This window comes from Hemitrygon akajei, chromosome 10 (assembly GCF_048418815.1).
Source record: "Hemitrygon akajei chromosome 10, sHemAka1.3, whole genome shotgun sequence".
Classification (NCBI taxonomy): domain Eukaryota; kingdom Metazoa; phylum Chordata; class Chondrichthyes; order Myliobatiformes; family Dasyatidae; genus Hemitrygon; species Hemitrygon akajei.
In genome coordinates, this window is record NC_133133.1 from 125279563 (window position 1) to 125510947 (window position 231385).

Genomic DNA, 231385 nt, shown 5'->3' on the forward strand with positions numbered 1-231385 from the left:
GAATTAGCTTTGTTCATTCTTTTGATCTGGGGTGTGGCCGGATTTGTGGGTAGCATTAATTTATTGAAGATTAAAGCGTCAAAGATCGCAAACACTTGATTTACATGAGATAACTTATATTAGGTTTCCACGATCTTCTTTGATTTATTTCACACGGGTTTTACTGATGTTGCTTACAGAAATGAGCAGAAGAATTAATCCAGCTTACATACTCGAACGGAGCTGCCCCTTTCCTTGTTTAGCAATAATGACTTCATGAGGAAAGTAAAGTGCTTTTAGATGACAGCAAGTACAGAAAGGCAAAAGCTGACTTAATTAAACTTGGCAGCCTATTTACACATCCCCACCAATCCTGCTGCTCACTCTAATGGTTTTGGTTCTCCTGGTATGAGTGTTATAGAGCGTCACAGCACAGAAATAGGCTCATCGACCCACCACCCCCAGGGTGATTTATTCTCCCTCTCTCTAATTCTCTTCTCATCCCCCATTAAGGACTTTCACCGCCTTCTCACTACTACGGTCAGGGAGGAGGTACAGGAGCCTAAAAGCACCCAATTTAGGAACAGCTTCTTCCCTTCTGCCATCAGATTTCTGAATGGCCCATGTACCCATGAACACTACCTCGTTACGCATCTTTCACACTATTAATTCAGTTAGTTTTCTGACTTAAAGAGTCCATCGTGGCTGATCGATCAAACTTACCACCTCTGCTGGCTAGAAGGACAAGGATAGTGACAGCATGGGTACACTGCCGCCTGGAAGTTGCCCTCCAAGCCACCAGCTTTCCTGATTGGGAAATATATTCCCGTTTCTTCACCATTGCAGGGTCAGGCTCTTGGAACTCCCAGCTCAACAGCACCCTTCGCATCCCCACTCCTCGAGGACTGCCACAAATCAAGAGGGCAGCTCACCACCACCTTCTCAGGGGCAACTAGGGATGAGCAATTAAATGTTGGCTCAGGGTGTGAAGCCCAAGCCACGAAGGACCCTCACCACCTGGGGCATAGCCTCTTCTCATTACTTCCATCAGGGAGGAGGGACGGGAGTCTGAAGAGCCACACTCAATGATTCAGGACCACCAGTCCGTGAACCCAAGAACACTACGTCACTGTTCCTTCCTGTTGTACTGTTTTATTTAGTGTTGCGATTAACAGTGATTTTATACATCTTATGTACTACTGCCACAAAACAGCTTACTTCACATCATTTTAGTCGGTGATAATAAAATTGATTCTGATTCTGAACGAGTATAAATAAATAAACACAGAAATTCTAGATACTTCATCGAAGTTATTTCCCTTCTGGGCTGTTCACTGGCGAGGGGTTCATTATTGAACTTTGCTCATGGACCAGAGCAGATCCTGGGGATCAAAGGTCCACCCCAACTGTAGAGCAAGAGCTGGTCAAGAAAGAACATCAATTGCTCTAAGCTGGTGGCTGATTTGGCCCTATCCTTCGTTAACTTGACCCAGGTCACGTTATAGAATCATAGCATGTTAACAGCACAAGTGCAGGCCACTCAGCCCACTGTCATCATGCTATACTTACACTAGGTTCTTCATCTACTGGCATTCTTCAGTGCTTGCAATCCAGCCATCTGGGAAGCCAGGACCACTGATACCATGAATCTTCCCCGTTGAAGCACACACTCTCAGGATACACTGCTTCCCCACTGAAACTTCGATCTTCTTCTCATGCAACCTGTTTAACCTGTTATGTGTTAGAACAACTGGCTTCAGACACAAGTGAGAGGGGTGGGGTTCCTCTGCACAGCGTCCTTGTGAAGGCATCTTGGATTTCATTAGAAGAAGTCAAAGGAATCTCATTTTCCAGTGAGGTAGAATTCAGGTTTGGGCTTTGACAGGGTGTTGGGGGAGTGGGGGTGGGGGTGGGATTCATACCCTTCATTAACGTAAAACTCTCTCTTCACTTTGCAACTCTTACAGGGAATATTCCTTGTATACTGAAGGGACAGGGTTCTTCAAAAAGGTCACAAATTGCCCAAGGTAACAAGAAACTTTTCCACAGGGATTCTCACCATCAGCAGTGAGTCATCTAATCTGATCTATAAGACCATAACATTATCAAGCATAGGAGTAGAATTCAGTTCTATGCCCTATGTTCTAAAATTCAGACTGCCGGTGGATAAAATTACAATAGTTCACAGTAAAAATCAGTGCAGTTTGGTGGCCATTTCCTTTTATTCACGACATAGGATCTGGGTGCCACAGCAAGTCCCCACCCTTCATCGCCCTCAGAAAGAGCATAAGGCCATAAAACATAGGAGTCGAATTAGTCCATTCAGCCCATCGAGTCTGTTCTGCCACTCCATCATGGCTGATTTATTATCCTTCTAAACCCCATTCTCTTGCCTTCTCCTCTTAACCTTTGATGGCCTGACTAATCAAGAACCTAACAAATTCTGACTTAAATACACCCAATGACTTAGCCTCTACAGCCATCTGTGGCAATTAATTCCACTGATTCATCACCCTTGGCTAAAGAAATTCCTCCTCGTCTCCGTTCTAAAGGGGCGTCCTTGTATTCTGAGGCTGTGCCCTCTAGTCCTAGACTCCCTCACAATAAAGAACATCCTCTCCACATCCATTCTAACTAGGCCTCTAAATATTCGATAGGTTTCCATGAGATTCTCCCTCATTCTACTTACCTTGGTCAAGTACAAGCCCAGAGCCATCAAACACAGATGCGTGAGATTTAAAGTTGTACTCAACTTTCACTACTCGAGCCTTTCCTAACGTTCAATAAAAGGAGATAGGTAAACCATCTGGAACTTCAATAACCAGACAGGCTCCACCTGGCACTCGCCAATACTGGAACGGAGCACATTTACCAATGGGCAAAACACAGAAGTTTAGGAAGTTAAATAAACAGAAGACTTTGAAAATAAATATAAAATCAAAACAAAATTATACATAAATCTAACTGAAGTAAATTCCTTGTAAATTCCTGACTTAGCCAGAACTTGCATAGTCATTCATTTTACATCTAATTACGGAGAGAGACTTTGACACATCCCACTAATCTTTCTTTGGATCATAAATTATTACTCCAGTCACTGAGAAATATTTTATTTTTGCCCTGACCTCACCCTGAAAACTCTTCCTTTAAGTATCTTGCCCGGACACAATCACTTTACCTTTGTGGTCAGGTGACTCAATCAACCGAGAACGTAAATGACCCCTCAAATCTAGGGCAGCAGAAGCCTGGTGAGAAAATGGAAGCAAGCTGCAAGATAACTGCAGGTAAAATGCTGCAACCACTGGGGTTTCCGTTATCCCACTGAGACCATGATGAGAAACGACTGAGAATTAGAAATGAAAAGGAGAGGGAGAAAGGAGAGAACATGTGAACCCTCCCCCCCCCCCTTCTATTACACCAGTCACCGCACTGTAAACACTTCAAACCACTTTTCACAATGCTGATAATTATAAACATGCTGGTATTTATGTATTTATGCACATTTTATTCCACATCCATCCTTTTATCTCTAAATATATTAATATATGTGCAGCACGTGGCCAAGTAGTTAAGGTGTTGGACTAGCGATCTGAAGGTCGTGAGTTCGAGCCCCAGCAGAGGCAACGTGTTGTGTCCTTGAGCAAGGCACTTAACCACACATTGCTCCAGTCCACCCAGCTGAAAATGGGTACCAGCAAAATGCTGGGGGTTAACCTCGCAATAGACTGGTGTCCTATCTTGGGAAGAGTCTCGTACTCTCAGTCGCTTCACGCCACAGAAACCGGCATAAGCACCGGCCTGGTGAGCCAATAAGGCTCAGGACAGACTTTAACTTAACTTAATATTATTATATATATAATTCTTCAATTATATTTAATTCTTTATTCTTTATAATTGTTGAATGTTGTTTTTTGTTGCATGTCATGCCCTGACCGAGACACCACAGCAAATTCATTATATACATATAAATATACAGTATATGGTGAATAAAGTTGATCCTTGATCCCTGATTAAGGTTAAAGTACTCCATTCACATCAGACTGTTCTACAGGTTCGTTAAGTCCTACACTGGGATGTGTTCTCCTGTACACTCTGCTTGCAAAGGCATTTGGGATTTCATTAGTAAATGTTACAGGTAACTTTTCAGTATCAGCTCTCACACACATTCCATAGGAATGTGAAGACTACCAAGGAACGTGGTTGTGTTATTGGATAAGCAGGTAGAGTTCTGAGCCAATGAGCTTGAACCTTACCACAGCAGCTGGGGAATTTTAGTTCAGGTGATCAAATACACCTGGAATTGAAAAGCTAATCTTAGTGACGGAGACTATTAAACCAGTGGTAAAAGCCCACCGGTTGACTAATGTCCGACTGAGAGGTTACCTGCCATCTTCACTCAATCTGACCTTTATTTGAGTCCAGGCCAGCCAGTGTAGTAAAAGCTCGCTACTTCCTCTGGGAAAACAGCTGCATCAGAGTCAGAATCAGATTTATAATCGTGAATTGTTGCTTTGTGGCCGCACTGCAATGTAAAGACATAAAATTGCTATAAGCTACAAAAATAAACAGATTGTTTAAAAATTGGAATAGCAAGGTGGTGTCCATGGGTCATGGGCCATTCAGAAATCTCATGTTGGTGGGAAGAAGCCATTCCCTGATCATTGGGTGTGGATCTTCAGGCTCCTGTACCTCCTCCACAATGGCATTAATGAGGAGGGCCACATCCCAGATGGTGAGGGCCCTTAATAATGAATGCCTCCTATTTGAGACACCATCTCTCAAAGATGTCCTTGATGGTGAGGAGAGGTGTGCCCCTGATTCAGCTGTAAATGTGACATTCACACCCCAGGAATGAATAATTACAAAAACGAGCAGACATCGGGATCCAGTGGGAAATCTTCATTGATTTCCAGATTAAATTTTAAAGAGAATTGATTACTCCTGCCTCAGAAGTGACTTGGATCGGCTATAATTTGCCTACCGACACAACAGGTCCACAGCAGGTTCACTCAACCATGGGACATCTGGACAGCAAAGGTGCATACATCAGGATGCTCTTTATCGACTGCAGCTCAGCATTCAATTATATCATCCTCTCAAAACTCATCAACTGGATCCTCGAGTTCCTCACTTACAGGCCACAATCAGTTCTAATTGGCAACAACGTCCCATGATCTCCATCAGCACAGGTGCACCACAAGGCTGTGTGCTCAGCCCCCTGCTCGATTGTGAGGCTAAGCACGCCTCCAATGCCAAATTTAAGTTTGCTAACGACACCACTGCCATTGGCCGAGTCAAAGGTGATGATGAATCAGTATATGAGAGAGAGACTGAAAATCGGGCTAAGTGTGTCACAACAACCTCTCACTCAATGTCAGCAAGACCGAGGAACTGATTTTTGGCTTCAGGAGGAGTAAACCAGAGGTCTATGAGCTGGTCCTCATTGGGGGATCAGAGGTGGAGAGGGTCAGCAACTTTAAATTCCTCGATGTTATCATTTCAGAGAATCTGTCATGGGCCCATCACATAAGTGTAATTATGAAGAAAGCATGGCAGTGCCTCATACCAAAAAAATCGGCATTACCTCTAAAACTTTGACAAACTTCTATAGATATGTGGAGGAGAGTATATTGACTGTCTGCATCACAGCCTGGAGTGGAAACACCAATGTCCTTAACGGAAAATCCTACAAAAGGCAGTGGATATGGCCAGTCGATCACGGGTAAAGCCCTCCCAACCATTGAGCACATCTACATGAAATGCTATTGCAGTTCCATCTTCCATCATCAACGACCCCCACCACCCATGCTGTCTTCTTGTTGATGCCATCAGGAAGAAGGCACAGGAGCCTTAGGACCCATACCTTAGGTTCGGGAACAGTTATTACCCTTCAACCATCAGGCTCTTAAACCAGAGAGGATATCCACTCAACTTCCCTTGCCCCATCATTGAAATGTTCCCACAACCTATGGACTCACTTTTAAGGATTCTTCATCTCATGTTCTCGATATTTATTGTTGATTTATTATCATTATTTCTTTTTTTTCTTTTATAATTGCACAGTTTGTTGTCTTTTGCACATTGGTTGTTTATCCATCCTGTTAGATGTGGTCTTTCATCGATTCTATTGGGTTTCTTGGATTTACTGAGCATGTCTGCAAAAATCTGACTCTCAGGGTATATATGGTGACATATGCAGTATGTTGATAATAAATTTACTCTGAACCTCAAATTACTTGGGGTCCTTCCTGACAGCCTGAAGAATTTCAGTAATGATGATAACTGATAAGGGATGCCCAACGAAGGAGAAAGTAAGAGAGATAATGCAAAGGAAAAGAAGCTCCTCTGGATAATTTGAGCAGCTACTATTATTTGTGAGGACTAGTGAACTGCAGTGAGGAGTGTTACCATCAGAGGCTGGGCAGAGAGCGGCACAACTAATGAGAGAAGACAAAGTAGAAGGGACTGATGTAAATGTGACAGGAAGCATGAGATGGTGATTAGTGTGTCAGGCGGAGGCGAAGTCTCCTCTAATTAGGATCAGCTGTCGATAGTTGTATGCCATAAGCATATCCTGTTTGCTTCTCCTCTACCTCCTTGGCAAATTTCATTTTAAAAATCAGTTTCATTTTTCTCTAAAAATAGACAGAAACATTCTATATGTGAACAATGTGTTGCTTCATAAAAGTCTTTAATATTTCAAAGTTCAAAGTTCAGAGTAAATTTATTATCAAGGCACATATACGTTACCATATACAACCCTGAGATTAATTTTCTTGCAGGCATACTCAATAAATCCTTAATAGAATGATAATCATAATAGAGTCAAAGAGAAAGTGCTCCAGCTGGGTGTTCTAGATTCTGAGAGTCTGTTTCTGACATCTGCTGGTATATTTGACCCTGTCTGCCCTTCACTCACGGTCTTTAAAACCTTGCTGCCTCCCCACCTCTGCCAGGGGTCTGATGGTGCTGTCCCCTCTCCTTTTCAGTCTCCTCAAGTACTCGGATGGAAATACCCCCCGGAGCAACACCTACCTCCTCCACATCAACTCGAGATCAATCCTCATCGCCTGAGTAAGGGACAAAGAATCTCTGGGGACTGAGCAACCCTGATGGGCGTCAAGTGAAATCAGAGTCAGCCTGTAAGATTGGATAAGCACTCTTTTGAAGTTGTAGCATGTGACACATTGCTACCCAGAAGCTAGCTGCTTACTTCTGTAGACATGGCCACGCTATAAAATGTTCTCCCCAATGTGTCCTGACGAAGGGTCTCGGCCTGAAACGTCAGCTCTGTATTCTTCCCCATCGATGCTGTCTGACCTGCTGAGTTCCTCCAGCATTTTATATACGTTACTCTGGTTTTCCACAATGTTAGCACTTTTAGAAATAAAATATACTTGTGAGTTTAAAATTAATTGACCATCGCCCAGTGAATATGAAGGAAGGTTGAACAAGCGAGGGCTTTTCACCGGAGTGAAGGAGGACGAGGGGTGACGATAGAGATGTATACAACGCAGAGTGGACTGCCAGCACCTTTTTCCCAGGGTGGCAATGGCTGATACCAGAGCACGCCCTTTTAAGGTGGGAGGGGGAAAGTATAGGGAAGATGACAGAGGTAGGTTTTATTTGCACATCTGATAAAACAGGGACACTTAAGAGACTCTGAGATTGGCACGTGGAATGAAAGGAAAATGCAGGGCTATGGGATGTGTAGGGGAGAAGGGTTAGATTGATCATGGATTAGGTTAAAAAGTCAGCTCGACATCATGGGCTGTTCTCTGCTACCCTGCTCTATGTCCAATCTTCTATACTAGATTCTCAGTGGGTTACTAGCTGTCTGAGCGATGGGACACAACAGACCGTGCCCACGTCTACAACAGATAGTCGTTATGCAAATGACCCAGTTTCCCTTCTCAGTACTTCAAGAGAATGGGGGGCCAGCTATGGTAATTAATGGGGGCACAGTTAACCGACATTGTCCAGAATAAGAGTCCTGATCGAATATATCAGCTGTGCCTTTCCCCCTACAGATGCTGCTCAACTCGCTGAGTTCCAGCGGTTCATTTTGTTTTTGCTCCGGATTCCAGCATCTGCGGTGTTTCACGTCTCCAGTGTCCGCAGTTAGACTGGCTGACGCCGCTTGTCCTTTCCCCATGAGGACAGCAGTCTATTGGATGAGAGACCAGAAGTGTCTTCCACCTGTGGTGAGCTCCAGAGCAAGTGACACACACTGAATAACTTCAGTACGCCTCATCGCAGATTATATGATGGGACGGCAGAGAGATGCGTCATGTTGCCCAGCAATCAGTTGAAACGTGTACATTTTATTTCTCATGATCTAATACGGCAATTCCCTGCCACACATCCACTGGACCTTATGAACGGCAGGACGTAGGTCTGCTGGACACAGGCAGATTGCCAGTAAATCTCCCGTGCAGTTACATTTTCAATGAAATGTGTGCACACTTTTAAGGAGCTTAAACGAACTGCAAGTGCCTTTTTGTAAACATTTTGAAATGCAGACCCTCCATCATTCCTCGTGTGTCCATGCGACTGTGCACGGGGGAGCGCTCCTGACGAGCTTGTTCCAGTCGACACTCAGTACGGGGAGCACAAGGAGTGAAGTGTTACTCAGCAACCGGTTTCCTGGTCCACCCACTATTCTTTCCCAGGATCTCCCTGCACCTCATGTCACGCTTCTGCCAAAGGCATAGTTCACTTCTATAAAACTGCACAATTAGGCTGGTGTGTTAGTGTTTCCGCTGTAGACACCTAAGAAGGGGTCTGGAGCTGAAACATTAACCTACATGTTTTCTCTTTGCTGACAGGGCCGCTAAGTATTTGAAACTTCTTCTGCTTTCACCTCAGGTTTCTTTTCACCGTTTATAAAAGCGTGGCTCATCGCCACAGAGAGTGAAATCATATCTGGGGAGGTTGCTTCAAAATTTGGATTTTGTTGAGTGGATTAAATTTCAAACAGCGTTTCTGTGGATACACTTATTTCCTAGACTATGATAAGTAGGATTCCATTCATACCTGTTCATATCCTGAGGTAAATCAAGTATTGAGCCATCTTTACAATCAGTCCAATTACTGGCAGTTTGTCTTCTTTAATGTGCACCTGATCTTAAAGCAGTCTTGTGAGACAACAGGACTTGGACCAGATTCCCTGGTAATCGCTTGGAATATGCACCCCTATTTTCTATGTCCCTATGATCAGAATCAGAATCAGATTTATTTCATAACTTGAAGAATAATGAGGTGACTTTTAGGGACTCTGCAGATCATGTTCTATGTAGTACTTGTTTACTTTTGCTTATTTGCAAAATTTGTTCCCATTTGCACATTGGACGTCTATCAGTCTTTGTTGTGTGTGTTTTTTAAAGGATTCGATTGTATTTCTTTGCTTTGTGGCTGTCTGCAAGAAAATCGATTTCAAGATTGCATATGGTGTACGCACTTTGATAATAAATTCACTTACTTTGAACGAGTGTTCATGGGTTCATGGGCCGTTCAGAAATCAGGTGGCGGAGGGAAAGAAGCTGTTCTTAAAACATTGAGAGGTGTCTTCCGGCTCCTGTGCCTCCTCTCTGATTATAATAATGAGAAAAGGGCATGTCCTGGGTGGTGAGGCCCTGAATGATGGATGCCGCTTTCTTGAGGTACCTCCTTTTGAAACCGTCCTTGGTAGTGAGGAGGCTTGAGTCCGTGGCAGAGGGAACTGTAAGGAAAGATGACAGGAGATAGGTTTCCATGAGACAAAGCTGCGTTTGGAAGATTTGGGAAGTGGGGGCCTGGGTGAAGCAACCACGAGCTGTGGACCTCCTGACAGGTTAGCCGGGCAATAAAACCAGCACAGGAGCGAAAAGGAAAGAGAGGAATCTTGGCTTCGTGTTTGCCCATCACCACTTAGAGGTAAGTAGCGGCTTGGTTCCCTCCATTTCCTATTCCTCCTCTATTGTGTACCTCAAGGGCAGCTTCTGTCCCATTATCAGACTCCTGTACAATGAGATGGACTCTTCACCCCACAATCTACCTCGTTATGACCTTCACTGTTTACCTGCACTGCGCTTTCTCAGTCTCTTTCACACATAATTCTGCTTTGTTTTTGTTTTACCTAATTCTAGCTCAATGCCGTGATCTGATTTGACTCAATCTGTATAAATAATATACAGGCCAATCTTTTCATGTGGTACATCAGTCAATAATGAACCAGTATCAACACAAAGTTGTTGCTACATCCTGCAGGTATTTCCTGCTTTCACCCTGAAACAACCCACGGGCAGTGGCATCCATTTCATTAATTTACAAAACCTGCTACTGATCCAACTCTCATATCATCCCCCAGCCCTCCAACATATCCCCTCCCACACCCGCCCATCGGCTCTCCTTCAATTCCACTTTCTGCTGTTGACTGACGTTAAGGGGCAACTTACCTCCCAGCACACCTCTGAGGAAGGGGACGCGGGGCAGACAGCACTGAGCCCAGCACGGACCCCGAGCCTCTGAAACTGAGAACCTGTTTCGCTACCGCCACCTCTGAGGCCCTCCTTTGGTTGGGGTTGACCATGGACGTCGTGTCCCAGCTGCCTACGTGATCCGCAAGCCAGGGCAGTACGACATGGAGAGCAAGCTGTAGCCCACGCAGCAGGCTCCCTTCTCCACACAGCTGATGAATCTAAAGGGACGGCAGAGACCGATACAGGTTGGCACCAGCAGCGTCGCAGGACGTATTGAACTCAACGTCTGACTGCTTAGGGACTCCACCTCTGGATTGTTCCTCGAGGTTTACCTTCTCAATGAGTGGGTGCAGTCGCAGTGCAGTGGAGGTTTGAAATCAGAGTCTTCCTTCTCCTAGATTTTTTTTATTACACATAATATACTTTATTCAAAAATAAAATTATGTACAATAAACCATTCAATGACTCTCAATCCTTTACAAATGGTTCCATTATGGTCTTTACATTTCCACACTTTTAGCCACCCAGGTGGCACTCTGTTATTCCATTTTTACATACACTTGTTCAGGGGTATACACCCCGCCCCCATACCCCTCAACTCCCGTGGGAGAAGAGCCCTAGACTGTGGTCCTTCCCCACCGGGCCCTTGCGGTGGCTGCACCGAGTTTGAGTGCGTCCCTCAGCACGTACTCCTGCAGCCGAGAATGTGCCAGTTGGCAGCATTCCCCCCACGGACATCTCCGTGTGCTGGTAGACCATCAAGTTTCGGGCCGACGAGCTGCCAACCACAGCGAACAAGCCCAATCTGCCCAAAGCAACTGGTTTTAAGGTGCTAGAGACCCATCTTTGCCCCTTCTCTTGTCAGTAGAAATGGTTCCACCAGATTTAGTAGCCAAGCCACACATGAAGGCCTGGAGTTGTCAGGAGCTATTTGAGGTACATGTCATTGGGAGCATTTAATAGGTAGTGGGAGCTTATCTCCGCTAACAACCCCAGTTATAACAACCTTAAGGAGCCATGTCACCACCTTCTGCTACTCTTATGACTGATGACTGACTACGCAGTGATTAGCCATGGGGATATGACCTTCAGTGCTTTGGATTGGAGCTGGATAATTGGAACTTCCACAGTGTGGTGTGAATCACAATCAGGTTTATTATCACTGACATGTGTCGTGAAATTTGTTTTTTTTTTGTGACAGCAGTACCCCGCAACAGATTAAAATTAGCATAAGTTACAGAAAAAATAAAGTAAATAGATAGCGCGGAAGAAGAATACTGAGTGAGCATTCACAGATTCAGTATCTGTTCAGAAATATCTGATGGTGGAGGGCAAGAAGCTATTTCTAAGATGTTGAGTGTGGGTCTTCAGGCTCCTGTACCTCCTCCCTGATGGCAGTAATGAGAGAGGGCATGTCCCAGGTGAGGCTGGCTGAGTCTACGACCCCGTGCAGCCTCTTTCCATCCTGTGCTTGGGAGCCTCCATACCAAACTTTGATGCAGCCAGTTAGAATGGTACATCTATAGAAATTTGCAAGAGTCTTTGGTGACGTACCAAATCTCCTCAAACTCTGAATGAAATACAGCCACTGGCATGCCGTCTTTATATGTCGGGCCTCTGCAAACATTGACACTCAAGAACTTGAAGCTGCTCGCCCTTTCCACCTCTGAGCCTTCAATGAGGACTGGTGTGTGTTCCCTCAACTTCCCCCTTCCTGATGTTGACAATCCAGCAGACACTGAGTGCAAACTTGTAGCTGTGACACCACTCGAGCAGCCGATCTATCTCACTCCTGTACACCTCTTCACCGCATTCGGTGACTCTGCCAGCAACTGTGATGGTGTCACCGAATTTATAGATGGTGACTGAGCTGTGCCATGCCACACAGACCTGAGTGTAGAGAGAGTAGAGCAGTCGTCAGCTGGGGGCACATCACTTGCTCTGTCCAATGGAAGCCACCTTTGCTGTTGGTCAGACATGGGCTGTGAGGTTGCCAGTCTAACATCTCCTGTTTCCTTGCACTGGCCAGACCTTCTACCCTTACCGAAACAGCTGTACTGTTTCCGCACTTGACAGCCACGGTGATGAGGGGTACTCAGGGCCAGGATGCCCTCAAACATGGTGGTCCCCCAGCGCAGCAAGATGTCCACAAGGGAAGGCTGCTGCCGTAGGTGCTGAGGTACATACTGAATCTCGGTGCAAAAGGACAGGGACCGCAATTGTAGGATTTGGTCACCAGGTTTTTAGGAAAGACATCGTCGAGGTGAAGAGGGTACAGAAGTGATTTACCAGGATGCTGCCTAGAGAAGAGGGCCTGAGCTAAAGGGAAAGGTTGGCCAGGCAGGAGTGCTGGAGAATGAGAGGTGACCTCTCAGAAGTTCATGAAAAATAAAAGGTTATTATGTTGGCCTTCATTAGTTGGAGACTGAGTTAAGCATCTTAAGGTATTGTTGCAACTCTATAAATCTCTAGTTAGACTACACTTAGTTAGTTCAGGCGTGGGCAATCATGTCTCTCCATCTATCATGGTCCCTGACCCTCCGAACTGTAGTTGTCGCCTCCCCTGTTTCTAACCATGATGTTAATCCATCTATCATTCTCACTCTCTGTCTGCCTCGGCTTCTTTTTCCTTCCAGCTTTCCAACTACATTTAGATTTTTTTAAATTGGATTGCCTGTTAGACCACCGGTGTTTAGGACAGCAATGAAGGTCCTCCACCTCTGGCGGAGATCAGGGCTTCCTTCATCCTGTCGGTTTTCATTACTGTCAGTCATGCAAGTCCCGGGCAGAAACTCGGGAATATTATCGCCTTCAGATGTAGAAGGATTCTTCGATGCAGTTTCCATAACAATTTTGTTTTACCAGTCAGGGTTATTAGCCCTGAACCTGGAGGACTGGTGAACAATTCTTAGTCAAGCCTCTATTTTTTGACCTGTTTGACATGGATGACCTTACCAAGAGCCAAAGCATAAAGCCCTAACTCCAGCCAACATTGCTCTCAAGGTCATTGGGGCACACAAGCTTCCAAAACATGACAAAGTTGTGGTCTTGGAGGTACACTAAGAGTGTTATGTTTATTTCTGATCCCCTCATTTTAGGAAGGATGTGGAGGCTTCAAAGAGGAGATTTACCAGGATGTTGCCTGGATTAGAGAGCAAGTCTTATGAGGAAAAGCTAAGTGAACTAGGGCTTTTCTCTTTGGAGCAAAGGAGGATGAGAGGTGACTTGATAGATTGCATATGATTCTGAGAGACAGACAGAGTGGACCACAAACTCCTTTTTCCCAGGGTGACCATGGTCAATACCAGAGGGTCATCTGAGTAGAGGAAAGTTTAGGGAGGATATAAAGGGTGGACGTTTAACACAGAAAGTGGTAAGTGCCTGTAACCCACTGCCAGGGGTGGTGGTAGAAGCTGACATAACAGGGACATTTAAACGATTCTTCGATAGGCTCATATGTGTATGAAAAATTGGAAGGTTATGGACTGTGTAAAAAGGCGGGATTAGATTTTGCATGAGGCAAGTTCCAAAATTCAATATAACTTTATATTCACAGTACATATATGTCACTATAAATAACCCCAAGATTTTTATTGTGGGCATACTCAGTAAATACAAAGACACACAATAGAATAAATTAAAAAACCAAAGACAGACAAACAACCAGTGTGCAAAAGACAGTAAACTGTACAAATGCAAAAAAAGAGAAAAAAAGCAAAATAATATAATAAATAAATAAGCAATAAAAAAATGAGTTGTAGAATCCTTGAAAGTGAGTCCATAAGTTGTGGAATCAGCTCAGTAATGGGGAAAATAAAGTTGAGTGAAGTTATCCTCTCTGGTTCAAGAGCCTGATGGTTGATGGGTAATAATTGTGCTGAACCTGGTGGTGTGGGGGTCCTGAGGCTCTTGTGCCCCTTCCTGATGGCTACAATGAAAAGAGAGCATGGCCTAGTTGGTGGAGGTCCTTGATGGTGGATGCTGCTTTCCTACAACTGCCCTCCTTGTAGATGTGCTCAGTGGTGGGGAGGCTCTTAACCTGTGATGAACTGGACTGTGTCCAGTACATTTTGTAGGCTTTTCCATTCAGGGGCTTTGGCATTTCCATACCAGGCCATGATACAGTATATTCTCCACCACACATCTGTAGAAGATTGCCAATGTTTTATATGACAGTCTTCTGAAAAGGTAAAGGTGCAGTCTTTGTAATGGCAGTTATATGACTGATCCTCTGAAATAGTAACAGCAAGGAATGTAAAGTTGCTGACATTATCCCCTGATGAGGACTGGCTCATGGGCCTCTGGTTTCCGCCTCCTGTAGTCAATCAGCTCGTTTGGTTTTGCTGACATTGAGTGAGAAGTTGTTGTTGTGGCCAGAGTTTCAACCCATATGCTGATTTGTCACCACCTTAGATTTGGCCAACGTCAGTGGTGCTGTCAGCAAATGTAAATATGACATTGGAGCTGTACTTAGCCTCACAGTCATAAGTGTAAAGCAAAGAGAGCAGGGGGCCAAGCAAGTGAGGAATTCGAGAACTCAGTTGCAAAAGGAAGCATTGAGGCCTAGTTCTTGGAGCTTATTAATTAGCTTTGAGGTTTATAAAGATGATGAATCAAAAGTGCGCTATCAATCATGAAGGACCCCATCACCCACTACATGCCCTCTTCTCATTGCTACCATCAGAGAGGAGTCTGAGCGCACATAGTCAACGTTTTAGGGACAGCTTCTTCCCCCTCCACCATCAGATTTCTGATGACAATGAACCTCACTATTTTTGCTCTCTCTTAGCATTACTTATATAATTTATATATACTTTATTGTAATTTATAGCATTTTTATGTATTGCACTGCACTGCTGCTGTGGTAGGGTAACGTAATTGGGAGGAATATACATAATTCACAACCACTGACATTTACTGTGTGTACTGTCTATGTTCCATGATTAAGAAAATCTTATGGGGTTTCACTTTCAGAGGCTGGTCTGACGTGATGACGTTATGACACATGTTTTTGTGTGTAGGTTTTGGGTTCAATAAGATGTGTTATGGGTTTCATTAAACGCCTCACTTTGTTTTATTTGTGGAAACCTAAACAGCAAAGCGACAAATTTCTCAACAAATGTTTGTGAAAATAAACTTGATTCTGAGGTGGGCCAACATTGTGGGCTGAAGGGCCTTTACTGTGTGTACTGTCTATGTCCTAGGAATAAGAACATCTTCATTGAGATTTGCCATCAGCTTCAGCCACAGAAAAAGCAACACTATAACCATTGTCCACTTTGCACTAAATGGACTTGCTTTTGCTCTAATTGTGTTAACTTGTAAAAATTGTGTATAGTTTATGTTTATGTTTCTCATGTGAATGCTGCTTATCTGAAGCTATGTGCCCGTAATGCTGCTGTGAGTAAGCTTTCCATTGCACTTATGCAGATGATGATAATTCCAAATTTTGAGCCATCTTATTGACAGGAGATGAAAAATGCTGACACGGATGTCTCCTCCAGCAAGCTCCCACCGCCTCAACACACATAAAACACTGAGGAAATCAGTGGTTCAGGCAGCATCTATGAAGGAAAGTTAATAGTCAACGTTTCGGGTTAAGACCCCCTCACCAGATGATAGGTGGGAGAGGCAAATGGCTTAAGACGTTGGAATCAGATAAGAGAGGACAGTAGACCATGGAATAAAGGGCAAGAGGTAGGAAACCAGAGGAAGGTACGTGAAGGTGATAAGCAAGTCATGAGACCATAAGACATGGGAGCAGGATTCAGCCATACAGCCCATTGAGTTGGGCTCCACCATTCAATCATGGCTTATTTATTTTCCTCTCAAACCCATTCTCCAGCCTTCCCCCCATAACATTTGTTGCCCTTACTAATCAAGAACCTATCAGTCTCCACATGACTGGTGGGAGAGGGGAAAAAGAAGGTGTGGTGGGGCCACAGGGATAAGGGAAAACAGAGAAGGAAGGAATCAAGAAGAGTCACTACCAAAGTTAGAGAAATTGATGTCTGTTCTGTCAGGTTGGAGGCTACCCAGATGGAATATGAGGTGTTGCTCCTCCAGGCTGCCTCTAGCCTCACTGTGGCAGTGGAGGAGGTCATGGACAGGCATGGGAATGGGAAGTAGAATTAAAATGGCTGCTCACTGAGCGATCCTGGCTGTTGTGTCGCCACCAGCTCAGGTTGTACACCAGTGCTCCTCAAGAGAGGAGTAAGTCCCCTGTGTAACGTGGACGTCAGCTCTCAGAGTGGCTGCTGGACTCGTTGCAGTGTTATGTTCCACATGAGCACAACAATGTCTGTTTGAGCCCTGCTTGACAGAGGCTGCTGCTGAGAGGCAAAAGGGTTGCGGCGAATTAAATGTGGGCTGGGTTTAGTAGTTTCAATATTTGGAGATTGTATTTGAAGACTTATTCACAGACTGACCATTGTTTTGAAGTCAGAGACCCTTTCTCCTGTCGGTCCCTTCCACGATGCTCTGCTCCATTTGCGTCCAGAATGTCTCCAAGCTCCCCTCTGGACAGGACATTGCTGCAGCTTCATAGTTCCTCAGTAAAGATCTCCAGTACAGCACCCTGAGCTTGGACAACACTCCTTCCATTCCCGGCTAATCCCCGGAATTATCCAGGTTAGATTCACTACCACCAGAACAGTCAAGCCACAATGACACAAGCAGTTCAGGGCAGCCTTTAGGCAACTGTAGACCAGCCTTAACTGGAGAAGGCCACCTGTGGTATTGGACAAGTTACTAACAACTCTCTCTTGGTTACACAGCTCAGTGCTGTTTAGACACCAAAATCACAGAAGTAGGCAAATAGTTACTCTGCTTCCATTTCAGTCAGTCAGCATGGACTGATAACTCATTTCAAACAGTACTACATCATCATCATCTCAGAGGATCTATTCTGGGCCCAACATACTGATGCAATCACAAAGCAGCTCTACTTCATGAGGAGTAACACACATAAAATGCTGGAGGAACTCAGCAGGCCAGGCAGCATCTATGGAAAAGAGTAAACAGTCGACATTTCAGGCCGAAACCCTTCGGCAGGACCAGGGAGAAAAAGCTGAGGAGTAGATCTGAAAGGTGGAGGGAGGGGAGAGAGAAACACTAGGTGATAGGTGAAACCTGAAGGGAGAGGGATGAAGGTAAGATCTGGGAGAGAAATTGATGAAAAAGACAGAAGGCCATGGAAGAAAGAAAAGGGGAGCACCAGAAGGAGGTGATGGGTGGGCAAGGAGATAAGGTGAGAGGGGGAAAAAGGGATGGAAAATGAGAGGGGGAGGTTGGGGGCATTACCAGAAGTTCAAGAAATCGATGCTCATACCATCAGGTTGGAGGCTACCCAAATGGAATATAAGGTGATGTTCCTCCAACTCAAGTGTGGCCTCATCATGACAGTGGAAGAGGCCATGGATAGGCATATCCAAAGGAATATTGTTTCATTTGGCGGTATACCTGTACACAGTCGAAATGGCAATAAACTTGAACTTGAATTCCGAACAGTCCATGAATCCATGAACAGCATCATTTGTCTTTCCCAGCATTTACTTGCTTTGTGAACTTTTAGTATGTTTTCAGATTCCAAACTGTACTGCTGCCACAAAATATCAAATTTCACGACAAGTGTCAGTGATAATAAACCTGATTCTGACTCGAACACGAATGGATTTGGACCCATTGAAACAGAGAGCATGCTGCAACCTTTGTGTTCAAACCTCTGTGTGTGCTTGGCACCCGAGCTCAAAGACATAGCATCCTCATTCACCAAAGCCTACGAGAGCCTTACACTCACACCTGCAAGGTGGTCCTGCCACGATCGCCAACCCTTAATTTTAAACCTGCTGCTGTTGTAACTCACATGGAACACAGAACCATACAGGCCCTTCGACCCACAATTTTAATCTACTCCAAAATGAACCGAACCCTTCCCTCCCACGTAGCCCTCCTCCATCCGCATATCTAAGGGCCTCTTTAAATGTCCCGAAGGAATCTGTCTCAACCGCCTGTGCCAGCAGTGCATTCCAAACACTTACCTCATTCTGTGTATAAAACCTGCCTCTAGTATTTCCTCTTAACCTCCCTTCACACATCTTAAAAGGATATTTTTTCCTATTAGCCAATGCCACCCTAGGTAAAAAGCACTTGCCATCCACTCTATTCCTCTTATCGTATTGCCTCACATTCCCCTTCGCTCCAAAGAGAAATGCTCCAGCTCATCCAAATTTTGCGCACAAAACTCATTTCATAATCCAGGCCACTTCCTGGTAAACCTCCTCCTCACTGCCTCTAGAGCTTCCACATCCTTCCTGTCTCGAAGTGACCAGAACCAAACTCGTTACTCCAGGTGTGGCCTAACCAGTGTTTTAGGGAGCTGTTTCATCACCTCGCGCTTCTCAAGCTCACCGAATGTAATCCGACATGAAGTACTGTATGCCTTTTTGACCACTCTATCAACTTGCACAGCAATTGTGAGGGATGGATGGATGTGGATCCCAAGATCCCTCTGTTCCTCCACACCTAAGAATCCTGCCATTAACCCTAAACTCTGCCCTCAAGTCTGATCTTCCAAAGTGAAGCACTTCGCACTTTTCGAGATTGAACTCCCATCTGCCACTTCTCAGCCCATCATGTCAGTGTCCTTTTGTAACCTACTGCAAACTTCTACACTATCTACAGCTCCATCGATCTGCGTTCCTTCCCGCACTGCCTCAGTTGGTTCTGCTCTCTTCCATCCGGCTGATCACGACCATGCTACACTGTGAGCCTCACACCAACAAGCAATGTCATTGCTCCCTGGTGTATATGGCAATAAACTTATCTGAACCTAAATCTCAGCACCTCCTCCTCAGGGATAGCTGGAGGTGGGCAATTAAACACGGTCCCTGCGAACACAACCCACATCTTTTAGGTTTAAAAAAAACGCTCAGAGATCTGGAACTAATGGATGGTTGGGAAAATATTTATCCAACAGTCGTTGACAGGTTCCTGTCTCTGAGTGGTGAGTTTGATATCACTTACGGCGGGCTGACAGCAGAGATGGTTCATGGATGAATAAGTGCTGCTGATCATGAGCGACTCTGGTGACATTGCAACTGGTCGTTACCGCGGGGCAGAGCTGAACAGAGACCCGGGATGGTTGGGGGTGGGGATGGTGTTGGTTGCAGCCCATTCCTAGCTACAGGATCCGCTCCGGGTTTTACTTCTCGCTGGGCATCTCAGCACCACCCTTCCCCCCCCCCCCCCCCCCCCACACACACACACACACACACAAACTGGTGTTCCAACCAATGGGCTGTGGCTGGAGTTTTAATGTAATTTCAGTCTTTTGGCAAACCCTGGACCATTAGGGAGGGAGCTGGGGTTTCAGCCGGAGCTCCAGGACTTGAACACCAGCTGAGCCCAGTCCAAGCTTCCCAACACCCGGGACATGTCCCTGGACACAGCCCGCTGACAGCGCCTGCCTTCTCCGAGGAGGGGACGAGGCGACTCCACCGCTCCCGAGCTCGCAGCCCTTCGCACCCAATGCGACCGTGTCTGATCTAAAAGGGATTTTCTCACTGGACTTTCTCTCTTCCCCGCCCGTTTATTGCCGTCTTGACGAGGGTAAGACGGAGTTTCTCCGATTGTTACTTTTTACTCATAATCTCGCCGGGGTGAGAAGTTTGTTGAAAACGAGTATTTGCGAGTTATGCCAGTTGTTACTGCCCTTCACGGAGAGCGGTGTTCCGGCGGTATGTCAGTCTCCCGTGGGTTTGTTGTCATTTAAGTCTTCACAGACATAATGGTACTGTCTGTGTCACGGGGGTGAGTGCAAAAGGGGCGTCCCCTTTAATTACTTGTTGCTGCCACCGGCGTGGATTTAATGGCAAAAGTTTCAGATGAGTTTTTGCCAGTGCTGAGACATACAATCACATTATCCAGTTGTGTTATTAAACTTCCTTTAACTGTGCCTCTTTAAGAAAACATTAATCTGTTCTCGCTGGAACCGAGCTGCAAAGGAATGCACTAACAGGCGATGCATTTGCGTTGATTTGAAGTTGAACTTCTCAGCGCCGCTCTGATTTTTTTTAAAAGCCCCCCCCCCCCCCGTGGTGCCCGTTCTGTACTCAAGCAGTTTGCAGTCGGATTTGTTAAAGTCTACGGCAAAAGGTGCTGATGAAGTGTTTTTTTTGTCCGTGAAAGTGCGTCTAGAGTTGGACTGTTTGCCTGAACCAGACTCCAGATGTGTAAACAGCTGTTGCCTGTCACTTGGGTGACAACTGGTCATTTTCCACTGAGAGCTGGCTGTTTCTATTATCCGCAGCTGAGGGTGTCAAGGCTTCTAACCCCATGCCGCTACCCGCGTCCAGCTCGTTTTCCACTCCCATGTATGGAGGGAACTGGGTTTCTCCCTCGCTTTCCTATACTGGCTCATTTTTCAATTTTCCTTTCTGTTTCTCTGACAAGCCACTGGGATATATTTGGAATTAGGGAGTCAGCTTCAACTGATATAACACGGTGTTGATCCCTGACGTGAGTGGACCCTGCAAAGGGCGATAGAATATTTATCAAGCTCCTTTCTCCTTCACAATATTTACTCCCGCCAGGAGAGTGTCAGCTTAAACACCGACCATTTATCAAGCTGTCTGTCCAGGGGCTTTCAAAAACACACTGCAGGCTTAAATTGGCAAAGTCTGGAGCTTACAGATAGAAATCTCCTCGTTGTCCCAATAGAATAGGTCAGAGCAATTCAAAACTACAAACTGCGCTGGTCCAGATGGGTTTTTCTAAGCACCGCGGATCTGGGAGAATTGCTGTATAAGGATGTGTTTGTGCAGAAGATTTTAAGGCCGGTGTCAAATCCTGTTTGCTTTTGAAGAATGTGTATATTTCCTTTGAGGAGGTGGCTTTCCCCAGCTGTGCTGCCCCGCGTCTGCAGTAACACAACAATTAGTATCTTCCATGCAAAGATTAAATCCAATTTTTCTTCAGCAGTGTTTAATTGACTGGGAGGAACCGTTGTGATTTCCATTGCAACTGTCTTGTCAGAAAAGCCTAAAAGGATTAGCAATCTAATTAATTTCATACTTTGACATCATGTTAATCCTTGTAACAAGGGTACTTCATGCTTTTGGCCTGTGATTTGTAGTAATCACAAAAGGAGGGATGTGTGTTGGGGGTGGGGTGGGGGTAAAAGATTGAGATTCATGAAACAATGCCAACGAAGCAAGCACATAGGTCCTCTGCTGGAAAGCTAATGTAATAAAGCTTTCTTCCAAATAAGCACAAGAGCCTGTAGGATCTGCAGCTTCAATTATGAAACAGTTTTATATTCCCAAACTATTCGCTTAAAGATTTCAGAAGTTTTTTCCCCTCTAACGGATTGTTTAAAAGAAGAAGATTTGAGCACTACCTCAAGCCACTGAAACATTTTGAAATTTTATGCAATGAAAGATCTTTCTCAACGATACTGTTTTGCTGACCGTGGGTACTGGATATTAATTCTAACTTGTAGCTCCACGCTCTAGTTATATATTCCATGTTACTGATTTAAAATTAGAACTGGTTTACAAGGTAAAGAATTTACCCGGAACTCTTCAGCTCAAGTTAAATGCTTTTCATTGGAAGTTTTAATTATTTGCCCTCATTCCTTGCTTGAACTTTTTGCTTCCTGGGTGGTGGTGGGTTTGTCCACCGCCTTCTGGTGCTGGTTAGTGCTCACTCTGTACGTCCCCTGTGCAACGAGGCTCTGCGTTTTATGGTGAACAGCAGAAGTCCCTTTCCTCAGCAAACTTTGCGGCAGCTCTGAACTCTCACTGCCTTCGGACAGGCTCCAGCGCCGTCGTCCCCAGCTGATTGCCAAGGGATCGAAAGTTGACGCTATTTGTACGATGCGGAGCAGCTGAGTAAATCTTGCTAAGCTATTCGAAGCGGTATCAGCAACACGCTTCATTTCAGAGGTCATCTCCTTAACGTGGGAACGTTGAAGACAATCAAGACATCCTTGAGATCAGAGTCAGGTTTATTTTCAGTGACCTGGTAGTGAAATTTGTTTTGATAGTGCAATACATAAAATTGCTATAAGTTATAATCAGAAATATAACAAAGTAGCGCAAAAGTAAGATTGTATTCAGGGTCTGTTCAGAAATCTAGTGATGAAAGGAAAAAAGCTTTTTCTAAAATTTTGACTGCCTCCTCGGGCTCCTGTGCCGCCTCCTGATAGAACTGAGTAGATGGTCTGTCCTGGGTGTCCTTGATGCTGGGGAAGCGAGTGCCCATGATAGATTACAATTCAATGCTGCTTTTCCTGGTCTCAGGCATTAGCCCCTCCATACCAGCCGCTGATGCAACCAGTCAGCATGCTCTCCATGGGCCATCTGCAGAAAATTGGTAGCGGTTTAAAGCGACCAAGTCAGAAGGTGGTAGGAAGAGGTTGTACCAAGATCTGTAGCAGGTCTAGAGAGTTGACAGCTGAATAGCAGGTCTAGAGAGCTGAATAGCCAACTAGCCTTAGTGAAGAACACTTGCCGAAGTGTAATATACATTTACAAACATTGTTTGTACATTGTACAATGTGCATATACATTGTTTGTAATATACATAAATGATCTGGATGATGGGGTGGTAAATTGGAGTAGTAAGTATGCCGATGATACTAAGGTAGGAGGTGTTGTGGATAATGAGGTGGGTTTTCAAAGCTTGCAGGGAGATTTATGCCAGTTAGAAGAATGGGCTGAACGTTGGCAGATGGAGTTTAATGCTGAGAAGTGTGAGGTTCTACATTTTGGCAGGAATAATCCAAATAGAACATACAGGGTAAATGGTAGGGCATTGAGGAATGCCGTGGAACAGAGAGATCTAGGAATAACAGTGCATAGTTCCCTGAAGGTGGAGTCTCATGTAGATAGGGTGGTGAAGAAGGCTTTTGGAACGCTGGCCTTTATAAATCAGAGCATTGAGTACAGAAGTTGGGATGTAATGTTAAAATTGTACAAGGCATTGGTAAGGCCAAATTTGGAATATTATGTACAGTTCTGGTCACCAAATTATAGGAAAGATATCAATAAATTAGAGAGAGTGCAGAGACGATTTACTAGGATGTTACCTGGGTTTCAGCACTTAAGTTACAGAGAAAGGTTGAACAAGTTAGGTCTCTATTCATTGGAGCGTAGAAGGTTGAGGGAGGATTTGATCGAGGTATTTAAAATTTTGAGAGGGATAGATAGAGTTGACGTGAATAGGCTGTTTCCATTGAGAGTAGGGGAGATTCAAACGAGAGGACATGATTTGAGAGTTAGGGGGCAAAAGTTTAAGGGAAACACGAGGGGGTATTTCTTTACTCAGACAGTGATAGCTGTGTGGAATGAACTTCCTGTAGAAGTAGTAGAGGCCAGTTCAGTTGTGTCATTTAAGGTAAAATTGGATAGGTATATGGACAGGAAAGGAGTGGAGGGTTATGGGCTGAGTGCAGGTAGGTGAGACTAGGTGAGATTAAGAGTTCGGCACGGACTAGGAGGGCCGAGATGGCCTGTTTCCATGCTGTGATTGTTATATGGTTATATGGTAATGTGGGGCTTTCTCCTCCCTATCACATCCTGGTCCCGGGCGAGGGAGAGGAAGATCTGCCAGTCACAGTCATAGAACACTACAACTCAGAAACAGGCCCTTTGGCCCATCTAGTCTGTGCCAAACTATCACTCTGCATAGTCTCACTGACCTGCACCCGGACCATCATCCTCCATACCCTTCCCAAACTTCTCTTAAATGTTGAAATGGAGCCTGCATCCTCCACTTCTCCATACTCTCACCACCCTCTGAGTGAAGAAGCTCCCTCTCTTGTTCCCCTTCAGAAGGGTCCGGCCAGATGGTAACTTTCAACAGGTGGTGCATGGATTCTAGGCCACTGTACTGATGGAGGGCTGTACAGTTGGAGAGTTGGGGGCACCATTTTATAGCTCCGCTGTTACACTGATGCACTGCCTGTCCTCTCTGAGCTAAATGTATAAAAAAAATGATTAACACTGAATAGCTGGATCAAGACAAGTAGAATCCATTTACCCCTCAACCAGCACATTGCAACAAAAAACTTGATTATTGTTTCCTGTGCACCCATTTCTGCAGTGACCTCTGAAAATAGACAAACAGCCCTTAACTCCTGAAAAGCACTATATTCATGCAAGTATTTCTTTCTTGTTCCTCTGTGCCTTCGGAGGGAGCCTGAGGATCGCTGCAGCTCTCCCTCCTCTGCTCAAATGTCTTTCGGAACTCCTCTGACAATCGTGGGGTCGCTCCCTGACGCCAAGTCCAATGTATTTTTAAACACTCTTCCTCTGGCCCCTGACAACGTGGAAGAGAGCACCGTATGATCTGCAGCTTGAGCTTCGTACGTTGTGGATCAAACTTTAACACTGACTTGTTAATGAATGTCCCAACTTCGAAATTAACTTTGCCTGATTAATCCTGAGATTAAAACAAGAAGTGGCTTCACTGGGAAAAGTATGACTCACATTTCCGATGCGTTGGGCTGATTCTGGAATTAATGTACAAACAGCTGATTTCAGTTTAAAATACGTGGCAAGGATGTTCAGTCAGTCCAGGTTGCCTTTCATTTACTGACCCTCCACGGCATCTCTGTACTAACGAGCTCTGCTAATAACACGGACATGCCTGAAAGTAAATCATTTTATAATCAAGTGTCTGCCTAGAAAGGGACTATTCATCTTCATAATGAACAGTGTTGTCAGAAAGTCAGCTTGGGTTAACCTGCCACATTTCTGCATAAAATTTAAACTGTCAGCTGAAAGGACCAAACAGGGTTTATAAATAAACTATTAGATTAGTGTCAGCTGCGGGGAGAGAATAGTGAGGCTGCTCTCTGCAGTGCCTCAGAAGGCTGGGTTCAGAGTAAAAAATATCTTGGGGGGGGGGAAGAATTAGAAATCACAAGCTCTTTCATTCTTAAGAACTGAGTTTTCTTTTTTTTTCCATTGCAACTTCCTCGCCAGGCTGGGCAAGGAGGTGCTTAATCACATCTATACCAAAGAGTAAATGTGGTCTTTTCCAGCAGTGCCCCCTCGAAGTTCGGACGCAAAGCAAAACGCCCTGCCAGTGCGTCCAAGTGGAATCACTTCAAGTGTTCAACGTAAAGCTGGAGGAAATGGCTAGTATGCAAACATGTGTTTGCAGCCTGTCTTTGAACTAGTGAAGTGCTTCTTTGAGAATATTGTGCGAATTGATTATTGCAGGGGGATTGTTCATTACTGTTGGCTGAAGTGTTGCAGTCCCCTTGTGTAGAGACAAGTGTGGCACGATTTGAGGCGAGGTCAAGCTTTGCAATTTCCTGATTCCTGCTCCAGCTGCAGCAACAGCTGGAACTCAGCCAAGCCGAGAGCCGCGGTGGGTGTCTGTGCACATGTTTTTGTTCCTGGTTGCAGGCCTGCCCCTCACGTTATTCTTGTCTCCTCTGGAGGATGAGGAGGTTCCCAAAACCCCTGCAGAGCAATTGCCCTTTTCGTCTAGCTGTCAAAGGTAACGGGGGTCTGAATGTGCCCAACTTCCACTCCCTCTCGGCTTCTCCTGCGACCTCGTGAGCAGATGAAGACCACCGCACCGATTGTAATGTCATTATAACCCAATCCAGGGCATCAGCCCAAGGGAATCGGGTCTACAAGCGAAGCAAGACCCCACATAAGCCTCTCCACTCGAGCAGAGCAGCGGCCACTCAGTCACGGCTGGTGTTGAAATGGAGTCCCGTCAGGCCTGACCATCAGCCGGGGTTCATGATTATCTTTGCAAAGACCCAGTAGGGTTAGAAAGTGGGCAGTCTGGTGCACTGGCCCGTGAGCAGCACCACTCTGTGGCTATACGTTGAACTGCTAGTACTGAAGGTCTCCATAGACGGGGCAAAGGGCACACTGCCTGAGGGTAGCAGAGGCAGAGGGGAAGTACTTGATGTAACCCTTTAGTGGACCGTAAACTTTAATCTCACTAATTCCTATTTTTGCTAAGCATAACCATCGTGGGCTGAATGGTTACATATAAAATCCTGAAGAATAATTGATCCCTTTCCCTTTGTCCTGCTGTCAAAGGCAATGAGGTAATGTACCCACAAGTTTGTCATCTGTGTGAGTGTGTGTGTATTATAGTGTATATTATGCAGTATATGATATATATTTAATATATATTGCATTGGTTTTGAGAGAATTGCATTTTTCCCAGGTCTAATTATAGTGCAGGAGGTTAAATTCCTTGTCAGGTTTTAAATATAGTGCAAAGGGAATCATTTACCTGGTTAACATTCCTGACCTTACAAACCAGCAGCAGTGTGACAAACCAGCCCTGACTGGGAGGTGGAGGTGGGGGGTGGGTGGCTAAGAACGTGTTGGTAAGGGGTGGGGTAGTAAAGTTCCATTGTGCCAGATTCGGGGTCCAATACAAATCACACTGAAAGGTCGTGCCTAGAAAATAAATAATTGATGTATGTAAAGGAAGTATTTCTATGTCTGCTTCACGTGTGGGAGTAAAACACTCCATGACTCCGGCTACCCTTTGCAGGCAGGCTGTTAATCACGTTTATTAATGATGAGATGTGATGCTAGGCAAACAGAAACCTTTGTCCGTTCAGCATATTTTTCTCCAAGACCAGCCAATGAGGGGAAGGAAAGGGCAAGTTCAAATGGCCGCCAGCTTTTGCATGGAATCTAATTAGGGAGGAAGTCGCCGTTTTGGATGCGACTGGCATAGTTTTGATTATTGATAGTTTCAAATGAACAGAGTGAGGAAGAAACTTTGCTGCTTGAGGACAGTGGAATCTGGAGACGCTGTCTGCAGTCGGCAGAAACAGTTCAGGAGTAGCTCCACTCTTCACCTGCACCACTTTGCTGTGCTCAAGGTTATTTTTAATTTTTTTTTAAGTAAAAATGTTGGCCAGAGTGAATAGTCAGCCCTTGTTCACCATTAGCCCCCATGATTTTGGTAAAGTCAGAAATGTCTCCTTGTTCATGGTAAAGAATTGATTGGACACGGCATCAAAGGGTATGCAGAGAAGGCCGGGGAGTGGGGCTGAGGAGAGGAAAATAGGAATTAGCCATGATTGAATGGCAGAGCAGACTCGATGGGCCAAATGGCCTAATTCTGCTCCTATGTCTTGGGTGGGACGCTGTCTCTGAAGCTGCTACTATAATGCGTTAGGCTCACACGATGGGATTTGTAGATGGGTTCATCCGTCAATGTGATCACAGATGTGTCTGGTGAATCAGAATCAGGTTTATTATCATTAACATTCAGTATGTCGTGAAATATGTTGTTTTGTGGCAGCAGTACAGTGCAATGCATAAGACATATCATGAATTACAATAAGAAATATATATTTAAAAATTAAGTAAGTAGTGCAAGAAGAGAGCCTAAATGACCTAGGGAGCCGGTGTTGATGGTTCACTGTCCCACGCACACTGCTGTGCAAGCGTGAGATTTTATTGTCACAATCCCGGTTTTGGCACAAAAGATTGGAATCTAATCCTGGGAATCTCAGTCTGCTGTGCATTCTCCAGACTCTTCCTCCTGGCTCAACTCCTAAAAGTCGAGATATCTGATGGTTTGGGATTGGTGACCAGGTCATTCCTGTCCACGTCCTTCCTTTGGTGGTTCTGCTCCTTCAGCTAGACTCAGCCTTAGCTCAATTCACATCATAAAACATGGGAGTATAACTAGACCATTCATCCCATCGAGTCTACTCCACCATCCATCACAGCTGAATTATTATCCCTCTCAAACCCATTCTCCTGCCTTCTGCCCATAACTTTCGATGCCCTTACTAATCAAGAACCTATCAACCTCTGCTTTAAATATACCCAATGACTTAACTTCAACAGTGGTTTGTAGTAATGAATTCTACAAATTCACCACCCTCTGGCTAAAGAAATTCCTCCTCCTTCTCTCTGTTCTAAAGGAGTGTACTTATTTTAAAGAACTTCTGGTTGGATAAATTATTGGTATTGTCTACTCAACTTTAGGCCAGAGACCTCCCAGTGCATTGCATCACTGAGACAGGATGTAAATGAAGTAACTTAGTTATGACTGTAATACCCACTCTTTACAAACTTGGGCCTCTTCTTTCAATTACCTTAGATTTCAATTTTATAAACTGGTTCAGGAAAACCATCTTGGGATTTGGGGCAAGAGGGGTTGGGGGAATAAAATGCATTTTTCAATCCAATGGGGAAAGTCGTAGAGCAAGCAGCCCTGAACCAGGATCATTGACCCATCTAGTCCAGCTGGCTTGGTCTTCTGCCTAGTTTCATCTGTCTACACCAGGATCATAGCCTTCCACGCCCCTTCCCTTCCATGTACCTCTCCAAACTTCTCTTTAATATTACAATCAAACCCACATCTACCACTTCCACTGGCTGCTTGTTCCCCACTGACGCCACCCTCTGAGTGGCAAGCTGCCATCATTGCACAAAGTCGTTCATCTGTGAGGCAGCATGAGGTTTAAAAAGAGCTCAGGGTTTTTTGGAACGTTTCAGCTGGCTGTAATGATAACAATCTCTTGAGGACTTGGCAGAAGTGGTGCAAGTGGAATGGACTTTGGAGCAGCTGGACGGGTGGGAACAAGTGCAGGCTAGACTCTAAACTTAAAGGCAGAGGTATAACAAGTGTAAGCAGGATAGTAGTTAAGGCTGTGGAATGCTCTTTCTATAAGATGTGGGACTGCAGAGTACCTAACAGTCTCGATTATTACATCTCTAGGAACAACAGCAGCTCCTGACTGACAAGGTCAAGGAACTGGAGATGGATGCACTTGGGACCATCGGGGAGGCTGAAAACCTCATAGCTGAGACTTCTACTGAGGTGGTCACACCCAGAGTTCAGGCTTCAGGTATGGGATAGTAGATGGGTGACCCCCAGGCGAAGGAAGGGAAGGAAGCAGTTAGCGCAGGGTTGCCCTGGGGCCATTCCCCTCAGCAACAAATATACCTCTTTGGATACAGCGAGGGGATGACCCATCGGGGGTACAGCAGCAGCCAGGACAGTGGCACTGTGGCTGACTCTAAAGCCCAGCAGGGAAGGGTGAAGTCGGGCAGATAGTAGGAGACTCAATAGTTAGGGGGATAAACAGGAGATCCTGTGGCCATGGAAGAGATGGTATGTGGCTTCCCAGGTGCTCGGGTCCAGGGTGACTCAGAGCAGCTGCAAAAGGTTCTCGAGGGAGGGTAAGCTGCCAGAGGTCGTAGTGCATATTCGCACCAGTGACATGGGTAGAAAGGAGGAACAGGCCCTGCACTAAGTGAACAGGGAGTTGGGGAAGATGCTGAAGAGCAGGACCTCCAAGGTAGAAATTTCTGGATCAGGGGATCAGCTATTCTGGATTGGGTGTTATGATATGAACCATATATGATTAGGGAGCTGAAGATAAAGGATCCCTTAGGAGACTGTGATCATAATATGATAGAATTCACCCTGCATTTTGAGAGGGAGAAGATAAAATCAGATGTATCAATACTACTGTGGAGTAAAGGGAATTATCGTCGTGAGAAAGTTGCTGGCTAAAGTTGATTGGAAGGGTACACAAGCAGGGATGATGGCAGAACAGCAATGGCTGGAGTTTCTGGGGGCAATTCAGAAGGTGCAGGGTAGATACATCCTAAAGATGAAGAACTACTCTAAAGGGAGGATGAAGTCAGCCAGCATAAAAGCAAGAGAGAGGGAATATAATATAGCAAAAATTAGTAGGAAGTTAGAAGATTGGAAAGCTTTTAAAAACAGAAGACAACTAAAAAATTCATAAGGAGAGAAAGGATGAAATATGAAGCTGAGCTAGCCAATAATATAAAAGAGGATACCAAAAGATTTTTCAGATATATAAAAAGTAAAGGGAGGCCAGAGTGGATATTGGACCACTGAAAATAATGCTGGAGAAGTAGTAATGGGGACAAATAGATGGAAGACAAACATAAGTATTTTGCATCAGTCTTCACTATGGAAGGTGCTAGCAGTATGCCAGAAATTCAAGATTATCAGGGGTCAGATGTGAATGTAGTTGCTTTTCCCAAGGAGATGGTGCTTGGGAACTGAAAGGTCTGAAGGTAGGTAAGTCATCTGGACCAGATGGACTACACCCCAGGTTTCTGAGAAAGGTAGCTGAGGAGATTGGAAGGCATTAGTAATGATCTTTCAAGAATTACTAGATTCTGGAATCGTTCCAGAGGACTCAAATTGCAGATGTCACTCCATTCTTTAAGGAGAGAAGGAGGCAGAAGAAAAGAAATTGTAGGCCATTGGTTGGGAAGATGAGATGTTGGAGTCCATTATTAAGGATGAGGTTTTGGGGTACTTGAAGGCACATGAAAATGTAGGCCAAAGTCGATATGGTTTCCTTAAGGGGAAATCTTACCTGACATATCTGTTGGAATTATTTCAGCAACTAACAGGCACAATAGACAAAGAAGAGAAAATGGATGCTGTTTGCTTAGATTTTCAGAAGGCCTTAGACGTGATGCCACACATGAGACTGCTTAACAAGATAAGATCCCATGGTATTATAGGAATTATACTAGCATGGATAGAAGATTAGCCACTTGGCAGGAGGCAAAGAGTGAGAATAAAAGGGGCCTTTTCTGGTTGGCTGCCAGTGACTATGTCAATGATATGGAGGGTGGAATTAATGGCTTTGTAGCCTGGTTTACGGATGATTTGAGGATATGTGGAGGGACAGGTAGTGTAGAGAAAGTCGCAAGCCTGAAGAAGGAGTTAAATAGATTGGAAGAATGGACAAAGAAGTGGCAGATGGAATATAGTGTAGGGAAGTGTATGTTCATGCACTTTGGTGAAGGAGTAAAAGTGTGGAGTGTTTTCTAAAGGGGGAGTCAATTCAAAAATCAGAGGTGCAAAGGGAATTGGGAGTCCTCGTGCAGGATTCTCTCAAGGTTAACTTGAAGTTGAGTCTAATAAGGAAGGCAAATGTAATATTAGCATTCATTTCAAGAGAACTAGAATGTAAGAGCAAGGAGGTGATGCTGAAGCTTTACAAGGCATTTGACAGACCACAGTTGAAGTACTGTGAGCAATTTATTGAGATACAATGCAGAGTAGGCCCTTCTGCCCCTTTAAGCTGCACCGCCCAGCAACCCCCAATTTTAACACTTGCCTAATGTCGGGATAATTTACAATGACCAATTAAATTACCAACCGGCACATCTCTGGACAGTGGGAGGAAACCCACACAGTCACGGGGAAAACGTACAAACTCCTTACAGTCAGCAGCAGGAATTGTGGCACCTTATCTACAAAAGCTGTGCTGACATTGGAGAGGGTCCAGAGGAGGTTCACAAAAACTATTCCAAGAATGGAAGTGTTAATGAATGAGGAGCATTTGATGACTCTGAGCGTGTACTCACTGGAGTTTAGAAGAATGCTTTGGGGGTGGGGGGGGGGATCTCATTAAAACCTGTTGAATACTGAAAGGCCTAGATAGAGTGAATGTGGGGACAATGTTTCCTGTAGTGGGTGAGTTTAGGATAAGAGGGCACAGCCTCAGAATAGAGAAAGGATTCCCAACCTTTTTTATGCTATGTACTTGTGCTATTAGCCAAGAGGTCTGTGGATCCCAGGCTGGGAACCCTTGGAATAGAGGGACATGCATTTAGAATAAAGAAGGGGATGAATGTCTTAAGCCAGAGTCTGGTGAGTCTGTGGTATTCACTCCACAGACAACTGCGGAGTCCAAGTCATTGAGTATATTTAAAGAGGTTCTTGATTATTATGGGCATTGAAGGATACAGGGAGAAGGCAGGAGAAAGGGGTTGAGAGGGATAATAAATCAGCCATGATGGACTGACAGAACAGACTGGATGGGCTAAATGGCCTGTTTCTTTCCATTCCTATGTCTTGTGGAGTGAAGAAGCACCCCCTCAAGTTCCCCTTAAATATTTCATCTTTTCATCCTAAACCTGTGATCTCTAGTTCTGGTCTCACACAACCTGAGGGGAAAATGCTTTCGTGTATTTAACCTGTCTATATCCCTCATAATTTTGTGTACCACTGTAAGGTCTTCCCTCATTCTCCTATACTCCAGGGAATTAAAACCCATTTAAAACCTATCCCTGTAACAGATCCTCAAGTCCCAGCAACTTCTGTGTAAAGTGTTTTCCCCTGAAGGGTCTTGAACCGATTGCTGGGGTAATGTCTCGGGCACCAGGGTGGTTTGATTGGGCACTGGGGTTGCAATATTAACTCGTGAGCTCTGAGGTAAGGATATTTCTCAGTTAGGGCTGAAGCGATAGCACTGATCAGCAGGTTCTAGGTGTTACACTGGGCTGGGACAAGGGTGATGACTGGCTGGAGGAATGTTCAATGCATACCAAGGGTGGGGGTATTGTATCATGGGCTTTGGATGGCATACCAGGATCCACCATTCAGAGCCCCAAACAGTGAGGCAATACTTCATCTGTGAGTTTTATCAACTGTATCCGGTGTGGCCGCCTGTGCATCAGTGAGACCCGACGTAGATTGGGAGACCGCTTTGCCGAGCACCTGCGAGGAAAAAGCAGGATCTCCCGGTGGCCACCCATTTTAATCCCACTCTTAATCCCATTCCAACATTCAGTCCATGGCCTCCTCTGATGTTGCAATGAGGCCACACTCGGGTTGGAGGAGCAACGCCTTATTCTGTCTGAGTAGCCTGATGGCATCAACATTGATTTCTCAAACTTCCGGTAATGACCCCCCCTTCACCATTCCCCATTCCCATTTCCCCCTCTCATCTTATCTCCTTACCTGCCCATCACCTCCCTCTGGTGCTCCTCCTCCTTCCCTTTCCTCCATGGCCTTCTGTCCTCTCCTATTCCCCCTTCTTCAGCCCCTTACCTCTTTCACCAATCAACTTCCCATCTCTTTACTTCACGGTTTCCCCCACTCCTGGTTCACCTATCACCTACCACCTTCTATTTCTTCCTCCCCTCCCCCCCCCCCCACCTTCTTTCTCTGACTTCTCGTATTTTTTTCTCCAGTCCTGATGAAGGATCTCAGCCCGAAGCGTCAACTGTACTCTTTTCCATAGTCGCTTCCTGGCCTGCTGAGTTCCTCCAGCATTTTGTGTGTGGTGCTTGGATTTCCAACATCTGCAGATTTTCTTTTGTTTGTACCAGGGTCTTGGTAATGTTCAGATTCCTCAATCACGTGTACATTAAAACATAGAATGAAATGTGTTATTTGTGTTAGCAACCAACACACCCAAGGATGTACCGGGGGCAGCCCCCAGGTGTCGCATTCTGACACCAAAGATAGGATGCCCACAATTTTTGGCAGAGCAGCACGGAACTCTACAAACAACAACAGGAAAACAAGCCCCATTCCTCCCTCCATCCTAAGCACTTGTGGAGTCTTCTAACCCCAGGACCGGCTGTCCAGCAGACTCATGGATTCACAGACCCTGGGCCTCTGACCTCTAACTGACCTTCGGACTTCATTCCAGACCTGCAATCAACCCAGGACACAGATGAACACAAGTGAGGACCCTAGGTGAGGCCCTGAACTCCAGGCCATGAATTCAGACTTATTAATGACGGGACCACGAAAACCAGCCCTTGAACTCTGGTCTCGCCAGTGACAGGACCCCTCACATCCTATCTGACCATGCATTCGCCACTGGCCTTTGAACACAGAGTGGAGGCTTAAATTCCAGCCTATCCTCTAAATCCCCACAACCCTGTCCCTAAACCCTAACCTGAACTCTATCACCCCTCTCAGTATCCAAAACCATCCCTACTAACCTAAAAAAAAGTACGAAGGGTCTCGGCCCTAGAAACGCTGACAGTACTATTTTCCATAGATGCTCCCTGGCCTGCTGAGTTCCTCCAGCATTTTGTGTGTTGCTCAGATTTCCAACATCTGCAGATTCTCTCTTGTTGTGAAAAAACACTGAACTGTGACCTCAATGGACACCACAGCTTGGCACCATCTTGAATCTTAGATGTCAAGGCTACAGCCCAGTATGGTTCAGCGGATTCCGGGCTTGGATTGATCGGTGTTCCCATGGGTGCCAGGGCTTTGTGTGTTTTTTATTTGGATCTGAATGCTATCCAGGCCTTGCTGGATGAAGGCCTCATTAGTTGAGGGATTGTGAATGGAACTGATTATCATACAATCATCAGTGAACATCCCCCGTTCTGCCTTTGTTTACTGAAGGGAAGTCTCCAAAAGCAGCAGAAGATAGTTAAGCTTGGTGTTATGTGCTGAGGACCAGCCAGAGGTGCCAAACAAGTGCCCAAGTTGTCATGTGCAAAATGGTTTTTTTTGACACTTGGCATGCATTGCCACCCCTCAATATTTCTTAAACCCCAGCCATAATTAAAATATACTTAATTACTACCTTTACTCACAAAATGAAACAGCGAATTGTTTTTTTCACAACCTAAGAGGAGTAAGATGCTTTCACAGGAAACTTAACTTGGCACCAGCTCATTGAACCAGGCTTGATCCTGGTGGCTTGATGAGTTAGAGAGTTGGTGTTACAGATCAGAAGTGATGGTCTCATGAACGCCCGGCTTTGAGGAGCCAGATCTGTTCTGAATCCATCCCAGCATGATTTGGCTTGAGTATTAGACCACACATCATGGCAGAGGGTGTCCTCCGTGTGAAGATGGGACTTGGTCTCCACAGGGCCTGTGGGGTGATCTCTCGACCAATGTTATCATTGACGGGTGTACCTGTCACAGGTGGAATATGAAAATCAGAAGCAGGTCTAATGTCACTGACATAAGTTGTGAAGTTTGCTCTTCTTGGACCAGCAGAACAGTGCAGGCATAACAAACTACAGTCAGCCCTCCATATCCGCGGGTTCCACATCCGCGGATTCAACCAACCGTGAATCAAAAATATTTGGAAAAAGAAATTCCAGAAAGTTCCAAAAAGCAAAACTTGAATTGGCCATGTGCCGAGCAGTACGCTGAATCCACGCGAATGAAATGATGTGTAGGCATACCCTGTAGCCTCCCGCCGTTTCACAGATCCTCACCTCAGTCTCTCTCCAGCACTCGTCGTTTGAGCATTGTTTGCCTCGCATCTCGTTTGTTAGCTACTTGTGAGTGAGAGGAAGGAGCTTAAGGCTAGTAAGGGATGGCTGGCTAGCTATGTAAAGCGTTACAGCCTCAAGAACTTAAAGATCACAAGAGAATCGGGATCGGCTGGTGCCGAGGGAACATCGGCGTTCCCAGAAGAGCTACAATGCTTGCTTCTGTACTGAGCATGTACAGACTTTTTTTGTTGTTGACATTATTCCCTAAACAATACAGTATAACAACTATTTACATAGTATTTACATTGCATTAGGTATTATAAGTAATCTAGAGATGATTTAAAGCACAGTATACAAGAGGATGTGCGTAGGTTATATGCAAATACTACGCCATTTTATATAAGTGACTTGAGCATCCGCGGGGGGTCCCGGAACCAATCCCCCACAGATACCGAGGGACAACTGTACTGCAAGTTAAAATATGTTAAAAATAAGTAGTTTTAAAGAGGAATAGAGAGGTGGAGTTAATGAATTCATGGACTGTCTGAAATTTGATGGAGGGGAAGAAACTTCCTAAAGCATTGAGTATGGGTCTTCAGCTCCCGTACCTCCTCCCTGATTGTAATGAAAAGGGGGCATGTCCCGGATGATGAGGGCCCTTCGTGATGGATGCTGCCTTTTCCCAGCACCACTTTTCCAAGAATTCCTCAATAGTAGAGAGGGTTGTGCCCAAGATAGAGCTGGCTGAGTCCACAAACCTCTGTAACCTCTTACAGTCCTATCCATGGGAGCCTCCATGCAGTGGTGATGCAATCAGTCAGAAAGCATCTGTAGAAATTTCCCAGAATCTTTGGTGATATTCCAAATTTCCTCAAACCCTTCCTGAAGTATAGCCACTGGCGTTCTTCGTGATTGCATCAATGTATTTGGTCTAGGACAGATCTTCTGAGATGTTGAACTTGCTCATCCTTTCTACCGCTAACCCCTTGAAGAGGATTGGTCTGTGTTCTCCCAACTTCCCCTTCCTGGAGTCCACCATTAGTTCTCTGGTCTGCATGACGACGAGTCCAAGGTTGTTATTGAAAAGACACTCAACCAGCTGATCAATTTTGCTCCTGTACACCTCAATGGGTAGGTCTACTCTCCATGCTGTCTGCCCCGGAACCAGATCCATCCTTCAGAGCTTTGCCTCTTCCGTCGTGGTGGTGCTACCAAGCTACTCACGATGACGTGAACCAAGGTTTCTGCCCAGAGGATATTCCTTCAGTGTTTCTCCCAACTGTCCGAGTGAAGTTCCATTGCACTGCTCTATTTCTCAAGGAGTTGGTTTATGGTTCCACCTTCACTGGGGCTGTAAGTACGAGTGCTGGGATTTGGTACAGTTGGTGGAATTGTCTATTATTGTCACATGTACTGAGACGCAGTGGAAAAACCTGCCTTGCGTTCTGTTCACACAGGTCAAATCTTTACACAGTGCATTAGGTAGAACAACTTAAAACAGTAACAAGGCAGAATAAAGTGTAAAAGCTACAGAGAAAATGCAGTGGAGGTAAACGATGATGTGCAAGACTATAACGAGGTAGATTATGAGGTCAAGAGTCTATCTTATCGCACTCAGGAACCATTTGATAATCTTTCAACAGTCGATAGAAGCCATCCTTCAGCCTGTTGGTTCTCTTCAGTGTCCTCTGGCTGATGGAAGGCGGGAGAACAGAAAATGTTCAGGGAGGGTTGGGTCTTTGATTATGCTGGCTGCTTTACTGAGGCGGTGTCCATGGAGAGGACGTGAGGTGCTGAACTGTGTCCACAACTCTCTGCAGTTTCCTGCTGTCACGTGCAGAGCAGTTGTCTTACTAAACATCCATGTTTTCTATGGTTCAAGTGAAAATTGGAACTGTTGGGCTTCTGCCTGGTGGCTGCTGAGCCATGTAAAGGTCTATGGGTGTTGTGCATTTGAAGAAGAAGAAGAAAGCCCTTAACTTCGAGTGGAGTCATCGGGAAGCCGTCGTGACGGTTTTTTTTTTTAGCAGGCTTTCTTGTTTTTACCAGGCCGAGTTGCTAGCTCGACACTCAACCCAGCACGGATGGAAAGTGTGCAAGGGAGGGAGCCGGCTGGATTCGAACTCAGGAGCCTTCGCTCCGAAGTCCAGGGCTGATGCCACTACACTACCAGCCGGCCAGTTGTGCATTTGGGCTGAGATGGTTCCATGTGCTGGGCTCTGTGGTGTTCAGTCTTGGCTGTGGCTGATGGGAAGGCAGAGAATGCAGGACATATTCGGCCATTCTGGGGAGAAACAGTTAATGATTCAGATAGATAGTTCATAAGTAGGGTGGACTGATGTTCAGCATGTCAGCAGGCTGTTTGCCCCAGTGGGCACAGCATCAAGTCCATAGCCTTCTGTGGTATTGGGGCAAGGGGATTGCTCAACAGAGCAATGGTAGATGCTGGAATTCTTGAGCAACAGACACACTTTGCTGAAGGAACTCAGTCAGGCAGCACCTGTGAAAGGAAATCAATAGTTAAGATTTCAGACCGAGACTCTTCATCAGGATTAGAAACAAAAGAGGCAGAAGACAGGATAAGGAGGTGGGGGGGGGGGGAGGGAGAGGAGTACAAGCTGGCAGGTGATAGGTGAGACCAGGTAAGAGGGAAGATGTGTGAATGGAGGAGTAGGGATATGGGAGGGGATAAGTAGAAGTAAAGGACTGGAAAGGAAGGAATCTGATGGGAGAGGAGACTGGACCAGAGAAGAAAGGGGAGGAATTAGGGAACCAGAGGGAGATGATGGACAGGCCATAAGGGTGGGGGAGGAGAAGAGAAGGGATGGAAAGGCCACCAAGATGGGGGGGGGGGGGGTGGAGAATAGAGGGGAATAGTTACCAGAAGTTAGAGAAATTGAGGCTCATACTATCAGGTTCGGTCAATGAATTTGCTATTGTCTAATTGAGGTTCCATGTACTCCAACCAGGCTGACATTCCAGTGGGACTGTGGTTGAGTTTCATCATTGCTGAGGCTCTGGAGAAGGGATTCTCAATCTGGGGTCCATGGACCTCTTCCTCAGTGATATTGGTCCATGGCATAAAAAAGGTTGGGAACCCTTGCCATAGAGACTAGGAAGGCTCCCTGGGCACCTCTTGCATCTCGTGGGCCCTGAGTTACGTTTCTATGGGTCTGGAGCAAAGCTATAGTGTAACAGGAGCTGATAATTTTGTTCTTAGTCTAGTGTTTTGATTTATAAGGTCTGGGGTACAGACTAGGATACTAAATTAGTGCAGTGTATGGTGAATAGTTTTATAGGTCAGCACATTTAGGAGTCATTGAGAGAACAAGTTATTTAAGACCTCGCAGTGGGAAAGAGTTAATGGATAATCTGGTGCACGAGGAGCCTTTAGGAAACAATGGTCATGATTTTGCAGAATGTTTCATTAAAATTGAAAGTGATTTTTGTTCAACCTGGAACCAGGGGCTGGGATCTGAATAAAACTACAAACACACCAAGCACAAACTTGCCGAGGTAGATCAGGAAGCTCGTTCAAAAGGGCGTGACAGGCAACCAGAAACTGCTAATATTTAAAGAATTAATAGTTTACAAGGAGTTTGCATCCCTATTTTGAAAGATATAAAGAAAGCAGGAAAGGCAGTCCAGCTGTGATTACAAGGAGAAGTTAAAGATAGCATCGGATCAAAGGAAACGCCTTGTAACATTCCCATAAAACATAGTAACCTGGGAACTGAGAGGATTATAATACTGAGCAGAGGACAGGCCATTGATAAGGAGAAGGGTAGCTGAATACAAAGCAGGTCAGTCAGCAACATAAAAACAGCTGGTAAACGCTTTTACAGATAAGTGAAAAGAAAAAGATTAACTAAAGTTGAGTGTTAATATTTTCAGATGGAGAAGAAAGAAATTATATTGAGGGGTGAGGGAATGAAAGAAAATGTCGAGTGAAAACATCATATAACCATATAACAATTACAGCATGGAAACAGGCCATCTTGGCCCTTCTAGTCCATGCCGAATGCTTACTCTCACCTAGTGTCCCACCGACCTGCACTCAGCCCATTACCCTTCATTCCTTTCCTGTCCATATACCTATCCAATTTTGCTTTAAATGACAATACTGAACCTGCCTCTACCACTTCTACTGGAAGCTCGTTCCACACAACGACCACTCTCTGAGTAAAGAAATTCCCCCGGTGTTACCCCTAAACTTTTACCCCCTAACTTTCAACTCATGTCCTCTTGTTTGAATCTCCCCTACTTTCAATGGAAAAAGCTTATCCACGTCAACTCTATCTATCCCCCTCATAATTTTAAGTACCTCTATCAAGTCCCCCTTCAACCTTCTATGCTCCAAAGAATAAAGACTTAACTTGTTCAACCTTTCTCTGTAACTTAGGTGCTGAAACCCAGGTAACATTCTAGTAAATCTTCTCTGTATTCTCTCTATTTTGTTGACATCTTGGTTCATAAGTCGAGGAATAGAGTTTAAGAGTCGCGGGTTAATGATGCATATCTATAAAACTCTGGTTAGGCCACACTTGGAGTTCTGTGTCCAGTTCTGGTCGCCTCACTATAGGAAGGATGTGGAAGCATTGAAAAGGGTACAGAGGAGATTTACCAGGATGCTGCCTGGTTTAGAGAGTATGCATTATGATCAGAGATTAAGGGAGCCTAGTGCTTTACTCTCTGGAGAGAAGGAGGATGAGAGGAGGCATGATAGAGGTTTACAAGATATTAAGAGGAATAGACAGAGTGGACAGCCAGCGCCTCTTCCCCAGGGCACCACTGCTCAGTACAAGAGGACATGGCTTTAAGGTAAGGGGTGGAAAGTTCAAGGGGGATATTAGAGAAAGGTTTTTTACTCAGAGTGTGGTTGGTGCGTGGAATGCACTGCCTGAGTCAGTGGTGGAGGCAGATACACTAGTGAAATTTAAGAGACTACTAGACAGGTATACGGAGGAATTTAAGCTGGAGGGTTATATGGGAGGCAGGGTTAAAGGTTCGGCACAACATTGTGGGCTGAAGGGCCTGTACTGTGCTGTATTGTTTTATGTTCTATGAAAGAGAGAACTGCAGATCCAGAGAGAAGCTCAAAGTAATTTGCATCATTTTTTAAATCAGAGGATTGGTCCCAGATGAATGAATGGGACTGCTGGACAAAAAATGCATCCTCAAGTATGGAGATGGTTGTGTCTTCCAAAATCCCAGAGCTTTTAGAATGGTTTCTGCAGGTTGGGAGATGTTTAAGGAGAGGGGGAGAAAAACAGGCAATTAAAGGCATCAGAGGAGGGAAGATGCTGGGATCTTTAAGAATCAGTAAAAGGGCAGATGGAAAATAATAATAGAGTAGAACTGGGCAGAACTGACCTGTATTTGTGAAAGGGAGCTCAAAGTGAACAGCTCTGTCAGTTGTAAGTAGCAGCGGAGGAATCAGTGGAGATATGGTCTGTTTGGACTTTAGGAAGGTGTTTGATAAAGTACCGCATAATAAATCATTAGCCTGAATTAGAGTGCACGGACTGAAGATTTGTTAACAGACAAAGCTGGGAGTTACACAACAGTTATCAATGGAGTCAGCAACGATGATTCTGGGCTCAATTTGTTTACTATCTGTATTGACGATTTGGAAGAGGTAATCAACTGGGAAGTTGCCAGGCAAGTTGATAGGGTGGTTAAGAAGGCGTGTGGAGTGTTGGCCTTCACTGATTGGGGGATTGAGCTCAAGAGCCATGAGCCAGTGCTGCAGCTCCGTAAAACTCTGGTCAGATCACACTCAGAGTATCATGATCAGTCGCCTCATTACAAGAAGGATGTGGAAGCTTGAAAGAGGGTACAGAGAAGATTTTTTTTGAGATACAGTGTGGAATAAGCCCTTTCAGTCCTTCCAGCCATGCCATCAGCAACCCAGCTATTTAACCCTAGCCTAACCATGAGATAATTTACAATGGCCAGTTAACTTGGTACATCTTTGGACTGTGGCAGGAAACCGGAGCACCTAGAGGAAACCCACACAGTCGTGAGGAGAATGTACAAGCTCCATGCAGGCCACTGCAGGAATTGAACCTGGTGTTATGCACTGTAAGGGGTCTGACAGCCAGACATACTTTATTGATCCCGAGGGAAACTGGGTTTCATTACAGTCGCACCAACCAAGAACAGCAAGAATATGTACAAATATAGCAATATAAAACCATAAATAATTAAATAATAATAAGTAATTTATTCCACGTGGAAATAAGTCCAGGACCAGCCTGTTGGCTCAGGGTGTCTGACACTCCGAGGGAGGAGTTGTAAAGTTTGATGGCCACAGGCAGGAATGACTTCCTATGACACTCAGTGTTGCAGCTCGGAAGAATGAGTCTCTGGCTGAACGTACTCCTGTGCCTAACCAGTACATTATGGAGTGGATGGGAAACATTGTCCAAGATGGCATGCAACTTGGACAGCATCCTCTTTTCAGACACCACCGTCAGAGAGTCCAGTTCCACCCCCACAACATCACTGGCTTTACGAATGAGTTTGTTGATTCTGTTGGTGTCTGCCACCCTCAGCCTGCTGCCCCAGCACACAACAGCAAACATGATAGCACTGGCCACCACAGACTCATAGAACATCCTCAGCATCGTCTGGCAGATGTTAAAGGACCTCAGTATCCTCAGGAAGTAGAGACGGCTCTGACCCTTCTTGTAGACAGCCTCAGTGTTCTTTGACCAGTCCAGTTTATTGTCAATTCGTATCCCCAGGTATTTGTAATCCTCCACCATGTCCACACTGACCCCTTGGATGGAAACAGGGGTCACCGGTGCCTTAGCCCTTCTCAGGTCCACCACCAGCTCCTTAGTCTTTTTCACATTAAGCTGCAGATGATTCTGCTCGCACCATGTGGTGTTAACCTCGATGCTGCTGCTGCTGGATTAGTGAGCACGTCTTATGAGGAAAGGTTGAGCAAGCCAAGGCTTTCCTCTTCGGAGCAGAGGAGGATGAAAAGCAACTTGATAGAGGTGTATAAGGTTATGAGAGGCATAGAGGATAGCCAGTGTCTTTTTCCCAGGGCGGCAATGGCGAGGAGCCCAGGATCTCAGCTCAGGATGAATGGAGGAAGGCTTAGGGAAGATATTAGAGGTCACTTTTTTTCACACATTGCAGACTGTGTAACACACTGCAGGACCGTGGTTGAGGGTGAAACATTAAGGACACTTTAGGCACATGATGTAATTAAAGTGGAGGGTTATGGACTGTGCAGGAGAGAGGGGTTAGATGGATCTTGGAGTAGGTTGATATAGGATAGTACACATTATGGGGCGAAGGGCTCATTCACTGCTGTATTTTTCTATGTGTATATCCAGGTTTGTAGGTGGTACAAAGCTTGGTTGGCAGTGTGGGCTGCAGAGGGGCTTCAGGCGGGTGAAGTGAATGAGAGAAGATGCAGCAGGTGGAATATCAATGGAGAAATTTAAAGATCAGATTTATTTGTTATACATACAATAAAGTGTACAGTGAAATGTATCAGTTGTGTCAATCAAGTCAGTGAGCATTATGCAGGGCAGCCCGAAAGTGTTGCCATGGCTCTGATGCCAACAAAGTGTGCCCACAACTCACTGACCATAACTCTACGTCTTTGGAGTGTGGGAGGAAACTCCCACAGTCGCGGGGAGAACATACAGGCCGCACCGGGAATCGAACCCCTAGCTGCTGCTGTAAAGCGATCCACTAACCACTATGCTACCGTGCCGCTCTGACACGCGGGCACGTTTAATTTAGTCAGAAGAATGGTGGAATGTGTTTAAGTGGCGTGGGGGTGTTTGAAAGGTGCCAGATGTCAACGAGCAAGCAGTATATTGTCTTTTACTGCAAGAGGATTTGAGAACAGAGAAGTCTTGCTCCAGCTATACAGGGACAATATCACCAGCTACAGAGGCTTACGTTTCCCGTAGAACACGCAGCTGAGGCTCACCGTATGGAGATGAAGCATATTAAACCTATTTGGAAGTGTAAGATGTGATCTCAATGAAAAAACTTGCAAATTTCATGGCATTGTAGATATAAGGGTAATGTCTCTCCCACTGGGGCCAGGAGTCTGTCCCAAAATGGAATGAAACATTTCCCAGAGTCAAAGTTGTAAAGCACTACCACACAGAAATGGGCCTTTTGGCCCATCTAGTCTGTGCCAACCTGGTCTTCTGCCTAGTTTGAGTTATGAGGGGAAACTGGGTTTGTTTGAGGAGATAAGTAGGGTAGGGCATCAGTAAGACAAGGAATTGATTGTGGACTTTAGGAAGGAGAAATCAGGGGACTTTCATGACTGTCTGTGGCTCTGTCCCACCATGGAGAATTTCACTGGCCAGTGACAGGAGGATATGTGAAAATGTATTGACAACTTTGTGTGACTCTTAAAAGAAGGATTGCTCTGTTTTACTAAGGATCTTGCAGACAGATACTGCTCGCAATATTTATAGGCCCTGGTGCACACCTGTACCTTCGGTTGTGCTAAATGCTTTGAAGGTGTTGGCACGCACTCGTTGAAAGCCTGCAGAACAATGCAGACTTGTATCAGGCAATGTGCGACACTCGCTGAAACCCCAACTTAAATGGATATCAATAAATGCCATCTGCAGCAGAAATTGTCACAAGTGATTATCTAATATGTGCTCAAAATTTCAAAAACTGTCGATATTGAAAAATACTTTGACTGGTTGCACCATTGCCTGAGACGTTCCAAAGCTCAGGACTGTAAGAGTCTGCGAAGGGTTGTAGACTCGCCTGGCCCCTTCACAGGCACAACCCTCCCCAATGTCGAGGACATCTTCGAAAGGCGAGCACTCTGGAAGGCAGCGTCCATTATTGAGGACTCTCTCCGTCCAGGACATGCCCTTTCCTCATTATTCCCATCAGGGAGAAGCTCAGGAGCCTGAAGACCCACATTTTGTGCTTTAGGAATTGCTTCTTTCCTTCCGCCATCCAAATTCCTGAATGATCCATTAACACTACCTTGTTATTCCTTTTATCTTGCATTTTGTTTATTATTTCGTAACTTGTGGCTTGCATTATTCTCTGTTCAAAACTACTTATTTTATGATGTGTCCATGATAATGATAAACCTGATTCTGAAGACTTAAACAGTAGGTCAGGCAGCATCTGTGGAGAAGAAGCAGTTAGTGGTTTCAGGTTATTTTCTGGTTAATCCAGTGAGTTTTCCAGTGGTCCAGTGCTTTTCCTGACGTGATTTTTTTTTTTGCTCTGATTAAAGCATGTTATATAGTTTTGAACTGTGAATTAATTGCAAAGTCAGTTCAGAAGTGTGGATCCTTAGCTGGTATTTAAGATTGGCAGACACATTCCATGAGAGAGGAATGTAAAGAGAAGGGAGAAATAGATGTGCCATGTCATTTCAGTGGGCTGCTGATGACAGACAGAGTAATATATACAAGAGCAGTAGGTTCTGCCTGCTCCAAATGTGAAACTCTGCCATGTCTATCTGCTCCATAACCATGCACCCAAAGAATTCATGTATACATAGAGTCAATAGACCAGTTTTTGGTCATTAAGTTGACCTTTAATTTTGCTTTAATGCGATGACCGAAGGTGCAACTTTCCAGTTTGTTTCAGTGTGAGCAAGCACATTTCCACGTCCCCGGATTGTTGTCCTGATTTCTGTGGCTGAGATGCCAAAATCAAAGGACAAGAGTTGGTAGGGGTGGAATTTTATGAGCAGAGGAACATACGCAGAGCAACGGACACTTCAGCCCACAATATTGTGCTGAGCTGATTAAATTAGTGAGGAAGTGCTCAACAAAACTAATCCCAGTGCCTACACAATGTCCACGTCCCTTCTTTTCCTTCATATTCATGTGCTTCTCCAAGAGCTCCAGCATATTTGCCTCCCACCACCACTACCCCAAGCAGCACATCCCAGGCACCTCCATTTCTCCGTGTATTTTAGAGGAAAAATAACCTTGCTCCTCAGTCTCTTTGAACTTAGCCCCTCACACCTCACATGCATGCCCACTGGTATAAGACATTTGGAAGAAGTGAGATAAAACAGACCCTGGCATTTAACTCCAGTAATTTACAAAGCCTGACCAAGACAAACTCACTATGGATTTACAAAGCCTGCCAAACTCACTGAATAGTGTGAAGAAGCGTTGCACAAAATAGAGTAGGCACTTCCAAAAGACTCCAAGCGGATGAGTCATCTCTTTCTTTTCTACTTTGGGGCCAACCAAATGTCCCACAGGGAAGTCTAGCTCTGTAAATGTCGTCTACATGGACTTTACCAAGGCCTTTAACAAGGTCTTACAAGAGAGTTTGTCAAGAAGGTTCGGTCGCTTGGCATTCAAGACAAAGTAGTAAATTGGATTGGACATTGGCTTTTCAGAAGAAGCCAGAGAGTGTAGTATATGGTTGGAGGCCTGTGGCTGGTGGAATGCCACAGGGATCTGTGCTGGGTCTGTAGTTGTTTGTCATCCATATCAATGATCTGGATGATGATGTGGTTAACTGTGTCAGCAAGTTTGCAAATGACACCAAGACTGGGGCTTAGTGCACAGTGAGGAAGGTTTTCAAAGCTTGCAGCAGGATCTGCACCAGCTGGAAAAATGGGCTGAAAAATAGCAGATGGAACTTAATGCAGGGAAGTGTGAGGTGTTCACTTTGGGAAGTCAAACCAGGATAGTACTTGCGCAGTGAGCAGTAGATCACTGAGGAGTTCAGAGGGGTCTGGGAATACGGATCGATGGTGTTGCCAAGAAAGCTTTTGGCACATTGGCCTTCATAAATCAAAGTATGGAATACAGGAGTTGGGATGTTCTATTGAAGCTATATAAGATATTGGCCTAATTTGGAGTATTGTATGCTGATTTGGTCAATGAACTGCAGCAAAAATATCTATAAGATTAAAGGAGTGCAGAGAAAATTTACAAGGATGTTGCCAGGACTTGAGGACGTGTATAGGGAAAGGCTGAGTGGGTTAGGACTTTATTCTCTGTAAGGTAAGACAGTGAGTGGAGATTTGATAGAGGGGTACAGCACTGAGTGGTATAGATAAAGCAAATGCAAGGTTTTCTTCCACTGAGATTGGGGAGACTCGAACTCGAGGACATAGGTTAAGGGTGAAAGGTGAAATGTTTAAGGGGAATATGAAGGGGAATATCTTCACTCAGAAGGCGGTGCCAGTTGCCAGCAGAAATGGTGGACACAGGTTCAATTTCAACATTTAAGAGAAATTTGGATAGGTATAGAGATGAGAGGGGTACAGAAAGCTATGGTCCAGGTGCAGGTCAATGGGACTAAGCAGAATAATAGTTCAGCATGGACTAGATGGGACAAAGGGCCTGTTTCTGCGCTGTGGTATTCTATGACTCTAAATATCCAGAGGTTCACATTGGCAATGCAAGTGTCAATCTCATCTTTCGCTATAGGTGCCCTGTGCTTCCTCTGTCTGCTTACGTATGGCTTGGATCAGAGTCAGGTTTAAAATCACTAGCATATGTCATGAAATTTGTCACAGCAGCAGTACAGTACAATACATAGTAATAAAAAAACCTATAGATTTCATGTATGTAGTGCAAAGAGAGTCAATAATAGTGAGGTATTGTTCATGGGTTGGTTCATGGTCTGTCCAGAAATCTAATGGCAGAGGGGAAGAAGCTGTTCCTGAAACATTGAGTGTGTGTCTTCAGATTCGTGTTCCTCCTCCCTGCTGGTAGTATTAAGAAGAGGACATGTTCTCTGTGATGGGGGTCCTTAATGATGCCTCTTGAGACATTTCCCTTTGAAGATGTCCTCGATGCTGAGGAGGCTAGTGCCCATGACAGAGCTGACTGAGTTTGCAACCTTCTGTAGGTTTTTCCAATCCTGTGCATTATCCTGAGTATTCTCCATGGTACAGCTGTAGAAATTTACTAGAGTCTTTGGTGACATACCAAATCACCTCAAACTCCAAATGAAATGTATTCGTTGATGTGCCTCCTTTGTAATCAATAGGTTGGGCCCAAGATAGATCTTCAGAGATAACCTCACGCAGGAGCTTGAAACTGCTCTCCCTTTCCAATGCTGGTGCCTTGATGAGGTTTCAATCCAGGTTGCTGGAGCTACAAATTCTACTGGCTGCACTACACTGCTCCACTGAGGCTTGAATCATGGAATTAATTTTGGGTGGGATTACTTTGAGAGAATGCCGTCGAGTGACATGTTCAAGACCCTCAGCAAGAGAGCATATCGGCCATACTGTGAGCCCCATTTGTCTCATTAGTGGTGAGGTTCAGGGAGTTGTTTATCCAGAATGAAATAAGCTAGCAAAAGCCTTGTTACCAAGGGGAAGATGATTCCCAGCCAACCGACAACTCAGATTATTGTAGAACAACTGAATCCACGCACACTGTCCACATCATGTCCACAAAACCATACAGCGCTGTGTTTGTACCCAGACAAAACCCAAAACCCATCTCAAGGATTGTCCAGGTCTACTTTCTCAGGATTTCAGTGTGTTTATTGATATACTGCTCCAAGTTCTTCAACTATCGTAAAAAGCAAAATCATTTTCTAATTCGCCATTGAGGAAAGGTTGTCGTCAGTGTTGGACAGTGTTGTACCTCCTTGTAGAAGGAGCACGAGCAGAGTCACACCCTCCCTCAGGGCTCTGCTGGGAGGAGAGGAGTTAGTGAGGATTCCTTCTCCTATTTCCCAAGGTACACACAAAGATGATCCAGCAGTTTTCCCTTATCCTGGACAACATTCGTCCCTCTGCCAACACCTCTACATCAGATGTAAGGGATTAACAGACCCAGTGTGAACATAGCTGAATTAGAATCGGGTTTACTGTCATTGACATATGCAGTGGATTCCTGTTAATTGGGACACATCAGGGCCAGAACATTTTGGCCCAATTAAATGGCTGCCCCGGTTAGTCGAAGTTTCAAGGAAATACAGTCAGACCCTACTTAACGCTGAGGAGGTGTTTCTTGGAGCTTTGTAAATTAGTACTATGCGGGGTCATTAAAAATCAGTTACACGTGTTCATTTACGTAATGTTATTTAAAAAGAAATTGAACCTGAGCTATGAGATGTATCATCTTATGTACACACAGTGATTTGTGGAGTAACAGACATGCAAAAGGGCCTAATCTGTACATCAGTGGAGCAGCGACACATGGCAACAGCAGCGGAGGGAAGCAAGTGGTGGTTACGTCTTAGAGGAGGGACCAGGCTGTGGGTCCTTCTCTAAATTTGGCTTCTTCAAGTAGGCATCGAGATTTGACTGCCTTTTCTTAAGTTTCCTCTCATGAAGCAGTTCTCAGTAGCAGGAAATCACCTCAAGAACACCTCTCTTTGCCTTACTGCTTCGCTCCCCGTCAGGGTCGTAGTCGATGAACTGGTCCATGATTTATGTGATCACGGTGATGGTAGTGCTGGGGAATTTTGTGCTGAGGTTTCTTGCTGGAGTTTTCCCTTCTCCGTCCGTTTTCTCAGATTCACTCAATTCCCGAAGCTCTTCATTATTAAGGCTCTCACCAAGAGAATGCAGTAACTCTTCAACATGGCCATCACTGAAATCCTCTAATCCTGCATCAGTGGCCAATTAAACAAAGTTTTGGATGACTGGTTCTACCTGAAATCCTAGAAATTTCACATCCATGCTAATGCTTTTCCTACCCTCACTGGAAGTTGCAGGCCATTTTCCAGACATTATGGGTAAAAAAAAGTGAAATAAGTTGGCGAGGGAGCAAGAACATTTGCTTACACGGGGAAGGCAGAGCGGGAACTAATACGTGATTGGCTGTGAGTGGCTCAGAGCACATGTAAAGCGCTCTCATTGGCTGATTGAATGTTTACTGTAATGGCAGCCTCTCAAAGTTTTGAGTGTTTAGAATGAATTTTTGTTGTTTTAAAAAAATTTCAATAAAGATTTGAATAGCCGATTGTAAAAAATCTGAGTGTAGTTGAAAAGGTATAAAAAAAAACTACTGTATAATTGAGTAAACAGTTATTTATTTAAATGAAATACAGAACAAATTAGAACACTACCATTATCATTAAATAACTATAAAGCTGTATATTCCCTAGTAGTTATTGATGGAGGAATTCATCTATGTAGCATTCTTTTAACTGTAATTAAACAAAATCAGTGCAGGCACCTAGTGCAGACAATGGGCTATCTTCATACAATGCCGTTGCCGATAGCATCCTCCAAATCTTCATTTTCTTTTATTGTAACATTTAAGTTGATACCTTCAAATTCTTTATAGTTTCTAACTTGTTGAGGTAGTGAAATTATTTCGTTTTCACTCCCGGCCATTTCTGCCATTTCCAATCCTGAAAGCTATTTAAAAACTGTTAGCTCAAAGCACGGTGCTGTGTCTAATGCCCACACAAATGCGCGTGACTGACACTAGTTAGAAATTGTTCTAAACAGTTTCCTGCCCCAATTAAGCAGCATGGCGTCCCAATTAAGTGAAGGCTATTTTCTTGGTTCTTTAAGAATTGTCTCAGATAGGTGGCTGCCCGATTAACTAATGGGCCCCTTAACCAGAGTCCACTGTATTGTGGAATTTGTTCTGTGGCGGCAGTACAGCAGGCATGAAGAAATAACCGTAGTTCAGAAAAGAATTGAAATATTCATGCAAAAGATGAATAGTGTTTATGAACCAGCTGCTGAGGCTGGTCAGTGTCACTGTTCTGTTGTGTTTATACAGGAGTCACACAGAATTATTGCTATTTATTTGTATCTGCATTTGCACAGTTTGTTTTCAGTTACCGTTCTAGAGATTTGCTAAGTATGCCCACAGAAAATGAATCTCAGGGTTATATGTAGTGCCACGTATGTACTCTGATAATAACTTCCACTTTGAAGTGTTCCCTCCTATAAGCTGGGAGCTGATCCTGTGTCACTTTGCTGATTAATGCTAGGAATCACAACCAGATTGTTTTATCAGTAACGTGTGTTGTTTTGCAGAACGGTGCAATGCATAAAAACAGTGGAAAAGGTGAATATGAGTGAGTTCAGATACAGTAGAGACATTTAAGAATCTCTTAGTCACGTGGATGATAGAAAAACAGGGCTATTGAGGAGGGCAGAGGTTAGATTGATCTTAGAGTAGGTTCAAAGGTCATAGGCCGAACGTTCTGTAACATTCCAGTTTGTTAGTATCAGTGGCTTTTCCTTTTTATTAAAAATCTGCAGTTTTAGAACCATTTGGCATGCCGCTTGCATTTCCTTCTCCCTGCTCAACGCATTTTTGCAGGTCTGCTGCCTGACTAAATCAAGCCAGAGCTGTAAGATCTGTTTCCCATTCACTGTCTGGCAACAAGTGTGCCTTTACACCCAGACATGGCCAAAAGCTGACTTTATCCAAAAATAACAAGGTCGCCTCACATTGTACTGGGTTAGAGCAGCACGTAGCGCAGACAGACACCGACAAGCCAGGGTCACAGCACCACTTCCTGGCACATTTCCCTTGCTAATCCGTTCCGTGATGGGCAGGACTTGAGGAATCAGACAGGCTTGGGTGGGGTGGGTGTTGCACAGGGCAAGGGAGAAGAGGCAAAGGAAATTAAATCCCCATGTGAGGATGGGTGGAGATCTGGGCTAAACAAATGAGGCAGCCAATTGCAAATTTAATCCCGAGGAAGCTGGCCATAAATGACAGAGCATCATGTGTACAACTGGCAGGGAGTACAGAGGAAAGTTGCACCGAATTAAATGACTTTGCTGTGCCGTTGTATTGGTGGCCTGTTGGGGCCACTCTATGGAAGCCTGGCCAGTCGCCATCTAGGGATTCGCTCACTCCTTGGCATCCTTTTTTTTTAATTAAATGTTACTAAATTATTTAGAACTTTTTGAACCATGGACGGGTCCAGAACGAGCTACAGCAGGGCTTGGGTGATGTGAATCCAAGGGTCTCGAGAAGAAACCTCAGCTGTGTATTTGCCTTCATCGTCACTGCCTGACCGGCTGAGTTCCTCCAGCATTTTGTGTGTGTTGGTTCAAGTCTCCCCTCGGCCCCCTTCACTCCAGGAGAAACAATCCCAACCTGTCTAATCTTTTGACACAGGCCCTCCAGTACTAGTGCCATATTAGTGAATCTTTCCTTGTGAAATTCAACTGCTGAATCGCTTCCACAGATGCTGTATGTCCCAACTCCTAAATACTGATTCATGAGCAAACAAATTCTGATGGGCGGCCTGTCTAATTGCGTTCCGAGTCAAAGTACCGCTCTAAGGAGCACTTTTATGGTTACCTAAGGCCCACATCGAAGCCCCTACTGCCGGCTCTATAACCTTAGCGGCAATTTTACTAAAACTGGGTGAATACGGAATGATGCAAATTGTTACAGTTGTTAAACCCCTTACAAAAGAAATAGCCTTCCCATTCCTAATTTTAGCCCCCTGAGGGGTTATCATAACCAGCTCCACTTGCTTACGTCAAACAGACCTAAAATCCTTAGTTGCCTATTCATCAGTAAGTCATATGGGTCATAGCAGCTACTATCCTTATTCAGACACCATGAAGCTTTGCAGGTGCAACTGCCTTAATAATTGCCCATGGTCTCATTTCATCTACCCTCTTCTGTTTAGCCAACACCAACTACGAGCGAACACACAGCCGCATGTGCTCTCTTACTCAGAGTACACAAATTATTCTTCCATTAATAACAACTTCATGATTCCTGGCCAACTTAGCAAATCTAGCCCTACATCCGTTCCCTAATCTTATTGGCGAACTCCTTGTTATTAGAGTGTGAGTGTGAGTGTGAGTGTGAGTGTGTGTGTGACGGACGTTACTCTGGCAGAATAATCTCTCTGCGGCCATAAGTGAAGTGCAGCCATCGAGTGTGTTATCTGATTCAGCTTGCCGCTTGGTGACCGATGTTTGCCATTGTCCAAGTTGTTTCCAAAACCAACGTGGTGAGAGTACCAAATGTACTAAAGGTGTGACCAAAATCCACGTTTCAGATGCACAGCAGTGAAACAGTGACTATTTCGCTTGCACACAATTGCTACTTTAGTCCAAGTTTTCCTGAGCAGAGACTGGGGTGGGTAAGGCATAATCAGCATTACTATTAAGCCTGGTAGTGTGTGCTTAAGGGGGAAAAAAGGCTAAAATTGTGGGGGACAAACATAAGTAACATTAGCAGAGACTGACGTAGTAGTATCGTCATTGACTGCATCTTTTTACCTCATGCTTTGTTTCTGTTTTTGCACTAACTATTTGATACATATACTTGCTGTAATTCAGTTTTTCCTATATTATCATATATTGCAAAGTACGGCTGCCACAAAGTTAACAAATTTCACAACAAACAGTATGCTGGTGATATTAAACCTCATTCTGACACCGAGATTAACGAATAGCAAAAATTTGCCTTGTAAACCCAAACAGGGTGGGAGTAATGTACTTGGCTTGTTACCATTCTTTTTAAATTTGTCACTTTGCATTGGGGGGGTGCGTGGAAGGTGAGGTTGTGAGTGGGACTGCAAAGTTTGCCAACCTTTTTGTGTATTCATTCACAGCCCTACAGAGATTTTCGCAGGGTTATTTTTTCATTGTTTCAGATAAGGAGCATCTGGAATTGAAGCCATTAATTACTTGCATGCTCTGAGGTAATTCTGAAAGTAGCCAGCGTGAGGTGGTTGATGGGGACTGAATTTAATTGCTTGGTCTGTGGGACAGAGGATAATAAATTGCTGCTTTCTGCAGTACTGACTACACACAAGTCGTTGGCCTCCCCTTCAGCCTGCCCGACTGTAGTAAGCTTCCCTTTCCTTGTCAGACAGGGAGCTGTGAGTGTGATGGATAGACCAGCAATGGCTATGTTTTTCCCCTCTGGGGATTGTCCATGTGAAGTGGAGTCAGAAGTTTTCCTCTCTGGCAAGGGGCAGGGGGCCAAACGATCATCCCCACAGGCTGGAGCAGCCAAGCCAGAGGTTGTGTGCTTCAACGCCTGCCCTTGAGAAAGATGAGTGCAGTCGGTAGGGGGAGCCCTCGGTGAAGGAACAGAGGCCCAACTCTGAACTCTCCCGTCATCCAGTCACACTGACAAATTACACCCGAGCATCCTTGGTAATTTTGTCCTCGTTCTTGCATTTTTTAAATTTCATTTCTGAAATGCTAATTACTATTCTATGCCCTTCCCTTCTTTCCCCAACCACCCCCCCCCCACCCGTTCCTAGAAGGAGCTAAGCTTGTTCGGGCACCCTTCCCCATGTCTGATTTATGTACTCTGTCCAAAACAAATGCTGTTCATCCCCACAAACATTGCAGCCACGTGCAGAGTCACTGGGTGCACTGACAAAGGAACGGCGGCTGATCTACCCGGCCCAGTTGTTCCTCAACATGCAGAACAGCTGATGCAAAGTCGGTGTGGGGACAGCTTCAGAGCTGGAACGCGCACCAGTCCTCACCCCGCAGGGGCAAGGGTGAACTGCTCCCAAGCTCCCAGGTGTCGGCATCTCCTAGACCCAGCATACTGATGCAATCATGACGAAGGCATGCCAGTGGCTATACTGAATTAGGAGTTTTGGAGAAGACTCTTACAAATTTCTGCAGGTAAATCCCGTGGAGAGCCTTCTTGCATCACAGCTTGGTATGGAGGTTCCAATGCACAAGATGACTGAATGAATGAATGAATGAATGAAATTAATTTATTTTGGCCAGTACAAACATAACAAAAAGCATCATTTACAAAGATGATTTCATAGGACCAAATTACAACAAAAAACATAGATGTTCGTTAAAACAGACGGAAAGGGTGTAGGCGGAAGCTGCAGCTTATTACGTCTGCCCCTCTTACTTATACAACAACATATTTGGTGTCAATCATCACATCAAAACCAAAAAATTTCATAATCTTTTAACACAAAATCCAATCCCAAATATCTTTCATTTATGTTACTCCCATTCATTTTAAATCATCTATTTTATATTAGTTCATTAAATAATTTTTTAAACTTGTTAAGCGTGGTGCATGTTTTTAAATTCTCACCAGAACTGTTCCATAGATTCAGCCGTCTGACTGAAATACAATGTTTTTTAACATTTGTTCTTATCCTTTGTTTTTGAAATATACATGTTCCTCTCAGATCATGTTGACCTTCTCTCGCTTTAAACAACCTTTGGATACTTTGTGATCACAGGAGACTGGTGAGTGTTGTAGACTTGGCCAGCTCCATCACACAAGCCTCCCTACTATCGAGGACCTTTTCGAAAGGTGGTGACTCAAGAAAGCAGCATCCTCCTCTAATGACTCACTATCTGGGACATGCCCTCATCTGTGATCAGGGAGGAGGTACAGGAGCCTGAAGACCTCCTCCCCTCCTTCAGATTTCCTAACAGTCCATGAATACTGTTCTGTTGTTTCTTTATCTACACTACCTATTTTGTAGTTCCCTCTGCACCGTATCACTGTCACAACACAATGAGGTTCATGGCTTCAAGTCAGATAATGAATCTTGTTCTGAGCACAAAATGCTGGAGAAGTTCAGCAGGTCAGATAGCATCAGTGCAGTGTTCCAGGCTTCAGAACTGGAGAAGGTTAAAATGAAACCCTTCAAAGTGGTGGAGAAGTTCAGCAGGTCAGATAGCATCAGTGCAGTGTTCCAGGCTAACGGTCTTCAGAACTGGAAAAGGTTAAAATGAAACCCTTCAAAGTGGTGGAGAAGGGGGCAAGGGGGAAATAATAGAGTTGATGTCTGAGAGAGGCTGACTGGCATGGTGGAAGTGTTAAAGGCTCCCTCGCTAATAAGCCTCAATCAGCCAAGGCTGTTACTTGAGTCCATGGTTCCGCATGAAAGCCGTGCTCTTGGAATCTAAACAATCTAGTCTGCTAATCAACACATGCTGGAGGGACTCAGCAGGTCAGGCAGCGTCTATGGAGATGAACGGACAGTCGACGTTTCGGGCCGAGACCATTCAGGTGCAGTTACTCTCAGATGGATTGAGATGGAGCCTCAAATCATTTAGACCTAAAAGATCTCAAAGAGCAAGTATGGCAGCTCTTCAGGGAGCCTGGGTCAAACTTTACCAATTGTAGAAAGGTCCCCAGGTCATTCTGCCCTGTCAGTCCAAGGGTTTGGCAGGCATCATTGATCACATTTCCCACATTACAACAGGAAACTTCAAAATTTCAAAGAACCTGGTTGGTTTGAAGGGGCACTACCGGAGTGGTTAAATTACTGGGCGAACAATCTGGAAAACTGGCAATCGAGAGATCTGAGGTAAAATTTCAAAAGTCAAAGTAAGTGTATTAACCAAGTACGTACAGCCTGAGATTTATTTTCTACAGGCATTCACAGTACAACAAAGAAATCAATGCAATTAATGGAAAAACTATGCACACACACAATGACTAACAAACATTCAATGTGCAAAAGAAAATCATCATGGCAGCTATGGAATTAAAAAAAGACGAGCCTCTAATGGTGACTGAACATAATGTACAATAGTTTATTATTGTCACATGTATTTGAGGTACATTGAAAAGCTGTTTTGCAACCAGATCATTTCACCACATCAGTACATCAAGGTAAAACAATAACAGAATGCAAAATATACAGTGGAACAGTTACAGAGAGTACGGGCAGGCAATAAGGGTGCAAGGTAGGTTGTTGTGGTGAACTACATGTACCTGTCTGGACTCGCCCCCTGCTGACTGCTCCTGTGGCCCCTCCCACTGACCGTGGCTCCTCCCACGGTCCCTGGTATTAAAGGCGATTGAGATCTGAGCCCTGCCCTCAGTCTCCAGGATGTAGTATGGTGGTCAACTACTGCTTGTTCTTTCTTCCAGTCAATAAAAGCCGATATCTCGCCTTCACGTCTCAGAGAGAGTTATTGATGGTGCATCAATTGTGAAGACAAGAGGTCTGTTAAGTAGTCTTGTAATGGCGGGATAGAAGCTGTTCTTGAGTCTGGTGGTACAAGCTTTCAGGCTTTCATGTCTCCTGCCTGATGGGGGAGGGAGAGGGGAGAGATTAGAGAATGTCTTGGGTGGGGTGGGGTCTTTGATTAAGTCTGCTTGACTAAAGCAGTGAGAAGTGTAGACAGAGTCCGTGGAGGGGAGGCTGTCATAAACTGCTTCTGCTTCACAGACCTTCTTCAGTGGAGGTGATTTTCTACCCTTACTCAGCCGGCCTCTTCCGTAGCCCTGCTGTAGCATGCTAGACTCTTAGCTGCCCTCTCTTGTAACCTGTTTGCTGTTTTACTGGAGGAATTTCAAAAATCTAATTCTGTACCTCAGTATTTTACCTCAATATCCTATTTAATTTCTACTAGCAAAGGGAAGCCAGGTGACAAGAAGTCAGGTGACCATGTGTTAGAAACATGACCTTGTGCAGCTGGATCCTGGACTTTCTGTCGGATCGCCGGCAGCTGGTAAAGATGGGCACCCTCACCTCTGCCCCTCTCACCCTCAACACAGCTCCTGGAGGGCTGTGTCCCGAGCCCCCTCCTCTACTCCCTATACACCCGTGACTGCGTTGTCACGCACAGCTCCAATCTGCTGATCAAATTTGCAGTCGACGTGACATTGATGGGCCTTATTTCCAAGAATGATGAGACAGCCTACAGAGGAGAAGTCAACGGCCTGACACAGCGGTGCCAAGAAAACAACCTCTCCCTCAGAGTCAAAAAAACAAAGTCGATCATGGATTTTCGGAGGAGCGGAGACAGGCTATCCCCTATTGACATCAATGGGACTGTAGTTGAGAGGGTGAATAGTTTAAAGTTCCTCAGTACAGTATACACATTCCTGAGGGTCTCACCTGGACTGTACATACTCTCTGTGTGATGAAGAAAGCACAACAGCGCCTCTTTCACCTCAGACCGCTGAAGAAGTTTGGCAAAAGTCCTCAGATCCTCAGGACTTTCTACAAGGGCACCGTCAAGAGCATCCGGCCTGGCATGGGAACTGTACTAACCTCAGAGTACTGCGGAGAGTGGTGCAGACAGCCCAGCACATCTGTGGATGTAAACTTGCCTCTATTAAAGATATTTACAGCCTGTAGTAAGTGCTTTAAAAGGGCCCGGAGGATCATCAGGGATTCCAGCCACCCCAACCACAAACTGTTTCAGCTGCTACGATCTGGCAATGGTACCCCAGCATTAAAGTCAGGAACAGGCTCTGGGACAGCTTTGTTCACCAGGCCATCGGACTGATCAATGCACATTGATCTGATTGCATATCTAACTGTACATACACGGATACAAAACAGTTATGCATACAAATCTTAGTTTTTGGGCAATTAACTCCCATATTTCACCACTTAATTTCTTGCACATGGCGATGGAGACACAGCATAAAGATTTTTACTCCCTCATGTCACGAGATAGATGTAAGGAATAAAAAAATTCTAATTCTTAATTTTACCAATGGAAAAGAGGCTGGAATCATTTAGCACTTTAGTGCAAAGATGTTTATTAGGTGTGTCAAAAATTAGTGAAGAAGGGGGAAAATGCCAATATTTATAAAAAGATATCCACCAGAGAACACAGTAATAGCTCAGTATTTATCCTTGTCCACTGTGAACTCCTGGCAGCCCCAACTCTCTCCCTCATTCTGAGGGTGATAATCTCCTTTGGGCACTAGGACGTACAAACTTTAATTACCAACAAAGTTCACTTGAGACTACACATAAATTTACATGTGTAGATTTAATACAGATACAGTGTAAATTTACTACACATTTACGTATCGCCATTACTAAAGAAATGGAATAGTTTGCCATGTATGGCAGTAAACGCACCAAGAGCAAACCCAGGGTTTAGGACCCAGCGAACGCCATGGAACTGCCAGGAGCCAATGGCATGAAGCACAATCACACACTTACAGTTAACTACAATTATTTTAAAAAATTAAACTAAACTTTGGTGTCAGAACCAATCGCAAGCCAATTTTCCTGCCCTTCTTGCACAACTTAAAACCTTGGCCTCAAAATATTTAGCAGTCTAGTAAAACATTGTTTAAAATGTATTAAAGTGGGTACGTGGGTAGGGAACACTTAAAGAAAGTGTTCCCAATCTTTGCCGTGGATCAGTACCATTAAGCAAGGGCTCTGTGGACCCCAGGATAGGAGCCCCTGGTTTGAAGGGAAATGGGCCAAACATAGGTGAATGGTTCCATTTCAGGTAGGCAACTTGGCCAGTTGATCAGAAAGGCCTGTTTCTGTGCTATATTAATCTAACTTTGGCTCTCAAGCACCTTCATGATGGGTCAGACCATTGATTTGAACGTGCCTCCAGGAGCCCCTCAGAAAACTGAAGAGCTTTAATTTTACTCCAATTGAATAAAGATGGCGGAAAGCAGAGGCGGTCAGAAAAGGAAGCTCTGGGTCAGACTGAGAACTCCACGCTCAGCTAATGGAGACGAGTCCTCCACATTGGAAGAGGGTGTCAGATTGTCAAATTGCTCACCTGCAAGCGCGTGGTAAGGTGACAAGAAAGAGGAAACGTGACGGATCTGTTTGGCAGTTGTAAGTGGGCCACGGGGAATCTGGCTGACAATTTGTGGCGTGGGTGAAGGTGCCAAAGGTTTGTTATTAAATTTGCTGATTGTAACACATTGAGGAGGAGGAAATTGGCAAAGGGGGTGCAGTGAAGCTATGCTGGAAATCTGGTGTAGCTCACAAAAAGCTGGAGGAACTTGACAGAGTCCGTGGAGAGGAATGGGCGGTGGGCATTTTGGGTCAAGTCCCTCCAGGACTGCTGAAGGGTCTTGATGAAGACTATCAATCCAAAAAAGCTGGCTGTCCTTTCCCCTTCATTGTTGCAGCCTGACCCTCCGAGTTCTTCCAGAGTTTTGTGTCAGCCCTGTGGTCCACTTCTTGGCAAACAGAAAAGGACCCTTTATGCTTGCTGTTTCCTGCCAGCCAGTCTTTTTGTTGGCACCGATATCTTTACCTCCTACCTCCCAGATATAACATTACAGGATGCCTTAAAATGAACAATTCTGCAATCTGACCTGCTTGGATTATGGAATGTAAATCTGGGTTGAGTGTGGGTGGGAGGGGGTGGGCAAAGAATGATCTGGCAAATGGACTATAGAGCCCAAGTTATCCAGTTTGAAAGGGGCAAATAAAGAAGTGTATTGTATGAGGGTTGTAGAGGTCTAAGACCAGGTTGCCCTCATGATTCACAAAGGGCTGGAATGTGGCTCGAAGGCACTGGGCCAAGTGCCCGTAAATGGGATTAGTATGAATTGGTCCTCGATGGTCAGCACGGGCATGGTGGGCGGTCAGATCTGTGCCTATGCTGCATGACTCTGTAAGGAGTTGGATGTTTTCAGGGTTAGAGAGGTGAAGGGCTACGGGGAGAGAGCAGGATCGTAGTACTGAATCTGTGCAATTCTACACTGCCGTCATGGAGAGTATCCTCACATCAGCCATTACTGTCTGCATCCTCTCACAATATACAAAAGCTACAGGGAGCTGCCAGGCCAGCAGAAATGGCCATTGCCTGCAGTCTCCCAACAGTGTCCAGCACAAAGGAACAGGCAGGAAAAATCATTGCACTCTACCCACCCTGCAAAGCTCCTTCTGGAAAGCGCTATAGGGCCATTAAAACAAAAACTTCACGCCTTCTTAAAAGTTTCTTCTCCCAGACAGTTAATCTGATCTGCATCCCGCCCCCCCAGACCGTCTATTACCTAACACTTTAAACCACCGTTCGCATTGTAAATAAATGCTGGTATTTATGGTTTTTTGTACATTCTATTCCATATCCATACTTTAACCTCTAACTCTATTTTTATATAATTATTAACTATAACTGTTGAATATTCTTTTTTGGTGCAAGTCATACTAAAGCACCACAGCAAATCCCTAATGCGTGTAAACGTATATGGTGAATAAAGTTAATGTGTGATCAGTTGAAATGATGAGAGAGTCTGGAGGGGTTGAGTGGCCTACTCCTACTCTGGTTTACTGTGAATATTAATTATACCCCTGGGTATCATTACTGATTCCCAATGAGGTGCTGCTGCCCCACATCCCATAACCTGGGGATTATCTTCTGTGGCTGGCATTCTGGTCACCTGCCACAGATGGCAAAACTTGATTGGACGCTTCACGAAGAGGAACTTGGGAGAACACGCACCCGTCCTTATTGACGGGTCAGCAGTGGAAAGGGTGACAACATCCCAGAGGAAATACCCTGGGCCCGACACACTGATGCAATCATGAAGAAGCCATGCCAGAGGCTACACTTAATTCGGAGTTTGAGGAGATGTGGTACGTCACCAAAGACTCTTACAAACTTCCACAGATGTATGGTGAAGACCATTCTGACTGGCTGCATCACTGACTGGTATGAAGGCCTAAACGTGCAGGATTGAAAGGGGCTGCAGAAGTTTGTGGAGTCGGCCAGCTCCAGCTTCTTCCCTTCTGTCATCAGATTTCTAAACGGTTCACAAACACTACCTCGCTTTTGCACTATTTATTTACTATTGTAACTATTTACTGTTATGTCTTGCACTATACGGGTAACACAAGGCAACACACTTCACAGCTCATGTTGGTGATTCTGATTCCACTGAGGTTTATAACCCCACCCCCACCCCAGTCCCTATCCTTAACCTTTCATTCACCCGCCTGCAGAGTCCATCAGCTTGCCCAAAGTTAAGTCTTTCTGTGTCCCTCACCCCCATCTGCCCCTTACACAGCTCTGTTGCTCGATGTGATTTACTGGACCTCTCCAACCTCATCCCCCGCCACCCCGCCATTTCCCCAGTCTCAGTCCCTTCTCTCTGACCAGCCCAGCTTTCATTTCCTTTTCTCGATACCCTGAGGAATTTGTGCCCACAAACTGCCTGTAGACCAAGAAGCAGATTTAGACCATTCGGCCCATCAAGCCTGCCTCCATTCAATCATGGCTGATTTATTATCCCTCTCAACTCTACTCTCCTGCTTTTTCCCGATAACTTTGGCACCCTTACTAATCAAGGACCTATCAACCTCCTCTTTAAATATACCAATGACTTGGCCTCCACTGTCATTTGGTATATCTGTGGAATTCCACAGATTTGCCATCCTCTGGTTAAAGAAATGCCTCCTCATCTCTGTCCTAAAGGGACATCCTTGCATTCTGAGGCTGTGCCCCGTTGTCCTAGACTCCCCTACTGTAGGAAACATTCCCTCTATCTGGGCCTTTTAATATTTGGGAGGTTTCAATGAGATTCCCCCCTTCCCCACATTCTTCTAAACTCCAGCAAGTGGAGGCCCAGAGCAATCGAATACTCTTCATATGTTAACCCTTTCATATCTGGGATTATTCTCATGAGCTTCCTCTGGACCGTCTCCAATGCCAGGACATTCTACCTTAGATAGAAGTTGTGTGATCTTGGGCAAGATTAGTAAATTATCACCTTCCCCTCTCAAAACTGCTGCCCCCTTTTCCAGAGCAAAGTACTAGTTGGTGGGGCACGACCTAGCTCCAAGGGAGTCTGCAGATGCTGGAAATCTTGAATAACACACACAAGTTGTTGGTGGGAATCAGCAGCTCAGGCAGCATCCATGGCAGGGAAATAAACAGGCGCTGTGTCGGGCCGAGCATCTTAGTTTTGATAAAATTCCAATGTTAGGCTGGAATGACCATCTTAGAGCAAGAGGGAGGTTTGGGTGTTGGGCCTAAAGTGACTGAAGAAGATGGCCTTGTATTACTTTGTGAGGAGTCCAATCACAAACAAGAGAAAATCTGCAGATGCTGGAAATCCAAGCAAAACGCGCGGCGCGCGCGCGCGCACACACACACACACACACACACACACACACACACACACACACACACACACACACACACACACACACACACACACACACACACACACACACACACACACACACACACACACACACACACTTCCATTTGGTTGTTCTTGCTTCCCTCGGAATATCAGCAGCCGAGGCTGGTGACCTGTTACTCTTCCGTTGTGCGTTTAGACGGGAGCCGCACAGAAATGTTCCCTCCTGGAAGCTGGGAGCTGATCCCAGTGTCACTTCAGTAACTAATGCTAGGAATAGGAATCACAATCTGGTTTATCTTCACTGATGTGTCATTGTGAAATGTGCTGATCTGCAGCAGTTGCACAGTGCAATACCTAAAACATTACTATCAGTTACAAATATAATGCAAAGGCCAAATAATGGACAAAGGTTCTGGAAACTCTCAGAAATATGATGGCAAAGGGGAAGAAACTGCTCTTAAAATGTCGGGTGTAGGCCCGGTACCTCTTGATGGTAGTAGCGTGAAGAGGGCACGTCCTGATGGTGAGGGTCCTCAAGTGATGGATGAGGTACTGCCTCTCAGAGGTGTCCTCGATGGTGGTGCCCCTGATGGAACGCCTGGGTCCACAACCTCTTTCAGCCTTATGCTTCGGAGACTCCGTACTAGGCGGTGATGTAACCAGTCAGAATGCCCTCCACGGAAATCTGCAGGAGTCTTCAGTGACGCACCAAAACTGTGTAGTCTGATTTTGTAACACACACAAAATGCTGGTGGGACACAGCAGGCCAGGCAGCATCTATAGGGAGAAGCGCTGTCGACGTTTCGGGCCGAGACCCTTCGTCAGGACGGTCTGACTCTGTGCCAGTCTTAAAGCGCTCACAACTGGGAGTGACTCAGCACGCTGGTATACAAGGTTGGCATCTCGTTTGCACAGCAGTTACAAACTTGTTGGGATTCATTCAGTGCACACTGGAAAATCTGCTTTCACTTTTGACCCAAAAGTTCCCATACACAAGCAAATGTAATCACCCTCTGTCTAGCAACCAAGGGTGATGGGAGGTGGTATGGTAAAGTTGTAACTGTGGCCTAGTCTGGAGTGAACGGGAAGGAGCCAATCTGTGTCTCTGCTGCTGATCCCATGATTGTGTCAACATCTCGGTCAGGCTCAGGAATCGAAGACTGTGGTGGCAGGGGTAGATCGATTTGTAAAGAGAGCTTTTGGCACGTTGTCTTCATAAATCAAAGAATTGAATACAGGAGTTGGGCTGAGTACGTTGAAGTTGTATGAGACATTGTTGAGGCCGAGTTTGGAGTATTGTGTGTAGTTCTGGCCACCCCACCTGCAGGAAAGATTGAAAGAGTGCAGAGAAAATTTACAAGGATGTTCCTGGGACTTGAGGGCCCGAGTCATAGGGAAAGGTTTTGCTTGGTGCCATCGACCTGCACCGGACGACACGCCTCCATTCCATGTGCTTGTTTAAATTTCTCTAAATGTTGAAATCAAACCTGTATCCACCCCTTCCACTGGCAGCTTGTTCCACACTCACACCACCCTCTGAGTGAAGTCCCCCCCCCATGTCCCCTTTAACCATTTCACCTTTAACCTATGACCTCTAGTTCCAGTCTCGCCCAACCTCGGTGGAAAATGACCTCTTGGATTCACCCTGTGGGTCAATAACATAATCCTGCAGTGCCGTGGGACTTCACCGAATCTCAGGACAATGAAGGGTGCTCAAGGCTCTGGAACAGGATTCGATTTCACCAAAATTCTGCTTCAGGGACAAGTATACAGCCGATAAACAACTCAACAGAGCATCAGCCCAAAAGATGGTGTGTGAAGCCTACAGCACGGATGTAGGCCCTTCAGCCCATCTAGTCAACTTCCAAGAGAGCAATCCCATCATTCCCATCCCCCTCTTTATGCCTGCAATTTATTCCCCTCTCCCGCAGGCCCATCAAAATCCTCTTTGGTTCTCCCTCCCGTTAACTTATACCCAGTGTTAATTTGCCTACCAGGACATCTTTGGGACGTGGGAGGAAACCGGAACGCCCAAAGAAAGCCCATGCAATTGCAGGGAGAGCATGCAAGCTCCACATAGACAGCGCCAAAGACCAGGATCGAACCCAGGTCTCTGGAGCTGTAAGGAGGTAGCATCTGCAGCTTACTGTTCCACCCTGTCAATCGCTGTTACATTTGCACAAAAACGAGAAGTTTAAGGAGATCTAATAGTAAAACTGAATTAGACAAGTAAATATTGAAATAAAATTAGCCCCTTACTGAGTATCATCAACACAGAAATTGGTGGGTGCCGTGTATTGTTACACAGAATGATGCTGCATGCTTTAAAGGCAAGGTTTGTCAGGATTCTTTAGCTGACGTCCCTGTTATCAGGGCCCTGTGTTGTAATCTAACATTGATAAAGAGAGTTTTTTTAAAGGTACAATTCAAAGTAAATTTATGATCAAAGTATGTATAAGTTACATTCTACATCTTGAGATTCACTTCCTTGCAGGCATTTGCAGGAGAAAAGAAACAATATAATTTTACAAAATAATGTACATAAATAAAAACTAACAACCAACCAGTGTGCAAAAGGAGACAAACTGTGCAAAGGAAAGAGTTGAAAACAAGTTGAAATTGAGTCTGTAGATCATAGAACCAGTTCAGAGTTGTGGCGACTGAAATCATCCACACCAATTCAGGAGGGGTTTGTCCATGGTTTTGTTCTAATCCCTTAAGATATAGGAGCACAATAAGGCCATTCGGGCCATCGAATCTACTCTGGCATTCAATCAAGGCTGATTTATTTTCCCTGTCACCCCAAGGTAGTGTTTACTCAGTCCTCAAGCCAGCTCTAACCACACTGGACTCTGTTGTCCCTCATTTTTTTTCTTTTCTGTCTATATTAGAGATGAGCACACCACATACAGTTGTCTAGAGCCCAACCCAGGCCAGCTACACCGCTGCATTACTGCAGGAAAGTGGCACCTTGCATTTCACCTGGCCTCCCTCTGCTCCTGTTTCAGTCAATGTGTTTCCATCAAATAAATTCCTACACAAAAAAAAAACACGATGATATAACCAAGATTGAAATATGATCTTTTAAAATGCCTTGACATTTCCTACCAGGTTTTGAGAGACTCATCTGCCGAGTCTAACTGCAGAGATAACTACAACTGCTGGCGGGCGCATTGCATGCATTCCAGACAGGATCAGATCATCGCACAGGGAGGCCAAAGATGTTCCAGTGCTTTAACCTTTAGTGATCCTCGCATCTTCTCACTCAACAGCAGGCGGAGGAGGTGCAGGGGGCTGGAGGCAGGGTGGTGACTCGTCACTCTCCGCCAACCCCTCCTCCTCCTCACGTCAGTCAACTAATTTGGCTACGGTTGACGGGTAGTCACTAACGTGTTTGGTCAGGTACTTTCCCGTCTCTTTACGCAAGGCTCACTGTCACTCAGCAGTGCACTGCAGGGTGGCTGCCAGGAAACCTCCCTCCACAGATTGCAGATGCCAAGGGTGGGCCATGGCTTCGGCTGTGTGCCTGGTGGGTCAGACGGCTCACCTCTACACCCCTACGTGCACAGTACTGAGAGGGTAATAGCCAGGCCTGCGAACAAAGCATTCCATTCCCATCAGACCACCATACAGCAAATAAAATCCTTAATCTCCTCAAGAGTTTGAGGAGATTTGGAATGTCACCAAACTCCTACAGACGTACCGTGGAGAGCATTCTGACTGGCTCTGTCACGGCCCGGTACAAAGGCAGCAATGCACAGGGTCGGGAAAAGATGCAGAGGCTTGTACGCTTCGCAGCTCCATCAAAGAAACCCTCCCCGCCATAGTCAAAAGACGATGTCTGGAGAAGTTGGCATCCATCACTAAGGAGCCTCATTCTCCGGATGCCCTCTTCTCAGTACAGCTATTGAGGAGGAGGTCCAGGAAACTCGAGTCCCACACTTAGTGTTTTTAAAGACAACCTCAACCGCTCTGCCATCAGATTTCTGAACAGTTTATGAACTCTGCCTCACTATTCCTCTTTTGCATTATTTATTTACTTGTGACTTAATTTTTTAGCCTGTACCACTGCCACAGAAACAAATTTCATGATATACTCTATCAGTGATAATAAACCTGAATCTGATATTATTGTAGGCAATTGCAATGTGGATCTCTCGGGAAGGGAGCTGAACCACATGCACACTGTCTACAGAGGAATGCAGCAGCTTGAAACAGCTGGAAATAAAGTTTAAGACCAGGCAGGAGGCTCTGTGACCTCCGTCAGGTGATAAGCAAAGTTCAGACTAAATTCATTGTGAAAGTACGTGTGTGTTACTGAGATTCATTGCTGTCCTGGCATTTACAGGAAGAAAGAAATGCAACAAAATTTTACAAGAAAAAACTACATAAACAAAGACTGGCAAACAACCAACGTGCAAAAAAAAGGGTAAACTGCAAATAAAATAGCACTGAGAACAAGTTGTAAAGAGTCCTTGAAAAATGAGTCTGTTGGGTTGTGGAACAGTTCAGTGTTGGGGTGAGTTAGGTTATCCACACTGATTGTTGTAGAGTAATGACTGTTCCTGAACCTCGTGGTGTGGGAGCGAAGGCTCCCCTTCCTCCTGGTAGCTGTAAGACGAGAGAATAGCCCCTGTGGTGGGGTCTTTGATTGACGCTGCTTTCTTGTGGCAACGCTCCATGGAAACGTATGCCTAGGTGGTGGTACATTCACACAGGGAGCAGCAGCAGACAATGAAGCGGCTGGTGGTGTTGGCGGGGTGATGGTCCGATTCCTGGCTTCACCTGGGAATACAGGCCGCAGAGGCCACAAACCTGCCAGAAGTTGAACTCCCAGTCTTAAATGATTACATTTAGATGCAAGTCTGTTTTTGACTTGTGTCCAAAAACACCTGCACTTGAGGAATCGTCCTTTCTGTAGCGATCTCTTCAGAACACAGAGGACATGCGAGTGTTATGCCGCGGTTTCTTCTGTTGGCTGAATGGGGTACGTGAGAAGTGGATCTTCCCTTCAGCTTCATCTGGCAGTGCTGTTCCTTCCGTCTTAACCAACCATGTTGCTCAGTTGTAAGGGTTTGAGGGGGTTAGAATGTGGGCAGTGGGAAAATTGTCCCTCCTGTGTTTGTCGACCGCATGGCTGGAGATTCACTGGAACCTGCCACTTTGGAATGGCCAATGCCTTCATTAACCTGGTTCAAATCCACTCGCATTTTTTTGGAATCTATCTTTATTGATTATTTATCTTTTTAAGAGTGGAAAGGGGTGCTAGGTAATTGTATGTTTGTGTGTGTAAGGTTGGGGGGGTGAACTGGGCAGAAGGGTTGAGGGGAATTGTTTAGAACTGTGTATGCAGGGGAATGGGGGTGTTGTTTAGGGGTGTTTGGTGGGGATGGTCAGTGGTAATGGGGCATTGCCCATGGCTGATGGGGGGGGTGTTGGGTTGGGGGGATGCGGTTTGCGTTTAGGGGTGCGATCGGGGCTGGCGCTGTCTGCTGCGGTTCTGGTGGGGGTGTCTGCATGGAGGTCGAGGAGAGATGTGGTTAGGGTTGGGGGATGTATTTTGGTGGAGGTGGGGGGTGTGGTTTAGTTGGGTCGCTGATTCTGTTCATTGCTGAGTCTTGCCCGGGGATCTCAGACCACCGGCTAGTAACTGGCACGCCCTGAGGAGAGGCACTGGCCCTGGGCCAAGTGACTGTGTGGACAGCAGCCAACATGCTGAATTACAAGGTAAATATTGTACTCGGAGCGAATTGCACAGCGGATGATGTGGCCAATAAAGCTCTTGTCTCAGTCTGAAGTTAGGGCCTAATGCAAGCAGGCTGGGGTGATTATGAAGGAAAGTAAACTTGAGGTTACTCGAAAACCATCACAATCCAACAACTGATGCCACAAGCTTTGGAGCTAACAATTATGGGTGTCATTTGGCCAGTTGTGTCAAACTCATTTTCGAGATGCCTTTCGGCAAACGTTCCTCTACAGCCCCCTTCCGCTGGTCATCGATGACTGCCAATGCTAGAATCTGGGGCAAGAGGCAAGCTGCTGGAGGAGCTCGGCAGGTCAGGCAGCATCTGTGGGGGAGAATGGACGGTCGATGTTTCCGGTTGAGGCCCTTCACCTCGACCAGGATGCCAGCTAATTTTCCTCGACAGTTCCTCAGAGTTCCCTGGTAGCTAGCTGTCTCTGGCCAGGGTTAACCCCTGCCAAGGTGGGACCTTTCAACTGGCCTGGACTGTGCCTTTACTGAGAAGAGCTGGTTACAGTGGGGGTTCCAGGATTCACCATGTACATTTCCATAGATTAGGAATTTGCTGTGGTGGGGCGTGACATGCAACGAAAAAAACAACATTCAACAGTTATAAAGAATTCAATTTTAAAACATAAAGTTAGAGGTTAAAGTATGGATATGGAATAAAATGAGCACAAACACCAGCATGCATTTATAAGAAGTGGTTTAGTGTTTATAGTGCAGTGTGGTGAGTGAGGTAATAGAGGGGGATGGGGTGGGGCTAACTAGAGTGGTTGATCAGATTTACTGCCTGGTGGGAGGGGAACAAACTTTTAAGATGGTGTGAAGTTTTTTGTTTTAATAGCCCCATAGTGTTTTCCAGAAAAGGGCTTTTGGAAAAGGCAGATTGCAGGGTGGGTAGCGTCCACAATGTTTTTCCTTCCCCACTCCTTTTCCCTGAACACATGGAAGTCCTGCAGGGATGGTTGGCCACAGCCAGTGGCCTGACAGTCTGCTGTAGTTTCTGTGTATTTTGGGAGGACGCTGCGCCAAACCAGACAGTAATGGCTGATGTGAGGATTCTGTCTACGATGGAGATGTAGAGTTGCACTGCCCCTAACCCCCACCCCCACTAACAATGCCTCTTTACTGATTATTCTTGTTAGAAATGAATGAAGCATTAGCTTTAAAGCGAGCATGAAATATTAAAAAATACTACATAATAAATGCACTGCTAATTAACATGCAGACTCGCACAGTTCTTTGGTTAATGTTTCGTTCCAGAATGTACGAGCAGAAACGTGTGTGCCCAGTGCAGGAACAATGGAAGAGGATCAAATCCGTTCCATTACCTGGCTCTCCTACCGCACAGCGTAAAGGCACAATGTGTCCGGTGGTGATATATAGCCAGTGGAGCTGATGAGATGTAGAGAAGAGGGCTGAGCTGATAGATGAGAACACACAGGCTGTTCAGCGGCCCACATCGTACGAGCTGACACCTCACCGCACCTCTTCCCTGGTGAAGAACACGATAGACAGCTCCTTTGTCAGTCAGCGTGTTCCCCTTTCCCTCCAAGGTATCACATTGCAGGCGCAGAGAGCTCCACTGGATAACAGTAACCTACAGTATTGTGTAAATGGCTTGGACACATATATATTGCATAGAAATGTAATCGTCAACGTGGAGCGGAGAGCAAGTTTGTAAATCTGGCGGGAGCAAAGAATGTCGGGAATGGCGCGGGAGGGGTGTGGGACCGGTGGCAGATTAGGAGTGCCAGGGGTGTGGGTAGCACAGATGCAGACTCGCCCAGCTCCTGGACACTGGGCAAGATCATTTTGATTCCAAACAATTGGTTTACTGACCATCACAGAATGTCTCTCTGGTGCTTTCCACTCCCCTCCCTTTTCCCTACCATGATTCCCCTCTCCCCTTCCCACTCTCGACCCTCAACAGAGACCCCTATCAGAATCAGGTTTATCATCACCCACGTGTATCATGAATTTTATTTGTTTTTGTGGCAGCAGCACAGTGCAATACATAAAATCACAACTGTGCAAAAGTATTAGGCACCCTAGAGTAAACAAGAGCTGTAGAGTCCTTGAAGGAGGGTCCGTAGGTTGCAGAGTCAGTTCGGCGCGGAGGGGAGTGAAGTTATCCACACTAGTTCAGGAGCCTGATCCTGATGGTTGTGGGTAATAACTGCCCCTGAACCTGGCCTGCATAGCGGGTCCTTAACGGTGCTGCTTTCCTCTGGCAGTTCTCCTTGTAGCTGTGCTCCGTGAAGTCCCTCCTTCCTTCCAAGAACTGTTATCTGTGTAACTTGAGCTGGCTAGGTTTGGCCCTATATAGCATAATGACAGTGGAAGAGGCAGCATGGCCAGATCAGGTGAAATAGTAAACACATGAAAAGCGTAGTAAAGGGGAATGTGCGCAGGAAGTGTCAATGACAAGAAAAAGCTGGGTGACGTATTTTTTAAAAACTGCAGATGGTGGCCATCTGTAATCAAAATTCAGTGTTGAAAACACTCAGTAGGTCAGATAGCATCTGTGGAAAGAGAAACCGAATTTACATTTCAAGTCAGAGTAGGTTAGATGGGGCACAGTTTTCAGGTGATTGGAGGAAAGTGTGGGGGGAACATCAGAGGTAAGTTTTGTTTTAGAGAGATGTGTGCATGGAACGGCCTGCCATGGTAGAGCCAGATACATTAGGGTCGTGCAACGAACTCCATTAGGCACGTGTATTTTGGGAAAATGGAGGGCTATCGAGGAGGGAAAGTCCGATTGATGTTAGCATAGGTTAAAAGGTCAGCACAATGTTGTGAGCCGAAGGCCCGGTACTGTCGTTCTACGTTCTATTTGGAGACTCAAACTGGGAAAAGTAAGTGACTGGCGGTAAGTGGGTGGGAAGAGTTTCCGACAAAATAAGCAGTCCTGCAGCGGAGGTGACATCCAAACCCTGAGAAATAAGGACAGATTTTGTCTTGGTTTCTCGTGCCCCACAAACGACCAGGAGACGCAGAAGATTCTTCAAGAAGTATTAAACTTTAATTTGCAAGTCAAAGCTGAGACAGTCATTGAGCTAGTCGCTGATTGCCCACCGACCCTTGGACATAGCATTTTTTATAGCAATCTCTTGGTTTAGTTGCATTAGCATATCCAATCGGTCTACAGTTGCGTATCACCAGTACATCAGCCACTATTGTTTCTACCCATTAACTTAATCATGTTCTAATCTACATTTCTTAGCTACCTTTCATTAACACACCATTATCTTCTTATTTGGTTACATTCTTAAATCACCGATGTGTTCAATAGTACAGAGACAATACAGAGATTTCATTCTCCTACTAAATTGGATACATGCATAGCAAATAGCAAACACAAAGCTGACTACATAGTTTTGGTTACACAGCAAACAATGCAACTTTTATACTCCAATATATCCCCCCCCCCCATAGAGTCTCACACAGAGAAAGAAGACTAAGAGTCCACGCACAAAAGCCCCAATAAACTCAAGCACTTATTCCCAAATCTCGGGTTAAACTATAATTTTCTGCGCCAAGACCTCAAAGTATTCTCTCCCTGTTACCCCGGGCCGCTGAGCCAAAAACCTGTCCCTTTGTACCTGAGACAGGGAAAAAAACTCAGAAGCCCTTACAATCTACTCCCACACTGTCGTTTTGCTCTTGTTCATCCTGCAGGTGTTGTAGGCTGTAACAATACATCTTCGGTGCTTCTTTCTCCACTAAGCTTGCTTCAGTAATTGCCACGAGCATCGGAAATTGTTTGGTTGCAGCACACACTACAAGAGACTTGAGACAAGGAAGAAAACAGCACAGCACAAGCGCACCGCTCAACAATACAATACTGACAGTTATTGCCATTTTAGTCAGCCATGCTCCCCATTCTCCGAGTCTACTTTCTAACCCAGGCATGGGCAAACTACGGCCCACGGGCCATATGCGGCCCGTTAAGCTTTTTAATCCGGCCCGCAGAACTTGATGAAATTATATTAATAAACCTTGTTAACACCTCAGATCCATCCTGAGAATCGCCACAACAAAACTAAATCCAGACTTTGATGCACTGGCTAAAAAGGGAGACCAACAACACTGTTCCCACTGAAATTAAAAATAAGTTTCTTCGTTGTGTTATGTAAAAAATGCATTTGAAAATATTTTTTTCAATAAGCCTTACATGTTACATGTCATTTCTGTTTAGTGATGGACATGAGTAGTGCGCAGGTGCACGTACGTTCTCAAAATAAAAAATGCGCTCCAGATCAAATAACGCGCTCCGCATACTGGCGCGCTGTCACTGTTCTGTCCTTGTGCTGGTCGTTGTTGAGTTTTGGCACGGGACAATTGAATAAGAAGGAGCAGGACAAGTAGACCTGCATCTCCTACTGTTTTTGAAATAAAGACAGTCAGGAGGAGAGTGATGATGATAATATCTTGAAGGATAACAGAATTTTCAGTGCTTTAAAATAATAACTGTTACTATTTAAAAAAGCTGTATTTTATTCATTTAATTTTCAGTGTTTTAAAAGTCATTTCAATAAATAGCTAAATACCATGGGACTTCAAAGACAGATATTTTGTTGTAATGCATTTGTTCATTTTCAATTGAAATTAAAGCACATGTTTTCTACATATCCCATGATATTTTATTTTCTCTTATGAGGTGTATTACCAAAACACTCCGTCCATCTGCTCCTGGTCCGGCCCCCCTGTCAAATTTTAGAACCCTTTGTGGCCCACAAGTCAAAAAGTTTGCCCACCCCTGTTCTAACCAGTCAAATAACTGATGTCCGGACCCTGCATTCTGTGCGCATACCTCGCACTGTAACAAGACAAAGTCCACTAAAGCCTGTAAATAAGGTGACCAAAAACCATCCTTCTTTATTTTCTTTATCACTTCCCCCCTTGCACAATGGTCAATCCCATGCACTTCTGAAATCAGAATCGTCAGTAGAGGGGTGGGCGCTACCAACAAACCGTCTTCCATCATTTCTCGGGTCGTTCGAGTTTACTATGCCAACCATTTCCATTAGTTTGTTAAATTTGGAGGTTCCCATCAGCCTTATCAATAGAGCCTTCAAATCTCCCATAGCCAATAATCGTCCCGCCGTTTCTTCTTCAAAGGCTCTAATCCATTTCCCTGCTCCTTCATGTAGATTGGGCAGAGTGTTTTTCAGCCCTTCTAGGTCCTGGGATCCCCAAGGGATATACTGCACTTGTCCTGATCCTTTAACTAACAACGGCATCATTCTTCCTCCTTCTTCCCACCTGCCCTGGCTCTCCTCCTCACCTGACTGCCCCATCTGTCTCAGGGTATGTCTTTACTGCCTCCCACACAAATTTCTCCGGGGTCCTCTTCTTCCCTCGGTCTCCCTGTGGAGTCCTTCCTTTCTGTCCTGATTCAATACTTGGTTGGCCCCTGGAGTATTTTTCGCATCTCCTCTGGCAATCCCCTCTCAGTAACTTATCTAGCTCTCTCTCTACTTCCGCAAGTTGCTTCCCTACCGCCCCCTTCTGCTCTTCTAGGCTTCTGCCTCCTACCTCTTCCCCACAAATTCTCGCATCCTCTCTCTCTCCACTTAACTCTTGCCCCTCCAATGAATCACCTTCTCTTTTCCTGTCCGTGTCTGTACACCTGTGGCAGGGACTCCTCATGATCCTTACTCGTGCTTGATTCCCTTCTCTCTTGTGTTTCTCCAAGACTCTCATCTCCTATCTTTTTTCCACTTCCTCTTGAATGCCTCATCTCTTCCTGCCCTGATGAGCCGCTTTCTTTTCTAGTCTGTTTATTTCTATGGTATAACCGATACTCCTCATACTCCTTTTCCTTTCTCAAGTATTTCATCCGTTCAATCTCTTCTTTCATTTCTCTCTTTGCCTGTTCCACCTTTATCCTTTCTGCCTGTATCTCCTTCCATATCGCCGCTTTTTCCTTCTCGTATTGTCTTTTTTCCTCCTCATTATCCCAAACTTGTACTTCTCCCTGCATGTTTACTGTTCCCATCAGCAGGGGGCACTGCTTAGGGGTTCCTTCCTCATTATAGGGAGGGGGCTTTTCTATTTCTTTCGCATCCGGGTACGGAGCTGAAGCCAGCTTCTCACTGTACCTTCCTCCCTCTCTAACAGGCTGTTTCTCCAGCACCTTAGTGTCTTCTTGCTTGTAATCAATATTCTACCTTTCCTCCTCAGCCTTTCTCCCTCCGTTCTGAAGAGTTTTAGCACTTCCATTTCTCGTTCTCTTTTTTGCCCTCTTCTTAGATTTATCTTTTGGTTTGTAATTTTTAATTAGTGCCTCCATTTCTTCGCACAAGCTTACATCAAACGTTCCTTCTCTTGGCCATTTTGTGACCAGGTTTTTGGTTCTCTTTTCCCATTTTTCTGAAGTTTCTGTGATCTCATATTTATTTACCGGGATTTTTTTGCTCAGAATCTCTACTGCCATTCCTTTACCTGTCATGTTGTTCTCTCTTTTTAAGGTATTTCAGAGATTCACAGTTCGTTTACAGGATAATATTATTTACTCTAATTCTATGCCTAGTCTATCGTCTATCTACCAGCGCTTTAAACTACCGGTATATATTGGACTATCCTTGTTTCCTATTCCGTTCTGCCCGTACAGACCTCTACTCAGAGTGGTATCCACAGAACATTCTCTTTGCACCTTGTCTATTCAGACCCTTATCTCTTAAGGCGGTATCCACGAGGATTTTCTCTATTTTCCTTTCCCTGCCCGTTCAGACCTTCGTTTCATACGAAGCGGTATCCACAGGGATTTTCTCTATTTTCCTTTCCCTGCCCGTTCAGACCTTCGTTTCATACGAAGCGGTATCCACAGGGATTTTCTCTATTTTCCCTTTCCCTGCCCGTTCAGACCTTCATTTCATACGAAGCGGTATCCACAGGGACTTACCAACACCACGTGGAATTTTTCTTCACTTAACTTCTTATTAGCTTATTCGTACTTACCCTCACTGCAGTGTTCTTGATCAATCCTCTGAGCCTCCTGTTAACCCCCAATTCTGCCAGATTCTTTGGACCGGAGAGACCCTTCGGCAGTGGTTCCACACTTCCGAGACTCCAAGACCTCCCCAAAACCAACAGAATTCTTAGTCCAAATTGTCGCAAAAAGCGCTTACCTTTTGTTTGGGTGCACCCTTAATTCTGTCAGCCCTGTGGGGTTCCCTAGAGGACTGGGAAGCGTCCCCAATCTGCCGTTTCCTTTCCGCGGGTCTCTTTCCGGTCCTGCCGCGGTCGCCAATTTTGTCGTGGTTTCTCGTGCCCCACAAACGACCAGGAGATGCAGAAGATTCTTCAAGAAGTATTAAACTTTAATTTGCAAATCAAAGCTGAGACAGTCTTGAGCTAGTCGCCGATTGCCCACCGATCCTTGTACATAGCATTTTTTATAGCAATCTTTCAGCCACTATTGTTTCTACCCATTGACTTAATCATGTTCTAATCTATATCTCTTAGCTACCTCTCATTAACACACCATTATCTTCTTATTTGGTTACATTCTTAAGTCACTGATATGTTCAATAGTACAGAGACAATACAGAGATTTCATTCTCCTACTAAATTGGATACATACATAGCAAATAGCAAACACAAAGCTGACTACATAGTTTTGGTTACACAACAAACAATGCAACTTTTATACTCCAATAGTATCATCTCCACGGCCAGAGAGAGGTGACAGGGAAATGAACGAAGGATTGCAAGGTGTGAATTCTATTGCACAAGTAATATGGATGATAGAGAGAAAATTACATGGTGGGGTGGGGGGGAAATGACAGAAAACAAAATGTAGGACGAAGGAGACTTCTGTCTCCCAAAAATTTAACCGTGACAGTGAGACCCCACACTTAATGTGTAATTTTCAAGGTCAGATAAATGGAAGTGAAATTTCCATTTACTACTCGAGTCCCTGCACCTGGAATGGCAGAAGTTAATTTGCTGTAGCAGCTTTAATCGTCAAATGCAGCAAGTTGCGTGAGAAAGGAGGAGCCTCTAGAGGAGTATAACTCAGCAAGCAACCATTGGAAATTCACATCCAGCCAGCTCCAACATGAACACAACCCTCCCTACCGCTGAGGACATCTTCAAGAGGCAGTGCCTCAAGAAGGTAACCTCCATCACCGAGTACCCTCACCACTCGAGTCATACCTTCTTATCACAGCCATCAGGGCACCTGAAGACACACACTCAGTGTATTAGGAACAGCTTGTTCCCCTCTGCCATCAGATTTCTGAACGATGCATGAACACTACCTCACTATTCATCTTTTACACTATTTATTTTTGTAATTAATAGTAATTATTATGCCGTCCCATGAAACCCATATTGCTGCCACAAAACAACAGATTTTACAACTCACGTCAGTGCTAATAAACCAGGTTCTGACTCCTGCCCTTCTCTTGAGGTTCCTGTAGCGTGCTTCTGTTATTAGTTCAATTTTAAACCTGGTTCACTGAGAGATGTAAAGGGGGAGGGTGTGATTTTTTGTTTTTGGCCGTAGTCATTATAATGGATTTGATGATGCAGGTGCATGCCCCTTTAAAAATACAACTTGGGCCGCTGTGGAGCCAAGTGATAGGCCTGGTCCCAAGCAAACAGGACGGATTTACTGCTTACAGGTGTGTAATTGACAATGCTTCAGAGGAGATAGGCAGTTCAACATGGAGCATTCACAATAAGGCCAGCAGATAACAAAGCTGAAGTGTTTGCCTGGACACAACACATCAGTTAACAGGGCATTGTATGATGTCTCCTGCTCTTTGATAACTAATTTCAAAGGGATGGTTCAGGGTCTGCTTGCTGTGTTCCTGTTTGAGGAACGAGATGAAAACAAAATTAACACTGAAGACAATCTCAGCCACTTCCCCAAAAAAAATGAACCACTCTTGAATGAAAAGGAGTTTTCTATGCTGGTATGGCCTTTGAAAGTCTGTGCCATTTGGGTTGAGTATGTTATGATTCCACCAATTTCTCTGCTCGAATCTTCTGAAGTTTTAGTTCAAAGTTCAAAGTAAAGTTTATTATGAGAGTGAATACATGTCACCACGTACAACTCTAAAATCCTTTTCCCTGCGGGAATGTTTAGCAAGTCTAAAGAATAACTGTAAACAAGATCAATGAACAACAAACTGTGCAAATGCAAATATAAATAAATAGCAATAAGTAACAAGTACGAAATAACATGATAAAGAATCATTAAAGTGAGACTATTGATTGTGGGAACACCAGAAATAGAATGGGTGTAGTTATCCCTTTTTGTTCAGGAGCCTGATGATTGAGGGGTAATAACTGTTCTTGAACCTGAAGCGCTTGTACCTTCTACCTAATGGCAGCAGCAAGAAAGGAGCATGGCCTGGGTGGTGAGGATCTCTGATGGTTGCTGCTTTTCTACAGCAATGTTTCATGTGGATGCGCTCAATGGTTGAGAGAACTTTACCCGTGATTTTTTTGTGCTGCATCCACTACCTTTATAGGATTTTCTGCTCAAAGATGTCAGTGTTCCCATACCAGGCCGTAATGCAGCCAGCCAGCACACTTTCCACCACAAATCTATAGAAGTTTGCCAAGGTTTCTGATGACATGCCGAATCTCCAGTTTCCTGAGGAAGCTCTAGGCACTGTTATGCTTTCTTTGCAATTATATTTATATAATGGGTCCAGAACAGGTCCTCTGAGATAGTGATATCCAGGAATTTAAAGTCACTGGCCCTCTCCACCTCTGATTCTCAGATGATTACCGGGTCATGGACCTTTGGTTTCCTTCTCCTGAGGTCTACAACCAGTTCCTAGGTCTTATTGACATTGAGTGAGAGGTTGTTGTTATTACGCCACTCGGACGACTTTTCAGTCTCCCTCCTGTATGCTGATTCACACCCCCTTTGATATGGCCCTCAACAGTGGTGTCATCAGCAAGCATGTTTACTTTCAGACAGAGAGATCAAAGAGAGATGCAGCACGTTTTTGGCATGTTGGCCTCCATACACAAGTGAGATGTTGTGTTGAAGTCATATAAGATGTCAAGGAGGCTAAATTTGGAGTATCGTGTGCTGGTGTGGGCACCTTCCTACAGCAAAGGTATCAATGATTGCAGAGAAAGTTTACCAGGATGTTGCCCAGATTTGATTATAGGAAAAGGCGGGATAGGTTAGGATATTTTAGACACTGGTGTACAGGGGAATGAAGGGAGGAGATCTTGTGCAGGTGTACAAAACTGTGAGAGGCTTTTTTTCCTCAGGGTGGGTGAGACTGGAACTAGAGGTCATAGGTTTAGGGTGAAAGGTGAAATATTTAAGAGGAATATGAGGGGGAGTTTCACTCAGAGGGTGGTGTGAGTGTGGACAAGGTTAAAGATTAGTTTTATTTGTCACCTGTACATAGAAACATCCAGTGAAATGCCAGAGGAAGTGATTCAATTAAAACAGATAAAAAGTTTTGATAGGCATATGGACAGGAGGTGTTTGGAGGGATATGGTCCAAGAGGTGGGACTTGGCAGAAGACCAGATCAGCACAGGTTCATTAGGCTGAAAGGCCTGTTTCCGTGCTATAGTACTCTGACTCTGACGTGGTGCTGCTGGAGGAACATCACCTTGGTGAGAGACTGCCTGACCCTTGCTGGCTTCCAGTACAGCCATGTGTCCAGAAGGGACCAAGACTGCGTGCTGGGAGATGTACTGAAGCTCGGTGCAGCCAATGCAGAGGATCTGTAGGGAAGGACCAAAGGCGGGACTCCTCCTTCCTCGTACAGAGGGACTGAGTCTAGTAAGGAAGCCCCACAAAACATGAAAGGGTGTATAGCTCTGCGGGTGGGACATATCTGAGCAATGGCGCTATGGTTTTAAACATAAGTAAACACCAAATGCATTGATTATGAATGTAGAAATTTAGCCCTGTTTCTTTTTTATTGTGAAGTTTATTTTTGAAATTTAAAACCAAGTTTCCCTTTCCCTTTCCCACGCATCACTGTTGAGACTACAAGCAATACAGCACAATGGACAGCAAGTCAGGCAGCGTCTATGGAGGAATAAACTGATGATGTCTAAGCCGAGACACTTCATTAAAACTGTTGGAACTATAATTTGTTTCTGGTTTAAATTGATATAAATTTAAAAGATATAAATGGACAAGGGGCTGCACATCAGGCTGCTTAGCAAAATAGGAGTCTGTGCTATTACAGGAAAGATAGCTGCGTGGATAGAAGATTAACTGACTGGAAGGAGGCAAAGAGTGGGAATAAAGGAAGCCTTTTCTGGTTAGCTGAGGGAGACCAGTGGCGATCCGCAGGGGTCGGTGTTGAGAGCGCTTCTTCTCATGTTATACGTCAATAATTTGGCCGCTGGAATTGATGGCTTTGTGGCCAGGCAATACAAAGATCGAGAGGCAGGCAGTGCTGAAGAAGCAGGAAGTCTGCAGAAGAGCTTCGATTAGGAGAATGGGCAAAGGAGTGGCAGATGGAATATGGTGTAAGGAAGTGTGTGGTCATGCACTTTGGTAGAAGGAATAAAGGCATAGACTATCTCTTCTAAACGGGGAGAAAATTCAAAAACTCACCCTTGGGAGTGCTCTTGCAAGATTTCCTAATGGTTAATTTGCATGTTGAGTCGATGGTGAAGAAGGCATTCATTTCAAGAGGGCTAGAATACAAAAGCAAGGATGTAAGGCTGAGGTTTTATGAAATATTGGCCTGATTGCACCGGGAGAATTGTGAGCAGTTCTCTCTGGAAAAAAGGATATGCTGGCAAGAGTCCAGAGAAGGTTCACGAGAAAGAAAGGGTTAACTTGTGAGGAGTGTTTGATGGCTCTGTGCCTATACTCACTGGAGTCCACAAGAGATTCTGCAGGTGTTGGAAATCCTGCGTAACACACACAAAATGCTGGAGGAACTCCACAGATCAGACAGCATTGATAGTGGGGATAAACAGTCGACTTTTCAGGCAAAGAGGCCAGAGTAAAATATCCTGGCAGCTTGTGGCTCTTCCCCCTCCCCCCACCACCTTATTCTGACTTCTGCCCCCTTCATTTCCAGTCCTGAGGAAGAGTCTCGGCCCAAAAAGTCAACAGTTTATTTCCTCTCCATAGATGCTGCCTGGCCTGTTAGATTGTTACTGAATGCAAGTTGTCCTTTGTTCTGGCCAAGAAACGATGTGGTGATACAGGAGTTATCCAGTCCCCTTCCCCAGTCTGCCTCAAAATCAGGTCTATTATCACAGACATGTGTCGTGAAACTTGTTTTCCGGCAGCAGTACAGCACAATACATTTTTTTAAATTACAAGTTGCAATAAGAAATATATTTTTAAAAATTAATTAAGTATGCAAAAAGAGACTCAAAGTAGTGAGGTAGTGTCCATGGGTTCATTGTCCACTCAGAAATCTGACGAGGGAGGGGAGGAGGCTGATGCTAAATCGATGAGTGCACGCAGCTCATCCTTTCTGAGTCCGAAGCGCTGCCTGACGGGGAGACAGCGCGTCCGATTCCGAGGAGAAGATAAGGTGCATCTGCACCGGCTCGCAGCTGCTTATGTTCCACTTGCAGCGAGGTTACTCCACAGTAACGAGGAGACTTTGTTCGGAGTCTATCAGCAACAGGCACAGGTCAAAGCAAACAAGACCAGCTGCTCAAACAGTGCCGAACCGGCAAGCGCTTTGCCACCAGACAAGTTTCACGTCATATGTCAGTGACAATAACCCTGATTCGGATCCTGTCAGCCTCTTCTAGATCAGCAAACAGGAAGGTGAATTCAGTGAAGGCTGGAATTCCCTGGCGATCCAACGATCTGTTAAACATGAAACTTTTTTGACAGTCTGAGCTGACTGGGCCTTGGCTTCTTCATTGATTAAATTATCACTATTACAATATTTTACAAATGAAGTGTGGAACTGGACAGTCCAGTGAGGAAGTTTGGTCCGGAAGTCGGTGTGACGCAGAAGTGTCCTCGCTCGGGCCTGCCACACAGATCAGTGATCAGACTCTGTCCTCTCTGTCATTGCCCAGTGTCCAAGAAAAGGGCAGGCGGTAACATAGCAGTTAGCGCAATTGCTTTACGGCCGCCGATCGGACTTTGATTCCTGCCGCTCTGTATGTTCTCCCTGTGGCAGTGCAGGTTTCCCCCACATCCCAAAGGACATACGGTCAGGGTTAGTGAGTTGTGGGCATGCTATGTTGGTGCTGGAAGCATAGACACACTTGTGGGCTGCCCCCAGCACATCACAAGCGATAACGCAAATGAGGCATTTCACTGGCAAACACGAGGAAATCTGCAGATGCTGGAAATTCAAGCAACACACACAAAATGCTCAGGCCAGGCAGCATCTATAGGAGAAGCACTGTCGACGTTTCGGGCCGAGACCCTTCGTCAGGACTGACTGAAAGGAAAGATTTCAAATCTCTTACTATCTTTCCTTTCAGTCAGTCCTGACGAAGTGTCTCGGCCCGAAACGTCGACTGTGCTTCTCCCTATAGATGCTGCCTGGCCTGCTGTGTTCCACCAGCATTTTGTGTGTGTTGGAGGCATTTCATTGTATGTTTCCATGTATGTGTTACAAATCAGGTTCATCTTTAAAGTCCCAGGAGTCCAGTATTGGCAAATAAAGTTTGTAAAGTACAGAAGAGTAAGCTTCAAATTGAAATACAAACAGTGCTTTCAAAAACTTTGTGCATTGTATTGTCATAAAAATGATTTGATTTCTGAAAGGGAAATGCAATCCGTATAGAAAGAATTTTTCAAGGCTTGGTTGAGTGTGCCTGTTTATAAATTGTACAAAATGGTATTCAGGGAATTTTACAGCACCAGGATTTCACCAACATTAATTTCTTGTCACTTTGCTGGTTTCTGGAGGCTGACCTGGTGACGCCTACAGAAGGTCAGCATCCTGTGGAGGAGATTGGACCCTCGAACTTCCGAACTTTCCATATGCGCTGCCTGTTCCACAGGGGTGACTAATACTGATGATGTCACCATTGAGACAGCCTCAAATTCCACTAGAGTCTCTGTCACTGACATATGTCATTAAACTTGTTGTTTTGTGCCAGCAGACAATGAAATACATAAAATGCACTATAAATTACAATAAGAAATGTATATAAAAATATTAAATAAGTATGCAAAAAGAGAGAAAAGTAGGGAGATAGTGTTCATGGGATCATCGTCCATTCAGAAATCTGACGGCTGAGGGGAAGCCTCCTTCTCAATCTGCCAGACTTCAGTCTGGCCTGCAGTGCAGTGGGGGCTCATTATGACTGCAGTTGGAAGAAGCGCGCGAAATGAAGCTAACAGGTTTTAATTCCCTCCTGAAGTCGCTAGTTGCTAACAGCAGGCAAAACTTTCCACGCAATAAGCAATGTGCCAAAGGATCTGAAACTGCATCAGCATCTGCAGTCTCCTGCGTCTCCAAAGCTTCCTGTGCATTTTCTCACGTCACGATGCATCCATTGTAATTCTATACAAAATTAATTGAACGTATTAGATCTGTGAAGTAGCAAGCTACCCAACCCCCTGAGAATGTTTACAGGCTAATGTAATCTTTCAGCACCATACTGGATCAACACTTTAGGAGCCATGGTCCTAAATTTCTAACAGCAGTGGTTCAGCTGGGCCTTGGACACCAAAGTAAACATTGTGATCCTTCTGAAGCCAAAAACACTAATATCATAAACTCTATTCTGAATAACAAGCACAAAATGCTGGAGGAACTCAGCAAGTCGGGTAGCATCTATGGAGGAGAATAAACAGTTGATGTTTCAGGCCGAGACCCTTCAAGACTGGAAAGGAAGGGGGCCGAAGCCAGAATAAGAAGTTGGTGGGTGGGGGGAGGAGCATGAGGCTTCTACCCCCTTCCTTTCCAGTCCTGATCAAGGCCTTCGGTCTGAAACATCAACTATTTCCCACCTCAGATGCTGCCTGACCTGCTGAGTTCCTCCAGCATTTTGTCTGTGTGGCAGATTACCAGCATCTGCTGCACATATTCTGAGAAATGTGTGCAAGAATGTCACATCACATTAAATGGTTTGCAGCTCTTACATGGGCAGTTTTTGTTATCACCCAAGAATAAATGCCATTTAGAAGATAGAGCAGTACAGCATATTATAAACCCTTCACCCTCGATATTGTGCCAACCTTTTAATCTACTCCATCATCAATCCAGCCCTCTTCTCATACACGGTCCATAGCCCTCCATTTTTCTTTCATCCATGTGGCTTATCTGAGAGTCTCTTAAATACCCCTAATGTATCAGCCTCTCCCGCCATCCCAGGCAGTGGCATCTAGGCTCTTACCACTCTATGCTTTGAAAAAATAATGAATAACACCTGTCTCTGAAATCTTCCCTAAAACTTCTCCCACTCACCTTCAAAGGATCCCCTCTGAAATAGCCATTCCCACCCTGGGCGAAAGGTGCTGGGTATCCACTCTATCATCTTATGCACCTCTTTCAAGTTGCCTCTCACCCTCCTTCATTCCAAAGAGAAAAGTCCTGGCTCGTTCAGCCTCTCCTCCTCAGATGTGCTCTCTAATCCAGGAAGCATCCTGGTAAATCATCTCTGCACCCTCTAAAGCTTTTCACACCCTTCCTATAAAGAGGCAACCAGAACACCATTAGCTTCCTTCCTTCCTACCCTCCCAGCATCTTCCTCCCGAGAACATTGGCATTAAGGATCTGGTGTTTCCCGGCGTATGTGATAAACTTTTCTCCGGCTTCCAGGTACCGGGTACAGGTATTGATTATAACCGACGTTTCAATGACAATCTCCACCATCTGACGTCTGATGAAGCTGGCAGAGTTTGCCATCGAAACATCAGTTATAACTGATAGCTGTAGAGAAGAGTTTAATGAGATCTGCTGTCCGATGCATCAAGAGGATTGTTGCTGTGTTGCAGAAAGCAATGGGTCAATGTTTTTAAGAGATACAGCACAGTTATAAGCTCTTTCGGCCCATTGCGCCCATGCTGACCCACTAACCCATGTGCCTTTGGACGTGCAAACAGTCAGGAGTCTGTACGTTATCCCTGGGAGAGTGTGGGTTTCCTCCGGGTGCTCCGATTTCCTCCCACATTCCAAAGTGTTTTGTCTTCTGCTATGATGATAGATGTAAAGCAAGACTCTAATGTTTCTACCATTTTAGTCTTCCCCTGTATACAGTGTTGCTGTCTCGGCCTTTAGGAACTGTTGCTGGTCTCTCTTTTACACCGCTTTGGAAGCTTCCGTGATCCGTTTTCATCGCTCTCGCTCTCTCAGTTATTGCTTTTCCATCAGATTCTCAGCTAAGCTTTGCACATTTGCAAAATCCACCCCCCCCCCCAGTTGTCGAGAGTGTTGCCATGTTTTGCCACTGTTTGCAGCATCTCCCTTCCTTTTGTCTGTTGGCTGTGGCTGTAGTAGTGTGTGTCCAGTGGTATTCCATTGTGTCCATCTGCTTTCTGTGTAAATGCTTCCCAGTGCTTAGACATTGGGAAAATACAGGGGCAGGCATGAGCTATTAAAGTGTTGGAAGCAATGTTTTGATTTGCTGCTTACTAGTTATTCGGCAGGGAACAGGCCCTTCAGCCCATCTTGTCCATGCAGGCCATCAGGCACCCAGTAGACATATCCCATTTACCACGGCAAATCACACACGATCCTGGAGAAACTCAGCAGGTGAGGCAGCATCAATGGAGGGGAATAAACGGGGAACATTTTGGGTCCAGACCCTTCATCGGGATTGGAAGGGAAGGAGAAAGACAGAATAAGAAGGTAGAGGGAGTGGAAGAGGCCCAATCTGGCAGGTAGACAAGGTGACAGGGAAGATAGGTGGGTGGGTGCACAGTGAGAAGCTGGGATGTGATGTACGGGAGAGGTATAAAGGCTTGAAGAAAAGGAATCTGATAGGAGAGGGCAGTGCACCAGGGGGTAAGGTAAGGAGGAGGGGAACCAGGTGGAGGTGATGGGCAGGTGAAGAGAAGAGATGGTAGTCAGATTGGGAAAAAGTGAGAAGGGGTGGGGGGAGAGAAATTACTAGAAGTTAGAGAAATTGATGTTTATGCCATCAGGTTGGAGGCTACCCAGATGGAATATGAGGTGTTGCTCCTCCAGCCCGACAGTGTTCTCATCACGGCAGTAGAGCAGGCCGTGGTCAAGCATGTTGGAGTGGGAATGAGGACACACTCAAGTCCTGCTTGTTGCGGACGGTGTAAGCTCTCGGCAAAGGGATCCTCCCAGTCTCTGTCGGGTTTCATTACCGTAGAGGAGGCCGCAGGTGAAGTGTTGCCTCAGCTGGACGGAGGTGAGGGAGGGGCTTAATGGGCAGGTGGAGGAGCGTTTCTGCCACACACGGGGCTAAGTGCCAGGAGGGAGGGACGAATGAGCAAAGGAGTCATTCTCTTTATGCCTGTCATAGATCTGATTTAAGTCTTCCACTTTGATCTCTATTTGATAATCCCACTCGGGTTTTAAGAGCGGTGAAAGCGACCATTTGCCCTGTTTCTCCTCGTCAGCAGTGCCATGAGACCAAATAGGATTTGCTCTGCATATCTCTGGCAGCCCAGTGTTAGAGCTTTTGCTACCATGACATGCACACTCAGAGGCAGAGGGACATACAGCACAGAGCAAGGTCCTGTGGCAGAGTCTGTGCCACTGCCAGTCATCCATTTAGACCATTAGAACACAGAGCAGCACAGTACAGGCCCTTCAGCCCACAATGTTGTGCTGACTTTTTAACCTACTCCAAGATCAATCTAACTCCTCCTTCCCACACAGCCCTCCATTTTCCTTTCATCCGGGCAGGTGCCTATCTAAAGCCTCTCAATGCTCCTAATGGATCTACCTCTGCCGGCAGTCAGTTCCATGTGCTTACTGCTGTCTACCTCCGACACTCTCCTATACTTCCTTCCAATCACCTTAAAAGGGTGTCCTCTTGTATGAGCCGTTGCCACCCCGGGAAAAAGATGCTGGCTCACCACTTTATCTATTCCCCTTAGCTTGTACACCTCTGTGAAGTTGCCTCTATTCTCTACTCCAAACCTCATTCAAACTTCCTTCACAAGACGCATTCTCTAACCCTGGCAAATCTCCTTTTCACCCTCTCTCAGGCTTTCACAGGCTTCTTATAACGAGGCACCCAGATCTGAGTACAATAACCCAGGTGTGGTCCAACCAGACTATCCTGACATTAACACAAGAGACTCTGCAGATGCTGGAAATCCAGAGCAGCGCGCAAACCACTGGCGGGATTCCAGCAGCATCTACAGAAAGGAATGCATTTCGGGCTGAGACACCTCATCAGGACTGGAAAGGAAGCCAGAATAGTCGTGTGTGAGGAGGGGGAAGGAGTGCAAGCTGGAAAGGTGACAGGCAAAGTCAGATGAGGGGTTAGGTAGGTAGGTGGAGGAGGGGGAATGAAGGGAGAAGCTTGCCATCCTCACGTCATTGAAAACTTACATTTTTGGCGCAGTGTTTAGCCGGTTGTGTGAATAATTCCATTGGTTGCTGGCATTGTAGTTCCCTGCAAATATTTTAGCATGCTGCCACCTGCGCGTGTCAGTGCTAATGAAGACTGTGTATGAACACTTGCTCGAATTGCTGTCTTCAATAATGACAAATGGTTCTTGTGGTTAATGAACGTTTCTTCCGACTGCTGCAAGGTGGTGATCTTGTAAACGCATGCTTGCACTGGAGTCAGTTTAGTTTAGTCTGCTTTTCGACGTGCTAAACTGGCTCTCGCGTGAACCCCCGATCAGATTCATGGTAGATGAACAACAAATGTTCCCACTGCATCTGTCAGCCGTGACCAGAACCAGTCAACCAAAGGCCATAGCCACACTGGTATAATTTGGTGGAATTCTGGCCTTCGATTCTGCTTGCAAGGGCTAAAGCTTTAGTATTTTCATTTCCAATGAGGGAAAGAAAGATTTTTTCAATAACCTGCCTAGAAATTGGATCCTGTGCAGCACATTAAAGTAGATGGTATTGATAATTGGCTTGTTATTGTCACATGATACAGAGGAAACTTGCCTTGCTTACTTGCTCGTAAGATCAGAATTACGTTTTTTATCACTGACATATGTCATGAAATCTGTTCCTTTCTGGCAACACGAAGGGTCTCGACCCGAAACGTTGACTGCTCCTTTCGACGGATGCTGCCCGACCTGCTGAGTTCATCCAGCTTTTTTGTGCATAAAAATGATTGTTACAATAAAAAATATTTTTAAATAATAAATAGTGCAAAAAAGAACAAGAGAGTGAGGTGGTAGTCATGGACCATTCAGAAATCTGACGGTAGAGGGAAGAAGCTGTTCTCAATAAGTTGAATGTGGGCCTTCAGACTCCTGTACCTCCTCCCCGTTGGTAGTAATGAGAAGATTCCTCCTCAACACATTGAGGTAGAACAAGATAAAACAATAACAAAGCAAATAAAGGGTATAACAGCTACAAAAAATATCAGTGTGACCATGGTGGGCTGGAGGACCCATTTCTCTGCTGTACAACTCCCTAATGCTTAGAATTACAATGAAAAATAAAGCTCACCATTGAAAATGGGAGGTAACACACATTCTGTGCTTTGTATTTATTGCTTCTACCATCAGGGAGGGAGCAGAGAGGCTCAGTTTTTAGGAACAGCTTCTTCCCCTCCGTTTTCAGAGATGCCTGAACGGTCCATAAGCATTATCTCATTATTTCTCTTTTGCATTATTAATTTATTTTTGTAACAGATGATGTTTTGATGGCTTGCACTGTCCTGCAACAGATTTCATCACATCTCAGTGACAGTGAGGCAGATTCTGATGTCCTCGTCCTCCCTGAGCTGTCAGTGACGGGTGTGGCCCAGGTAATTTTTGTGCCTCTCACGGAGAGCTGGGCTTCTTCCCAAGTCTTCTGAGGGTATCCCAATGCTCCTTACCTGACATTTCCAACCAACAAACCACACCCACTGACTGAACTACCAGTACCTCCCTTCCCAGCTTATCCAGCCCTTGCTTTGTCCCCTCTCCTCCCCACTCCCATACTAACCACCGCCCGTCCGGGACCTCCGCCTTTCTAGAAGGGCAGCAGCTTCTGGCAAAGTGCACCGAGCCGCACTTCATTCTGGCCTGCAGTTGCGTTGCTGACACTTCGTCACATCCAAGTGGGGATGCCTTCTCAGCAACGTTGTGGATTGTCTTCAGCAGATCCTGTCTGAGTGCGTTTAGGGGTGGCCACCTGCGTGTGACACCCAGATACCAAACAGTGAATAAGAGGAAGCCCCTCCCACCCCATCTGGCACTGATTTTCACTGCAAACTGTTGGTAATTTCACTCACCGCACAGCCTGAATTTTAGAACACAGAACATGGAAGAGTGGAGCATAGAACGGGCCTGAAGCCCAAGATGTTGTGCTGACTTATATCAATCTACACAGCCCATAACCCTCCATTTATTTTCCATCCATGTGCCTATCTAAGACTCTCTTAAATGTCCTTAATGTGTCCGTCTCTACCACCACCTTCAGTAACGCATTCCAGACACTTGCCAAAGTCAATCTCTTATCAAAGCTTGTTCTCGTTACCATATACTACCTTGAGATTCATTTTGCTGCTATTTACGGGAAAGTAAAGAAATATAATAGAATTTATGAAAAACTATACGTAAACCAAGACTGACAAATGTTCAAAAGATTAATTGTGCAAAAAGGTAATACTGAGAAGATGAGTTGTAGAGTCCTTGAAAGTGAATCTGTAGGTTGTGGAATCAGTTCAGAGTTCAGGTGGGTGAAGTTCTCCACACTGGTTCAGGAGCCTGATGGTTGAAGGGTGATAACTGTTCCTGAATCTGGTGGTGTGGGACCTAAGGCTCCTGTACCTCCTGCCCAGTAGTGTTACGAGAAGTGAGCATGGCCTGGATGATGGGGTTTTTGCTGATGGATGCTCTTCTCTTTTGACAGCACCTTTGAAATGTGCACAGTGATGGGGAGGGGTCTACAAACCTGCCTCCAACATCTTCACTGAACATTCCTGCACTTACCTTTAAAGCATGTCCCCTGCCATTAGCTATTTGCGTCCTGGGCAAAAAGGTGCTGGCTGTCCACTCGATCTATGCCTCTTATAATCTTATACATGGAACATGTCAAGGATCAGACTCCATGATTAAGCGGAGATTGATAAATTCCTGATTGGCCACAGCATCAAAGGGTTTGGGGAGTGGGCTGAGGAGGGGGAGGAGAATGGATCCGTCACGATTGAATGGCGGAAGAGACTCCGTGGGCCAAATGGCCTAACTCTGCTCCTATGTCTTATGGTCTTATCAGGCAACTTAGTAAAACTGTTGTTAAAGTGTAGCTGGAATATTAGGCACAGTTGTGGTCTGAAAACAGTGGTGAATACACTAGACAGAGAGCAGGAATGGAATGCTGCTGTTACGAGAAGAGACCATGGAGACTGAATTTGTTTTTCTTGGCATAGAGGAAGCTGAGGGGACCTGGCAGAAATGTACAAAATTATGATTAGCATTGATGGGATGAACCACGAGAACCCCCGCCCACAGCAGAAACCTTGATAATAACCAGTTGTGGTGGGGGGGGGGGTGCGGTTTGAGGGCAAGATTCAAAGCAAATCTGAGGAAGAATGTTTTTCACTCAAGTGAGTGGCTACAATATGGAACACACTGCCCAAGAGACTAAACACATCAACTTTACTGTTACACATAGAAGGAGAATTTATGGAATGTATATGAGAGGTTTTTGTAGATCAGCATTTGAGGAATCCTTAACAGGTTAGTCCTTTTAAACTGAGGGCGAAGTGTAGAAATGTTAATATGGGAATCACTTTGTAAATATTGTAAACGGCAGTGCAACTTTGAGGGGAAAACATGGTGGAGCTGTGGAAAACTTTGTGGCTTCGACCTAGAGACTGCAGTATAGTAGGAAAATTTCAAGGCCTCCTGTAGCCCCACCACAGGCCCAAATTACCCCCTCCCCCCCCCCCCCCCCACACACACACACACACACACACACACACACACACACACACACACACACACACACACACACACACACACACACACACACACACACACACACACACACACACACACCTTTCATGGTATCAACATCAAAGATGTGAAACGTGAGGGTTCTTACCCCCTTGCACTACATGGAGAGATGCTGTCACCAGCTCAGACAGATAGATGTCTTTCAGAGATCTCTCCTTTGTGATAATTATTGGCTCAAAACCTGGAACGTCAGAACCTTAAAAAGATAAGTTGCAGTATTTACATATTTCAAGCATCTCTGAGATTCCAGTATTTTGGCTCTTTTGTTGTGTCTGTGTTATTGAATTCAACCAACTCCCTTGCCCCAGCTTTCTCTCGTTCTCAGCATCTGGGGTGTTTCATCAACCTTCCATCTCCAGTACCATCTTGGGGTTGAGGATTCCCTGCACTAGAGCCCATAGTTTTGGTCAAAAACACTCTTCAAGTAAGTTTTGTCATCGGTGGCACTCTGCTTGGGTTTTAACCAGTATGGAAAGACAGGAGAGTGTGAACAGGAAAGTGCCACATGTCTGTCAGTATGCTCCCTACTAACCATCACCACAGCTGAGCTCTACGCTGTATGAACAGACTTCAACAATTCACGGACGTCTCGCGAGCTACTGTGGCCACCTGTCTTGACCATTCATCGCTGGCCTGTCTCCAAATCCTCCCTGTCTATCTACTTGTTTATAGTTCTGTCACTCTCTGTCATCAGTGTATTCAATATCATCCACAGCTTTTGGACCAGAACGTCATAGTCCTTTTGGGGAAGGAATTCAGCCCTTTTCTGAAAAGTGTTTTTTTCAATCTTACAATAATTTCCATTAACCCAAAACTCTTGGCCGGGAGGAATGCCAGTTGCCTATTTCTTATTCTCAATACCATCCCAACGTGAGCCTCCAAAACATAAAACTAATCGAAAGAAAATCATGGAGGTAGGGATAAGCATGTCTACTTCGTTCTTACTTTTAATGACGCGTGCATCATGTCATGGTAGTGTAATGACATATGTAATTTACGTACTTTTACAAATAGCCCATAATGAGCGCTTAATCAAACTATATATTTACACTTATTCAAATATTACAGAAATATTAAATACACAACAGAACCCTAATTGGTTAAGTCACCCATATCAAATTTAATTTGTAATTCCAAATACTGTACATCTACTCATACCCCTTTTGTCAGAGTAAATTTATTATCAAAACACGTACATGTCACCACATACTATCTTGAGATTCATTTTCTTGCAGACATTTACAGGAAAATAAAGAAATACAATAGAATGTATGAAAAATTATCCATAACGTTTATCAAACAACCAATGTGCAAAAGAAGGCAAATTGTGCAAATAAAATTATTAAATATTGCTGAGAAGGTGAGTTGTAGAGACCTTGAAAGTGAGTCTGTAGGTTGCAACATCAGTTCAGAGTTGAAGTTATCCGCGCTGGTTCAGGAGGCTGATGGTTGAGGGGTTATACCTGCTCCTGAACGTTGTTATGTGGGACTTAAGGCTCCTGTCCCACCTCCCCAATGATGGCTGCAGGAAGAGAGGATGGCCTGGGTGTTGGGTTTCCCTGACGACGGAAGCTGCCGCTTCATTTTGCGCTTCTTGTTTTGTTTTGCCGATGGTACCTTGAACAATCTAATGCATCTATCAAATATTAATCCATATTGACTTCACACAATCACATTGATTTTTGATGTTACTCCATCCAATGTCTTCCTGCTGTTACTAGATGCAAAGTGATTGGTTTCTTTACCGGTTCCCTGATAAATTATTCTTCCGAAAACTGCCTCGGATGTGGTCACGGCCTGTTTTTTCCACTTGAGTTTGCTATTCCTTCCTGAAGATTAAAGTTCTTTGACTATTGCATTACCATTGCATCTTTCCCCTCTAATTTGCTGATTTTACTCTACCCAATGTGTGTCTACTTTTCAGGAACAATTTTTTTTTTCTTTTGCTATTTCATAACTACACCAGTGCCAGTTCTACATCGCGATTTCTCCCCCCACCATTCTCTCTGGAATACTGCAATTCGTGGAATTCGCTTTTCGTGAACAGTCGGGTTGGCATAGACACCAATCTCTTGGTACTCGGCTGCGCGGTTTGTACTACAATACTGGCGCCGCTCTTTTCAATTTGATTGCGTTACATTTAATAATTATTGAATAATTAGTACCTTAGAATTGTTACAAAATAGTTTCTCTCTCCCACTCTCAAGTCGTTAGGGAATTATAACAATAACAAACAAGGCAGTAATTATTTTGAGAAAATTGCTCAGCTGATGGAGTTTGATTGCATTTTTTTTGTATCTCAACCACAGGACCAACACATTGATTTACTTAATCTGTCGATCTGTGGACAGGGTAGATAACAACTTCATAAAACATTTGCTGGGGGTTGATTACTGTGAGAAATTATTCTTTTTTTTCTCTCTCTGCTTAGAAACGATAAGTCACCATAGGACCATAAGACACAGGAGCAGATGTGGGCCATTTGGCCTACCAAATTTGCTCTTCCACTCCAACTTGGCTGATTTATTATCCCTTTCAACCCCATTCTCCTGCCTTCTCCCTGTAACCTTTGATGCCCTGACTAATCAAGAACCTATCAATCTCAGCCTTAAATCCACCCAATAGCTTGGCCACCACAGCCGTCTGTAGCAACAAATTCCACAGGTTCACCACCTCTGGTTAACGAAATTCCTCATCTGTTCTAAAGGGACATCCTGGTAACCTGAGTCTGTGCCCTCTGCTCCTAGACTCCCCCATTATTGGAAACATCCACTCGATCTAGGCCTTCAATATTCAATAGGCTTCAAAGAGATTCCATCCTCATCTAAACTTCAGCAAACACAAGTCTAGAGCCATTAAATGCTCCTCATAGGTTAAACTGTGTTGGATAAGTGAGAGAAAGGACTGAGGAGATGGGGTTTGGCATCATGAATGAAGTTTTTCTTCTTAAGTGGAGACCCAAGATGGTGGAAGACTTGGGTGGCTTGGGCAGCATCTGAGAGGTGGATGGCGCTTTGAGCCAAGACTTCCATCGGAATCCTGCAATGAAGCATGATTAAAGGGTCTAGACCTGAAACACCAACCGTCTCTTTACCTCCACAAAGGCTGTCTGACCAGCTGAGTTTCTCCAGCAATATTATTGGTCTTCACTCAGTATGGCTTAATGACCATGAATTGTTGGTGCAGATGGCCCATGGGATTCAACAACCGGTCCCTCTGAATGGAAACCAGAATGAAAACAGCAAGGGTAGCCACTGGATATAAGTACAGCCGTGAAAGATCAACAAACCCACCTGGGAGAGAGGGGGAGGGAGGGTGACAAACCCACCTGGGGGTGAGGAGGGGGTGACAAACCCACCTGGGAGAGAGGGGGAGGGAGGGTGACAAACCTACCTGGGAGAGAGGGGGAGGGAGGGTGACAAACCTACCTGGGGAGAGAGGGTGACGAACCCACTTGGGGGTGGAGGGGGTGGGGAGAGGGGGGTGACAAACCCACCTGGGGGGGAGAGGGTGACGAACCCACCTGGGAGAGAGGGGGAGGGAGGGTGACAAACCCACCTGGGAGAGAGGGGGAGGGAGGGTGACAAACCTACCTGGGGGAGAGGGTGACGAACCCACTTGGGGGTGGAGGGGGTGGGGAGAGAGGGGTGACAAACCCACCTGGGAGAGGGAGAGCGGATGACAAAGCCACCTGGGGGTGGAGGGTGACAAACCCACCTGGGAGAGGGTGACACAACCTCCAAGGGTTGGGGAATAGGTGCATTAATCTGGATGTATAACGGTGGTACGGCAACTGCTCTGCACGCGACTGCAAGACGTTGCGGAGTTGTGGATACAGCTCAGTATGTCATGGGATCCAGCTTTCCCTCTATTGACTGGGCTTACACTTCTCACTGACTCAGTAAAGCAGCCGGCATAATTAGACCCACACCCCGGACATTCTCTCTTCAAACTTCTCCCATTGGGCAGAAGATACCAAAGCCTGAAAGCACTCACCATCAGGCTCAACAATAGCTTCTGTCCCACTGTCCGCAAAATCTTGAATGGACCTCTTGTGGAATGACTTGATCGGTACAAGCAATATACAAGACAGACTTTCCATTGAATCTTGCTATTTCTGCCAATAAAAACAAATACCAATTCCAATACTAATTGAAGTTCAAGTTTATTGTCATTCAGCCATTCACATGTATACAGCTAAACGAAGCAACATTCCTCTGGGGCCAAGATGAAATACATATATCACATACAGAACATCAAATAATTATAACACTGTAATCAGATAATAAATTATTCTGTAGGTGCACAAGATGACATAAAGTGTATACACAACATATAATTAAATATACATCAGTATAATGCTACTGGTGCTGTCATAAATAATCTGTACGGGGTGTTCAGAAGTCTCACAGCCTGGGAGAAGAAGCTGTTACCCAGCCTAACACTCTTTGTTTTTATTCTGTGGTACCTTCTACCTGATGGTAAGAGGTCAAAGAGATTCTGGGAGGGATCCTTGAAAGTGCTGAGGGCTCTGCGCATGGAGCTGTTCTGTTATCTGTTCTGGATAGGGAGAGAGAGACCCTGAGGATTCACTCAACAGTCTTCGCAAACCATTGCAGGACCTTGCGGTCAGATTCCCGTACCTGACGTGGTACAGCTGGTCAAGACACCCTCGACGGTGGTCTGGTAGACTGTGTTTGAGCCTTTCTCCCCTCATTCTCCTCAGGAAGTAGAGGTACTGCTGTGCTTTCTTGCCTGAAGACCAGGTGAGATCATCCATGATGTGCACTCCGAGAAATTTGGAGCCCCTGACTCTCTCCACAGAGGAGCTATTAATGGGCAGTAGAGAGTGGTCTGCCCACACCTTCTGGAAGTCCACAGTCATCTCTTTAGTCTTGTCCACGTTGAGACTCAGTTTCAGGTGTTCACACCAGTCCACAAGCCACTTTACCTCCTCTCTATATGCCAACAGACGAGAGGTGAGTTGCCTGGGAATTCAGAAAAATGAGAGGAGATCTGATAGAAGCATGTAAAATTATGAAAGGGATAGATAAGATAGAGGCAGGAAAGTTGTTTCCACTGGTAGGTGAGGCTAAAACCAGGGGACATAGCCGCAAGATTCAGGGAAGTAGATTTAGGAGGGAGATGAGGAGTAACTGCTTTTCACAGAGAGTGGTGAATGTGTGGAATTCTCTGCCCAATGAAGCGGTGGAGGCTGTCTCAGTAAATATATTTAAAACAAAGTTGGAAGATTTTTGCATAGCATGGAGAATTAAAGGTTATGGGGAAAAGACAGGTAGGTGGAGATGAGTCCATGGCCAGATTAGCCAAGATCTTATTGAATGGCAGAGCAGGTTCGACAGGCCAGATGGCCGACTCCTGCTCCTATCTCTTATGTTCTGATGTAACTCATTGTTGTTGCTGAAAAAGCCAACCACTGTTGTGTCATCATGAACTTAATGATGTGGTTACAGCTGGATCTAGCAGTCCAGTCGTGTGTCAGCAGTGTGAACAGCAGCGGGCTGAGCACGCAGCCCTGGAGAATGCCAGTGCTCAGTGTGACGTTGCTGCCCACTCACTGTCTGGGGTTTCTCCTTAGGCACGTGGAAGAAAGAAATTGGAGGTTATGTGGAGTGCTTTAAAAGGTCAGCACTGTGAAAATCTAGGAATGTTGCAGCTCTAGCATCTGGAAAAACCTCTGCATTCCCAGGATTCTGGTCCAACCTCTATTTCACTCCTCACCCCACCCTCCATCCCTCAATTTCTCCTGCTGATGAGCTTCCATTGGAAGTGGGGCCTCCACGGGTCTATGCTGTCACTGAGAGATTGGTCATTTGAGCCTCACCAGAGAAGAAACTGCTGAGAAGGATGGACACGGCTCAGCACCTGCAAACATTGCCTGTCCCTGGGACACACAGGGTGACGGGAGAGGTGCAAACTGCACACAAGCAGAATCTGAGGTCAGGATTGAACCCACTGCTGGGTGTACCAGCTGTGATCCCCCCCTCCAGGTCAGACACAAACACACCCAGATCCCATCAGACTCCGGGCACATAGTTGGATTCTGTCTTGGTGTCCACACGGGCTACTGAGCAGGACGCCATTCTGCTGGATACTAGTAGCTCACACATCCAGAAATGGAGAGAGGGATGTCAGAATGATGAAGATATTGCTTGGTGTATTGAGGTAGAACAAGATAAAAGCAATAACAATGCAGAATAAAGCATAAAAGTTGCAGAGGAAGTGTAGTATAGGTCAAAAATAAATAAAGGGACAAATCATAATGAGGTTGATTGTGGGGTCAGGAGCCAACCACATCATACTAAGGAACCATTTAATAGTAAGAGCCGGCTAAAAGCTGTCCTTGAGCCCGGTGGGACGTGCTTTCAGGTTTTTCTACCTTCTGCCTGATGGGAGAATGGAGAAGAGAGAATGTCCAGGCTGGGTAGGGTCTTCGACAATGTTGGGTGCTTTACTGAAGATTACATAGAGAAGGGGCTGGTTCCCATGATGAGCCGAGACATAACTTTCTGCGTGACTCTGCAGTTTCTTGCAATCATGTGCAGAGCAGTTGCCATTACCAAGTCGTAATGCATCCGGAGAGGATGTACCTAGTGTGCAGGTGAGTGGGGGAACCTTGGTGGTGGGGGGGGTGTGGTTGATTAGAGTTGAGCAGAGGGTGGAGTGGTGTGTAATGGGGTGGTTGATCGTCTATGAAATCTTGCTGAGTTGTAAGGTCCGTTTCCTTGCTGAACTTCACAATGATTCAGACCCTAGCAGGCAGAGTGAGAGAGAGAGAGAGAGAGAGAGAGAGAGAGAGAGAGAGAGAGAGAGAGTGTGTGTGTGTGTGTGTGTGTGTGTGTGTGTGTGTGTGTGTGTGTGTGTGTGTGTGTGTGTGTGTGTGGGTGTGTGTGTTACAGTGAGTTGATGGTTGGGAAAGAGTGCTTTTGTAAAATGTATGAACACCTGGCTTAGCGGACCTCGAGCACCAGACAGGCCCCAGTTTTATTTCCGATGAAGCTTCTCGATTGAATCCGCTCCAACACCAAACTCTCTTCTTGGGCTGGGATCAGTTAATGCAGCACAACAACTCTGCAAGTGTTCTTGTTCTGCAATAGAAAGTCATACTTTCCTGAACATTAACATGTGGAAAATATTAAGTAAGAGAACTATTTACTAAGAGGAATGGGTAGACCCAGAGAGTAAAACTTTGAAGCTTACAGTAGAACAGAAAAGGTTTACAACAGAGGTCGGGGAGTATCTGGAATAACTGTAGATTAACATCTTGGACTTAAGCTGTTTATAAGTCGCGAGCCTGCTGCATACTTCCTGCATGTGTGCGGACTATTTCTCAAGGTCAACGGTGTGAGAATAATTTACAGGGATCCTGTACTGGAGGGATTGAACTTCACAATGACCCCATAGTCTTTGAGGAAATCCCAGGACCACCAGAGGAAAGAATTAGACTCGTGTCGGTGGGCTGGTGGGGGGTGGGGGAAGATGATACAAAATTTGTACGTGTGATTTTCAATGGGGAAGAGAGCTGTGCTGTGGAAAGGTGCAAACGGCCCGGTCGGTGGGGTCTTACCCAGCAGCAGGATACCGAGAGGTTCAGAGGGAGTGCAGCTCCACAGATCCTTAAAGGCAGCAGGGACACGTGATTTAATGGGACATGTGGGATGTCTTCTTTCTTAGATAGATAGATAGATACTTTATTCATCCCCATGGGGAAATTCAACTTTTTTCCAATGTCCCATACACTTGTTGTAGCAAAACTAATTACATACAATACTTAACTCAGTAAAAAAAAATATGATATGCATCTAAATCACCATCTATCTGAGGCATTGAATTTGAGAGTAAGGAGATTACCTGGAACTGGTCAGCCACGGCTTAAATACTGTGGATACTTCTGGTTGCGACGTCACAGGTAAGATGTGATTACATTGGAGAGGATGCAGTGGAGATTTGTGAGGTGGTTACTGCACTGACAAACTAGCTGTGGGGGAAGGTCAGAGAGAGAGTGGCTGCTTTCTTAGGGAAAGGGGCTGTTAGGAGATTTCAATGGAGTATATAAATCTGAGGGGCCTAGAGAGAGTACAGGTGTTACTGACTCCCTTTTGGTCTCCTGATCTCTCTTGTCTTCTCGATGCTCTTCCCCCACCACCAGTTTCTGCAGTCTGAACACACTTCATTGCTAACATCCCCACTCCCGTTACAAATTATTGACTTGACGCACTGTTGTCACGTGGGATGAATGGGACCCACACGACCAGGTTCAGGAACAATTATTACCCTACAGCCATCAGGCTCCTGAATCAGTGCTGATAACTTAATTCTTCAAGTCACAGAAAGCTGCAGCACAGAAACAGGCCCTTTGGCCCATCTAGTCCATGCTGAACTGTTAATATGCCTAGACCCATCGATCTGCACCCAGTCCACAGTGCTCCGTATCCCACCCATACAAATTTCTCACAAATATTGAGATCAAATCTGCATTCACCACTTCCGCCGGCAGCTCGTTCCACATTCGCACCACCCTCTGAGTGAAGAAGTTTCTCCTCATGTCCCCTAAACATTTCACCTTTCACCCTTAACCCATGACCTTGAGTTCTGCTCACACCCAACCTCAGTGGAAAAGGCCTGCTTGCTTGTGTTTACCCTATCTATACCCTCGTAAACGTGTATACCTCTATCAAACCTCCACTCATTCTCCTATACTGTAGGGCAGGAGTTCTCAAACTGGGGTCCATGGACCCCTCGGATAATGGCAAGGGTCCATAGTGTGAAAAAGGTTGGGTTCCTCACTGTCCACAGTGCTCCCAATCTTGCTGATTCTGAAAGTGATTCTACGATCTACAGACTCTTTGAAAATAATCCTCTCTGCATTATTTGTGTTTGCACTGTTTGGATTCTTCTGCACATTGATGTTTTGCTGTCTTTGGTGTGTATAATTTTTCATAAAGTTCTGTTGTATTTCTTTGCAACCGCTCTTGGAGTACTGTGGTCAGTTCAGGTCGCCTCACTACAGGAAGGATGTGGAAACCATAGAAAGGGTGCAGAGGAGATTCACAAGGATGTTGCCTGGATTGGGGAGCATGTCTTATGAGAATAGGTTGAGTGAACTTGGCCTTTACTCCTTGGAGTGACAGAGGATGAGAGGTGACATGATAGTGGTGTATAAAATGATGAGAGGCATTGTTCGTGTGGATAGTCAGAGGCTTTTTCCCAGGGCTGAAATGGCTAACACCATTTTAAGGTGCTTGAAAATAGGTACAAGGGGGATGTCAGAGGTAAGTTTTTCACACAGAGAGTGATGGGTGCATGGAATGCACTGCAAGCGACAATGGTAGGGGTGGATACAATAGGGTCTTTTAAGAGACTCTTAGGTACATGGAGCTTAGAAAAATAGAGGGCTATGCACTAGGGAAATTCCAGGCAGTTTCTAGAGTAGGTTACATGGTCGGCACAATATTGTGGGCCGAAGGGGCTGTAATCTGCTGTAGATTTCTATGTTTCTATCTACCTGTGATGCAATGCTTCTTCCCCATAGTACAGATCATTGACTTCTGAAGGGCCTTAGACCTGAACTGTTTCCCTCTCCACAGATGCCACCCCACCTGCTGAGTGTTTAACATTTCCTCATTTTATTTCTCATTTCAAGAACTGCAGTTTCAGCTTTTTTTAACTATTTGTTCATAATACTTGGTATACTAAACATAATTGTTGTTGCAACACACACAAAATGCTGGTGGAACACAGCAGGCCAGGCAGCATCTATAGGGAGAAGCACTGTCGACGTTTCGGGCCGAGACCCTTCGTCAGGACTAACTGAAAGGAAAGATAGTAAGAGATTTGAAAGTAGTGGGGGGAGGGGGAAATGCGAAATGATAGGAGAAGACCGGAGGGGGAGGGGTGAAGCTATGAGCTGGAAAGGTGATTGGCGAAAGTGATACAGAGCTGGAGAAGGGAAAGGATCATGGGACGGGAGGCCTCGGGAGAAAGAAAGGGGGAGGTGGGGAGCACCAGAGGGAGATGGAGAACAGGCAGAGTGATGGGCAGAGAGAGAGGAAAAATACAAAAAACTAAATATGTCAGGGATGGGGTAAGGAGGGGAGGAGGGGCATTAACGGAAGTTAAAGAAGTCAATGTTCATGCCATCAGGTTGGAGGCTACCCAGCCGGTATATAAGGTGTTGTTCCTCCAACCTGAGTTGTTGTTGTTTGAATTGTTGTTGGCTGGCCCAGTGCTGTTGATGAGCTGAGATGGAGGAGGTGCCATTTACAGCAAACTGTTTATTTCTAGAGTAAAGGGAACAGAAGGTGCCTTGAATAAAAGGAGGGTGATTCCTCTGGAAAATACTTTAAGTGGGGAATAGTTGCATATAAATTATTGTATGTGGATACAGTTAGTCATATACATACTGTTGAGTGGCTACCTAGCTTGATTGGAAGGAGAGTTACCCAGTTACTTCTACTCCAGCCTTATACACTGTACACCCTTTAGCAACTGACTGTATGACAATCATCCCATGTTAAATGAATTCACATTCCTGCGCACTCCACTCCTCTCACCTGGAGTGGAACCGAGTCATCCACAATTCCGTGGATTTGCTGAGGGGGGGGGGGGGGGGAAGGGGGCAAGAGGAAGGTAAGTTACTAGTTAGTCAGATGCTGCTATCTGTAGGAGGATTTTAAATTCATGTTTTATATACAACCGCCTTTCCTGTCCTTGAGTTGTTTGTTAACAATATTGGCAAATCTTTCTGAGAGTATTGACTGAAAACATACTGGCTCTTCAGAGCATCACTTCTAACATTACATCAAAGCGCAGCGATTGTGTTGTAAACAAGCACAGCACTCAGTTTGAAAGCTGCCAGGTTTCAGGTGAACAACCAGGTCTCTCTGTAGCGGAAGAGATGTTGGTTAAGCATGACCTCAAACATTCTTTCCCTCCTCCACCACCTACACGTTGACTGCAGAGTGTGTCGTCTGTAAGATGCACGGTTCCCATGTCATTGCACCAACCCAGCAAGTTTATAGTCTTAGAGCACTACAGCACAGAGGCAGTCCCATCAGCCCATCCAGTGTATTCGGCCTAGCCCCATCTACCTGCACCTGGGCCATATCCCTCCATACTGATCCTATCCATGTACTTGTCCAAACTTGTCTTAAACCTTACAATTCATCCCGCATCCGCCACATCTGCTGGTAGCTCATACTACACTCTCACCACCCTCTGAGTGAAGAGTTTTTCCCTCAGATATCCAGTCAAATACTTCACCTTTCATCCTTAACCTATGACCTCCAGCTCTAGTCTCACCCAACCTCAGGGTAAATGCAAAAAGGCTTTTCCTACTATCTAAAGTGTAGCCCTCAAAATTTTGCACACCTCTATCAAATCTCCCCTCATTCTCCTACTCACTGGGGAAAAATGTCCTAACATAGTCAACCCCTCCTATAACTCAGACTCTCCGGTCCCTTCCACATCCTTGTCAATCTTCTCTGCCCTCTTTCAATTTTATTGTTGACTTTTCTGTAGGAAGGTGACCAGAACTGCACACAATACTCCAAATTTGGCCTCACCAATGTATTGTACAACTTCAACATAACATCCCAACTCCTGTATTCAGTACTCTGATTTGGCCAATGTGCCAAAAGCTCTCTTTGCACTCCTACTTACCTGTGATTCAACTTTCGAGGAATTATGAATCACTATTCCCAGTATTCCGATATTGCCGTGATAACGTTCCTCTCAATGTCAACAAAACAAAAGAACTGTCATTGACTTCACTAAGGGGGACGTGCACATGTCAAGGGGATGAGAGCTTCAAGTTCCTGGCAGTGAACCTCACCTGTCATGGTCTAATCATGTACACACCAAAGCTCAGCAGTGCCTCCACTTCCCCTGGAGTCTGAAGAAATTCAGCACATCCCCATTAACACTCACCAATTCTTACCAATGCACCATAAAAAGCATCCCGTACTGATGCATCGCGCTTGAAGCGGCAACTGCTCTGCCGATTACCGCAAGAAACTGCAGAGAGTTGAGGACACAGCTCAGCACATCACAGAAACCAGCCTCCCCTCATCGACTCTGCCTCAGTAAAGCAGCCAGCAAAACCAAAGACCGCGCCCACCCCCAACATGCTCTCTCCTCCTTCCTTCCATCGGGGAGAAAGGGCCATAAAAAGAAGTAAGCAGTAAGCAGTTTGGCCAGCAGGGGAGTGACAGCCTTAGAGTAGTCAGGCTTTGGCTCGACAGGCTTAGGCAAGCATTGACGGAGATTCTAAGTAAGTTTCTAGTTTTTTTTTAGTTAATACACTGAGAATAGGCCCAGAGTTAGTGGTATGTTCCTTGTGAGATGTGAGAACTTTGGGAGACCTCCAGCCTACCTGATAAGTACTTCTGCGCTGAGCTACAGCTCCTTAGAGAACATGTTAAGGAACTGGAGCTGCAGCTGGATGACCTTCGGCTCATACGGGGAAATGAGGAACTGATAGACAGGAGCTACAGGGAGGAAGTGGCCCCTAAGTTGCAGGAGGCAGGAGAGGGAAAAGGAATGGGTATCCAAAAAGGGAGAAAATTCAGAACTCAGAGGTGCAAAGTGACTTGGGCGTCCTGGTGCAGGATCCTCTAAAGGGTGAGCCAGTGGTAAAGAGTGGTAAGTGATAAAGAAAGCAATGTTGCCATTCATTTTGAGAGGGCTAGAATATAAAAACAAGGATGTAATGTTGATGCTTTATAAGGCACTGGTCCAATTGCACATGGTGTTTTGGTCCCTTATCTAAAACAAGATGAGCTGGCATTGGAGAGGGTCCAGCGAAAGTTCACTAGAATGATCCCAGTAATGGAAGTGTTGACATGATTTGTATTTGGGCCTAGGCCTGTACTCACTGGAGATTCGAAGAAAGGGGGTGGGGTTCTCATTGAAAGCTATCGAATGTTGAACAGCCTCAACAGAGCCGATGTGGAGAGGATGTCTCCTATAGTGGAGGAGTCTAGGGCCAGAGGGCACAACTTCAGAATAGAGTGACATCCATTTAGAAAAAGATGAGGAAAATTTTCTTAAGCCAGAGGGTGGTGAATCTGAAATTCATTGCCACAAACAGCTGTGCAGGCAAAGTTATTGGGTATATTTTAAGTTGGAGGTTGATGGTTTCTTGTTTAATTAGGAATGAGGAGAGGCCTCTCTGGAGAATGGATATCCGTTCCGTGTTAAGTAGGGATCCGTGCACAATCCTGATTTGATGGAGGCAGACGTGAAAGCGTGGAGGAACATCTGGAGAAACTTCTGAAATGCCCACTTCGCTGCCACTGCTACTGTGCGGTCCGGAATCTCCGGAGGAGAAGGCCTCCGAGACCTCAGCTTTGCTTGTTTCGGCGGCCGGGATGAGGTCGAGGGCGCCTGGCAGAGGATGGTGCTCGGGAGGCTGTATCAGAGGGGCTGGTCGGAGGCTCGAAGTTTTCGGACAGACTCAGAGTCTGCTGTCGTCGGGTGCTTCCGAGGCATTGTCAGTGCCTGGAAGTTTATTGCAGGGAGAGTTCTCCCATTTGCCGCCTGATATCGGGACGATTGGAGTCGATCGAGACTTGAGACTTTTAAACCGCGTCCATGGTCTGCGTTTATCAAATTACGGTATTGTTTTTCACTGCTGTAACTATATGCTATAATTATGTGGTTTGTCAGTGTGAGTCTTGGTTTGTCCTTTTTTTTATTTTGTGTTATCACTCCGGAGGAACATTGTATCATTTCTTAATGCATGTATGCATTTCTAAATGACAATAAACGAGGACTGAGTGTCCTCATAATCTATCTATAAATCTATCTATCTATCAAAGGTTAGGGGAAGATGGCAGGAGAATGGCATTGAGAGATAATAAATCAGCCATGATGGAATGGTGGAGCAGGCTCAATGGGCTGAATCCTGGTTCTGCTCCTATGTTTTAAGGTCTTATATTCTACATTCTGTTATTGATTTGCTTTGTACTGATGTGATGAAGTTGTCCATTTGGATGCCACGCAAAGCACAGTTTTCCAGTGAGCAACCCACACTAAATGCTGGAGGAACTCACAGCTCCTGATGGAGGGTTCAGCCAGAAACGTCAACTGTGTTTTTTCCTCCACGGATGCTACCTGATCTGCTGAGTTCCTGCAGCATTGTGTGTGTGTGTGTGTGTGTGTGTGTGTGTGTGTGTGTGTGTGTGTGTGTGTGTGTGTGTGTGTGTGTGTGTGTGTGTGTGTGTGTGTGTGTGTGTGTGTGTGTGTGTGTGTGTGTGTGTGTGCGTGCGTTGCTCTAGATATCTAGCATCTACAGAATCACTTGTGTCTAAAGTTTTTTTTTGCTGTACCTCAGTACCTGTGACAATAATAAACCAATTTAACACGCACCCCTCGTACAAACTCCTCTCCCTCCTGCCATCTGGCAAAAGGTACCGAAGCAGTCGGGCTCTCACGACCAGACTGTGCAACAGTTTCTTCCCCCAAGCCATCAGACTCCTCAATACCCAGAGTCTAGACTGACTTCTCCATCATTTATTATTATATTGAAATTTGTCCTCTACTGTGCCTATTGTCTTGTTTATTATTTATTTATTTATTAATTAATCATTGTACAGCCCTGCACTGTTTTGTGCACTTTATGTAATCCTGTGTAGGTCTGTAGTGTAGTTTTTGTGTTGTTTTACATCGTCTAGTGTAGTTTTGTGTTGTTTCATGTAGCACCAGGGTCCTGGAGGAACATTGTTTTGTTTTTACTGTGTACTGTACCAGTAGTTTATGGTTGAAATGACAATGAAAAGTGTCGACTTGACTTGAATTTACACAATGCTCGCTCTTTTCACTTTGGAAATAGAAGGCTTTTACTTCACATCTGGGTCTAAACCCTTGAACTGAGGTGGTATTTAGCCCTGAGCGTCTATAGCGGTTGATCAGAGCATATCACCATCTGTCCCAAGACCAGCTAGCAAGGGACAATAAGTTCCAGCCACTTTCAGCAAACACCCACACCACATCCATGAGTTTAAAAGAAGGTGACTACTCCTCACCCTCCTAGGCTTCGTTATGCTTTTCTTACTGAATTCTTCCCCTCTCACCCCTGAACATTATATTATTCATAAACGGTAACTCTGAGAAGGTTACCGTCATTCTGTCAGATAAAGCCACACTCACTCAGTTGCAAATTGTTGTAATGTAATTGAAACAGACCACAAATTAATTCCCTTATTTTGAAATGCTAAGGTGAAATTGCAGCCGCATTATATTTGAGGACGCAGTGTATTCTGTTATTTATCATTTTTGTTTATTTAGAGATACAGCATGGTAACAGGTCCTTCCGTCTCAATGAACCCACACAGCCCTTTTACATCCATGTGACCAATTAACCTTTGAACCCACATGGTCTCCTGATGAAGACCATGGAGCGGCTGATAATACAGAATCTGAGGCCACAAACCAGGCACGCCCAGGATCCTCTTCAGTTTGCGTATAAGGAGAAGGTGGGAGTGGAGGATGCTATCACGTATTTGCTGCACAAATCACTCTCTCACCTAGATGGGGTCAGTTGTGCTGTGAGGATTACATTCCTTGACTTCTCTAGTGCCTTTAACACCATCCAGCCCAAGATCTTAAGGCACAAACTAACGGAGATGGGAGTAGACTCTCACATGGTGGATTGGATAGTGGACTACTTGACAGATAGACCTCAGTATGTGCGGTTGGGAGACTGTAGGTCTGACACGGTGGTCAGCAGCACAGGAGCGCCGCAGGGAACCGTACTCTCTCCGGTCCTGTTCACCCTGTACACATCAGACTTCCAATATAACTCGGAGTCCTGCCATGTGCAGAAGTTCGCTGATGACACGGCCATAGTGGGGTGTGTCAGGAATGGACAGGAGGAGGAGTATAGGAAACTGATACAGGACTTTGTGATATGGTGCAACTCAAACTACCTGTGTCTCAATATCACCAAGACCAAGGAGATGGTGGTGGACTTTAGGAGATCTAGGCCTCATATGGAGCCAGTGATCATTAATGGAGAATGTGTGGAGCAGGTTAAGACCTACAAGTATCTGGGAGTACAGTTAGACGAGAAGCTAGACTGGACTGCCAACACAGATGCCTTGTGCAGGAAGGCACAGAGTCGACTGTACTTCCTTAGAAGGTTGGCGTCATTCAATGTCTGTAGTGAGATGCTGAAGATGTTCTATAGGTCAGTTGTGGAGAGCGCCCTCTTCTTTGTGGTGGCGTGTTGGGGAGGAAGCATTAAGAAGAGGGACGCCTCACATCTTAATAAGCTGGTAAGGAAGGCGGGCTCTGTCGTGGGCAAAGTACTGGAGAGTTTAACATCGGTAGCTGAGCGAAGGGCGCTGAGTAGGCTACGGTCAATTATGGAAAACTCTGAACATCCTCTACATAGCACCATCCAGAGACAGAGAAGCAGTTTCAGCGACAGGTTACTATCGATGCAATGCTCCTCAGACAGGATGAAGAGGTCAATACTCCCCAATGCCATTAGGCTTTACAATTCTACCGCCAGGACTTAAGAACTTTTTAAAAGCTATTATTAATGCTTTTTGAGATAGTGATTTAGATGCATATCATATTTTTTACTGAGTTAAGTATTGTATGTAATTAGTTTTGCTACAACAAGTGTATGGGACATTGGAAAAAAAGTTGAATTTCCCCATGGGGATGAATAAAGTATCTATCTATCTATCTATCTATCTATCTATCTCTTTGGAACGTGGGAGGGAACATGAGCACCCGGAGGAAACCCACTCGGTCACCGAGAGAATGTATCAAGTCCTCACAGACAGCGGTGGGAATTGACCTCAATCAAGAAAAGAATATGCCCCTCATTTGTGACAAATGCCCCATTTTACCTGAAAGCATGTGTCAGCCTTTAATTTGAGAGCTAGCAAGCGATCAGGAGCTTGCTGGTGCTGTGTAGGGGGCAGGAGATTCAGCCTTGTTCTATGCAAGGCTTTTATACATTATATTTATCCTGCTCCACTCACTTGTTGCTCCGATGAATTGTCAGAAGCATTCCCTGAATGTAAATAGAATGGAATGAGGAGCTGAGACATTGACTCCAGAATGCCCTCGGGTGCATTCCCACCCGCAGTCAGACAGAATTATAAAATACTGATACAGATTAATTTTATTTATTACATTACATCAAAACACACAGTGAAATCTGTCGTCTGCGTCAGCAACCAACAGATGTGTTGGGAGCAGCCTGGAAGTATTGTCATGTAATCCAGTGCCAACATAGCATGCCCACGATGCTTGGCAGAACAACACAAACACGAGCCCAGTGTAAGCTTTTCGTAATTTGGGGCGTGTGCTTAAGGTTGGCAGAACTTCAAAGTAAATTCATTATCAACGTGCATTTTTCACCACGTACCAACCCGATTCATTTTCTTGGGGGCATTCATAGTCAATAGAAAGAAACACAATAGAATCAATGAAAAAACACTCACCACAGAGATGGAACGACCAATGTGCAAAAGGCAACAAACTACAAATACAAAGAGAAAAGAAAAATAATGACCGATAACTATCTAGAACACGAGTTGCAGAGACCTTAAAGGTGAGTTCATAGGTTGTGAAATCAGTTCAGTGTTGGAGTGAGGGGAATTATCCCCTCTCCTTGAAGATCCTGACGGTTGAGGGGTAATAAATGTTCCTGAACCTGGTGATGTGGGATTTGAGGCTCCTGTACCACCTCCCCGATGGCAGCAGAGAGAAGACAACATGGCCTGGATGATGTGAGTCCTTGATGATGGAGGCTGCTTTCCTGCACCAGTGCTTCTTATAAATGAAAGGTGGCCAGATTCTCCTTAGATTACCTGAGTTAATCCACCAGGTAACTCGGGACAAAACCCATGATATGTACGTCCTAGTGGCCAAGTATTTTAATTCTGATTCCCATTCCTGCTCCGACATGTTGGTCCATGGCCGCCTCTTGTGTCACAGTGAGGCCATCCTCAGAGTGGAGGAGAAACACCTTATATTCTGTTTGGGTGGCCTCCAACCTGATAGTATGAATATTGGTTTCTCCTTCTGGTAAGAAGAATTTTCCCTCACCCTCCCCTCTTTTTCTATTCCACCCCCCCCCCGGCCTCTTGCCTCTCCTCACCTGCCTGTCATCTCCTGCAGTGCCCCTCCTCCTCCCGTTCCTCCTATGGTCCACTCTCCTTTCCTATCAGATTGCTTCATCTCCAGCCCTTTACCTTTCCTACCCACCTGGCTTCACCTGTCACCTTATAGCTAACCTCCTTCCCCTCCCCTCACCTTTTTTATTCTGCCATCATCTGCCCCCTCCCCACTTCCTTTCCAGACCTGAAGGAGGGTCTCAGCCCGAAATGTCGACTGTTCATTAATTTCCATAGAGGCTGCCTGAGTTCCTCCAGCATTTTGTGCGTGTTGGTGCGTGCATTTGTTTCTCTTCCACCGAGGCCAGCGTCGTCTTCCAGGTCGTCCAGTTCAATGTAATAAGGCACATAGAAATGATGCATTTGGAATCCCAACTGCACAGGGGGTAGAGTTGCAGAGTAGCACAGTCCCTTCAGCCCTTCGATGTTCAGGGAGACAAAGCTGAGACCCAGTAGATGCACGGGTGTTGCCGCATGCTGTCTCGGCAGAGTTGGCCACACTTTGTGGTGGGTTGCTCCGGAGAAGGTAACTCTGTCTCCCGCTGCAGGTCGCTTCATTATTTTGGTGACATTGGCTCCATTGAGTGATGGGAAGTAGGTAGGCCCAATGTTGAAGGCAGTTGATGGATCAAGGATCAACTTTATTCACCGTATACAAAATTTTAAGGGTATTTGGAATTTGTTGTGGGGCGTTGGTCAGGGTATGACATGCAGCAAAAATCAATATTCCATGGTTATAAAAAATTGTATAAAAATAAAGTTAAAGGTTTAAGTATGGGTATGGAATAAAATGTGAAGAAATATATAAATAAGACCATAAGACATAGGAGCAGGATTCAGCCATTTGGCCCATCGTGTCTGCTCCACCATTCAATCATGGCCGATCCTTTTTTCCCCTCCTCAGCCCCACTCCCCAGAATTCTCCCCATAACCTTTGACACAGTGTCCAATCAAGAACATATCAATCTCTGCCTTAAATACATCCAACAACCTGGTCTTCACAGCTGCCTGTGGTAACAAATCCCACAATTTCACCACCTTTTGGCTAAAGAAATCTCTCCGCATCTCTGTTTTGAAAGGGTGCCCCTCTATCCTGAGGCTGTGCCCTCTTGTCCTAGACTCTCCCACCATGGGAAACATCCTTTCCACATTTACTCTGTCTAGGCCTTTCAACATTCGAAAGGTTTCAATGAGATACCCCCCCCCCCCACCCATCCTTCCGAATTCCAGCGAGTACAGACCCAGAGCCATCAAACCTTCCTCGTATGATAACCTTTTCATTCCCAGAATCATCCTTGTGAACCTACTCTGAACCCTCTCCAATGCCAGAACATCTTTTCTAAGATGAGGAGTCTGAAACTGTTCACAATACTCAAGGTGAGATCTCACCAGTGCTTTAAAAAGTCTCAGCATCACATCCGTGCTTTTGTATTCTGAGCTTCGTGAAATGAATGCTAACATGGCATTTGCCTTCCTCACCACCGACTCGACCTGCAAGTTAACCTTCTTCACAAGGACTCCCAAGCCCCTTTGCATCTCAGATTTTTGGATTTTCTACCCACTTGAAAGTTCTCCACACATTTATTTCTACTACCAAAGTGCTTGACCTTGCATTTTCCAACATTGTATTTCATTTGCCACTTTCTTGCCCATTCTCCTAATCTGTCGAAGTCCTTCTGCAACACTGGAACATTGTTTCCTCAACAGTACCTGTCCCTCCACCAATCTTCATGTCATCTACAACCATGGCAACAAAACCATCTATTCCATTATCTAAATCATTGATGTACAGCGTAAAAAGAAGCGGTCCCAATACTGACCCCTGTGGAAAACCACTAGTCACTGGCAGCCAACCAGAAAAGGATCCTTTTATTCACTTGCTGCCTTCTACCAATCAGCCAGTACTCTAGTCATGCCAGTAACTTTCCTGTAAAACCATGGATCCTAACTTGGTAAGGAGCCTCATGTGTGGCACCTTGTCAAAACCTTATGAAAGTCCAAATATACAACATCCACTGCATTCCTTTATCTATCCTACTTGTAATCTCCTCAAAACATTCCAACAGGTTGATCAAGCAAGATTTTCCCTTGAGGAAACCATGCTGACTTCATCCTATCTTGTCCTGTGTCACCAAATATTCCATAACCTCATCCTTAACAATCGACTCCAACATCTTCCCAACCAATGAGGTCTGCTAGACCTCATAAGTCTGCTAGAAATCTTGAGCAATCTTGAGCAACACCAACACACACACACACACACACACACACACACACACACACACACACACACACACACACACACACACACTCTCTCTCTCAGGTCGGGTAGCATGCATGGAGGTCAATAAACATGTGATTGACACTTCAGGCTGAACCCTTCACTGGGACCTGCTGAGTTCCTCCTCGTCTGTGTTGCTCACTATAAAACTGTACAAATGGAGGTCTTCATCACCTCAGTGCATTGAGGTAGTACAGGGGAAATCAGTAACAGAATGTAGAACATAAGACTGTAAAACATGGGAGCAGAGATGGCCATTCAGCCCATCAAGTCTGATCTGCCATGCCGTCATGGATGATTTATTATCTCTATCAATCCCATTCTTCTGCCTTCTCCCTGTATCCTTTGACATCTTTCCTAATCAGGAACCTATCAACCTCTGCTTTAAGTGTGCCCAGAGGCTTGGCCTCCACAGCGATCTGTGGCAATGAATTCTACAGATTCACCACCCTCTGGCTAAAAACTAATCCTCCTCATTTCTGTTCTAAAGAGTTGTCCTTGTATTCTGAGGCTGTGCCCTCTGCTCGTAGACTCCCCCACTACTGGAAACATCTCCACATCCACTCTATCTAGACCTTTCGTTATTTGATAGGTTTCAACGAAATCCACCCCCCCATTTTCATCTGAACTACACAGATTCTGCCTGACCTGCTTTGTGGATTGCTCAAGGTGACATTAATTCTGTGGTGGGTTCTTTACTATCCTTGTATGCATCCAGATCAGTGTAACTTCCTCTAGTGAGCTGATACAGCAACAGGGTGAAAGTTATCTGTTATGTGACCTGGAAAATAAGCTCTGACGCTGAATGTGAAAGTGAATACACAAAAGTCAATTAGCAAGACGTGCATTTGTGATTATTTATTGCAAGAAGTGGCAAGTACAGTCAGGACATTTGGTTTCCGTTCTTCCTATGTTTAATCTCTGGGGTTTATAAACTGAAGCACAAACTCAATTGAGTTTTGGCCAGTTTACAAGGATAAGGCAGGCTGAGCTACAAGTTATTCAGCAGTGGAAATTGCTTCAATATTATGATTAAGCCTGTGCCAATTTGTGGTCCAAGGTCCCTTCCTTTCCATGGTTTTATTTGGTTCCAGTTGGCCCTCCCAGAGGTGCTCAGTGGGAGACGCAGGCAGATGTCCATAGTTAGATGCTTACGACCTGCATTAACGGTGAGCCACACAAGTGAGTACTTCCCTCATCTGTCTTCATTAAGGTTGTTGTAGATTCTAACTGAGGCTCCCCAAGCCGCCTCATCAGGGTACCTCAGGAAGAGCAGGAACCCAGCAGCCATCTCCCTGAGGTCTGAATCAGGATCAACTTTGTCGTCACTGACCTAGGTTATGAAAGTTTGCGGTTACAGTACAGTGCAACACATAAAATGCACTACAAATCTACAAATTACAAAAAGAAATATACTATAAAATTTAAAATCAGTGCAAAAATAGTGAGGTGGCATTTACGGGATCATTAATCATCCAGAAATTCGATTTTTGCTGTTTCCCAAAGCATCTGCGTGTTTGAGAAGCAGGTCCCAAAACTTTGAGTGTGTGATGTTTGGTCAGTCTTCCCGATTAGTTACAGCAGATTATGAAATAGGCAACTCCATCCTCCACGTGTTTCAGTTTCTGTTTGTGATGATTTTGAGCTTGCAATAACCGATTATCAGCTTTAAACGGAATTTGGAGCCTGTGCAAAAGTACACTGGCATGACCTAGGACACATTAGCAAGGACGCTGGCGCAGTCCGGGGGAACTCTCCCGTTTTAAAACTTGCTCTCTGCGCCCTGTGCATACTTGCTTAGGTGCATCCACCGTCAGGCATCAAAGTAATCATTTCACGGTGGAATCATTTCTTTAAATGACACAGGGAGCAAGTGTGAGCGTGTTGGAGAAGGGGGGTGATGTTAGAACCTGTTCCAGCACAGGGGAGTGGCGATGAGAGGAGAGTTTATAGGGTGGATCACAAAAGCTCACCGGGTTTGAAGTGTATCTCAGCTCCTTTCCCAATAGCTCAATTGTGCCATAAATCTTGTCTACAATCAGATTGTTTGATGTTCCAGTGAGATAGACTGTAATCAGGTGATGGTGGGAGTTGCTGGTGAGGTCTACAAACACTTAACAAACATTTGAATTTTTATCTCTTGCTGAGCTTCGTGTCTCTGGGCTGCTTGAGGACGCGCACGGCGCTTCTCCCGTCCGCTCGCTCTGATCCGCGCAGATAACGCCGGCATTTTCAGTGGTGCGTGTGGCTCGAAGTCCTTTGTGAATAACGAGAGAGCTCTTGTATGTTAATTAACGAGTTATCACTTCACATTAATTAGAAATCACACCATTCACGACTTCTGTCACCTTCTCGCGCCGCATTTGATGGAAGTTCACAGTTAATTCAGAATAAAGGAGAACAGTTGGCAATGTTGGTTTCTTGTTGAATTTACCACTTCGAGGTGCGGTGGGATTCGGTCTGCCGCATTCCTTGGCCACCAACCTCTCAGTGCTTCCCTGACACCGGGAAACCCGCTCTGAGAGAACACAGGGCATTTCTGACGCAACGGGAGGTTATTCGGCGTGAGAGATTTTAAGACGGATTTAAAGGGGACGGGGTGGGGGTGGGGGTCACCTTTTCATACAGAGGTTAGTCCATATGTGAAACAAATTGCCACACGGAGTACCAGAGGCAGGTCCAAAGGCATTTTGGACAGCTACATGAACTGGAAACGTGGGCCAAGTGCAGGCAACTGGGACTAGTTTTGATGGGAGCCTCACCCTGCCAGTGGAGGAGATGTGCTAGTTTCCTTCTCCCTATCACGAAAGCTGAGAGTATTAGGCTGTTAATGTACTGGGTAAAGCGAAGCCAAAGCAACAGCGACTTCCTGCCAGGACAAGGTCAGGAATGTCATCCTGGGAACTGGGGTAGTGAATGTGGGGCGGGAAGCTGGGGGTCGGTGAGCTGTAGAATTGCAGGTAAGGTTAGGAGCTGAATATTGCCAAAGCTAAAATCAGACACAAAATACTGGGTTTTTTTGTCTCCAGCTAGATGGAGAACAGTGACATATGCAGTATGTAACATTGATAAATAATTACTTTTGAACTTTGAATAAGAAGACAGTCATTCACAATGGCCTGAACTTCATGTAGTCATCAATCAATGTCACAGTCTGCTGGAGATTCCTGTATGTGAGTTAGCTCCCTGAGTTTAAAAATTCACATTTCCAAAAATCACCAAAACCATAAGATATAGCAGCTAATACAGACCATTCAATCCATTGTGTCTGCTCCACCATTCAATCATGGCTGATTTTGTTTTGTTCTCCCTTGACACCACTCTCTAGCATCTTCCTGTAACACTTAATCCCTTTACCAATCAGGACTTCTGCTTAATATCTAGGCCTTCACAGCCTTTCATAGTAACAAATTCAACAGATTCACAGCCCTCGGGCTGAAGAAATTCCTCCTCATCTTAGTTCCAAACGAACATCGCTTTATCCTGAGTTGATGCCCTTGGACCCTGGGCTCTCCCTATCAATAAAAACATCCTCTCCATATCCGTACGATCCAGGCCGTTCAGTACCCGATAGGTTTCAAATAGATCCTCCCTTAGCATTTCTATCGAGTACAGATCCAGAGACATGAAATGCTCCTCATATGTTAGGCCTTACGTTTCTCGGATCATTCCTGTGTACCTCTTGTAGACCCTCTCAAAAGCCTGCTCATTTTCCCTTTGGTAAGGGGCCGAAAATTGTTCGTAATATTCCAAAAGCGGTCTGACCGATCGATGCCTTATAAAGCCACAGAAGTACATCCTTGCTTTTATATTCTTATCCTCTCAAAACAAATGCTGACGTTGCATTGCTTTCTTTACTACTAACTCAGGCTGCAAATTACCCTTTGGGAATCCTGCTCGAGGTCTCCCAAGTCCCTTTGGGAATCCTGCTCGAGGTCTCCCAAGTCCCTTTGGGAATCCTGCACGAGGTCTCTCAAGTCCCTTTGGGAATCCTGCATGAGGTCTCCCAAGTCCCTTTGGGAATCCTGCACGAGGTCTCTCAAGTCCCTTTGGGAATCCTGCACGAGATCTGTCAAGTCCCTTTGGGAATCCTGCATGAGATCTCTCGAGTATTCTTTCTATCAAAGTGGATCGTCCACACTTTCCTCCGCTGTATTCCACTTCTTTACCCACTCTCCAAATCTGTCCATGTCTTTCCGCTGACTCAATGGCCGCAACAATTCCTGCTCCTTAATCTACCCCTGTATCGTCTGCCAACTTCGCCGCATGAACTGAACATGTAAGGTGATCCTGGACTTTAAACAGGTGTGTGCATTAAAGATTTATCTGCTCCAAAGATGAAAGTTGAGATTTATTTTCCTATCACAATGTGTCATTGTGTACCTGTCATTCCACTCTCAGTCCTTCAAGCAGCAGAAGCCCAGCGGAATAGGGGTCCATGTTTGCCCCGTAATCCGTGTCCCATTGGCCAGGTTCACCTGGGGAAGCATTGAGCTGTCAATGCCCTGAATTCAGAGAGAGGAAATTAAGCGAGGATTTCATTCCTGTTTGCTATCCAGTCTCCACTGTTGAAAAAATATGTTTGTGGCCAGGGGTGATGTCTGTTGTTGCCTAATAAATTTCCAACTCTAGTTGGACTCTCATGTAGAGAAAAGCCATTGACCTGGATGATCAAAGGTTGCTTCAGCCATATTGATCTATAACAGGAAAGAGACAATATCAACAGGAGGGAAAATAGGAAAATTAAAAAAACTTTGAACAAAATTTTAACAGAAAAGCAAGTCTACCGACACTAAAAAGTAACAAAGCCCATTCCAAAGTAAAGAAAGAGGAGGCTCACTTGCAGTGGTGTTTGTTTGATTTGTGTCTTGGGACTTTGCCTGGAAGCAAATCCAGATTCCATTCATCTGCGATCCAAGCACAACAAGTGCTGGTGTGTGGGGATGTAGCCCTCGGCGCCTCGAGCTCTGAGCCTGGTTTCCTCTCAGTGAGCTCACTCCAAAGTCTTCAGCTTCCACCCGTGAAGGATCGACCGAGGACCTATCCGTCAGCGTTATGCTTTGAACCAAGACCACATCCACTCTCGCATGTGAACGCACAGTATTCTAATGGTGAGATGCCCAGATTCAGATCCATTTGTTTAGCACGTGTACAGGGAAATGCGTCCTACGCGTTAACAACCGCTGCAACCTAATGCTGTGATGTGTGCAAGTGACACGCCACACATTCTGGCGCCAACGTTGTATGCCCACACAGTACTTAGCAGAACAACACAGAACATAACACAACAAAACAGGACAGGAAATACCAAGTAACGGAACAGCAACGGCAAACCAATCCCAGAACCTCCCTCCCTCCCACCCATTCACACACACACACACACACAGTCCTTCTCCTCCATGACAGGCTGTCGTCAGCTTCCAGCGGACTCATGGATTCGCAGACCGTGGTCTTTGACTTCCCCAGTGGAATTGCAGACCCAGGCTTCTGAACCTTCAGGCTTCTATCATCAGTATCGATCCCAGGACTCTGTGATAATATGAATGGGAACCCCAAACACTAGGGCTCAAATTTCAGTCTCACCAACCTAGGGAGTCACTGGCCCTCGTGCCTCCTGCCCGCAGAGAACTCTGAGCGCAGAACCCAACAGCTCGCTGACCTGGGCAACCACCAGACTTCATCTCGCTGGTCTGCCGGCATAACACCTGATCACGGGTGTACCACGTCCGTGTCGCTGACCTTCGAATGCGGAGCGAAGGCCTAGACTCCGGCCTTGCCTCTGGTTCCCCCACTTCCAGCCCTTCAAGCAGCGCTGCCCAGCAATACCCTGATTTAATCCTAGCCTAATCACAGGACAATTTGCAATGACTAATTAATCTAACAACCTTTTGGAATGTGGGAGGAAACCGGAGCACCAAGAGGAAGCCCATGCGGTCACGGGGAGAACGTGCAAATACCTTACGGGCAGTGGCGGGAATTGAACCAGGATTACTGGGACTGTAAAGCATTGTGCTGACCATGACCCCTTACCCTGTCCCTCAACCCTAATCTGACCTCCAACTCCCATCTCTATCCCCAAAACCATCGCAATGAACCTAAACGAAACAACTAAGTGTGAGTCACGACCTCAACGGAGACCGCAGCTCAGCGCCATCTTGACCAGAAGATGATGGCTGATATTTATTGCTTGACCAACAACATGAATGTAGCTCAACAGTTTTTTTTAAGCTTTTGTGTCAATGTTCAAAGTAAATTTATGATCAAAATACATATACATCACCGTATACAGGTTTCCCCCGCTATTCGAAGGTAGAGCATTCCTATGAAATGGTTCGTAAGCCGGAATGTCGTAAAGTACAGAAGCAATTACCATTTATTTATATGGGAAAAATTTGTGAGTATTCGCAGACCCAAAAAATAACCTACCAAATCATGCCAAATAACACACAAAACCTAAAATAACAGTAACATATAGTAAAAGCAGGAATTATCTGATAAATACACAGCCTATATAATGTAGGAATACTTCCCTGCAATTATAGCAGCACTGTCCACCGCAGCAAAAATCTCACACAAGCGCTCTCGGCAGCCCTCGCGGCAAAAACACACGGCGCAAGCGCTCCCAGCAGAAGCGCTCTTTCCAGTAACCTTTAAGCTACGAAGCTGCCAAATCGTACCAAATAACACAAAAATACACAGCCTATATAAAGTAGAGATAATGGATGTACAGTGTAGTTTCACTTACCGGAATCGGGAAGACAGTGAGCACACTGATGATGGTGTGTTAGGCTGAGTCGTCGGAGGTTGGGGTGGTGGGAGACTGGGGTGTCATCACATCGTCATTTGTTTCCATCAGGGCAGGCAGGTCACCTTCTATGTCTGCCTGCCTCGATGTCAAAGGTCGAGGCTCGTCGTCTGCTGTGGCTGATGTGGAAGGCTTGAAAAACGACAGTATGCTTGACTGCTTAGCCTCGCGCATTTTTCTATCATACAGTTCTTTGTAAGCACGCAAACCATCCTGCAAATATGCCCTAAACCTACGTACCCTTTCAAAATTAAAGTCATACTTTTCTGCAATCATTGCAGCGTTGTCAATCGCAGCGAAAATCTTACACAATTGCTTCATGTTCAGTTCCTGGACGTCTGCACTTTCAGGCCATTCGCTACTGTGTTTGGTTTCAATTGTTATCCTTTCCTGTTCATCAGCTCTTCATCTCTCAGTTCTTGGTCATGGGATGCCAAAATCCCTTCAACATCATCTTCATCAACTTCCATAAACCCCTAGCCAAACTCACTATATCCTTACTTTGTTCACCACGATTGAAACGCTTAATTATGTCTAGTTTTACGCTAAGTGTAACACCCTTATGCCCTCTTCTAGGTTTTTCCGATACCTTAGAACTCATCTTGCTAACGAATGCACAAAATAAATCGATGCTCACAGGCACGTGTTTAAGCAATGCCGGCTAGAATGCAGTTCCGGACTGTTCCGGAATGCTTGGCTGCTCGGCGTGCGCTGCCTTTTTTTGTAACAGTGAAATCACCTGTTAGCGAAAACTAATGTGGCCTTTCATAACAGCAAGTTGTCGTAAAGTGAACGTTCGAAAAACGGGGGACACCTGTACTACCTTGAGATTCATTTTCTTGCAGGCATTCACGGTAGATGCAGTAGAATCAATAAAAAACTACTCACAAACACTGACAGACAACCAACATGCAATTGACAGACAAACTGTGTAAATACAAAAAAATAGTAATAATTATTAAATAACGTTGGGAACATGAGTTGTAGACGAGCCCTTGAAAGTGAGTCTATAGGTTGTGAGATTAGTGCATTGCTGTGTGTGGAGTTATCCACGTTGGTTCAGGAGCCTGATGGTTGAAGCAAAGTACCTCTGTGATAGCTAATGCTCTAGTATATTCATCTAAAAGCCGTAGGAATGTGTCATCACAGAAATGTTTTAACCAGACACTTGTTACTATTTCCAGGCTAACTGCAAAACTCCCATTAACGAGAACACTGTACAAATATAAGTGGCTTTGTCATTTGGGAAGTTGCATGTTAACGTCAGGAGTGGATTAAGTCCAAAGTGAGCATCTGTTCTATTTGGCGAGTGCTTGCTGCTGTTTGCAGCCCTGATAAGGTACTGACGATGGTTCAGGTTGCCTGCTGAACAGAAACGAATGGCTAACTAGATGGAAAAGCCTTCACATTGAGGTGACACAAAATGTTTAGCCTACGATGATGACAAAGTGTGAATGGGTGAGAGGTAGCAGGAAGAGCAGAGAGCTGTGAGAAATCGGAAACACTGAGGTGAGAACGAGAGCATCGAAGGTTACTTGTGGTAACCACAGGATCCACATAATAACCTCGTGTGGCTGATGGAGGAGTCGTCTTGTTAGACTGTTCCCTGTAGTTATGGTACAGGAGGTTAATTTAACTTATGAGGAGCATTTGATGGCTCAGACCCTGGTCTCGCTGGAGTTTTGAAGACTGAGGGGGAATCTCATTGAAACCTATCGACTATTGAAAGCCCTGAGTAGATTGGATGTGGAGAGGATGTTTCCTTCAGTGGGACCAGAGGGCACAGTTTCAGAATACAAGGACAGAAATCAGGAGGAATTTCTTTTCCCAGAGGGTGGAGATCTGTGGAATTCATTGCCACAGACAGTTGTGGAGGCCATCACTAAGTATATTTAAAGCAGAGGGTGATGACTTCTTGATCAGTAAGAGCACAAACTTTGCGGGAAGAAGACAGGAGAGTAAGGTTGAGAGGGAAAATAAATCAGCCATGATCAAATGGAGGAACTGACCTGATGGGCCGAATGGTCTAATTCTGCTCCTACGTCTTTTGGTAACATAATAATGTGGAAGAGCAACCAACTAACTAGGAACAGACAGAGGATATAAACGGATTATTTTTTGGCTTTCAAGAGGTGATATTGTGGGGTCGAGAAATCAGGAGTCAGTCTGTGGCTTGTGTAATTGCCTCGGATGAAGGCACTGAAGGAATGGCTGCTAAATCTGCTGCATTTACAAACAATAAATTTCTACAGATGTACTATGTGGTGAACTACATATACCTGTCTGGACACGCCCCCTGCTGACTGCTCCTGTGGCTCCTCCCACTGACCCCTGTATAAAGGCGATTGAGGTCTGAGCCCGGCCTCTCAGTCTCTAGGATGTAGTATGGTGGTCAACCACTGCTTGTTCCTTGTTCCAGTCAATAAAAGCCGATATCTCGCCTTTACGTCTCAGAGAGAGTTATTGATGGTGCATCATACTATGCAGAGCATCACTGTCCGGAGCGGAGGGGCCACTGCACAGGAAGGTAAAAAGCTGCAGAGGATTGTAATCCTACCCATCTCTATCATGGGCAGTAGCCGCCCCACCATCGAGGACATCTTCAAAAGGTGGTACCTCCAGAAGGCGACATCCATCTTTAAGGATCCTCACCACCCACAACATGCCCTCCTTTCTATCTGGAGTTTGGTCTCCTGAATAAAGCAAAGGTATCAATTCATTGGGAAGAACTTGGAAATGATTTACTCCAACAGGCTTATGAAGAGATTAAATGCGTTATTGGTCCCTTGTACATACAATGAAATGCGTTGTTTGGGTCAATAACCAACAAGGTCCAAGGACACGCTGGAAGCAGCCCACATGTGTCTCCGTGTTTCCGGCACCAACGTAGCATGCCTGCAATCTTCTACACGGAGCCCGTACGTCTTTGGGATATGAGAGGAAACCCATGTGGTCTTGGGGAGAATGTATGAATGCCTTACGGACAGCGGTGGGAATTGAACCCTGATCACCTGTGCTGTAACGCAGATCCCTATGTATCCATATCTCTATCCCACGACATTCGATGTGCAAAGCTTCTCAGCAGTATACAATAGAAAATAATAAATTATAGCTATAGATTTAAAAAAATATAGGACTACTTAATGCATAGTGCAAGCTGAGAAGAGTGTGTGACTAAAGGGTGTGGCTGAAGGACGAAAGGGGAACATGCTAGGCTTGCATCGACCGAAGTTCAGAATAGTGGGAAGAGACTTGACTGAGGCTGAGTGAAAGGCCCATCCTTCAGTGAACAAGTCAAGGGTGACTTGAGCGTGACCTCTGACTGTTCTCAGACACCGGCACTGTTGCATTCTGCAGCCTGATGAACAACGCTGGGCTCTGGAGTGGAGGTGATGTCGGATGTGCTGCTTCTCATTTGCCCTGAAGATTAGTCGGCTCCGACGGGCCATTGCCGTAAGAGAAGTGTGGGAGAGCGATTCACCCACTCGCTTTCGAGGACTCTACAACTCATGATTTCGGTATTTATTTATATATCTATTTGATTTCTTTTGCACTTGCAGTTTGTCTTTTGCACATTGGGTGCTTTTCAATCTTTGTGTGGTTTTTCATTGATTCTGTTACATTTATTTGATCTATTGCAAATGCCTGTAAGAAAATAAATCTCAGGGTAGTATATGGTGACGTGTACATACTTTGTGGAAACGCACTGAGATAAATTCACTTTGAGCTTTGTTTTGGAGCTGTCGGTGAAGACCGTGGCTTGCGTTGCCATCATCCAGCGGATGAGGCTTGGAGGAGGTTTGCTGGGAGCCACGACAGTACGTTTACTTCATTGTCCTGGAGCAGTCCAAGGTTTTTTGTGTGGGCTGTCACTGCCTCAGGGTTGGCTGCTAATGGGAGGGTTTCAATTCAAAGTGGGTGGAGTACTGCAGATGTGCTGCATTAATTCAAGGATCCCTTTGTGTTCAGGTACCCATTATGTGGCCAATACCTGAATGATTATACCCTCATTTATCTCTGTAGTTGATTCCAGATTTTCTGCTGGCTATACAGCTGTTCTGACTGAAAAGCCACTATTTAATAATAGTAAATTCAAACATGTGTTGCACATTAAAGTTCCTTTCCTACACTAAAACCATAAATACCAACACCAAACAGGGTGTCAGGAAGTTCTGAAGAAAAGCAGAGGAGCTCTCCCTAGCACCTTGGACAATATTTATCCATTAACTGTCCTTGCTAAAAGAGCAAACATTGCCACACTGGTAGTCTTGTACACAAAATACTGGAGGAACTCAGCAGGTCAGGCAGCGTCTCTGGAAATGAATAAACAGTTGACGTTTCAGGGCCAAGACCCTTCATCAGGACTGGAAGGGAAGTGGGGGAGAGACTCCAGAATTAAGAAAAAGGATGGAAGGTGGATAGCTGGAAGGTGATAGGTGAAGCCAGGTGGGTGGGAAAGGTAGAGGGCCGGAGAAAGAGGGATCTAATAGGAATCGGACAGAATCTGGTTGTCACACTGGTGTGTACGGGCACAAGATGACTGCTGCTTTCCTTCGACTGAAACAGTGACCGTCAAAAAAAAGATCAAGTTCATTATCCCTGATAGCATTGTGAAGTTTAGTTGTCGTGAGGCAGCACTGCAGCGCAAGATGTAAAAATCATAATGAGTTATAAATAAATGAGGGGAAGGGGAATTGGCAAGGTGGTGTTCATGGTTTCATGGACCGTTCGGAAATCTGACAGTGGGGGAGGAATTGAGTGTGGGACTTCAGCCTCTTGTATCTCCTTGCCGATGGTAGTAATGAGACGAGTGCACGTCCCGGATGGGGAGGGTCTTTAATGATGCGTGCCTCCTCCTTGAGCCCCCGCCCTTTGAAGACATCTTCACAGCGGGGAGGTTCATGACCGTGAAGGAGCTGGCTGAGTCTACAACCCCCTGCAGTGCTTTTCCCTCCTGCACACTGCAGCCTCCATAGCCGACTGGACACAGCCAGTCGGAATGCTTTCCTCCGTACATCTGTAGAAATTTTCATCAGCCATTGCTGGCATACATAATCTCTTCAGGCTCCTGACGAAGTAGAGCCATTGTCAATGTGTTGCACCCGGGGTAGCTGTAGAGGAGCATTACAGAGCACAGAAACAAGTCTTCCAGCCTACCAACCACCCATCTGGCATGAGTCCTGCTGTATTCTCCCCAGACTCCTCCTCCAATTCTCCCGCTCACCTACACACTAGTTGCAATTTTAATGACCTTATAACCTATTGACCTGCTCATCCTTGATGTGTCAAAGGAAACCCCACCCAGTCCCATGGCAAACTTGCCAACTCCATTTAGACAGTACCCAAGGGGCAGGAGTGCTTTGAGATATCCTTCGATTCGGAGAGGTGCTACATAAATGCAAGTCTTTTTTTTTGTTCAAACCCCAACATACTTGCACAGAAGCTTCATTATAAAGTGCTCCTGTAGCTGCAAAGTACAACTTTTTCCAGAAAAGTTGCACGCAGGGCAGGGCGCCATTGTGACTTCGATCCAAGGATGAAAGCTTTCACTGTGTATAAATGCAAAACTCAGTAAAGCAGAACTGAATCAAAACTGGACTTCGTCAGAGAGGTTTTATGAGCAGGCTTAACCCGTCGCACAGGGGTTAACAGGAAGGCCACTGCAGTTGAGGGCTTTTGTCTTTGTTTATGGGAATGGGTGAAGGAGGTAGGAGAGGGCTTCAGGTCCTCAACAAATAGGGGGAACTAATATATATTCATTGCTAGTCACAAGCAACAGACCCAGGGAAGCAGTTTGCCGAGTTGGTGATCTAAACTTGCAGTGAACTAAGACGAAATGTCAAAGTCAGTACCCATTGATGTGGAAATGCGTCTTGTCTTTCTGCATAAAGACTTGCTATTCGGCAGGAAGTAAAATGTCTTCGCTGACTGGTGTGAGTGTAATATATGGGAGAATAATTGTAGTCAGGCAATTGATCTTCTGGCAAGGAGGTGTTTTAAAAAGTGGCAGGTTTTGTGATGCAGCCTAGGAAAGAGCCATGGTAGTGACAGCTCATAAATCTATTGGGCTTTCCTCCACCCTGACCACGGAATTGTAAAAGAGTCCATTTTATAATAATATATATATTTAATTAATGGCCCATTTCTCACAGTTAGGGAGGTTTTGCTGCTGGTTACTAGGCATTTTAATGAAGTGGTAGAGGGCCCCGCCCATTTCCTCTCTGTCACGCTCCTCACCAAAAGTGCCACTGCAGTTTGTGCTTTTCCGACCAGTACCTGCCCTTGTCAGAGTGGAAGCAGGGGCCTGACCCCAAGATTAATTGAGACTCTGCATTATAAATTGGAGGTAAGCTGTAACCCGCCAACACAGATGTTCGATAGACCACTCAGCATGTTAGGAACAGTTTCGTCCCTCCGCCATCAGATTTCTAAATGGTGCATGAACACTACCGTTAGGTTTTGCAACTCCCAAAATATAAAATGAGTCAAAAGAAAAGCACAGACCCGGGAGATGTATGTCTACTTACTTTAGTTTAGTAAGGTGCACACTGATGACGTGGTGGCGTAATGACGTATGCCATTCCCATACTTTTAGTTATAACCCGTAATATAAACCTAGTGCGAGGTGCGATCTGTGTTTAGACAATTTAATTGCCGGCACGGATCAGAGGTGAGAGCCAATTTTGCTCACTCTTCGTGATGGTCACTCCTCTCTCCATGGCACTGAAGACTGCCCCCGCTGCTGTGTGCAGTTTCTGCTAATATGATGAACTGATAAGCGAGACTTTGGGCCTACTCCAGGGTTCGGATCTGAGGGCCCATTCTGGTTCAGAACGCTGTTGCTCGCTTCAATTGTTCGCATGAGTTGTGTTTTTTTTCCCTTTCCTCCTGGGCAGCAAATGTTGGTCTTTTATTTTTTTCTTTAACTGGGGTTCTTTGTTTTGTAAGCAAACAAATCTCGAGGTTGTCGAACTTGTACATTCTTTGGTATAAATGTTTGAAGCTTTAATTATTTAAACAAAAAATTATAGATTCAAACAGTATATTTACAGTATTACTCAAACAATATGAAAATATTAAATACACAACTACCTCATTATTTCCACTTCTATTGCACTACTTAGTTTTAATATTTTTATTGTAACATCGTAATATTTTTAGTGTATTGCACTGTAATGCTGCCACGAAACAACAAAATTCATAACATACACATGACTTTTCAAGCCTACAAAAAGTGGTGGATATAGTCTAGCCCATCACAGGAAAAGCCCTCCCTACCATTGAGCACATCGACATGAAGCTGATTCCACAGCCTATGGACTCCCTTTCAATGACACTTCAACTCATGTTCTCGGTATTTATTTATTTATGTACTTGCCCACTTTGTGAATCCTGGTGAAGGGTCTCGGTCCGAAATATCATCTGTGTACTCTTTTCCACGGATGCTGCCTGACCTGCTGAGTTCCTCCAGAGTTCTGTGTGTGTTGCTTTGCCCAGTCTGTCTACTTCCGCACGTTAATTGCTTGTCAGTCTTTGTCTGTAGTTTTTAATCGATCCTATTGTGTTTCTTTGTTCTACTGTGAATGTCTGCAAGGGAAAAAATTCTCAGGGTGGTACATGGTGACATAAATGTAGAGTCACAGTCGTACAACACTACAGCTCAGAAACAGGCCCTTCGGCCCATCTAGCCTGTGCCAAGGTCTCACACACTGACATGTGGTTGTTCAGGCCTGGAGGACTCCGGTGTGCTATATATTATTATCGGTTTATTATTACCACGTGTACCATGATACAGTGAAAAGTTTGTCTTGCACACAGTTCATACAGATCAACTCATTGCACAGAGCATTGAGGTAGAACAAGGTAAAGCAATAGACAGATATCACAAAGGTCGGTAGTGTTGTGAGTAGTGTGGGAGGTTGTTCTAGGTGACAATGGAACATTAACAGCATGCAGAGCTGGGCTGCGAAGTGGCAGATGGAGTTCAATCTGGTAACGTGTGAAGTGGTACATTTCAGAAGATCAAATTTGATGGCAGGATTCTTAGCAATGTGGAGGAACAGAGGAATCTTGGAGTTCAAGTATGTGGATCTCTCAAAATTGTCGTGCAAGGTGACAAGGTGGTTAAGAAAGCCTATGGCATGATGGCCTTTATAAGTCAGCGCATTGTGTTCAAGAGCTGTAAGGTAACGTTGCAACTCTACCAAATTCTGGTTAGACCACACCTGAGGTATTGTGTTCAGTATTGATCACCTCATAGGAAGGATGTATAAGCTTTAGAAAAGGTGCAGAAGAGATGCTGCCTGGATTGGAGAACATGTCTTATGAGGAAAGGTTGGGTGAGCTAAGGCCTTTCTCTCTGGAGCGAAGGAGACTGATAGATGTGTATAAGATTATAAGAGGTATAGATAGAGTGGACAGCCAACACCTTTTCCCCAATGTGGCAATGGCAAAGAGGACATAATTTTCAAGCGATTGGAGGATTGTATGGGGGGGGGACGGGAATGAGAAAGGTAGGGTTTTTATGCAGGGAGTGTTGAGTGCATGAAACGCACTGCCGAGGGTAGTGGAGGAGGCAGATACATTAGGGACATTTAAGAAACTCGTAGATAGGCACATAGATGATAGAACAATGGAGAGATGTGTAGGAGGGAAGGGTTAGTTTCGTCTTGGAGTAGATTAAAAGGTCAGCACAATATTGAGGGCCAAAGGGCCTGTACTGTTCTATGTTCTAATAACAGAACAAAGAATAAAGTGTAACATCTACGGTAGTGGTCGCCATTCCGTCGATCGCGATCAACTGGTCGATCTTTGAGACTTCCCCAGTAGATCCCGAAAAAAAACGAGAAATAAATACACAAATACTTTTCAGAGATTGTTTCCGGGATGCAAGGTTTTAGTTCTGTTCTTTCTGCCCAGTGTGCATGCGTATAGCTCTCCCGCACTACACAGTGTAATTCATTGGTCCCCAACCACCATGCCGCGAGGAAACAATATGAGTCAGTTGCACCAGTTGTGCTGTGAGGATTACATTCCTTGACTTCTCTAGTGCCTTTAACACCATCCAGCCCAAGATCTTAAGGCACAAACTAACGGAGATGGGAGTAGACTCTCACATGGTGGATTGGATAGTGGACTACTTGACAGATAGACCTCAGTATGTGCGGTTGGGAGACTGTAGGTCTGACACGGTGGTCAGCAGCACAGGAGCACCGCAGGGAACCGTACTCTCTCCGGTCCTGTTCACCCTGTACACATCAGACTTCCAATATAACTCGGAGTCCTGCCATGTGCAGAAGTTCGCTGATGACACGGCCATAGTGGGGTGTGTCAGGAATGGACAGGAGGAGGAGTATAGGAAACTGATACAGGACTTTGTGATATGGTGCAACTCAAACTACCTGCATCTCAATATCACCAAGACCAAGGAGATGGTGGTGGACTTTAGGAGATCTAGGCCTCATATGGAGCCAGTGATCATTAATGGAGAATGTGTGGAGCAGGTTAAGACCTACAAGTATCTGGGAGTACAGTTAGACGAGAAGCTAGACTGGACTGCCAACACAGATGCCTTGTGCAGGAAGGCACAGAGTCGACTGTACTTCCTTAGAAGGTTGGCGTCATTCAATGTCTGTAGTGAGATGCTGAAGATGTTCTATAGGTCAGTTGTGGAGAGCGCCCTCTTCTTTGTGGTGGCGTGTTGGGGAGGAAGCATTAAGAAGAGGGACGCCTCACGTCTTAATAAGCTGGTAAGGAAGGCGGGCTCTGTCGTGGGCAAAGTACTGGAGAGTTTAACATCGGTAGCTGAGCGAAGGGCGCTGAGTAGGCTACGGTCAATTATGGAAAACTCTGAACATCCTCTACATAGCACCATCCAGAGACAGAGAAGCAGTTTCAGCGACAGGTTACTATCGATGCAATGCTCCTCAGACAGGATGAAGAGGTCAATACTCCCCAATGCCATTAGGCTGTACAATTCAACCGCCAGGACTTAAGAACTTTTTAAAAGCTATTATTAATGCTTTTTGAGATAGTGATTTAGATGCATATCATATTTTTTTACTGAGTTAAGTATTGTATGTTATTAGTTTTGCTACAACAAGTGTATGGGACATTGGAAAAAAAGTTGAATTTCCCCATGGGGATGAATAAAGTATCTATCTATCTATCTATCTCTCTACCTTTCCTCATTCCCTGTCATGCCTACTGTTGAACTTGAACGCACACGAGGTCATCAGTCCCCTAAACGCAGTGATACCCTCACGCCAGGGATCACTGGTTGGCCTCAGACGGCTGGCAGGAAGTGCCGTTGCTACCGGCCCAAAGCGCGGACAGATGGGCACCACCTCTAAACCCGTTTACCACACCGAATGTTTGTGGGGAACCCAGTGCTAAAATATTTGCAGACCTCATTCAGGCTCAGGGTTTCGTAAGTTGCAGAGCAGCTACCTCGCTGCGATCTACTGAAGCAAAGTTTTGTTGGCCGATAGATCCTACAAGGGAGGCGGGTGCGTCCTGTCACACTCCTCACTCGGTCAATCGCTCTTTCCCAACTACAACCATGGTGTAGCTACCACCGGCCCTGACTTTGTCCTCCCACCCCACCCACAACCAGCCACATCTGGCCAAGGCGTCTGGCGGTGGGCGGGCGGGAGGCTGGAGTTCAGGCCCGGAGGCTGTCTAATGAGGCAATGAAGCCCTCAAAACTGCTTCGGTACCTTGAGTCCAAGCACCCTGCACTTAAAGACAAACGCGTTGAGATTTTTCAGTGGAAAAAACGTGAGCAAGCGGGATAGAAGCTAAGTGCCAAGAGGTGCGAAAACTAAATTGCGGAATAGACCGGACATAAGGAACCTGCTTCGAGTATCGGTGTATTCCGGTTGTGTTTAACACCAACCCCGGTCAGCCAGTCTGCAAGAATATTGTCAATATTAAACCGGTCAGCGGTGCATAAAAGGTTGGGTACCCCTGGTGTTTATACATTATTTCTACTTCCGGGTTGTGGGGGTTTTACTTCCGGTCTTTTCTGCCCCAGTGTGCATGCGTGTAACTCACCGATCTGGGGTCGATCTTGCCTTTGACTAAGGCTGAGGTAGGGGATCTTGGGCTTAAAAAGGTTGGTGACCACTAATCTACAGAGAGAGAGTGTAGGGAAGGTAAACCATAAGGTGCAGGATCATAATGAGGTAGATTGAGGTCAAGTGTCCATCTTATCATACCAGGGAACCGTTCAATAGTCTTATAACAGCCGGATAGCCTTGAACCTGCTGGTATGTCCTCTCGGGCTTTTGTACCTTCTGCACAGTGGAAGTGGGGAGGAAAGGGAACAGGGTGGCATGGCAGTGTGGTAGACAGTATAATGCTTTACAGCGCCAGCAATCGGCAATTGGGGTTCAATTCCCGCCAGCCTATGTAAGTAGTTTGTACAGGACTACGTGGGTGTCCTCCAAGTGCTCCAGTTTCCTCCCGCACACCAAAGACGTACGGGTTGGGGTTAGTAAGCAGCGACCATGCTAAGCTGGTGCTGGTGCATTGGCGACACTTGCAGACTGACCCCACTACCCCCCTCAGACTGTGTTGGTCATTGATACAAATGATGCATTTCCCTGTATGTTTCAAAGCACAGTCGGCAAATAAAGCTGATCTTTCTTTTTCCCGTTCCTAGTCTCACCCATCTTCAGGGGAGAAAAGCCTGCATGTGTTTACCCAATCTATGCCCCTCATCATTTTGTATTCCTCTTATCAAATCTCCCCTGATTTTCCTACGCTGTAGGCAATAAGGTCCTAACCTATTCAACCTTTCCCTGTGACACAGGTCCTTAAGTCCCAACGACATCTTTGTCAATCTTCCCTGCATTCTTTCAATCTTATATCTTTCCTGTATGTATGTGGGCAGTACTGCACACAGTACTCCAAGTTAGGCCTCACCAATGTCTTGTTCCGCTTCTGCAAAACATCCCAGCTCCTGGACGCAGTGCTCTGGTTCATGAAGGCCAATGCGCCAAAAGTTCTCTTTATGACTCTGTCTACCATAATTCCTGGAGGATCCGTATTCCCAGATCCCATTGTTCTACTGCATTCCTCAGTATCCTACTGTACACTGTGTAAGTTACACCCTGGTTTGTCCTGCTAAAGTGCGACACCTCACACTGTCTGTGTTAAGTTCACTCTGCCAATAAGAATGACAGAGGCATCCAGATCATTGGAGTTGCACGTGGTGTACCGTACCATACAAGCTGCAGACCCAAACATTCTTCACTTACAAGTCATCATCTTCCACAAGACATGAAGTCAGGAAAAACAGCACTGGACCAATCAGATAAACACAAGTGAGGAAGTACTCTTCACACAAAGTATGAATAATAACTGGAATAATTCCCAGACAAACAGCTCAGGAGCAAAATTATTCAATAGTCATTTGATGTCGGAAGTGGTTTGGAAAAAAGTGGAAAACTTCAAAGCAGGAATGTCGAAATTTCCATTTATCTTTGCGATCTGAATTGAGAAAAATAGTTTTAAAATTTCATTCAAATAATTAATTCTAATATCAATTTGTTCCTTTTACTTTTCCCACATTGTTTCCTGCTGAACAGTTCCCATTCAATTATTTAAATTAATTTTTTTTTTTAGAAAAGTTTTGAGAACAAGTCCCTGAAGTTCTGAGGTGTGTGTTCTAAGCAGAAAGTCTGGAATGTATCAAAGCTCTCACTGAAGCGACACTAAAACGGAGTACGTTCATTTATAACACAACAGATCATGTTGCTACTACGGTCAGGAAAGCTCACCAATGCCTCTACTTGCTCAGGAGGCTAAAGGAATTAGGTATATCCCCATCAACTCCTACCAATTTTTATTGATGCATCATAGAGAGCCTTCCGTCTGGATGCATAGCAACTTGGTATGGCAACTGCTCTGCACGTGACCGCTGAGAGATACGGACACAGCTCAGACATCACAGGAACCAGCCTCTCCTCCATGGATTCCTCTTGCTTGCTCAGTAAAGCAGGCAGCATAATCAAAGACATTCCCTCTTCTCCCAGTCCCATCAGACAGAAGATACAAAGCATGGACCACCAGGCTCAGGACAGCTTCAATCCCACTGTTATCATTCTTGAACGGAATGATAGACTCTTGACCTCACAATCTACCTCATTATGTCCTTGCACTTTATTGTTTACCTGCACTGCACCCTGTCAGTGGTTTTAGTTGTTAATTTGCATTATATTTTACCTTCTTCTAGCTCAATGCCCTGTGTAATTATTTGATTTGTATGAGCAGTCTGCAAGATAAGTTTTTCACTGTATGTGTGACAATAATAAACACCAGTCTTTAGTGAATAATCCATTTGATTTGACTTGCTTTTCCTACAAGATGACTTTGGATTTTCGAGAAGGATTTTCGGTGAGTTGCTGGTGCTGACCGGAGAAAGCTCGATGAGAGTCAATGCTCTGCTACGGTTGACAGATATAGATAGAGTCCAGAGTGGAAGCTCATCAAAGCTACAGGATATGCCATCCTTATTAAGAGCTGGCAAGCAGTGGGTGACATTGTGTTCGGTGGGTGGAAGTTTCGGAAGAGTAGTCTACGATGAAGCAAGAACCATAAATGCAGAAAATACTCAGCAAATCAGGCAGCATCTGTGGGAAGAGAACCAGAGACCTTGCTTCAGAACTCTCTCCATTTCCACTCCCTGATCTGCTGAGTGCTTCCACATTTTCTGTTTCTATTTCTGATTTCTTGGTTCCTAGCATCTGTAAGTTTGATTTTATTTTCAGATATATAAAACTGGGTGGTGTATAGTGGAATGGATCAAGACTAAAGATTAGTTGTCAAAAATTGTGTGTCAGTGGAGTTTTTAATAGACCTGGCTGTTAAATGAAAGAGTGAGAGTAATAGATAAAGTCTTGACAGAAGTGTTTTGGAGCAAGGTGGTGATGGGCATTGGGCAACTCATATAGGGGGAAAGAGCTGGTCTGTGAAGTACTTTGGACTCGGAGTACACCAGGACAAGTTGCCCATTGTCTGATCCAGTTGTGATACGTGGTCTTTACCATTTTTTGGTGCCAGAAAGAGAAGGGGGAGGATGTGAGAGGTTGGTGATCAAGTTCAACACACATAATGCAGGAAAATGCGAGGTGACATGAATGGGGCGTCGCTCCCCAATTGCTTTCAATTTTAATAGACCGTTGGGGATACGTGAGGCCCTGGTTCAATGCAGCATTGATCAGAAGACCCTCCAAAGCTCATCTGGCATGGAGAAAGGCTGATGAAACTCTTCAATTCCAAAATTCAGACCAAGTGCAGGCAAATGGTAATGCCTTGGTAAGCACCATACAGATGGGCCGAAGGCTCTGTTCCAATGTTACCATACTCTATGACACTGTTTTGTGTAGTTCTGGTCGTCACATGTAGGTAAGATGGGTCTAAACTAGAAGAAGGTGTGGAAAAAATTCACCAAGACGACACCTGGGATAAAGGTTTTGAGTGAAAAAGGAGAGACTGGATAGGCTGGGTCTGTTTTCCCTGGCTGAGGAATGATGTGATAGAGGAATGTAAAATTATGAGAGGCATAGAGGTTAGTCATCAGAGACTGGTTTCCGTATTAGGAGCACCTCAAACCACAGAAGAGAAGGAGGAGGTTTAAAGCGGATCTGATGGGTGATTATTTTTTCCAACACAAGAAGTAGTTGGTATCTGGAATGAGCTGCCAGAGGAGATGGTGGAGGCAGGAATGGTAACAATGAGGCATCTTAACAAGTCCTTGAATGAGCAGGGCAGAAAAGGGTATGGAATGAATGCAGGCAAGTGGGATTGGTATCGATAGGTATGATGGTCAGCATAGATATTGTGGCCCAAAGGGGAGGGCTGAGCTTGTGACGGAGCTGCCTAAGTCTACAACCCACTTTTTACAGTTTGTAACTGTCCATCACCACAGAGTGCAGAAAATTAGGCGAGTTGCCAAAGTTCTGGAGTCAAGGACGTGTATTCTGCCCCAAACACATGAGCTCCAGCTCTAGCCCCACTCAGCATGAGAGGGGGCAAGAGGTGAGACCTGGAGACAGGGTCTCTGAGCCAGAGGAGGAGAAACAAGGGCAGTAGCAACTCGCCGAAGTCGCTGGTAACAGAAGGAAGGTTTGGATTTCTGCTGAGAGGAGGAAAAGGCAACCGTCACCTTGGGTTTCCTCCAAATTGTAGACCCTCCTGGCCTTCAGAAATCCCGTCACTGCCTAGTCAACTCAGGTCCTACGGAGCGGGGACTTCCTCCATCACAGGCCCTTGGTAGGCCGAGAAGGAGGCTGCCCCTCAGCTTCTCAAGGGACAATAGGGTGGACAATAATGTCTACCAAGGGCATCTGTACTTGGGGCTTTTTCCAGGCAATCCAATGAGATGTGTTTGACATAGGCCTGTTGCGGAGGTAGGCAAATTACAGTTGGTTCATCTTCTGGCTTAGACAGGGATTAATTCTAGCTATGACTAACCTCTCAAAGCACTTCATCACAGCAGAGCTAACAGCCCCATGTCTGTCAGTAGTGGCACTAACCAGCAGTGTGTGGTACAACAATATATCAAAACTATACCACGTGGGGCACATATACCACACAACTTGCCCTAAAAAGCAACATACAAACCATCAAGTTTACACGGATTAACTCAAACCAATAATTATACTGTACGTGTAAATCTTTGAAACTTAGCCAGTTTATACGGAGACAAGAGTGCATAGATGTAAGCAAACATTTACTCATTTCTTTAGTCTTAGAAATGTTTAGAAATGTGCGGGCTTCTTCACCGGAAAAGGCAATGAATCTTCGCAGGGGACTGGAGGCTCAGTCACTGAATAAGTTCAAGGAAGAGATCATTATATCTCCATGTGTAACAATGCATTTGCCCCAATAGAGGGTCCAGGAGTGCAGGAAAGTGGTGCTGAGGTCAAAGATCAGCCATGATCTCGTCAAATCACAGTGCAGGAGTGAGGGAGCTGAATGTATTTCATGACCCCTCAACTCGAGACATAGAACAGTACAGCACAGGAACGAGCCCTTCAGCCCACAATATTGTGCTGCATCTCTAATAAAGAACAGGGGCTCCCTAATAGAGCGGTCACGACAGCCAGCACAGTGTGAGCATGAGCAACACTTATTGATGTTGCAATATTCATGCTCTCTACTGCTGCTTGGGCCAAGCAAACAGCTAATGAGAAACTACCGACACTGCCAATGAGCCAGTGTTCGCTGGTACTCTGTGTGGTATATGATCTTTATAGATCCAGTGCCTTGCTGGGTCCCACTGAAGATCTCTGTCCTCTCCGGAACTATGGTTTAACACGTGTGGCCACCTTCCTGCTGGAGATGGTGTGTGGCTACCATTAAAGAGGAGCATTTTTATTGGGGAAATTTAGCATCAGCCTAACAGGGGGTGGGGGTGTGGAGGGCAGCTTTAGTACTGATTTCCCATGAGTGCGGAACAAGGCAGGTGCAGCCGGCTTCTGCGATCGGTGTACTGAGGAGCGTGGGTCACCCGGACTTCATGAACCAGGCAGGCTGTCTCCTCAAGGCCGTGCTAGATTACCTCACCGGTGGCCTCCTACTCTCCATTCTCCACACACCTGAGTCCTTACAGAGTCCATCTCCACCCCCATGCATCCCGTTCTTACTAAGTGCCCACGCTTGCAAGCCTCATGGACCCTCTTCAATCAGCACCTGGATTTCAGCAGGTTTATACAAACCCCCAGGCTCCATCACCATCACCAGCTCATCCCAAGCTTTGGTCTCTTCAGACCCGGCAACTGGGCTCTGAGTCCTCGGTACACTCTAACTCACTCGCAAGTTGTTAGAAAGATTAGCTTTAATTTCTCTCATGTTCATTAAAACATTGTTTTGCGTTAACAACCAGGACAGTCCATGAGTTGTGTTGGGTTAACCCACAAGTGTTGACATGCTTCTGGCAAAAATGTAGCATACCCACAGCTTATACCCTAACCATACATCTTTGGAATTGCCCCCACCCCCCAGAGGATACGCACACAGTCACAGGGAGAACATACTAACTCCTTACAGACGGCAGCAGGGGATTGAAAACCCATCAGTGATCGCTGACGCAGTGAAGCCATTGTGCTAACCACTCGCCTATCAAGCCACCTTCTCTCCCTGATTACATAACCCCACTTTCTCTTCTTCAATATGCTCCTTATTAAATATATTTTTTATTAATTTTTAAGAGAATTACATAAAATGAATAGAATAATAGAGTAATGAAAATTAATATCAGCCCTCCCCCCTCCCCTTAACCCTTCCCCCCTTAACATCCCTATCTAAAAAAAAGAAAGAAGAAAGAAAAAAAGAGAGAGTAAGAAAGATTGCCTGGACATCGGAAGATCCCCACATGCTCCATGGAGTTCAAAATAACTTTAGTATACATCTTTATTTATTTTTTCCCCAAATAGCTAATAATTTTATCTTTGAAGGACCTATATATTTAATCCAATCTTTTGTAAATAAGGGTGCCAAATTTTCAAAAATATATCATATTTATTTCTTAAAATTATAAGTAATTTTTTCAAGTGGAATGCAGCTATATATTTCATTATTCCAAAAGTCCATAGTTAAATATGAATCTGATTTCCAAGTAACTGCAATAGCTTTTTTGGCTACTGCCAATGCAATTTTTATAAATTTTTTCTGATATTTATTCAATTTAGGTTTCAGTATTATCCCTTCAATATCGCCTAATAAAAATAATATTGGGTTATGTGGAAGTTGTATTCCAATAATTTGTTCCAGTAAAAGTCTTAAATTTATCCAAAAGGTTGAATTTTAAAACAAGACCAAGTAGAGTGTAAAAAAAGTACCAATTTCTTGATTACATCGAAAACATTGGTCAGATAAATTTGGGTTTAATCTATTTATTTTTTGTGGTGTAATATATAATTGATGTAAAAAATTGTATTGTACTAATCTAAGTCGGACATTTATTGTATTTGTCATACTGTCAAGGCATAGTCTTGACTAACTTGTTTCATCAATTTTAATATTCAAATCAGTTTCCCATTTTTGTCTTGACTTATGAATTCCTTGTTTAATTGTCTGTTTTTGAATCAAATTATACATACAAGAAGTAAATTTTTTAATTTTTCCTTTTTGAATTAAAATTTCTATTTCATTAGGCTTCGGCATTAACATTGTTTGACCCAGTTTATCTCTTAAATATAAGCCCTTAATTGAAAGTAACAGAAAAGGGTGTTGTTTTATATTTATTCTTTAGTTGATCAAACGACATCAATATACCTCCTTCAAAACAGTCACCTATACATCTAATCCCTTTTTGAAACCAGTTAAATAAAAGTTGGTTATCCATTGTAAAAGGAATGAGTCTATTTTGAATTAGGGTTCTCTTTGCTAATAACGATTTCTTTATCTCATCATCAACAGTTATCTTATTCCATAAATCAATCAAATGTTTTAATATAAGAGATTCTTTCTTTTCCTGTATCCATTTGGATTCCCATTTATATATAAAATCTTCTGGTATATTTTCTCCTATCCTATCTAACTCTATTCTAATCCCTGCCGGTTTATCTTCATCAAAAAAAGATGCAATAATTCTAAGTTGATTTGCTTTATAATATTTCTTAAAATTTGGGAGTTTTATGTCTATTTGAATAAAATGAATAATCTCTTTCTCTTGGATTAATTCTTCTCCATATATCAATCAAATTTTAAGTCTTTCATCAATGATAAAGTTAGCTTTATTACTTTTGATTTTGTAACAACCTTAGTTGACCTATCTAGAACTGGGTCTAGACAAAAGTTAAAATCTCCACCTATTAATATTTTATCATGTGCGTCGGCCAAATTCAAAAAAGCTTCTTGTATGAATTTCGCATCATTGTGTGGGGGCAGGTGTATCCCTGCAAAAGGAAGAAGTGCTACACCTACCCCCACACTTCTTCCCTCACCACCATCCCAGGCCCCAGACAGTACTTTCAGGTGAGGCACCACTTCACCTGTGAGTCAACTGGGGTGATATACTGTATCCGGTGCTTCCGATGTGGCCATTTATACATTGGGGATACCTGCGGCAGACTGGGAGACCGTTTTGCCGAACACCGGCGCTCGGTCCTCCAGCAGTGGTAGGATCTCCCTGTGGCCACACACTTCAATTCCACAGACCACTCCCACTCCGACATGTCTGTCCATGGCTTCCTCTACCATCAAGATGAGGCCACACGCAGGTCGATGGAGCAATACCTTATCTCCCGCCTAGGTAGCCTCCTACCTGCCGGCATGAACATTCAACTCACAGACCTCCGTTGATACCCCTGCCCCCGCCTTACCCCCATCCCTATCTATTATTTTAGTCTGGTTCTCTTTCTCTTTCATCCCCCTCACTATAATCTCCCCCCAGCCCTACCTTTCTTTCTCTTTTATTTCCCATAATTCTCCACCTTCCCCCTAGCTCATCTCCCTCCAGCCTATCACTTCCTAGCTCTCTACTTTATCCCTCCCCCCACTTCTTATCCCCCCTCGACCATCCCATGTTACTTCACTCCTGATAAAGGGTTTCGGCCCGAAACATCGTCACTACCTCCTCCCATAGATGCTGTCTGGCCTGCTGAGTTCTGTCAGCATTTTGTGTTTTTACTCTAACTCTTAACTCTAGTTTTAGTCTCATCCAACCTCAGTGGAAAAAGTCTGCTTGCATTTACCCTTTTCTAAGTTCTCATCATTTTGTCTACCTCTATATGATCTCCCCAATTCTCCTGCACTCCAGAGAAGAGCGTCCCAACCTATTCAATCTTTCCCTTTTGTGGTTACAGCCTCAAGTGCAGTTGATACAGGTACGAGGGCAGAGCAGGTAGACCCATAAAGTGCAAGACAAAGTCAACTGGGAGATCAAGAGTTCATTTTATTGTACAAGAGGTCCTTCCAAGAGTCTGATAGCAGTGGGACAGAAGCTGCCCTTGCGCCTGGTGGGTCTTGTTTTCCAACCTTTTGTCCTTCTGCCCAATGGGAGGGGACAGAAGAGAGAATGGGAATGGTTCTTGGATTATGCCACTGCTTTATCGAAGTAGCAGGATATGTAGGAGGAGTGGTTTGTGTGATGGACCGGACAGCGATGTGGACTTGGGCGGGGTAGTTGCTGTGCCGATGTGGATCTGGGAATGCTCACGTGGCTGCTCGAGAGCTTGCACTGAGACACGGACAGTCATGAGGTATCCCCAGGACTGGAGGGGACAAAAAATATCAGAAGCTGGAGTTCCAAGCTAAGGGGCTAGTCAGTTAAAACAGAGGTGCACGAAAGTTTCTTTTCATGGAAGGTGGTGACACTCTGTGCCTGTGGCGCTGCTATAAGTAAGATTTTCATTGCTCCTCATGCAGGGATGTACTTGGCCCAATGACAACAGACTCGACTTTGACTTTGAATCTCTAGATTTCTCTATCCCACGAGGCTGGATCAATACAAATACTTCATGTGGAAGGAGATAGATATTTTGAAATGTTGAGGTCTTGGGGAACTGGCCAAGGAGCTGAGGCCCATGTAGACCAGCCGAGAGGCTATAGAATGGTGGGGTGGGTTTGAGAGCCCTGGTGATCCACTCCTGTTCCTTAGCGTTCAGGTGAGTACAGAGCAGACCACGGCCTGAGTTCACTTGAAACAAACAGATACCGTTACCCAAACACTGTAGTATCACCTTTAACAAAGCACTTGACTGTTGGGCTCGTGCCATCTTCTACCATTTATATTCAGTCTGGGAATGGGTGCCAAGCTGATGACATATACATGGGTATCTCTAACCTCAGCAACCACTCACCTCTGTTCCGCCCCTCCACCCACCTTTTCTTTGTTTTCCCTCATTGTGGTTTTCTCACCCCTTCCCTTCTCTCCTCTCCCGTCCTCATGACCTGCCCATCACCTCCCTCTGGTTCCCCACCTCCTTCCCTTTATTCCATGACCCACTGTTCTCTTCCAGTAGATCCATCTTCTTCAACCCCTTTTACCTCTAACTCTATCACCTCCCAGCTTCTCACATCCTCCCCCTCCTCACCCACCCTCCTGCCAGCTTGCACTCTCCCCCCCACCCACGCCGTCTCCTCATTCTGGCTTCCTTTCCAGCCCTGATGAATTGCCTCAGCCAAGACACCGACTGTTTATTCCCCTCCGTAGATGCTGCCTGACTTGCTGGGTTCCTCCAGCATCTTGTGCGTGTTGCTCAACATTACCAGCATCGGCAGGACCTCTTGTGTCTCCAGCAATTCGCCTCTTTAAATGAAATCGGTAACTGCACGACAGCATAGCAATTAGTGCAGCGATTTACAGTGTCAGCAATCGCCGACTGGGGTCCAATTTCTGCCTCCGTCTGTAGGGATCTTGAACGTTTTCCCCATGACCTTGTGAGATTCCAGCAGGTGGCCCAGTTCCCTCCCACACTCCGGAGATATCGGGTTAGGTTTAGCGGGTTGCGAGCATGCAGTGTTGTCACTGGAAGCACGCTGACGCCTGCGGGCTGCCCCGGCACAATCCTCGGACTGTGTTGGCCGTTGTTGCAAACATCACATTTCACACATTTCACCGTATGTCTCGATTTTGTGTCTACGTGTGACAAGTACCACTAACCTTTAAAATCTTTGCAAAAAAAATTAACTGAACAGAATCAGAATCAGGTTTATTATCACCGGCATGTGACGTGAAATTTGTTAACTTAGCAGCAGCAGTTCAATGCAATACATAATCTAGCAGAGAGAGAAATAATAATAAATAAAATTTTAAAAATAAATAAACAAGTAAATCAACAGCACATATTGAATAGGTTTAAAAAAACATGCAAAAACAGAAAATACTGTATATAAAAAAAAATGAGGTAGTGTTCATGGGTTCAATATCCATTTAGGAATCAGATGGCAGAGGGGAAGAAGCTGTTCCTGAATCACTGAGTGTGTGCCTTCAGGCTTCTGTACCTCCTACCTGATGGTAACAGTGAGAAAAGGGCATGCCCTGGGTGCTGGAGGTCCTTAATAATGGACGCTGCCTTTCTGAGACACCACTCCCTAAACATGTTCTGGGTACTTTGTAGGCTAGTACCCAAGATGGAGCTGACTAGATTTACGAACCTCTGACAGTGATGCAGACTGTCAGAATGCTCCCCATGGTATAACTATAGAAGTTTTTGAGTTTATTTGTTGACACTGAGTTTGGGATTCACAGTAAAAAGAATGTTGGGTTAATAGAATTTATGCAGCTATTTTTTAAAAATAGCTGCATCGTTAGGAGTATCTCATTAAGAGAAGTTAATATTTTCTTTATTGTCTTAAGCCTTGCCTTTCCTACTAATCAGATTCTAATTTATTCAAAAAAGGTTTGAAACAATTCAGACAGCCCATGCCTTGCATGTCTCCTCAGAAAGGAGAATGTCTGAATGTGTGTACTGAGCCAATGGCCTGGGCAAGTGAATAAATTCCTCATTAATTATATGACCTTTAATTCTGGGTGTCTATTACAAAAAGAAACTATGCTGTTTCATTGAAAGCAAGACCTTTCTGCATTTTCCTGCCTGATGGATATTGCACTAATAAATTATCTTTGATAATGACTTCCCTTGGGAAGCAAACTAAGCAGTTAGTCGTAGGAAGAGGAAATGGGAAATAGGTGTTCACAGATAAATAGTCGATGTCTCTGAGGAAACAGCTTGCTGGCCTTTGCGTGGTCCACGAGACGAGGCCCGAAAGTCGCAACAAGGCCTTTCTCGGAGCAGGATGGGACACACCTTGAGGTCCCAAGGAAATGAAAACGGTAGCCAGTGCAACCGTTTTCGCCCTTGTGTGAGCTGTCACCAGCTCTGGCCAGGAGCCAGACAAGTCAAAATGATTTATATCTACAAGCTGTCTCTTTGAAAGTGCACTCGAAGACAGCTCGCTTCTTTCATTCATGGTCTAGCGCTATTGAATCTCCCCGCTCTCTCACGAGCACTCACACCAAACACACATCGCCAGTCAGAGTATCTGTTATGGCCTCAAACCAATGTTTGTTTTAACAAAAGTAGTTATTATGCTTTCTACTTTTCTGTCCACGTCCTGACAGAAGCTGACCTTACAAAGGACTATAAGGGACGTAGATAAGGCAAATAGCCATCTTGTTTTCCCCAGGGCAAGAGAGTCCAAAACTAGAGCACATAGGTTTGTTATTCCATATCCATCATTTAACCTCTAATTTTATTTTAATATATAATTCTTATTCTTTATAATTGTTGAACGTTTTTTTTTGGTTGCCCTGGCCAAAACACCACAGCAAATTGCTAATATATGTAAATGTATGTGGTGAATAAAGTTGATGCTTGATCCCTGAAAAGGGACACATCTAAAGGGATGAGGTCTCTTACCCCACAGAGGGTGAGCAAATGGATTGAGCTCCAAGAGAGTGTGCGAGAGGTGGGCACCATTATGACATGTAAAGGACACCAGGACAGGTACACAGATGGGAAAGGTACTGGATGGGCCAAACATAGGCAGATTTAATTTGGTATGAATGAGCTGGGCTAAAAGGCCTGATTCCCTGCTGTATGACAACATTTTGCGTCTGATTAGGGGCGGCACAGTAACCCAAGGCTACCACAGCACCAGCAACCCAGGTTCAATTCCCAAGCTGTCTGTAAGAAGTTTGCACATTCTCCCTGTGACTGTGCGAGTTTCCTCCAGCTGCTCTAGTTTCCTCCCACAGTCCAAAGGCAGACAGACTGGTTAGTAGGTTAATTGGTCACATGGGTGTAACTGGGCGGTGTGGGCTCATTGGACCGGAAGGGTCGTATCAGGAAATAAAAATAAATAAATGAAGTGTTAGTGAGCATTGTATTAAACTTTGAAAGGTTTATATTAGCAAATATCGAAGAGTTTTATCATGGGTCATGGATTAGTACTAACGCCCCAAGCTCCCTCCTGGTCGTGGTTCAAGTTCCACTCCTGCTAACTGGAGATAATCTGGCACTCATGTAGGGTTCCTATACCATTGGAACTGAGATATAAGTGGGCAGAGAGAAGCTTCCCGTTAGAACCCTTGACTAAAGTTACTCCTTCAGCCCAGAACCTCACAACAGTGTGTCTGCTCATCTTTGTGCTACAGCTGGTGGGAGCAAGTTGTCTGCTAGTTCCCCAAAGTGCACCAGTCACTACACTTGCAAAGTACTTAATTCACAATAACACACTTGGGGCATCCTGCACTTGTGAAAGATAATACATAAATGCACAAGCAACACGCACAAAATGCAGCAGGCCAGGCAGCATCTATAGGGAGAAGCACTGTCGAAGTCTCGGCCCGAAACGTCGACAGTGCTTCTCCCTATAGATGCTGCCTGGCCTGCTGTGTTCCACCAGCATTTTGTGTGTGTTGCTTGAATTTCCCGCACCTGCAGATTTCCTCGTGTTTGCTATATAAATGCACAATATCTTTTTGCTCATTGATACCAGTAAGGGAATAAAATGTGTTTTGCCATGCTCATTAACAACACACACACATACACACAGACCCACACAACAGATACAAGCATGTGCAGACACATACAAAGACATACACATGCAGATTCAAACATGTACAAACACACATACAAAGAGGCACACAAACACAAGTCTCACTGTCAGCTTTCATGTACAGCAATCAATCTTTGAATTGTTTATTTTAGTTAACAAATCAGAGAAGTGATCTGATTCTGTATGTCAACTGCATCATCATCTCTGCTCTGGAGTTTTTTGTTAACTTACAATTAGGCTACGTCCACACTACACCAGATAAATCTGTAACCGAAGCTTTTTCTTTTCGTTTTTACCCTCCGTCCGCACTAAAATGGTGTTTTCGTCCCCCAAAACCAGAGCTTTTCAGAAGCGCTCTCCAGAGTGTGTAATTTTGAAAATGCCGCTTGGCCAGAGCAGTGTGGACGGGGTAACCGGAGAAATCTAAAAACACTGTCATGATGTGCCAGAACAGATGGTGATGGCAGCGCACCATTTCATTGTTTTCTTGAATGCAACCTAACAATTTCAGAACAGACGGCAATGAGACTGAAGCCAGAAGAGTTAGAAATGTACTCACCAAATACTTTGATCCATAACTTACTGAATAAATAAGTATACTCACTTTGCCCTGTTTTCTGTCCTTGCTTGTATGAAGGTGGTTTACCTATTTATGCAAGTACTTCTCTGACAATAGATGTGTAACAGCCTAATGTAACATTGTATGGAAATACAAGATAACACTGATGCAGACATGTTTTATACATTTAACAAGGTGCTTTATTAATGCAACAGAGTTCATCAGTTTTTCAATGTTCGTCGTCAGCCGGGTCATACAGTCTGTGAACTCCCTGTTGGTTGCCTCCATATGCTCCAGTATTTGTTTTTTTAGTTTTAAGTTCTCCCGCGCGAGAGCCAACAGCTGCCTGTTGTTTAAGTTTTTCTAGTCTGTAACTGCACAAACGCGCAGCAAGTCTTTCACGGCGAGATTCGACACCAAACATGTCGCTTGTTTTCGGTAGATGTGTCCCGTGCATGCGCAGTAGGAGGAGATTCACCAAAATCTCCGCTTCAATGTGGACAGAGATATTTTAAAAAATGCATAGGTGGACGCCTATTGCTTTTACGCGAAACCGGCGTTTTCAAAATTATCCAGTCTAGTGTGGATGTAGCCTTAATTTTATGTATCTCTATTGTCTCCTTGAGTGCAAGAATTGCCCATCCCCCGTGGTATTGCAGTGAGTTCCCATAACTCTGCAATGACGTTCTCATCTTTTAGTATTATAGAAGTCTGAGTTTCGCAAAGAAATGCTTCTGCTGCTGATAATCTTCACTGACCCTGGTTTTTAGGATCAGGCTCTGGTTAGCTAAATACAATGTTTGTACTCCTCCTCCCCCTCCCCCTCACCACACCTCCTTATAGTGGTTTCTGACCCCTTCTTTTCCAATCCTGATGAAGGGTCTCAGGCCAAAATGTTGGCTATCTATTCCTCTCCATAGATGCAGACTGACTTGCTGAGTTCCTCCAGCATTTTGTGTGTTGCTCAGGATTTCCAGCATCTGCAGAATCTCTCTTGCATCGGTGCTTTGGTGAACTGCAGAGAGGCCCCTCAGAATTCTTCCTGCCACTTTCAGATTGACATCTGTTGGGTTATGTTTATTCTGGTCTTCCACATTAACACACACATTTGCAGATTCTTAACGATCTCAACAAGTTAATGGCCCATTACAGCTTCCTATCACAATATAAGCAAATGCCATGTAAGTAATTACGTTCCGTAGATACATATCACCTCCCTTGGTTAACAGTAGGTCACTGCTTCAAGCTCTAGTACAGAGATCTGAGCTGCAGTACTAAAGCAGCGCAGAATCAAAAGCGGTTTATTGTCGCTGACATTGTGTTGCAGATTTTGTGTGTTTTTTGAGGCAGCAAGACATAAAAAATTACTATTACGTTACAATAAGAAATCAAATAAACACCTAGAGTAAAAGAGGAATGGCGTGGTGGTGCTCATGGGTTCATGGACCGTTCAGAAATTTGATAGCAGAGGGAAAGAAGCTATTCTTAAATAATTGCCTGTGGATCTCCAGGCTCCTCTACCTCTACCCAGTTGCAGTATGAAAAGAGGCCATGTCCCGGATGGTAAGGGTCCTTAATGATGGATACCGCCTTGTTGAGGTACGGTCATGTTGGTGGGGAGGCTTGTGCCTGTGGTGGAGCTTGCCGAGTCTACAACTCTCTGCAATCTCTTTCCATCCTGTACCTCTGAGCCTCCAGTCAGAATGCTCTCCGTGGTAGAGCTGTAGAGATTTGCTAGAGCCCTGGGCGACCCATCAAATCTCCTCGAATTTGATTTAAACAAATTCAAATGAACCTTTGGAAAGAGGTGCGGTGTTTCTAGGGTCGCACATGGACAAGTCTCCATTGCTACCAGAGGACTATCAATGTAGTGAACACCATCTGGTCTCTCTGAAGCTTATTGTTCCTCCAGGGCGAGATGAATCTTCCAAAAGAAGAAAGAAATGTGGAGAATCGAGGGGGTTTCAGAGTTTCGTGTTTTATACAGCCAACCGCTGATTAATCCTGTCCACTAGATTACAACACTGTGCTGTCCCCGACTTGGAATCAGTCGGCTGTGAATTCAACGTTACCTCCCAGTAACTGCACTTGTCCCTTGTCCCGGGTGCGATGGCAAACTGATCGAGCTCAGTGTGTGTGGGCTGTGGTTTCCCTTGGGCTGAATCTGAGATGGGATTGGAATCCAGATGTCTGCAACTGAACAACTCCAACCACTGTATCTCACAGCCAGCTCTCACTCTGGATATTTCTGATTCGCAAGCCAAGCATTCCTGATCCTTGGTGAATTGTAGAGGTTCTCGTGAATAAAAGTGCTTGTGTAGAGATGATGTAATTTTCATGTCGGCATTTATTTCAAAGAGAATTATTTTATTATGGCCGTGTACATTGATAATACCCCATTGTGCCTGTGTTTACATGCTGGAATTTATATTTTCATTTACACGACAGGAATTCCAAGCCACAATGTTTCTTTGAACTGGTACCAAGAGATGGGAGTTCTTTTGCCCCATATTAAATCTATCACAAAGCATCTCTGCATTTTTATTGTAAACCTGCAAGACAGTAATGTCTCCAGCTGAACACAAATGGGGCTTATTATTTGCACAGCCTGCAGATTTCACTTTATTGCTACATTTTTTTATGTCGGCTCAGCCCATCCACCCAGTGTAAGTGCTTGTTTGGTAGCAGATGATTATAGTTTTATCTTCCTTGTATATATGCAATTTACATTCTTGCATAGGAAACCAAATTTGTGAAGCAGAGTTACCTTAATGATGGGTTTGACTTTCAGATTCCAAATTCTGGAATGAATTTCAACTTCCTTCTTCTGTAAATATTCTCGAGGATCGGTTTCTTTGGGAGTTGGTTAAGTGCCAGTGGGGCAGTTGCGAAAGTCTCAATTCACAACCACAGTTCATTGTGGCAGAGAGAATCCTCGATTTTACCTTCACGCAGATGCATGCCTGCTCCTTCACGTTCTTTCCAAAAGCGGTCACTCCATTCGGATCAAAGTGAGGAAGTTTAGCCACAAGCTCTCATCCAGACCCAGGGGCATGGGATCGAGTATGCTCCGTGGGGCCCTGCGTCTGCGTTACCCTTAGCATTGTATTTCCCATCAGACCACTAGAGGATCTAACACCTTTTCACCTCAGTGAATGCTCGTCGTACAGATGCAGTTATCGATGTGACTTGCTAGCACCGTAAAATACTGAATCCTTGTCAATGGGTTAGAGCTGACATTACTGGTCAGACAGTCCAGGTGGAGGGCGCTGTGGTGATGGACAATGAATGGTCATCCTCACGTCTCACGTCATCCTCACGACTCACGTCATCCTCACGACTCACGGTATATCTGAAGCCAGAGACTGGCACTGGGAATGTAACTTACAGCATTGATATCTGTAAAAGTCACAGAACACTACAGCACAATACAAGCCGATAATGTCGTGGCAACTTTTTAATAATATTATTCTCAAATCATTCTAACCCTTCCCTCCTACATAACCTTCAATTTTTCTATCATCCATGTCCCTATCTAAGAATTTCTTTAATGCCTGTAATGTGTCTGGCCACTATCACCACCCCGAGCAGGACGCTCCATGCATTTACCACTCTGTGTGGGGAAAAAATACTTACCCCTGACTTCCTACCCCTTTATTTTCCTCAAACCACCTTAAAATTATGCCCCCTTGCATTAACCATTTCCACCCTAGGAAAAAGTCCACTCAATCTCTGCCTTTTTATCATCTTTATCAAGTCATCGCTTGTTCTTCGTCACTCCATAGGGAAAAGCGGTAGCTCACTCAATCATTCCTCATAAGACATGCTCTCTAATCCAGGCAGCAGCCCGGATATTTCTGTAAAAAAATCATTCGCTGCTTCATTTGGCCGTAAAGGTAATTATTATATATCTTTTTATTATGATGGAGTTTAAAGAATTTACGGGAGGCAATGCGTGCTGCTTGCTATCTTGGTCTGCCACTTCTGTTGGACTCTGCGTGATTTTGTCATTTAACACCAACGGATGCTCCACAGACTGGTGAAATTCCATTTGGATGATTCCATTCCACCAACCTGCAAATTAGGAACAGTGGAAGGCCACTCAGCCCTCTTACCCTGCTTGCCCCATTCAGTAAGATCACCTCTGCATTGGTTATTGGACCCATCTGCTCTACACTGGCATCTGTAGTGCAGTCCAAATCAATCAGTGGGAAACAGACAGCTTCCTCATTAAGCCTGGAGTCAGGCAAGGTTGCCCACTCTGTTCTCTATTGTTTGTATGCAGTATACAACCCTTTGCCAAAGCCATCAAGAAGGAACCAGGTGAAAACCTCCCTCTACATGGACAATGTCACCATCTTCTGCTCAGATCCAAGCTCGGTTCGCAGACTGATCAGCATCCGCCACCAGTTTAACTTGGCATCAGGGGCCAGAGTTAGCCACACAAGGAGTGAAGCCATGATCTTCGGTTAATTGGCCTAACCGATTCTGTGTCCCCTTCACCATCGGGTCCAATCATGTGAAGGTGCTGGGGATCTGGTTCACAGAGGGGCTGAGCCATGCAACAGGAATTGGCTGGAGCAGACTGGGAAGGTAAAACAGAAACTGGGACCGTGGGGGAGGCGCTCGCTACCGATAACTGTGTAGAACCTGGCCATCAAGTGTGAGGTGCTCTCAGGACTGCTGTACTTGGTGTAGGCACAGCCCAAACTCCACTTCTCCAGCCTGGGAATCACTCGAGCTGTCTTCAGATTATGGAATGGGTCAAAAGGGTCATGATGCACAAGTCCCTGGACAACAGGGGCAAAAACATGCCAAATGTTCCCCTTACCTTGACCCTTACCATCATGTGTGGCTGCATCAGGCTGTGTGGGGAATCTAACTTCATGGATACCGAGCACTGTACCGACGTATGTAGAGGCTTTCTCTGTTCCTGGGGTTTGCAACGCATGGATCTAGCCCCATTGTCAGACTACCTGGAAGATTTCTTCCAGACCAACACACTTAGATCACAAGTCCATCAGGCAGTGGTCAGCACCAAACATCCTGTAGGCACTGCAGGAGAAGGACTTGATGTACACAGTGGGGTTGTTTCCTGAGCAGACTATCCAGACCATCTGGCAGAATGCACCATCACCAGATCTCACCAGAAGGAATCAAGGCCTTGCCTGGCTGGCGGTGAGAGGGGCCCTCCCAGACAGATCCTTCCTGCATGCCCAGAGCTTCACTTCCACCGTGTGCTGCCTGCAGGATAACTGTAATGGGGACAGGAACGTTGCCCACCTCCTTGCCCATCCCAAGCAGCTGCGTGACAGAGGACTCTCTGATCTACTGGCCGTCCCCAGGGATACACGAGGAGACAAACATCAGGTGCTGCTGGCAGGTCACCCCCCCTCGGTGAAGGATGCCCTTTGACCTGCCCGAAACTTGTTAGTCTGCCAGCACCCTGAGATGTTGAGAGGGGAGCGCTGCTGACTGGCAAACTCCAGGCTGCAGGCCTACATGTGGAAGGAGCACTTGGACCCTAGGTGCTGCCACTGCGAGGGCTCGTCAGGGAAGGACCACAGTACAGGGCTCTTCCACTGAGAACAGCCAAGTTGGGTGAGGGAGCCCCTCGATCATTGTGGTAGGGTACTACCACAAAGGCCACATGAATTACAACAGTCCTGTTAGTTTTAAGGAATATAATAGAGCATGATGTAACGCATTGACTATGAATATAAGAATAAAAGGCTTTGCACAGTTTATTCTTATAAATATTTTTAGTATGAATAAAGTTTACTTTGATATAAAAAAGCTGCTAGTATTTTGGGCTAGCTTAATTGGAATTGGTTTATTATTGTCACATGTACTGAGATACGGTGAAAAGCTTTCAAATGAAACCATTACACAGTGCTGTGAGGTAGACGTTACAGAATGGAGAATCAAGCGTAACAGCGACAGAGACTGTGCAGTACAGACAGACAATAAAGTGCCAGATAGTAACGAGGTAGATTGTGAGGTCAAGAGTCCATCTTATCCTACTAGGGAACTATTCAATTGTCTTATATCAGTGGGGTAGAAGCTGTCCTTTGAGCCCGGTGTTATGTGCTTTCGGGACTCTGTATCCTCTCCCCCGTGGAAGGGGGGTGAAGAGAGAATGTCTGGGTCTTTGCTTATGCTGACTGAGCATGTAGGCAAGGTCCGTGGAGAGTCGTGCTGTGCTGTATCCACACTCCGCAGTTCCTTGCGGTCACGTGGAGAGTTGTTGCCGTACCGAGGCGTTAGGCATTCAGCTAGGCTGCTTTCCACAGTGCGTCAATAAAAATTGGTCAGGGTTGAAGGGGACTTGGCAAATTTCTTTAGACTTTTGAGGAAGTAGAGGCATTAAAACTTAAAGTAAAGTTACGAGCAAAGAACATCTATGTCACCATATGCAACCCTGAGATTCATTTTCTTGCGGGCATCCACAGTAAATCCAAAGAAACACAACAGAATCAATTAAAAATACAGTCAAGGTGGACAATAAAACAGTGTGCAAACGTTAATAGACTTTGCAAATACAAAAAGAAAAAAATAAAATAATTAAATAAATAAGCAATAAATATCAAGAACATGAGATGAAGAGTCCTTGAAAGTGGGTCCATAGGTAGTGGGATCAGTTCGGTGTTGGAGTGAACAAAGTTGAGTGAAGTTATCCCCTCTGGTTCAAGAGCCTGATGGTTGGGGGGCGGGGGGGGGGAGTAACTGTTCCTGAATCTAGTGGTGTGAGTCCTGAGGCTCCTGTACCTACTTCCTGACAACAGCAGCGAGGGCAGAGGGCATGGCCTGGATGGTTGGGGTCCTTAATGATGGATGCTGCTTTCCTACAATTGTGCCTCTTGCAGATGTACTCAGTGGTGGGGAGGGCTTTACCCTTGTTGAACTGGGCTGTGTCCACTACAGTTTAGAGGATTTTCCATTCGGGGCGTTGGTGTTTCCATCCCAAGCCGTGATGCAACCAGTCGGTATACTCTCCACTGCACATCTTGGCCATAATGTCTGTGTGGATGGGTGAGGACAGGCTATTGGTGATGTTTACTCCTAGGAACTTAACTCTCACCCTCTCAATCTCAGCCCCATTGATGTAGACAGGAGCATGTGCACCACCCGCTTCCTGAAGCCAACGGCCAGCTCTTTAGTTTTGCTCACATTGAAGGACATTGTTGCCATGATACCATTACCAGGATCTCTATCTCCTTCCTGTACTCCATCTCCTCTGCAAATCTGGTATTATCGTGGAGTTATAGGTGGAGTTAGAACAGAATCTGGCCAGAGTCACGAGAATACAAGGCATAGAATAGGGGTCTGAGGACACAACCTTGTAATGCACCAGTGTTTAGAATGATTGTGAGGGAGGTGTTACTACCTTTTGGCTTCTTTCAACGGATGCTGCCCAACCTGCTGAGTTCATCCAGCTGTTTTGTACATCTTGATTTGACCACAGCATCTGCAGTGTACTTTTTGTTTACTACCTGTCCTCACTGTTGGTTAGGAAGTCAAGGATCTAAAGTTCAAAGTTCAGAGTTAAATTTATTTTCAAATTACATATACTACCTACAGATTCATTTTCTTGCAGATATTTATAGGAAAATAAAGAAATACAATAGAATGTATGAAAAACTATAACAAAGTCTGAGAAACAACCAGTGTGCAAAATAAGACAAATTGTACAAATAATTTTTTAAAAGTAAATAAATAATACTGAGAATGTGAGTTGTAAAGTCCTTGAAAGTGGGTTCATAGGTTGTGGAGGTCAGTTCAGAGTTGAGGTGAGTGAAGTTATCCAGACTGTTTCATGAGCCTGATGGCTGTAACATAATAACTGCACCACCAGGTTCAGGAACAGTTATTACCCCTCAACCATCAAGCTCCTGAACCAGAAATTACTTTCCTCATCTTCACTCAGCCCATCACAGAACTGGTCCCACAACCTATGGGCTCACCTTCAAGGACCTTGATACTTACTGTTTATTTGTTTGTTATTTTCACTCTTTTTGTATTTGCGCAGTTGGTTGCCTTTTGCACGTTGGTGCTTTACTGAATTGTTGGGTGCAGTCTTTCATTGACTCTATTGTGTTTACTGTGAATGCCCACAAGAAAATGAATCTCAGGGTCGTATCTGCTGACGTGTACTTTGATAATAATCTGACGTTGAAATCTGAAACTGCAGTGTGGGGTCCGGCTGCAAAGAAAGGGAGGCATTATCCTCATGGCAAGGGTTTTAACCAGCTGGCCACTTGGTTTTGATGGGGTTCATGTTGGGAGGGAGCATTTCAGGTGTATCTCGTGGTATAAATGGGAATGGGCGGGGCAAGCCATGGAATGGGGAGATGATGAGCGGTAGGTTAAGATGTTGCTGTTGTTAGTAACTAAGGGCATTGTGAGGATGTTCCCACTAGTTAAAAACTGTTCTGTAATGTAAATGAGGCATAAACTACAACTGGTATTGATGGAGTAAATGGGTGTCAGTCACACAGCTATCTGAGAAGCTTTCCATCTGGACTGTATACCTAAGGTAATTACTTGTGTGAAAAACATAAATGTGGCTAAAGGCAACAAACAGTTGAACTATTTATCTTTCCTTCCCTTTGTTCCTAGCTTGTCCTTATCTCTGTGGTTTACTTTCTAGGTAGAGTGGCCCCTTTGCCGCACTGCTGGGCTTTTCGTTTGAAGTTAAACCACAAGATGAAGGAGCAGATTTAGGCCATTTGGCCCATCAAGTCTCCTGCCTTCTCCCCATAACATTTGATACCCTGCTAATCAAGAGCCTGTCAACCCCTGCTTTAAATATACTCAACAGCCTCCACAGCTGTCTTGTGGCAGTGAATACCACAGTTTCACCACCCTCCGGGAAAAGAAATTCCTCCTCATCTCTATACTAAAGGGATGTCCTTATTCTGAGATTGTGCCCTCTGGTCCTAGACACCCCCAATATAAGAATCATCCTCTCCAAGTCCCCTCTAGGAATCCACAGAACACTTAGTTAACGGTAGGGGTCATTGCATAAAAAAATTTGGGAACACCCGATCTACGCCTTCCAATATTTGATATATTTCAATGAGATCCCCCCCCCACTTCCCCCATTCTTCTAAATTCCATCGAGTACAGGTCCAGAACCATCAAACGCTCCTCATATGTTAACCCTTTTATTTCCATGAACTGACAAAAACATTCACTGGCACAGAGTCAGAGTGGAAGCATGAAGGCAGTGGTCTTCTGTGTTAGCATTGTTCAATGGGGAGCCTAAGACTGGAACCTTTGTGTCTTTACACCATTGTCGTTCCTCGGAGAGCAGCATACAAAAGGAATCTGTCTCTCTGCAGTTGGCCACGGTCGTACAAAGGATTCTGCTCTCCCGACTCAGCCCACCTGACCGGAAGCAGAGGACCAGGCATGGTCTGCGCCACCATCAATCACACCCTGAGGGATGCCAACATCCAGCCCTTCGTGTGCTTACTTGACAGAAATCTCTTACTCTCTATCAAATGTTCCACTCGTCCTGATGTCCACAGAGTTCTGGGAGAAAGCATGCAGACTTCCACTGTGCGTTGTGCACACAAAAATCCTTCCTGGTTTTGCCCCTGAATAGTTAGACTCTAATTTTAAGTTCATGTCCTGTTATTCTGGATTGATGATGGAAACTTGCACTCTCTATCTGCCCGTTTATCTTCTATGAACACATTTCAGCACTTCATAATCTTCTTAATGTAAATGAGTGCAAATCAGAAACACAAGTGATTCTGCAGATGCTGGAAATCTTGAGCAACAAACACAGAAGGCTGGAGAGCTGGGGGGGGGGGCATCAGGCAGTATCTGTGGATGTTTCGGGCCGAGACCCTTAATCAGAATTGGAAATGAAGGGGGCAGAAGCCAGAAAAACAAGGCGAGGGGGTGTAGGGGGAGGAGCGCAAAATTGCAGGTGATGGATAAGACCAGATGAGGGGGAAGGTGTGTGGGGGAAGTGATAGGGGAAAGGTAATGGGCTAAAGACATGTGATGGGAGAGGACAGTGGACCTTGAAGGGAAGGGAAGAAAGAGGGGACTAGAGGAAGGATGCAAACACGAGGAAATCTGCAGATGCTGGAAATTCAAGCAACACACACAAAATGCTGGTGGAACACAGCAGGCCAGACAGCATCTATAGGGAGAAGTACAGGGTCTCGGCCCAAAACGTCGACGGTACTTCTTCCTGCCTGGCCTGCTGCGTCCCACCAGCATTTTGTGTGTGTTGCTGGAGGAAGGAGATGGGAAGAGAAGGAATGAGATGGGAGCCAGTAAAGGGAATAGAAAAGGAAGGGAAGAGTGATTACTGTAATTTGGAGAATTTGAGGAGGCTACCCAGACAGAATATGAGGTGTTTCTCCTCCAACATGAGTGCTAACCATTTTTATAAATCTGCCCTCACTCATGAAACCTCAGAATCCCAAGAGTTACTGATGTGAGTCAAAACTATTCTCATAACACACACAAAATGCTGGTGGAACACAGCAGGCCAGGCAGCATCTATAGGGAGAAGCGCTGTCGACGTTTCCGGCCGAGACCCTTCGTCAGGACTGACTGAAAGGTTCATTTTGTGTGAGTGTTGTTTGAATTTCCAGCATCTGCAGATTTCCTCGTGAAAACTATTCTCATAATAGTTTTAGATACAGCATAGAAACAGACCGTTCGGCCAATTGAATGGACAGCCCATTTTACACTAATCCTACATTAATCCTGTATCTTATTCTCCCTAAACACTCCCAACACCTCGCTCCAGATCCCACGCACCAGCGGCCAATTGAACCGGCAAACCCCACGTCTCCCGTATGTGGGAGAAAGCCCGTGCAAATTCCACCCGAGGTTCGGATTGGACCCTGGTCACTGGCGCTCTGAGCCAGCCGCCCTGTCCGCTGTGTCACTCTCACCTCCTCCGGTCCCGGAGTCTGCAAACGTTAATCTGTACTGTAGTGTAAAGTTGCTGCCTTGCGTTGAAGTGCCCCCCGTGGACTGATGCCAACTAATGGGCTGACGAACGGTTTGGAACTGCCCTCAGCGCGAATTGCCAGTTGGCACACAATGACAGTCCCATTACTGCTGTACTTGTAAATGTTGGAAGTCCATTGTAACCAGAGCTGATCCCCCGATTTGCCTGGGTGTTGTGGGCTGCCTGTTTTAAAGCGAGCAGCGGCGGGGAACCTGGAGCTCCCGCACGTACACCACACCCGTCGGTACAAAGTAGCTTGTGCAGAAGCTGTCCTGTTCTGAGCTCCGGGAGATGAAACAGGTCAAGTCATAAAGTGGGTACCGTACTGCAGGCTGAAACCTCCCTGTCTCATTACAGCACGAATCATGACGATTTGTACCTTAAAGTCCTAATGAAAGGCTTGGTTGCCAATATATTGTACCACCAAATTGGCATCAAGGTGAAATATCACAGCTATTAACACCTCTGATTGACTACACAGTACACCTCTAACTCCCGACAACTGTTTTTAACATAATGATATGACATTAACTATATCCACTTCAGGAGGTGATAAAGGAGGGCAGAAGAAAGAGGAAATGAGGTGTAAGGATTCATATGTTAATGACCATTTCAGTGTCTGTGGGGACACGTTCAATTATTCCGGCACAATGGTACAGACACGCTGACATTGTTAATTGTGAAGTAGGGCGTTGTGGATAAATCTTCACTGTGTGAGAGAGAATGAGTCTGAAGCTGTGTACCTGCTTAAGCATGTATGTGTGTTTCTAAATATGTTTTCGTGTGTGTAGATGTCTGTGACACTGTATGCGTGATTCCCATTGTGTGTGCGTGTGAATCTATCTGTTTCTCTTAGTTTGTGTGTCTGTGACACTGTGTGTGTCCATCCGTAACTCCGTGTTTTGCTTCAGTTTGTGTGTCCGTGACTGTGTCCTTTACTGTATGTGTGTGTGACTGCACTTCTAAGCCTATGTGTCTGTGTGTGATTCTGTCTCTGATTGTGTCTCACTGTGAGTGTCCGTGACTGCCCCTTAGTGCGTGCGTGTGTGTGTTTGTATCTGCGCTTCTGAGACTTGGTGTGTTTGTGATTTTATGTCTCACAAGGTGTCCGTGATTGTGTCCCTTAGTGTGTGCGTGTCTGTTTATAACTGCGCTTCTTAAGACTGTGTGTACGTCTGTGATTTTGTGTCTCTCAAAGGTGTCCGTGTAAGTGTGTTTGTAACTGCGCTTCTAAGTGTGTGTGTGTGTGTGTGTGTGTGTGTGAGAGAGAGAGAGAGAGAGTGAGAGAGAGAGAGAGAGTGAGAGAGAGAGAGAGAGAGAGAGAGAGAGAGAGAGAGAGAGAGAGAGAGAGAGAGAGAGAGAGAGAGAGAGAGAGAGAGAGAGAGAGAGAGAGAGTCAGTAGTCAGTAAGAGGAGGAAGTTTACTTTAGTTTCTGGAGCCTTTGTCTGACGACCATCCCATAAACAGCTCCCCCTCAGACCTCAGCAACCACTGTCCCAGAGCAGATAAGGGAAACATTGTTCAGGAGATGAGGTAAGACACACCAGAACAACCCCCTTAACAGGTTCGAGAATGTGGCTTCTCCCGAGGTATGTACGCTGCTGTTTTATAGTTCTGTGACCACCGACAGTGTGGTACTGCAGGTCCGTGCGAGAAGTTTATTTAAAAATGATCACAGGGCTGACGGCGCTGCAGAGTTCCCAGGCATTACGGCCATTAACGGCGGTAAACTGATATCACTTGGATAGATATGTGAGTGCGAGGTAGAAATCGCCAGTAAATGTGAAAGAAAAAAGAAACAACTGGCAGCTTATTTCCCAGAAGAACGGCTTTGGTGAAAGCTCGGCAGGGGCAGCGAGGAAGAGCGATCTTGTGGAATAGATGTGACGGGGAGGACCCGGAGCGGGAAGGTGTGTGCGTTGCGTTTCGGGGCTCTCTCTCTCTCTGTGGGACAGCTGCCCGTGCTGGAGCCCGAGGAAGCTGAGAATGCCATCGGGAATGCGGGGCTGCCTCCCACGCTCGGCATCCCCCTGTGGGGGGCTGGTCGGGGGGAGGGGGGGAGGGAGAAGGTTCCACAGCCCGCCTCAGCCACAAAGAGGCGATGTCCTGCTAGGGTAAGTGATCCGCCGGGAGCGAGGCAGCGGGCGCCCCTCTCCCTGTGGGCTGCCGTCCACCCGCAGCGCTGGGGCTACGGGAGATCGGGGGGTGACTCGGGTGTCAGCTCTCCAGCGGTCGCTCCTCGCCTTCCTTTCCAGTGCCCAGAACCGGCGTTGCGGTGCCTCCACCACACGGAGCCGGACTGTTAATATCTTCAGGGTATGTGGCGATTGGTACGGGGAAGTGAGACTAAAGTGTGTGCGGACTTGGCACTACCGGAGGGGTGTCAACACTGGGGCCGTGGGATTGGCAAAGAGAGTGTGGCAGTCAGCACTGGGGTCCTGGGGGTCACACTGAGTGTCACCACTGGAGACCGGCACTGGAATGGGGGTTGACACTGGGTGTGTGAGAGTCAGCACTGGGGGGTGTGGGTTTGTCCTAGGCCCCTGGCTCTGAGACGAATTCCTGAGGAAGGGTCCGAACCTGGAGCCCACCTCTGCCCGTTCACTAGGAAAGGGTTAACCATGCAGATGGCGGGGAGCGTGTGCTCACGTTGTTGGTTCAAGCCTGGCGCGCTGGGACCCGAGTGCGTGAGATGATCATGGTCATGGGAGTCAATCAGGGAGAGAGCACTGCCGTGAAACCAAACTCGTTTAACAGTCGTCGGGGGATTGTGTTTTTATTGTGGAGTGCAGCTTGAATAATTCACTCCCGCAGTCCAACATTAACCCTTTCTTCAGCACTCCACTTTAGAACATTGAAAAACAAGGCACAGTATGAACCCTTTGGCCCACGATGTTGAGCTGATCTTTTAACCTACTTCACCATCAATCTAACCCTTCCCTCCTACACAGCCCATAACCCTCCATTTCCCCTTCATCCATGTGCTATCTAAGAGTCTTTTAAATGTCCCTACTGTCTCTTCCTCAGCTATCAATCCTAATCGTGCATTTTAGGTACTCGCCACTCTCTGTGTGCAAAGTACCCTACCTCTGACATCTCCCCTAATCTTTTCTGCACTCACCTTAAAAGGATGTCCTCTGGTATTGGCCATTGTCACCTTGGTATTGAGTGTCCTCTCTTTCTATGCCTCTCATAATCTCTGTCAAGTTGCCTCTCATCCTCTTTTGCTGCAGAGAGAAAAGCCCTACCGCACTCAGCCTTTCCACATCAGAGCTGCTCTCTAATCCAGGCAGCACTGGGGTAAATCTTTTCTTCTCACAGACTTCCATGTCTTTCCTGTAATGAGGACCAGAACTGAACACAATGCTCCAAAGGTGGTCTAACCAGGGTTTTGTGCAACATCACCTCATGGCTTTGAACTCAGAACCCCAACTAATTAAGGTCAACACACCATATGCCTTCTTAACCCCCTAACAAATCGCACAGCAACTTTGAGAGGTCTTGGACATAGACCCTCCTCCACACTGCAAAGAATCCAGTCATTAACCCTTTACTCTGTCTTCAAGGTTCGACCTGCCAAAGTGAATTCCTTTACACTTTTCCAGATTGAACCCCATCTGCCACTTCTCAGCTCCACTCTGCAACCTATGTCCTGTTGTAACCTACAAGAACCTTCTGCACTACGCTAGCTACTTGGCTTCTATTACCAATGATACAGGGTCCTTGCTTTCCCACCATGGCCACCAACATTAGTAAAGATTCTCCCAACCATCATCAGGTTCTCATCCCTTCCCCTCCCCATACCCTCTCCCTGATTCTCTGGTGGGTGGCTTCCCAGTCACGGGGCTTCACTGGGGAGACATGGTGAGCCCTGCTGCACCAGTATGGGTCACCACACAGTTGTGTCGGCAATCACTGTTCGGGAGATTTCTGCTTGTTTCTATCTGCTACGATGTAAGATCACCGTGGGTGATACAATTCCATCTTCTGTCCATCATCAGTGAGACAAGTCTGAGTCTGTACTGCTGATAAACTCACCCCCAGCTTGCCCTTCAGAAATAGTTCTTAAAAGAAACCGCAAACTTTCCCATCAGTTCGTTCAGAAATGCACTTGAAAGTTAAAAAGTGAAAGTTAAAAAGATAGAGAGTTCTTGAAAGGGACAGATCTGTATTGCTTTATATGTTAAACATACACATATAAAGCAGATTAATTAATCTCTCACTGGATCTTTTAAAATCTAGTCACTTAACAAGATGCAATTAGATATCACTGCAGTAAAGTTGAACCCTATGTCTACCTATTGATGTCACTGTATAAATCCAAAAATTTTTCCAAAGTGGAGCTGGACTTATTCCCCATACTGCTTGATCAGCGCTGCAGAGTATAGACTATATGTTGATAGGGTGAGTTTTTATTTCATTTCAAAATGGCCAATGACTTTTAGAGCTTTCTGCTATAAGGTGGGAACACTGCCAAGGGTTTCCTCACACTTGCGCTGAAGCCTGAGTTTGTTGAATATCGCACCATCCGCTTGGCTTCACAAATACCTATCAAGTGTCCCCACTGAAACCTGTCTGAAGCAGAGCTTGTAAAATGCAACAAAGGAGTGTGTTGTTCAGCAGCCAACAGGTGAGAGTGTGTAACCTGAGTGTATATGTGCATTGGAACAAGGTTTACCACCGACACTGCCTTACAGTCAGGGAAAAGAAAGAGGAGGGCTTTAAAAATTGTACTATCCATTTGGGCCGAGAACTCAATTTAAACTATCTGATTACAAAAAAAGCTTTTTTGGTTGGCTGGACTGCAACAAACTTACAGAGCCAATAAAAATACCTGGAATAACTTGGAATGTTGTTTTGACCGAGAAAAATCAGAACCTTGAGAGATTAATTTCCCTGAATCAATCCGATTCATAACGCTGTGTCTCTGTTGACTTTGAATTGAATTGTCCCGCGTTATCATGCCGGTTTGATTCTGTAGCCTGCGTGCTGACATTTCTTAATCAGTCGGCAAGCATGTGCATCAATTAGGCAGCAGCCAGCAACATTACCTACAGTTGGTGAATGGTTGGTACAGCTCTGGACGGGGAGAAACAAAGATAGCCACCAAAAATCCATTCTTGGGAAACAGAGAGACTTCAGCTGGTCAACATTCAGTAAAACTCCGAATTTAACATCCCTACCTATTGGACACAAACTATTAGTGTCGGTTCTCTTAGGAAACAGGATTGCTTCCCAAGATTTTCTGATTGCCTAGCCAGGAATCAGGAACAATTCATTTGAAGTAAATTCATTCTCTGTAACAACTCATGAGTCCGCCTGAAGTCACAGAGAGATAGGGCACGCAGTCGAGCCCTTCATCCCACCAACTCCACACTGACTATCAAGCACCCATTTACAAATCCTAAATAGAATGCAGTACAGGCCCTTCGGCCCACAATGCTGTACCTACTCTACAATCAGTAAAACTCTTCCCTCCAATGTAGTCCTCCATCTTTCTATTATCATGTGCTTATCTTAGAGTTTCTTAAATGCCCCTAATGTACCTGCCTGTCCCAGCACCTCTGGCAATGTGCTCCACACACCCAGCACTCTCTGTGTAAATGGCTTACCTCTGATATTCCCCCATCACCTTAAAATGAATCCACCTTGTATTAGTCATTTCCACTCTGGGAAAAAGTCTCTGGCTATCCACTTCATCTGTGCCTCTTATATCACCTTGTACACCTTTCATCCTCCACTCTAAAGATAGCTATACATAAATCCCATTTTTAATTCTTGCCACATTCTGTTCCTCTTCCCCCAGATTCTACCACTTGCTAACACACTTGGGTGCAAGTTACACCTACTGATTTATTTGTCGGTCTGCATGTCTTTGGAAAACCCACACAGTCACAGGGAAAACGTGCAAACTCCACAAAGACAGCACCGGGGCTGGGATTGAACCTGGGTCTCCGGAGCTCTAAGACAGCGGCGCTACCTGGAACAGTGTTGTTTTATGATCACAAACATGAGAAATTCCGCAGATGCTGAAAATCCAAGCAACAGAAACAAAATGCTGGAGGAACTCAGCAGCCCAGGCAGCATCTATGGAAAAGAGTAAACAGTGGACTTTTTGGGCAGATGAAGGTCCTGATGAAGAGTCTCGGCCTGAAACGTCAACTGTTCGCTCTTTTCCACGGATTCTGCCAGGCCTGTTGAGTTCCTTCAGCATTTTGTGTCTGTTGCTTGTTTCATAATCATCCTGCGTTGTACACAGACTGCTGTGCAAGATCAGAAATCCTCACTGGTTGATTCACAACCAAATTTACAGAATTGTTTAAGGTGCTCTTGTTTGAATTGCTACATTTCCTCTTCTCCCAGATACTTTATTCTGCAGACTATAGAGCCACAGTATTACTCACACCTGTCTTGCTTTAAACAGTGAGGTGGGTTTAATGTTAGACTGTGTCCATGCATTATGTTTGAGGATCTCCATTAAAGCTCTTGGACAGAATGGGTTCTCCAGCCTAGGAAAGAACTGGTCTGTGGTATGGGAGGATTGGAAGCTGGAGGGGGTGAGGGGATAGCATCAGAACCGGGCTGATTGGTAGTAGATTCGGATTTACTTAGTCATCACATGTACATGCCAACATACAGTGAAATGTGTCATTTGTGTTAACAACCTAACCTAACAAAATGTTGGGTGCGGCCCACTAACGTCATTGCACATTCGGTCACCAACATAGACTAGGACAACGGTACCGCTCTAAAGAGTGCTTTATGAGGTTGTTGTTACCCTCGGCCATTAGGCTCTATAATGAGTCAACCTATAACTGAGGAAGTGATGACCCCCTCCTGTTAGACTGCTTGTGGTAACTTATTTTCTATTCTTTCTACTTCTCTTCTAATATCTGGCACTTGTAATGAATGCTGCTATGACACAATAATTTCCTTTGGGATCAATAAAGTAGCTATTGATCCATCTACAGTCGGCCCTCCTTATCCGTGAGTTTCGCATGCGCAAATTCAACCAACTGCGAATCGAGAAAACCAGGAAGTGCTCTTCCAGCACTTGTTGTTCAAGCATTACAGACTTTATTTTCTTGTCATTATTCCCTAAACAATGCAGTGTAACAACCATTTACATAGTATTTACATTGTATTAGGTATTATAAGTAATCTAGAGCTGATTTAAAGTATACGGGAGGGTGTGCATGGGTTACCGTGAATTGGGATTAAAAAAATGGGAAGTTGTCTTACTAAGTAAGTCAGATCTGGTATTATTTAGCGCCAGTTAGTTCAACGTTTGTCTTAGTATATAGTATATATTTTACCTTTCTATGCATATAAAACACTTAAGAACGTATGTTTCAGCGCCAGGCTCGGGAACTTCTTCCCAAGTTCGATCCAGTGACAGACCACTTCTGAGCACGCTCTCTGTCTGTGCCTGGTTGATGTGGAGGATCAAAAACCTGAAACCCCAAAACCCAATAATTAAACCACTGCGTTGCTTAGTAATAATTGTAGCTTTCATCGGGGCAGGGCCTTTCTCACTTTATCCTTCAAAATTATTCCGATCGTTGACTGACTCTAGCCTAATGTTTCTCCAATGACTGATGGTGTTTCACCTCTTTTCGATCACTTTATTATTTCCACTTTTCAATCGTGATTGTGATAATTTTCACGAACAGAAACACTGCGGATTCAGAGCTCTACCACCGGGTCCTAATGTCCACCGCACAGAGCCAGGTTAAATAAGGTCTGGGGTTCTGCTGGGTCCTAAGATCCACCGCATTGAGCGAGGTTGAATAAGGGACTTGAGCATCCGCGTTTTCTGGTATCCGCGAGGGGTTCCGGAACCAATCCCTTGCGGATAAGGAGGGCCGACTGTATAGCATGCCCACAATGCTCAGCCAAACAACACAGAGCAGAAACGACCAGACAACAGCCAAACAAACCCTGTTACTGCCATATCCTCTCTCTCTCACACACACACACACACACACACACACACACACACACACACACACACACACACACACACACACACACACACACACACACACACACACACACACACACACACACACACACACACACACACACACACACACACACACACCTCCCCATCCCAGCACAGGCCTCCAGTCACCAGGCTTTGACCATCGACTTTCAGGCTTGGTATTGACATTTGGACGAGCTGATGCAGTGCACCAAATATAGGCCGGGCTGTTGGTGGAGCTGTGTATGATAGAGGTTTTCCAGAGGCTTTTAGCTAGGCATGTGAATGTGCAGGAATTGGAAAGGTATGAATGGTGTGCAGGCAGAAGGGGTTAGTTTAGTTGGACGTTTGATTACTAACTTAATTGTCTTGGCACAGCATTGTGAGCCCAAGGGCCTGTTCCTGTGTCCTATCATTGGCACTTGAGGCTGATGAATGGGGGGATGGAGTGGCCGTAAGCAGGAAGGTCAGGTGAGGCAGATGCATTCAAGGTACCCAATTAACATTTGAGATAATGCTTAATTACTCGAATGACATTAGTGATGCAGTTTTGTTTATAAGAACAATGTTTAGCGCTTGTATTTATCAGCACGACTTAAACCTGGCACCATGAATATTGTCTTGGAGGGATGATTAAATGTGTCCATCAGAGGTGTGGATGAATTTGGCCCATCTCCAGGAGTGCATGCACCTTTCCAAAGAGCCCTGTCTTCCCGCTGGTATTTTTAATCCAATCAGATACATGTGAAAGCATTTATCATGAGGCAAAGTGAGTTCCAGAGGCAACACCTAGAAGGAGCTGCTGGTATGTGTGGGAACTCTTTGAAGCAGGGTGGGATTCTCAAGAGGACTACAGATGACACTATGCTCAGGGCCTTGATACATCAGAAAGCACCAACCAACCTCACACCTTCTACGCAGAGGTGGTATGGTATTGTAAACCGGGTTATTCTGAATATATTTCTATGAAAAGTTGTGTGTGCCCAATTTCTACACCTGCCTTTTCAATTTTTCTCATCCTCTCCGTGTCCCAGTGAGACACATGACCCGAAACACTGGGAGTCATTTCCTTCAACACTGCAGTGCAATTGGCTGCTGAGATGAAGCTGATGATGTTAGCCAGCAGACACTGGGTCAGTGGCAAGGCTGGGGGAACGGGTTCTGCTCTTTGAACAGAACCAGTGGGAAGCTGGAGGGAAGGTTTGATCTAACTGAATGCCCCACAGGGTGCAGTCCTCTGTAGTGTCCAGCGAAATGTCACTGCGCATGTGGGGTTGGAGACACGTGATCTGTTAGGTGGATCTGAAACTACAGAACGAACAAGCAGCCACCTGGTTCCCATTAAGAGGAATTTCACTGATTGGGGCTGAAATGAATACGTACCCAGACGCTTTGCGGCCAACCCTGATGCACCAACGCAGAGCTAGAAAATGGACCTCAAGATGTGCGAATACCGCAAGATGTGCAGAACACAAACAATTTTCTGAATCTCATAATTGCACTCTATTCAACAAAGTCGCAGTGAAATGTGCTTAGAATCAGATTCACGTCCATTATCACTGACAGATGTCAGATATCTGAAGGTCCAAAGTAAATTTATTACCTAAGTACAAAGTGTCACTGTATATTACCTTGAGATTTGTTTTCTTGCAGGCATTTACAGGAAATATAAGAAATACAATAGAGTTTATCTAAAAAGCTGTACATAAACAAAGACTTGACAAAGACCCAATGTGCTAAAGAAGATATTGTGTAATTAATAAAGAAAAAACTGAGAACATGATTTGTAGAGTCATTGGAAGTGAGTTTGTCGGTTGTGGAATTTGTTTAAGGCTGAGGTGAGTGGAGTTATCCACACTGGTTCAGGAGCCTGATGGTTGTAAGGTAATAACTGTCCCTGAACCTGCTGGTGTGGGATCGAAGGCTCCTGTACCTCCTGACTCCTGATGTCTGTGACACCTGACTCAGAGGCTGATGTCACATCAGCTTTCAAGAGGGTGAGCCCCGACAGTGTAGTTGGCAAGGTGCTGAAAACCTGGGCCAACCTAACAGCTGGAGTGGTCAGTGAAAATGTTCCGGCTCGGGCATGGATCAGGAACCTGGGTCAGTGATGTCTGTCCTGGACAAATGGAGGAGCTGGCAGGCATTTTACCACCAGGCCCTGGTTGTGTGTCAGGTGGTGGTTGCCCCCATGTGTGGCATCAGCTCTGGTCAGACAACCCACTGGTATTGCAAGCCTGAAAACGTTATATGTTCCACGTGTGTGATGACTACCCACGCCTGCTTTCCGTATTTAGGAACTGGGTCACACTCTTAGTCAATAGATAGGGAGAATAGCTAATATATACAATCATCTGAGATGTATAAAAGGCCTAGATAGAGTGGATGTTGAGAGGATGATTTTAATGGAGGGGAGGTGGTGATCTTGGACTAGAGGTCACAACCTCGGTATATGAGGATGTCCCTTTAGAACGGAGTCGAGGAGGAATTTCTTAAGCCAGAGGGTGGGGAATCTGCAGAATTTATTGCCACAGAGGGCTGTGGGGAGCAAGTCATTGGGTATATTTAAAATGGAGATTGATAGGTTCTTGATTAGTAACTATGTTAAAGGTTATGAGAGAAGACCGCAGGATGGGGTTGAAAGGGATAGTAAATCAGTCACGATGGAATGGCGGAGCAAATCGATGGGCCGAATGGACAGATTCTGCTCCTATGGTCTTATAACTGGGGGATTAAACACTTAAATTAATTTGCAAATGGTGAGTTGTAAAAACTCACAATTTCCTATACTAGAATTCAGGATGCACTGTACATTCCTGAATTGACCAGAAATTGTTTTCCTCTGTCTGATGAAGTTATTGAGAAATCAGTCTCAGCCCATAAGCAGATTTAAGTCCAAAACTGAATTCACTTACAAGCTGGAAATGTGAGATCTCTTGGCAGACCTCCTGTGTGTGGTGAGGACTTTTGTTAAACAGTCAGCTCACTCAGTCTGCTGAGTTAAGTCCTGGAAATAAAGATACGCTTCTTGGCTGAATGGCTGATCTGAGTATTCTTGTTGAGTGATGCTTTAATTTGCAAACCTTTATGAGGAGGGGCGAGGAAATAACAGTTCTAAACAGCGAGAACGTTGGCGGGTGTAGTGTGTAACTCCTTGTGCTGCCATTAGCCAGGATTACGATTTCCAGCCCCTCGACAGAGCAGTGGGCCGAGGGAGTTAACACTCGTATCCGTATTCCCCAAAGCAACATTAACGAGAATTCTTACAAAAGGGAATTTGTTAAACAATTTCCCCCCAAGCAGGACAAGGGCTGAACAGCGGGAGTTGGACAAGAAAGAATGCTGTGTATCAGCCACGACCCTCTTGTAAGCAAGCCAGTGCTGTCTGCAGGACTTAGTGCTCACAACAGAGTTCAAAGTTCAAAGTAAATGTTATCTTCAAAGTACAGATACGTCACCATATACGACCCTGAGATTCAGTTTCTTGTGGGCATACTAAACAAACTTATAGAATAGTAACTAACAGAACCAGTGAAAGACCACTCAAACAGAGTCCCAAAGACAACAAACTGTGCAAAGTCAAATGGAAGAAACAGTAATGTAAATAAATAGGCAATAAATATCGAGAGCACCAGACTGAGTTTTTGGAAGTGAATGCTTTGGTTTTGTGGGAACATTTCAATGATGGAGTATGCTGAGGTCCCAGGCGCCTGTCACTTCTGCCGGCTGGAGAGACGGTGTGCCGGACGTACGTGGAGTGTGCGAGGCAGTTGCCTATGCTCAGATATCTGAGGAACCTGCTCCTTAACTGCTGGCTGCTTTTTATTTCCCCCACCACCTTCATCTTTGGTCATCCAGTATGGGAGGGGGCGTCTTATTAAAGCTGCCCCTGGGGCTGGCCAAGACACGTAGTTACCTGAGGGTCATAGAGATGGCCAGTGGAGAGTTCTGGGGGGTATGCCTGTGCCCACACAGCTGTGAAGAAAAGAGCACACAGTGCCTATGAGTAACATAGAGGAGTTTCAAGCTGGTTGTGCACCATAGGGGACAATTCACATCATTGATCAGGATGAGAATTTGTTAGTTCGGTCTGTGTTAGTCACGATTTGTCTATAAGTTGTTGTATTGTAATTGTACTGTAGTGGTTTGTATTAATAATATATGCATTTTGTAAAAAACAGTCATTTTAGTTGGGTTCTCAGTACCCCACAGGATACTGCAGCAACATTACTGCAAAAACTCTAGGCTTTTCCTTATGTTTAGCTCCAGGCTCTTTGGGACAGGGTGACTGATGAACCTAGCCAAGAATCGCACAGGAAATACAGTGTCCTACTCAAGTGAGTTCACAGAAAATGATACAAGAAATTCAATTAACTCCTGTGTTCCAAACTTCAGGATCGGCTCCAGAGCTCCTAAGCCATAACACTCCACAAAAGCTGGATTTGTGCAATATTCTTTCACTGACATTCTCTCAGTTCCACTGACTTTAACTAGGTCGACAATGCACTCCTGTGTTAATGGAATGGAGCAGTAGGAACATGGCTGTATTAGCTCAGTACACTGATACTGTGACACGCACTAACTTCGAAAAGCAACCTAGACCTCGTCAACACACGCGAAGTGGGAGAGGAACTCAGAAGGTCAGGCAGCATCTTTGGAAATGAATGAACAGTCGATGTTTCAGGCTGCAGTCTTCTATCACCCACCTAATGCCAAAACACCCAGTCACCCAGTGTTAACCTGACCACCGTGCGGGGGAACTAGCTGGGTGTAAATGACTGTTGTTATAACTGTGACTGCATTTTGTGAAGTAGCTTGTTGCTGTGAAGTGTTATTGAACGTCCCTAGGTTGTGCATAGATATTAACACAAGAGTTTCTGCAGATGTTGGAAATGCTGAGCCACACACACATGAAATGCTGGAGGAACTCAGCAGGTCAAGCAGTATCCATGGAAACAGTCGACATTTCAGGCCGAGACCCTTCATCAGAACTCACTCTGTATAAGCTTATTAAAAATCCTGAACTGAGACCCTGATTCCTCTTTGGAAGTAAAGGTGGATAGGATCACAGAGAGTTTTTGGCACATTGACCTTCATAAATCAAAGTATTGCGTACAGGAGTTGGGATGTTGTACTGAAGTTGTATAAGCCATTGGTGGGAAGTATTCTGTGCAGTTCTGGTCACTGACCTACAGGAAATATATCAGTAAAATTAAACGAGTATAGAGGAAATCTACAATGATGCTGCTGGGAGTTATAGGGAAATGTAAAATGGTTAGGATATTATTCCCTGGAACATAGAAAAATGAAAGACCTTATAGAGGTATACAAAATTCTGAGGGGTAAAGATAGGGGGAATGCAAACAGGCTTTTTCCACTGAGGTTGGGGAGACTAGAACTCATAGGTTAAGGATAAAAGGTGAAATGTTTGAGGGGGAACTTACTCAGTGAGAGGGTGGCGAGAGTGTAGAACACTCAGGAGTGGTGGATGCAGGTTCAAATGCAGCCTTGAAGAGAAGTTTGGATAAGTAGGTGGGCAGGAACGGTGCGGAGGGCCGTGGTCCAGGAGTGAGTGGGTCAATGGCACTGGGCAGTTCAGCATGGACTAGATGGGCCAAAGAGCCTGCTTCTGTGCTGCAGTGATCTGTGGACTGCAATGATTAGAAACCTGCTGTGTGGTGTTGAGCTGAATGGTGTGGCCCCTTTGGAAGAAGCAGTCAATTATAACGAAGTGGTTAAATAAAACTCTGAAAAGAAATGAGGTGAGAAAAGCTTCATGGACCCGAACAAACAGTTGCCAAATATAAACTGGCTCTGAAAACAGAAGTTTTATTTTTCACGTATAAACTGCCTCACTTTACTCAAAACAAAGGCCTTGTTTTGTCAGAGGCCATTTTCTCAGCTGTTTCTGTTGACTCTTGCATGACTGATGACCAGCACTTTGCTTATTTATGCATCGACTGTGCTAGTGGCCAACACGTTGAGGATGGATTTCTCATAGGCATCCGCATTTCTCCTTCAGTAGGGTTATTAATGAACCAATGAAAGAATACTGGAGAGATTGTTTCTGTCACTATGCACTTATGGCAAATATGTATAAAATGCGAAGTTAAATATTTATGCTTGAATATTTGGAGCATAGTTATGCGTAACCTATTCTATCAACTGACTTCTGCCCCTGGACTTGAATACTTTATCCAAATGAAGTCTTTTAGTTCTTTCCAGCTGTTCTTCATTTATTCCCTTCAACAGCCAATGCTTGCTTACAGAGTAACTGTAAAAAGGGCATCAGAACCATCCGGAAAATTTGGATGACACCCCCCCTCCTCCCCCACCGTCCCCCATAAGATGGAACTGGGTAGGAGCAAGCAGTCAAACCACTAGGTCACTGTTCCGTCGTCTAGCCCAAGTGTCGGCAGAAGGGACCCGCCGGTGCATGGTGTATTTAGTCTCTGTGTGGTTTAAATGCTCACGGTGCTGTGGGGAGAGGCGTTTGCAGTACTCAGCAACCCACAGATAGAATCCGAGTTATACCCAGGATCATTTTCATCACTTTGGAGGAGCTGGCCATTTTGTTTGTCTGTGCCTACTCTGTACTGAAGGAGAGGTAAGGTGCATCACCCCCACCTGCCCCTACTGAAAGTCCCAGTGGGTAATTAGGTCACAGTATCAGTCACGTTAACCACAGGCTGTTGAGATTCAATGTCTCACCCCGAAACTTCAACTGTTCCCCTCCAAAGATGCTGCATGATCTCCTGAGTACCTCCCAAGTTTCCAAAGTACATTTATTATTAAATACGTGTACAGTATACAGCCCTGAGATTCATCTTCACATGGAGAGCCACGAAACATGGAACGCGTTCAAAGAAAAACCCCAAACCCCTCCATGCGCAAAAACAAATCGTACAAATGGCAACAAGAAAGAATGAGCCAAAACACAAAATATAAAACACGAAAATGAGAGAGTCCATATTCAGTGCAGCTCAGTGTTCATTCTCAGCAGGCCACCCCGACTCAAAGTCGCCCAGAAATAGCACCAGAGAAAGGAGTGCCCAGAAACAATAGAGGATATCATAATGTGAACTGCAGTCCGATTCATCAAGTGCATCGATTAAAATTTGCTCAGGCACCATCCTCCAACAGCATCCAGGCAGAGAGAGAGAGAGGGAGAGAGATCATTCAAATGCAGGGACCTTCCTTTGGGGCAGGGGGAGCAAGAGGGGGGGGGGAGAGAGAGAATCATACATAGACACCTTCTCCAGCAGCAGCAAGCGAGAGGCTGATAGACGTCGCTGAACACTTACCCGCCTCGATGTTCTCAACCTTCCTTGTCCTTTTAATCAGCGAAAAACTGAGTTAGTCATGGGCTCCAAGCTTCTTGGCCTCGAGGAGCGCTCTTGGAGACAGCAAAGCACCAAAGCGCTAAACTGGCCCGAAAACATTAAACTGTTGATCACAGGCTTCTACAGTACCAGAACCACATTTGAAAGAACAGAAGACATAAAAGAAATGAAAGAAACAGGTTCGCAGACCACCTTGAGGATGCCAACTGTGGCAGCGTTGTTCACCAGCGCCACCTTCTTGTGTGTTACTCAAGATCTCCAGCATCTGCAGAATCTCTTGTGGCTCTCTCAGGATTGCTGAGATGCCTCACAATCGTTGCACGTGGACCCGGTTGGTGGGATGTGCTGTGATTTGGTATGTCTGCAATGGCTTCCATGGTTAGAGAGCAGATCTAACATCTGAAGAAAATCCAGAACGAAGCATCCAGGAATTGAAAGGCCTTAGTAGAATCAACGCAGAGGAGATGTTTCCTATAGTGGGGAAGTCTAGGACCAGAGGGCACAGACTCAGAATAGAAGGACATCCCTTTAGGACAGAGATGAGGAGGAATTTCTTTAGCCAGAGTGTGGTGAATCTGTGGAATTCATTGCCACAGGTGACTATGATTGGCTAACTCATTGTATATATTTAAAGCAGAGATTGATAGGGTCTTGATAGTAAGGACATCAAAGGTTAGGGAGAGAAAACAGGAGTTCAGGAATCTCTTTTCCACTGAGGCAGGGTGATATTGAGCATTCAACAAGCTGAAGATAATTTCTGTGGACATGGTGTCAGATGTGAAACTGAAATGCACTTAAGTAGCATGTGTGTTCAACTTGACTTTGGGGTGGGAAATTCGCAACTTTAAAAGTTGGGTGGGGAAAGGGTCTTCCATGGAGATTCCTGCTCCTGTAAGTACAACAGATATTTGTCATGGTCACACGTAACAGTGAAAAGCTTGTCTGCATACTGTCCATACAGATCAAACAAGCTAGAACAATAACAGAATGCAGAATAAAGTGTCACAGCTACAGAGAAATTGCGGTGCAGATAAACGATAAAGTGCAAGGTCATAATATGATGGATTGTGAAGTCAGGAGTCCAATAACGAGTCATAGAATAGTATCAGAACAGCAAGGTAGAAGCTTGGTGAAACATGCTTTCAGGCTTTCGTATCTTCTGCCTGATGTGAAGGTGGAGAAGAGAGAATATCCAGGGAGAGTGGGGTCTTTGATTATGCTGGCTACCTTATGCAGTGTCCATGGAGGGGAGGCTGATTCCTGTGATGTGTTGAGCTCTGCAACTGTCTGCAGTTTCTTGTGGTCATGGGCAGAACGGTTGCCGTGCCAGACTATGGTGGGTCCAGATAGGATGCTTTCTGTGGTGTGTCAGTAAGAAATGGTAAGGGGTCGATGGGGATATTCTGAACTTCTTCAGCCTCCTGATGATCCAAAGTCTCCTTCTTTACCCAAGGCAAGTCACTCAACGAGGGCCAGTGGTGGGAAGCAATCCATTGCTTCAGAAACTGACATTGTCCCTGGAACAGATATTTATTGGACATCTAGAAAAAGAACTAGGTAATATATTTCTCTCAGTGAATCTCGAGAATTGCAATCCCAAACTTTCTCAGGAAAAGACTTATTTTTCTGAGTGAATCTAAATATGCTGTTAATCACAAGGTCACGTTATAACAAAGTGAAGATTTAAATACAAATGATCTTGTGTTATGTTTCCGGAGCTGGACACCAGTAAGTTAGTTCAGCAAGTAATTTTAACTTGGAGTTATTCTTATGTTTAAAAAAAATAATCTGCTCAAACTTTCAATCAAGTAAACGAGGGGATTGAAGATGTCCGTGAGTCAGTCGGTTAATATGGAACATACTGAGGTAAGGTTAGTAGGGGCCCTCCATGGAAAATATAATTTCTTATTCAAAACTAGCCAGTTTTGAAAGGAAAAGAGAAAGGGATGGCTGTCCTTCAGGAAATCTGCAGATGCTGAAAATCCGAGCAACACACAGAGAATGCTGGAGGAGCTCAGCAGGCCAGGCAGCGTCTATGGAGAAAAGTACGGTTGGTGTTCCTCCAGCAGTTTGCATGTGTTGCTCGGCTGTCCTTCAGAAGTTGGTGTGAAGGACACTCAAGAAAACGTTAACGCTGCACACTGCAGCTGACGGATACAAGCTGCAAGCATTTCACTTCATCTTGGTGCATGTGGCAATAGTAGACCAACACCATTACCGGCTATAGTACGAAACAGTCCACCGTTGAAGTGGATAGGAGGAGTCCTGTTGATGCTGGTTATCCAGGATAATGTTTGCTGCATCCTCTACAGCCTCCTCTGCAATATTACTGATTCAAATGTTTTAGTATAGAGGGATTTGTTTTGATGCATTTTGTTGCCCGTTTTCATTGGCAAGTACTCGTGGTCAAAGGGAAGTGTTTTCCAGGATTGAGCAATGAGAAAGCAACACAAACCAGTATATTTTCCCCCCTCTTGTTTGGCTATGTTAAACGACTTGTCAACAGGGTACATCTGGAGCGAATTTAGCAATTACACAAGTCTTGTAATGAGAGCCTGCTGCTTTTTAAGGATGCAGGGAGGTTTGCAATCAAACCGTGCATCGTTAGCAAGGAACACAATGACTCGTTTGCATGAGATCTTTGTCCACTTTTTTTTAGCACAGCCACTGAACCCTTTAAAAGATGTAGACTGATGCTTACACTCGGTTCAGGAAGGATTTCACACAAGCGATTTGCGTGTTCCTTATTAAGGCTGATTTATACTTTTGCGTAGTAGCCTACGCCATAGCCTTTGTAAGCGGCCTGCACCGTTGTGAGCATTTATACAGTGTCTGCGTCACTCTGCAATTCACTGCCAAAACGCTAGCTGGCGGTGGGGTTTCTATGCCACTGTGTAGAGTTTCTTCGTGTACTTCAAACAATGGCGACTGAGCGCATCATGTTGGGGTTGGAGCTAATAAATGTTGAACAAGAGTTACTTTTATTGAAATTACTGCAATGCACAAAAGAGAGAAGACGTCGGAGGAGATGGTATGTACGACCATTGAACGGATTCAGGCAGAAGGAAGGTGAATTTTCTGTGCTCGTCTGGCCACTGAGAGACATGGACGAGGAAATGCATTTCCAATATTTTTGGATGTCAGCAGGTAGATTTGACGATTTGGTTCATTGTCTCCAACCATTTATTTCGCATCAGTATGCCGAGAGACAGGAGGAAATGCAATGCTACCAAGTGGTCCAATCACAGTTGTTGCGATCTGCGTTGCCACAATGCAGTTACATTTTTGGAGAGGTGCGCATCAGGCTATTGTTACGGTACTTCTCTGGTAACAATGAATATAGAATTGAGACAGGCTTTTTATAAACAAATACACATTTATTAAACTCTGTTCAACCAAAAATGAAAAGTAAAAAAACAAATAACTTAACTGGAAGTTAACTGCTATATGGCAACTCGAACAGTTCTTAAAGCGATAAATGCGAACCCAGTTCTTAAAGTGGGTAAATGCAAAAGTCCAAATGACTTATACAGTCAATTAGGAGAGACTTTCCTGAAGTAACAAATTTCTCGACGACGTGATGTTACTGCTGATCCCAGCAGAAATATGTCTTGCCCGAAAGACTCACGGTGAAGGAAATAGAAATGGCTTAAAGGAACTGACCTTTTCCTTGGCGAATAACACTGCTCCAACCCTTTCTGCTCTTACAGGCAGAGGTTATCTCGGATGCAGGTTACTATTTCCTGAATGAAGATCTAATAAGGTCAATCCTGTATTAAACCGCCGACGAAACCAACTTTACTCGATCCTTCGGGTTCCCGTACTTCGGTAAATGCTTCACTCTCGAAAACTTAGACTTTAAAATTAAATCAAAGATACATCAAACAAAACTGGCAGCAAATTGGCAAAACTGCCGGCACAACGATTCTTAAGGTAGAAAGTAAAACTCCACTTTAAAACAAAACTGTGTCATGAAACCAAATACGCAGCATAACGGACTAACTGACAAATTAAACGATGACTCGACACAAAAACTCCTGTGTCACAGCAAGCTTTCCAGTTTTATACCTGTTGAGAACATGTCATCACGTGACCTCACACTGGCGGGAAATTATATCACCCCCACCATCACAAGACCATTACATCATGCTCACCAGATACCCACGGGGTATGTAACACTATGACGTAGGTACAGCGTAAGTTACGCGGTTACGCCGTACCTACGGTGTTCATTTGACACTTTAGCGCTCTGCAACATATGGAGCCCAGTGACGTGATGAACCAGAGGGCCTGGTGCAGGTTCCTGGTAGGTTTAAGTGTCATCAGTAACCTGTATTTAATGCACAGTTCCTTGACATGTGAAATGCTCCTGTAGGACAAGACTGGAATAGATGCTGGGCCTTTGTGGGAGAGAGGAGAGGTGACCGATAGCTTAGCTGAAGAAACAGGTATTGAAAGTTGTGAAGACCAAAGTACAGTGTTGTCACAATCTGCAATGTCATGGCTGTGCTCCGGGGCTGCAGTATGACTCCATTGTCCGTGGGATTCTCAATCTCTGCTACCCGTGGCTTATTGCAATTCACTGGTCTGTTCAGAGCCAGTCAATTCCAGAATAAATTTACTACCACAGTGCAGGTCGAATAGAAAAATCCAACACGTTGCTAAAAATGGTGCTATAGTTGAGGCAAGTACGGCGTATAATTGAGGGTGCGGTTTGGAGGGATATGGGCCGATGGTAGGAAATGGGAACTGACTGGGCTGAAACTCCTATACCCATGCAGTATTACACCATAGCTCTAATTCTGTTTAACAACTTGTTGATAACTGTTGAGTGATAACTCTCTGAGGAAGCTGAGCATGACAAACACTGTAGATTCACTGACCTGCTCTCAGTTTAATACGCTTCCCGCTCTCTGTGTCCCCACAGAACCCTTGCGCACTGAATCCCTGCTGCCCTGTGGACCCAGTCTTGGTGCCGCCATGGCTTTGGAGATGGAGCAGAAAGCGAGCAAGCTGACATTTGGGTTCCAGCGCAGTTCAACGTCAGATGATGATTCCGGCTGTGTTTTGGAAGAATATGCATGGGTTCCCCCAGGTCTGAAGCCAGAACAGGTGAGCATATCCTTGCATGCACTGGGCTCGATTTCTCCCTAACTGTGTGGAAGGATGTGAAAAAAAGTGCCTCCAGCTAAATGTAATAAAGAAAATGCTCTTCCTTTCCAACAACCTTATCTTCTTAAACCATTCATAGCTCAGCCCCCCCTCCATTAAGAATCAACCTTACTCACCACATACACTCAGTCGTCACTTCATTAGGTACCTCCTGTACCTAATAAAATGGCCATGGTGTGTATATTTGTTGTTTTCTACTGCTCTAGCCCATCCACTTCAAGTTTTAACGTGTTGTGTGTTCAGAGATGCTCCTCAGCACACCACCATTGTTGTAACGTGTGGTTGTTTGAGTTGCCTTCCTGTCAGCTTGGACCAGTCTGGCCTTTCTCCCTGACCTCTTCAATTAACAAGACATTATTGCCCACAAGACTGCCACTAACTGGATGTTTTATTTTTGTTTTTTTCACACCATTCTCTGTAAACTCTAGAGATTGTTGTGCTTGAAATCAGATCAGCAGTTTCTGAGATACGCAAGCCACTCCATCTGGCACCAACAATCATTCCACGGTCCAAGACACTTAGATCATATTTCTTCCCCATTTCTGTTGTTTGTGGCATGTGGCCAAGGAATTGGACGCACACAAAATGCCGGTGGAATGCAGCAGACCAGGCAGCATCTATAGGAAGAAGTAGAGTTGACGTTTCCGGCTGAGACCCTTCGTCAGTTCCAGACAAAGTTTCTAGTCCTGACGAAGGGTCTTGGCCTGAAACGTCGACTGTACTTCTTCCTATAGATGCTGACTGGCCTGCTGCGTTCCACCGGCATTTTGTGTGTGTTGCTTGAATTTCCAGCATCTGCAGATTTCATCGTATTTGTGAAGGAGTTGGACTAGCGATCTGAAGGTGGTGAGTTCGAGCCCCAGCCGAGGCAACGAGTTGTGTCCTTGAGCAAGGCACTTAACCACACACTACTCCAGTCCACCCAGCTGAAAATGGGTACTGGCAAAATGCTGGGGGTTAACCTCGCAATAGACTGGCGTCCTATCCAGGGCGGGGGGGGGGCGGGGGGTGCGAGTCTCGTACTCTCAGGAAACCAGCATGAGCACCGAGACTTTAACTTTAATGTTATTCTGATGTTTGGTCTGAACAAGAACTGAACCTCTTGACCATGTCTGCATGCTTTTATGCACTGAGTTGCTGCTACATGATTGGCTGATTAGATATTTGCATTAACGAGCAGGTGTACCTAATAAAATGGCCACAGTGTATATTTACATGTATTAGGAATTTGCTGGGATTTGTTGGTCAGGGTGTGACATGCAACGTTCAGCAATGATAAACAATAATGAATGATATTTAAAAAATTAAGGTTAAAGTACAAATATGGAATAAAATGTGTATCCAGCACATATTTACAATGTACACAGCATTATAAAAAGTGGTTTACAGTGTTTACATTGCAGTGGCGGGGTTAATAGATAAGGGTGTGGGGTGGCTAACTAGAATGGTTGTTCAAATTAACTTCCTGGGGGAAGAAGCTTTTAAGATGATGAAAGTTTTGGGGATTTTAAAATTTATTTATTGAGATACAGCACAAAATAGACCCTTCTAGTCCTTTAGGCTGTGCCACCCAGCAATTCCCCGATTTAACCCCAGCCTAATCACTGGACAATTTACAATGCCCAATTAACCTACCAACTGATACGTTTTTGGACTACGGAGGGAAACGGGAGCACCCGGAGGAAACCCACACGGTCATGGGAAGAACGTACAAACTCCTTACGGGCAGCAGTGGGAACTGAACCCGCGTCACCTGTACCGTAAAGCGTTGCACCCACCCACTGCGCCACGGTGTTGTAATAGGGTGCTTTTGGAAAAGGCAGTTTGCAGGATGGGTAGTGTGGGCAGTGATTTTTTTTTCCCTGCCTGCTTCCTTTGTCCTGGATAAACAAGACCTCTAGTGATGATAGGCACCAGCTATTGATCTCTTCTGAGTGTTTTGAGAGCATGCTGCACCAGACCAGATAGTAATGGCTGAAGTGAGAGTGCTTTCTATGTAGAATTACTCTAGAATATGTGTAGCTCAGTGCTGCCCTCCTCCCAGAGAGTCAATCCTGGTTCCTCCCCCACCCTCTGTTGTCATCCTGCATTTTGTCCGACGAGAGGTATTTATTTCCCATACACAAAGCACTATGTGGGTAAGGAAGAAACAGCCAAATGGGGGCAGAGGCACTTTGCATATCAATGGAGAGTGCGAACATTGTATCACAAGAGATAGCTCAGCAATTCAATGGTTTCAAGTCTTTATTCATCAGGTATATGGCATCGTAATCATCATTAACGTTTTAAAAGACATGCTGCATTTCTTACAGCTTGATCAGTTAGCATAGTTAACTTTGATCACCACAATGTCATTGTTTATAGCAAACAGGAAAACATTGAGAAAATTACTTTGATATAGTTCTGCCCCTTATGTCGATAATTCGATGCTGGCAAAGGCCCAAGTAAAGAATCTTTCAAGATCGCCACTTTTAACTCACTGTCCTGCTGCGCCACCACTTATTCCATGAAGTAACCAAGGGTTGGCTGTTGTCCCTCTTGACTCAGCTGAGTGAACGTATAATGATGAAGCGCGTTGGGTATTATGGTGAAAATGAAGGCTCTACCAAAGACAATCTCCCCACCACACAATAAAAAAAAACTTAATTTCCCTTTAATCTTCGTGGCACCAATGAGTTCTGTTAAAGGTAATGTTTCAGGAGAATATTTTTGTGAAAAGACAGGGTGTTGAAATCCACTGGAAAGTTTCGCGTGCAGTTAAATTTTGCTGCGAGTAATTTATTGTCTAATGATCAGGCATGAGCTTTGAAGAACAAGGCACTGTTGAAGTTTTGATGTATTGTACAGGTGCACCTAATGAAGTCTTCTGCTTCTGAAAACGAGGATGGTCGTTTTGCGAGAGATCGCTTTCCTAATTGGCAGGGTCTGAATAACATCCCTTCCTAAAGCGGTAATAAGTGTCTCGGAGGCCTTGTCATTTTAGCAACAAGCTGCACTTAATAAAGTGTTTGAAGGGAGATGGAATTTTTGTCATAGAAATGTAATCCTATAAAACCCTGAACACATAACCGAGATTGATATATGGCCGGCCGTAAAAGCACTTACCCAATTTAAGCAGGCTTCTTTTACAAATCTTACTCAAACACTGATAAGGCCTATTGATGAGTGGTTTGGACTCCTAGATTGGGCACGTGTTTGCAGAAGTTTAACCTGAGGAGTCAACAATGGAGGTAGCTGTTTTTCAGGTTTGTTAGCTTTAAGGGTGTTTTAGATTAGCAGGGCTCTCCAGCTGACTTGGAGTTGAAGATATGAATGGTCATTGTTACCACAACGTCATAGGTGATCCCAGGACTGTTTGCTGTGTTGAGTTTCAACCAGCTGTTCAAGGTTTCAATCTTGGAGCACCTCTGCAGTCAGGACTAAATTCCAATTTGTCATTCATGCACCGCAGAAAGAACTGTTTACGAATGGTTTTATCCCTGAAAGGATAAAGATTCTCAAAGCTTAAAGGAAAGTCAATTGACTCAACTACTCGAAGCCACGGAGCAAATTATATTTTTTAAAAAGATAGTCGTTATTTTTTGAATGTTTAATGTGCTGAGTTGCGTTTTCAAGTGTGTGTGTGTGTGTGTTTGCGCACCTGCATATCTCCATGTTCTCAGATGTATACAGTTTAGCACAGAGAAGGTAAAGAAAATTTAGTCATAGAATACTGCAGCACAGAAACAGGCCCTTCAGTCCATCTAGTCTGTGCTGAACTATTATTCTACCTAGTTTTATCGACCTGATCCCAGACATTAGCCCTCCATACCCCTCCCATCCATGTCCCTATCCAAATTCCTCCTAAATGCTGCAATTGAACCCACATCCACCACTTCCACGGCAGCTCTTTCCACACTCTACGTGAAGAAGTTCCCTCTCTGTTCCCCCCAACATTTCACCTTAAATATTTCTGGAGAAGTATTTAAAATCTGATGCAATGCAATCGGAGCATATTATTCATGGGTTGAAACTTTATTAAAATGTGGTCATGCAATATAATTACTTGCCAGCTTCTTTCTCATTGCTGGCAGTTCTGCCTAGACCAATGCTTTCTGTAACAGATCCTCCTCCACTTCCGCTAATGGCCAGTCTCCCTGTAGTATCCCTCTGGTCCAGTCTCCCCTCTTCCTCTTGGCCCAAACATCTCACTGCAATTGATTTGCTCTCTGTCAAGTTAGTAGAATATTTAAGGAACTAAGCTTTGGGACTGCAGCCAAGGACAATAAACTAGCCATTATAGCACACTCATTTATTGAAAGTCCAGCTTTGTGAATTAATGCTTCCCAAGGCCCATCCCTACCCACGGTGTTCTGAATTTCTGCCAGAAAACTCCCCATTTCTTCAGTTTGGGCCTCTTGTTTGTTCTGCATTTCATTTACCTTGTGTTTTGGGGTGTGACATCAGATAGCCTGGACCCTATGTTCCTGGAACTCATTCCTAAACACCCCCATCTCTCCAACTGTCTGTGTCTGTGTCACGCTGTTCTCAGCCTGCCTGTCACCCTCGGCCTCACCTCACTCTCTCTTCCCTGCGTGTATGTGTTCATAGGCACGTGACACGAGATTCTGCAGATGTCCGAGGTCTTGAGCAATACACACAAAATGCTGGAGGAACTCAGCAAGTGGAGCCCCCGTTCTGGCCTCTTTGCTCTTCCTTTCCAGACCTGATGAAGGGTCGTGCCTCCAAAATGTTGACTATTTATTTCCCTCCATAGATGTTCCTCAGCATTTTTTCTCCCTCTCCCCTCCCGTTCTCCCCTCCCTCTCAGTTTCCCCCCTCTCTCCCTCGTCCCCTTCACTCTCCTCTTCACTCTCCCCTCCCTCTCACTTCCCTCTGTCCCCCTCCCTCTCACTTTCCCCCCTCTCCCCCTCTCTTCCCTCATCCCCTTCACTCTCCCCTCCCTCTCTCCCCCTCTTCTCCCCCTCTCTCACCTCTCCCTCTATCTCCTCATCATTCTCCCCATCATTCTCCCCCTCATTCTCCCCCTCACTCTCCCCCTCACTCTCCCCTCTCACTCTTCCCCTCTCACTCTTCCCCTCTCACTCTCCCTCCCTCTCACTCTCTTCCCCCTCTCCTTTCCCTCTCCCCCTCTCCCCCATGTAGGCCCAGAAAGCCTCACAGAACATTCTCTATTATAAATGTAGATCGGTGTTGAGGCTTAGAACCTTTGTCTTACACAGGAACATTATTAGAACTGTGTATGTCTGTTCAAGGGCTTCAAAACTATTGGCTGCTACAAACTGAGATGTAAGAAAAGTAAATAAGAGTGAGGAACCCGGCAAATTGCAGACGAGGTTTCTCCTGGACAGCCGGGGAAAGTTTTAGTCTGTATTTAGGAAGGATGTGTTTGTGGTGCAGGGAAGCATCACTGGGTCATTCCGGGGATACAGGATCAGAGGGTGAGCAGGTTTGGACGATACTCACTGGAGTTAGAGGAACAAGGGGTATTTTTATTGAAGCCTGTAACATTCTGAGGTGACACGAGAGACTCTGCAGATTCTGCAAATCTTGAGCAACACACACAAAATGCTGGAGGAACTCAGCTGGGCAGGCAGTGTCTATGGAGTCAATGTTTTGGGCCGAGACTCTTCACAAGGACTGGAAAAGGAAGGGGGCTGAATTCAGAATAAAAAGGGTGGAGGGACGGGACGAGTACAAGCTGGTAGGCGGTAGGTGAGTCTAGGTGAGGGAGAAAGTGCGAGGGTGGGGGTCCTGAGAGGACTTCACAGGGTGCAAGTTGAGAAGATGGTCCCCTTCGTAGCAACATTAAGAAGTAGCTGGGAAGTATAGTTTTGTCTTGGAGGGCAGTGAATCTTTAGAAGTGTCCACCGTGGAGAGTTGTGGGGGTGGGGTCAGAGAAGATATCAAAGTCAGAGTCTGACAGACATTCAAACCAAAGACACTGAAGGAGTTTGGGGACAGAGAGAAAGGGGATGAGGCCAGTTTTGGAGCAGCCTTGACCTCGTTGAATGCAAAACTGGCTCAGGAGTCTGAGGGCCTGTTTTTTCCCACATTAGCTCCTGCCTTTTGTTCATGGACGTCAAATCCGGCAGCTGTGTCTGTAACTCAAGAAGCCCAGAAAACCCTCATCAGACCACTGTCACTCAGGACAACACTCAGTGCCTTCATCACACTTACATTGACCACTAGTGTGGTGAACTACATATACCTGTCTGGACATGCCCCTGATGACTGCTCCTGTGGCTCCTCCCACAGACCCCGGTATAAAGGTGATGGAGGTCTGAGCCCGGCCTCTCTGTCTCTGGGATGTAGTATGGTGGTCACTCACTGCTTGTTCCTTCTTCCAGTCAATAAAAGCCGATACCTCGCCTTTACGTCTCAGAGAGAGTTATTGATGGTTCATCAACTAGAAAAGCTAAAACAGAAGTTTGAAGTAAATGTATTGTCAAAGTACATATTGGTCACCTGGGATTAATTTTCTTACAGACGGACTCAACAAATCCATAATAGAATAATGACCATACTGGTATCAATGAAAGACCGCACCAGTTCGGGTGTTTCCAACAACAACGGTGAAAAACTGTTGATGTTGGAGATCTGAAATGACAAAGAAGGCTTGCTGGCTACTTCCTGCAGTTTGTGATTTATTGCTTTTAGTCTAACACAGGCAAGTTACAAACATTGTGTCTCTTTGTTCAAGTGTTCCAAAATAATTGTCTGCTATAAACTGAGCCATATAAAGAAGTGAATAAGAGTGAGTTTTCTGGGTAAGCGGGGCCTCATCACTTCATAATCTCTGTGTGAGATTACTCGACATTACAGCTATGGCAGACGGGGTAACGTGGCTCGAATGAGAAGAGTCCCGTCTTAAAAAAAGAGAGGAAATAGTCATGGTACTCTCAGTCTGTTGAGATTAATTTCCTCCACTGTCCCCCCTCATCCCAAAAATGCCCTGCTGGCTTTAGATCCTGTGTAGGAGGGCTCTACTTAATTTTTCTGCGCCATGGAGAGGTGTGTAACTACCAAACCCTACTTTATGGCCACCCTCTCATTTGACCTACAAATAATTACTTTCAATTACTCACCAGATGCTGAACTGTAATCAATTAGGGGCTACTCGGTCAGCAAACCTGATGTCTAGTAAAATGATGGCTGGAGCCCAAGGCTGCAGGGAATTTTCTCAGTCACATGTCAGAGCACACATGGAAGTAATGAAGTCGTCCCGCTCGCCTGTGGAAGAGCAGGCAAATGTGAAGCTTTATATTTTTTTAAAAAACAGCCTGCTGAATCAGTGTAGAGCTGGGGATATGGCAACGGGCCCACTTCTGGTGGGTGTCTTCCAAGGCAGCTGCCCACCTCTTCAGCAATTGTTGACAAGATGTGGACGGGCCCCTTGGAGAGGCAGGCCATGGTAGGAACCATATTAAATGCACCCAGTCTACGATGTCACTTCAAGCTGCATTCCTGGTTTGGTAGCCATCTGCTGGGTCTGCAGGCTTCAGTGATCTCCGGGGCTCGGGGGCTCACTACAGTCAAAGGAGCATAAATCCTGTCGGGCTGATGCTCAGTGTACTGTCTCACCAAGTCCCATAAACCACAGGTCCCTGCGTTTCTTTTTGTTGTGTTAATTGGAAGTTGCCTTCTGCAAACTCTTGTCTGACAGAACCTGTCGATCAGAGCACTTAGTGCCCAGGACGTTTTGGGGTTGGGCTGACACTGGCGTTTGCTCATTCTTTCTTGCTTCCCCCCTCCAGGTTCAGCTGTACTTTTCCTGCCTCCCGGAAGATAAAATCCCTTACGTTAACAGCCCCGGAGAGAAGCACAGGATCAAGCAGCTTCTGTACCAGCTACCACCCCATGATAATGAGGTAAGGAAAGTCATTAGGCTGCACCGGTGCACACCGGGAGCTTGGTATTTATGGGTCCATTAGCGAAAGGACATAACCTCCTGCTGCCGACCCTGTCTGTGTGGCTGCCCAGGCTTGTGACCCCGTTGTAGGAACAGTGCACACTGCCTCAAGCTCACAATTAGCGTGGCCTGTTTACACGGCGTTGTTTAATGGCACTAGTTTTTGTTAGTGAGCACCCCGACTTCAATTTGTGGCCAGCCTCATTGGGCGCCGGCTGCCTGCCTCCCTGCTCCCTCGAAACTACTGTCATGTGGCTGAAATTCCAAGCGTTACTCAGGAGGGGGTGTGGTTGTGGGTGGGTGGGGGGGGGAGACTGAAGCAGTGATCTCTGCAGAAGTGTGATTCCGTCACTTGAAGAAGGCATTGTCCCCGCGTACCTGTTGCTCCAGCGGAGGGCTGTCACCCTGATAAACAAGCCGCAGCTCGTAATTTCATCCCGTCCACCTTCCACAATGACAAAGGAGCCTCTTTGTGAAGGGAACTGCACTCGCAGGCTGGGAGACAGGGTTGTACAGTGCTGCGGACAATTATCAGAGAGTGCTGGGTACAGGCAAAGCCCTCCCCACCACTGAGCACACCTGCAAGGAGCACTGCCTCAAGAAAGTAACATCCATACCACTCCTAAATGGACTTTGAACCCATGAACACCACCTCACTTTTCTAATATATATTATTTCTGTTTTTCAACTTTTTAAAATCTGTTTTATATACATCCATATATACTTACTATAATTGATTTACTTTTTTTTTCTTTCTGTGCTATCATGTATTGTATTGTACCTCTGCTGCTAAGTTAGTGAATTTCACGTGATAATAAACCTGATTCTGATTCCATTGTCAAGGACCCCCACCATCCGGGCAATGCTCTCTTTGTTGCTGTCACTGGGCAAGAGGTACAGGAGCCTTAGGTCCCACACCAGCAGCCTCAGAAACAGTTATTACCCTATAACCATCAGACTCCCGACCTGCCGTGGATAACTTCATACACCACTACTCCAACCAGACTCCACAACCTGTAGACTCACTTTCAAGGACTCTTTACAACTATTTTTTCCAGTATTACAGTTGAAGCCAGAAGTTTACATACACTTAGGTTGAAGTCATCAAAACTCATTGTTCAACCACTCCACAGATTTCATATTAGCAAACTGTAGTTTTGGCAGGCCGTTGAGGACATCTATTTTGTGCATGCCACGAGTAATTTTCCAACAATTGTTTACAGACAGATTATTTCACTTTTAATTGACTATATCACAATTCCAGTGGGTCAGAAGTTTACAAACAAAATCAAAAGAAATCAGCCAAGACCTCAGAAAAAAAATTGTGGACCTCCACAAGTCTGGTTCATCCTTGGGATCAATTTCCAAACGCCTGAAGGTACCACGTTCATCTGTACAAACAATAGTACGCAAGTATAAACACCATGGGACCACACAGCCACCATACCGCTCAGGAAAGAGACGCATTCTGTCTCCTAGAGATGAATGCACTTTGGCGTGAAAAGTGCAAATTAATCCCAGAACAACAGCAAAGGACCTTGTGAAGATGCTGGAGGAAACAGGTAGACAAGTATCTATATCCACAGTAAAACGAGTCCTATATCGACATAACCTGAAAGGCTGCTCAGCAAGGAAGAAGCCACTGCTCCAAAACAGCCATAAAAAAGCCAGACTACAGTTTGCAAGTGCACATGGGGACAAAAATCTTATTTTTTGGAGAAATGTCCTCTGGTCTGATGAAACAAAAATTGAACTGTTAGCAAATGATCATCATTATGTTTGGAGGAAAAAGGGTGAGGCTTACAGGCCGAAGAACGGGGGTGGCAGCAGTTGTGGGGGTGCTTTGCTGCAGGAAAGACTGGTGCACTTCACAAAATAGATGGCATCATGAGGAAGGAAAATCATGTGGATATATTGAAGCAACATCTCAAGACATCAGCCAAGAGGTTAAAGCTTGGTCGCAAATGGGTCTTCCAAATGGACAATGACCCCAAGCACACCTCCAAAGTTGTGGCAAAATTGTTTAATGTCAACAAAGTCAAGGTATTGGAGTGGCCATCACAAAGCCCTATCCTCAATCCGATAGAAAACTTGTGGGCAGAACTGAAGAAGAGCATGCGCGAGCAAGGAGGCCTACAAACCTGACTCAGTTACACCAGTTCTGTCTGGAGGAATGGAACAAAATTCCAGCAACTTACTGTGAGAAGCTTGTGGAAGGCCACCCAAAACGTTTGACCCAAGTTAAACAATTTAAAGGCAATGCTACCAAATACTAACAAAGTGTGTGTAAACTTCTAACCCACTGGGAAAGTGATGAAAGAAATAAAAGCTGAAATAAATCATTCTCTCTACTATTATTCTGACATTTCACATTCTTAAAATATTAAGTAGTGATCCTAACTGACCTAAGACAGGGAATATTTTCTGGGATTAAATGTCAGGAATTGTGAAAAACTGAGTTTAAATGTATTTGGCTAAGGTGTATGTAAACTTCTGACTTCAACTGTATTTTCTATTTGAAGTTTGTCTTCTTTTGCACAGTGGTTGTTTGTCAGTCTTTACGTGTAGTGTTTGGTAATATTCTATTACAGTATATTTCTTTATTCCTGTAAATCTCTGCAAGAAAACAACCACAAGAGAATGCATAGTAACAAATACATACTTTGACAATAATTTTGCTTTGAACTTGGAATTTTGATTTAAAAGTTCTTCTTTAGACACTTGAATGTCTTTTGGTCAGTTACTTAGGCTCATTTTTAAATCCATCTCTCGTCTCACTGCCTGAAGTTCACGTGCTGAGGTGCATGTCTGTGCTCGCCTGCCTCTTATCAGAAACTACAAGTAAGCTAATGTCACGGCAGATATTTTCCATTCAATCCCGTTTAGAATTCCACAGTAGCCACGTGACCTGATATGCCCTCTGTGTGACAGAAAATTAGCGCTGTATATAAAACTGTAAACATTGCCTCAACGTGCCCTTTATTTACTCACTGGTAAATGTATACAGGTTGTCTCAGAAGAGGTGAGGTTTCCCCACTGCTTTGTGTTAGCACTGTAATCCATAGTGGGAAGTCTCTTTCATCCTGAGCTCCTCCTTCATGAAAGGACTATTTCACTGGAAGTTGTGGTTAGTGGAAAGTGTTTCTGCCAGTTCCAAGGCGCTCCTTAGCACACAGAATCCAGCGGATGAGATCCAAGGAGGAGCAACATCTCATACTTCTTCTGGTAACCACTACGCAATGTTTCCTGCCACTTGCCTTTTTCCCTTCATTCTGGTGGTCCTCTCAACTCTTCTCCTCGCCTACCCTGCCATCTCACTCTGGCTCTTCAGCTCCTTACCTTAATTCTGTGGCCCACTGTCAGATTCCTCCTCTTTCAGCTCTTTGCCTCTTCCTCCCAGCTTCTCACTTTATACCCCCCTTATCTCTACTCTCAGCTTCTCTCTTCATACCCCCCTTATCTCTACCTCCCAGCTTCTTCCTTTATATCCCCCTTTATCTCTACCTCACAGCTTCTCTCTTCATACCCCCTTATCTCTACCTCACAACTTCTCCTTTCATACCCCCTTTATCTCAACCCCCACCACCACCCACCTTCCCCCTCACCTGGTCTCACCCATCATCTGCCAGCCAGTACTCCTGCCCCTCCCCTACCTTCTTATTCCAGCTTCTGCCCTTTCCTCTCCCATCCTGAGGAAGGGTCTCCGCCCAAAACCTTGTTTTTTCCCCTCCATTGATGCTGCCCAACTTGCCGAGAGAGAGGGAGAGAGAGAGAGAGAGAGAGAGAGAGAGAGAGAGAGAGAGAGAGAGTGTGTGTGTGTGTGTGTGTGTGTGTGTGTGTGTGTGTGTGTGTGTGTGTGTGTGTGTGTGTGTGTGTGTGTGTGTGTGTGTGTGTGTGTGTGTGTGTGTTGACCAAGACTGCATCTGCAGGATCTCTTGTGTATTTTGATTGTAAGGCATGAATTCTAGCAATTCTAGCAAAAAAATCCACCGGCTATTCGCTCCCTGCTGACCCATCCCCACTGCAATTGAATTTGGATTTCTCTTTCCTCTGCTGACTGCTGGGATATGAACAAGTCCACCTTACTCCTTTTTCCCTCTTGTGGGGGTCTGACTTTGGACAAGGTCGGGAACTGTAGTCGGGCCTTACCTGGTCAGAGGTCAGAGGTCAGGGTTGGGATCTCTGCCTGACACACAGCATGGGGCGTGCAGGCCTCAGCGCTGGCCCAGTAAAGTGCAGATAGTTTTGGGGGACCAAACTTGGAATTGTGGTCCAGCATCTCATTCCTGCCCCCCTGCCCCAATAAGACAGAGCGAGAAGGTCTGATGGTTGTGTGGGCAAAGCTGAATATTAGGCTTGCATCTGGACAGAGGAATTAAGGATTAGGATGTCAAAGTTACTGCTGTCTGATTTTTGGCATTGAGATGGTGCCCGTAGTGGCCAGTGATCTTTATAAGAGTTAATTGAAGGGGGAGGTTAGCTTGGGGTTTGGATGGGTCAGATTTGCAGTGTTTCCCCTGTCTGGTGTTGTCATAACTTTCAGTTTGGCTAAAACTAATCCGCAGTGCTTGGATCAGACAGTGTTTAGATGGACTGATCTGCAGTGTTTAGCCAGGCTATCCTAAGCCCCACTGTCACAAGTTCCCAGACAGCTTGACTGATGGTCTTTAATGGAAGCTGTCCAAAACAGCAAGAATCACTGGTGACACAGCTCAGCACACGAGACTAGCCTCACCTCCATCGACCGTTCCGCACTTCTCGCCTGCTCAGTAAAGCAGCCAGCGTAATGAAAGACCCCACCCACCCCAAACATTCCCTCTTCTCCCTTCTCACATTGGGCAAAAGATTCAACATCCTAACAGCAGGCTTAAGGACACTTTTTAACTTGCTGTAATTAATCAGTTCCCCAGTACCGTAAGATGGACTCGACTTCACAGTCAACCTTGTTATGGCCTTGCCCCTCATTGTCTGCCAGCACTGTGTAGCACTCGATTCCGAATTTCGTCACTGCTTTTCCCCTGTACTACCTCAATGTATGTTTGTAGTGAAATAATAAACACGAGAGATTCTGCAGATGCTGGAACTCCAGAGTACCACACACAAAATGCTGGAGGAACCCAGCAGGGTCCTGACTAATGGTCGTGGCCTAAAATGTCATCTGTTTATTCCTCTCCACAGATGCTGCCTGACGTGTTTCATTACAACATTCTGTGTGTTGTAATGAAATTATCTTATTGGATGGCTTGAAAAACACAGTTTTTCCACTGAATCTTGATGATTTACCAATTTGCCAATGTTTAATTTGCCCTGCCATTCTTGGAACCAGTGCGATGATGAACCAGCAGTATTCATCATCATGAACCAGCATTCTCTGCCTGATATGGCAATTGTTCATTTCCCACTACTCATGCTGCCTAACTTGCTGAGTTCCTTCAGCGATTTGTGCATCTTCTGCAGTCCTCAAACTGCAAGAATACCCTTCTTCAGACAGGACACCCTTGCAGGAGATTTCTCTGACTGGTCCCAGTGGATGGCAGGTTTTCTTAACAACAGGAGGGATGGAATAGACGAGGAGTGTTTACTTCTGAGTTTAGAGGCAACTACAATTTCAGGATTGGAGAGGTAGCTGTCGGGGGCGTTGTTACTTCTGGGAACTTGGCCTCAGAGTTATGAGGAGACGGGTTTTGTTTGCGATGAGGAGAAATACCTTCGTTCGGTTGGTGGCAAACTGGTGAAATTAACTACCCTGGAGACCACGGGAGCTCAGCCAGTGAGTTCATTCAAAACACAGATAGGTAGACCTTTAAGGGAATCAAGCTATGTGGGGATACTATAGGAAAGTGGTGAAGTAGACCAGCCTTTGACAAGCAGTACAGTAGATTTGAAAGGCCAAATAGCTTCCTTCTGCCTTAACTTGTTATCACACAACCCTGTATTTGCCTGTTAAACCTCCTCTGCACTCTACATAGTGCACCAGCATCCTTCCTTAAATAAGGAGTCTGGATTGTCTCTGTACTTGGCAATTGAATGCCCCACAATCAGAGCATGAAGAGGGATGGCATACTAGGAGGGTCAGGAGCCGGGGAGATGGCACAACACGATTTGCACAACACATACAGTCACACACAAAAAAATAGGCGAAGTCCCCGAGTCCATGAATGTTACAGCAGTCTGCAAATAAACACAACACAACGTGACTTCTGTCGAGTGAACACTGGAGGGCAGCACTGACACCAGCCTGGATGCCACACGTCCTTCGGCACCGACTCTCCTGGATGACTGCAAACAGGCTACACCACAGCTTGAGGCCTAGTCCTCGCTACAACCGAGGCCACGCAGCTCCCTCGCCACCTGTTTTACCCAATAAACCAGCGACTTGCAGCATTCCACAATGTCCAACAGGGTCTTGTGATCACAGGAAAAGCAACTAACACAATCACTCACTGTCAAACTTCACAACATGAGCGTTTGACAGCATTGTGCCTAGACTCACTGAAGTTTAGAAGAATGAAGGAGGGGTCTCAATGGTTCTTCCAGTAAGATAGAGGCACATTCAGACACTTCTTTGGGGCCAACCAAAGGTATTGTCTTTTTTAAATGTATTTCCTAAGATTGCAAGACCCTGCTGGATGTTAAGAACTTAAAGTACTGAAGTTTCTCTGCAGGTCTACTCTATCTGCGAGTTGCTCATTGGCAGAGAAACTGAAGGAGCTGGACTTTGTGCAAGCTGTGCTGCTTGCAACAGAGAGGTGTCGGCTGCATGAAGGCGGTCTGCGGTCTAACAGCAATTGATTGTCTTAGTTGCTTTCCTTGTTTTTCACCAGACGCTGCTGGCCATTGTGGAATGCTGCAAGTCACTGGTTTATTGGGTAAAACAGGTGGCGAGGGAGCTGCGTGGCCTCGGTTGTAGCGAGGACTAGGCCTCAAGCTGTGGTGTAGCCTGTTTGCAGTCATCCAGGAGAGTCGGTGCCAAAGGACGTGTGGCATCCAGGCTGGTGTCAGTGCTGCCCTCCAGTGTTCACTCGACAGAAGACAAGTTGTGTTGTGTTTGACTGCAGACTGCTGTAACATTCATGGATGCAGGGACTTATTTTGTGTGTGCTGTATGTGTCCTGCTATCTTCTCTTATACGTGCCTTGTGTTGTGTATGACTGCTAGTACTGTGTTTTGCACATTGGCTCCGGAATAACGCTATTTTGTTTGGTTGTATTCATGGGTGTTCACGCATGGTTAAATTACAACTAAACTTGAACTGGAAATCTACCAGCTATTGTAAGGCCTAGATTGAGTGGCTGTGGTGAGGATGTTTCCAATAGTGACAGAGTACACAGCCTCAAAATAGAAGGATGTTCCTTTGGAACAGATGAAGAGATGAAGAGGAATTTATTTCACCTGAAGGTGGTGAATCTGTAGAATTCATTGCTGCAGACGGCTAGGAAGGCCAAGTCATTCAAGTGGAGGTTGATAGGTTCTTGATTAGTAAGGGCGTCAAAGGCCAGAGGGGAAGGCAAGAGAGTGGGGAAGAGGGGTTGAGAAAGAAAATAAATCAGCCATGTTCGAATGGTGGAGCAGACTTGATGGGTTGAATGGCCAAATCCTACGCTTATGTCTTATGGTCTTCTAGTCTAACATCGAGGTTTCAGATTTGGAAGACACAGGGGCCAATCATAACTTCCAAAATGGTGATGATACAGTTCTCCACACACTTGACACTACATTTTGGAGTTAAGTGCTTTGAATCTTTTAAATGGGTTCAAGGTGGATGGGGAGAACCAATGAAATGTTCTCGTGTTTTTCAGATGCGTTACTGCCAGTCACTGAGTGAGGAGGAAAAGAAAGAGCTGCAGCTGTTCAGCGTCCAGAGGAAGAAAGAGGCTCTGGGCCGGGGAGCCATTAGGCAGCTGCCCAGGTCACTGATGCACGTGGTTTGTGAGCAGGTAGCAGTCAGCAATGTCTCAAGCTTCACTCCCACTTCCTTTGTCGAGGTCATTGAGTCATGTTAGATGTGAATGCCACCAACGCAGCTGGCTGCAGGAGCCAATGAGCAGTTGTTCAGTGTTCCAGGGCCCAGTGAGCCAGTTGTATCCATGAGGTGCTTCATCTCCGTGACCCATTATGGCATTTTTACAGGCTCTGGTTCATCGGAGCCGCTTTTCCTGAGCAGTAGACAAGACCAAGGAGAACATTTACCTCAGATTAGTGCAGAGTCATTGACCACTACAGCACAGAAGCTGGCCCTTTGGACCATCTAGTCCCTGCTGGCCTATTTTATGCCTAGTCCCTTTTTACCCACACCCGGACAACAGCATTCCAAACCCCTCCCACCCATGTGCCTGTACGAACCCTTTATGTAGAGTCATAAAGCACTACAGCACAGAAGCAGGTCCTTCAGCCCATCTAGCCCATGCTATCCTGGTCTGATTAGTCCCGTCTGCCTGCAATAGGACCATAACCCTCCAATATCTATCTCATCCATGTAAAGTTGTTGAGCACTACAGCAGAGAAACATGACCTTCAGCCCATCTAGCCCAAGCCAAAAATTTATTCTGCCTAGTCCCATTGATCCACACCTGGACCATAGCCCTCCATACATCTCCCATCCATATACTTATCCTAATTTCCCTTAAATATAACAATTTAACCAGCATCTACAACTTCTGCTGGCAGCATCAGTATCAGTATCCCAGTCTCACTTCTGGCTCTGACTAAATCTTCACTAGACCAAGTATTTGGTTCCTAATCGCCCTCCACTGTCTCCCTCATCCCACCCCACCTCCCTCCCCGTTTGTGTCTTCCAGTGCAAGGAGAAGATAAATGGCGGTGAAATAGCCATATTTGTGTCCAGGGCAGGCTCCACTGTCTGCTGGCACCCGGCCTGTTTCATCTGTTCCACCTGCCAGGAGCTGCTCGTCGATCTGATCTACTTCTACCAGGACGGCAAAATCCACTGCGGCCGACACCATGCCGAGCTCGTGAAGCCCCGCTGTTCAGCCTGCGACGAGGTGAGGCGTAATTGAGGGACGCAGATGCCAGGGTCACCGTCCATCCTCGGCCTCAGCCTTCACTTCTATTTCGTAAACATCTTGATTATTCTTATCAAATTGTTATCTTAATAATAAATGAAACAGAATAGGGTAGTGGCTATATTGGAATTGGTTTATTATTGTCACAGGTGCTGAGATAGAGTGATAAGATTGTTTTGCATACTGTTGATCAAATCATTACACAGTACATCGAGACAGAACCAGGTAAAACAACAACAATGAAGAATAAAGTTTCAAAGCTACCAAAAAGTGACGTCCAGGTAAACAAGATAGTGCCAGCTCATAGCAAGGTAGATTGTGTGGCCAAGAACACGGGACAGTACAGGCCCTTCAGCCCACGATGCTGTACCAGCCCTTTAACCTACTCCAGGGTCAAGCTATTGCTTTCCCCGCGTAGTCCTCCATTTTTCTTTCGTTCATGTGCCTACCTATGAGTTTGTTTAAATGCCCCTAACGTATCCGCTTCCACCACCACCCCCAGCAGGGTAGTTCACACACCCACCACTCTCTGTGGAAAAAACTGACACCCTCCCCCCCCCCCATATTTTCCTCAAATCGCCTTAAAACTATGCTCAGACAGTACCGATGTCCTTGAGCCTGGCGATACTCCCTTTCAGGCTCTTGTATCTTCTGCCTGATGGGAGGGAGAAGAGAGGACATCCAGGGTGGGTGATTATGCTGCCTGCGAGAAGTATAGACTGAGCCTGTGGAAAGGAGGCTGCTTCCCACGACGTGCTGTGGAAGATCAGTATGTAGGAAGAGAAAGGAAAGGCAGCCCGTGAACATTTGCATTTGCGGGCTTCTGGGGTGTTGGGAATGGAGCAGTGAAACAGAACCATGTTCTCCCAGGCAACAAGGAGGAGATGTCTCGGTGATGTTGGCTGAGGACCGGGTGTTAGGGAGACCTTGCCTGTACCTTTCCACCTACGACACGGACAAGCGAAGCCGTTCCCCCCCAGCGCCCGTCTCCTGAGGGTGACGGGGAGCGGGACATAGGGGGAAGGTTTTGGAACTGCGGTGGGAGATGCCGGCACCGGCCCTAGATTGTCGGGGTGAGCAGTCCTTTGGAGAGCCACTGGTCACTCTGCACCTTACGCTCAGAGATACCGCATGTGGCTTTCCCGGGGCAGAGCTGGAGGGACAGTCACAGCCCCTCAGCCTCAGCGGAGGCTGACGTGGAGCCTGGAGCAGGAGCAGTCCCAACTACCTGGCGTTACTCTACAGTATGTCAGTGCCCAGGTAACCCTGGAGAAATAGCACAAGGTATCCATGGTTACCGTGGTGATGTTCCAGGACCACTGGGCACCACAGAGGATAAGTAGCATCTGGGAGAGGATGGGGGCATTTTAATTCCAGTTGTTTTAGTTATTGTTGTCGGCTCTAGTGTTTTGTTGTAAATTGTTTACGGGGTGAAGGAGAAGAATGTTGAGAGCCAGGATCAAATGGTGGAGAAGGCTTGATGGGCTGAATGGTTTAATTCTCGTTCCAAGTGGTTTATGGACGTATTATTGCCACAGACACTATGGTACAGTGTAAAGCTTCAGCTCTGAGACTGCGCCTCCTCATCCTGGACTCTCCCACTATTGGAAACAGCCTCTCCACATCCACTACCTAGAACTTTCAATGTTCAATAGGTTTCAATGAGAACCCTCCTCATTCCGCTAAACTCCAGTCACCAAACGCTTCTCATGCATTAACCCTTCATTCCCAGGGTCCTTCACCACACCCTTTCCAATGCCAGCACTTCCTTTCTCAGATACGGGGCCCAAAAGTGCTTAGCCTCAGAATACAGGGATCCCTGTATTCTTTAGCCAGAGGGTGGTGAATCTGTGGAATTCATTGCCACAGACAGTTGTGGAGGTGAAGTTATTGGATATATTTAAAGCAGAAATTGATCATTATTGTTTTGTAAGGGCATCGAAGGTTACGGGAGGATGGTAGAAGAACGGTGTTGAAAGGGATAATAACTCAGCCAAGAAGGAATACCAGAACAGACTCGATGGTGAAATTCTGCTCCCATGTTTTATATAACCATATAACAATTACAGCACGAAAACAGGCCATCTCGGCCCTTCTAGTCCGTGCCGACGCTTACACTCACCTAGTCCCACTGGCCCGCACTCAGCCCATAACCCTCCATTCCTTTCCTGTCCAATGGTCTAACTCCAATCTGTGATCGAGCAGAAAACTGTAGTCGTACTGTTCTGATCATGTTTGCCCAGAAGTTGGCAGCCTTCATGTATTCTTCAGTGAAGGAGCACTGTCCAGTTCTTCTCTCTCTCGGAAACAAAAGAAGTTATTTACCGTTCAGTTTGAATATGACCCACGAGGCACCTCTGCGATCCAGATAATTGCCTAACAAAGATCTGTCCTGGAATTTCAGATTATCTTTGCCGACGAATGCACCGAGGCGGAAGGTCGTCACTGGCACATGAAGCACTTCTGCTGTTTCGAGTGTGAGACCATCCTGGGAGGACAGAGGTACATCATGAAAGATGGCCGGCCCTTCTGCTGTGGCTGCTTCGAGAGTCTCTACGCGGAATATTGTGAAGCCTGTGGGAATCATATCGGTAATCCGCTAATGTTCACATGTTAATATTACAACTTTCGACAGAGCCTTCAGCCCATGATGTGTCAAACTAATTAAAACAGCAATTAGATGCCTGGTTCAGCTAATCCCTTCTTCCATACCCTTTTCAAATCTTGTATATTCATGTGCGTTTCCAAGAGCCTCTTAAGCACCTCTGCCATATCTGCCTCAGCACTACCTACCCCAGGCAGCGCATTCCAGGCTCCCACTCTGTAAAAAGCAAATTTCCTTTGAACTTGCCTTCTCTCACTTTAAATGCCTGCCCTCTAGTGTTAGGCACTTCAACCACCTCTTAATTGTGTAAACCTCTATCAGGACCACCCCCTTGGCCTCTGCCCCTCCAGTTTGCCCCTTCTCTCCTTATAGCACATGCCCTCCAATCCAGGCAGCATCCTGGTAAACCCTCTCCAAAGCTCCACGTCCTTCCTACAATGGGGCGACCAGGGCTGCAGGCCATACTCCAGGTGCACCTTAGCAGCGTTTTATAAAACTGCAACACCGCCTCCTGACGTTTCAGCTCAATAAAGGCCAGCAAGCCACCTGCCTTGGTTGCCACCCTATCAGCCTGTGTAGCCACTTTTAGGGAGCTATGGACCTGGACCCCCCCCCCCTCCCCTCCTCCCCCAGTGCAGCAACACTGCACACTTGGCCAGATTAAATACCATCTGCCATTTCTCCTTCGATATCTGCAGCTGATACTCTGCCGCATCCCTTTCTAAAATACCTCATCGCCACTGTTTTGTAACCACAAAACATTAAACTAGTTCAAAGGAAAAGAGAGCTGAGAGACATGAGCCTTAGTTTGTCTTCACTGTAAGCAAAGCATGCACACAAGTCATGACGTATGCAAGTCACGTATTTTTACGTATAACTATAATGAATTCTATGAACAAAGAGTGCTTAATCAAACAGTATGTTTACAAGATTACTCAATATTCAATATATAACAGATGCCCCGCTGTAACCCTTGGCAATCTTCTTCACTATCCCAATTTTCTTTTGTCTGTGAACTTGCAAACCTACCCATCCACGTTTTCACCCAGGTTATTTCTGTATATCACAAAGTGCACCGATCCCAACATGATCACCAGTAGTCGTGGATCTCCAGCCAGAATAAGTCCCATTAGGCTGAATGTTTAGTTTGTGGTTCAAGTTTATTTTGCTCACCTTCAGCGAGGATATATTGTAGACATTAGCTGGAAATGAGAAACTAACCTTATTTAATTTTGATCCTTTCCTCTTAAAGTCTGCTAGTGATTGTGTGGATTGTTCTGAACGTCGCTGGCGTCTTCTGCGCGAGTTTTGTTGGTGTTGGGCTGCTGTCGCGTCCATCGCCACCTCAGAAGACACAGTGCGTTGCAGACGTAAATTGGATAGAAAGCGTGGATCAGCGGTGGGGTGGGGGGGGGGGCAGAATCCAACCTGTAAACAGGGTTTGGTTGTAGAGCCATTCAATCATGGGCCAGGTGGAATGCAGAAGTTCTCCTCCAACATGGTAGTGACTGCCAGGGATGGGAATTCCTGGAGAGGAGCTCACCGACAGGGCCACTGGGGCCTGCTGAGGTCCACCAACAGCCGCTCACAAATAAGGAAAGGCAACTCTGAAGCACAGTAGGGCGATGGGACAGTGCAGCAGTCTTCCCACCAGAACCATCTCATCCTCGGAGTTTCCCAGAGGCAACACTAACGTAAATTAACTGAATCCCTGTGTAGCGCAGAGAGTGACTGAGCAGGGGTTTCTGTGTGGATTTGTCAAGTGGTGGAAGCAAACCTGGGTAGCAAGCTGACGCCTACTGTACAAAATTTCAGTGCATCCTTCCATCACATCTGTCAGGATAAATCATGATCTGTCATGTGTTGGAATATAGTGTTAAGTTGTTTTTTTCTCATAGTTTAACCTTCCCTTTGCTTGCTGGTATTTTTATATAATCACCTGTATGCAGTGCGTGTATCGTTCAGTGAGTTTTTCAGCGTCTGCAATGAGCTAATTCTGTATTTTTCTAGAAGTTTCTCAGGTGTCACGCCACTGAATCTGGCTATTTCATAAGTTATTCTTCTCACCGGAATAACTTGTCCTTTTTTTTTGTCGAGTGTCAGCGAGTTTTTAGTGTCTTTAGTTCTTTTGTCCTCCCTTCGTTCATTCTTCATTCCTGTACACTTCTTACACAGCCATAACCAAAACATTTTTTGCCTTGTTCTTGACTTCCAAAGAACCTCTAGATGGCAAAATCGCCCGGATCGAACGCCTTGCTTAGGTAAAACGAGCTGGCCGTCAGTTCCCTTGTTTACACGTCTGTTTTTAACTGCAGGTGTTGACCATGCTCAGATGACCTACGACGGGCAGCACTGGCACGCCGTGGACAAGTGCTTCTGCTGTGCCCAGTGCAGGACGCCGTTGCTGGGCTGCCCCTTCCTGCCGAAGCAGGGCCGGATCTTCTGCTCCAAGGCCTGCAGCCTGGGCGAAGACGTCCACGCCTCCGATTCCTCCGACTCCGCCTTCCAGTCCGCCCGCTCCAGGGAGTCCCGGCGCAGCGTCCGCATGGGCAGGAGCAGTCGGTCAGCGGACCAGTGCCGGCAGTCTCTGCTCCTGTCCCCTGCCGACGACTACAAACGCTCCGGTTCTGGCAGCCATGGCGGCAGGACCTTCTGGAAGGGCAGCGGAGAGGCGGAGGCCCCGGAGGAGCAGGAGGAGTGGGCGGAGCACGAGGACTACCTGACACAGCTGCTGCTCAAGTTTGGCGACCGGGGGGTCTTCTTCCAGCCTCCCGGCGGCGACGACGCCCACGGCAACCCGGAGCTGCGTGTCCACGGGGCCTCGGGCCTGGCCGGCAACAAGTTTGAGACCAACCTGTCCTGGGCACAGTCCCAGGACAATCTAGGTGACTCCGCCTACGGGAGCCACCCGGGCCCAGCCAGCAGCAGGAAGATACAGGACCTGGAGACAGAACATGGCCCCACAGGCTTCAAGCACGGCGAGAGCCCCTGGTACGGAGACTCACTGGAATGCTTGAGCAGCGAGCTGAAGCCCAGCCAGCAGAGTGTCCGCAATTCCGTAGACTCACTTGCCCTGTCCAACATAACAGGTATTGTGCACGTACACCAACCTTCCAAAGACCACGGGGTCCCCTCCTGTACGCAGTGGGGTGGGGGCAGACAAGGATGGAGGTGGATGTCCTCGTAAACTCCCCCCTGGGGCTGGCCCACCAAGTTGGCTGCCTGAGGGTCCCGGGGAGGGCAGCAGAGGGCTTTGTCCGGGCTAACTGCCTGGCAGTTTTCCGGGTGTGTGGCTGAGCTGGGTGACCATGAAGAAAGAACTTGCTGCATCCATGGTTTCTGTGGAGGTGCTCCAAGGACTTTGGTCACTGTTGGGTACAAACAACATCCTCAATCAGGCTGGGAACATGTTAACTTAGTTACTGCCATTGTCTCCAGTTCTTTTTGTATTAGCATTGTAGTCTTGGGCTAGCCGGTGGTGGAGTGGCATCAGCACTGACTTCGAGGCAGATGGTCCTGAGTTCAAATCCGACCAGGGCAAATCATAGTAGGTAAATTATTGGAAGGAGTACTAAGAGATAGGATCTACAAGTATTTGAATAGACAGGGACTTATTAGAAAAAGTCAGCATGGCTTTGTGCGTGGTGGGTCATGTTTAACCAATCTATTAGAGTTTTTCGAGGAAGTTACCAGGAAAGTGGATGAAGGGAAGGCAGTGAATGTTGTATACATGGACTTCAGTAAGGCGTTTGACAAGGTCCCGCATGGGAGGTTGGTTAGGAAGATTCGGTCACTAGGTATACATGGAGAGGTAGTAAATTGGATTAGACATTGGCTCAATGGAAGAAGCCAGAGAGTGGTAGTGGAGGATTGCTACTCTGAGTGAAGGCCTGAGACTAGTGGTGTGCCACTGGGATCAGTGCTGGGACCATTGTTATTTGTCATCTATATCAATGATCTGGATGATAATGTGGCAAATTGGATCAGCAAATTTGCTGATGATACAAAGATTGGAGGTGTAATGGACAGTGAGGAAGGTTTTCAAAGCTTGCAGAGGGATTTGGACCAGTTGGAGGAATGGGCTGAAAAATGGCAGATGGATTTTAATGCGGACAAGTATGAGGTATTGCACTTCGGAAGGTCTAACCAAGGTATAACATACAAGGTAAATGGTAGGACACTGAGGAGTGCAGTAGAATAGAGGGATCTGGGAGTACAGATACATAATTCCCTAAAAGTGGCGTCACAAGTAGATAGGGTCGTAAAGAGAGCTTTTGGTACATTGGCCTTTATAAATCAAAGTATTGAGTATAAGAGTTGGAATGTTATGGTGAGGTTGTATAAGACATTGGTGAGACCGAATTTGGAGTATTGTGTGCAGTTTTGGTCACCTAATTACAGGAAGGATATTAATAAGGTTGAAAGAGTGCAGAGAAGGTTTACAAGGATGTTGCTGGGACTTGAGAAACTGAGTTACAGAGAAAGGTTGACTAGGTTAGGACTTTATTCCCTGGAGCATAGAAGAATGAGGGGAGATTTGATAGAGATGTATAAAATTATGATGGGCATAGATAGAGTGAATGCAAGCAGGTTTTTTCCACTGAGGCCAGGGGAGAAAGAAAAAAGAAGTCATGGGTTAAGGGTGAAGGGGGAAAAGTTTAAAGGGAACATTGGGGGTGTTTCTTCACGCAGAGAGTGGTGGGAGTGTGGAATGAGCTGCCAGATGAAGTGGTGAATGCGGGCTCACTTTTGACATTTAAGAAAAACTTGGACAGGTACATGGATGAGAGGGGTTTGGAGGGATATGGCCCAGGTGCAGGTCAGTGGGAGTAGGCAGAAAAATGGTTGGGCACAGCCAAAAAGGGCCAAAAGGCCTGTTTCTGTGCTGTAATGTTCTATGGTTCTGTGGTCCCAACTTGGGCAGCAGCAGTATCTGTGTGGAAGAAAGGCCTGGCGATCTGCTTCAGTATCTTGCCACGAAAACCCTATGGACAACGACACTATCCATAGGGTCACCATGAGTCGAGAAACAACTCAACGGCACTCAACGACATTGTAGCATTATGGCTAATACCGGGGTATTAGGTGACTGGAGGAAAAACAAGGGGGATGTCAAGGGTAAGTTTTTTAAACAGAGAATGGTCAATAGTGATAGAGGCAGATACACTTGGGCATTTATGAGACTGTGAGATAGGCGCATGGGTGATAGAAAACTGGAGGGCAATGTAGGAGAGAAGGATTAGATTTGTCTTACAGTAGGTTAAAGGTTTGGTGCAACAATTTGGGCTGAAGGGCCTGTACTGTGTTGTAATGTAGAAGTTACAATAAACAGGCGTTTATTTGTTTGGAAAACGAGTGTCAGGTCAGGTTTACTGTCATGGGTGAGGCGCAGATACAGTGGAAAACTTGCTTGCTGTAGTGTCGCAGGCACGTGGGTGTGGACAGTAATCGTCATTTGGAGGGATTCTTCCAAAATGGCCAGAAACTGTTGTCAGTGACAATAGGAAGAAGTGACTGGGACGTGTACCTCACCTTTTGGTGTGTGCGTTAGGCAGTGTCACCACGTCAGTGGAGAGAAAGAGAGGTGGCAATGAATTGGAATTGAGGTCTGATCGGTACAACATTGGCAAGGATAATCCACAAGTACAAGGTGTCTTTAACATGCTTCATGGAAAGGTTTTACAGGATTACAGGCAGGCGCAGATAGAGGTGGGGAGCGAGAACCTTGAGGAAAGAACCTCAAAAGTTTAGGACCGAGACAATCGTGAATTGTTTTGGTAGATGTCAGAAACGGCGAAGGGAGCTGCACTAGAGAATTTCAGTTGTCCAGGGACCCAGCAGGGAGGGGACGGACCCCGTGGATGGTTGGAACGCAACGGGTGAGGATATGAAAGTAGAAGTGTTACCAGACCGGGAGCCTGAACAGTGTTGAGGAAGCAGGGAGTCTGCAGAAAGACAGATTAGGAGAATGGGCAAAGTGGCAGATGGAATACAGCGCAGGGAATATATATGGTCATGCACTTTGGTAGAAGGAATAATGGTGTAGACTGTTTTCTAAATGGGGTACCAATTCAGAAATCGGTGCTGCAAGGGGGCTTGAGAGTTCTTGTGCAGGATTCCCTAAATGTTTACAGAACAGAAGGCAGGAGAATGGGGCTGAGAGGGATAATAAATCAGCCATGATGGGTTGGCAGAGAAAACTTGATGGGCCAAATGGCCTAATTCTGCTCCTATATCTCATGTCTTAAGGACAGCTCTGGTTCCAACACTGTGTTGTACAATTCTGCTCCTATATCTCATGTCTTAAGGACAGCTCTGGTTCCAACACTGTGTTGTACAATTCCATAACCCAGAGAATATTTTTTCCTCAGGTTTGAGATACCTTGAGTCAAACACATTTGAATTTTGGTCATTTTAACCTGAGTAGAGAAAGGCAGAGTTAGGTGTGTTGTAGTGTGTTTATGAGTCTATGGCGAAGAGAATTCTTGGGATAATTAATGATTTTAAGCGGGATTCTTTGAATATTCCGATATTTGACTAGTGTTGGTAGATAATTCCCAAGTTCTGGGTAACATTAAACTGATCAGAGTCCCTCTGTTCATCCCAGTAGGAGCCTCAGTGGACGGAGACAGCCAGCAGAGATCGCCTGTCTTCACTCTGCAGGATCTCCAAGAATTGGAGAGCTGTGAGAAGGTGAGCAACATGGGGACGATGAACTCCTCGATGCGCCACTGCAGCATCGAGTCCCTGAAGAGCTTGGCGTCGGAGCACTGCGTGGTCCCGGAGCCGGAGGAGAAGCCGAAACCTCTCTACAACCCGATGCTGAGGCGATCAAAGTCACAGACCAGGCCTCAGCAAGTGAAGTTTTCCGACGATGTTATCGACAACGGGAATTGCGAGGAGATCGAGGTCCGGCAGCCCCCAATGAGCGAGCGGACACGGCGCCGAGTGTATGACTTCGAAGGGCGCAGCAGCCAGCACCGCCATCGCTGGCGCAGGAGCCGGAAATCCCGTTCTGACAACGCGCTCCACTTGGCCGCGGAGCGGAGAGGCCCAAGGGAAAGGCTTCACCTTCACTCTCCAAAAGACTGTGACAAACTGGTTGAGACACATGCCCATCGCGACAGACAACCGTATCACCAGAGCCAAGACGTGTACGGCCAGTACAGCCAACCCCCAGACTATGCACTAAACCAAGCGGTGGGCAAATTCCTTGGCTTGTACGCTGACGACTATGATTCCTGGTGCTCGACATGTTCCTCTTCGTCCTCTGATTCAGAAGAAGAGGGTTACTTCCTTGGTCAACCTATCCCACAGCCCAGAAGCCAAAGGTACCAGCTCTATGGCGATGACCTTGCAGGAGCCTCTGTGGTGCCAGCTTCTTCCACAACACCACAGATCACCAGAGCCAAAAAGAAAAAAGGCCACAAAGGGAAGAATTGTATAATTTCCTAGAACAGAGCTAGTGGTGACCAAATTTATATGGAGTGTTTCTGGAATCCGAGTCCAGGTGTTACTGGACCATCTCATGGAAGCAGGCTATATACTGTGAATTTATTGGCAATGGGAACTCTGTACCCACTTGTAATCCCACATGAAGGAACATTGTCTACCATGCTCCGTCCTCACACCCTCAACCACCTGGGTCAACACGGACCTTCACGCTGGATTCATGGTTCCAGGAAGCTTCAGGCATTGAAACAAAATGTTTTTTTAAACTTCATTATCTTCTATGTTATTATGGTATTAAATGTTCACTTTCATTGAAGTATTTGCAATGAGTTTGTAAAAGTGAAAGGGTTGAATGGAGAAAGGGGCAAAGATAGTTGTGTGGAGTGAACCTGCTGCCCCTCCCCATCCTTGGAATTCCACACCACAGGCATTAGAGGGGCTGCAATCTGTAATTTCAAAGAAAAAATGTTGGTATTTATAATGTAGCATTTAACAACTAAAGTTAATCATAATTTAACGGTGCAAATAATGTATATATTGTAAAGTCCAGATTAAGAAACTGATATTTTTATATATCGCTGAATTACAAAAAAAAACACATTTATGTTTGGTTGTATATGAATAAATGTAATGAAGTGATTGGCAGCATTTCCCTTTGATAAGCAGTGTTTACCATTTTGTTAAGATGTACTGTGTTTAATGCTTCTACATACAGCTTCTCTCTTGTCTAGTTACCTTCTTACTGGGCCCCTTTGTGGCCCAGCAGTATTGGCAATTCCCAGATTCAGAAGTGCATCTGAGATACTGCAATGTTATCGGAGCCTATTGTGAATCAGATAGTGTAAAGAAGTATCATAAGTGATGTATAAATGTAAAGACTGGAACATGTGGATGAATGAAATAAAAAAATATAAAATAACCCAGTTTGTTTCACTAAAATACATTCCGCAAAATGTTGAAACAACAAGCCACCTCTCTCCTCTTGACCCGCTCCCGCTCAAATCCCTACCCCCTGCCCTGTCGTTCCCTCAATGGGGGGCCTGGGCGCCAGTGAGGCCACGCTGCCCATTTCAGTATCGGAGGTCCGGGGCTTTTGTTTAGGGAATAATGACAAGAAAAAAAAGTCTGTACATGCTCGAACAACGAGTGCTGGAGAGAGAACTTCGGGTTTTTTATTCAATCCCAATCTGCGGTAACCTACGCACATCCTCCCGTATACTTTAAATCATCTCTAGATTACTTATAATACCTAATAAAATGTAAATGGTTGTTACACTGTATTGTTTAGGGAATGATGACAAGAAAAAATAGTCTGTACATGCTCAAACATCGAGTGCTGGAGAGAGAACTTACAGGTTTTCCCGATCCACAGTTGGTTGAATCTGTGCACGCGGAATCTGCGGATAAGGAGGGCCAACTGTATCCTCATCGAACATTCATTTATTTTATCAAAGTGTCCAACTCTGAAATAGTGCTTCAGAAGTCGAGGCCCGCTGGCCGGAGCCCCCAAGTCTGTGAATCTATGTAAGTTTGCTTGGGAGATCGGTTACCATGAATCCACACGTCCACTGGAGACCGGGTAGAGGAACGGGGCTTGTTTTGCTGTCGTTGCTTTGCTACTTGGCATGTTCTGTTTTGTGTTCTGCCAAGCATTGTGGGCAAACTACACTGGCGTTGGAATGCGTGGCGTGCTTGCGGGCATCCCCCAGCACATCATTAGGTGTGTTGGTTGTTAACATAAAAAACACATTTCACTGTATGTTTCATTATACGCATGGTAAATAAATCTCAATCTGAATTTGAAATCGCTGTGGTGAAATTGCACATGCTTTCTGTAACTTATTGCAGTTTTGAAATAATGGATAGTTGTAGAAATACATTGCCTGAAATATTAGTATTGTGCATCTAGTTTTTATGTTATTTATGTTGGGCTGTACAGGGTTTGAAGTGGAGTAACAGGCAGTGTCTATAGAAAGAGCATTTGCAAACATTAAGCTTGGAGAGCAAATGACAAATTGGGTCAGAATAATTATTTTTCACTGTATAATTGCAACGTAAAAACAATAATGTCCCGTGAAATTTAGCCTCTTCTGCTTTCTTGTCAATTGAAAATCATTCCCACTTGACATCTGTAAAGGTCCAAAGTTAAGCATTACTTTTCTTCAGAACAGGATGGGAAACAGAATATCTCACTGCTTGAGCACATCCTGAGGGAAGTATGGAGCAGAAGACTTTCTCAGTCATCAACCTGAGTGAAGATTCAATGGACTATCAATGTAGTCTGGTGTGATATTAATGCTTTAGAATATGGGGTATAGTCAATGAAGCACAAATGTAGTCTGGTGTAACATTAATGCTTTAGAATATGGGGTATAGTCTTTGCTTATAGTCCGTGCTCTAATCCATTCTGATGACAATGCTTCAACTATCACACCACCTGTACCACCAGGGTAGGTCATACACGGCGAGCGGTAGGGCACCGACGACTGTGGTAGAACAGAGGGAATACAGATTCATAATTCCTTGAAAGTGGCATCACGGTAGCTACGGTCATAATGAGAGCTTTTAGCACATCAGCTTTCATAAATCATAGTGCTGAGTCCTGGAGATGGGATGTCATGTTGAAGTTGTACAAGACATTAGTGAGGCATAATTTGGTGTATTGTGTGCAGTTCTGTTCTCCTACTGAGAAGAAAGCTATCAACAAGATTGAAAGTACAGAGAAAATTTACAAGGATGTTGTTGGGACTTGTTACAGGGCAAGGGTGAAAAGATTAGTCACTGGAGTTTAGTAAGATAAGAGGAGATTTGATAAAGGTATACAAAATTATAAAGTAAATGCAGCAGGCTTTTTCCACTGAGGTTGGGTGAGACTAGAATGAGGTCATAGGTTAAGGGTGAAAGGGGAACATGAGGGGAAATTTCTTTACTCAGAGGGTGGTGAGAGTGTGGAACGAGCTGATGGCAGATATGGTAGATATAGGTTTGATTTTAAAATTTGAAGAGATATTTGGATAAGTGCATGGATGAGAAAGGTATGGAGGGCCTCCTCCAGTTGCAGCTCGATGAGATTAGGAAGAATAAATATGGCACAGACTAGACAGGCTTTAGGGCCTGCTACCATACTGTAGTGCTCTGTAACTATGACTCTGAACACCCAGCAACTTCAATCACGTTACCGAATAGATCGGAAAGCTTCCTCCAATATGCCCCTGAGGTTTGTACAACTAGAAATTTGCTTACACAGCTCCATAATGTGTCATGCTGGAAATGAAGTCAATGCAGAATCGAACAGCTTTCAATACATTTTTGGATGTATTCTTCATTGGGCCTATTACATCTCTCCAGTGAAAATCTCCCCAGAGTAATGTTGTGGTTGTGACACATTCCATCATTGTTGATTTACTTCCCCCTCAATCCCATTCTCCTGCCTTCTCCCTGAAACCTTTGATGCCCTTACTAATCAAGAACCTATCAATCTCCGCTTTAAATATACCCAATGACTTGGCCTCCACAGCCATCTGTGCCAATAAATCCCATAGATTCACCACTCTCTGGCAAAATAAATTCCTTTTCATCTCTGTTCTAAAGGAACGTCCTTGTATTCTGAGTTTGGTCCTAGATTCTCCCACTACTGGAAACATCCTCTCCACCTACTGTCTATCTAGACCTTTCAATATGCCATAGGTTCTGTTGAGATCCTCTCTCATTCTAAACTCCAGTGAGTACAGGCCCTGAGCCATCAAGAGCTCCTCATACATTAACCCTTTTGTTCCTAAGCTCATTCTCACAAACCTCTCCAATGCCAGCACATCCTTTCTTAGATGAGGGGCACAAAACTGCTCACAGTTCTCCAAATGTGGTCTCATGAATGCCTTTTGAAGCCTCAGCATTATGTTCTTCCTTTTATATTCAAGCCCTTTCAAAGTAAATGCGAACATTACATTTGCCTTCCTTGCACCGACTCAAACTGCAAGTGCACCTTTAAGGAATCCTGTACAAGGACCCCCAAGTGCCTTTGCACTTCTGATTTTGAATTTATTCCCTCTTTAGAAAAAAGACTACACCTTTATTCCTTCTACCAAGTGCATGACCATACACTACATTCTACCTGCCACTTACTTTTCCATTCTCCTAATAAATCCCAAGTTCTCCTGTAGACTCCCTGCTTTTTCAACAGTACCCGCCCCTCCATCTATCTTTGTATTGTCCGGAAACTTGGCCACAAAGCCATCAATTCCATCATTCAAATCATTAACTTACAATGTGAAAAGTAAAGGACCCAACACGGGTCCCTGCAGAACACCTCTAGTCACCAGCAGCCAATCAGCCTAGTCCATACTACTATCTCTCCTGCTATACCATTGGGCTCTTGTCTTGTTTAGTAGCCTCATGGAGCAGCATTCACTCCAGTAAAATGGAGGTGCGTTATGATGCAGCAGCTTCCCCAAGGCCAAACAAAGGGGTCTTCGTCTTTTTTAAACATCTTTTTTTATGATGCAAGATAATGCTGGACATAAAAACTTCAGGTTTACCCCTTCAGTGAGCTGCTCTTTGGTGAAGGAACTGGACTTGGTGTGGATCGTGTTACAGCCTGCTACAGAAAGATATCAGAGTCAGTGCCTGAAAGTGGCATGCAGTGTGATTGTCCTCAATCGCAAGACCCTATTGGACATTAGTAAAGTCCATTTCGCTTGTTTATTGATGAGGCAGATGGCGGGGAGCTGCGTGGCCTTGTTGTAGTGAGGACAAGATCTCAAGCCGCGGACTTGCCTGTTGCAGCAATCTAGGAGAGGAGATGCCAGAGTTGGTGTCGGGAGGTGTCTGTGCTGGGTTGGGGCCTGGCCCCTCCCATCTGTGCTGCCCTCCAGTGTTCACTCAGTGGATTGCATGCATACCTTCTTCTGCAGACTGCTGAGATCTGCTTGTCCTCGCCATTGACACCCACTCGCCATCAATCTAGCCAGCCGGTGGGGTAGTGGCACCAGCACCAGATTTCGATGTAAGTGGTCCTGAGTTCAAATCCGGCCGGCTCCTCGCACGCTTTCCATCTGCTGGGTTGAGCATCGAGCTAGCAACTCGGCCTCATACAAAATAGATAAATGCTACAGAACAAAGACTGATTGTGGATTTCAGGAAGTGTAGTACAAAGGAATACATACCAATCCTCATAGAGGGATCAGAAGTGGAGAGAGTGAGCAGCTTCAAGTTCCTGGGTGTCAAGATCTCTGAGGATCTAACCTGGTCCCAACATATCGATGTAGTTATAAAGAAAGCAAGACAGCGGCTATACTTTATTTAGAGTTTGAAGAGTTTTTTTGCATGTCAACAAACACACTTCAAAAACTTCTATAGTTGTACCATGGAGAGCATTCTGACAGGCTGCATCATTGTCTGTTATGGAGGGGCTACTGCACAGGACTGAAAGAAGCTGCAGATGGTTGTAAGTCTAGTCAGCTCCATCTTGGGTACTAGCCTACAAAGTACCCAGGACATTTTTAGAGAGCAGTGTCTCAGAAAGGCAGCGTCCATTATTAAGAACCTCCAATGCCCAGGGCATGCCCTTTTCTCACTGTTACCACCAGGTAGGAGATACAGAAGCCTGAAGGCACACACTCAGTGATTCAAGAACAGCTTCTTCCCCTCTGCCATCCGATTCCTAAATGGACATTGAAGCTTTGGACACTACCTCACTTTTTTTAATACACAGTATTTCTGTTTTTGCATGTTTTTTATCTATTCAATACATGTAATTGATTTGCTTGTTTATTTTTGCTAGATTACGTATTGCATTGAACTGTGGCTGCTAAGTTAACAAGTTTCACGTCATGAGCCAGTGATAATAAACCTGATTCTGAGAAACATCCAGGTTGCTGCTTGAGGCGTGGCGACGAATAACAACCTTCAGCTTACACGACGTGTCACTCAGGGATTTGGACTATATTATATATTTTTTGCATGACTGTATGTTTACTGCTATCTTATCTGTGTCCGTATGAGCCTTGTGCTTTGTATTACTGTTGGTGTTGTGCTTTGTACTTAGACTCTGGAGTAACACCATTTCATTTGTCCATATTCATGGGTATTCATGTGCGGTTGAATGACAATTAAACTTGAACTTGAACCTAATTCACTAACTCACCTTTGTCTATTCTGCCTGTTGTTTCCTCAAAGAATTCCAAGAGATTTGTCAGGCAAGATTTTCCCTTAAGGAAACTAAGCTGACTTCAGTCTATTTGATCATGTACTTTCAAGTATCCCAAAACCTCATCCTTAATAATGGCTTCTGGCATCATCAAAGTTCAAGGTAAAATTTATTATCAGAGTACACACAACCCTGAGATTCTTTTCCTGCGGGCATACTTAGCAAATCCATAGAACAGTAACTGTGAACAGGATCTGTGAACATCAGGAATTACAAAATGCAAACGAACTGTGCAAATGCAGGTATAAATAAATAGCAATAAATAACAAGCATGAAAGATGGCAAGTCCTGGAGATGAACCCATGAACACTACCTTATTACTCATATTTTGTACTACGGTAGTTACTTGTTTTGTGTGACTTATAGTAATTATAGTGTCATGCGTTATACTGCTGCCGCAAAACGACAAATTTCAGGGCGTGTCAGTGGTAATAACCCTGATTCTGCAGCAGCCTGAATTTGCAGAGAAGAAACTATTTGTGTTACTCTTCATGGTGCTATCTACCACAGCAGGGAAGCTGGGCTGCACTTCAGTCGACAGGGTAAATATGTCAAACACAGAATGCTGGAGGAAATTGGCAGGTCAGGCAGGATTTATGGAGAGGAATAAACAGGTGACCCTTGAGTTAAGACCTTTCATTAGGACTGGAAAGAAGCCAAAATATAAAGGTTTGGTGTGGAGGGGGAAGGTGAAGGAATGCAAACTCGCAGGTGAGACCAGGTGAGGGAGACGGTGGGTGAGGGGATGAGGGGGATGGTGAGACACTGGGAGGTGATAGGTGAGACCAGGTGAGGGTGAGGGTGGGTGAGAGGGAATGATGAGACACTGGGAGTTGATAGGTGAGACCAGGTGAGGGAGAGGGTGGGTGAGGTGGTGAGGGGGAATGGTGAGAAGCTGGGAGGTGATAGGTGAGACCAGGTGAGGGTGAGGGTGGGTGAGAGGGTGAGAGGGAATGATGAGACACTGGGAGTTGATAGGTGAGACCAGGTGAGGGAGAGGGTGGGTGTGGGGGTGAGGGGGATGGTAAGAAGCTGGGAGGTGATAGGTGAGACCAGGTGAGGGAGAAGGTAGGTGAGGTGGTGAGGGGGAATGGTGAGACACTGGGAGGTGATAGGTGAGACCAGGTGAGGGAGAGGGTGAGGGGGAATGGTGAGACACTGGGAGGTGATAGGTGAGACCAGGTGAGGGAGAAGGTGGGTGAGGGGGTGAGGGGGAATGGTGAGACACTGGGAGGTGATAGGTGAGACCAGGTGAGGGTGAGGGTGGATGAGGTGGTGAGGGGGAATGGTGAGACACTGGGAGGTGATAGGTGAGACCAGGTGAGGGAGAAGGTAGGTGAGGTGGTGAGGGGGAATGGTGAGACACTGGGAGGTGATAGGTGAGACCAGGTGAGGGAGAGGGTGAGGGGGAATGGTGAGACACTGGGAGGTGATAGGTGAGACCAGGTGAGGGAGAAGGTGGGTGAGGGGGTGAGGGGGAATGGTGAGAAGCTGGGAGTTGATAGGTGAGACCAGGTGAGGGAGAGGGTGGGTGAGGTGGTGAGGGGGAATGGTGAGATACTGGGAGGTGATAGGTGAGACCAGGTGAGGGAGAGGGTGGGTGAGGTGGTGAGGGGGAATGGTGAGACACTGGGAGGTGATAGGTGAGACCAGGTGAGGGAGAAGGTGGGTGAGGGGGTGAGGGGGAATGGTGAGAAGCTGGGAGTTGATAGGTGAGACCAGGTGAGGGAGAGGGTGGGTGAGGTGGTGAGGGGGAATGGTGAGATACTGGGAGGTGATAGGTGAGACCAGGTGAGGGAGAGGGTGGGTGAGGTGGTGAGGGGGAATGGTGAGACACTGGGAGGTGATAGGTGAGACCAGGTGAGGGAGAAGGTGGGTGTGGGTGTGGGGGTGAGGGGGATGGTGAGAAGCTGGGAGTTGATAGGTGAGACCAGGTGAGGGAGAGGGTGGGTGAGGTGGTGAGGGGGAATGGTGAGATACTGGGAGGTGATAGGTGAGACCAGGTGAGGGAGAGGGTGGGTGAGGTGGTGAGGGGGAATGGTGAGACACTGGGAGGTGATAGGTGAGACCAGCTGAGGGAGAAGGTAGGTGAGGTGGTGAGGGGGAATGGTGAGACACTGGGAGGTGATAGGTGAGACCAGGTGAGGGAGAGGGTGGGTGAGGTGGTGAGGGGGAATGGTGAGATACTAGGAGGTGATAGGTGAGACCAGGTGAGGGAGAGGGTGGGTGAGGTGGTGAGGGGGAATGGTGAGACACTGGGAGGTGATAGGTGAGACCAGGTGAGGGAGAAGGTAGGTGAGGTGGTGAGGGGGAATGGTGAGACACTGGGAGGTGATTGGTGAGACCAGGTGAGGGAGAGGGTGGGTGAGAGGGTGAGGGGGAATGGTGAGACACTGGGAGGTGATAGGTGAGACCAGGTGAGGGAGAGGGTGGGTGAGGTGGTGAGGGGGAATGGTGAGACACTGGGAGGTGATAGGTGAGACCAGGTGAGGGAGAGGGTGGGTGAGGTGGTGAGGGGGAATGGTGAGACACTGGGAGGTGATAGGTGAGACCAGGTGAGGGAGAGGGTGGATGAGAGGGTGAGGGGGAATGGTGAGACACTGGGAGGTGATAGGTGAGACCAGGTGAGGGAGAGGGTGGGTGTGGTGGTGAGGGGGAATGGTGAGACACTGGGAGGTGTTAGGTGAGACCAGGTGAGGGAGAAGGTGGGTGAGGGGGTGAGGGGGAATGGTGAGACACTGGAAGGTGATAGGTGAGACCAGGTGAGGGTGAGGGTGGGTGTTGGGGTGAGGGGGAATGGTGAGAAGCTGGGAGGTGATAGGTGGAAAAAAGTACGAAACTGAAGAAGGAACCTGATAGGAGAGAGAGTGGACCGTGGGAGAAAGGGAAAGAGAGGGGCACCACAGGGAGGTGATGGGCAGTTAAGGAGAAGAGTAGAACTGTTGGCAGTCACTAGCATACAACACATTCAGACTGTGAATGTAAAGAGATAGTTTTCCATGATTGAGTGGGTAAGTGCAGTACACATACAGAACATAGAACAGTACGGGCCCCTCAGCTCACAATCTAACCCTTCGCTCCTACATAGCTCTCCTTTGTTCTATTACTTATGTGCCTATCTAAAAGTTTCTCAAATGCTCCTAATGTATTTGCCTTTACCAGCACCCCGGCAGTGTGTTTGTAGTGATTGCTAATTTCAGCTTCAAACGAGCGGTCAGGCAGAACCCTGAAATGCTTTGCTTGTTAGTGAGAATCTGCCACAAAGCCAACCCTGGGCTGTGTTCTCTTGTTTAGGTTATGATCTGCTATGATTGACACAGTCTCACAGATGGTACGTGTACATGTAAGAGCTGGAAAGCACGGTCAAGAGAAGACTTTTGCCAATGGAATAAGTAGGGAGGTTGAAATAGCTGACACGAATACCAACTGTTTAACCCCAGCAGTGATGAAACACTGGCCGGAGGAAGGGATGCTGTGAATGGTGAGGGAGGAGCACTGTGGGACAGGTGGCAGAAAAGGAGTGCCAGAGGCAGGGAGGGTGTGGCGCAGGTGCAGACTCACTCAGCCTTGAGACACCAGGCAAGGTTATTTAATTCCAAACAATTGGATGTCCCTTCCCTCTCACTTCCCCTTTTCCCAACCATAATTCCCCTCTCCCTGCCCCCTTCCCACTCTCAGTCCACAATAGAGACTCAGAATCAGGTTTATCATCACCCACGTCATTAAATCTGTTTTTTTGCAGCAATATATAAAATAGCTGTTTTAGGCACCCTAGCTATATATAAGTTCCCCATTCCTTTGCACTGTACTGGATCACATCAAAGCATACAGAGGTGAATCGCTTGTATCAAATCAAATCGTCGAGGGTTGTGCTGGGCCACCTGCAAGTGTCGCCACGCTTCCAGCATCAACATGGCATGTCCACAACTCACTAACCCTAACCACACAGCTCCAGAACATGGGAGGGAAGCTGAGCAGCCGGTGGAAACCCACATGGCCATGGGCAAAATGTACAAACGTTACGGTGGCAGAAACATTGAAACCTACAGCACAATACAGGCCCTTCAGCCCACAATACTGTGCTGAACATGTCCTTACCTTAGAAATTACTAGGGTTACCCATAGCCCTCTATTTTTCTGAGCTCCATGTACCTATTCAGGAGTCTGTTAAAAGACCCTATCATATCCACCTCCACCACCATCACCGGCAGCCCACTCCATGCACTCACCACTGTCTGAGTAAAAAAACTTACCCCTGACATCTCCTCTGTACCTACTCCCCAGCACCTTAAACCTGTGTTCTCTTGTGGCAACCATTTCAGCCCTGGGAAAAAGCCTCTGACTATCCACACGATCAATGCCTCTCATCATCTTATACACCTCTATCATCTCTCATCCTCCGTTGCTCCAAGGAAGAAAGGCCAAGTTCACTCAACCTACTCTCATAAGGCATGCTCCCCAATCCAGGCAACATCCTTGTAAATCTCCTCTGCACCCTTTCTAAAGTTTCCACATCCTTCCTGTAGTGAGGTGACCAGAACTGAGCATAGTACTCCAAGTGGGGTCTGACCAGGGCCCTATATAGCTGCAACATTACCTCTCAGCTCTTAAACTCAATCCCACAGATGAAGGCCAATGCATTGTATGCCTTCTTAACCAGAGAGTCAACCTGCGCAGCAGCTTTGAGTATCCTATGGACTTGGACCCCAAGATCCCTCTGAGCCTCCACACTGTCAAGAGTCTTACCATTAATGCTATATTCCGCCATCATATTTGACCTACCAAAATGAACCACCTCACACTTATCTGGGTTGAACTCCATCTGCCACTTCTCAGCCCAGTTATGCATCCTATCAATGTCCCGTTCCATCAGCCAGTTCCATCATGGGCACAATCCTCCCCATCATTGAGCAGTCTGACTGGACATCTTTAAAAGCCAGTGATTCAAGAAGGCAGCATCCATCACTAGAGACCCACACCATCTGGGAATGCCCTCTCCTCATTACTACCATTAGGGAGGAGGTATAGGTGTCTGAAGACCAAAATTCAACATTTCAGGATCAATTTCTTCCTCTGCACCATCAGATTTCCAAACGATCCATAAATCCACTACCTGGCTATTTCTTGTTCTACACTATTTATTTATTTTTGTAACTTATCGGCACTTTAAGTCGTGCCCAGTATTGCTGCCGCAAAATAACACATTTCACAACAGACTTCAGTTATAATAAACCTGATTCTGAAAAAGTAAAGTTTTACACTTGATTGAAAAAAGGAGGAAGTTACATATTTGGTAGAGATATTGCAGTGTAGGTTCATGAAACACAGAAATTAAACCTACACACAGAGCAAGTAATAGTGAAAGCAAATGCTCATTGCAAGAGCTTTGGGGTAGAAACAGAAATCTTGTGACAGTTGTACAGGATACTGAAGAGACCACACCTGTGCACCAGTTTGGTCTCCACATGCAAGAAACGATGTACTTTGTGTGACTGAAGTACTGAAGCACGGCGGTGGTTGCTCTGAGCTAAGACAATTAAGCGATGTTAATTGAGGTTTAGAAAGGAAGAGGTGAGCTTAGTGACATTAAGACACTGCAAAGGACTGATAGATACAGATGTTAAGTCCTGATGAAGAATCTCAGTCCGAAACATCGACTGTTTATACCTCCTCCATAGGTACTGCCTGGCCTGTTGAGCATTTTGGTTTTGTTACCCTGTATTTCCTGCATCTGCAGAACCTCTCGTGCGTGCTTCCTCAGGTTAGACAATTCTAGAAACATCTATTGCTAACATTATCTTTTGACTTATTCAAAATCTTTTAGCCTAAAATTATTACCAATTCCAAAACAATTGTACACCTACTTTTTTTATATATATCAGCACGCAAGTTTTACAAAGGACAATAGTTTGAAAGCTAATTTGATTAACAACCAACAATCTGAAGTTAATGAGCCAGCGGATTCACTGAAGAAATATAGTAGAAAAAATATTACAGAAAAGTAGATGCTAGCATTCCTGAAAATATCATAGTATTATTCTACGGAATAAAATTAGCAAAATAATCATCATATTTCTCAAGCTCAGTGATCCCTGAGAAACATTTTCTGCTGAAGTATGGACTTTTACAAACGGTCCTCCTCAATATTGTTCAGGATTTATGTGACACAACAACTTATTCAGCATTTTTCCCCACTGCAACCTTTTCATCAAGTTACTGGATATGTGAATAAGTTTACTGTATATGTAAACCTGAATAAACCCTTGAATGAGATCATGGCCTTAATACTTCTATGGAGAACTCGCCTGCTTCAGGAATGTATGCCTGATAGAAAATTTATTTCGAAATTTCATCTAAAAGACAGCACGTTGCCCTCCCCCAGTACACTAAAATATCAACCAGGATGTCAAGCTCGGGTTTCTGCACAGTTTTTTTTTAATCATGGGGCTTATTTCCTATACACCTCCTCAGAAAATTAAATAAAATACTTTGAGAGGCATAGAGTGGTAGCCAGTGCCTTTTTCCCAGGGTGCCAATGGGCCAAAACTAGAGACGACCATTTAAGGTGAATGGAGGAAAGTTTTTGAGAGATGTCAGAGGTAGTTTTTTTCGAATAGAGTGGTGGGTGCTTGAAAAGTACTGACAGGGTGGTGGTAGAGGCTAATACAACAGGGACATTTAAAAGATTCTTAGATACACAACATGGATGAAAGAAAAATGGAGTGTCATACGCTGTGTAGAAGAGAAAGTTTAGATTCAAAGGTTCAAAAAGATTCAAAGTACATTTAGTATCAAAGAATGTATGAATAATACAACCTTGGGATTTGTTTGCTTACAAATAGCCACAAAGCAAGAAACCAGAAAGAGCCCAATAAAAGAAATAAAATACCAACACCCAGTGCGCGAGAGAAAGGGGGCGGAAAAGCACAAATCATGCAAGCAATTGAAGCGAGCAACAACATTCTGAACCAAGTTGAGTCCTCGGATCCGAACCGCGGAGCAGCCCGGTGTAGGCCCAAAGTCTCGCTTATCATTTCATCATATCAGCGGCCATGAAGCACAGGAGCTGGGGCAGTTTTCATAGCCTCAGTGCCACGGAGAGAGGAGTGACCATGGCAGAGAGCGAGCGAAATCGGCTCTCGCCTTGTATCCCATTGCCCTGCCTTTTCAGTCAACCTGGGCTGGTGTTTAAAATGACCAAATAATGGATTATACCTCACATCGTACCCGGGAACCACTGCAGCGAAAGGTTCCGGTGCCCTGGAGAGAGAAGTGAACATTGTGAAGAGCGAGCGAAATCGGCCTCTGATCTGGGCCGGGGTTTAAATCGTCTAAACTGCGGATCTTGCCTTGGACTTGGACCGGGCCGCTGCGAAGGTCTCGGGCCCAGACCACACCACCCAGCAACTGGCTTCGGGCCCAGATTCCGCTGCCCAGCCCAAAGCCGCTTTCAAGTGCTTCTAAACAGCTCGGTGCTCATTGCGATCCAGGCCAGTTGCTCGGGATTCAGAACCCCTCTGTCCCAAGTTCTCCTCTCCAAAGGCTCACTCCATCTGCATCGATTCTGCAGCACACCTGCCCAGCTCAAACCCCCGAACTCACCTCGCCATTGCTCACCCCCTCACTGTTTGCGACGATAATTTAACACAATTTACCTCAGAAATAGTGAGGGCAACTGAGAAGATCATCGGGGTCTCTCTTCCTGCCATTACGGACACTTACACTACACGCTGCATCCGCAAAGGAAACAGCATTATGAAGGACTCCACGCACCCCTCAAACAATCTCTTCTCCCTCCTGCCGTCTGGGAAAAGGCTCCGAAGCATTCGGGCTCTCATGACCAGACTATTCTTCCCCCAAGCTATCAGACTCCTCCATACCCAGAGCCTGGACTGAAACCTTACTGCCCTATTGCCTTGTTTATTATTTATTGTAATGCCTGCACTGTTTTGTGCACTTTATGCAGTCCTGGGTAGGTCTGTAGTCCAGTGTAGTTTTTCTTCTGTGTTGTTTTTTACGTAGTTCAGTCTAGTTTTTGTACTGTGTCATGTAACACCATGGTCCTGAAAAAACATTGTCTCATTTTTACTATGCACTGTACCAACAGTTATGGTCAAAATGACAATAAAAGTGACTTGACTTGACTTAAGTGATGTTTTTCAGTTGAATTCCTTGCCATTTGAACAGCCGGTGTGCAGTCACATGCATTCAGTAGCACCATCTTAACGGGAAGATTGATCTTGACGTAGGTTAAAAGTTTGGAACAACACCATGGGCCAAAGGGCCTGTACTGTCCCACGTTCTAACTTCAGATTTGCGAGATGCCTTCAATCGATATCGGCATCCTCAAAGTCCGCGTTGGGTCCGTTCTGATCAGAAGTTCATGTCAGGACCAAATCAAACACAATGTCTCTGCATGGGGGCAAAGCTGGAATCACAGGTCAATGAAACGACTTTGTGAGGGTAATTGAATGACTTTAATTCTACCAATACTTTAGCCGGAAGGCAGATTTACTTAGTTGCTCACAGGCAAATCAGAGCAATGCTGGAAATATTCCGTAGCTATAGAGGGGATGACAGAGTTCAGCTCTCACCTTTTGCTGCCTGGTTCCATGAACACAAACCCCGACTGGTCATTTGTACCTTCACTGGCTAATGTGAGATATAATGGGGCCATTATCCATTTACCCATCTGAGAAAGCAAAGAGTCTGTTTCTCAAACAATACACTTACAACAACCTTGTTATTTTGTAAAGGAACTGAAATTGTTTTAAATCATAAGAATACTGCCTTAGCCTAATGTAATATGATAAGCTGAAAGCCAAGAAACCCTGATCAGTTTCATTTGATACTTTCGTCAAGGCAGATGAAATCCATTGTAGAAAAGTATCAGGTGATTAATTTCAGTAGGTTACTGAAAAATTTGATATATTCTGAATAACCCAATTTCAAAGGGGCTGGACGAAAATTCCTGCACAAATCTTTGCAGGTGACAGGACAAGTTAAGAAAGCAGTTAATAATGTACTCTGGGTCTGTTTTTAAGTCGGGAGGTGATATAAGTTCAGCCCCAGCTGTTGTGTGTTTTCCAGTTCTGGCATCAGACATGCTATGGAAGCAATTCAGAGCAGATTTACTGGAATGGTCCTCGGGGTGGAAAATTAAGATAAATTAAGATTATTTCCTCTGGAGCAGTGCAGGCTGAGGGGACATCTGATAGAGGCTTTTATAACATTTTGAAAGGCATAGACACAGTGGACAACCAGTATATTTCTCCCTGGATCAAAATGTTTAATAACTTAGGGGGAGCATTTAAGATGAGAGGGGGAGAGTTCAAAGGAAATATGCAGGGCAAGTTTTTTTACAGAGTAGTGGGTCCTGGAATGCATTGCCAGGGTAGTGATAGTGGAGACAAATACAACAGAAATAGTCAGCAGGCTCTTAGACAGGGACAAGAATAAGACCAAAAGATATAGGAGCAGAAGAAGGCCATTCAGCCCATCGAGTCTGCTTCGCCATTCAATCATGGGCGAATCATGACTTTTCCAGTCATCCCCACTCCCCTGCTTTCACCCCATACGCTTAGATGACCTGGCTAATCAAGAACCTATCAATCTCTGCCTTAAATACACCCAATGACTTGGCCTCCACAGCCCCTCGTGGCAACAAATTCCACAGATTTACCACCCTTGACTAAAGTAATTTCTCCACACCTCAGTTCTAAATGGACGTCCTTCAATCCTGAAGTCATGCCCTCTTGTCCTAGACTCCCCTACCATGGGAAATAACTTCGCCATGAGGGATAAAAAGGCATATGGAAGTTGTGTAGGCAGTAATAATTGGTTTAGTAGGATTTAAATTACCAGTTTGATTAAATACTGGATACTATAGAGAGAGTGCAGAGGAGATTTACAAGGATGTTGCCTGGATTGGAGAGCATGCCTTATGAGAATAGGATGAGTGAACTCAGCCTTTTCTTCTTGGAGCGACAGAGGATGAGAGGTGAGCTGATAGAGGTGTATAAGATGATGAGAGGCATTGATCGGGTGGATAGTCAGATGCTTTTTTTTAACCAGGGCTGCAATGGCTAACACAAGGGGGCATAGTTTTAAGGTGCTTGGAAGTAGGTACAGAGAGGATGTCGGGGTAAGTTTTTCATAGAGGGAGTGTGCACTGCCAGCAGCAGCAGTGGAAGTGGATACGATAGGGTCTTTTAAGAGACTCTTAGATAGGTACATGGAGCTTAGAAAAATAGAGGACTATGCTTAGGGAAATTCTAGGCAGTTTAGGTTACAGGGTTGGCACAACATTGTGGGCCGAAAGGGCTGTAATGTGCTGTATTTACTACGTTCTAGATCAGGTGGTCTGGAGGGTCCGGTGCTATGCTGCACCACAATATGTTCTATGAAAGATTTAGGCTGGAGATGACTTGTTCCATTTGGCAAGGATGGCTAAGAAACCTGAAAGATTTGTACAGTGTGTGTCCAGGACAAAGAAGCGGGCAGACAAAATCATTGTGGACATTATCCACACTGCAAACCGCCTTTTCCAAAAGTTCCCCAAAAGTGCCATTGGGCTATTAAACCAAAAACTTCATGCCATCTTAAAAGTTTCACCTGCCAAGCAGTTAATCTGATCAACCATTCCAGTTGCCCCACTACCCTCCTGCCTATTACCCCCATGACTGCACTGCACTGTAAACACTAAATTTGATAACGGTGTTTACATTATGTATTTATGCACATTTTATTCCAAATCTGTACTTTAACCTCTACTTTTTTATAATTCTTTATTTCTTGTAATTGTTGAATGTTGTTTTTGTTATGCCCTGATGACCACACCACAGCATCTTCCTAATACAGGTAAACGTATATGACGAATAAAGTTGACCCTTGACGAGATTTGAAAGGGTTTAAATCCATGAGGGAAAAGGACAAACTGTTACGTGGGCTTAAGAGTCAAATAATCAGAGAACGCATGTTTAAGGAGATACAAATAAAACGCCCATAAACAACGTATGATACACTGCGCGATACAGAGTTCACAGCAGCTCTCTAACGGAAATTGTCTCAGCACATGGAGGAAAGTTTCTGTGAAATGGAGAGTGAGCAGTGTGATTAACTGCACTAGTGAAATTAGTACGGTACATTGGTGTAGTGGTTAGCACAACGCTTTACAGTGCCGGCAATCATCGATCAGGGTTTAATTTCCACTGCTGACTGTATTGAGACTGTACGTTCTCCCCATGATTGTGTGGGTTCCCTCCAGTTTCCTCCCACGTTCCAAAGACGTATGGGTTAGTACGTTGTAGGCACACTATGTTGGCACTGGAGACATGGGGCGCTGCCCCCCCCCCCCCACCCCAGCACATCCTTGGACTGTGCTGGCCTGTGATGCAAGCGAAACATTTCACTGTATGTTTTGATGTACATGTGACAAAAAAACTTAATCTCACTCTCTAGATTTCAAGTTTAATTGTCATTCCACCATATACATACATACAGGCAAATGAAACAGCATTCCTTCAGTGCAAAACGGGGCACATATAGTCACAAAAATAACACTAGCTCAAGTCCCTGAGTGGCGTGGCCTGAAGATTGACAGAGCGTGGGATGTTGTCCTGGAGCCATGTTTCTGCAAGAACAAGCACACAGCAGTTCCTCGTCTCATGGTGGTTCAGCAGACGAAGGCAAATCAGCTTGTTTCGTGCTGGGTCAGCTGCAGGCACTCTAGCTTGTCTTCCAGGCAGCGAACACTGTAGAGCAGAACCAACGGGAGGGGCCAGACCCCATCCCAGCCTGGATTCCAGTGTGCCCGCCATGCCGCCACTCTCCCACACAGTCTCTGTCACCTTCTCCCTGGGTGCCTAACGGTGGCACCAAAGCAAGAAGGCTGCCCCGCACAGCAACTGAGGCCACACAACTCCCCACCGCTGGTCTTGCCAGTTAACCAAAGAACCACACTTACCAATATCCAACAGGATCTTGCTATCACTATGTAACTCTAGCTTCAGCTAGCGGCTTAATATAGGGGGTGATAGCCCCCGGCCTGGCCAAACTTAAGAAATCTTGTTTGGGTGGATGCTGTGCGATGTGTCCCGTTACAAATCAGTACCCCGAAATAACCAACAGTACATAATATGTGATTAAACGATTAAGCTTTATAATTCTTTGACTATATGGTTAGTAAAGAAACAAAAAAAATAAATAAAAAGGGCCCAATCTTATTAAACAGTCTGTTGCGCGATGTTGGGACTCACTGATAAGCTGATCATCCACCATCGACCTCCTCTGATCGTCACTGCCCTTCGGACCCTCGCTCCGAGTCCACCCCGTCCGGTGGTCTACCAACTCTTTCCCTCTGCATCTTCTCTCCTCATCTCTCCCCAGCAAAAAGTTCGTGAAAATCTCTGTTCCAGCTCACAAGAAAGAACAGCAGCATTCCAAACCCCGTTATCTCTAGTCATAACCCAAACATTGCTGCTACAGAGAAACCATTACATTTTCAGTGAAACCCTACAGCATGTTACACAGCAGTCAAACCCTACAGCACGTTACAACTAGAAAAACGTTTAAGATTTGACTATTTGTTGGACCCAGATGGGCTGCTGTATCCACGCACACACCCATCTTACTGGAAACCTATCCAACCAATGCAGACAATATTGATGGCATGTGGGATACTAATAGAGGCTCCTGCAGTTAACTTAAAGTGCTAAAGTGGAAATGTGGGGACTGGTCAGGAAGATTATCTGTAAATAAAAAGGCCATTGCAAATGTTACTTCAAACAGCAGCAACATCTAGACAGACTAGAGAGGTTCATACGTAACATATGGAAGAAAAACAAGCTGTGCCATAAAATAAATGACTCAACAGGATGCCTTTCAAACAATCACCAAAACATCTACTGGAAAGCAAAGAAGTTTCCAGCTCTTTTATGAATCATTACACATTATAGTCACAGTAAACATGTCATCGTTTATGCATTTCATGCCCTTTAATACAATTCCTAAGCAAAAACAAGTCTCACGCTTAAGATGCTGCATTGGTGACAGCAGGTAGTTTGACGCTAAGGTGCGTTGACCAGAAGTGGGACATTCAATGCCTGAGAAGCGGAGATAAAAAGCCGGACAAGTAACAGTAACAGCAGCAGCTCTTGATTTTAAGATGGACGGAAGATCTTGAGGAGGCAGCTGAAAATGTTTCAGCCCGAGGAAATTACAAAGTTGTGGTGAGACATGGATGGTTATCCTTCAATTACCACAGCAATATTCCTTTGTGTGAGACATGACATGAATGTTTTCCCCTCTCACTTCAGTTTAACCAGGCCATCTTGATGCCACATTTAATGAACTGTTGAATTGATGGCAAGGACAATATCTTGGAACACTTCTTGAATTCGTTGTTATTTCATGTTTGGATCGAGCCTGTACTGTTCTGTAGTCTCAAGCCAAACGATCCTTCTGAATGGCCCACTCCAAGCAGAAGTTTGGCTAACTTGTTGAGCTGGTGCTACGTAATAACACTGAAACAGCTTACATGACTCCTCATTCACTAACAACACACACAAAATGCTGGAGGAACTCAGCAGGCCAGGCAGCATCTAGGAAACAGAATAAAACAGTTGACATTTCAGGCAGAGACCATTCATCAGGACAAATTCAGGAAGACTGATTGGGTGATAATTAGCTGAATTGGAGTTAAGCGGTTTTTGAGTACACAGACTGTGTGGATGCCAGGGTTGTAACTGTATTTGAATAGCTTTACTGGGCACTGTGCATAGTTAGTCCTTGAGTACTGGTTTAATCTCCTGGTCTGCTTTATTCAGCCATATCATCTGTAACACTATTCTTGTTGTGAGCATTCCTCAGTATCCTATTGAGAGCAGCTTCACTGCCTCTCCAGATTCAGACCATAAGACACAGGAGTAACATTCAGCAATTCAGCCCATCCAGTTGCTCTGCTATTCCATCATGGCTGATTTATTATCCCTCTCAACCCCATTCTCCTGCTTTGACACCTTACTAATCAAGAACCTATCAACTCCACTTTAAATATACCTAGTCAATTGGCTTCCACAGCCTACTGAGGCAATGAATTCCATAGATTCTCCACCCTCTGGTTAAAGAAGTTTCTCCTCATCTCTGTCCTAAAGGGATGTCCTTCTATTCTGAGTCTGTGCCCTCTGGTCCTAGACTCCTCCACTATAGGAAACGTTTTCTCCATATCCACTTTATCTAGGCCTTCCAATATTTGATAAATTTCACTGAGATACCTTGATTCTTCTAAATTCCCGTGAGCACAGGCCCAGAGTCATCAAACACAGCTCATACATTAACCACGTAACTCCTGGGATTATTCTTGTGAACTTCCTCTGGAACTACTCCAATGCCAGCACATCATTTCTTAGATAAGGGCTCAAAACTGTTCGCAAAACCTCAAGTGCTGTCTGACCAATGCCGTATAAAGCTTCAGCATTACATCCTTGCTTTTTTTTGGTAATTTATTTTTTTATTGAAGTTCATCATCAAACAAACATTTCCATAAGATGTATTTCAGACATTGTACATATATATCACAAATTTCCACAAAGTATTTATCTGAGGTACACACTTATAGAAAAGAGTGGAAAGAAAAAACAAGCAAAAGGAAAGAACTATGTACAAGTAGGGAGTGATCTTTTTTTTTACAACAGATTCATTGATTTGTGAGAATAAAATCAGGCCTATGAGGCATTATGTAGTTAAACCATTTTCCCCAGTATGAATCAAGTTGTTCCAGCTGATGATTAACAGATGCTGTTATCTTCTCCATTTTGTAAATGTCCATTGTAAATCCCATCCATGTATTTAAAGTTGAGCTGTCCTGTGATAACCATTTCCTAGTAAGAGTCTTTTTACCAGCCAGCAACAGTATATTCATTAAATATTTATCTCTTTTCAACCATTCTTGAGGTATATATCCAAAATATATGGTCTTACTCTCTAAGGGTATTTCACATTTAAAGACGTCTTGTAGGGCATTGTGTATCCCACTCCAATAGTTTTTGATAACAGGGCAGTCCCAAAGAATATGATAATGATTTGCATTTTGATTTCCACAATTTCTCCAGCAAACATGGAGGTTACTATCATAATGGGATTTCTGAGAGGGTGTAATAAAATATCTTATCAAGTTTTTCCATCCAAACTCCCTCCATTTCTGTGAACTGGTACACTTCCATTGAAATCTCCATATTGTTGTCCATTCTTCCTCAGATATAATTATCCCTCCTTTCTTCTCCCATTTTGTTTTAATGTATGAAGTCGAATTTTAAGATTTGACAACCCCTTATACATGCTTGAAATGATTCTATTACCATTATCTGAATTATATGCTTTTCTAAAGAGCTCTATCAAGCATGTATTTGCCTTGGTTACATTTTAAAGCGTCTTATTAACATATTGTCGCATCTGTAAATACCAATAAAAATCTTGTTTTTCTAATAAGTGTTTCTCTTTAAGCATTTCAAAACTGAACAGTGTTCATTCTTTCATTATGTTGCAAAGAACTGTTATTCATTTAGCTGTCCAGTCCTTAAATCTAGCATCCAATTTATTTGGTGTAAAATCCGAGACATATGTACACCATTTAAGAATTACAATATCTCCCTCTAGATTATATTCTTTTATAGTAGTTTTCCATATTTTAAGAGTCAATTTCACCCATGGGTTACCAATAGTATTTATGTACCTTTGCATGTTGTTATCAGCCAAAATTGCTTGTATGGGGATGGGAAGTACCCACTCCTCAATGTTTTTCCATTGAGCGTCATATGATGGGTTGCATCAACATATCACAACTCTCAACTGTGCTGCAAAATAATAATCTCTAAGAGAAGGTAGGCCCCATCCCCCCTTTTCCTTTGCTAATTGCAAAGTTTTGAGACGAACTCTAGGCCTTTTACCCTGCCAAATATACCTTGATAGCATCTTGTTCCATTCATTGAATTGATTTTGATTAATCTCTATTGGTAGGGTCTGAAAGAGATATAACAGTCTGGGCGGTATATTCATTTTAATAGACTCAATCCTTGAACTGAGACTGAAAAAAGGAATCAGGTTCCATCTTGCCACATATTCCTTAATTTTTTTATATAAAGGCTGATAATTACATTCTGATAATTTTGCCAAATCTTTTGGCATAATGATGCCCAAATATTTGAAAGACTCTGTTTGCCGTGCCCAGGGGTATCGACTTTCAATTTCTCTTGGTGGGCTATAGTAATATGAAAGTAATTGGGTTTTATCTATGTTGATCTTGTATCCTGATAATTGACCATATTGTTCAAAGGATTGCATCAATTTAGGTAAAGAGTATGTTGGTTGCCCTAGATAGATCAAAAGGTCATCCGCATAACAAGCCAATTTATGCTCTGTCCCTTTAATAGTAATTCCCCTGATATCTTTATTTTGTCTGATGTATTGAGCTAATGGTTCCAGATATAATGCGAAGAGTAGTGGTGACCATGCACAACCCTGTCTCGTGCCCCTTTCTAGGGTAAGACTATTTGATAAATATCCATTGATTTTAATCCTAGCAGTAGGATTGTCATATAGTGTCTGTATAGTTTTAATAATTGTGTCTTGGAAACCAAATCTATGTAAAACTCTGTAAAGAAAATTCCAATCAACCAAATCAAATGCTTTTTCAGCGTCCACACTTATCACTATTGCTTCGATTTTATTTTTTTGTATATGATCCATAATGTGAAGTGTCCTTCGTATATTGTCTTGAGTCTGGCATTGTCATATAAAACCTGTCTGATCATTACATAACAGTATGGGTAGAAACTCCTCTAATCATTTGGCCATGATGGAGGTAAATAACCTATAATCTACATTAAGAATGGATATTGGTCTAAATGACCCGCATTCCATTTTATCCTTGCCTTCTTTCGGTATAGCTGAGATTATCGCTTCCTTCCAACTGGGTGGCATTTGTGCCTTTTTTAGAGCCCAGTTCAGTGTGGGGAGTAAAACAGGAATTAACTCATTGTTAAATTCTTTGTACCACTCTGCCGTATACCCATCTGATCCTGGTGACTTGCTTAATTTAAGCCTACTAATTGCAGCTTTTAATTCAACTTCAGTTATATCAGCAGTCATCCTTCTATTTTGTTCTTCGCTTAAAGTGGGTAACGCTAGAGAATTCAAGAAGGTGTCAATTTGGGTTATGCTTCCCCCTGGAACTTCGGAATATAGAGTTTTGTAAAACACTTCAAAAGCTTCTTGAATTTCACTTAGCTTATTTTTTATCATTTTTGTTCTTGGGTCCCTAATTCTATGAATTGCATTTTCTGCTATCTTTTTTTTCAGTTTCCACGCCAATATTTTCATAGATTTCGATCCACTTTCATAATGTCTGTTTCAGAAACATTAAGTTTTTCCTGATTTCTTGTGTAGCCAAATTATTTATTTCATTCCTAATTCTTTTAATTTCCCCTAATGTATCCTGTGCCAAATTCAATTTGTGTTTTTCTCTAGTTCCTTCAGCCTATTTTGTAATTCCTCTAATGTTTTATTCCTTATTTTTTTCTTATATGAAGATATCGCTATAATTTTCCCTCTTAAGACCGCCTTCATAGTATCCCATAAAATGGGAGGTGAAACGTCTCCATTATCATTAAATTCTAAGTAGAGACCAATTTCTTTTTTAATTTGTTCCTTAAAGTACAGATCATTGAGTAGACTTGAATTTAGTTTCCAAATAGTATTCTTTGGTTGTAGGTCAAAATCAACAGATAAATATATAGGTGCATGGTCACTTACATCTATTGTCCCAATTCCACAGGTGTTTATTTTGTCTTTGTCTTTTCCAAATGTTATGAAATAGTCTATTCTTGTATATACAGAATGGGGAGCAGAATAATGAGTGTAATCCCTTCTGTCAGGGAAAAGGTCCCTCCAGATATCAATTAAACCAACATCCTCAAAAAGTGTATTAACTTTCTTATGTAAAGATTTTGTTTCACAGCTTTTGCTATTGGAAGAGTCTAAGTTTGGTTGTAATTGTAAATTTAAGTCTCCCCCACATATCAAGAGACCTTCTGTTTCTGTTACCATAATATCAGTAATTTTCTGAAAGAAACCAATATCACTTCCCAACGGGTGCATATATATTCAATAGAGTAACTGAATTGCTGTCTATATTCCCCCGTACCAGAATATATCTGCCCTCTTTATCTCCCATTTTGAATACTTTTTCAAAATTTAGCTTACTTGAGATAAGAATAGCAACTCCTCTCCTATGTCCTGATTTATATGAGGAGAAAAACAGATTAGTGACGCCCATTCTCTTTAGTTTTTTACATCCTTGCTTTTATATTGTAATCCTCGCAAAATGAATGCTAACATTGCATTTGTCTTCCTTACCACTGACTCAACTGCAAGTTAACCTTTAGGGAATCCCGCACAAGGACTCCCAAGACCCTTTGCAGCTCAGAGACTATGCTTTTATTCACCAGATTCTGCAGATGCTGGAAGTCCAAAGTAATGCACACAAAATCCACTTGCAAAGAGAAGTGTTACACCTGCCCATTCACCTCTTTCCTGGGAGTCAACACTTCACCTGCGAATGGGGTCATCTACGGTATCCAGTGATCCCTATGCAGCCTCTCCTACATTAGTGAAACCCGATGTAGATTTGTCGAGCACCCTTTCTCCATTTGCTAAAAGCAGGATTTCTTGGTGACCAACTATTTTAATTCCAATCCTCATTCCCATCCGACACGTCTGTCCATGGCCTCCTCTCCTGCCCGATGAGGACATTCTCAGGCTGGAGGCTGGAGGTGCAATATCTCATATTTCGTCAGGGTAGCCTCCAACCTTAAGGCATGAACATTGATTTCTCTCATATCCAGTAATTTTCCCCTCCCTTTTCCTTCTTCAATTGCCCACTCTGGCTCTTCTCCTTACCTGCCAATCACCTCCCTCTGGTGCCCCTCCCCCTTCCTTTTATCCAATAGTACACTCCCCTAATGGATTCCTTCTTCTCAGGTCTTTTACATTTTCTACCTATCACCTCCGAGCTTCTCAGTCCATTCCCCCTCCCCCACCCACCTGACTTCACCTATCACTTTCTAGCTTGTACTTCTTCCCTTCTCCACGCCTTCTTCTTCCTTCCTTTCCAGTCCCGATGAAGGCTCTAGGCCCGAAACATCAACTGTTTATTCATTTCCACAGATGCTCCCTGACCTGCTGAGTTCCTCTAGCATTTTGTGTGTGTTGCTACACCTTAATTCCTTCAGTGCGTGACCAAACACTTCCCTGAAGGCAGGGCAAAGGAAGGGAAAGAGCATCTAAATTGGATGGTGGGAACAGAAGGCTGGAAAAAGCTTGACTGGATTGATTAGAGTGCTATTTGATACATGTTAGGTACATGTGTTACAGACCCAGCTTACTGCTTGACATTGGTATTGGGATCTGGTCTCCAGAATAAACTAATTTCCACGATGTAGAGGAAAACTACTGTGTTTATTTCTCACACAGCCCAAATGGTCACTAAACCTTTAAATTCATTTTTGATGGAATTAGTCAGGGCAGGGCAGTAATCACTCATTCTGTGTCAAGGCTATAAACAAGCTGGATCCACAGAAAGACATCAATCACTGTCAGAGGATCTTTGAAGCATCAATTATTGAAAAAAAAATCTCCAGCCGTCTTAGCACCTAGCTATAGTTGTGTCTTTTTCTGGCTTTGGAAAGGCAATGCTCTTAAAGTGATACTCAACGAGCAGTTACATCTTGGGAGAATTCTGGAGAAAAATACAGTGCCTATAAAAAGTAATCACCACCCCCCCCCCCAGGAGTTTTCATGTTTTATTGTTTTACAACATTTATTCACAGTGGATTTGATTCAGCTTTTTTTTTACACTGACCAACAGAAAAGACTCTTTTGTGTCATAGTGAAAACAGATCTCAACAAAGTGATCTAAATTAATTACAAACATAAAACAGAATAATTGTTTCCATAAGTATGCACACCCTTCAAGTCAGTATTTAGTAGATGTACCTTTGGTGACATTTACAGCCTTGAGTCTGTGTGGATAGGTCTCTTATCTGCTTTGCACATCTGGACACTGCAATTTTCCCCTATTCTTCTTTACAAAACTGCTCAAGCTCTGTCAGATTGCATGAGAATCATCAGTGAACAGCCCTTTTCAAATCCAGCCACAAATTCTCAATTGGATTGAGGTCTGGACTCTGACTTGGCCACTCCAGTACATTAATGTTGCTGTTTTTAAGGCATTCCTGTGTAATTTTGGCTTTATGCTTGGGGTCATTGTCTTGCTGGGAAACAAATCCCCAAGTCACAGTTCTCTTGCAGACTGCACTATATTCTCCTCCAGGATTTCCCTGTAATTACCTGCATTCATTTTACCCTCTACCGTCACAAGCCTTTGACAGCCTGCTGTGGGGAAGCATCCCCACAGCATGTTGCAGTCACCACCATGCTTCACGGTAGGGTCAATGTGTTTTGATGATGTGTGGTGTTTGGTTTATACCAAATACAGTATTTAGTTTGATAGCCAAAAGACTCAATTTTGGTTTCATCAGACCATAGAACCTTCTTCCAGCTGACTTCAGAGACTCCCACATGCCTTCTGGCAAACTCTGGCTGAGATTTCATGTGTTTTTTTCAATAGTATCTTTCTCTTTGCCACTCTGATAAAGCTGCAACTGGTGAAGCACCCAGGCAAGAGTTGTATGTGCAGCCTCTCCCATCTCAGCCACCAAAGCTTGTAACTCCTCTAGAGTTGTCATAGGTCTCTTGGTGGCCTCCCTCACTAGTCTCCTTCTTGCATGGTCACTCAGATTTTGAGGACAGCCTATTCTAGGCAGATTTACAACTATGCCATAATCTTTCCATTTCTTGATGATTGACTTAATTGTACTCCAAGGGATAGTCAGTGACTTGGAAATTTTTTTGTATCCATCCATCTCCTGACTCCTCAATAACCTTTTTGCAGAGATGCTTGTCTTCATGGTGTAGCTTTTGCCAGGATACTGACTCACCAGCAATTGGACCTTCCAGGTACAGGTATATTTTTACACCTATCAGGTGTCAATTGAACACCTTGAGTGCACACAGGTCTCCAAAATCAGATCTCTATTTAACTAATTATGTGCCTTCTAAAACCAATTGGCTGCACCAGTGATGATTTGGTATGTCATAAGTATGAGTACTTATGCAAACAATTATTTTTCTGTTGATCAATGTCAAAAAAGCCCAATTAAATCAACTGTGATTTAATGTTGTAAAACAATAAAATAAAACATGAAAACTTCTGGGGGGGGGGGGGGGTTGAATATTTACTTTTTCATAGGCACAAAATATATGGACAAAGCACTAAGGTATTTCAGAAAGCCTGACCATTATTTTGCTAAGCAATGCATGATTTCAAGACTCAAGATATATCAGCCTTCATGGCAGTGAATTCCATTTGGAAGCTGAGTTAGACTGAACAACTGAACCTGCTTCATTATCTGTCACTCTAGAAGTCCTTCACTAATGGCCTGAGAGCTGCTGGTAACTAATTGGATCGGAGTGATCGAAGACTGAAAATGAGAACCAAAATATTATATTCAGAACTTAAGCCATGAACTCATTTAACTAATCTTGATTATTTTATTTCACTGAGTCAAGGACACAGCATCAGGTGATTCTATCATATGATCAAAAACATGTGGATCTCCTAAGTCTTTATCTCAGTTTAGAACAGCAGCATACTCTAATAGTACAAAAACTTGGTACAGTAATACTCATGAGATATTACAGCAATGATGTAATGCCGAGGCTTTATAAGGCGTTGGTCAAACTGCAATTGGAATATGATTTTGGGAATATGCAATTTTGGGCCCCTTATCTAAGAAAGGATGTGTTGGCATTGGAAATGGTCAAGAGGAGGCTCTTGAGAATTATCCTGGACATAGAAACATAGAAAACCTACAGCACAACAGAGGATATTCAGCCCACACAGCTGTGCCAAACAAGTACTTACTTTAGAAATTACCTAGGGTTACCCATAGCCCTCCATTTTTCTAAGCTCCATGTACCTATCCAGGAGTCTCTTAAAAGACCCTATCATGTCTGCCTCCACCACAGTCGCCGGCAACCTATTCCATGCACTCAGCACTCTCTGCGTAAAATACTTACCCCTGACATCCCCTCTGTACCTACTTACAAGCACCCTAAAACTGTGCCCTCTCATATTAGCCATTTCAGCCCTGGGAGAAAGCCTCTGACTATCCACACAATCAATGATCATCTCATCATCTTATACACCTCTATCAGGTCACTTCTCATCCTCCATCGCTCCAAGGAATAAAGGCCAAGTTCACTCAACCTATTCTTGTAAGGCATGCTCACAATCCAGGCAACACCGTTGTGAATCTCCTCTGCACCCTTTCTATTGTTCCCACATCCTTCCTATAGTGAGGTGACCAGAACTGAGCACAGTACTCCAAGTGGGATCTGACCAGGGTCCTATATAGCTGTAACATTACCTCTCGGCTCTTGAACTCAATCCCATGGTTGATGAAGGCCAATGCACTGTATGCCTTCTTAACCAGAGTCAACATGTGCAGCAGCTTTGAGTGTCCTATGGGCTTGGACCCCAAGATCCCTCTGATCCTCCACACTGCCAAGAGTCTTACCATTAATACTATATTCTGCCATCATAATTGACCTACCAAAATGAACCACCTCACACTTACCTGGGTTGAACTTATCTGCCACTTCTCAGCCCAGTTTTACATCCTATCAATGTCCCACTGTAACCTCTGACAGCTCTTCACACTATCCACAACACCTCCAACCTTTGTGTCATCAGCAAATTTACCAACCCATCCCTTCACTTCCTCATCCAGGTCATTTATAAAAATCACAAACAGAAGGCGTCCAAGACCAGATTCCTGAAGCACACCACTGGTCACCAACCTCCATGCAGAATATGACCCATTTACAACCACTCTTTGCCTTATGTGGGCAAGCCAATTCTGGATCCACAAAGCAAGATTCCCTTCGATCCCATGCCTCCTTACTTTCTCAATAAGCCTTGCATGGGGTACCTTATCAAATGTGTTGCTGAAATCCATATGCACTACATCTACTGCTCTACCTTCATCAATGTGTTTAGTCACATCCTCAAAAAATTCAATCAAGTTCGTAAGGCACGACCTGTCTTTGACAAAGCTATGCTGACTATTCCTAATCATATTATGCTTCTCCAAATGTTCATAAATCCTGCCTCAGGATCTGCTCCATCAACTTACCAACTACTGAAGTAAGACTCACTGGTTTACAATTTCCTGGGCTATCTCTACTTCCTTTCTTGAAAATTGGAACAACATCCACAACCCTTCAATCTTCTGGAACCTTTCTCATCCCCATTGATGATGCAAAGATCATTGCCAGAGGCTCAGCAATCTCCTCCCTCGCCTCCCACAGTAGCCTGGGGTATACCTCGTCCGTTCCCAGTGATTTATCCAACTTGATGCTTTCCAAAAGCTCCAGCACATCCTCTTTCTTAATGTCTATATGTTCAAGCTTTTTAGTCCGCTGTAAGTTACCCCTACAATTGCCAAGGTAGAATTACCCCTACATAGCAAATACTGAAGCAAAGTATTCATTAAGTACCTCCACTATCTCCTCCGGTTCCATACACACTTTTCCACTGTCACACTTGATTAGTCCTATTCTCTCACGTCTTAGCTCACATGACAGAGCTAATTTACAAGGAGCATTTGATGGCTTTTGGCTTGTACTTGCTGGAGTTTAGAACTATGAAGGGAATCTCATTGAAACCTATTGAATATTGAAAGGCCTGGATTAAGTGAATGTAGATATTTCCAGTAGTGCTTGACCCTAGGACCAGAGGCCTTAGAATAGTACATCTTCTGGGTTCTGGTGACGTCATTGTCGAGAATGGTAGCTTAAGTCACTAGCTCCTCCGGAAAAACGCGTATTAAGCCCCGTTATCCCATCAAATATAATATTTTTTGAAAAGTATTTGAACTGAAAAGAGGGACAAGAATGGGGAGAAGAAATGGAAATTAAAAAAGCGACACTGCAGAGCCCGCGTCCGAGAGGAGTGCAGCGTGCGGCTCTCCGACCCAACCGCGTGCTAGCGAGGCGGCCGCCGGGCCTCGTTCAGACGCAGCAGCAAAATCTTGAAAGAAATAGTGGAGTTCCGGAAAGAAATAGAGCAGCAGCTCCGTGATATTAAAGCAGAGCTCGCCAGCGTTAATCAAAAAATAGCGGTGACAGAGACTCGAATTGAGAAGGTGGAAGATCACGTTCAAAATGTGGAATGGATACTGAGCAAGACAATAAAAATATTAAATCACCAAGAAGGTAAACTGCTTGACCTGGAGGGAAGATCACGGCGGAAAAGTATCAGAACCTACAACTTTCCCGAAGGAGCG

General features: G+C 45.1%; 1 protein-coding gene and 1 pseudogene across 7 annotated transcripts; both read left to right on the forward strand.

Annotated features, from left to right (window-relative positions):
• Nucleotides 1–19735: 19735 nt before the first annotated feature.
• prickle1b (prickle homolog 1b) lies at nucleotides 19736–201635 on the forward strand. Of its 7 annotated transcripts, none has more exons than XM_073058887.1 (8): nucleotides 19736–20048; nucleotides 173480–173664; nucleotides 181482–181595; nucleotides 189436–189573; nucleotides 190435–190638; nucleotides 193064–193250; nucleotides 195580–196353; nucleotides 199872–201635. In XM_073058887.1, the coding sequence occupies exons 2-8, from the start codon at nucleotides 173533–173535 to the stop codon at nucleotides 200717–200719; spliced, it is 2397 nt and encodes a 798-aa protein (XP_072914988.1). In that variant the 5' UTR covers nucleotides 19736–20048; nucleotides 173480–173532; the 3' UTR covers nucleotides 200720–201635. The 7 variants fall into 7 exon arrangements, with proteins under 7 accessions (XP_072914988.1, XP_072914995.1, XP_072914989.1 ...); XM_073058894.1 differs by having other exon boundaries at nucleotides 19737–20048; nucleotides 199875–201635; XM_073058888.1 differs by lacking the exon at nucleotides 19736–20048 and adding an exon at nucleotides 154631–154758.
• LOC140734019 (NADH-ubiquinone oxidoreductase chain 4-like) lies at nucleotides 25473–52182 on the forward strand (annotated as a pseudogene).
• Nucleotides 201636–231385: the final 29750 nt, after the last annotated feature.

Excerpts from the sequence above, each read along its gene's own strand:
- prickle1b (XM_073058887.1), top strand. The coding sequence starts at position 173,533 with ATGGCTTTGGAGATGGAGCAGAAAGCGAGCAAGCTGACATTTGGGTTC. Across the intron at positions 190,639-193,063 it reads GCTGTTCAGCCTGCGACGAG|ATTATCTTTGCCGACGAATG; the intron begins GTGAGGCGTAAT and ends CTGGAATTTCAG. Across the intron at positions 193,251-195,579 it reads AGCCTGTGGGAATCATATCG|GTGTTGACCATGCTCAGATG; the intron begins GTAATCCGCTAA and ends TTTTAACTGCAG.